Source organism: Adiantum capillus-veneris, chromosome 18 (assembly GCF_014529385.1).
Source record: "Adiantum capillus-veneris isolate H3 chromosome 18, ASM1452938v2, whole genome shotgun sequence".
NCBI classification, from domain to species: domain Eukaryota; kingdom Viridiplantae; phylum Streptophyta; class Polypodiopsida; order Polypodiales; family Pteridaceae; genus Adiantum; species Adiantum capillus-veneris.
The window spans coordinates 106,902,402-107,190,759 of NC_140948.1; the positions used below are offsets into that span (position 1 = coordinate 106,902,402).

Here is a 288,358-nt window from a genome sequence, read left to right on the forward strand (position 1 = left end):
TAAGTCTGGCGGCAATGATCCCCCCTTGGGATAAAACAAGCCAAGATGTAAAGTGCCACTAAGGTAGCAGAAAATCCTTTTGACAGCCTGCCAATGCTTAGACCCCGGGCTATGCATAAATCTGCTGACCTGTGAGACTGCAAACTGAATATCTGGCCTCGTGTTGCATACATAAATGAGCCAGCCAACAACAATTTGGTAAAGAGTGACATCAGCAGGATCGCCAGCATCATGTAGACTCAACTTCAAACCTGTTTCCATGAGAGGGGCAATAGGTTTGCAATCCTCAAGTCCAAACTTACATAGCAATGTCTTTATGTAACTTTTTTTACAGAAGGCAATACCACCATCACACTGCTTAAATTGTATACCCAAGTAATGATGCAACAGCCCCAAATCTTTCATCTTGAAAGTAGCATTCAAATCAGCCTTAAATTCAGCAATATGTCTCTCATTTGGTCCAGTGACCAGCAAATCATCAACATAAAGAACCACAATGAGAAGTACATTATCCTCACGCTTTACATACAATGTGCTTTTTGTTGGACTGTTACGAAAGCCTTGTTTAACCAAATGAGTGTCAGCTTTCTCATACCAAGCACGAGGAGATTGCTTCAACCCATGCAAAGCCTTCTTACATCTGCACACTTTGTCCTCTTGTCCTTTTATGACAAAACCGCGAGGCTGCGTTACATAAACTTCCTCAAATATGTCACCGTTCAAGAAAGCAGTAACAATGTCTAATTGATGTACATCCCAACCAAAATGAGCTATGAATGCACATAGAAAACGCACAATAGTCATACGACAAGTGGGAGCAAAAGTCTCTTCATAATCTATGCCTTTTTGTTGTGCATAACCCTTTGCAACAAGTCGAGCCTTATGGCAATCGATCTCACCATCCGGCTTGCATTTCAACTTGTAAACCCACTTCGTACCAATGGCCTTTTTGCCAAGAGGCAAATCACATAAAGTCCACGTGTCATTTTCTATAAGTGCATCATATTCGGATTGCATGGAAGCCATCCAATTTTTTGAATTTTGTGCTTCATCAAAAGACAGAGGCTCCTCAACATCATGTAAGCTAGACACAGCCAAAGCATAACAATCTGATGCATAAGATGCATGGCGAGAGCCTGAACGAGTACGACTAGACAAAGGTGCATCCAATTTACTGTCACACAAAGTATGCACCAGCCATTTTGGCATACCTCTAGCCTGCTCATTTTCAGCCCTTTCCTCATCAAGTACATCATGTACATCTGCATCAGTAATAGGCTGATCTAAAACATTTTCAGAAACCCCCATAGGCTGTACATTTGCCTCATTGGAAATTACATTCGTATTTCCACCACTGAACAGAGGCAACAAAGTGTCATAAATGTCTTGTGAGCTTACATTACTGTCTCTAGTACGTGACAGCAAGGGCTAAACAGAATCTTCCACAAACACTACATCCCGAGAAGATACAACCTGTAACCTTTGCTTTCAGCACTATAACCAACAAAAATACATTTGACAGCCTTATCATCCAATTTTTTGTGTTGCACTTGTGGCGCCAAAGCATATGCCAAACAGCCAAAAACACGCATGTGCTCAATAGAAGGCTTTCTATCATGCCATGCTTGATATGGAGTAATAGACTGCAAAGCTTTTGTAGGACACCTGTTAAGTACATAAGTGGCACACTTGATGGCCTCAAGCCAAAAAGAATGCGGCAAAGCTTGACTTTTGACCATACATCGTGCCATTTCCGTCAGTGACCTGTTTTTCCTCTCAGCAACACCATTTTTCTGAGGTGTATAAGGCACTGTACATTGGTGTTTTATCCCACGATTAGCTAGAAATACATTAAATTCATGAGACATATACTCCCCCCCTCGATCGGAACGGAGGGTGCCCATAGTGCATTTCGAGACATTTTCAGCCATAGCCAGAAATTGTTTGAAGCACATAAAAACTTCGGCCTTTGCTTTAAGCGGAAATACCCATGCATGCCTCGAGTAATCATCAATGGAAGTCACGAAGTACAGGTAATTGCCCAAGGACGGAGTTTGCATGGGCCCACAAACATCACTATGCACAAGCTGCAACTTGCATGTGGCCCGAACTAAACCATCCTTTGGAAACTTAGAACGCTGCATTTTATCCAAAATACAGCCTTCACAAACATGTTTCATAGGTGCTTCAAGAGGCGGCAAAGAAGTAACCGTATCAGATTTCTACAAACGCAGCAAACTGGCAAAATTCAGATGACCAAAACGTGCATGCCAAAGTTTTGCATATGAAATAGCTCTTGAATCTGCAACAGCATTTGCAAAATTTTGTCCACACTTGTTGTACAAAGTGAGCTTATACAGCCCACAGCAAAAAAAGGCCAGATGCAACAATTTCATCACCAAAATTGAGATCATGAATTGTACATCTGTCATCCACAAATTTGACTACAAGTCCAAGTCTAGCAAGTGCGGGTACAGACAAGAGATTCTTCTTGATCCCAGGTACATAAAGTGCATCAACAAGTGTGAAAGAACTGCCATTTGTAGCAGTAAGCACAAAACTCCCTGAACTGGATAAGAGGCATTGTTGGCACAAGTGACTGAATTCCCATGAGGGACAGACTCAAGAGAGGTAAACAATTCACGATGTGAGGTAATGTGCTTTGTAGCACCACTGTCGAAATACCACACATGTGAATCTGCAGCAATTGACAAGCATGCATCATGGACAGCAGGATTGTAAGTGCGCTCTGTGCTATAAGCCCATTCTGCATCAACATCAGCATTATAGTCTCCTTTCATAGAAGACTCAACAATGGCTGCATTTGTAGTGAAACCAGCATTTGCAGCGGAACCACCCTCTTTCTTCTTAGCCTCTTTGGCCTTCAACTTAGGACACGACTTGATCAAGTGATCATTAGCTTTACAATAATGGCAACGCATCTTCTTTTTGCCCTTATCACCAGAATTGCCAGACGAAGTTTTGCCAGCAAAAGCATTAGGAACATAAGTTTTGCCACTCGCAGCAGAACCATAAGAAGTGGCTGCATTGCTGTTACCACCCTTTCTTTGAGAAGCAATAAAAGCCTGTTCAACTGCACGCTGTCTAGTCCTGTTTTTTCTGGAAAGTGACTCTTGCAATAGCAATGTGCATAATGCATCAAACTTGACAACTTCTGGATTTCCTTGGGTCATAAGTCTCCAAGTACTAGCAAAAGTCTGGTAAGAATCTGGTAAGGCATCAAGAACAGTCTGCACAAGTGAACTGTCTGAAATGACTTCACCTGCAGAAACAAGCTGCTCATTGATATCCTTGACACTAGCAAGGAAAGTGTCCATATCATCTTCCTCATGCATAATCTTCAACTCCAGCTCTTTACGCAGCAAAGCAATTTTAGCCTCATTGCGACTTGCATAAAGACCAGCCAAAATATCCCAAGCCTGTTTTGCAGATTTCGTTGAACGTATGTGAGGAACAATGGTGCGCTTCACAGACAATGCAATCAATGCATGAGCGTGCACATCCTTAACATCCCAACGAGCTTGTTCTACCGTAGGCAAAACAACCCTAACAACAACAATCCTTGCAGCAAGACCTGCAACATCCTCAACATCGCCTACATCCTCAAAACCAGGACGTACATCAATGCCCTGCAGAATGTTCCAGACGCCCTTTGACACAAGAACATGTTGCATCATATAAGCCCACATAGGGTAGTAGTCCCCATCCAACCTGTCCTTAGCAGCAAACATCTTGAACACATCTGTGTTGTTGTTGTCAGCCATGGTAAATGTTGCACCTAATGTGAAAACTGCCCGAAAATAGGAGAAACAGAGCGGGAACAACACGTGCTATATAGCACAAACCATAGAAGACTATAAGGCACCTGCTATGCAGAAAACAGCACTTACAAAAATTTTGCACAAAATGACGAAATAGCCTGTGTAGTATTGCCTGTAGTGGAAACGGAGGTCGAAATGAGCCCGAATCAAAAATCTGAGCAGACTGTACTCTAGGAGCTTACCCAAAATATTTGTCGACCTGCGAACGCTCGCCAAAGCTCACAAAAATCGGAGAAAGTGAGCAGGCGTGTACTGGAGCAGCTGGCGACTAAGCCTGGGAGGACGCATCCTGCTCTGATATCAATTGTTGGAATTAGGGTTGCAGAGAGACACACACAGCTTGGAGAAGACGAAGGAAGCTCAAGGCACACAATAGAGTGTGTTACTTAGTGTGCAATTGAAAGATAGCTAGCCCTAGAGTGATGGGCGTATATACAATGCTCGGGGGGAAAAACCTCCTAAAGAGGGAAAAAATGCCCCGGCGGTCCTAGCGTGTTCACACACATCACTACCACATGTATATGGTAACATGTGATTCACAAAAAGAGACGCGTATGCTCGATATTGAAGCTTCTACAACGGTAAGCTTCTTACTAGAGGATACATAAATGTTTTGTGGCGTGCGTCTCACACAAATGTGCACACACACACACACTTTCACGCACGCAGAGGATACATAAATATTTTGTGTGTGTGCGTGTGCACACACACACACACTTTCATGCACGCACAGAGAGAGAGAGAGAGAGAGAGAGAGAGAGAGAGAGAGAGAGAGAGAGAGAGAGAGAGAGAGAGAGAGAGAGAGAGAGAGAGAGAGATGAATAATATAGGAACCCCAATACTACATCGAGGTCTTGAGAGAGAGAGATGGGGCTCTTGTACGCTATTGTTGAGTTGCTGAAGATTGTCCGCAATGGGGTAAACCAGGGAGAAGCGTGCAGATATCATTCATCACATAAAAGAGAGGCATGGTATCACTATTGACATTCCTCGTAGATCAGTTGGTCGACCTAAAAATAACCAAAATGGTCAATTAGGGTCGCGGTATCATACACAATCAAAGGTGAGCTTTGCAAGTCTTGACACCCGCATTAAGCTTACAAGAAGAAACCATCGGGAGGATTTACGTAAGGGTTCAAAGAAGAGGTGGATGTTTACCTCTCTTAAAACTAAAATTCCTTATGAAGAATGGCTGGAAAAAAATATGGAGGAGCAGATGGCAGTGTGGGAGAATGGCATGTCAAAACGAATTGCTAAAATGCAAGCCAAAATTGCTAAAGGATACAATGTCATGGTAAGATTGCTTTCTTCATGCGTGACAATCATGTATATTGATGGGATTATAAGAAAAATGTGTTTGCTAACTTGTTTTCTTGAATTCTTTAGTCTAGAAGCTATAAAGGAGTTGTAGATGGGCAACAAGTAATGGAGGAAGAGCAACATAGTCATGATTGCTTTATCAGTCAAAATGATTTGAATCAGGAAGAGAACAATAATGATGTCACTACATTGGTAAGATGGAGAATTCAAAATGCTTTCTTGCTTTGTTTAGAGCTTTAATTTTATTGTTTAATACATCTTTTCTTTTGCTCTATGGTAGCCACAACTTAAGAATGAGGGGAGTACCTTAACGAAGGCAAAGAAGCTTGCCAAACTACCAGTTCGTAAGAAACCAAGGGAAAACATGTGTAAGGTATTACCTCATCATGATTTCAAGCTCGTCAACTAATGTGTTTGCACTTTCATATGCGGTTTGTATGTTAAGAGAGCTCAATTTGTAGCTTGGCTGTCAAACAAGTTCTATAAATCACATTTCAAATAGATATCTCCTCTCCGATTGGAAGCAAGAGTTTGGGTGATCCTTTGGCAATAAAGAATACACGGTATGGTGTGTTTCAAGGAAGGTTTTTAAGTGTTGTTTTGAAATGATTATGTAGACATGTAGTAGTGTTAGTGTGTATACGCGCTTCACCAGGGGCACTTTTCTCCCACTGGGTTTTTCCCCCTGGACATCTGGTGTGAAAGGACACCTTATCTCTTAGGGTTTCATATAAGCTTTGTAGCTCTGAGTTTGTATACATATAATTATTCTAATACAGAGAGAGAGACTACAGAGATCTCGTACACAAGCTCTGTGTCTTCTCCTTCTCCATCTTCTTCCTACTCTGAGTTGCTGTCTTCCTTCTGTTTCCTGTTTCATCATCTTCAACAATTGGTATCAGAGCAAGGTGATTTCCAGAGCCTCTACTTGCGTTTTCGCGTCCGCGCGCGCAATCGCAGTTTTCAGGCAGTTTTCGGAAAATTTGTTCGTGGGAGCATCCTCGACGTTCCGGGAGTATTTTGATCAGGCGACCTGGGGTTTTACCCACCTTTCGAAGCCGTTCGAGCCCTCAGAATTTCGTTCTGAGCGGCGTAGCAGAAGTTACTTTTTCGAGGCGTTTAGATCAAGAGGGTGTGCTTTTTGACAGATTTTCTTCAGGTAAACAGTTCTTTTGGGAAGCAGCTTGTCTTAGCTTTGTGCTGAGATTTTGTGTAGAGTTTTTCTTGGATTGGAGAGGAGATTTGTGAATCTCTTGGAGGTTCTTTTGCTCTCTTGTGTGCATCTACAGTATGGCTCAATCTACGGAGAAAGAGATTTTTGGTGCGTTTACATCCGAAGACAAATTGGATGGTACCAACTATTCTCTTTGGTCTTTTATGGCCAAAAATTTTTTGGTTGGTAAAGGATTGTGGGATTATGTATCTGGAGATGAAGTTCGTCCAGTTAGCATTGCACCTGTCACGCCTGGTCGTGGTACAGCTGGTGGTGCAGGACCCTCACAAGTCACTCCAGAGCAAAAGAGATGGGATACTAAAGATGCACAGGCTATGGCTGTGATTGCCTTAACCATAAAGAGGACAATCACACCACATATCAGATCTTGCAGAACTTCTGAGGATGCTTGGAACACTCTGCAAGCTATGTTTGGAGGAAGAAACGCTGCCAGAATAGAGTTTTTGAAGAAACAACTTGACAAAATACAGATGGACGAAGGTGACAATATTATCGAGCATCTTACAAAAATCAGGGATCTTAAAGAGCAATTGCTTAGCATTGATGAAGTGATTCCAGAGAAGGACTTGGTTTCCAAAACACTCAATTCACTACCACCATCTTATTTGACTTTTCAGACTTCGTTGACTCTGTCTTTGCGAGCTAATCCTGACCCTCTTCATTTTGAAGAGTTAGTGGCTTTGCTATTGCAGGAGGATCAATCACGTAAGAACAAGTCTTTACAGGTGGATGGTATGGATCATGCTCTTGTTGTACAGAACAAAAACAAGGGTAAAGAGAGTGCTCATCACTCCAAGTCTAGTGCAGGACAATCTTCAGAGAAGTCTAAAGGTGATTCCGACAAGTCCAAGAAGAAAGGTAAATGTCACTACTGCAAGAAACCTGGTCACTACATTAGTGAGTGTAAAAAGCGAATTGCTAAAGAAAAGAAGAAAGAGTCAAGTTTGGTTGTTTCAGCTTCTAGTGATTCTTCTACAGCTAAAGAAGAGTCTGCAAACTTTGTGCAGGATTCTTATGCTTTTGTAGTATGTTCAAATTTTTCTGCTTACAATGTTGACAAGACACAAATGATTTGGTACTTTGATAGTGGTGCATCCATGCATATTACTTCAAGGAAGGATTTGTTTTGTTCATTGGATGCAGCTCCAGCAGGAAAGAAGGTGACATGTGCAAATAATGCTTCTTATCCAATCAAAGGTGTTGGTAAGATTTTGATTACCATTTCAGATGGTTCAGATTTATGCTTGCCAGATGTCTTATATGTTCCAGGGATCAAGAAGAATTTGTTGTCTGTATCCTCTCTTGCAAAAAATGGTCTTCGGGTCATTTTTGAGGATGACAGATGTGTTGTACGAGATCGAGAGAATGGTTATTCTCTTATCACTACAGGTACGCTGGACAATGGACTATTTGTGCTAGATCGTTATGAAAAGCAGATTCAGGTATGTATTGCAGAAACAAAGACTCAGGCCATGCAGGATGCTGAGTTGTGGCATGCTAGATTTGGGCATGTTGGTTATGGCAGTTTGATGACTTTACAACGTCATAATATGGTGCATGATTTGTCTTTATTGGAGATGCCACCAAGACATGTATGTGAAGGTTGCGTTCTTGGAAAGATGCACAGATTTGCATTTTCGCAGGATGGTTCAGTTAGAGCGACACGAAAGTTGCAGCTTGTACACAGTGATGTATGTGGTCCTATGAGGACGCCATCTTTGGGAAACAGCCTTTATTTTGTGACCTTCATTGATGACTTTTCCAGGTTTTGTTGGGTGTATCCACTCAAAGAAAAGTCAGATGTGTTTGCAGTTTTTCAACATTATGTCTCCATGGTTGAAAATGAAACAGGTTGCAAAGTACAGACTCTTCGTACCGATCGAGGAGGTGAATACATGTCAGGTGCATTTAAGGATTTTTTGGGAAAGAAAGGCATTAAACACCAATGCACTATGCCATACACACCACAACAGAATGGTGTTGCAGAAAGGAAGAACAGGTCTTTAATGGAGACGGCTAGATGTATGCTCAAGGCTAAGAGTTTGCCTCATAAGCTATGGATGGAGGCAGTTGCTTGTGCAGCACATGTTTTGAACAGGTGTCCTACTCGTGCCTTGAAGACCATTACTGCATATGAAGCTTGGTATGACAAAAAACCTTCAGTCAGTTATCTTCGTGTTTTTGGTTGTCTTGCTTATGCTCACATCCCTCAGCAGTTACGTGGGAAGATTGATGATAAGGCAATCAAATGTATATTTGTGGGGTACAGTAGTGGAAGTAAAGGTTATAGACTTTACAATCCTGCTACAAACAAGATTTTTGAAAGTCGTGATGTAATTTTTGCAGAAACTACTGCTCAACCTATGGTTGCTTTTGATGTACCTCATATGCAGACACATGATGTATTTGAAGGTTTGCTTCCTTCTTTTGTGGAAAATCAAGATTCACAACAGGTTGATAATCTTGATCAATCTTTTGATCAGCATGTGACACCTCATGATGTAGAGGAAATTGTGCGTGAAGAGCAAGAAGTTCTCAGGGAAGAAAGAACCTTGCCTAAATGGGTTCAGAAAACTTTGCAGGATAGCAAGTTGGATGCACCGTTGCCACGGAAAACACGTGCTGGTACTACTTTTGGCAGAGAGCAAGTAGATTTGGCTTGCTTTAGCACTCTTTGTGATGCAGATGAGCCTGATTCATTTGATCAAGCTTTAGAGTGTGTTCAGTGGAAAGATGCTATGCAGCAAGAAATTGATTCTATTCATAAGAATCATACATGGGATCTAGTGGACTTGCCTACAGGTAAAAATCCTATTGGTACAAAGTGGGTTTTTAAGGTAAAAAAGAAACAAGATGGTACTATTGACAGGTACAAAGCAAGGCTTGTGGCAAAAGGCTATGCGCAACAGAAAGGCATAGATTATGATGAAACCTTTGCTCCTACTTCTCGTGCGTCCACAGTTAGATCACTAGTTGCAATTGCTGCTCATCATGGTTGGAAAGTGCATCAGTTGGATATCAAAACTGCTTTTTTGAATGGTGATTTGCAGGAAGAAGTTTATTTAAGTCAACCAAGTGGTTTTGTTGTAAAAGGTCAAGAGAAAAAGGTATGTAGATTGCGTAAAGCTTTGTATGGTCTCAAACAGGCTCCAAGAGCATGGTATGAGAAGATACATACTTATTTGATTGGCCAGGGATTTCAAAATAGTCCAACAGAAAGTACTTTGTATGTCAAAAAGAGAGATGGAGTTCTCATTATGCTAACACTTTATGTGGATGATATGCTTCTTACAGGCAATAATGCAAATGAAATTGAAGCGTTTAAAGATGCTTTGAGACAAACCTTTGAGATGTCTGATCTTGGTTTGCTACATTATTACTTGGGTATTCAGTTTGTGCAATCAGAGGATGGCATATACATGTTGCAGGCAAAATATTTGCATAAAATTTTGGACAAGTTTGGTATGCAAAATTGTAAGTCAATCTCTACACCCGTAGAAACTGGATCAAAGTTGAGCATGCATGATGCTGGAGAACCTTTTGATGTACATACTTATGCAGCAGCCGTTGGTTGCTTGATATATTTGGCAGGCAACACTCGTCCAGACATTCAATTTGGGGTTTCACAAGCAAGCAGATTTATGCACAGCCCAGGTATGCATCATTGGCAAGCTGTGAAGCGCATACTTCGTTACCTTTCAGGTACCCCTAATCTTGCCATGTTCTTTCCAAGGGGGGATATGTATGGAAAGCACAGTTCTATGCAACTTCTTGGTTACAGCGATTCAGATTGGGCTGGTGATTTTGACACACGACATTCCACAAGTGGCAATTGTTTTTTCTTGGGAAATGCATGTATATCTTGGCTAAGCAAGAAGCAACCCATAGTGGCTACATCAACTTGTGAAGCTGAGTACAGGGCAGCTTTCACGGCAACAGTTGATTGTGTATGGATACGCAGGTTATTGGCAGATCTTTGTGAGTGTCAACAGGCACCCACTACCATTTTCACTGACAGTCAGAGTGCTATGGCAGTTGCAAGGAATCCAGTATTTCATGCAAGAACAAAGCACATAGAGGTTCACTACCACTATGTCAGGGAAAGGCTACATGCAGGGGAGATCACACTAACTTACTGTCCTACACAGGATAACATTGCAGATCTATTTACGAAGGCGTTATCACGAGAAAAGTTTGAAGCTTTCCGAAAAGCTTTGGGCTTACTCTCATACACATGATGATCTGCTACCTTGTACGGATTCACACTATCACTACAGGGGGGATTTGTAGACATGTAGTAGTGTTAGTGTGTATACGCGCTTCACCAGGGGCACTTTTCTCCCACTGGGTTTTTCCCCCTGGACATCTGGTGTGAAAGGACACCTTATCTCTTAGGGTTTCATATAAGCTTTGTAGCTCTGAGTTTGTATACATATTATTATTCCAATACAGAGACAGACTACAGAGATCTCGTACACAAGCTCTGTGTCTTCTCCTTCTCCATCTTCTTCCTACTCTGAGTTGCTGTCTTCCTTCTGTTTCCTGTTTCATCATCTTCAACAGATTACACACTCATAAGTAATATCATTGCATAGGTTACACGAGGAAAAGTTAACCTCCTTATATTCACTTTGATATGGCCTCGAGGTTATGTTTGACACAAAGCTCGCAAGTGATATAGCGACAAAAAAAGCTTCCTCTCGAACTCTAATTTTGTTTTTCTTGTAAGTATTCTTTTTTTTCTATCATTCACTTAAATCGTGTACTTGCGTTCAACTTGGCAATTATAATGGAGATCATGGGTAATGATAGATGGCTTGAAAGCGTTCTTGGAGAAGAAGCTTTAGATCAAACATGGTTTGTTGATAGTTTATGGCACTCTTTTGTGAAAACCAATCCTACCGAGTGAGCGATACGTAACTACTTTGGACAGGTGGATCTTTCCTCATGAGTGTTTACTTTCTTTTTGATTATTGTTGAGTAAGAATTTGTTATTACATAGCTTTTGATACAAATTAGGTGCCCCTTTTTAATCCTTACCAATGGCTTTTGGTGGTTTTAGGGATCATTGGACGCTTGCAGTACTTTACAATTGTTGGGTATGCCCGATATCATGCCTTCCAACTGATAGGAGCGCTATCTTTTTCTTTGATTCACTCTCTTTGCGGTCTATTAAACGTTACATCTCACCTTTGCAGAGGTATGTGTTTCAACATGTCTTTGTACTTTGATAAGTGTGCTCTCCTCTTGAGGTAGTATGGTCTTCTTTTGTAAAGTTTTACAACATTTTTATGCTTATGCAACGCATTTGGAACTTAAAAAGAAGCTGAAGATTGCCACACGCAAACGATGGAGGTGCTTTTAGAGATTGTGATGTTTTTTGTTGTGTTTGTGTATGAAATCTCTTCTTATGAATATTGTTTAGATGCCAATGCAATCCAACACAAAAGATTGTGGATTCTATGTTATGTTGGTCATGAAGCTCTTGATTGAAGAAGGTTATGGTCCCATAGCATCAAGAAATTGTGTAAGTAATGCATGCTAACATCTCTATTATGTGTTTTACATGCCTAATGGAGATCTTTGTTATGGTCATGAACTAATCATGTTAGCATTTGTAGTTCACCGTGAATTGGTTTACTCATGATGAGGTGGAGACATTGAAGGTGAACCTTGGTGCTTGGGCTAATGAAGGAGCTATGGACAATGCAAAATAAATGTCACTTGGTTTCTTGTGCACAACCTTTGGTGGTTACATGCAGTTCTTCCGGTATACAAGTTCTCTTTGTAGTTTTGATATGCCTTCATAAGCCAACAATTATCTTTTTTGTAAACCTATGAATATGGCTTAAGTTTTTGGAAGCCTCTCTTTGATGTGGTGACATGGTAATGACGAATGTTTTGGATGAAACTTTATTATTATATTGATTGAAGTTATATGTATGACGATCTTGTTGTCATGGTTTTAATGTTATGGTTATGACAAAGGTTCGGATTATCTAGTCATGATTTTGGTGAGTACTCGCTAGATATGTAATGGTTATGGTTTTGAATGTTTGGTTATGATTTTCATGAGTACTTGATGAAAATGTTACGATTTTGGCTATGGTTAGCGTGAGCACATAATGGGCTCATCATTTTGTTATGGTTAGGGTAATTTGCTTATGATTTTGGTGAGTACTTGCTGGATATGTAATGGTTATATATGGTTTTGAATGTTTGGTTATGACTTTCATGAGCACTTGATGGAAATGTTATGATTTTGGTTATGGTTAGGGTGATTTGCATATGATTTTGGTGAGTACTCGCTGGATATGTAATGGTTATACATGGTTTTGAATGTTTGGTTATGAATTTCATGAGCACTTGATGGAAATGTTACGATTTTGATTATGGTCAGGGTGATTTGCTTATGATTTTGGTGAGTACTCGTTGGATATGTAATGATTATATATGGTTTTGAATGTTTGGTTATGACTTTCATGAGCACTTGATGGAAATGTTACGATTTTGGTTATGATTAGGGTGATTTGCTTATGATTTTGGTGAGTACTCGTTGGATATATAATAGTTATGGTTTTGAATGTTTGGTTGTGACTTTCGATGGAAATTTACGATTTTGGTTATGGTTATTGAGAGCACTGAATGGTCTCATCATTTTGTTATGGTTAGGATAATTTGCTTATGATTTTGGTGAGTACTTGTTGGATATGCTATAGTCATGGCCTTCGATTTTTTGTGTGCCTATATGCTTCTGATTATGGTGAAGGATTTTTTGGTCTCTCTTGTTATTTGTAAATTCAGGCTACGCATAAGTAGCTCTCTGGAATTTTGTAAATTCGGGTGTGAGAAGTAAATTCGGGCTGCACAAAAACTACTCTCTGGAATTTTGTAAATTCAGGCTATAAAAGTAAATTTGGGCTACACAAAAATTACTCTCTGGAATTTTGTAAATTTGGGTTGTTTTTGTAAATTCGAGCTGCAATACTAAGAACCATGTGAAAAGACAGTAGTGCAACATCTTCAACTTCACAAACCCATGTCATTTCAAATTGCCGATTACAAAAGTCTCAATTGAATAGGTGGAGTTTGTGTAAGCATCATTAAAACTCTCGTTGAAGAGGCTTGGATAGAGTAAGAGCTACCATCATATGTGGCTAGGGCGAAAGTGCACTCACCATCAGTTGTTTTCGCATGGTCACACGAAGAAATTGTGGCATAAAAGCCTCTCACACCATCACAAACTTGGACGGTCCGTCCAATAAGACCTTCCACGTCCTTTACTCCACTATGACGATTTGTCAAAGGGAGTAAAGCATTACAAATATGACAACAAAAGGTGGATGCAAGATCCACTAATAGAGTTATTGTACAACAATGCGAACAAAAAATGCAAGGATGCTCGTCAAATTGGATGCGATGACGGCCATGTTGATGCTTTCTTCTAAGCTTTCCGGTTTGACGAGTGGGCTTTTCGGATTAGGTGAGTAGACCTCCATATACACCTTTTGCATTCCATGACCAAGACGGGTTAGGGTGACATGCTCTTGGACTTGGCAGATAATTCCTTTAGCTAGCAAGTTTATCTCCTTTGGACTCACCAATGATCTCATGGAGTCTCTTGCAACCTTCACTTGGCGGAGTTATTGATAGAAGTAGGTCTTTGAGCTCCTGTAGACTGTTCACTAAATCCTCTTCTTGGTTGCATTGATCAGGTTCATGATGATGATGCCCATCCATCATCTCATGTGCCTTATCCACAATTGGGAGAATAGCATTCAAGTGAGGGTACTGTTGTGTGTTAATGAATCTTACGCCATAAAGATGTTTGCATTCAGAGGACCAATCAGGACAGTCGCAATAGTTTGCTTGTAAACTGACATTGTACCACTGGGTAGGTATACTTGAGCTCTGTATTTTGAATTGCATCAATAGTTCATTGATAACTTGAAGGCTAGAGGGGTCAAGTGCATATCGTTGCAAAATTTTATCGCCCTCCCGTAGCTTGTTGGTGTGTTTTTGAGAGGAGCCTTGAAATCCAAATCGACCAGAGTCAGTTGCATACATAAATTACATAAACATGCAGCTATGAACATCAAGCACTTACTAAGCAAGGCAAAATACAAACTTATTTCTTGTTTTTGCATAAAGAACTTCAACAATGTCCCACCCATGCGGGCCCCACTCTTTGAATCGCCAATGCATGAATCAAATCCACTATGGAGCGATTTATGCGTGTCTCTAGTAGAGTGTATTTGATGTACCGCCACCACAAATGCTCTAACAAATTTGTGGTATCAACATTTCCATCGGGAAAAAGTCTTCAAAATTTTGGCCAACGTGATCTCCATATACAAAATCTCCCACACCACCCATTGGTGACATACCGCACCACATTGAGATACGCTGCATATCGAAGAAGTAGTTGTTGAAATCTACCATCAAAGTCAACCTCACTTGGGCATTGCATGCGATTTTACATTTCCATGTAGATTTCGCTTCTAATCTCTTTTGGAACCTAAAGTGAGAACCAAGCCAATGTTGATAACTTGAATACATGATTATCATAAATCACAAGAACCATGATGCTTACCTGAGGAAGGAGGTTATCTACCCATTCTTTCTTAGCATGGAACCAACATAGAATAATGTGACATGAAATTTGGCGATGCTCTCCTTCAATTTTTTGTCTCCCAACAATGTGGATCTTCATTGACCACCTTAAAAAATGCCTCTAATTCTTGTTGTGACTTGTCAATGACCAAAGTGGTGGGTTGGATGTCTCCCATTCTTGAAAGTACGATCCGTAGAGTTACCTCCAAGGCAATGACATCATGATGAGCCCCTGCATCTTGGGTGCACAACATAAACCAAATAGGGATCCCTTGTCCAAGTTGATTTGGTAGCACGGCTGCAAAAAGGGGAAGCCCATATACATTTGTTTTGAAAGTGCTATCTATTGCCGATGCGTTGTTTCGAGAAAAATGCTTGGCCATTTTGCAACATCCAATCATCTTGAAAAATCAGGATGAATGGCTTATCCTTTGGATCTCTTGCTGTTGGATTGTAAAGTTGAAAATAAACAACCTACAAGCAAAACAATTACCAATGTTTGGAATATAGAACGTACAAGCATGAACTTGGGAGTAAACGATAACTTGTCACCTTATGTTGCTCTTGCAACACTCTAACCTCTGTATACATGGTTGCCCAATCATCATTGGGGATCCTTCCTAAAAACAAATGTCTATTATAAGGACTCTACACGAAATTAAAAAGATGAAAATTTAGCATGACAAAGAATACCTTCCATGCGCTTTTGGAATGATAGTAGTTGGACTTCCCTTAGGATCATGAAGAAGTGATACGTAGTGTGATCAAGCATGGAAGCCTGCTTCATTTGATATTTTTCTTTTGAAAGTGACATTTGTGCAGCATGACGAGAACTACCAACATCAAGTAAATCCTCTTTGCAACACTCTACGACAACTGGATGGACAAGAAGGTGATAGAGGTCACTCAGACTACCTGGAGTATGGCCATCATGAATGGGGTAAATATGTATTGTAACCTCGTCACCTTCATTGGGCAATTGAACTTGAATTTTGAATAAGCAACCACACCTCTTCGATGTCCTTAGCCTTCTTATCTTTCCAACATGCTTTGTCTTTCCACCCCTATGACATTTGTATTCAATCGTAACGCTTGAAAGAAGATGTTTCCTTGAAAATCGCACCAAAACCAACCTTACTTTGTGCTCAATCATAAGATGATCTAATTGCATGTCCAAATTAGCCCGTGTTGTATGTATTTCATATGATGGAGCCCTGTTGAGATCAAAGGTACCTTGAGTGACCATATTGGTCTTCCTTTGGCGGCCACATCCACATGATATGACGTATTCTTTGATGAAGGACAACAGAATTCCACCACGCTTGAGATCAATAAACCAAGTTGACTGCCAGGTATTGATTGTGGATGTGAGATCTCTATGATGGGGTAAGCCTTCCATATAATGTGCTTCTTTCACAATAATTTTCCAGTCCTCAACACAAGGAATCCTAAGCAAAGAATCTGATTTGAGACAAATAAAAATTTCCCTATTGCATCCTCCTCTCACACACAATGACTTTCATTCTTCGTCACTTTTTGAGGTCAAGCAACCCTCCAGGATCGCAAGATTTTAGTGTGTCCAAGGATGGGGATATGTCTTCTTTCAAGGTTTTAATCATCAATGCATATGCATCTTTAGTGAACGTGAAATACTTTGAAGATATATGTGCAACCATGTTGACCAATGTTTCACCCTCCACATTGCAAAGGTTGTGGTCAAACTCCATGGACCTAGCTTCATGCACCCCAGCTTCATCTTCACTTGAGCTGCTAGAGTAGCTCTCCTCACCCTCAAAGTCTTTGTTGTCTTCACTTTCAATGTACCATTCCATTGTGTTGTGAGTGAGAGAGAGCTCGAAAGAGACAGGGAATAGGTGAAAGAAAGGAAAAAGAAGAAGAGAATCACATCGAAAATCAGCAATATGCTCATAATCCGTCGACCCGAATTTTCGAATTTACAAATGTGACCTGAATTTGCCAACATCGCACTTCCAACCATTTGGTCAAACTCCATGGACCTAGCTTCATGCACCCCGGCTTCATCTTCACTTGAGCTGCTAGAGTAGCTCTCCTCACCCTCAAAGTCTTTGTTGTCTTCACTTTCAATGTACCATTCCATTGTAAAGTGAGTGAGAGAGAGCTTGAAAGAGACAAGGAATAGGTGAAAGAAAGGAAAAAGAAGAAGAGAATCACATCGAAAATCAGCAATATGCTCATAATCCGTCGACCTGAATTTACATAATTTTTCGAATTTACAAATGTGACCTGAATTTGCCAACATCGCACTTCCAACCAATTGATATATAACGTGTGACATGATAGGTTTTTTATCATCATATTTTAAACAACGCCCTTAAAAGACACATGTACTTTTACAGACATAGTTATTCTACTCCAATTTCCAAAGCTGATCTCGCGTCACTCACATTTATCGACGCCACCCCCACCCGAATTTATTACTTTTCCCGAATTTATTAATTTTTCTAAATTTACAAAATGCCATCGCGCTCCGATCTATGGCCCTCATTTGTAGATGTGACTCCCGACCCTCCTCCCCCATTGATCCCATTTGAACATGCCCGTGCAAGATCGTGAGGAGGCCAATCCACCCCAAGTTGCCGTAGTTCACACCCTGAGTTCACCCCCTAGTTCACCTTGAGAATCCAACGGCGCTCAGAAAACCCGCCTCTTTCCAGCCTTAGATCCCTCCTGAACTTTTCTGCCCCTTTGCCCGACTAACCCTCTTACCTCCTCTTAGGGCGAAGCTTCCTGCAGGTCTGAGGCATGGCGAAGCTTTTGCCAGGGCATAATACAAATGATGCATTCGACTCCCAGCGTCTTGCTGCGTTACTGGATTTTGTCAACACTGAGTATGCCACTGAAGACGTTTTGCGAATGTTTTTACGACCACGGGGCATAGATCTTGACACGCAGGCTGTCGACTGGAGACGGCTTGACAGCTTGCACAACCTTGGGCGAGGTTCTTCGCCTTTTCCCTGATGAAAAACCAATCAATGAGAATACAAGGCAGTTGCGTGAGCAAATTTTGATGCAGGACATGGAAGCTGCAAAGCGTGCCTGGAGATCAAATATTGTTTCAGAGAAGGTGCTTAACCTTGTGGCAGATCAGTTGAAGGATTTTGCAAGCCAATGGGACGGTCACCAGTGGTATGCACTGCTTACTGCGTTGGTTCAGAGTAGTGGCTGGGGCAAATCCCGTTTGATATTTCAGATGTGGAGGATGGGCTTTTATGTGGTCTACATATCGTGCATGAAGGAGAGTCAGAGTGGTTTCCCTAGACGCACTGGAGAGCTGGCAGACATTATGCAGGGCCCCAAGTATACTGAGTCAACCTTTGTGGCACTTGTCGTTAGTATATTGGCAGTCCTCAATCAGCACCCTGGCATGGCATGTGAAGAATGGATGGCGGCACAGGAGAAAGATGATGCCATCCAGCATGAAATTCTTGCCGTATTCCAGACCAAATCAATTGAAGTCATAACGGATAAGCCATACTTTGCTGCAGAAGAGGACCATAAGAAATTCTGCCAGGTAGAGATAGACAAGCTGAAGCAGCGTGGTGCGAGGGTTTTACTGTGTGTAGACGAGGCTGGAGAGCTAGGTGACAATTTTCTAAAGTTTAGGAGGTCATTGAGGAGTATGCCGAGGGGTGATAGCTTTTTTGGCATAGTGCTTGGCACAGACAGGAAAGTGGCCGACCTAGCAGCAGCACAAGAGGATGATCTGAGTGCATGCGCAAGATTGGCCACCCATTTCAATGTCTTTCATCCCATTTACTTGATTGGGAAGAGTGACATTTTTGCTCAGGTTGGAGCCGGTAGCAGTGACATTACAAATCCATGTAATGCGATATGATATGGGAGGCCGCTTTGGGCAGCATACTATGACTCAGTGGGTGTGATTGACAAGCTGGTTACAACTTGCAATGAAGAAGCTGCTGGGGAAGGACATAAATATTGCAGAGACAGGGTGGGTGAACCAAGACATCGCAATAGCTGTGTTTGTCTGCATCGTGGGGCTAGATGTGGTTACGTGGGGGACACTACCACAGAACTTGTGGCCAGACACATGAGAACCATTGTCTGCATCTCAAAGGATAGAAGAAGAGTGTACACGTCAGCTGCTGCACAGCCGGCTCTTGCTGCTGCTGCTACTATGTTGCTGCATGTCAAGAATGATGCTTTTCTCGCTATGTTCATAGACAAGCTGACGGAAGTGTGCAAGGATGGGCTGGTGCTCGAAGGAATCAGGCGGGAGATTGTAGCCAGGATTGTTATCATTTTGGCCATGCATGAGTGCACCAAGAGCGATAATTACATCAAAAGTGTCCCCTTGGCCACTTCTTGGAGACCATGTTCGGGAGCAAGGTTGTGCAGGACTTGAAGGATAATTGTGTTAACTTGGAATCCCCACCTCTCTTCCACCTTCTCCACAGCTATTAGATGATTGCTTTGTTAGGTGTGCTGCCCTTGTTGCAAGAAGAAATGAGCATGTTCTGGACTTTGCAGTTCCTGCCTGTGGTGGTCTGTTGGATGTAGGAGCATCGGCTGCCCTTCCTGCATGTCCTGTGTTGCCAAGAGCTGCAAAGAAAAAGCAGTCTGCTGGAGGATGATCCAACCTGTCATCATCCTGAAGTGCTTCCACCGCTCTGGCCAGGGACGGCTTGCCCCTCTGATTCTTCACCTGTCCAAGAAAAGAAATTCTATGATGCAAAGGCTGGAGGTTGACCTTCTTTTTCTTTGCAGCTCTTGGCAATACAGAACGTGCAGGAAGTCTTGAACTGCTTTTTCAAATTGGAGATAGAGGGGAGGGTGAGAGAGTGAAAGTTGAGCACACCACAGTGATCGTGAAAGGGCTAGAAGGTTTCCAGCACCTCAAGTCTGAGAGGATGAATGCGGCTAATATTCTTGAGAAGTTGAGGATCCTCTCTAGGACTTGTGAGGATGTGTTCAAGGATGATTCTGACAAGGAGAAGGATGTCTTGTGGGAATGGATACCACCAAGATTTGACTCACAGAGATTTATGGAGGACGAGGACGATGTCATGCAAGTAGAATATGAATGAAGCCTTTTGGTATTCTGCCAATACTGAACTAAGGTAGATCGAATGCTTTAGTCTATAAAATAGATTCATTTTGTACTTCGAGAACTGGTTCTTTTGTCCTCGTGATCAAGTTTTGTTGAGTTTTCTGGAGCTTCCCCCATCTTACTTTGATCGGCAAGTTGTTGACTGATTTCTTTAAAAAGGTGGGTTGCAGTATTGATCAGCGATTTCTCTACAAAGGTAAGATGTAGTTGTCACTTTTGTGTACCTTAAGCTGTTGCAAGTTCACGATTGATTGATTGATTGATTGATTGTCTTATTTTTTATGAATTGTCTACATTCTTGACATAATTAATGAGTTCTCTACATTAAGGAGGATATTAATCCACTGTACTTTTGAGAACGAGTTGTTTTATGTGTCTTTTGCTTTGTTCTTTTGTCCTCATGATTAAGCTTCCCTTTCTTGCGCTGTTGCACGGTGGAGGTATTTTCCGTGATTTGCATCTTCATGAAGGCCTTATTTTTTTATGTCAGTAAATTGCCCCCCTCCCCAAAAAAAAAATAATTTAAAATTGAGTCAAATTGGAAATCCTAGAAGACCTTGTAGCATAGTTGGCACTTTGTACGGTTTCTATTTAATTAAATAAGCAATAAGCATATATGTGTGTGTGGGGGGTGGGGTTGCATGTGCACACATTTAAGACAGATAGAGAGGTAAAGAGAGAGCGAGATGAGGCGGGTAATGAGATGAAGGGAGGGATTAAGATCAAGAGATATAAATAAGGATCAAGGGTTTCGTAATGTAATTTTCTCTCACAATCTATTCTTGTAGCACAATGCAAGGGATAATGCAACTTTGAGTTCTCTTCTACATTACAGCTCCAGCCCTAATTGTTTATGGCGCTTGGTGTTTTGGTGGCTTTGGTTGTTTGTCTTTCTCATCAACTGTTATGCCCCCACCACTTTAGTTCTTATGCAATACATGCATGTAGAAGATAAGTGGTGGACCTCTCTAGTCACATCCCATCCATAGTGATAATATTCCAGGCCTAGCTGTAGCCTTAACTACACACCTATGTATACTAAGGTGACAACCATATGGCCTTTTGGAAAGAAAGACCTCCTCTATACAAGCATAGAGTGGTGCCTAATTAATATTTTTGCTTGTTAAGAGTTATCTTCATTTATGGATGACAATTTGGCTCCACTAGAAGGGATAGATTATGCCTGGGTGCCAGAACAAGGGTGTACTATGCTACAACTAGACTTTGGTGTGCACAACACTTAATTACTATCTTATTGTACAAGAACCAAAACTTAGCCTTTCTAGAGTAGCTTTCACCAATGACCATTTCACCTTGTCATAGGCTTTGGCTTTAGATGGATTCCACTAGGGATTGCAGTGTGTTATTTGGGTTGTGAGGTTGGACTAGACTTGTCCCTTTTGCAGTAGACAAATCCCCTCTTCCTCTTTATATGGAGGAAACTGGTTCATTGGAGTTACGTACGCCTCTCTCTTGCTTGGGATCTTAGGGAGGCCTAGGCATCATTGACCCAATACGTAAGAGTAGAGTTCTCCTCGAGGAGCTCATTGTCATAGGACTTCTCTCAAGGGCAGAGCTCTAAGAGTTGCTACTTCAAAGGCACAGGATCAAGTACCACAAATAGGTGGCACATGGAGCCTATCGACACGTTGGATATTCACTAAGACTCACAGAGTGGGTCTGAGCAGCGGTTGGGAGGATCGTTTTGCATTGAGCATACTTTACTCTTGGGAGTAGCCTTGGGAGGGCTTGAAGCACAACACATCGAGATTTTTGGAGGAGCACTTGAGGTAGCCACTTATCAAGAACCCCTTAGTTTGCACAGAGAGGGGTCACATGGTAGGGCCTCATGTTTCTTGGGGGGCCTTAGTGTCATGGATGCTTGAGAGTCAATCGTTGCCTGCATCAGCGTCTGTCATCACCTACATCATCGCTAGAAGGCTCTAGAAGAATCTAGAAGTTCTAAAAGTATCAAGGAGATTCTAGAAGCATGGAGAAGATTCCGGAAGAATCTAGAAGTTTCTGGAAAGCTCTAGAAAGTTGAAGAAGGATCTAGAAGGTTCTAGAAGAACTAGAAGGATCAAGAAGTTTCTAGAAGCTTGGAGAAGATTCTGGAAGAATCTAGAAGTTTCTGGAAAGCTCTAGAAAGTTGAAGAAGGATCCAGAAGGACTAGAAGGATCAAGAAGGTTTTAGAAGATTCTAACCTCCTCAAGAAGAACCTAGAAAGTCCTAACCTCCTCAAGTAACCTCCTCAAGCACTAGTATAAATAGGGGTCTTGGGCCACAAGCCCCTCAGTCTTGCCAACACCAGTTGTGAGCCTCCTATGAGGAAATCCCTCTTCTAGTTCTTATGTTCAAGTCTTGTCCTTGCAATCAAGCCTTGTCTTGTACTCAAGTCATGTAATCCAAGTCTTGTATCTAGCTCTCTTAATAAAGTATTAAGTCTTGTAATCATATTAAGCTTATCATCAAATCCAAGTTCTTGTACATCGTGAGCGTCTCCTCTTGCTCTCTTCTAGCTCTATACGTGCTCATAACAGTTTGGCAAGACTACCATCTCTTAATCCTCTCAAGCCATCATGGAGCCGGCGATGGAAGGTGTCATCAACTCATTGCAAAGCATCCAAGCTCAGTTACAATAACTTTGGGAGAGTAACGCTCAACTTCAAGCAGAGCACCCCTAATCTTGGGACCGGTGTTGCAAAATCTTCAACGTCAAATTCAAGAGCTTCAAGAGACGAGCACACATCAAGCACAAGCTGCAAGATCTAGCTATTCTCAACAACATAAGGAGCCGAAGGTCAGCATGCTTGAAAAATTTGATGGGACTAGATCAAAGTTTAGAAGTTTTCTCCAACAAGTGCGTCTCTTCATTCGAATGCAACGAGAGCGTTATCCAGATGACGCCTCTCAAGTAGGCCTTATTGGGACTCTCCTCTCGTGTACGGCTCTCTCTTGGTTTGCTCCCTTACTTGAAAAAGAATCTCCTCTTCTTCATGACTTTGAAGCTTTTGTGCGGGAGTTCTTTGCAACCTTTGGGGATACTGATAGAGCAAGGGTTGCTGAAACCAAACTTAGAAATCTCCGCCAAGGATCAAGACCTGCATCTGTCTATGCATCCGAATTTCCACAGCTCACTTGTGATCTGACTTGGCATGAGGAATATTTCATTAGCCAATCTTGGTGGGAATTAAAGGATGACGTAAAAGATCTTTTATTGACTATGCCAAAGGTTCACACACTAAGCGAGTTCATCTCTCAAGCAATAGAATGTGATAATCGACTATTTGAGAGGAGACAAGAGAGGCGCCTTGGGGCGCCATTGCGACCCCAAACAGAAGTGACACATAATGGCTACACACCTCAACAGGGCCACGAATCAAGCATTGAGTCCATGCAAATTGATTCAGCACGGTTTCAACCTCTCTCAGGCCAAGAGAAGCAAAGGCGACGCATTAATGGCTTATGTATGTATTGTGGAGAGCATGGACACATAGTTCAACAGTGTCCAAGGAAGAGAAGGATGAAGGTTCACGGTGCAATAGCCTCAACGTGTTCGGAAAACATGGACGTCCAACCCCAATAGAAATCGACCGATTCGACAAAAGATAAGCAAAAAAAGGTCTCTTTCTTTCCGCTGATTCCACTTCAAGTTTTATGCTACTAGTCAAGATCCATATGCTGGGTAGGCACATGGATTGTGAAGCATTACTAGATTCAGGCGCAACGGCGTGCTTCATGGACAAAGAATTTGCAAAAGAACAAGGCATACCACTTGTGGAGAAGTCTAATCCAGCCAATTGTAGAAGTCATTGATGGTCGTCTCCTTGCTTCAAGGGATGCCAGGTATGAAACTCGCCCCATAGAAGTAACATTGCAGGAGCATGTTTCAAGAATAGCGTTCAATATTATACAAAGCCCAAGCAGTCCAATTGTTATTGGGCTACCTGGATTGAATTACATAATCCTGACATTGATTGGAGAGCTCGGAGAATCGAACCACGAAACGTCCAAAAGAAGAAGAGAAGGCATATTAGGCCTATATATCTTGGAGCCAAGGTCTTCATACGTGCAACCAAAAAGTATCCAACTTTTTTGATATTTGCAACATCAACCGACACGTCGACAACAAAAATCATGGAGGCATTACCACGTCAATATCAAGATTACAATGATGTTTTCGAAAAGAAGAATGCAGACCTCTTACCGGAGCATCGACCCTATGATTGTGCTATAGAGCTTTCAGGATGGAACCCAACCCCCTTTTGGCCCAATATACAAGCTATCTCAAGATGAATTGGTAGAATTACGGAAAAATATTGATGAGAATCTTGCTAAGGGGTTCATATGGCATTCAAAGTCCCCGGCAGGAGCTTCAATACTCTTTGTAAAAAAGAAGGACGGAACTCTCCGGATGTGCGTGGATTATAGGGGCCTAAACAAGATCACCGTCAAGAATCGCTATCCCCTTCCCTTGATCCCATAGCTTCTTGAGTGCCTTGGCAAGGCAAGAATATTTACAAAAATAGATCTTTGTGGTGCTTACAGCCTAGTCAGAATCAAAGAAGGTGATGAATGGAAGACAACCTTTCGGACACGGTATGGCCACTTTGAATATACCGTCATGCCATTTGGTCTCACAAATACCCCAACTATTTTTCAACATTTAATGAACGATAATTTTCGAGAGTATTTGGATTATTTTGTGGTAATATATTTGGATGATATCTTGATATTTTCCAAGAATCAAGAAAAGCATGAGCACCATGTAACAAACTTGGACACTCCAAGTCAAGAATCAACCGCGACAGCACCAAATTAACCACTTCAAAACAATTCACAGATCACAATAGATTTGCACTGGCCCGGCGGAGTTCCGTGCCTAGAGATATTGGCCCCAAAGACTGGCGCCCCTTTCGGTATTTCTTTTTGTATTAATCAATCATCAAAGTACAAGAGAGCGGTTAGGGTTTCACTCTCAGACTCTGCGTCCAGATGCTCTGAGAAGTGAGGCCCTCACCACTAATTTAAAGGTTACAAGGGATGCCCAAAAGCAGAGCCCCAAAAGCTTTTAAAATCAAAAGCATCAGTTCTCTCTCTCTCTTAGAGAGTCTTTTCTCTTTTTTTTTACAAAAGAAAAACAAAAGCAAAATTCGCGTCGCTCATCATTTTTCAAAAAAAAATATAAATTTTTTTAATAATAATAATCCGCCTCCACGATTTTCGAAATTTAGGGTTTTTGGCAAAATTTAGGGTTTGCAAGAATTTTAGGGTTTCTGGCAAAAATTAGGGTTTTTGCTGTCCGCCACGTCATCACTTTGTGACATATCCCCCTCTTGAAAGCATTGTAATCGACCGCGATTACGCCTGCAAAACCGACAAAAGCCATAAACCGTCTCAGCAGACACTGATTGTTAGTACCTACGTACTAGGAACACACATCTAGCACATGTACAAAATCGACAGTCACATCACACGACATCACAGGACATCACCAGACATCACAGGACATCACATGACATTCAACATTCAATCGGATCTTAGACCATGTTTTATCAGCAATGTAGCTAGCAATCACATCTAGGTCCAATCGGGACCTCATCGATGTCCGATTGACTAACCCCTATTGCAACCATGTCTATTCGAGATCAATCAGATCAAAATGCTGCAGTCATTTCGTCTATCAGTTCCTGCACTCACAAGAAGTCAAGAACAAATCAGTATCATAATCAGGAATTCCATTTCATAAAGTCATACAACAGAATACTGTCAGCTCTCAGTATCCCTGAAGCTCAAAGAGACATCAGTGACTCTAGTATCAAAATCGAGGCAGTTGTTGACAAAGGAGCGGAGTAACTCCCCTCTTGTGCATCCCACTGCACCAGATCTTCGGCCAAGCTGAGTTTCTGGGTTCCGTTTGGAGTAGACTATGCTAAACCAAAACATCGAGGTAAAGTTTCACAATCCGAGGAGTATCTGCTAGGTCCTCCTCCTCCATCCACTTCGCATCAAATGCAGGAAAGTTCTTGAACTTAACCAAGAACCGCCTTCGGACTTTACCTTTCTTCGTATCTTTATGTGCCAAAATCTGTTCAGGAACAAGGATCTCCTTGTTTTCGTCCACTTTGGGTTGCTCATCAAGCTCCCCATCATCAAACACATCACCCTTAACTGGTTTCAAGAGACTCACATGCAATGCATTGTGAATCCTCCAAGTATCTGGCAGTTTCAATCGGAAGGAGACATCATTTATCTTGTTAGTAATCTGGAAAGGTCCGTAGTATCACATACTAAGCTTTGGAAAAAGCCTCTCCTTTCCCTTTTTCTTTCTTAGGCGTGCCTTCTCAAAAGTAAGAGCACCCAATCATCCTCCTTTAGTTTCAAGTCGCAACGATGGCGATCCGCTGCCTTTTTCTGTCGTTCTTGAGACTTCTGTAAAGTCTCGCGAACCTTGGCAAAATCCGTATCCAAATCTCGCGAATATTTATCCGCTTCAAATTTCTAATCTTTCGTGCTCAGGAAGGATGGAACCTTCGCAGCAGTTTCAACAATCTCTCATGGCGTCTTTCCCGTCAAAGAGTGTATCGTGTTATTGTAGGCAAATTCCACCAAAGGTAAGTTCTTTTCCAATTGAGTCTTCTGATGCGAGATATAAGACTTCAATAAATCTAAAATCACTGAATTGGCAATCTCAAATTGCCCGTCAGTCTGCAAGTGGAACGATGACGAGAATTGCAACCGCGTGCCAATGTTCTCCCAAATTGCCTTCCAAAACAAACTCATAAATTTGGGGTCTCTGTCGGAGACAATCGTCTGAGTCGTGCCATGTAATCGGAAAATCATCGTGATCATTCTGTATTCTCGGGAGATCAAAAAAATGAAATCCATTTCAATATTTTCCCAGGGGCGGGTGGGTATGGGTAAAGGCTGTAACAATCCCTCTGCCTTATGCCTGTCAAACTTGACCTTCTGGCATACCAAGCAACTGCGCACAAACTCTTCCACATCCTTCTTCAGTCTCCGCCAAAAGAAATCTCTCTCTACCCCTTTCATGGTGGTAGCAATGCCGCGGTGACCCGTAAAAGGTGGACAGTGGCAATCAGTCATAACCTTTTCCCTCAACGGCTGTGTAACTCACAACATAGTCTTTTTCATCAAGTAGCCTTCCCGAAGGGAGTATCCAGCTTCTGTCTCCCCATCCCGTATCCGTGTGAAAATATCTGCAAAACCTGTATCTGTGGCATACTGATCGACCATATCCTCGAAGCTCCTATGATGTATCGCGGAAATAGCCAGAACCAATGGTTTTCGAGACAAAGCATCTGCCACCACATTCTTCTGTCCCTGCACATGGACAATCTGGAAGTGGAACTGTGACAAGATGTTCACCCACCGCATCTGCTTTTCCGAAAGCTGCTTCTGTGACAAGAAGTAGCGCAAACTCTGATGGTCTGTAAAGACAGTAAAATCCGCTCCGAGTAGATAATGCCGCCACTGAGTAAGAGCATGGATAACCGCCAAAAGCTCTTTCCCATAGATCTGTGCTGTCATCTCCGGCCTAGAGAACAAACGGCTCTTGTAAGCTATGACATGGCCTTCTTGCATCAAGACCGTACCCAGACTACGACCACAAGCATCACAATATACTTCAAATGACTTCTGCAAGTCCGGCAAAGTCAAAATAGATCCCGTAGTCAATTTCTCTTTCAATGTCTGAAAGGCAGTCACCTCTGTGGGTCCCCACGAAAAAGGTACTCCTTTCTGTGTCAAGGTATGCAAAGGGGAAGCAACCTCTGCAAACTTTCGTATGAACCGCCTGTAGTACGAACACAGTCCCAAGAAGCTTCTAACTTCATGGACATTCCTCAAATCGGGCCAATCACGGATAGTCTCTATCTTGGCCGGGTCCATTTGCACTCCTGCTGCTGACACAATGTGTCCCAAAAAGTGTATCTCTAGTAGGAAAAATTCACTTTTCTTTGCATTAATCACTAACGTGTGATCTCGTAATGCCTGAAAGACTTGAAGCAGATGATCTCTGTGTTCTGTCTCATTCTTGGAGAAAACAATGATGTCGTCAAAGAAAGTGCCAACAAATAGCCTGTACTCTCGAAAAATCCTATCTATCATCCGGTTAAATGTCACAGGAGCATTGGTTAAGCCAAAAGGCATCACCAAAAACTCAAATAACCCAAAAGTCGTCGGAAAAGCTGTCTTGTAGACATCTCCTGGCGCTATCCTGATCTGATGATATCCACTCTTCAAGTCAATCCTGCTAAAGCACGAGGATCCCTGTAACTTGTCGAGTATATCATCGATCCTAGGAATCGGAAATTTGTTCTTGATGGTGATTTCGTTGAGAGTGCTATAATCGATGCACATTCTCCAAGATCCGTCTTTCTTCAAAAACCAACAACACTGGAGAGCAATACGGTGAAGTACTAGGCTGGACAAGACCCTTTTCCAAGAGGTCTTTCACTGGGTTCATAATCTTTTCATTCTGTACTCGGCTCACACGATAAGGTGGCCGATTCGGTGGCGTGCTTCCAGATATCAGATCAATGGTATGATCTTCAGGCCCTCTCAAAAGCAATCGGCATGAGCGTGGAGAAAAAAAAATCTTGGCGTTCTTTTCTTCAGGTCAAAACATTTTCAACTTTTATCCATCGTTCAGTTCTCCCAAAAGAATGAGTAAGAAAACTGAAGTTCATCAAGTACAATCTCTAAGCCCTTCATTTATCAAAGTCGCTTTCTCGGCCCGGTAGTCAACCACGGCGTAGTTCTTGTGGTACCAAGGGATCCCGAGTAGAACGTCACTCACGTGCCCTGAACACCCCTGTCATTGCAAACGAAGTTTTCCAATGCTCGGTGTAATGGCAACATCCCATCCGGGTGCCAGTCAAACTACCTCCGCCTGTGGCGTCAGTCTGTCGGGCGTAGTTTCAAATCGAGCCGCCAATTCCAAGTGAAAAGAAGTTGGCCTTGGCTCCTTCAAAAGAGCTTCCTGATCCTTCACTTTGCCCTGAAAGCGGCAAAGTTTGTACTTTCATTCATTAGATTCGGTGCAGGTCCCACGCCATGTGGTACCAGTTCTGCTTTTCTATCTGCCTTTTCTGCCACATTCCTCAGTTGCTCTCGAACTCTCAGACCTGTCGTCGTCTTTATCATTCTGTTCTTTCTGTGCCGTATCAGGGTACTTCGCGGAAATATGTCCATGTTCCCCGCATCCAAAGCACTTCCCCTCTCTGATGAAGCGAGCTCTCTCCTCAGGAGTAAGCTTGGGTTGTGCATCCTTTTTTCTCTGGGTTGCTCTTTTTCTTTCTATTTTCATTCCCAGAAGTCTGTTCGGCTCGTTGTGTCATGGTCTTATCTGTGGGGTAGGTCAAACTGCCAGAGTGAATGGCAAAGCCCTGCTTCGCATGACTCATCAACTCCTGAATAGAAGCTGACTTCTGTTCCAAGCAGTGGTCTCGGATCTCTGTAGGTAGACCCAATGTAAACCGCTCAATCTGTTCTCTGAACGAGATCTTCTTGAATGAAGAGGCACGTAGAAAAGAGTTCCAGAATCTTTCACAGTAAGAATTCACTGTATCGCTCTTGGTCATCCGGAGATGGTTCCAAGCAGCTCGTATATCTCGCTCAAACTCTTGAGTCAACCAAGAAGAAATAAAAAGCCTCTTGAATTTCAGCCATGTAACTGGCGCTCTTGTTAAAAGAAGCGTGGACCACCAAGTTCGAGCATTCCCCTTAAGGTAAGAGGTAGCTCTCTGAATCTTGGAGTGCTCTGATAGCGTCCTCCCGCGAAAGCGATGTCAAACTGCTGTATAAAAGACAAAGCCTTCGAAGCATCTGAGTATCCTGAAAAGTATCAAACTTGATCGAGTGGCCACCTTCCTTTAAACTCTCGGACTTTCTTGCTTTTATCTTCGAGAAAGTCATACTGGTTGGCTTTGTAAAAATTCTTCTTGTTCGCATAAAACTTTCCGTCATCGGAATCTGAGCTGTCTGTAGACGAGTCCTCAGTAGAACTGTCAGTCTCTGGGCGAGATGTAGCCTTCTTTGCCTTTTTCTTGCCCGTTCCGAAGCTTTGTGTCTTGCTTCGCTTTTTGCTTTTTCTGTCTTCTTCGCTCTAATCCGAGGAGCTAGAAGAACTGTCAGAAGAAGAAGAAGAAGAAGAACTGGGTACTCCTTCAAATCGAACACCCTTCTTCCGTTTCTTTGCCTTGTCAAATGTCAATCGACGACCCAAATATCCCGGGAAGTCAGTGCCTTTCTTCTGCTTTTTGCCGTGCTTTTTGTCATTCTTTTGCACGTCGAAAAGCTGAGCAATCCGTGCATCAACCACGTTCTCCAGTTCCTTCTCCGTATATTTCTTGGAGGCAGAAGGTTTCTTGAGAGCGGGTTTCGGGAGTGGTGTTGTGGTTCTCTGCCACTCCATCTGTACCTCTTCCAAAGAGGTCTGGCTCATATATTTTGCCATCTTCGGGTCCTTGGCAAAATTGAGCGTCATCATTGTTGCATCGCTGATCAACTGGCGACGCTCTATCTCTCGCCGCTCCGCCTAAGTAGGCCAAGGCGGACCATACTCTCTGCCTGAATCTTCGTTGTGATCCCAGCCCGCATCTCGAGATGCAGAGGGAGTCGACTGATCATTGCTTGAAGCCATAGGTGCCGCGGAAAAAAAATTCAGGGATCGGATTTCCCGTAGAAGAGAAATCGGCCGTGCTCTGATACCACTGTAACAAACTTGGACACTCCAAGTCAAGAATCAACCGCGACAGCACCAAATAACCACTTCAAAACAATTCACAGGTCACAATAGATTTGTACTGGCCCGGCGGAGTTCCGTGCCTAGAGATATTGGCCCCAAAGACTGGCGCCCCTTTCGGTATTTCTTTTTGTATTAATCAATCATCAAAGTACAAGAGAGCGGTTAGGGTTTCACTCTCAGACTCTGCGTCCAGATGCTCTGAGAAGTGAGGCCCTCACCACTAATTTAAAGGTTACAAGGGATGCCCAAAAGCAGAGCCCCAAAAGCTTTTAAAATCAAAAGCATCAGTTCTCTCTCTCTTAGAGAGTCTTTTCTCTTTTTTTTTACAAAAAAAAAACAAAAGCAAAATTTGCGTCGCTCATCATTTTCCAAAAAAATAAAAAAATAAAAAAAATATTTTTTATAATAATCCGCCTCCGCGATTTCCGGAATTTAGGGTTTTTGACAAAATTTAGGGTTTGCAAGAATTTTAGGGTTTCTGGCAGAAATTAGGGTTTTTGTTGTCCGCCACGTCATGACTTTGTGACACACCATGTATGATTAGTGCTTGAAAAGCTTCGTGCATCAGGGTTATATGCAAAGTTGCAGAAGTGCTCTTTTCATCAATCTAAAGTGGAATTTCTTGGTTATGTAATTTCTGAAAAGGGAATCTCCATGGATCCAAAGAAGGTTCAAATCATCCTTGATTGGGAGACACCCACCTTAGTAAGAGATGTTCAATGTTTTCTCGGATTTGGAAATTTTTATCGTATCTTTATACAGGGATACTCCAAGGTGGTTACAACACTCACAAGGTTGACAGGCCATAATAAGTTTGTCTGGGACTCAGAGGCCGCGAAAGCATTTCAGACTGTCAAGCAAGCTTTCACGACCGCACCCATTCTAATTCATGCAGGTCCTACAAAGCCTTTCATCTTAGAAACAAACGCTTCAGATTTTGCCCTTGGCGCTATTCTATCCCAAGTAGGAGAAGATGGTCGAGTACATCCGGTGGCTTTTCATTCCCGCAAGTTCTCAGCTGCAAAAATCAATTATGAAATCCATGACAAAGAGCTCTTAGTAATCATCGACTTCTTCGACACTTGGCGTCACCTACTTGAAGGATCTCCTCATAAGATCACTGTCTATACAGATCACAAGAATTTGGAATACTTCATGACATCCCGCGTCTTGAATCGTCTCCAAGCCAGGTGGAGTGGTATCTTATCAAGGTTTGATTTTCTCATCTCTTATAGACCTGGCCGTCAACAAGCTAAGCCAGATGCCTTATCAAGAAGATCCTACCTTGCACCTAGAGAAGGTGACGCAGCATTTGATCAACAAGAGTCAATGATTTTGAAACCTGAGCAGCTTAAGCTAAACGCCACCATGAGCCAAGCTCTTAAAGATTCTACTTTTCTTTCTTAGGTGAAGACGCAAATTGCTAAAGACCCACTTGCTCAGAATATTAGACAACAACTACAAGGACAAGAGGTTAATGAGGACTTTCAAGAAATTGATGGACTAATTTACTATAAGGTTCTTCTCTATATTCCGCCAGGACCTTCACGCTTGGAGGTACTTCAGCAACGGCATGATCTTCCATCAGCAAGGCATTTTGGGGTTAATAAGACAATTGAGCTTCTCTCCCGTGACTTTTGGTGGCCTCAAATGTGGAAGCTTGTCAAGGAGTATGTAGGCACTTGTGACACTTGCAATAGATCAAAGGCCCCTCGTCATCATCCTCATGGGTTACTCCATCCCTTGCCCATTCCAACCAAACCATGGATTTCATTGTAGAGCTACCCTTGTCACAAGGATTTGACTCCATTTTAGTACATCTCCATGGATTTCATTGTAGAGCTACCCTTGTCACAAGGATTTGACTCCATTTTAGTAGTCGTGGATCGGTTTACAAAAATGGCACACTTCATTCCAACCACTAAAACCATCACCAACGAAGGTACAACCAAACTCTTTCTACAGCATATCTATCGTTATCACGGATTACTGGATGACATAGTTTCTGATCGAGGCCCACAATTCATCTCTAGCTTTTGGAAAAGCTTATTCAAGCTACTCGGAGTACAAATCAACCTCTCCTCAACCAATCACCCACAAAATGATGGACAAACAGAGAGAGTAAATCAAGTTTTGGAACAGTATCTCCGCTGTACTATCAATTATCACGAGGATAATTGGGTTGAGCTCCTACCGCTAGCAGAATTCTCCTATAATAACAGTTTTCATGCCTCCACTCGTCACACTTCATTCTTTGCTAATTATGGTCAACATCCCAAACAGGATATCCATAGACACTATCAAGTCAAGAATCCAGTTGCTATTCATCTTACACAACAATTATCTGCAATTCACAAAGAACTTACAATTCATATCAAAGAAGCTCAATCCAAGTATAAGGAAAGTGCAGATCTCCATCGCATGCAGCATCCAAAATACAAAGAAGGGGGATAAAGTGTGGCTCCTCCGACGTGATCTGCGTTCATCTTGTCCCTGTCAAAAGCTTGATTATCGAAGGCTTGGCTCGTTTAAAATTATCCGTCAAGTCAATCCAGTCACCTATCGGCTCCGATTTCCCTCATCCATGAAAATCCATCATGTCTCAGTCCTAGAACCTTGTCACACATCTAAGATCCCAGGAAGAGCCCTACAACCACCTCCTCCGATTGAGATTCAAGGACATGACGAATATGAGGTCGAGAAAGTCCTAGATTCTCGAGTTCCCCGTGGCAGGTTACAGTACTTGGTGCATTGGAAAGGCTATGATGTTAGTGAATGAACCTGGAACCAGCACACAATCTACAACATGCATCTCTCAAAGTCCAAGAGTTCCATCAACAACATCCATGGAAGCCCAACTCAAGGAACACCACTGCTCCTCGTGGAACTTGTCGCTAGAGGAGGGGGTAATGTCATGGATGCTTGAGAGTCAGTCGTTGCCTGCATCAGTGCCTATGTCATCGCCTACATCATTGCTAGAAGGCTCTAGAAGTTCTCTAAAAGTATGAAGGAGATTCTAGAAGTTTCTAGAAGCATGGAGAAGATTTCGAAAGAATCTAGAAGTTTCCGGAAAGCTCTAGAAAGTGGAAGAAGGATCTAGAAGGTTCTAGAAGAACTAGAAGGATCAAGAAGTTTCTAGAAGCTTGGAGAAGATTCCGAAAGAATCTAGAAGTTTCTGGAAAGCTCTAGAAAGTTGAAGGATCCAGAAGGTTCTAGAAGAACTAGAAGGATCAAGAAGGTTCTAGAAGATTCTAACCTCCTCAAGAAGAACCTAGAAAATCCTAACCTCCTCAAGTAACCTCCTCAAGCACTAGTATAAATAGGGGTCTTGAGCCACAAGCCCCAGTCTTGCCAACACCAATTGTGAGCCTCCTATGAGGAAATCCCTCTTCTAGTTCTTATGTTCAAGTCTTGTCCTTGCAATCAAGCCTTGTCTTGTACTCGAGTCATGTAATCCAAGTCTTGTATCTAGCTCTCTTAATAGAGTATTAAGTCTTGTAATCAATATTAAGCTTATCATCAAATCCAATTTCTTGTACATTGTGAGCGCCTCCTCTTGCTCTCTTCTAGCCCTATACGTGCTCATAACACTTACCAGAGGAACCTGCTAGCACTTTTGGGATTTGGCTGCACTTGTGATCACTAGCATAGGAGTTACAGAGAGACAAATTGCGTGGCATGCGAGGTGCCTTGAGCATGTGCCAAGATATATAGCTGTGGCCATTCCTGTAGGCTGGCACACACTCACCGAGCCCTTGGCCCTGCACTGGATGGGTGCATTCACTAGCTTGGAGGTCCAGGTTGCAATTAATGCATGCTCAAACAATGGCATTGCTTGTCTATTCTTCAAGGTTCAGAGTAAGGGCAAATTACATCGAGTCCTCTCAAAGTCACCACAGATCTCAAAATGTTGCTTCTAGCAGATCAGAGTGCTCGACATTAGTGCAAGAGCTTCTGTTCTAGACCCAGATCCAGCTGTCATTGAGAAAAAAGTTTGGAGACTATGGGCGTGGGAGTTTCGTCCCCTTGCCTGTGCTCAATGGGACCCTAGAGAGTGGTTTTGGCGAGACCCTTTTGCTGCCAGAGACCATCTTGGGGTTCTTTTTTCCAATATACAACCCGTTTGGACAGGGCTGATCCTAATAATTGGACTCTTTGCTTACGTGGCGCAACCGGTGACCGAGGGTGCCTGTACACATAAAGACCTCCCCCCCCTTCCACGTGGGTGCAGCCTTTTCTGTAGTTTAATCTATAGCTGATTGCAAGTGGGGTTTGAGCATCCACTGCTGTTAGTGTAGTGGTTAAGCTCTAGAGTTAAATTGTGTGGACGTCTGTTCAAACCCTCCACTGCTGAAACACCCTTTTGGTTTAAACATACCCTTTTGGTTTAAACGTCCGCCTTGCCTTGAAAAATTCTAAGACACGAAAAATGACTGGCAACCGGCTTGACCGGTTGCTATGCGTGACATTTGGCTGGCTCTAAGGTGTGCCACTTCACTTAGAGTCCAATATCTAGACACAGCCTTTGGGCAAGCACATCTTGATTGTTTGATGTGAGATCTCTTCAGCAACAGAAAATCACTGGCCAAGAGAGGGCCTCTCACTTGAGTTCTTGAAAGAATTCTAGATGCATCTCTAGGACAGTTGACAACCCAAGAGAGCCACGATGTTCAAGTGGCTAGGTGCTCATAGGGCTATAGCTGTGGGCAGTTGGTTGGAGCACATTGGCCAAACCTGAGCGTGCATTACTTGTGGTAACCATAGAGAGACATAGAGACACTATTTATGGGATTTCCCCATGGCACACTAGATCCCTGAGCGTGCATTACTTGTGGTAACCATAGAGAGACATAGAGACTATTTATGGGATTTCCCCATGGCACACCAGATCTGGCTGCAAGTTCTTTGGTTGCTCCCCTCACTTTGTTCATCTAGGCAGTTCACTTGGGGCTCCGCAGCATGGTCCACTCTCCCGGGAACAACACTACTCTGGACAGTACCAGACAGAGTCAATTAGCATGATGATCAAGATCCAAGATGTTCGACCACGACTATACCAAGCCTTGGAGGTGATCCCCCAGGACTTGCAACAAGAGGCTGACGACCGGTGGGCCCTAATTAGCAGTCTAACACTGTGTTTCATATGGCGAACCTGTTGCTTTTGCATTTTCGAGTCCAGAGCAGTTCCACTTGTAGAGACAATTTGAGACATCTTGATAGAGCTCATACACACCCTCTAAGGCCAGTTTGACTAGCTTCAAGGTGGATCAGATCGCATGAGGGAGCACCAACAGGCCTTCCTATGACTATGGAGTTCGGGCCCCTTCTTCACTACTGAGCAAGGGTCCCCCCAATGGCACTACCACCCACCTATGTGGTTGTTCCCACGCCCTATCTCGTGATTGAGCTCACATTTGTACATATTTTTTCAGTTGGGAGAGTCTACCCTCATATATCTTTCCCTTCAGGGGTGTTGTAGCCCAATGGGCGAAAGTTAACTAATAGAAGGATCTATTTTTTGCAAAAATAAAAGTGTTCAAGAGACCACCTCCAACCTTAGAAAGGCAAAAAGACTAGTGTGTGAATGAGTACTTGAAGTACTTCATTGTCTCTTCAAATTCTAGTAAAGTGGATGCTTTGGTGCATTTTTGGACTAGTTGGCCCACGTTGCCTACTAACATAAAGTTGCCTAGCTTGTTGTCCGCAATTTTTCACGAGCTTATATCTCTTTTTATGAGCCTCCTTGGGACTATAGTTTTCATTGTATCAACCACTTTTTACCATAAGAAGTGTTTGATTTTTTTAACAACTTTGTCCAAATGCATTTAGCCATTTTGAAAGATAAGTAGGGGATTACAGACAAGTTTATTACCTTTTATAATGCAGAATGGAAGGAGCACATACTGCCACCTTTGCATCACGTCTCTAAAATTTTTTATGTCCTGTTTTGATAATTTAGCTAAATTAATTTTTTGTACATGAGCTAATTATCATGACTTTTTAATGATGTTTTTTTTTCACTAATAATTACTACATAATTATCTAGCTTAACTAGCTAATTTCTTGCCTTGTTTTTTTGTTAAAAATTAAGATAGTTTAGTTAAATTAAATTTTTATATATAAATTAATTATCATGGATTTTATATAATTCTCTAGCTTAATTAGCTAATATTCCTCTTTGATTTATATCAAAAATTAGGATATTTTAACTAAGATAATTTAGTAAATCAATTTTTGTATATGAGCTAATTATCACAACTTTTAAATGATGTTTTTTATCTTTGATAATTACTACATAACTATCTAATTTAATTAGCTAATTTCTCTCTTTGTTTTATCATTTATGTCAAAAATCAAGGTATTTTAACTAAGATAATTAACTAAATTAATTTTTATACATGAGCTAATTATTAGGCTTCTTAATGATATTTTTTATCATTGTAATTGCTACATATTTATGTAAATCAATTACCTAATTTTTTCTTTGTTTTATGTCAAAAAATCAAGATATTTCAGCTAAGATAATTAGCTAAATTAATTTTCTACACATGAGCTAATTATTACAACATTTTAGTGGTGTTTTTTAATTATTGGTAGCTACTACATATTTATCTAAATCAATTATCTAATTTTCCTCTTTGATTTATGTCAAAAATTAAGATATTTTGACTAAATTAATTAGATAAATTAGTTTCTTACATATGAGCTAATTATCACATCTTTCTAATGATGTTTTCTATCATTTACAATTACTACATATTTATCTAACTTAATTAACAAAATTTTCTCCTTAATTTAAAATAAAAATTAGTAGATACTAACTCTAATAATCAATAAAATGACCAACTAGATTTTCACATAATTACTATAGCTAAATAATAATATAATAAAGCTCTAAAAACTAACATAAGACTAATGAAGCTAATTACAATGATTTATACCTAATTTAGATCATAAATAAAGCTATATTAATTATAATAATAGTTAATTAATGCTAATCACTAATAAAAATCAAAGAATTAAGATATCTTAGATTAACTAGATAGAATAGGATTAGTTTATGATAATAAAAGACTTAATTCTTATTTATTTATAATATATATAGAGAAAATTTAATCTGGCTTAACTGCTCATCATATGATTAATCCTAATTACTTGGATTAAGAGTTTTTGCTCTCTTAAGCGGTCCGTGAAGCTTCTCTCAAGTCTTGAGAGGAATTCTCAAGTGAATATGTAAAATGAGAACTCAGGGCCTTTTTATAGGCTTCTGGGGCCAGGGGTAGTGCGAAAGAGATCTTATTAGGTCCAAATCAGCCCCTACAGAAGAGGGGGCATCCCCAAGCTACTCATTGGATTCTAGAAGGGTTCTGGAACCTTCTGACCACCCCCTATTTAGCTTGAGGTCCAAGTCTGCTACTTTGGATGGATTTTCTGTCATTTTTGATAGAATAGTTAATGATTAGCTTCTAGGCCATGTGATTTCTTATCCTTTATGCCATGTGATATAATTAGTTCTTATTGTATCCAATCGTTTATTTGATTAAACTAATTGTGAAATCTTTTGGAGAGTCTATCGGGGTCAAATTTGGCCCGAATTGAATTTTGACAGTACTAGCTATAGTATTGGCGTGTTTTAAGATTTAAAAAATACCATTTTCGACTAGTTTCAGGCTAGGGGTGTGCTAGTTTTTATATAAAGTGCTATCAATTAAAAATCAAGCTCATTTTCTAATTCCCAAAAAGGTGGAAACCTTACAGTCATGTTCTCTCCATTGCCTCTTTGAAGCTGTATCTCCTTGTTGGAATGTGTGTTTGGTGAACCGTCTATGACATTGCATTCTTAGGTGAAAGCTCTATGCAACAAGGTAAGCCATTGTTGCTGTTTCAAAGAATTTGTCACCGCCTCGTCCTAACATAGCTCATAACTCAAATTTTAAGCATAGGAATGGAAAAACAATCATAGGAAAGGTGTTAGGATTTCATTGCTAAGCTTCCACATGCATTTTAAGCCAAAATTAGTTAGGTCAAATCTGCCATACTGTGAATAATCACATTTTTTGCAAGTGGTAGAAAGGTGGAACTGAGACCATAGATGCATGTATCTAGGTCTTCCCTACTTGTCCTAGTGATTTGGTGATGATTGGGTGATGGAAACTCAAGAAACTAGCACTTATACTGGCCGAATTAGCGGCTAGCTTTTGATGATTAACGTCTGTTTGAGTTGAGATAGTTGATATGTTTAGGGCGGTTAGCCCAAAGACTAGTTTTTGAAAGTTGAAAGGAGAGCTATGCTACGTTAGCAAAAAGACACAAATGAGATCGCGACATTCGTGACTTTTCTTTCTCCCACTTTCACTCTTTCTCTGCACCCGACGTCAATTTCTTCTCCTTTATTGAACCTGCTCTTCTCGCAATCTATTGTGCTCTGAAGTAAAGGCAGGCGTCAGTTTCTTCTGCTTTATTGAACCTGCTCTTCTCGAATCTATTCTGCTCTGAAGTAAAGACAGGTACAATTCTCTCTCTCTCTCTCTCTCTCTCTCTCTCTCTCTCTCTCTCTCTTTCTCGTGAGATGAGTACTGTTATTCCAGCCCGGGGCTGTATGGACTCTATCTTTCTACAGATTGAACCTGCTCTTCTCGAATCTATTCTGCACTGAAGTAAAGGTAGGTACAATTCTCTCTCTCTCTCTCTCTCTCTCTCTCTCTCTCTCTCTCTCTCTCTCTCCGAGATGAGATGAGTACGGATGCGCAGGTTATTCCAGCCGGGGGCTGTGTGGACTCTATCTTCCTACAGGGGTTGAAGCAGGAGCAGACCCCGCTGGGGGTGCATCCTCTATATTCCGCATGGTACATGCTCTGCATCCTGCGGGGTAGCCTTTGTTGCAGGCAATATCAATTCAGCCAAGGGCTGCGTGTGGTAGACAGGACAACTTCGGACAGTTTTGGCAGGACATCGGGCACAAGGTCCTTATTTTACTTTTGGCTTATGGTTCATGCCCGTAGTGGGCTGTGAATGTGCTTTTACCCGCCGTGGGTTGTGGACTACTTACTCTCCACCTGGTTTCAGCTGAGCCAGAGTGTCGAGGCTTTTTGAGGTTATTTAGCTGGTCTCCCGAGCGGGGCTTGAGCCCACATTCTGTATGCAAGACAGGGTCAGCCGTAGTGCTCCAAACCCTATCCTATTCCTTCTTTGGTTGAGCTGTGTTGGCTCCCCAAGTCGAGATGAGTCTCTCCTCACTTGTGGGATATGTATTGAGTCGGATCTATTGGTGACGCCGGCCACTATAGACCCGGCCTTAGTTCGCTCTTGGGCTATTGTTGAGCCCGTGTTCAGTGCATTGTGCCTCCTTATGATATGTATGCACCTTGGGGTTAACATATGGTATAAGAGCTCTTGAAGATTACCTCGCTAAAGGCATGAAAAGCTGGCCCGAGAGGCAGCACGAGCGAAAGAAGAGGGGAGTACAGATGCTTTGTGTGTGGACGAAGTGGAAGACCCGCCTGACTAGGGATGCAGACGGCCGGGAAACTATTTGTTGCACCCTGAGCAGAGGCACTGTGGTGCTGATTGAAATGGGCGTCGATCGAAGTCACGGAAGCTGGCCAAGGCAGCCTGATTGCTTGACTAATGAGTCCCCTAACTGGTTAGTCAATGGAGCCAAAAAGGGCCCGCTGATGGAGAAGACATGCAAAGCCGTTGGCCGGCATGAAGGGAAGGACAACAGAGGTCGTCGTCATCATGACTGACCCTCGAACTCAATTGATAGGGAAGGTGAATGCGCACAGTGACTTCATATGGGACCCCGGAGAAGGTGCCCAATACTGGGATGCGTTCGATTATGGAACGGCATGCATGCGTGGAGGTGCAGAGATAATAGCACGAGGGAATGCACTCGGCCGGGTTTGCCCGTCTTGATAGACGGGAGGTAAAAAGACCAGTATTGCTCCTAATGGATCAGAAGGTTAGGACTCGAATGCAGGCCATAGATGGCCGATGGATTCCCCATAGGGAAAAACATGTTGGACGAACAGGAGATGAGCAACATAAACACGAATCGAGGGGCCTGGTACTCACACGGACTGGTATATATCAGCTGGTGGGCACAGCCAGGCTGCAGATTATGCTGAACCAGAATGAGACTAGACAGAGGACAACGAGTAGACTGTCTGGGGTAGGAAGACGCATGAACAATCAGAGTGATCCACTTCGGAAGATGCGAAACAGGGCATGGGACCCCCAATTAGGTAGTGTGGGCACACTGATGATTGTAGCTTTCTTGATACGGTTGGTGCTCCAAGGGCTTGGTAGTCACGAGCAAGGCATGCAGGTGATAATCAGCGTAAGGAATGCGACACGGACAAACGATAAAAACAAGGCTGATCCATACTCAAATACAGGTCTCAAGGCCTACAGTGGGGTTCCATCCTTGTCGTCACAGGTTGTGAGTGTAGACAATGAGCAGTCCTTTCAGCTAAGCCAGAGTGTCGAGGCTTTTTGAGGTTATTCGGCTGGTCTCTTGAGCACGGCTTGAGCCCACATTTTGTATGCAACACAGGGTGAGCCTTAGTGCTCCAAACCCTATCCTACTCCTTTTTTGGTTGAGCCGTGTCACGTGACACATCCAACCCTATGTGTCCGTGGACAAGCTACAACACGACAAGGGTTCAGTCAGTCTAGATTTAGAAGTGATCTGGCACTTTTGTGAGTCTATTCGTAGACCATGCATGCCCAGTCACTTAATGTAGATGCATATCCTCTGGTTGCACACAACATGATCATCACTATTCCCTTCATAATCCATCAGATTCAGTCAGGGGAATTTTCCAGTGCATTTAGCCTTTTTTCCCTATTTTTGGTATTTTCAATTATTATTTTTAAGTGACTTTCCAACAAAAGTAGGAAGGGCAATTTTGCTAAGAAAATATATAAGCAAACCCAAGTTAGCACTAAATGGTAGAAGAGGTAGCAGGAGCTCCACGCTCCGCAGGCAACTTCTCAGTAGAACCCCCCGGGCAGGAGACTTAGTGTTTTCAGCCAAGGACAGCTTGGCGTTTTCTCCATTGAAGATCAGCCCCAGCGATTTGCATTGCAGACCAACCCGGCGACAGCCGGACACAGCAGATCAGCCTAGCGTTTTTGCATTTGCAAAATCCTGGCGACAGAAGGACCAAAATTCAGCCCTAGCGTTTTCGGTTACAGATCTGGTTGCAGATTAGCCCCGGCGTTTTGCACCTTTACCGCGACGAAAAGTCAAGGAACATCAGCGTTTTCAGTTTTCAGCAGTTAGTACTTGCAGATTAAGTCCCGAACCTCGCAGATCTCACCTTCCCGCAATAGTTCCTCGCCGCACGGTCAGTTTCCGCAAGGTTTATAGTTTCAGCCTGGAAAACGCAGCTTTCAGCATCTGCGTTTTCAGCCCATTGTCGTCGCATCGTCGTCATCGACATCGTCACCGACATAGAGTCAAAATTCAGCGAATAGAAGATTAGCAGAGTTCAGCCCATAGCATTTTTGGACAGCAGTAGAAAGATTGAAGATTTCAGCCCTAGTGTCGTCGTCGTCATCACCGTCGTCATCGTCGACATAGCCTAGACTTGCATTAGTCTCATGCATACCATTTGTACCAGATTGTGCAATCATAAGTAGACCACTCTCGCCGAAGGGAGTGGGGCCTTCGGAGGAGGGTTTTACAATGTCCCTGGTGTCGTATCTCTCTTCTCTCTCTATCTCTCACTCTCATACACTTGCACGCACAGTGTCCATTCACTTTATTTGTGATCATAGCATTCTCTCATTAAGAACGGAAGGCTCTACCTTCCATAAGAACAAAAGGAACCTTGAGCATAGTTCGGAGCACTCATCTTGAGCAAACGGAAACAATCATTCCGCTGCACCTAACAAGCCGTGTTGGCTCCCCGAGTCGAGACGAGTCTCTCCTCACTCGTAGGATATGTATTGAGTCGGATTTACTGGTGACGCCGGTCACTATAGACCCGGCCTTAGTTCACTCTTGGGCTATTGTTGAGCCCGTGTTCAGTGCATTGTGCCTCCTTATGCTATGTATGCACCTGGGGGTTAACATATGGTATCAGAGCTCTTGAAGATGACCTCGCTAAAGGCGTGGTTCAGTGGGGAAGTGGCGTTTCTATGTTTCGAAAAAGCCATGCGCCGTGTGTTTTCGTGTTATGATGGATGGAGCAATGGCGAGCAGGGATATGAATGGGAGGCGGTGCAAGATGCTATGCAAGCCTTGACCCTAGCACGCTCCAGAATCATGGAGGTTTACCACCGGGATGTAAAGGAGATGCGGATCGAAAGTAAGAGAACGAGAAAGGTACTCGAAGGGAAGAAAGCAAGCATGGAGGACGAACTCCGTCGGCAAGAGCAGGTGATAACCTGTTTTTTTGAGGACGTGTCTCTGATGCATGAAAAGTTGGCCCGAGAGGCAGCACAAGCGAAAGAAGAGGGGAGTACAGATGCTTTGTGTGTGGAGGAAGTGGAAGAAAGTACGGCGGATGATTGTTATGAGGAAGAAATGAGCGAGGAAGAACTGTCAAGCAAGCTAGAGGCGATGTTCCCCGGCTACGCCGATGCCTGTTATGTGGAGGAAGTGATGCATGGAGCCGGGTGCGTTGCTGATCATGACCCGTCGGATGGGGAGCTGCAGGTGTGTGAACCATACTCAAGTCGTGAGTACTGTGTCAGTGAGGAAGACGAAGAGGGATATCAAGCGGATCAGGTTGATGTGTATCTCCCGTAGGATGGGGCAAGACAAGTGCTGACAAGGCTGAATGAACTGATGCTGGTGCCAGGTTTTGGGAAATTGGTGGCCAGCGGGCGAGATGAAATGGGCAGCAATGAAACACAGAAAGAGACTGAGGAGGAACACCAGGTAGACCTTGATGCATCCTACTTCCCACGTGAGGAGGAAAAGGGGAAATATGCGTCGAGTCAAGATGAGATGGTGAACCTAGAAGGTGGCATGAATGCCGTGATGCTAGGGTGCACTTGAATGTAAGGGATGCGAGCCAGGTAGGGCAGTTGATATGCGCCTAACCAATCGTATGGCGCTGAGGCGGGTGACGGGGTTGATGCCGAACACATCAGCTAATGGTACCTACAGCCCAGGTATGAATAACCTTGACCCGAGGACGGTTGGGGATGCAGGAATGCCAACTATGAGCAAACTGGCTCGGAACATGGGTAGTAAAGAGAAGTGTGGAGATGCTTGGGAAGGATGGTTAGAGTCCCCGCAACCGGGGGGAATGGGCACGGAGTTACCAGAGGTGATGGGTGCGAGTCTGATGCGGACGGACATTGATGTGCAAGAAGAAACGGGACGTGATTGGGGGTGTGACCTAACAGCGATGCACAATGATCGGATTATAACTGGGGTTATGGATAGTGGACGGAGAATGTCCGCGAAGTTGACTTATGGATTGTTTACAGGACCGAAGCTATGTGGGGTGGATCCACTGAGGCTATCCGCCATAAGGATATATCTAAGTTGGGAGAAGCGAGCATTGTCGGGGATGCACAGGCATGGAACTGAAGTGAGTAGGAATAGCGAGTTCCCGACTATGGTACCCTCGATGAGGGGCCAGTTGACTAGAGATGCGCGAAGCTGGTTTGAGTGCAGCGGGAGCCCCCAAGTCTGGTTTGAGGGGCCAGGCATGATGCTTTTGGAGGGCTGGGTGTCCACTCTTTCGGGGTGTCCTACAAGAGAGCTGACAACCTTTGTTCTGGTCTGGGTAGCATGGACTATTGTAGTCAGGGCTAAAGAGTCGAACGAGATACAAGTACATCGCAAAATTGGGGCCAATTTTTTTCCCGAAATCGTAGGGAGTTGGGAACGCTAGAATATTGAATTTGGATCTGTTACTATGCTCGTCTTATGGTACTATAGCTTAATGCTCACTGGATGCAGCACTGAAGCTGGCATGGTGCTGAGTAAAATGGGCGACAACCGGGGTCACGGAGGGTGGCCAGGGCAGCTTGATTGGTAGCATGGGAGGAATTGAGGTTGGGCAGCCCGTCAAGTCAGGATGAAACGGCGAACCTAGAGCGTTGCATGGATGTCGTGATGCGGGCCAGGAAGGGCCAGTTGATCACGTATAACCAATCGTATGTCGCTGAGGCATGGGACGTGCTTGATGTCGAAGCCATCCGCGGATGCTAGTTATAGTACAAGTACGAGTAGCCTTAACGCGAGGATGGTCGGGGATGCAGGAATGTAAGCTATGAGGTAACTGGCTTGGGGCATGTGTGGTAAAGAGAGTTGTGGGGATGCTTGGAAAGGGTGGTCAGATTCCCTGCATTCGGGTGGAATGAGCAGTGAGTTACCAGAGGTGATGGGTGTGATTCTGATGCGAACAGACATTGATGTGCAAGAAACAGCAGGACAAGATTGGGGGCATGACCTAACAGTAATGCACAGTGATCGGACCTCAGCTGGGGTTATGGAGATTTGACGGAGAATGTTTTCGAAGCGGTCTTATGGGTTGTTTGCGGGACCCAAGCTACGTGGGGCAGATCCATAGAGGTCAGTCGCCATAAGGATACAACTCGGTTGGAAGAAGCAGGCCCTACCGGGGACGAACCTGTATGGAACTGAAGAGGACACGAATAACTAGTTCTCGACTATGGTACCCTCGACCAGGGACCCGTTGGCTAGAGACGTGCGAAGCTTGGTTGAGTGCAATTGGAGTCTCCGAGCCTGGTCGGATGGGCCAGACATGATGCTTTTAGAGGGTTGGATGCCCACTCTCTCGAGGTGTCCTGCGAGACAGCACGCGACATTATTACTGGCCCAGATAGCATTGACTACCGTAGTCCGGGTTAGGGTTCGAGATACAAGAACATAACAAAATTTGGGCCGAATTTTTTCAGGAAAATGTATGGGCGTAGGGGTTTTGGAATATCGAATCTGGAACGATTACTATGCTCGTTTTCTTGTACTGGGTACTAATGCTCATTGCGCGCATCCACCTTCCCTATCAATTGAGTTCGAGGGTAGCAGTCTAGATTTTTGTTGATGGTAGGCTTTGGGATCAGCTGTGTACTACGTTGAGGGGTCATTTTATATGCTTCTTTGAGGTTCTAGATCAGTCAGAATTTTGCATGTCTGAGGGAGAGCTGGACCAGCAAGATGGATTATTTTTTATATGTTGTTTACTTGAGTCAATCGCCTCTTCTTGTCTCTAGGTGATTGGTTGTCTTTTCGTATGTGGGATACGGTTTTGCCCCCTTTATGACAGACCACGGATCAGCCTTTCGTATGTGGGATATGGTTTTGCCCCCTTTATGGGAGACCGCGCATAAGCCGTACCGATGGTTTTGGAATTATAAGATGCTCCACCATCATTGGTTTTGGATAAGCATAGTGGGTGATTGACACAAGAGCGTGGACTCTCTATCATGGTTCCGGACCAAATGAGTGACCATACACTACGCAAATTCATGGATCAACTGTAGTGGATACGTGCGGATTGGATTTCTTACTGGTTAGGCACATTCTCCGTGTTGTTAGAGCTTAGTAGAGTGAGCTATTCCAGAGCTGTGCGTACATTCATGTTGTGGGATCCCGGCTTGAGTGAGGGGACATGTTCTATGTTGTTCAATTATAATCCCCATCTGGGGTTGGTTTGCATTGCCTCCTTGAGACTTGGATATGCAGGTTCAGGCTACAGTTTAGCCTTCCCACCATCAGCTCCAGCCCTCCTGTTGGGCCCTTTTTGTTAATCGCTTCTAGGCTCCCTTTGTCTTATCAAATCAGCCCTACTTTTCCGCTCTTTTTTGACCAAGTTTTGTGGCTTTCGTCTCGGCATTTTATCCTTAATGCAGCCCCCATTTGATGGCTGGGTCCGGTTGTGTATGGCTGGATGACGGATCAGCTAGTAGTCTTTGCAAGACTCGTAATTGCCTCTTAGTTATGGTGGAAATAGTTATGGGATGCAGACGGTCGGGAAACTGTTTGTTGCACCCTCAGCAGAGGCACTGTGGTGCTGATTGAAATGGGCGCCGATCGAAGTCACGGAAGCTGGCCAGGGCAGCCTGATTGCTTGACTAATGAGTCCCCTAACTGGTTAGTCAATGGAGCCAAAAAGGGACCGCACTAATGCACTAATTGCTGGATTTGCCCAATAGGGGTAGCGCCAGTAGGCACCAGGCTGTTTCCACCGGGATGTGTCATGATCAGTTGATGGACTGATTTCTGGATTTTCCCAAGAGGGCACAACGAGGCAGCAGGTTATGCTGAACCAGAAGGAGACTAGATAGAGGACAACGAGTAGGCTGTCTGATGCAGGAATACACAAAAACGATCAGAGTGATTGACTTCAGAAGATGCAAAACAGGGCATGGGACCCCCAATTATGTAGAGTGGGCACACTGATGGTCGTAGTTTTATTGATATGGTTGGTGCTCAAAGGGCTTAGTAGTCACGAGAAGGGCACGCATGTGATAAGCAGCGTAAGGAATGCGACACAATCAAACGATAAAAACAGGGCTGAGGTAAAACAGGGGCAGCAATATGGGCATCATCACTCGCCAAGCATACCCCTTATCATCATTGACCTTGTATTTCCCTGTTGTGGATCCAAACCAAGAAACTCTCCAAATAAAACATACTGGATGCGGTGCGGGCTGGTGCTCACCGGAGCCCACGCTCTCGCAAGACGAGCACTAAGCGGTGTTGGCTAAGATAGAGTCACTGGAGTCATGCCAGCAAGGCAGCAGATGAACGGTACACTTATTGCAGCCAGCAAGGCAGTGCGTCGACATGCGATTCTAGAATGTGGGGCTGGCAGCCGAGCGGCTTCCATGGGTTGATCGCTTGGATTAAGTTTATGGTAGGAGAGGACACTAAGTATATGCTTGTGTGTGGTACTGGGCACTATGTGCCATGTTCAGAGGATGAGGTTTATGATGTTTTTCATGATGTAGAGGCACTCGATGAGGACATCGAGCTTTTTTGGGGGAGGGGTGAGTGTTACGGGTCCCCTTTTTGGAGAACACTTCGGGACCCTTCACCACTCCTCGGCTTCTCGAAGCTAGCACATTGTCATGTTCCGAGGCCTCGAGGGCTTCGACCCTAAACCCTAAACTAAGTCTGGGTCTATAGTGGCCGGCGTCACTAGTCAATCCAGCTCAATAAGTATTCCGTGAGTGAGGGGTAACTCCCCTCGACTCAGGGAGCCAACACGGCTCTATAAAAAGAAATAGAATAGGATTCTGAGCACCACGGCTCACCCTTGCTCGCATACAAAGATGTGGGCTCAAGTCCCACTTGAGAGACCAGCCGAGAAACCTCAAAAAGGATGAAGGAAAAGAAATTAGTGAGGAAGAGTTGTCGAGGAGGCTGGATGCAATGTTTCTCGGCTATGCCGAGGCCTATTGTGAGGAAAAACTGTTGCATGAAGCCGAATGTGGTGCTGTTCATGCCCTGTGGGATGGGGAATAGACCTACGAGCCAGATGTAAAGCTTGGGGACTATGAGGAGCCTCAGGAGGAACTTACGGAATCCTACCTCTCGATCAAGGAAGGAATGCCAGTATGCGACAGCTTGCAACAGCTGGCCTATGCATGATGGTGCTGTTGTTAGCAAACCAAAACTAGGAAAATCGATGGCCAACGAGCCAGACTCACACAATGAGTATTGTGCGAATGAAGGAAGTGGGGAGGAGTGCAAAAAGGTTACTGTTGACTCGTACCTCCTGCATGACTGGGAAAAGCAAACTAGTGCGGAACAAGAATGTGCCGCGCCCAAAACGGGATCCATGGAAATGCTTATGCCTATGGAGGTGCTGGATGATGGGACTAAAAAAGAGGTGAGGCTCGGAGAAGTCCAAGATTTGTTGAATGAAGCGGAACACCCGCTAGGCCTGGCCGATGGGCATCAAGACCAGGCTAGGTTGTTGGAGGTGCCTTGTGGGGTGCCGTTTTCAGGTTATGCTGCAGTACCGGCCTCTTTGGAGGAGACTATTCCCGAGAGCGTAAGGGAACCAGAACGGGTATGGACAGAGGAGGCCAGCGGCCAAGGGTTGTGGCTAAAACCACCTGAACCTGTTCGAAATCAGGTTGAAAGAAGGCAGGTTGTGGTATTGAAGGCTGAGCCCGGGATATTACGCAGGCAAAACCAGGGAAGGCATGACAAAGTTCTTTTTTATGGAAACGTAGCGGGTGCGAACCCTTTTGACGAAGAGTTGCATGGTGACCGGGTCATGGCAGTGGTTATAGTGATTCAAAAGGAAAGGCAGTTTGAGTTCTCTTATGGCTTATTCATTGAGCTGAAATAGGTTAAGGTGGACCCTCCACGAGTGGTCGCCATTAGGACACGGTTGAGTAAGAGGATGCAAGTCATGTTATGGATGCACAGTTATGGGGCTGAGGATGGCACAGTTGGCCAGTTCTCAGTCATGGTACTCTCGACAAGGTACCCATTGGTGGGAGATGCTCAAAGCCTAGATATGGGCAGCTTAAGCTTCCGGGACTGTCTTGACTGGCCAAATATGGTGCACTCGAAGGACTGGATGTCCTTTTACTCGAGGTTTCCTGCGATGTGGCGGATGACCTCCTCAATGGTGGAGATGGCATGGACAGTTGGAAGCCGGGCTAGAGAGCCGGGTGAGATGCAGGGATATGACAAAGAGTGGGCTTGGTAATCATGCAGGGCTTGGTAATCACAAGTAAGGCACGCAACAGCGTAAGGAATGCGACACGGACAAACGATAAAAACAGGGTTGATTCATACGCAAATACAGGTCTCGGGGCAGCCTACAGTGGGGTTGCATCCTTGTCGTCATCACAGGTTGCGAGTGTAGACAGTGAGCAGTCCTTTCAGCTGAGCCAGAGAGGTCTATGTCGAAGACGATGAAGTCAACGACGAGGTACTAAGGGTCTTTGTCGACGACGCCTGCTCATTGTCGTTTGCCACCCGTTAGTGAGAAAATGGAAGAGTCACCACCTCCTTTGGAGTGCGCAACCGCCTAGTGATGGCTACAATGAATGGATTTCCCAAGGATTGTACGCCCGTAGATGATCAAGCTGATGTCGAAGATACCGTGTACTATAGCAGTCACTGGTGAGAGACCATACGAACCACGATGAGATGGTGTCCTAGCAGGAGGTAACTTCATCCTCTGTTAAAGACACAAGCCAAGAGGCTGCTGTCCACCCAAAAACGCAACTGCGAGGTGATGAAAACGGTGTTGTCCAGCGATTTTCAGCGTGCCTAGCAGGAGGTAACTTCATCCTCTGTTAAAATCCACACCCCTTCAAGGTGCAAGAATAGGTGATTGCATTTGAAGAAAGTTGTTGCCTTCATATTTGGTTAAAACATCGTAGTGCTTCCTTGCAATAGCCATGTTGAGAATATCCTACAATGAACGCATCCAAGAGACGAGATTTTAAATAAAACTTTAGTAGATACTAACTTTAATAATCAATAAAATGACCAACTAGATTGTCACATAATTACTATAGCTTAATAATAATATAATAAAGCTCTAAAAACTAACATAAGACTATTAAGCTAATTACAATGATTTATACTTAATTTAGATCATAAATAAAGCTATATTAATTATAATAATAGTTAATTAATGCTAATCACTAATAAAAATCAAAGAATTAAGATATCTTAGATTAACTAGATAGAATAGGATTAGTTTATGATAATAAAAGACTTAATTCTTCTTTATTTATAATATATATAGAGAAAATTTAATCTGGCTTAATTGCTCATCACATGATTAATCCTAATTACTTGGATTAAGAGTTTTTGCTCTCTTAAGCGGTTTGTGAAGCTTCTCTCAAGTCTTGAGAGGCATTCTCAAGTGAATATGTAATATGAGAATTCAGGGCCTTTTTATAGGCTTCTGGGGGCAGGGGTAGTGTGAAAGAGATCTTATTAGGTCCAAATCAGCCCCTACAGAAGAGGGGGCATCCCCAAGCTACTCATTGGATTCTAGAAGGGTTCTGGAACCTTCTGACCACCCCCTATTTAGCTTGAGGTCAAAGTCTGCTACTTTGGATGGGATTTCTGTCATTTTTGATAGAATAGTTAATGATTAGCTTCCAGGCCATGTGATTTCTTATCCTTTATGCCATGTGATATAATTAGTTCTTATTGTATCCAATCGTTTATTTGATTAAATTAACTGTGAAATCTTTTGGAGATTCTATGGCGGTCAAAATTGGCCCGAATTGAATTTCGACAGTACTAGCTATAGTATTGGCGTGTTTTAAGATTTTAAAAATACCATTTTCGACTAGTTTGAGGCTAGGGGTGTGCTAGTTTTTATATTAAGTGCTATCAATTAAAAATCAAGCTCATTTTCTAATTCCCAAAAAGGTGGAAACCTTATAGTCATGCTCTCTCCATTGCCTCTTTGAAGCTGTATCTCCTTGTTGGAATGTGTGTTTGGTGAACTGTCTATGACATTGCATTCTTAGGTGAAAGCTCTATGCAACAAGGTAAGCCATTGTTGCTGTTTCAAAGCATTTGTCACCACCTCGTCCTAACATAGTTCATATTCATAACTCAAATTTTAAGCATAGGAATGGAAAAATAATCATAGGACAGGTGTTAGGATTTCATTGCTAAGCTTCCACATGCATTTTAAACCAAAATTAGTTGGGTCAAATCTGCCATACTGTGAATAATCACATTTTTTGCAAGTGGTAGAAAGGTGGAACTGAGACCATAGATGCATGTATCTAGGTCTTCTCTACTTGTCCTAGTGATTTGGTGATGATTGGGTGATGGAAACTCAAGAAACTAGCACTTATACCTCATTGATTAGCGGCTAGCTTTTGATGATTGACGTCTGTCTGAGTTGAGATAGTTGATATGTTTTTTGGGAGATTGATACTCTCATGTAGCCTCCATGCACTAGTCAAATCTACTTTATCCCATGAATTGACAATTATGTTCGTGGTTCTTGCTATGTCTATAATAAGGCAAGTGTGAAGCTTGGTAGCCCACCCACGTTTGGCACCGTTGCCTAAACTAGGAAAAACAAGAGTACATAGTGAACATTGTCCTTGACTTCCTCGAGATGACCTAGAGTAAAAAATTTCACTTTAAAATCGCCAGTTGACGAGTGTCGTCCTTACTTGTGTAGAGGTAACTTGGGAGTAGATGTACTTGTTGAGAGCCTTCTAAGATTAGATTAAGTTCATTGGAGTTGCTTGACGACTAGGTTGAATCAAGTCTAGAGTTAAAGCTCATAAAACTTCAAGAAAACAAGAAAATAGTGCAAGTGGACACTTTCCACTACCCATGAAAAAAACCATTAGGAGTAGGGTAAGTAGATTCTAAGATGGATTCCTGATTCAATTCATAATCCAAAAGAGTTATCCATGAGATTGTTTTTGTGGATTTGAAAGTTTCAAACTCTACAAACCTAGCAATAGCTTAGTTGCTCATTAAAACTGAGGTTCGGGTTAGAGATTGTGGTTGAGGAAGCCATATGAACCCTTGAGTAAGCTGGAATGTGCACTTAAAGTCAGTTTTAAAAAGTTTGCGACTAACACGGATTATTTTCTCCCACTTGAAGATTTTGAGAAAATTTCATTCTAACTTGATAGAAGTGCTTGAAAAACATCTATGGTAGGTTGTCAGAGGTAAAAGTATCCAAAATAACTTAAAAGAAAATAATCACAATTATTTTTTATTGGTGGATTTTGATGATTTTTGCTAAGTTTGACTCTTGCACTAGAGATTACATACCTATATGAGTAATTTATGTGAGTTTGATCGCATTTTCACTTTAAAAATGTACCAGATCTGACTTGGTCACAAGCACATTGGTAAGTATATGTAATATCTACCAAAAGTGGTCCAAACACAATGGAAATTTCACTAAATACTTGAAATAATGTATGTTGGGGGTGTGAGCCCTTATAGTTCAACTAGTATGGGGCAGTTAGCTAATGGTTGAGCGTGAAGTTGTTGTGTAAGGTTAGATTTAATGTGAAATGTATACATTTTTGCAATAGATTACATATATAATGTATTTTTTTGAATAGATAGATAGATAGATAGAGAGAGAGAGAGAGAGAGAGAGAGAGAGAGAGAGAGGTGGAAAGAGATAACAACCCTTTAAATTAAATAAGGTATCTTTTCTTTAAGTAATAGTATTTATTAAAAGAAGGATTTCCGGAAAAAACATTGTATCCATTTGGAGTAATCGATCTAAATTTCTTAATATAAAGTGTTTCTAAGTGATTTGCTTTGTCCTTTATTGTTGTTGAATCTATAATTTCGATCGTGAACTTTTTGTTGAATGGCTTGTATCTACTAATGTCAGTTATCATCAATTTAGTATATTGTTTTTTATGTTGTAAAATCTTTCTTTTTAGATTATTCGTTTGTCCAATATTTTTATTTATTTATTTATTATACATTGTAATTTATAAATAAAAATCTTACTTTTATTTTTTGGAGTTGTTGATTTTCGGGGAGACTTTGCTTCTGTAAAAAAAAAACAATTAAACTCTTTTAAAATGATTTTGTATGAACTTTTATGAGTTATAATATAAATATATAAGATATTTAAAATATATTTAAATATTTTAGAATATAGATTGTTATTTTAAAATAAACAATGGATTCACATTTGGGTGGAGAGAGAGAGAGAGAGAGAGAGAGAGAGAGAGAGAGATGTGAGAATGCATTATTTGACTATGTTGATAATTGATTTAAAATATTATTGAACATTTGGGTGGAGAGAGAGAGAGAGAGAGAGATGTGAGAATGCATTATTTGACTATGTTGATAATTGATTTAAAATATTATTGAACTTGTTGGTATTTGAGTAAAATGAGAATTTTTGGAGTAATAATTGTACCTTGACTGGTGGATGTAATATCTATAGGTATTGAAGTTGATTGCAAAGATGATTCTCTTTTATTAGCTATATCCATATCTATAAACAATGTTATATGTAAAAAAAATTTAGTTTGAATAATATAATCATTTATAAATAGAGAAGAAATTATGATTTTATACCATTGCTTTGATTCATAGTAATGAAAAATTTGCAAGTAGTGCCATATTGCCTTCGTGCAAATTCCATATCTAGTGATACTGTAATGCCCTTCAAAGTGATTGGATCTTCTTTGTTTTTTACGTTGTATAGTTGCTCATACTCTTTTAGAATGGTTGAAGCTAGTTTATTATCAAGAGTTTTCAAAGAGTCTTGTAGCCAAAATGCAATAAGTTTATAGCATATGCTGAAATTCCATTCGTGTGTTTATCTAGTAAAGCTTGAGCTTCGTATCGCTCAAGCATTATATCTTCATTTGGTAAATCTTCTTTGAATATCTTAAGAATTCGTATTGTTAGACCTGCAAAAAAATTGTATTTGAATTAATTATATTTGAAATTATGAATAATAGAAGTAAATTTTTTAAAACATAAGCTGAATTATTTATCATCTGCAGGGAGTTCTTTAGTAGTATGTATTTTTTTTCATGTTTGAAACATATTATCGGCTGCGTCCATATATTGGTTTAGCTCATCATAAGATGGCGAGCCATAAATGTAATTTATTGGATCACGTTTCGAGATATTTGCATATTTAAGTTGTTTGATTTTTAAGAAGAAGTTTTCTCTGTGTTGCCTTTTTTATTTTCGTTGCTCTTGTTCTTTTTCTTGTAGGTCTATTGTGGCTTTTGCTTTAGCTTTGATAGAATTGAAGACCTAATATATTTTAACACAATTTATACATTTAAGGTTATAAATATTGAAGTATGTGATTAGAGATATAAGCTTACCTCCATATTTTTTAGCTTTCAATCTGAAAAATATAAAAATGAATTTATTAATAGTTTCTTTTATATCAATATAGTAATAAATTATAGCACCTTAAGTTTGATATAAAATAATTTAGCATACGTTACTTTTGTTTTAATCTTTGGAGCATACTTTTGTAAGTTAATAATATTTATATATATAATGGTTTATTACTTGTATTTAGAAATCGTTGATTGTAATTGAATTCAATATTTTTATGTTCTTTCGGTTAGTCGATCGAGACAACATGACATATAATAGTCCAAGAGAAAAACATTTTCGAACTATTAATAATGACTTACCAAAGATAGTACATCCTTGGGATTTATGTACAGTCATTGCATATGTTAGTGTTAGTGGAAAAGATGTTTTATGATACCATGTTCCATTGTATGTCTTTTTTTGATATTTAGATCTTCTAATAGTTACATTTTGTTGTGTATGATTTACACGTATTATAAGTTTTGTTATAATAGATGTTATATTGTTATATTTAATATCTACGATTGTCCCAAAAGTTCCATTAGCTATACCTATTGCGAGATCTATGTTTTGTGTAAACATTACTAATGCCCCTATTGCTACTTTGGATAGGGTATGAAATTCTGTATCATTTATCCAATGTTGTAGTTCTGGTATATGATGTGCTGTAGTAGCAATATCTATATTGAATATATTGAAAGGGTCGAATATTTTTAATAATATGAGGTCATTACAGTATATGACATCTTTATTATGTGTACATAATATAGTTGTCTTTATTTATATATTGTTCTAAATCTTTCTCCTGTATAAATGTATCTTTTAAGTATTTATCTAATTGTGATTTAGATGGTTTACTTTGTCTGATTATATTTAAGAATCAATGAAGTCTAGATCTGAACAATGACGTATTGAGGTATATAATGTGTGGTGTATAGCTAATTTTCAAAATGTAGAATTTGTTATTACACATTTTTGGCATATCAAGTCTTTATTTTTACAATTACATATTGCAGGCAATTGCGTTATATCTCCAAATAGAAGTAGTTTTTTAGTATTAAATATTTCTAGCATAGATAAATTATAAGCTTATGAAATTTGGAGTATAATTGTATGTAATATTTGTGATGTCATCATTGAGAATTCATCAATTATAATTACATGAGAAGATCTTATTTTAATTGAACGGATATCATATGGTTCTAAATTAGAATGAAATAATTGATTTTTATTAGGTAAACAAAAAAAATAATGTGAAGTACGTGCTAATCGACTAAGTCTTGTAGCTGCTACTCATGTGGTTGCTGTTGTTGGGGTATAAAGCCCAATGTGGTCGCCCAGGTAAGTGGGCGGGCCGCCAGGTATGTACACATATTCTTTTGTAAAAACCTAATAAGAACTCATTATGCTCTACTCATTACAGTAGAGTGAGTTCACCATATCGTCGTGCTCTTCTTCTCGCACTCTCGCGTCGCACTTCCGCTCGTACTCCTTCAACTGGTATCAGAGCTCAGATCGAGGCTCGGGGCAGCACTGCAGGAGGCTAGAGTCACCAACTCAGATTGGAGTGAAATTCGACAGGCGAAGACACGGCCCCAAATCCTGTGGGAGAGACCGAAGGCCTTGGTGTGCTTAGAATTTCATTCTGAGGTCATCTCGGCCAACGTTCGGCTTCGACAATGGTCTGCGCAGGCCATTTTCGACTACGTGGTCTCAGCGGGTGCAGATCCGACTCTGCAAATTTGGGGTTTTCGGCCTACGACTGTAGGTGCTGAGGATATCGACACTCCCAGAGTGTTGATTTGTGGCTGTTTACACATCGAAGGACGGCTCACAGTTCTTGGAGGCGTGTCACATACGATACGGGCGCATCTACACAGAGACTGTAGGCGACATCCACTAGTTCATCAGGTAGCTTGTGTTTGTTGCTTGATATTCCAGATTTCATCCTGACATTGCAGGTACTTCCACATGGGATGTATTGTCAGAGATGATGTATGTCTGTTGAGGGTTTGCTGGCTGTGAGTCACGCAGCAAACAACCGCCGCAGCGGTTACAACATACAGTGGGAAATTTGTGGATGTATGACTTTGTGGGAAGTCTATGTATTGTCAGATTTACTGCAGCCTTTGTTGAGGGTCGAGTGAGGTTTTATTGAGCTGGGGGATTCTCGAATGTTGAGATCCTTTCGGTGATACAGGTCTTGGAGCGATCCCTCGAGCACCCTTAGATAGGCAGCTAGGATGTATTGACTGTGAGTTAGATAGTTGGGATTGCATCTTTGCTTTATTGCCGTTGAGGCATTGTTGCAGTCTATGCTTACAGGAGAGTGACAGGACAGTCAGAGACAGTACAGGTGCAGGACAGGTTTACCCAAAGCATACAGTGTTAGAGAGACAGTGGTTTTTTGAGCTGTTTTTGGTCTGTTTTTGAGTACACCAGAGCCATTTTACAAAGGAGACTCTGTCCAAATTTCTGCAGAATCTGAAGCTTTCTTGGTTCATTTGACAGGTTGATATTGGTTCAGAGGTCAGTTTACAGGGGAAACTCTATCGAATTTTTCCCAGGAAAGTAAACTACTGTGAAGCGTAGCTATGGCTGGATCACAGGACACTGCTCTTTACAATATCAAGAAGCTGGATGGAACCAATTTCCCATTGTGGAAGAAGCAGATTTGGCACGTGTTGGTACAAAAGAAGTAGATAAAACCTATAAAACTCAAGGGGATAAAACCAGAAGATATGGACGAAGATGAATGGAGCGAAATGGATGAATTGACACTTTCTACCATTATGCTGACTTTGGCAGAAAGCGTTTACTTCAATGTAGCAGACGAGATGTCGGCTTATCAAGCATGGTTAAAGCTGAGTGATCTTTATGAGAAGCAGAGTGAAGCTTCACAGGTATACTGGCTTAAGAAGCTTGTTGACTTGAAGATGAAAGAAGGGACACCTATGTCCAATCATCTGAATGAATTCAACACAATCTACAGTCAGTTGTCAGCTCAAGGTGTCAAGTTTGATGAACCTGTTAGAGCTATGTTCCTGTTGATCACATTGCCGGAAAGTTGGGACACTTTTCGCACAGCTTTGAGTAATTCTGCACCTCCAGATGGTTTGAACATAGCAGGTGTAGAAGGAAGTCTGCGTACTGAAGAAACCAATAGAAAGAGAATGGACAAAGGCAAAGGAACAGCCTTAGTTGTTAGGGGAAGGACCAAAGAAAAGTACGAAGGTGGAAAGAGGAATCAGTCTCGTAGCAAGTCTCGCAGTGCTAAAGGCAAGAGTGACATAGAATGCTACCATTGTGGCAAGAAGGGTCACATGAAAAGAGACTGCAGAGAATGGAAAGCAGAAAAAGGCAAAGAGAAAGCTGAAGACCATGGTGAGAAGAACAAGTCCTCAGTGAAGATTCAAGAAATAAATGTGACAAACACTGTTGCAGAGGATGACAGTCTAGTGTCAGGAGACATCTACTTCTTGAAGAATACAATGGATTCAGCTCTTCTTACAGCATCTGATGGAAATGCACTGAGTGACTGGATTATAGACTCAGGGGCATCACTTCATGTGTCTCCAAACAAGGAGTGGTTTACTTCTTATGTGACCACTAAAGATCATGTTCGGCTAGGCAATGGGCAGACATGTGAGATCTTAGGTGTTGGAGATGTTCAATTGAAGTTTCAGAATGGCTCTTCTTTCACGCTGAAGAATGTGAGACATGTTCCCGCAATTACAAAGAGCTTGATCAGCACAGGTTTACTTGATGATGCTTGCTATGTCACCACTTTTGGACAGAACATGTGGAAGATATCCAAGGGTTCTATGACAGTAGCACATGGAGTAAAGTCTGGAGGACTTTACATGATTTATGTATCAAATGTCTCTAAAAATATAATCAATGTAACCGAGCAGCCGAACATTTCTTTGTGGCATAGCCGGTTAGGACATATGTCCAAGAAGGGAATGGAAATCTTGTCTCGTTCTGGTTATTTGCCTGGCTTTTCATTTAATGATTTTGAATCCTGTGAACATTGTCTGTATGGTAAGCAAACACAGTAGCCACATAAGCATAGAAGCAGTAGAAGAGATACACAGTTGACACTTGTTCATAGTGATTTGTGTGGACCTATACCTAACCTATCTCTAGGGGGAGCTTCTTACTTTATGACATTTAAAGATGATTACTCGAGGAAAGTATGGGTTTACTTTCTCAAGCACAAGGATGAAGCGTTTAGTGTTTTCAAAACGTTTGTGACACTTGTGGAGAATCAGAGTGGCAAGAAGCTTAAATGCTTACGCACTGACAATGGTGGAGAGTATGTTTCAAAGGCCTTTCAGGACTTTTGTGAGTCAAAAGGTATAAAACGTGAACTTACTGTTCCTTACAATCCTCCTCAAAATGGTGTTGCTGAGAGGATGAATAGGATCATACAAGAGAAGGTCAGAAGTATGTTGTCTAATGCACAGCTGCCAAATGGGTTTTGGGCTGAAGCTGTATCAACAGCTGTTCATCTTGTAAATAGATCTCCTAGCAAGGTTTTGCAGAAGGATTCAGTGCCAGAGATGGTATGGTCAGGCAAAATGCCCTCATACAAGCATCTCAGAGTCTTTGGTTGTGAGGCATATACTCACGTTCCAAAAGAATTTAGGAACAAACTTGAGCCAAAGAGTAGAAAGTGCATCTTTCTAGGCTATGGTAATTCTGGTGGTATGGGGTACAGACTTTGGGATCCCGAATCCAGAAAGGTTGTCCGCAGCAATGATGTTCACTTTAATGAATCCAAATATCATTCTAAACCAGAGAGGGTTGAGGAGATTAGAAGAGTTGTCTTCCAACAAGATGGACCTGCACGTGCAAGACAAAATGTCAGGGCTCAAGAAGAGCAAGGACAAGATAGAGTGGAACCACAAGTTGTGGCTGAGCCTGAGCCACCTATTGTGCGTAGATCTGGACGTGTCACGCGACCTCCTGATAGGTTTGTTCCATCTATGAACTATGTCATGTTGACTGATTGCAATGAGCCTTCATGTTACAAGGAAGCAATGCAAATGAAGGACTCCGGGAATTGGCAATTGGCCATGCAGTCAGAGATGACAGCTCTGCATAAAAACCAGACATGGAAGCTAGTTAAATTACCACGGGGCAAAAAGGCTCTACCCTGTAAATGGGTTTACAGGTATAAGATCACCGCTCATGATAGTCAGCCAAAGTACAAAGCAAGGCTTGTTGCCAAGGGCTTTAAGCAAGAACAAGGCATTGACTTTGATGAAGTCTTCTCTCCGGTGGTCAAGATGACTACATTGAGATGCTTTCTTGCATTGGTTGCCATATTAGATTTGGTGTTGCACCAAATGGATGTCAAGACAGCGTTCTTGTATGGTGATTTATATGTGGAAATTTACATGCAGCAGCCAGAAGGGTTTGTTGAGAAAGGCAAGGAAGATTGGGTATGCCAGTTGTTAAAGAGTCTTTATGGCTTAAAACAATCACCAAGGGCATGGTACCATAAATTCCACAAGTTTATGCTTTCTCAAGGCTACAAACGTAGTGAGTTCGATCATTGTCTATATACAAAGAAGGCTAAGGATGGTAGTTGGCTGATCCTTGTTTTGTATGTGGATGACATGTTGATTGCTGGCAAGCACTTGGAAGAAATTTCAGCTTTGAAGTCAAAGATGGCAAAATCGTTTGACATGAAAGACATGGGTGAGGCAAGTCATATACTTGGTATGCGCATTGAGAGAGACAGATCAAAGAAGTTGATTTGGTTATCTCAAACAGAGTATATTGACAAGGTTTTGCAACGTTTCAATATGGAGAAGGGAAAGGCATTGAGTGTTCCATTGCCACCATATGTGAAACTTAGCAAACAAGATTGTCCTGTGTCTGAGGAAGAACATACTGAAATGGATAAGATTCCATATGCGTCTGCAGTGGGTAGTTTGATGTATGCAATGATTGCTACTCACCCAGACATTGCATTTGCAGTGGGAGTAGTAAGTCGATACATGTCAAACCCAGGCAAGAAACATTGGGAGACAGTGAAAGGAATATTGAGATACTCGAAAGCTACAAAGAGTATGCGTATATGCTATGGGAGTCATGAGCTAAGTATAAAGGGTTTTACAGACTCAGATTATGCAGGTGACTTAGACAACCGAAGGTCTACGTCAGGGTATGTCTTTACATTGGCTGGTGGAGCAGTATCATGGCGTTCTAGATTACAAGATTGTGTTACTCAGTCTACTACAGAGGCTGAATATGTTGCAGCATCAGAGGCATGCAAAGAATCAATTTGGCTTAATCGACTAGTAACAGATTTGGGAATCAAAGAAGAGATGCCTGTGTTATATTGTGATAGTCAAAGTGCTATACAATTGGCTCGCAATCTAGTTTATTACTCAAAGACAAAGCATGTGGATGTGAAGTATCATTTCATCAGGGAAATGCTCGAGGATAAGCAACTTCAACTTGTCAAAGTTCACACCTTAGAAAATCCTGCTTATCTACTTACAAAAGGACTTCCCTCAGAGAGCTTTGCGCATTTTCGCAAGCAGTTAGGTGTAGGGTAGTACATCAGTTCTCTACATCTCTTGTATATTAGCTTGTATAGTAGCTTCTCTCACACTTAAAGTACCACATTGGACTTTAAGTGGGAGGTTGTTGGGGTATAAAGTCCAATGTGGTAGCCCAGGTAAGTGGACGGACCGCCAGGTATGTACACATATTCTTTTGTAAAAACCTAATAAGAACTCACTATGCTCTACACATTACAGTAGAGCGAGTTCACCATATCGTCGTGCTCTTCTTCTCGCACTCTCTCTCGCGTCGCACTTCCGCTCGTACTCCTTCAGCTGTAAGGAGGACTCCTATGTTTTTGGTTATACATTTAAATGTGATATATTGAATTAGAAACGTTTTCCCAGATCCAGGTGTTCCATTTATTATATGTAACCCACCCTATTTTTCAAAAATTTTATTGTATATTAGTTCTTGCTCTTTAGTCAAAGTTGTATTTTCTATGTGTTTAAGCTCTTGTAGATGTATTATTGGATCATATTGATTCTCTCCTACAGTTTTAATATTGGTCTGTTTTTCTATAAAATCATTTGATATTAAATGTTCTTCTAAATTATGTATGGGATGCATTTGAAGTATTTGATTTGTAATTTGTTGTTAGATTCATCGATTAATAGATGTAATTGAGAATAATTTCCAACTAGATTCTCTATGTCTTCTTCATTCTTTATTATTTGTCCTATTTGACATTCTAAAAAGTAAGATTTTTCTATGTTGTTAATTGAGATTAATTCTTTTTCATTACGAAAATGTATATGTTTTAATAGAATAGTAAAAAAAAAATCTTCCATTTGATGGACAGGGTGAAAATCGATAAATCTTACTAATTGTTTATACTCTTCTATTTCATTTCCAAATAAATCATGCATTTTACATATTTTCTTTGTTGTATGCTTGAGTATTTTGTTAATTCTATAGTGATGAAAGTATGAATAAAATGTTAAGCTTTCCAATTCTAATGGTCTTGCTGTATATAGATCAATTGGATGTAGTATAGAGGTTTAAAAATTTTGTATATATTTTTGTCTTTTTTTAGGAGGTGAACAATCTATATAAGTTACCTTTTCTGATTTTTTTATGATTGGTATCTCTAAACACATCATGGCTGCTTCGGTTGCTGATATTGATTTTGTTAATACATAATAAGATATTAGTTTGAGTTTTGTATCATCAATATTATTTAGTCCTAATGGTTTTGCTGTTTCTAAATCGATATCTATTTTTCCTATAGGTTCTGATTTCAATGTATATTTTAGTAAGTAACATGATAAATCTGTATTGGTTACTTTTTGAATATTCATATGAGCTTGCCATAACAGTAATACTCCTATATGATAGGGGACCACATTTCTGTGTTCTAATGTTGGTCTATAATAAAGCCATCGTTGAGTTTGTTCATGAATAATTGGCTTATGATTACTTTGAATATCGTATGAAAATCCATATTTACATTTAATTTTTTTATTTGTAATTCTATTTTTCAAGATTCTCTATAATTATATATTTGTTTTTTGATAACTAAGTTATGCAATTTATACTCAATTGATGTTGGATCAAATTTATTTATTGTATGTAAATAAGGTATATGGCTATCTATCTCTAAAGATATTCGATCGATATCGTTTGAATCTACCCATAGCATTATATGTGCATGTGGTGAACCTCTATTTTGTATCTCATATCATATTAGATAGTGGTTGATGGTACCTAATAATCCATTAGGAATAAATATGTATTTGTTTAAAAATGTATGTAATCATTTGTGAAAAATCATCATACACTCGACTGGACAATCTGTCCAATTGAGTTTTAAGTCTATCTTTTGGATAATTTTTTCTAAATCTTCTATTTCTACCCATCTACTAGAGGATACTTCGTTACAAGTTAGGATTAAGAAGAAGTTAGGTAAACCAAATGACTCTACCATGCATAATAAATCTTTTAAATTCTTACGATACCATGACGGAGAGCTTGGAATTGAATAAGAGATATTGTGTTTTATGATATAACGTATGGTATCTAGATCAAATGCATGTGGATTTTTAAGTTTGAATTTATCTATATCTGATTGTAGCATTGTTAAATTTGTTGAATTTGCTATTATCAAAGCTTGACGTAATTGGTACATCATCAATAAGTATGGCTTGTATAAAGTGAAGATTGAGAAGAATGAGGCTATTCTCATTTTTAGATATGTATGAAATTTTAAAGCTCCATCATGAGCTCCATATCCTAATGGAAATAGGGCTTTCTCTATTGTAATATCTTTTAAATTAGAGACTCCATCTAAACTTGCATATAAGTTAATGATTTTTTTGTTATGTAATCTTTCATACATAACTCCACCATGAGATAAGTTACCTATTTTGTATTGTGATTTTAGTTGTGTGTTGTTTGCTTGATCTAAGATAACTAAATAATTTATATTGTGTGCTACTATCATTAACTCATAAGGAGAAGATGATGCATGTTTGTTTAGAAAAGTAGTAATTGCATTAGAAGGAATTATAGGAATTGCTAAAGTTTTTTGTGGTTGTTCATATATAGTATATAATTTTTTTACTAATGGAATATTTTTTACTAAAAAGTGCAATAGTGTGTTTATGTCATGTGAGTTTTTTGTTAGAATATGTAATAAATCATTACTATTTTGATATGAAAATAGAGGATTATCTAATAATGATCTTTGTTCTCTATTACCTATCGCTATAGATGTTATCTTTTTACTGATATTTAAAGAGATATTTAAACTAAATAGCATTTGTACTTCATGTACATTCATTGTTAATATTTTTTTTATATAAGTCGGGTGATAACTTACCCAATATTTTCCTCTGATGTTGTTTTGAAAACATTTGGAACAGTTGTAAATTTCTACATTGTCTTGTTTGTTATTTTGAAATGATGTTAGATATGGATTAGATAATTCATATCCTCGTAAATAGGTATTTGTTTTTTTTATATATTTTAAGTTTTGTTTTTCATACTTAAAAAATAAGTTTCCACAATTGGAACAATATTTATATGATTTGATCGAATTAGAACAAATATTTACCCATGAATCAAAATTTAAATTAAAAATGTCAAAAGTTTAAAGTAAGTTTGTTTTTGTACGTAAATGTCTTATAATCTTGGTATGCTTTGCTTTTTGTTTTAGTTTGGATGCTTTGTTCGTAGGTAATAATTTATTTGTTTTCATCTTCAATTATGTATTGTTTATTATTATTTTGTATATTTGGTGACCTTAAGATTTCATTATATTTATATTGATAGGTATATTATTTGTATTGAGCTTAGACTAATATTCTAATTTGGAAAGAAAATCTTTTTGATCTTATTGTGGTTATCAAAATACTAATATTAAAATTTATTTTTTTATAGGTGTTTAAAATATTTTTAAATATGACATACCTTGTGTTATAGTCAAATGTTAAGTTGCTTTGTAGATGTTGAAGAGATTCTTGTAAATTAGCAAATGGTAAAACTTAAGAAATTAGATATATAATTTGATGCTAATTACCAAAGGAATGATAAGAGAACAATGCTTGACCAGCTTTGGTAAAGCTTTGATTGACATGTGTGGCATGTGATATACTTTTGACAGCACACAAGTTCTTGGTAAGCTTTATGTTTGCAATGCTATCTCTTGGACTCCACTTATATGCAAGGCCAAGGTGAAAGCCTTAGTCTATTTATTTTTTTTGAAAGCAAAGGCATGCATCTCTCCTAATCACTAATCCTTGCATTTGGAAGGAATGTGGCACCATACAAGAAATCAACCAAGGAAACAAGAAGTCGACCAAGGCAAAAGATTCAAGATTTGATGAAAAACAACATAATACTTGACAAAGCTTTGATTGACATGTATGCCAAATCATACCATAAGCTGATATGTGGTGGATCAACTTCAGAAATTGACGCATTGCTGACTCAATGAACTTGGTCTAGATTCACTTTATGTTTTTCAATGCATTTCCAAGAATCAGCTTCGCCATCTGATCGGGTACACATCTCGTATCTGATAAACGACGGATCAGCTCATTCCTCTGTTCCATGATGACAAGCTCCTTCAACTGCACACAATTGGTTCACTTCCATCAAGCTGCTTGTGAGGACACAAGCACGTTTTAAAAAAACGGGGAGTAGATGGAAGCACGACCAGATGGTATTATAGGTGCTTACCTCTCCAGCAAAACAGGGCATGGGTCCCCCAATTATGTAGAGTGGGCACACTTATGGTGGTAACGTTTCTGGTATGGTTGATGCTCGAAGGGCTTGGAAGTCACGAGCAGGGCACGCAGGTGATTAGCAGTGTAAGGAATGCGACACAAACAAACGAAGAAGACCTAGCTGATGTAGGACAGAACTTGTCTTGCGGGAATGCGGGTTTCAGTGAGCACCAGCCCGCGCCTCGTACGAGTTGTTTTATTTGGAGAGTTGCTTGGCTTGGATACACAACAGTGGAATACAAGGTCAACGATTGTGAGGTCCTTTGGGATGGGGAATTGATGGCCTACAAGCCAGATGGAAAGATTGCGGGCTACTTAAGTGAAACTGATGATAAGGAGCGTCAGGTGGAGCCTGCCAACTCTCTCCCCTCAGACAATGGGGAATTGCCAGTGTCCGTGAACATGCATGAATCAGAAGCTAACGAAGGGCTGATGCCCAAAACCATCCACATTCCACTCCGGAATGGCTTGCATCCATACCTCACATGCTTTGGCCTCCAGGCAACCTGATCTGAGCTTCCGTATCGAGCTTTTCCCTGACCGAAGACCAATGGGAGCACGCTTACAATCAAAATGAATAGGTAGGCCTCTTGTCGGCTCTGAGGCCTCAAGGCCTCAGAGCATGAAAGTGAGCTAGTAATGCGAGGCCGAGAAGAGGTGGAGGGTCCCGAAGTGTTCTCCAAAAATGGGACCCGTAACACTCACCCCTCCTGCAAAAAAGCTCGATGTCCTCATCGAGTGTACATACATTACCATAGAGCAATAACCCCCATCTTCCGGGCGCAGCTTACATTGTTGGACACCACTCGAAGCCACATATGCAGTGTCATCCACTGCCATAATTTTAGTCCAAGCAATCAACCAAACGAAGTCGCTCGATCGCCATCCCTGCATTTCTGATTTACCCATCAACGCACTACCCTGCTGGCTGCAATAAGCATATAGTTTATTTGCGGCTTCGATACCCAGAATCCAGTGGTGCCATCTTAACCAACACCGTTGAATGAGTAAAAGTGTGTGCATGATCACTCTCCAAGCATACCCATCGTCATCATTGACCCCGCATTTTCTTGTCGTAGCTCCAATCCAAGCCACTAGCCAAACGAAGCAACTCAAATAAAACGCGGGCTGGTGCTCACTAGAGCCCGCCCGCTCGCAATATGGATCATGCCTTACATTGGCCAACTTTTCCTCCCATGAATATTTGAGCGACACCTCACCTGGTTCGCATGACCAGTCAAAAACACCATTCTTTTCAGTACCTCACAAATAGTAATCCACCTTGCTGATCAGCCCTCTTCAAGGAGGGATAAACCATCGACCAACCACCTATTTTTCTTGCTGCCTGATATGCCGAGCACGGTATCGAGTACACTCTACCCGTCTTGCACTCTCTCGTATTCCGCTTCGTCGTGGGGGAATGCAGCGGTCATCTGTGGCTTGCAATAAAACCAAGCCCTGTTGATCCATTAGGTACACCACACGGCTTCTTACCTCTTGCTCATCAAGACTAGAGAACGGCTGTAGTTATGCATCAAGCCCCAGCCATTATGCATCAAGCCCCTGCTTTCATCTACCTGAAAGACCTCGCAAAGCTGCCCGCTCGTAGGGCCACCATTGGTCACTGTCACACTTTGGCTCAGGATTCTCAAAAAAAAAAAAACAGTCAACTCGCATGTCTTTACCTTCAGCCGGCCCTGCTCAATCCCATTGAGTAACCTGTTAGGGGGCTCCTTATTCATAAAAGCAGGCAGCCCCGGCTGCCATACATCTCTCTCACCGTTCCATGCTGCTCCTCGTGAGCATAAGGTGCCAATAGCACAAAATGAGCATAAAAAAAAATATGGGTTCTATCTCCCGGTAGGACCTCTAAATATTGAGCAGATGAGCAAAGGCATAGCAGGCTTCCCCAAGCAACAGGAGCCCCACCCTCTCTCAGCAAGACTCCCCTTCCCTCAGCCATCAGCGTTTTCAGCCATCGCCAAAAGGACCTTCCTCTTGGTGTTTTCCAAAACCTGCTATCGCCATCCCAAGCCCACCTTGCCCTGGCGTTTTACCCCATTGGCAGCAGCACCATCAAGAATCACTAACACTAGGATTTGCTTGCAGATCTGCAGCGTTTTCAGCATGCACTAACACCAGGAACACATCATTGGATCAACGTTTTTTATCATCAGTTGCAGCAGAACCTCCGTAACTGGTAAGGGTTTATTAGCACTTGAAAACCTGCAAATTTCAGCAAGAAAATCTCTGCTGTCCCAGCGTTTTCCAGCAAGGAACTTTCTCCCCAAAAACGTAGCCAAAGAGCAGATTACAGCAGTGTTTTTCATCATCCTCTCGACCCGACAAAAACAGTCTTTTTTTCAGCCATGAACCCATCAAGAAACAGTCATTTTCAGCCACCAAGAAGTTCACAGATTTCAGCCTAAGTCGTCGTCGTCATCACTGTCGTCACCATCGGCATAGTCCCATTGCATCAGTCCATTGCATACGCATTGTACATCTTTGTGCAATCAAGTAGACCACTCTCGCCGACGAGAGTGGGGCCTTCGGAGGAGGGTTTTACAACCTCTTGGGTGTCATATCTCTTCTCTCTCCTTCTCTCAGTCTCATTCACTTGCACGCACAGTGTCCACTCACTTTGTGTTGTGATCATAGCACTCCCCATAAGACGGAAAGCTCTCTCTTTCCCTAAGAACTAAAAGGAACCTTGAGCAATAAAGATCACTAATCTTGAGAAAATACAACATTTCTTCCGCTGCACCTAACATTGGTATCAAAGCAAGGGGGCCCTTGAGGGTTGGGACCCGACATCCCTGTGTCATCTCTTTTCTCTCTCTCTCTCTCTCTCTCTCTCTCTCTCTCTCTCGTTTCTCTCTTTCTTTCAGTTCAGTTCAGTTCTCTCAAGTGAAGTGAAGTGTCCCTTGTGTTTGTGTGCGGAGTACTAGATCCAAGCAAATCCTTATTCTCTTCCACTGCATTTGACATTGGTATCAGAGCAGGGACATAAGGAGGCAGGCACCCAGCAATTAAGCAGCACCTCAACAGGAGCCCTAGCGTTTTCTCAAGGAGAAGGCCCAGATCAGCCTGGCGTTTTCAGTTTTCAGCAAACAACCTAGCGTTTTCAGTTTTCAGCCTTGACACCGTCATCGTCGACACCATCGTTGTCATCGTCATCGTCGTCGAAGTCCCTATCTTGATGACGACACCCTCGCCATCGTCATCGCAGATCACTATCTTGACGACGACACCTTCGTCATCGTCATCGCAGTCCCGGACTTGACGACAACACCATTGTCGTCATTGTCACAGTCACCATCGTCGTCGTCGTCGACATAGACCAGCAGTACCCGTCGTCGACATCAGTGTCTTCGACACAGAACCGTCGTGGACATCACCGTCTTCGACACAGAACCGTTGTCGACTTCACCGTCTTCGACACAGTACCGTCGTCGACTTCATCGTCGTCGACAAAGACCCTTAGTACCTCGTCGTTGACTTCATCGTCTTCGACATAGACCTCGTCGTCGACCTCCCCGTCTTCGACATAGAACCCACAGAACTTGTCGTCAACATCATCGTCTTCGATATAGACCCGTTCAGTAGCTCAGTAGCATCAATACCCTTCAGCATCAGCATCATTGTAGTCGCATTTGTGCAAGAATAAAGAAAGTACTTGATTTGGCAACAGAGCAAGGGGGCCCTTGAGGGTTGGGACTCGACATCCCTGTGTCGTCTCTTTTCTCTCTCTCTCTCTCTCTCTCTCTCTCTCTCTCTCTCTCTCGTTTCTCTCTTTCGTTCAGTTCAGTTCAGTTCTCTCAAGTGAAGTAAAGTGTCCCTTGTGTTTGTGTGTGGAGTACTAGATCCAAGCAAATCCTTATTCTCTTCCGCTGCATCTGACATGGGCTCTCCTTAGAGACAGATATGTTCCATTAGCACTAGAGTCTTCACAACAGCTGGCACTGTGCCACATATGCGCAAAAAAGGCCTCTCTTTGGATGCAATCACCTATGTTTGCACATTGAAGGAATGTGGCCTTATGCTACCTAACATGGTGTGGCAAGTAGGTTCTATGAACTGGATGCAAATGCCAAATGTAGTCCCATTATCAAAGCATTAGAACTTGTTAATGAGCTGTCTAGTGAAAATCTCGTCTCTTGGATGCGTTCATTGTAGGATATTCTCAACATGGCTATTGCAAGGAAGCACTACGATGTTTTAACCAAATATGAAGGCAACAACTTTCTTCAAATGCAATCACCTATTCTTGCACCTTGAAGGGGTGTGGATTTTAACAGAGGATGAAGTTACCTCCTGCTAGGCACGCTGAAAATCCCTGGACAACACCGTTTTCATCACCTCGCAGTTGCGTTTTTGGGTGGACAGTAGCCTCTTGGCTTGTGTTTTTAACAGAGGATGAAGTTACCTCCTGCTAGGACACCATCTCATCATGGTTCGTATGGTCTCTCACCAGTGACTGCTATAGTACACGGTATCAACGACATCAGCTTGATCATCTACGGGCGTACAATCCTTGGGAAATCCATTCATTGTAGCCATCACTAGGCGGTTGCGCACTCCAAAGGAGGTGGTGACTCTTCCATTTTCTCACTAACGGGTGGCAAACGACAATGAGCAGGCGTCGTCGACAAAGACCCTTAGTACCTCGTCGTTGACTTCATCGTCTTCGACATAGACCTCTCTGGCTCAGCTGAAAGGACTGCTCACTGTCTGCACTCGCAACCTGTGATGATGACAAGGATGCAACCCCACTGTAGGCTGCCTCGAGACCTGTATTTGCATATGAATCAACCCTGTTTTTATCGTTTGTCTGTGTCGCATTTCTAATGCTGCTTATCACCTGCGTGCCTTGCTTATGATTACCAAGCCCTGCATGATTACCAAGCCCACTCTTTGTCATATCCCTGCATCTCACCCGGCTCTCTAGCCCGGCTTCCAACTGTCCATGCCATCTCCACCATTGAGGAGGTCATCCGCCACATCGCATGAAACCTCGAGTAAAAGGACATCCAATCCTTTGAGTACACCATATTTGGCCAGTCAAGACAGTCCCGGAAGCTTAAGCTGCCCATAGCTAGGCTTTGAGCATCTCCCACCAATGGGTACCTTGTCGAGAGTACCATGACTGAGAACTGGCCAACTGTGCCATCCTCAGCCCCATAATTGTGCATCCATAACATGACTTGCATCCTCTTACTCAACCGTGTCCTAATGGCGACCACTCATGGAGGGTCCACCTTAACCTATTTCAGCTCAATGAATAAGCCATAAGAGAACTCAAACTGCCTTTCCTTTTGAATCACTATAACCACTGCCATGACCCGGTCACCATGCAACTCTTCGTCAAAAGGGTTCGCACCCGCTACGTTTCCATAAAAAAGAACTTTGTCATGCCTTCCTTGGTTTTGCCTGCGTAATATCCCGGGCTCAGCCTTCAATACCACAGCCTGCCTTCTTTCAACCTGATTTCGAACAGGTTCAGGTGGTTTTAGCCACAACCCTTGGCCGCTGGCCTCCTCTGTCCATACCCATTCTGGTTCCCTTACGCTCTCAGGAATTTCTTTTCCTTCATCCTTTTTGAGGTTTCTCGGCTGGTCTCTCAAGTGGGACTTGAGCCCACATCTTTGTATGCGAGCAAGGGTGAGCCGTGGTGCTCAGAATCCTATTCTATTTCTTTTTATAGAGCCGTGTTGGCTCCCTGAGTCGAGGTGAGTTACCCCTCACTCACGGAATACTTATTGAGCTGGATTGACTAGTGACGCCGGCCACTATAGACCCAGACTTAGTTTAGGGTTTAGGGTCGAAGCCCTCGAGGCCTCGGAACATGACAATGTGCTAGCTTCGAGAAGGCGAGGAGTGGTGAAGGGTCCCGAAGTGTTCTCCAAAAAGGGGACCCGTAACACTCACCCCTCCCCCAAAAAAGCTCGATGTCCTCATCGAGTGCCTCTACATCATGAAAAACATAATAAACCTCATCCTCTGAACATGGCGCATAGTGCCCAGTACCACACACAAGCATATACTTAGTGTCCTCTCCTACCATAAACTTAATCCAAGCGATCAACCCATGGAAGCCGCTCGGCTGCCAGCCCCACATTCTAGAATCGCATGTCGACGCACTGCCTTGCTGGCTGCAATAAGTGTACCGTTCATCTGCTGCCTTGCTGGCATGACTCCAGTGACTCTATCTTAGCCAACACCGCTTAGTGCTCGTCTTGCGAGAGCGTGGGCTCCGGTGAGCATCAGCCCGCACCGCATCCAGTATGTTTTATTTGGAGAGTTTCTTGGTTTGGATCCACAACAGGGAAATACAAGGTCAGTGATGATAAGGGGTATGCTTGGCGAGTGATGATGCCCATATTTCTGCCCCTGTTTTACCTCAGCCCTGTTTTTATCGTTTGATTGTGTCGCATTCCTTACGCTGCTTATCACATGCGTGCCCTTCTCGTGACTACTAAGCCCTTTGAGCACCAACCATATCAATAAAACTACGACCATCAGTGTGCCCACTCTACATAATTGGGGGTCCCATGCCCTATTTTGCATCTTCTGAAGTCAATCACTCTGATCGTTTTTGCGTATTCCTGCATCAGACAGCCTACTCGTTGTCCTCTATCTAGTCTCCTTCTGGTTCAGCATAACCTGCTGCCTCGTTGTGCCCTCTTGGGAAAATCCAGCAATCAGTCCATCAACTGATCATGACACATCCCGGTGGAAACAGCCTGGTGCCTACTGGCGCTACCCCTATTGGGCAAATCCAGCAATTAGTGCATTAGTGCGGTCCCTTTTTGGCTCCATTGACTAACCAGTTAGGGGACTCATTAGTCAAGCAATCAGGCTGCCCTGGCCAGCTTCCGTGACTTCGATCGGCGCCCATTTCAATCAGCACCACAGTGCCTCTGCTGAGGGTGCAACAAACAGTTTCCCGACCGTCTGCATCCCATAACTATTTCCACCATAACTAAGAGGCAATTACGAGTCTTGCAAAGACTACTAGCTGATCCGTCATCCAGCCATACACAACCGGACCCAGCCATCAAATGGGGGCTGCATTAAGGATAAAATGCCGAGACGAAAGCCACAAAACTTGGTCAAAAAAGAGCGGAAAAGTAGGGCTGATTTGATAAGACAAAGGGAGCCTAGAAGCGATTAACAAAAAAGGGCCAACAGGAGGGCTGGAGCTGATGGTGGGAAGGCTAAACTGTAGCCTGAACCTGCATATCCAAGTCTCAAGGAGGCAATGCAAACCAACCCCAGATGGGGATTATAATTGAACAACATAGAACATGTCCCCTCACTCAAGCCGGGATCCCACAACATGAATGTACGCACAGCTCTGGAATAGCTCACTCTACTAAGCTCTAACAACACGGAGAATGTGCCTAACCAGTAAGAAATCCAATCCGCACGTATCCACTACAGTTGATCCATGAATTTGCGTAGTGTATGGTCACTCATTTGGTCCGGAACCATGATAGCGAGTCCACGCTCTTGTGTCAATCACCCACTATGCTTATCCAAAACCAATGATGGTGGAGCATCTTATAATTCCAAAACCATCGGTAAGGCTGATGCGCGGTCTCCCATAAAGGGGGCAAAACCATATCCCACATACGAAAGGCTGATCCGTGGTCTGTCATAAAGGGGGCAAAACCGTATCCCACATACGAAAAGACAACCAATCACCTAGAGACAAGAAGAGGCGATTGACTCAAGTAAACAACATATAAAAAATAATCCATCTTGCTGGTCCAGCTCTCCCTCAGACATGCAAAATTCTGACTGATCTAGAACCTCAAAGAAGCATATAAAATGACCCCTCAACGTAGTACACAGCTGATCCCAAAGCCTACCATCAACAAAAAATCTAGACTGCTACCCTCGAACTCAATTGATAGGGAAGGTGGATGCGCGCAATGAGCATTAGTACCCCGTACAAGAAAACGAGCATAGTAATCGTTCCAGATTCGATATTCCAAAACCCCTACGCCCTTACATTTTCCTGAAAAAATTCGGCCCAAATTTTGTTATGTTCCTGTATCTCGAACCCTAACCCGGACTACGGTAGTCAATGCTATCTGGGCCAGTAATAATGTCGCGTGCTGTCTCGCAGGACACCTCGAGAGAGTGGGCATCCAACCCTCTAAAAGCATCATGTCTGGCCCATCTGACCAGGCTCGGAGACTCCAGTTGCACTCAACCAACCTTCGTGCGTCTCTAGCCAACGGGTCCCTGGTCGGGGGTACCATAGTCGAGAACTAGTTATTCGTGTCCTCTTCAGTTCCATACAGGTTCGTCCCCGGTAGGGCCTGCTTCTTCCAACCGAGTTGTATCCTTATGGCGACTGACCTCTATGGATCTGCCCCACGTAGCTTGGGTCCCGCAAACAACCCATAAGACCGCTTCGAAAACATTCTCCGTCAAATCTCCATAACCCCAGCTGAGGTCCGATCACTGTGCATTACTGTTAGGTCATGCCCCCAATCTTGTCCTGCTGTTTCTTGCACATCAATGTCTGTTCGCATCAGAATCACACCCATCACCTCTGGTAACTCACTGCTCATTCCACCCGAATGCAGGGAATCTGACCACCCTTTCCAAGCATCCCCACAACTCTCTTTACCACACGTGCCCCAAGCCAGTTACCTCATAGCTTGAATTCTTGCATCCCCGACCATCCTCGCGTTAAGGCTACTCGTACTTGTACTATAACTACCATCCGCGGATGGCTTCGGCATCAAGCACGTCCCATGCCTCAGCGACATACGATTGGTTATACGTGATCAACTGGCCCTTCCTGGCCCGCATCACGACATCCATGCAACGCTCTAGGTTCACCGTTTCATCCTGACTTGACGGGCTGCCCAACCTCAATTCCTCCCATGCTACCAATCAAGCTGCCCTGGCCACCCTCCGTGACCCTGGTTGTCGCCCATTTTACTCAGCACCATGCCAGCTTCAGTGCTGCATCCAGTGAGCATTAAGCTATAGTACCATAAGACGAGCATAGTAACAGATCCAAATTCAATATTCTAGCGTTCCCAACTCCCTACGATTTCGGGAAAAAAATTGGCCCCAATTTTGCGATGTACCTGTATCTCGTTCGACTCTTTAGCCCTGACTACAATAGTCCATGCTACCCAGACCAGAACAAAGGTTGTCTGCTCTCTTGTAGGACACCCCAAGAGAGTGGACACCCAGCCCTCCAAAAGCATCATGCCTGGCCCCTCAAACCAGACTTGAGGGCTCCCGCTGCACTCAAACCAGCTTCGCGCATCTCTAGTCAACTGGCGCCTCATCGAGGGTACCATAGTCGGGAACTGGCTATTCCTGCTCACTTCAGTTCCATGCCTGTGCATCCCCGACAATGCTCGCTTCTCCCAACTTAGATATATCCTTATGGAGGATAGCCTCAGTGGATCCACCCCACATAGCTTCGGTCCTATAAACAATCCATAAGTCAACTTCGCGGACATTCTCCGTCCACTATCCATAACCCCAGTTATAATCCGATCATTGTGCATCGCTGTTAGGTCACACACCCAATCACGTCCCGTTTCTTCTTGCACATCAATGTCCGTCCGCATCAGACTCGCACCCATCACCTCTGGTAACTCCGTGCCCATTCCCCCCGGTTGCGGGGACTCTAACCATCCTTCCCAAGCATCTCCACACTTCTCTTTACTACCCATGTTCCGAGCCAGTTTGCTCATAGTTGGCATTCCTGCATCCCTCAGCGCCATACGATTGGTTAGGCGCATATCAACTAGCCCTACCTGGCCCGCATCCCTTACATTCAGGTTGCACCCTAGCATCACGGCATTCATGCCACCTTCTAGGTTCACCATCTCATCCTGACTCGACTCATATTTCCCCTTTTCCTCCTCACGTGGGAAGTAGGATGCATCAAGGTCTACCTGGTGTTCCTCAGTCTCTTCCTCTGTTTCATTGCTGCCCATTTCATCTCGCCCGCTGGCCACCAATTTCCCAAAACCTGGCACCAGCATCAGTTCATTCAGCCTTGTCAGCACTTGTCTTGCCCCATCCTACGGGAGATACACATCAACCTGATCCGCTTGATATCCCTCTTCGTCTTGCTCACTGGCACGGTACTCACCACTTGAGTATGGTTCGCACGCCTGCAGCTCCCCATCCGACGGGGCATGATCAACAACGCACCCGGCTCCATGCATCACTTCCTCCACATAACAGGCATCGGCGTAGCCGGGGAACATCGCCTCCAGCTTGCTTGACAGTTCTTCCTCGCTCATTTCTTCCTCATAACAATCATCCGCCGTACTTTCTTCCACTTCGTCCACACACAAAGCATCTGTACTCCCCTCTTCTTTCGCTTGTGCTGCCTCTCGGGCCAGCTTTTCATGCATCAGAGACACGTCCTCAAAAAAACAGGTTATCACCTGCTCTTGCCAACGGAGTTCGTCCTCCATGCTTGCTTTCTTCCCTTCGAGTACCTTTCTCGTTCTCTTACTTTCGATCCGCATCTCCTTTACATCCCGGTGGTAAACCTCCATGATTCTGGAGCGTGCTAGGGTCAAGGCTTGCATAGCATCTTGCACCGCCTCCCATTCATATCCCTGCTCGCCATTGCTCCATCCATCATAACACGAAAACACACGGCGCATGGCTTTTTCGAAACATAGAAACGCCACTTCCCCACTGAACCACGCCTTTAGCTAGGTCATCTTCAAGAGCTCTGATACCATATGTTAACCCCCAGGTGCATACATAGCATAAGGAGGCACAATGCACTGAACACGGGCTCAACAATAGCCCAAGAGTGAACTGAGGCCGGGTCTATAGTGGCCGGCGTCACCAGTAAATCCGACTCAATACATATCCTACGAGTCCACACTTCTCTTTACTACCCATGTTCCGAGCCAGTGTGCTCATAGTTGGCATTTCTACATCCCCGACCGTCCTCGGGTCAAGGTTATTCATACCTGGGCTGTAGGTACCATTAGCTGATGTGTTCGGCATCAAGCCCGTCACCCGCCTCAGCGCCACACGGTTGGTTAGGCGCATATCAATTGGCCCGCATCCCTTACATTCAGGTTGTGCCCTAGCATCACGGCATTCATGCCACCTTCTAGGTTCACCATCTCATCCTGACTGGACACATATTTCCCCTTTTCCTCCTCACGTGGGAAGTAGGATACATCAAGGTCTACCTGGTGTTCCTCCTCAATCTCTTCCTGTGTTTCATTGCTGCCCATTTCATCTGGCCCACTGGCCACCAATTTCCCAAAACGTGGCACCAGCATCAGTTCATTCAGCCTTGTCAGCACTTGTCTTGCCTCGTCCTATGACAGATATACGTCGACGTGATCCGCTTGATATCCCTCTTCGTCTTCCTCACTGGCACAGTACTCACCACTTGAGTATGGTTCGCACGCCTGCAGCTCCCCATCCGACGGGTCATGATCAGCAACGCACCCGGCTCCATGCATCACTTCCTCCACATAACAGGCATCGGCGTAGCCGGGGAACATCGCCTCCAGCTTGCTTGACAGTTCTTCCTCGCTCATTTCTTCCTCATAACAATCATCCGCCGTACTTTCTTCCACTTCGTCCACACACAAAGCATCTGTACTCCCCTCTTCTTTCGCTTGTGCTGCCTCTCGGGCCAGCTTTTCATGCATCAGAGACACGTCCTCAAAAAAATAGGTTATCACCTGCTCTTGCCGACGGAGTTCGTCCTCCATGCTTGCTTTCTTCCCTTCGAGTACCTTTCTCATTCTCTTACTTTCGATCCGCATCTCCTTTACATCCCGGTGGTAAAGCTCCATGATTCTGGAGCGTGCTAGGGTCAAGGCTTGCATAGCATCTTGCACCGCCTCCCATTCATATCCCTGCTCGCCATTGCTCCATCCATCATAACACGAAAACACACGGCGCATGGCTTTTTCGAAACATAGAAACGCCACTTCCCCACTGAACCACGCCTTTAGCGAGGTCATCTTCAAGAGCTCTGATACCATATGTTAACCCCCAGGTGCATACATAGCATAAGGAGGCACAATGCACTGAACACGGGCTCAACAATAGCCCAAGAGTGAACTAAGGCCGGGTCTATAGTGGCCGGCGTCACCAGTAAATCCGACTCAATACATATCCTACGAGTGAGGAGAGACTCGTCTCGACTCGGGGAGCCAACACGGCTTGTTAGGTGCAGCGGAATGATTGTTTCCGTTTGCTCAAGATGAGTGCTTCGAACTGTGCTCAAGGAGAGATACGACACCAGAGACATTGTAAAACCCTCCTCCGAGGGCGCCACTCCCTTCGGCGAGAGTGGTCTACTTATGATTGCACAATTTGGTACAAATGGTATGCATGAGACCGATGCAAGTCTAGGCTATATCGACGATGACGACGACGATGACACTAGGGCTGAAATCTTCAATCTTTCTACTGCTGTCCAAAAATGCTATGGGCTGAACTCTGCTAATCTTCTACTCGCTGAATTTTGACTCTATGTCGGTGACGATGTCGATGACGACGATGCGACGACAATGGGCTGAAAACGCAGATCCTGAAAGCTGTGTTTTCCAGGCTGAAACTATAAACCTTGCGGAAACTGACCGTGCGGCGAGGAACTATTGCGGAATGGTGAGATCTACGAGGTTCGGGACTTAATCTGCGGGTACTAACTACTGAAAACTGAAAACGCTGATGTTCCTTGACTTCTCGTTGCAGTAAAGGTGCAAAACGGCGGGGCTAATCTGCAACCAGATCTGTAACCAAAAACGCTAGGGCTGAATTTTGGTCCTTCTGTCGCCAGGATTCTGCAAATGCAAAAACGCTAGGCTGATCTGCTATGTCCGGCCGTCGCCGGGTTGGTCTGTAATGCAAATCGCTGGTGCTGATCTTCAATGGAGAAAACGCCAGGCTGTCCTTGGCTGAAAACACTAAGTCTCCTGCCCGGGGGGTTCTACTGAGAAGTTGCCTGCGGAGCGTGGAGCTCCTGCTACCTCTTCTACCATTTAATGCTAACTTGGGTTTGCTTATATATTTTCTTAGAAAAATTGCCCTACCTACTTTTGTTGGAAAGTCACTTAAAAATAATAATTGAAAATACCAAAAATAGGGAAAATAGGCTAAATGCACTGGAAAATTCCCCTGACTGAATCTGATGGATTATGAAGGGAATATTGATGATCATGTTGTGTGCAACCAGAGGATATGCATCTACATTAAGGGACTGGGCATGCATGGTCTACGAATAGACTCACAAAAGTGCAAGATCACTTCTAAATCTAGACTGACTGGACTGACTGAACCCTTGTCGTGTTGTAGCTTGTCCACGGACACATAGGGTTGGATGTGTCACGTGACACGGCTCAACCAAAAAAGGAGTAGGATAGGGTTTGGAGCACTATGGCTCACCCTATGTTGCATACAAAATGTGGGCTCAAGCCCTGCTAGGGAGACCAGCCGAATAACCTCAAAAAGCCTCGACACTCTGGCTTAGCTGAAAGGACTGCTCACTGTCTGCACTCACAACCTGTGACGACAAGGATGGAACCCCACTGTAGGCCTTGAGACCTGTATTTGAGTATGGATCAGCCTTGTTTTTATCGTTTGTCCGTGTCGCATTCCTTACGCTGCTTATCACCTGCATGCCTTGCTCGTGACTACCAAGCCCTTGGAGCACCAACCGTATCAAGAAAGCTACAATCATCAGTGTGCCCACACTACCTAATTGGGGGTCCCATGCCCTGTTTCGCATCTTCCGAAGTGGATCACTCTGATTGTTCATGCGTCTTCCTACCCCAGACAGTCTACTCGCTGTCCTCTGTCTAGTCTCATTCTGGTTCAGCATAATCTGCAGTTTGGCTGTGCCCGCCAGCTGATATATACCAGTCTGTGTGAGTACCAGGCCCCTCGATTCGTGTTTATGTTGCTCATCTCCTATTCGTCCAACATGTTTTTCCCTATGGGGAATCCATCAGCCATCTATGGCCTGCATTCGAGTCATTACCTTCTGATCCATTAGGAGCAATACTGGTCTTTTTACCTCCCATCTATCAAGACGGGCAAACCCGGCCGAGTGCATTCCCTCGTGCTATTATCTCTGCACCTCCACGCATGCATGCTTTTCCATAATCGAACGCATCCCAGTATTGGGCACCTTCTCCGGGGTCCCATATGAAGTCACTGTGCGCATTCACCTTCCCTATCAATTGAGTTCGAGGGTCAGTCATGATGACGACGACCTCTGTTGTCCTTCCCTTCATGCCGGCCAACGGCTTTGCATGTCTTCACCATCAGCGGGCCCTTTTTGGCTCCATTGACTAACCAGTTAGGGGACTCATTAGTCAAGCAATCAGGCTGCCCTGGCTAGCTTCCGTGACTTCGATCGACGCCCATTTCAATCAGCACCACAGTGCCTCTGCTCAGGGTGCAACAAATAGTTTCCCGACCGTCTGCATCCCTAGTCAGGCGGGTCTTCCACTTCGTCCACACACAAAGCATTTGTACTCCCCTCTTCTTTCGCTCGTGCTGCCTCTCGGGCTAGCTTTCCATGCCTTTAGCAAGGTAATCTTCAAGAGCTCTTATGCCATATGTTAATCCCCAGGTGCATACATATCATAAGGAGGCACAATGCACTGAACACGGGCTCAACAATAGCCCAAGAGCGAACTAAGGCCGGGTCTATAGTGGCCGGCGTCACCAATAGATCCGACTCAATACATATCCCACAAGTGAGGAGAGACTCATCTCGACTTGGGGAGCCAACACGGCTCAACCAAAAAAGGAGTAGGATAGGGTTTGGAGCACTACGGCTCACCCTGTCTTGCATACAGAATGTGGGCTCAAGCCCCGCTCGGGAGACCAGCTAAATAACCTCAAAAAGCCTCGACACTCTGGCTCAGCTGAAACCAGGTGGAGAGTAAGTAGTCCACAACCCAAGGCGGGTAAAAGCACATTCACAGCCCACTACGGGCATGAACCATAAGCCAAAAGTAATGCAAGGACCTTGTGCCCGATGTCCTGCTAAAACTGTCCGAAGTTGCCCTGTCTACCACACGCAGCCCTTGGCTGAATTGATATTGCCTGCAACAAAGGCTACCCCGCAGGGTGCAGAGCATGTACCATGCGGAATATAGAGGATGCAGCCCCAGCGGGGTCTGCTCCTGCTTCAACCCCTGTAGGAAGATAGAGTCCACACAGCCCCCGGTTGGAATAACCTGCACATCCGTACTCATCTCATCTCATCTCATCTCAAAAGAGAGAGAGAGAGAGAGAGAGAGAGAGAGAGAGAGAATTGTACCTACCTTTACTTCAGAGCAGAATAGATTCGAGAAGAGCAAGTTCAATCTGTAGAAAGATAGAGTCCATACAGTCCCGGGCTGGAATAACCGTACTCATATAGATAGAGAGAGAGAGAGAGAGAGAGAGAGAGAGAGAGAGAGAGAGAGAGAGAGAGAGAGAGAGAGAATTGTACCTATCTTTACGTCAGAGCAGAATAGATTCGAGAAGAGCAGGTTCAATAAAGCAGAAGAAACTGACGCTTGCCTTTACTTCATTTACTTCAGAGCAGAATAGATTGCGAGAAGAGCAGGTTCAATAAAGGAGAAGAAATTGACGTCGGGTGCAGAGAAAGAGTGACAAAGTAGGAGAAAGAAAAGTCACCAAAGTCGCTATCTCATTTGTGTCTTTTTGCTAGCGTGGCATAGCTCTCCTTTCAACTTTCAAAAAATAGTCTTTGGGCTAACTGCCCTAAAAAATAGGCCATTTTGAAAAAAAACATTTGCAAGTATTTTCTTTAGGCTTAAAAGTGTTTTTTTTTTTACAAAACAAGAGAACACCTAGGTAAAGCAAGATAAGATAAGCTTACATTTCAAGTTTGGTCTCATTTGGATCAGTGGAGTGAACATTATGTCCAATTTTCTTTGACTCTAATCTGCCAAGCAAAACAGGTTGTAAAATTTAGCAAATTTATCCAAATTGGGTGGAACTTGGCCGTGAGGGCAGGTACTACCAAGTTTAAATCACAAAGGTGAGAAAAATCACTAGATTAGAGCAGAAGAAAATAATTGTGACCCTTTTTCAAGTTTGAAGTTGTTTGGTTTCAAGTAACTGCTTGAAAACTAGACTTTTCTAAGATCTTGAAGTTTTCAGATTGGTAACTAATCTCTGTTCATAGTTGGTAAATATTTAGAAAAATTGAAACAATGATAATGAAATTGGTTTGTCTATGAGAAAGTGTTCTCAATTTTTGTTGGAGCCAACTAATTAAACTTTTGGATTTGACAGCTAAAAGGATTGCAGTAAGGAGATCTAGGAGATAATTGATCCTACCAAAGTTTGAAATCTTGGGAGCATGATTTGTAAGTGTCTCTAGGGATAGACAAGTAAAACCACCAAGATCTAGTAGATCTTTTTGCACCTTAGATCATGAAGAGTAATAGCAAACCCTGGAATTTTAGGTGAGATTACAAGTAGAGTGTCTATTGAGGAGAGTGTAAATCAAGGTGATCCTTTAGGAACAATCTTTGAGGAAGTACCAGACACCTATTTAGACTCTACATTCGATATGTCTTCTTATTCTACTCAATTGGGAGTTAGAACTTCAGTGTATTATAAGCACATATTGACTTTCTATAAGACAATGCCCATGGGGCTCAGGTTTACTTGGGCCCTAATGAAGAGTATGTTGTTTCCATTGATGATCATGACATCATGTTTGAGGAAGAGGGACAAACAAGCAAGGAAACATATATATGGAAAAATGGTACGCAATATGTAAAAACTGTAAATCCCGAGGTAATAGACAAGTGGGGATTAAAGGATGACATTATAATCCTTGATATGACCACCAAAGAGGCACCACTTGTCTTAGAATTCAAGGAATATGAACAAGTGGATGTAAAACCACTTAAACGGATCAAAATTGACAACCCTCGACTAGGAGTCTATTGTTGGGAGGATGGCAATGCTAAGGGCTTATTGTGGATCTTCCACGCAAAGCCAGGGTATCTAATGCCGCTCAAGATAGTATACATCTTCAAGATCAAAGAGAAGGGATCTGCAGAGCTCCCTCCTTATCCCTTTAGGGATTGTTATAACAAGAACTTTGTAATGATGACCCCCACTGAGGTTGAGCATACCAAATACCAAGGGTATTCAATCTGAGATTGGATTCTAAGCATAGAACAAGAAGGAGCTAAGCCAAGGTACTCTTTTGGAAGTAGAGCCCACCATAAAGGAAAGGAATTTGACTTAAATAAAAGAAAACCGAGTGACACCAAGGCCACTACATGGCTACACGAGTCACTATTTCTTACTGACTGGTTTGAAGGACTTGAACTAGGGCCTACCATATGTAGGACCGGATATGAACCCAATAGAAGAGTCAAACCAACAGATTTTCAAAAATGGATCAAGAAACACAATGGATTTGGGGATCCATATGACCACTTAGCAAGCTTCAAGCAAGTGCTAAGAGCTGAAAGGATGCTTCATTTTCATACACAATTTGAGGGATGTGTAATGACACTGGAAGGAAAAGCTTTGATTTGGTTCCAAAATACTTCTCCTAGAACTATTACAGATTTGACCGCATTGGCAAAAAGATTTGTAGCAGCTTGTTCCAAAAACAGGAATCAAGAAATTCATTCTTCTCAAAGGACTGTTAAGTAGAGACTTACACACCATGCTTTATAGAAAAAAACATACAACGTTAGAGGCTTGTATTTTTTATGCAATCAATTTAGGAGACAATTGAGACATTTATAGTGAAGAAACCACTATTAAAGACTCTCAAAGTGAAAAATCTGTCAACTATACCGACTCAAGTAGGAGCAATATGTTTTGCTCCTTGTGGTCTCTTGTTTCTCATTTTGTTTTTGATATGATGATTAGCATCAGCTTCCCAATTGCTATCTTCAGTTTTTGAAACAATCTCATTGTCATTATCGCTGGTTTCTCATACAGTGTGATGTTCTTACTACTGCCTGCTACTGGCTTTTGTGTTCTTGTGATGCTTTCTTTGAGTTTGTTCCTTTTGGCGGAGTCTGGAATGACTTGAATGCTGAGAATCCTTTGATTCCTCTGCAGTGTCCAACTTTGGACCATCCGTGTCATTCATAGGCTCCTTTTCTATTTTAAAGCCTTGTTTCTGGAATTGAACTCAACGGATCATCCATGAATCGTGTTGTCTTCCTTCCATATACAACTCTTCTTACATGCATGTCTGACTTTCAAAACACCCATGGAAGATTGAACTTAGTTTTGTCGATGAGCAACTTAGCTCAAACCATCGTGATCGCCAAAATGGAATGAGCTGATTAGCTATTCCAGGTTTGGTGTTTCAGTTAGTCAGGTTAGAATCAGACAAGTGATTGACTTTGAACTCAGTGAATCAGTTTCCTCCATGAATCGTGTTGTCTTCCTGCCCTGTGCAACTCTTCTTACTGGCATGTTTGTTTTTCAAAACATCAATGGAAGATTGAAGCCAATTTTGTCGATGAGCAACTTAGCTCGAACCACCATGATTGCCAAAATGGAATGAGCTTATCAACTATTCTAGGTTTGGTGTTTTAGTTAGTCAGATCAAAACCAGACAAGTGACTGGAAATGGAAACCAGCAATTAAAGTACTAGAACTGAGGGCTAGAAATGGATAGTAAAAATAATGACTAGAAATAGACACTGGAACTAGTACTGATGTATTGATCATTCAGAGAGTACAAAAGTGTTCAGACATATATACTGATGGTACAAGATAGTTAAGAGAGTACAAAGTCTTTGGCTCAGCTCACTCGGTAATACAATGAGTTATGCAATAGGTTAATCAACCCTCTCAATTGTTTGTAATGGGTACTATTTATAAGTGTCGAGACTGAATCTCTAATAGTTAGCACTGTTACAGTTACCACAATAACTATCTGATAATTTTGGTGATTGTCATTTTGCTTGAATGTTATACCTGATAGGTGATTCCTACATGTGACAATTCAACCTTCTACATTCTTGCTCTCTTTTAGTTCACGCATTTTCCCTTTGAAGAGATAATATTTGCAATAATCTTAGTTGAATCTTGATTCAACTCCAACCACTCAAGAACATGCTCTCTTCTTTATTCTTGACCATTTTGTCGTTAGCATATGTCATTTACAGATAGTTGATATTCATGATTTGTTGAGACACCAGTGTTGATGCACTTGACAATAAGATGTGCCTCAATAATTGAAGCACTTGATGAAACAACTTTGTCGTAAATCTTCAAAATTTGACTCATCTTTGTAATTTTCAACAAAAGGTGTACGTTATGGTACCTGTCAAGGCTAGGGACTTGCTACGCGCCGTGTGCGAGCCACAAAGGCTCCTAGCACACAGTCATACAACAGACAAGCTCACAAGGGAGAATGGTGTGTCACTCACCTTCCTGCGTAGTTGCGAATGAAGGATTCCCGCGCCGCGAAGAAGAGGGAGACGCCGCTACGCAATGCTCAACCGCCTCGCCGCCGTCGTGCCGCCGCAACGCTCGATCACACACACACACTCTCACACACACTCTCTCTCTCACAAGTACACACACACACACAAGGAGATGGTGAAGGAGAAGGTGGAGATGGAGCAAGAGCAGCTTCTATTGCACAATGAGAGAATGAGTAAAAATTAGGTTTAGTGGCTTTTATATGAGCTCACCCCATTCACACTTGGGCGCCCATACTTAGCCAACTAACTCCTTGAATAATCCAGTTAGAGTGCGCCTGTCATCGGCGATCACCCTTACCTTGTTCCTATTGGTCCGACAAGCCCGGTACCTGACTCTAAACAATACAAAGTTTATAGATCATAGGGTGTCCATGTGCCGTGAGGGTTAACATGCCCCCCTTCCTGATGTAGATTCCGTCCTCGGAAGCTATCCAGTTGAAGCTCGTTCGTCGAGATGGAAAAATAGTCGACATGGATGTGCGTAGCCTTCTTCAATCACTGCAAAATCAAACAACATTGCCACAGTAATTGCATTCTCATATACAATTAAAAATCATATGCAATAGACAGACAAAGTGATTGGTAACATAATTTTAGATAATTTTTCAGCAATAAACATTAAATTGCAATATAATCAAATGCATAAACAGATGTAAAGGTAAAAAATTAAACAAGTCCGGGGTCGCTAATTTAACGGTCAAAAAGCACTAGAGCTCGACTATTAATACCATGGGTAACTTCTCAATTTTTTCTGGTCAATTAAGTTGTTTAATCGCGAGAGCCAAGTATTTGATGTTCGAGGGCTGACTAGAGGATATACCTAGAAGACCTTGTAGTTAAGCTACGATAAAAGGAATTTCTCATGAAATCATCTAAAAGGTAAAAATCACTTATTTAAAAAAATCTAGTGATATATCATATACAAGTTTATTCTTATTCTATTTGTACATAAAATATACAAAATAAAAGAAATGGAGATACTAAACATGTTATTAAATAGAGTATGCAATGTGGATCCACCACTTCTTCGATATACATAAATCAATAAGATCTGAAGAACCTATGGTATGCTAGATCTAGCAATTGTCTACTCTTGACTTGGTAATGGAAGATGTTCTTAGATCTAGCATTTGTCCATTTTGAAGCACCAATCCTTCATTTTTGTTGATAGATACATTGTCAAATCTAGATCCATGAGTTGGATTTGTTACATGCTAGATCCACCAAGCGCCCAATCTAAACATAGTACTAGAAAAGTATGGTATGAGTTCCACCAATTGTCCATTAGAAGAACCACAAATCTACTAGTTTTCCAATTGAAACACATCATTAAGGAGTGTAAGGATGGAAAACCTTGAAAAGAATCTAGAGCAAATAGGGTGATAGAAGTGGTTGATCAAAGATCCACCAAGTGTCCATCTAAACTCGCCAAGGCTTCATCTACCATGAAGCCCCTAAATTTTAGTTTTTCATACCCACGGTTTGGTACAACTTCATTAAGCATATTCCAAATTTAATTTGTGCATTCTGTTCTTCACCACAAAACATTCCTTTGCACAAGAGTGAATGACCTTCTTGAAAACTTCCCACTTGCATTCTAGTGTTAATCCTTTGGATGATTTGTCTTCCATAACATTTGCTCAACAATATCACCATATATATAGGTGCCCATTTAAAGTCTATGCTCAAAGGTGAGTGTCCCACATGATGGTTGTAGGTTACATGCTAGGGTCTTTCCCTACATTTGAGATTATTACATTAAGTTCTATGATCCAATTTTGGATTTATTTGGCCAAGTCTAAAGCTGAGTAGGAAACCCAAGATGGATACCAAAAATACCATAGGGTCAATCACACCATGTCCATTGTGTTTTCTATCTGTAAAGCCATAGTTTCCATTCCATAGAATGAAGATTCCAATGATGTTGCACATATGTAGAAGTGACTTTCCATATTGATATGGCTCTTTCTCTTCACTATAGGTCAGATTATACATGTTTATCTCCTCAAGTCTCGTGGAAACACATGGCATGTCAAATTGATGTATGCCATGTTGCAAAGTTGTTATACATGCATTCATGTCACCAAAGAAAATGACCTCACCTTTGAGTGATTTGGGGGGGGGGGGGGGACTTGAGGACAGGAGGAGGGAGAAGGAGAGGGAGAGGGAGGGGGACGAGGCAGAGATGGAGTAGGTGGTGGCCAAGAGGGATGGCACAAGTGGTTGGAGGGGCAACAATAGAAGTGATTTTTTTTTGCTCCAAAGCTTGTTTTGCCAAGATCACTCTCCATCAAACTGACTTATTGCTCAACCAAAGTAGATTGAACAAGTTTGGTTCACCTTTTCTAGGTCTCTCAAAAAAATTAGCTCTCCAGTTTTTGACTACCTAAAATTTGGTTGAACTAAGGAAGGCTCGAAATTGCCCTTGGTATACTTCACTTCTCAAATTTCCCTTATTTTGTCAACTGTAGTGGTAGCTAGTGTTAGAGGTTTTTCAAAATCTTTTACATAACACTTGACTGTCAAGGGTCCTATTCACTTTGTAATGAGTTATTGGGCCCAATGAAAAATTTCAAACTAGGCTCACAAGGGGATTTTAGTGAAACCTTTAGCTTTTAGGCTTCCATGGTGGTTCTGATATCGTTCATAGTGGTGCTATCTATGGTGATAACTGACACTTGATGCCTTTTTTCCTTTCGTGGTGATCAATAGTTAACTCACTCTTCTACCACTATTCTGGAATGCATAATTCACATTCTAGAATTATTTTCATGCTTTGATCAATGATTCTACATAAATAGCATAGTAGAATAGAAAAAATGGGTTCTTTGGGACTTTTATAGCTTCAAGCCGATAGCATGGATTGGAGGGCCCATCAAGGTGGTCTTGTGTATATATGATGAGTTCAAAATTCTTTTGCAATTGGTAAGAACCTTAGTAACTAAAAATTAATGCAAAATTTTATAACACTTCTCAGATTTGGTCCCTAAGGGTTGTCAAGCACTTCCATGCATGGGGTTTTCAAACGAACTTTCAAAATAGAGTCTGAAATTGAATTTTTTGTTATGGACCTTCAAGATTGAATTTTTTGTTATTGAGTAATTATACTTACTCCTACTCTTAGTATATGGTGAAAAAAGAAGAGAAAACGTATTTCAAAATGTCAAGCACTTCCATGCATGGGGTCTTCAAACAAACTTAAAATAGAGTTTGAAATTGAATTTTTTTAATGGACCTTCAAGATTGAATTTTCTTGTTATGCTCATCCAATGAGTGATTATACTTACTTCTACTCCTAGTATATGGTGAAAAAAAAGAGAAAATGTCGTTCAAAAGTAAATAATGAAGACTATAATTTTAATGAGTTGTCCAATTCAAATGCATTTCATGTGGACAAACGCTCACAAAGAACTCAAAATCTCTCTAACATCTACTAAGGTCCTCGGCAAGTTGTCTTGACTCCCTGCTACCTTGAGAGCTTGGATAGACAATGGTACCTAATCCTTCTCGAGTCATAACTAAAGTTAGATAGACCAAAGATACCTAATCATGAAGTCAATACTTGACTCAATTAGATGCACGCCCTGAGATGAGGTCCTCCAAAATCAACAAAATTGGTATTTAATCTATTCTACACGCTGTACTAATCACTAATGTGTACACAAAATAAAAAAGACAAAGTTATTGTGACACCATGAGCTAATAAAGTGTTACCATATTTATGTGGTAGTGATGTGTGTGAACACACTTAGGACTGTCGAGGCATTTTCTTTTGTGCATTGTATATACACCCGTTACTCTAGGGCTATCTTATCTTTCCATTGTACACTTAGTAATACACTCTCTCTGTTCTATTGTGTGCTTTGAGATTCTTTGTCTTCTCCAAGCTGTGTGTGTTTCCCTGCAACCTTATTTTCAACAATTGGTATTAGAGCGAGTTGCATCCTCCCGAGCATAGTCGACAACGTTGCCAGCACACACCTAATCACTTTTTTCGATTTGGATGAGCTTTGGTGAGCATCAGCAGGGCAATTACTATCGAGCAAGCTTGTGGAGCTTGGTCTGCTCAAAAATTTCATTCGGGCTCATTTCGGCCTCTGTTTCCACTACATGCAGTACTATACATGCAATTTGTTGGGAATTAAGAGATTACTTTGTAGCAATTAGCGTGATATACCATAAGAGAGAAATCCCACACACAAGAGAGAGAGAGAGAGAGAGGAGAGTGTAGAAAAATGAGCATACACGAAATATACGTGGTTCACCCAATGTGGGCTACATCCACGAGAAAGCAACCACTCCTTGGCTTTATTAATCTCCAAGAGAATACAAGCACTCAATTGTGCTAATTACACTTTACACTACATTAGTGTGTGTAGTAGAGTATATAGGTGTTTGAGGAGGTCTCTTGAGCCTTGGGTGGCCAACTCTCACATGTGGAAAACCTCTCTTCTTTAGCCAACTTCCACTGACAGCCACTGCTTACCAACCAACCTCCTATCACCTACCGGCCAACCACCCACCATTCGTCCCTCCGATCGGCCACCGTCCGACCGACGGTCTGCCATTCGTCCGATCGACCACCATTTGATCGACCCACCCTTTGCGGCCACCTTTCAACCATTGTCTGACAAAGATTCTCCAACAAAAAAGGGAATATTTTGGCGACATGTGCAATGGCTTCTCCTCATAATGGGGGCTTTACAAATGAGCTTTTATTAGAAATAAAAATTACAAGAGTAAATCAGGTTCCATACTTAACACAATTTTTGTCCTTTGTGGAGAATTGTTTCAGTGCAATTTTTTACATAACAGGTCCTTTACAATCTTCTACGGGTTGTGCTATATCGCACATGTTAGTCTTGCTTTGTTTCTCCTCTTTTTGGGCAGTTTTCAATCAGGTACATGCATTTACCATGGCTGACAATACCACAGATATATTCAAGGTGTTCGCTATTTAGGATAAACTGGACAAGGACAATTATCCAATGTAGGCTTACATATGCAACATGTTCTTGTGTCAAAGGGTGTTTGGAATATTGTGCAGGACTTTGATGTACATTCGCCTTCTGTGGATACAAGATCTATTGAGGATGTTCATGTTCTAGTAGCAGGGTTGCTGCTGCTAGAGAGCTGTAAGAGTTGTTTTGCCTACGGCTGAGCAGTCTCGTTGGGATCATTAGGAAAAATATGGACTCTCCTTGGGTCTTTTTGATTAGTGAAGGCTTAAGGGAGAACCAATGAGAAGGCTCTTGGGATATCACCTAGAGGGGGAGGAATGGTAGGGGTGCAGCCTAATTGTCTCCCTCTTCAATGCTTGGTTCTTAGAGAGAGGTGGGAGGTAGGCGGAGGAGGGGGGGGGGTTAAATAGGAGGAGAGAGGTGTCATAAAAGAGGGAGGGACCCCCCAAAAAAAACCGCGCATGCTTAAAAACCCAAAAAATTGAATTTTTTTAAAAAGTTCCAAAGTTGACCCATTTGCCTCCAAAACTGCCCCAAAACATAAACTGACTTTAAAAAGTCAATTTTTCTACCCAAAATCCACTTTTCTCTCTCTCTCTCTCTCTCTCATTACTTTTCTCTTCCACACTCTCCCTCTTCTCCCTCCTCCCATTCTCTCTCTACAGTCAAGGCAGCCATAGCCAAAAGCTTTCCACCACTCTCTTCCTCTCTCTCCATAGCTCCCCCTTCTCTCACACCTCCATCAACCCTCTACAGTCCCACACTCCATAGCCCATAGCTCCACTATCCTCTCTACCTCTCTACCTCTCACTCCTCTCTTTCTCTATCTCCACTGTCAAAGCCACCATAGGCAGCTCACCTCACCCTCCCCTCAGCTCCTCATTCTCTCTCCACAGTACTCAACTCTTTCAAATCCCTTCCTAAGCCCAACTCCACCTCAAGAGAGCTTCTACTCAATTTGCACCTCATTGTAAGTTTTCATGGTTTAGCTATCCCATGCATATGTCATGTTTACGTTTATGTGATCATTATGTTTAACTAAGGACATTTGTAAAGATGTTTTTCCATCCAGCTTAGTTGAGGAGCAGCCGCTTGAGTGCCTCTCAGGCACGTTCAAGGTTGTGCATGCTCACATTGGGGAGCTTATGTTTCCTAATGTTTCATCGAAAAAACTTACCGAGCAGCGAATATTCATGTACTCCCACAAGTACGTGGTGCCGAAGTCAAGACAAAGCTATGGTAGGTTAGAAGCTGTGGAGACACCCTCATTGCAGAGTGCAGAATGGCCAACTCCAGACCATTGGGCTTTGCTTTCTTTCAAGCGCAAGGTGCTGCAAGATTTCCAAGGGTCCCTAAAGTTTGGTAAGGCAACCAGATCGGTGGGTCTCAGTTGGCATTGTCCCATTCATTTGTTTGTGCATGCATTCCGCTCTCTACCGATTGTAGAAACACCAACAATGTTTGTTTGCAAAGAAGTTGACATAGATGCAATGGACACCATTCTAGGTGTCAATTGGGGCTATGTTGATAGTTTGCATGATGGTGACCGTTATAAGTGCAATGTGTCCCCCACACAGCTTTGCCTTCGGTATTTGAAAGCAAGGTGCACCTTGTATGCACGGTTTAGCTATGAGAGGTGGATGCACAAACGTGGCAAATGGATACCCTTGAAGCTGACAGCCGAAGAGATTCAATCCTGTGAAATTCGTGTCCGCATGCCCAATAACGAGGTGGAGGTGGTTGCAGTGAATCCGCATTGGACTCTTGCCAATCTTCGGGAACACTTTGTCATAATGGGATTCGAGAATGTCGGTAATGCAAGTTTCAAACTAGAACAACGCAAGGTCTGCTTTGTGCTTCCTTAGCCACCTTTTCTTATTTTCTGTGGGTTCTTGTATTTTGATTGCCCATTTTTGGTTGTATAGATTGGAAGGCGGATGGAATTTTTTATTTTTTTCGAGATAGAATATGTCTATATAAGGAGGACCACCTCCTCATTTCACCATTTTCATCCGAGCATTGCAGAGAGACCTAACATACCCAATCACGCAAAGAGAAGACATGGCTACTACTAGTGCTTTAGATGCATTCCTTACTGAGGTTGGGCATGCAAATCGCCCTGAGCTTCAAGCATTTTTCACAACCCAACCCGATTTGGAAACCACCTTGACCCTCCACTCTCAATCTCTTGAGCACATAACTTCATACATTTCCACGTGCATGGGGAGATTCATTGTTGAGTTACCAAACCGACCAAGGCAATGGGTCCTGAAGGCCTTCTCCACCACATCTACCAAGGGGACAGGCCATTTCATCAGCGGCTTGCACGCTTTGCCACCATAGCACAACCCGCCGGACAATATGTGCGGCTTGAAGCTGATGATGTGCGAGCAATGCGTAAGGGAAGTATCGGAAACAATTTTTTCTCTGTTCAGGCCATAATGATCTTCCTCCTTCACGAGTGCCGAGCAGGCCCTGACGTAGTGCTACCTCACTTGCAGATCGGCGGGGTATTGGCTGATGTGAAGGACCCCAAGCCCGCGGCCATTGACTCATCCGCAGAGGAGAGGACGCTTGCCTTGACCTACCATGTAGGGATTCAAGGCCTTTTGGAGGCCTCTCCATTAGTCGGTTCATCCTCGGGACCGCCAGAAGGAACCACCACTCGGGATGCCATCCCTGAGGTAGAGATTACCCGCTTCTCCTCCATTGTGGTGGGTGGGGAGGAGTTTGTGTTTATGCACGAGCTGGAGAAATCCTTTGAGCTTCACATGGATGAGTGTTTCGCCATCCTCGATGCCCATGGAAAGTTTGAGCTTGATACCACCACCTCCCATGACGATGATCTCCTACTGCCCATGGGGAATACTTTGGCGGACACAGTGGCGATCGCACAAGCCGAGGTGGCAGCAGCCGAGCAGGCCAAGGTCTCTAGCAAGCCAAGGTCTCTGAGGAGGAGTTTGTGGCCGTGCAAGCCATGTGTTTGGCTAAACGTGCAAGAGTGGATTCACCACCACCTGCTGCAACACCTGTTTTGCTTGATCCAAAGGGGAAGTCAAGAGTGGATCTTTACTTGCACCCGGATGCCGATGAGGAGGATCGTAGACAAGAGGTATAGATGCTCACTTACATTTGATTGTTACAAATGATTTTGTTAATGTTATATCATAATTCTGTGCCATATCTCAGAAAACCTATGTTTTGCAGGATGTTCTGGAGGTTGACGCCTGGGCGCAACGGTCAGGGGGGAGGAGGATGCCGTTCGGACCTCAAGCGGCACTTGCTCACTACCTCGGCACACTTCCCACTGGTGTCGTGGTGTTTGTCCATGCCGAATACTCTCCCAATGGTCGCTACAACATTTTTGCTCTCCGTTCACTCTCCAAGGCGTTGTGTTTAACAACACTTGCCCAAACGGCCAACCTTGTAGTGCTTGTAAAGAAAGATTTTGCAATATCCACTTTCGGTGTAAACTTTCGCGTGCGCCTTATTGCCCATGTCGGCATGAACCAAGCTATAGGGGTTAATGACACCCAAGAAATCACAACCACTTTACTTAACAGGGAGCCACCCCAAAAGGCCAAGCGCCAGAAAATTGTAATTAGAAAGATCCTAAAGCAAAAGCCGGATATCATGTAAAGCATTGATTTCTTTAATGAAACTACTTTTTGCTGTCTATGACTCTCTTTCTTGCAAGGTTTTGAATTTCTTATATGTTGGGCTTTCATTGTGTATGAGAAGCACCATAATTTTTGCTATGACTACTAAAGGGTTTGGCAAGCATTAAAATTTAAAAAATGTATACTTTGTTATATCTAAGCTTCCAAAGTTATGTATGTGCCTAGTAAAGGGCTTGGAAGTCCCTAAACAATGCTGCCACAAGGGCGCGCATTAGGGCTTTCCATCAGCAGATGAAGTGTGTAAATGCGCGTCCTTGTGGCAGATGTACAAAACAGAGTGACAAGGCATTAATACCCAGTTGCAAAAGAGAAACACATGGATACCCAGGTAACCTGAAGCCCATCTTGCCCCAGATACCTAAAGATGTATTAACAAACCACAAAACTGTGGCAATATCTAAACCCTTCTTGGAGAATAGGAGCATATCCAGTTACAAAACAGAGTGAGAAGACAATAATACCCAACTGCAAAACAGGAAGACATGGATACCCAAGTAACCTTAAGCCCATCTTGCCCCAGATACCTAAAGTTGTATTAACAAACCACAAGAGTAAACTTTGTGGCAATATCTAAGCCCTTTCTGGAGTTTAGGACTGACATGGACTAAGGGGAGATGAATTCCAGCAGCATCTATGCTAATTGAAGCATTGAAGCAAACAAAACATACTTATTGCTTGTCAAAATTGTCTGGAAACCACTGGAGAGTGTCAACAAAGCACTAGGAGAGGCTGCCACAAGGGCGCGCATTATGTCCATCCATAGGCCTTTGGAAGCCCCAAATGCGCGCCCTTGTGGCAGCCAACTTGGGGGCATTCCAAGACATTTTGAACACTTTGTAGATGTTTTTGCCATGCAATAGTGAGTCACATAGCATGGATACATTAGGAAGTGCATGCCCCACTTAGCCAAGGTGCTAAACGTAGGCAATTTTTCACAATAACAAGCTAATGGCTACATACATACAGTAGAAGGTAGACAAAACTTGAACCAGTGCTACATTGCATGGTACAGAATTAAAACAATACAATGCGCACTGGGGTATACAATAAAAGACGCTTATATTCAAATTCTTCCCAATACAATGCACAGAGTGGGATATAGAATCAAAAGACGCTTGTATTCAAATTCTTCCCAATCTTGGAGTTCCGTAAATACAAAAAGGTTGATGCCTAATTACAAGCTACTCCTCATGGCTCAAACGGCAAGCAAGCTGCATATCCTTGGGCATAATGGTTACACGCTTTGCATGGATGGCACAGAGGTTAGAATCCTCGGATATGCCAGTTAAATATTGCTTTGCTGCCTCTTGGACTGCCTCTATAGCCACGGCGCCCATCTGAAACTGAGTGTTGTACAATTGCAAAACCTCCCTGCATAGCCTTGCAAAAGGGGCCCTCCGAATCAAGAGCTCGGTGCTCTTTTGATAGTGTCGAATCTCCGCAAAAGCACGGCTGCCCTTTCGTACCTTCTGAGGTCGACGTGGAGGTGCATTTTTGGCACGAGTCGGGGTAGCTTGCTTCCTCTTCTTGTAGACAATGCTCTTTCTCTTTTTTTTCTGCAAAGGCACTTCCAACACCTCATAATCGGATTCCACCCACTCTCCATCTGATTCGTGCTCTTCACTATCGACCGGATGTGATGGTGTAGGTCCACTCCCTTTAGGAAGTGTCTTACCCCCAATAGACATGTGAGCCTGATAAGTTTGTATTTGGACGCCAACCCATGGGGCATCTTCATCCGTTTGTGTCTCTTCGGAGCCTTCTGACGGCTGCTTTTGGCTGTTTGTTTCTTTGCCCTGGTTGCTCTCATCCTCCCTGTTGCCATCAAAATCGTTGGAGTCCGATGAATAGACAACAAGACGATGCTTCCGTCTCTCTTTTGCTGTTGTAGAGGACTGGCCATGCTGATTTGAAGCTCCAGCTTCTTCTGTGTGGACTTCACCTTGAGCTTGTGAAGTTCCAGCTTCTGTTGCTGTACCTTTGAGTCGTCGGCCATCCGGCCCCTCTAGATATGCAATCCTAGCCGTTTGTTTTGTTCGTGCCATGGTTGCACCTAGTAGGGAAGATGACAAAATGAGCCCCTTCAACCTTTAAATAGGTTTTTTTGAGATTTGGGCCCTTTCACACTATGCGGCCAATTGAGTGAAACTCAAATAAAGCAATTGAATTGAACAACTAAACCTGGATCATGCTGACGGCTGACGCGACGCCCAAACGCTGCTTTTTCGATATTTAGTTGCACGCGAAGCTTCGTGGCCGAGGGACGCTCGCGAGCGTTTCCACTTCTCGGATGCTGCAGTATGGGAAGCGTTGCGTAACTGCTTTGCTAACATCGATTCTCTTGCTTTCTCAATAGTACGAGTTCTCCCAAAGGTGTGCCTAAAAAACCAATTAAACATCTCTTGGAGGTAGTTGGAGTGTGAACTACCACCACCATGCCGAGTATTCTTGAAGTAGACTCCTTTTGCTCGATAGTGGGACTTCTCCATGCCTTGTGTACTCCATATATCAAGCGAACCATAGCGGTTTATGAAGTATGCACCATGCGCATAGAGAATGTGCTAAAACAACCAAAAAGGAGATAAGCGAATAGAAAAGTTACATTTTCAGACATTGTATATGTATTAAGTCCGTTAAAACAAACCATGTAGTGTGTAATCTTGCTTTCAGACCATCCGTCCTTAGCGACCTTTGTGAATTCATAAAGCACCTTTTTGAACTCCTCTCGCTGCTCAACAGTGGTGCTTGAAAGATTCATCAATTGCACAACCTTTTGAAACCTCCACATTGGGATCTTTGTCCGTCGTGTATGAACACAAATCTTTCCACAACTCCCACCGCTTCTCACTTGCTAGATCGACACTTGCCTTGGATACCTACATTGGAGACTTTGACATCTTCTTGAAAAATCGACGTGCTTTGGCTTCATTCATGGAAACCTTCTGTGCCACCTCATATGTCTTCTCCCTACAAGTCTCTGCTACAATGTTCACCCTTGATCGGTGACATCCAATCTCATTCAGGAGCGTCTCCACCCCCTACAAGGAGTCTTTTGACCGTTGAAGGGGCTTCATTGTGAAAGCATAATCAATGTGATGCTTTAAGATCCTATCAAATATTCGCATAAACGCAAAATTCGGCAGAGTTTCCCCTGTAAACTTACCTCTGAACCAATATCAACCTCTCAAATGAACCAAGAAAGCTTCAGATTCTGCAAAAATTTTGACAGTCTCCTTTGTAAAATGGCTCTGGTGTACTAAAAAACAGACCAAAAACAGCTCAAAAAACACTGTCTCTCTGACACTGTAAGCTAGGGGTAAACCTGTCCTGCACCTGTACTGTCTCTCATTGTCCTGTCACTATCCTGTAAGCATAGACTGTGACAATGCCTCAACGGCAGTAAAGCAAAGATGCAATCCCAACTGTCTAACTCACAGTCAATACATCCTAGCTGCCTATCTAAGGGTGCTCGAGGGATCGCTCCAAGACCTGTATCACCGAAAGGATCTCAACATTCGAGAATCCCCCAGCTCAATAAAACCTCACTCGACCCTCAACAAAGGCTGCAGTAAATCTGACAGTACATAGACTTCCCACAAAGTCATACATCCACAAATTTCCCACTGTATGTTGTAACCGCTGCGACGGTTGTTTGCTGTGTGACTCACAGCCAACAAACCCTCAACAGACATACATCATCTCTGACAATACATCCCATGTGGAAGTACCTGCAATGTCATGATGAAATCTGGAATATCAAGCAACAAACACAAGCTACCTGATGAACTAGTGGATGTCGCCTACAGTCTCTGTGTAGATGCGCCCGTATCGTATGTGACACGTCTCCAAGAACTGTGAGCCGTCCTTCGATGTGTAGACAGCCACAAATCAACACTCTGGGAGTGTCGATATCCTCAATACCTACAGTCGTAGGCCGAAAACCCCAAATTTGCAGAGTCGGATCTGCACCCGCTGAGACCACGTAGTCGAAAATGGCCTGCGCAGACCTTTGTCGAAGCCGAACGTTGGCCGAGATGACCTCAAAATGAAATTCTGAGCACACCAAGCCCTTCGGTCTCTCCCACAGGATTTGGGGCCGTGTCTTCGCCTGTCGAATTTCATTCCAATCTGAGTTGGTGACTCTAGCCTCCTGCAGTGCTGCCCCGAGCCTCGATCTGAGCTCTGATACCAGTTGAAGGAGTACGAGCGGAAGTGCGACGCGAGAGAGTGCGAGAAGAAGAGCACGACGATATGGTGAACTCACTCTACTGTAATGTGTAGAGCATAATGAGTTCTTATTAGGTTTTTACAAAAGAATATGTGTACATACCTGGCGGCCCGCCCACTTACCTGGGCGACCACATTGGGCTTTATACCCCAACAACAGCAACCACAAGAGTAGCAGCTACAAGACTTAGTCGATTAGCACGTACTTCACATTATTTTTTTTGTTTACCTAATAAAAATCAATTATTTCATTCTAATTTAGAACCATATGATATCCGTTCAATTAAAATAAGATCTTCTCATGTAATTATAATTGATGAATTCTCAATGATGACATCATAAATATTACATACAATTATACTCCAAATTTCAGAAGCTTATAATTTATCTATGCTAGAAATATTTAACACTAAAAAACTACTTCTATTTGGAGATATAACGCAATTGCCTGCAATATGTAATTGTAAAAATAAAAACTTGATATGCCAAAAATGTGTAATAACAAATTCTACATTTTGAAAATTAGCTATACACCACACATTATATACCTCAATACGTCATTGTTCAGATCTATACTTCATTGAATTCTTAAATATAATCAGACAAAGTAAACCATCTAAATCACAATTAGATAAATACTTAAAAGATACATTTATACAGGAGAAAGATTTAGAACAATATATAAATAAAGACAACTATATTATGTACACATAATAAAGATGTCATATACTATAATGACCTCATATTATTAAAAATATTCAACCCTTCCAATATATTCAATATAGATATTGCTACTACAGCACATCATATACCAGAACTACAACATTGGATAAATGATACAGAATTTCATACCCTATCCAAAGCAGCAATAAGGGCATTAGTAATGTTTACACAAAACATAGATCTCGCAATAGGTATAGCTAATGGAACTTTTGGGACAATCGTAGATATTAAATATAACAATATAACATCTATTATAACAAAACTTATAATACGTGTAAATCATACACAACAAAATGTAACTATTAGAAGATCTAAATATCAAAAAAAGACATACAATGGAACATGGTATCATAAAACATCTTTTCCACTAACACTAGCATATGCAATGACTGGACATAAATCCCAATGATGTACTATCTTTGGTAAGTCATTATTAATAGTTCGAAAATGTTTTTCTCTTGGACTATTATATGTCATGTTGTCTCGATCGACTAACCGAAAGAACATAAAAATATTGAATTCAATTACAATCAACGATTTCTAAATACAAGTAATAAACCATTATATATATAAATATTATTAACTTACAAAAGTATACTCCAAAGATTAAAACAAAAGTAACGTATGCTAAATTATTTTATATCAAACTTAAGGTGCTATAATTTATTACTATATTGATATAAAAAAAACTATTAATAAATTCATTTTTATATTTTTCAGATTGAAAGCTAAACAATATAGAGGTAAGCTTATATCTCTAATCACATACTTCAATATTTATAACCTTAAATGTATAAATTGTGTTAAAATATATTAGGTCTTCAATTCTATCAAAGCTAAAGCAAAAGCCACAATAGACCTACAAGAAAAAGAACAAGAAGAGCAACGAAAATAAAAAAGGCGACACAGAGAAAACTTCTTCTTAAAAATCAAACAACTTAAATATGCAAATATCTCGAGACGTGATCCAATAAATTACATTTATGGCTGGCCATCTTATGATGAGCTAAAACAATGTATGGACGCAACCGACAATATGTTTCAAACATGGAAAAAAATACATACTACTAAAGAACTCCCTGCAGATGATAAATAATTCAGCTTATGTTTTAAAAAATTTACTTCTATTATTCATAATTTCAAATATAATTAATTCAAATACAATTTCTTTGCAGGTCTAACAATACGAATTCTTAAAATATTCAAAGAAGATTTACCAAATGAAGATATAATGCTTGAGCGATACGAAGCTCAAGCTTTACTAGATAAACACACGAATGGAATTTCAGCATATGCCATCAACTTATTGCATTTTGGCTACAAGACTCTTTGAAAACTCTTGATAATAGACTAGCTTCAATCATTCTAAAAGAGTATGAGCAACTATACAACGTAAAAAACAAACAAGATCCAATCACTTTGGAGAGCATTACAGTATCACTAGATATGGAATTTGCACGAAAGCAATATGACACTACTTGCAAATTTTTCATTACTACGAATCAAAGCAATGGTATAAAATCATAATTTCTTCTCTATTTATAAATGATTATATTATTCAAACTAATTTTTTTTTATATATAACATTGTTTATAGATATGGATATAGCTAATAAAAGAGAATCATCTTTGCAATCAACTTCAATACCTGTAGATATTACATCCACCAGTCAAGGTACAATTATTACTCCAAAAATTCTCATTTTACTCAAATACCAACAAGTTCAATAATATTTTAAATCAATTATCAACATAGTCAAATAATGCATTCTCACATCTCTCTCTCTCTCTCTCTCTCTCTCTCTCCACCCAAATGTGAATCCATTGTTTATTTTAAAATAACAATCTATATTCTAAAATATTTAAATATATTTATATTATAACTCATAAAAGTTCATACAAAATCATTTTAAAAGAGTTTAATTGTTTTTTTTTAACAGAAGCAAAGTCTCCCGGAAAATCAACAACTCCAAAAAATAAAAGTAAGATTTTTATTTATAAATTACAATGTATAATAAATAAATAAAAAAAATATTGGACAAACGAATAATCTAAAAAGAAAGATTTTACAACATAAAAAACAACATACTAAATTGATGATAACTGACATTAGCAGATACAAGCCATTCAACAAAAAGTTCACGATCGAAATTATAGATTCAACAACAATAAAGGACAAAGCAAATCACTTAGAAACACTTTATATTAAGAAATTTAGATCGATTACTCCAAATGGATACAATGTTTTTTCCGGAAATCCTTCTTTTAATAAATACTATTACTTAAAGAAAAGATACCTTATTTAATTTAAAGGGTTGTTATCTCTTTCCAACTCTCTCTCTCTCTCTCTCTCTCTCTCTCTCTATTCAAAAAAATACATTATATATGTAATCTATTGCAAAAATGTATACATTTCACATTAAATCTAACCTTACACAACAACTTCACGCTCAACCATTAGCTAACTGCCCCATACTAGTTGAACTATAAGGGCTCACACCCCCAACATACATTATTTCAAGTATTTAGTGAAATTTCCATTGTGTTTGGACCACTTTTGGTAGATATTACATATACTTACCAATGTGCTTGTGACCAAGTCAGATCTGGTACATTTTTAAAGTGAAAATGCGATCAAACTCACATAAATTACTCATATAGGTATGTAATCTCTAGTGCAAGAGTCAAACTTAGCAAAAATCATCAAAATCCACCAATAAAAAATAATTGTGATTATTTTCTTTTAAGTTATTTTGGATACTTTTACCTCTGACAACCTACCATAGATGTTTTTCAAGCACTTCTATCAAGTTAGAATGAAATTTTCTCAAAATCTTCAAGTGGGAGAAAATAATCCGTGTTAGTCGCAAACTTTTTAAAACTGACTTTAAGTGCACATTCCAGCTTACTCAAGGGTTCATATGGCTTCCTCAACCACAATCTCTAACCCGAACCTCAGTTTTAATGAGCAACTAAGCTATTGCTAGGCTTGTAGAGTTTGAAACTTTCAAATCCACAAAAACAATCTCATGGATAACTCTTTTGGATTATGAATTGAATCAGGAATCCATCTTAGAATCTACTTACCCTACTCCTAATGGTTTTTTTTCATGGGTAGTGGAAAGTGTCCACTTGCACTATTTTCTTGTTTTCTTGAAGTTTTATGAGCTTTAACTCTAGACTTGATTCAACCTAGTCGTCAAGCAACTCCAATGAACTTAATCTAATCTTAGAAGGCTCTCAACAAGTACATCTACTCCCAAGTTACCTCTACACAAGTAAGGACTACACTCATCAACTGGCGATTTAAAGTGAAATTTTTTACTCTAGGTCATCTCGAGGAAGTCAAGGACAATGTTCACTATGTACTCTTGTTTTTCCTAGTTTAGGCAACGGTGCCAAACGTGGGTGGGCTACCAAGCTTCACACTTGCCTTATTATAGACATAGCAAGAACCACGAACATAATTGTCAATTCATGGGATAAAATAGATTTGACTAGTGCATGGAGGCTACATGAGAGTATCAATCTCCCAAAAAAACATATCAACTATCTCAACTCAGACAGACGTCAATCATCAAAAGCTAGCCGCTAATCAATGAGGTATAAGTGCTAGTTTCTTGAGTTTCCATCACCCAATCATCACCAAATCACTAGGACAAGTAGAGAAGACCTAGATACATGCATCTATGGTCTCAGTTCCACCTTTCTACCACTTGCAAAAAATGTGATTATTCACAGTATGGCAGATTTGACCCAACTAATTTTGGTTTAAAATGCATGTGGAAGCTTAGCAATGAAATCCTAACACCTGTCCTATGATTATTTTTCCATTCCTATGCTTAAAATTTGAGTTATGAACTATGTTAGGACGAGGTGGTGACAAATGCTTTGAAACAGCAACAATGGCTTACCTTGTTGCATAGAGCTTTCACCTAAGAATCCAATGTCATAGACAGTTCACCAAACACACATTCCAACAAGGAGATACAACTTCAAAGAGGCAATGGAGAGAGCATGACTATAAGGTTTCCACCTTTTTGCGAATTAGAAAATGAGCTTGATTTTTAATTGATAGCACTTAATATAAAAACTAGCACACCCCTAGCCTCAAACTAGTCGAAAATGGTATTTTTAAAATCTTAAAACACGCCAATACTATAGCTAGTACTGTCGAAATTCAATTCAGGCCAATTTTGACCGCCATAGAATCTCCAAAAGATTTCACAGTTAATTTAATCAAATAAACGATTGGATACAATAAGAACTAATTATATCACATGGCATGAAGGATAAGAAATCACATGGCCTGGAAGCTAATCATTAACTATTCTATCAAAAATGACAGAAATCCCATCCAAAGTAGCAGACTTGGACCTCAAGCTAAATAGGGGGTGGTCAGAAGGTTCCAGAACCCTTCTAGAATCCAATGAGTAGCTTGGGGATGCCCCCTCTTCTGTAGGGGCTGATTTGGACCAAATAAGATCTCTTTCACACTACCCCTGGCCCCCAGAAGCCTATAAAAAGGCCCTGAATTCTCATATTACATATTCACTTGAGAATGCCTCTCAAGACTTGAGAGAAGCTTCACAAACCGCTTAAGAGAGCAAAAAATCTTAATCCAAGTAATTAGGATTAATCATGTGATGAGCAATTAAGCCAGATTAAATTTTCTCTATATATATTATAAATAAAGAAGAATTAAGTCTTTTATTATCATAAACTAATCCTATTCTATCTAGTTAATCTAAGATATCTTAATTCTTTGATTTTTATTAGTGATTAGCATTAATTAACTATTATTATAATTAATATAGCTTTATTTATGATCTAAATTAGGTATAAATCATTGTAATTAGCTTCATTAGTCTTATGTTAGTTTTTAGAGCTTTATTATATTATTATTAAGCTATAGTAATTATGTGAAAATCTAGTTGGTCATTTTGTTGATTATTAAAGTTAGTATCTACTAAAGTTTTATTTAAAATCTCGTCTCTTGGATGCGTTCATTGTAGGATATTCTCAACATGGCTATTGCAAGGAAGCACTACGATGTTTTAACCAAATATGAAGGCAACAACTTTCTTCAAATGCAATCACCTATTCTTGCACCTTGAAGGGGTGTGGATTTTAACAGAGGATGAAGTTACCTCCTGCTAGGCACGCTGAAAATCGCTGGACAACACCGTTTTCATCACCTCGCAGTTGCGTTTTTGGGTGGACAGAAGCCTCTTGGCTTGTGTTTTTAACAGAGGATGAAGTTACCTCCTGCTAGGACACCATCTCATCGTGGTTCGTATGGTCTCTCACCAGTGACTGCTATAGTACATGGTATCTTCGACATCAGCTTGATCATCTACGGGCGTACAATCCTTGGGAAATCCATTCATTGTAGCCATCACTAGGCGGTTGCGCACTCCAAAGGAGGTGGTGACTCTTCCATTTTCTCACTAACGGGTGGCAAACGACAATGAGCAGGCGTCGTCGACAAAGACCCTTAGTACCTCGTCGTTGACTTCATCGTCTTCGACATAGACCTCTCTGGCTCAGCTGAAAGGACTGCTCACTGTCTGCACTCGCAACCTGTGATGATGACAAGGATGCAACCCCACTGTAGGCTGCCTCGAGACCTGTATTTGCATATGAATCAACCCTGTTTTTATCGTTTGTCTGTGTCGCATTCCTTACCCTGCTGCGTGCCTTACTTGTGATTACCAAGCCCTGCATGATTACCAAGCCCACTCTTTGTCATATCCCTGCATCTCACCCGGCTCTCTAGCCCGGCTTCCAACTGTCCATGCCATCTCCACCATTGAGGAGGTCATCCACCACATCGCAGGAAACCTCGAGTAAAAGGACATCCAGTCCTTCGAGTGCACCATATTTGGCCAGTCAAGACAGTCCCGGAAGCTTAAGCTGCCCATATCTAGGCTTTGAGCATCTCCCACCAATGGGTACCTTGTCGAGAGTACCATGACTGAGAACTGGCCAACTGTGCCATCCTCAGCCCCATAACTGTGCATCCATAACATGACTTGCATCCTCTTACTCAACCGTGTCCTAATGGCGACCACTCGTGGAGGGTCCACCTTAACCTATTTCAGCTCAATGAATAAGCCATAAGAGAACTCAAACTGCCTTTCCTTTTGAATCACTATAACCACTGCCATGACCCGGTCACCATGCAACTCTTCGTCAAAAGAGTTCGCACCCGCTACGTTTCCATAAAAAAGAACTTTGTCATGCCTTCCCTGGTTTTGCCTGCGTAATATCCCGGGCTCAGCCTTCAATACCACAGCCTGCCTTCTTTCAACCTGATTTCGAACAGGTTCAGGTGGTTTTAGCCACAACCCTTGGCCGCTGGCCTCCTCTGTCCATACCCGTTCTGGTTCCCTTACGCTCTCGGGAATAGTCTCCTCCAAAGAGGCCGGTACTGCAGCATAACCTGAAAACGGCACCCCACAAGGCACCTCCAACAACCTAGCCTGGTCTTGATGCCCATCGGCCAGGCCTAGCGGGTGTTCCGCTTCATTCAACAAATCTTGGACTTCTCCGAGCCTCACCTCTTTTTTAGTCCCATCATCCAGCACCTCCATAGGCATAAGCATTTCCATGGATCCCGTTTTGGGCGCGGCACATTCTTGTTCCGCACTAGTTTGCTTTTCCCAGTCATGCAGGAGGTACGAGTCAACAGTAACCTTTTTGCACTCCTCGCCACTTCCTTCATTCGCACAATACTCATTGTGTGAGTCTGGCTCGTTGGCCATCGATTTTCCTAGTTTTGGTTTGCTAACAACAGCACCATCATGCATAGGCCAGCTGTTGCAAGCTGTCGCATACTGGCATTCCTTCCTTGATCGAGAGGTAGGATTCCGTAAGTTCCTCCTGAGGCTCCTCATAGTCCCCAAGCTTTACATCTGGCTCGTAGGTCTATTCCCCATCCCTCAGGGCATGAACAGCACCACATTCGGTTTCATGCAACAGTTTTTCCTCACAATAGGCCTCGGCATAGCCGAGAAACATCGCATCCAGCCTCCTCGACAACTCTTCCTCACTAATTTCTCTTCCTTCATCCTTTTTGAGGTTTCTCGGCTGGTCTCTCAAGTGGGACTTGAGCCCACATCTTTGTATGCGAGCAAGGGTGAGCCGTGGTGCTCAGAATCCTATTCTATTTCTTTTTATAGAGCTGTGTTGGCTCCCTGAGTCGAGGTGAGTTACCCCTCACTCACGGAATACTTATTGAGCTGGATTGACTAGTGACGCCGGCCACTATAGACCCAGACTTAGTTTAGGGTTTAGGGTCGAAGCCCTCGAGGCCTCGGAACATGACAATGTGCTAGCTTCGAGAAGCCGAGGAGTGGTGAAGGGTCCCGAAGTGTTCTCCAAAAAGGGGACCCATAACACTCACCCCTCCCCCAAAAAAGCTCGATGTCCTCATCGAGTGCCTCTACATCATGAAAAACATAATAAACCTCATCCTCTGAACATGGCACATAGTGCCCAGTACCACACACAAGCATATACTTAGTGTCCTCTCCTACCATAAACTTAATCCAAGCGATCAACCCATGGAAGCCGCTCGGCTGCCAGCCCCACATTCTAGAATCGCATGTCGACGCACTGCCTTGCTGGCTGCAATAAGTGTACCGTTCATCTGCTGCCTTGCTGGCATGACTCCAGTGACTCTATCTTAGCCAACACCGCTTAGTGCTCGTCTTGCGAGAGCGCGGGCTCCGGTGAGCACCAGCCCGCACCGCATCCAGTATGTTTTATTTGGAGAGTTTCTTGGTTTGGATCCACAACAGGGAAATACAAGGTCAGTGATGATAAGGGGTATGCTTGGCGAGTGATGATGCCCATATTTCTGCCCCTGTTTTACCTCAGCCCTGTTTTTATCGTTTGATTGTGTCGCATTCCTTACGTTGCTTATCACATGCGTGCCCTTCTCGTGACTACTAAGCCCTTTGAGCACCAACCATATCAATAAAACTACGACCATCAGTGTGCCCACTCTACATAATTGGGGGTCCCATGCCCTGTTTTGCATCTTCTGAAGTCAATCACTCTGATCGTTTTTGCGTATTCCTGCATCAGACAGCCTACTCGTTGTCCTCTATCTAGTCTCCTTCTGGTTCAGCATAACCTGCTGCCTCGTTGTGCCCTCTTGGGAAAATCCAGCAATCAGTCCATCAACTGATCATGACACATCCCGGTGGAAACAGCCTGGTGCCTACTGGCGCTACCCCTATTGGGCAAATCCAGCAATTAGTGCATTAGTGCAGTCCCTTTTTGGCTCCATTGACTAACCAGTTAGGGGACTCATTAGTCAAGCAATCAGGCTGCCCTGGCCAGCTTCCGTGACTTCGATCGGCGCCCATTTCAATCAGCACCACAGTGCCTCTGCTGAGGGTGCAACAAACAGTTTCCCGACCGTCTGCATCCCATAACTATTTCCACCATAACTAAGAGGCAATTACGAGTCTTGCAAAGACTACTAGCTGATCCGTCATCCAGCCATACACAACCGGACCCAGCCATCAAATGGGGGCTGCATTAAGGATAAAATGCCGAGACGAAAGCCACAAAACTTGGTCAAAAAAGAGCGGAAAAGTAGGGCTGATTTGATAAGACAAAGGGAGCCTAGAAGCGATTAACAAAAAGGGCCCAACAGGAGGGCTGGAGCTGATGGTGGGAAGGCTAAACTGTAGCCTGAACCTGCATATCCAAGTCTCAAGGAGGCAATGCAAACCAACCCCAGATGGGGATTATAATTGAACAACATAGAACATGTCCCCTCACTCAAGCCGGGATCCCACAACATGAATGTACGCACAGCTCTGGAATAGCTCACTCTACTAAGCTCTAACAACACGGAGAATGTGCCTAACCAGTAAGAAATCCAATCCGCACGTATCCACTACAGTTGATCCATGAATTTGCGTAGTGTATGGTCACTCATTTGGTCCGGAACCATGATAGCGAGTCCACGCTCTTGTGTCAATCACCCACTATGCTTATCCAAAACCAATGATGGTGGAGCATCTTATAATTCCAAAACCATCGGTAAGGCTGATGCGCGGTCTCCCATAAAGGGGGCAAAACCATATCCCACATACGAAAGGCTGATCCGTGGTCTGTCATAAAGGGGGCAAAACCGTATCCCACATACGAAAAGACAACCAATCACCTAGAGACAAGAAGAGGCGATTGACTCAAGTAAACAACATATAAAAAATAATCCATCTTGCTGGTCCAGCTCTCCCTCAGACATGCAAAATTCTGACTGATCTAGAACCTCAAAGAAGCATATAAAATGACCCCTCAACGTAGTACACAGCTGATCCCAAAGCCTACCATCAACAAAAAATCTAGACTGCTACCCTCGAACTCAATTGATAGGGAAGGTGGATGCGCGCAATGAGCATTAGTACCCCGTACAAGAAAACGAGCATAGTAATCGTTCCAGATTCGATATTCCAAAACCCCTACGCCCTTACATTTTCCTGAAAAAATTCGGCCCAAATTTTGTTATGTTCCTGTATCTCGAACCCTAACCTGGACTACGGTAGTCAATGCTATCTGGGCCAGTAATAATGTCGCGTGCTGTCTCGCAGGACACCTCGAGAGAGTGGGCATCCAACCCTCTAAAAGCATCATGTCTGGCCCATCCGACCAGGCTCGGAGACTCCAGTTGCACTCAACCAAGCTTCACGCGTCTCTAGCCAACGGGTCCCTGGTCGAGGATACCATAGTCGAGAACTAGTTATTCGTGTCCTCTTCAGTTCCATATAGGTTCGTCCCCGGTAGGGCCTGCTTCTTCCAACCGAGTTGTATCCTTATGGCGACTGACCTCTATGGATCTGCCCCACGTAGCTTGGGTCCCGCAAACAACCCATAAGACCGCTTCGAAAACATTCTCCGTCAAATCTCCATAACCCCAGCTGAGGTCCGATCACTGTGCATTACTGTTAGGTCATGCCCCCAATCTTGTCCTGCTGTTTCTTGCACATCAATGTCTGTTCGCATCAGAATCACACCCATCACCTCTGGTAACTCACTGCTCATTCCACCCGAATGCAGGGAATCTGACCACCCTTTCCAAGCATCCCCACAACTCTCTTTACCACACATGCCCCAAGCCAGTTACCTCATAGCTTGCATTCCTGCATCCCCGACCATCCTCGCGTTAAGGCTACTCGTACTTGTACTATAACTACCATCGGCGGATGGCTTCGGCATCAAGCACGTCCCATGCCTCAACGACATACGATTGGTTATACGTGATCAACTGGCCCTTCCTGGCCCGCATCACGACATCCATGCAACGCTCTAGGTTCACCGTTTCATCCTGACTTGACGGGCTGCCCAACCTCAATTCCTCCCATGCTACCAATCAAGCTGCCCTGGCCACCCTCCGTGACCCCGGTTGTCGCCCATTTTACTCAGCACCATGCCAGCTTCAGTGCTGCATCCAGTGAGCATTAAGCTATAGTACCATAAGACGAGCATAGTAACAGATCCAAATTCAATATTCTAGCGTTCCCAACTCCCTACGATTTCGGGAAAAAAATTGGCCCCAATTTTGCGATGTACCTGTATCTCGTTCGACTCTTTAGCCCTGACTACAATAGTCCATGCTACCCAGACCAGAACAAAGGTTGTCTGCTCTCTTGTAGGACACCCCGAGAGAGTGGACACCCAGCCCTCCAAAAGCATCATGCCTGGCCCCTCAAACCAGACTTGGGGGCTCCCGCTGCACTCAAACCAGCTTCGTGCATCTCTAGTCAACTGGCCCCTCATCGAGGGTACCATAGTCGGGAACTGGCTATTCCTGCTCACTTCAGTTCCATGCCTGTGCATCCCCGACAATGCTCGCTTCTCGCAACTTAGATATATCCTTATGGAGGATAGCCTCAGTGGATCCACCCCACATAGCTTCGGTCCTGTAAACAATCCATAAGTCAACTTCGCGGACATTCTCCGTCCACTATCCATAACCCCAGTTATAATCCGATCATTGTGCATCGCTGTTAGGTCACACCCCCAATCACGTCCCGTTTCTTCTTGCACATCAATGTCCGTCCGCATCAGACTCGCACCCATCACCTCTGGTAACTCCGTGCCCATTCCCCCCGGTTGCGGGGACTCTAACCATCCTTCCCAAGCATCTCCACACTTCTCTTTACTACCCATGTTCCGAGCCAGTTTGCTCATAGTTGGCATTCCTGCATCCCCAACCGTCCTCGGGTCAAGGTTATTCATACCTGGGCTGTAGGTACCATTAGCTGATGTGTTCGGCATCAAGCCCGTCACCCGCCTCAGCGCCATACGATTGGTTAGGCGCATATCAACTAGCCCTACCTGGCCCGCATCCCTTACATTCAGGTTGCACCCTAGCATCACGGCATTCATGCCACCTTCTAGGTTCACCATCTCATCCTGACTCGACTCATATTTCCCCTTTTCCTCCTCACGTGGGAAGTAGGATGCATCAAGGTCTACCTGGTGTTCCTCCTCAGTCTCTTCCTGTGTTTCATTGCTGCCCATTTCATCTCGCCCGCTGGCCACCAATTTCCCAAAACCTGGCACCAGCATCAGTTCATTCAGCCTTGTCAGCACTTGTCTTGCCCCATCCTACGGGAGATACACATCAACCTGATCCGCTTGATATCCCTCTTCGTCTTCCTCACTGGCACAGTACTCAGCACTTGAGTATGGTTCGCATGCCTGCAGCTCCCCATCCGACGGGGCATGATCAACAACGCACCCGGCTCCATGCATCACTTCCTCCACATAACAGGCATCGGCGTAGCCGGGGAACATCGCCTCCAGCTTGCTTGACAGTTCTTCCTCGCTCATTTCTTCCTCATAACAATCATCCGCCGTACTTTCTTCCACTTCGTCCACACACAAAGCATCTGTACTCCCCTCTTCTTTCGCTTGTGCTGCCTCTCGGGCCAGCTTTTCATGCATCAGAGACACGTCCTCAAAAAAACAGGTTATCACCTGCTCTTGCTGACGGAGTTCGTCCTCCATGCTTGCTTTCTTCCCTTCGAGTACCTTTCTCGTTCTCTTACTTTCGATCCGCATCTGCTTTACATCCCGGTGGTAAACCTCCATGATTCTGGAGCGTGCTAGGGTCAAGGCTTGCATAGCATCTTGCACCGCCTCCCATTCATATCCCTGCTCGCCATTGCTCCATCCATCATAACACGAAAACACACGGCGCATGGCTTTTTCGAAACATAGAAACGCCACTTCCCCATTGAACCACGCCTTTAGCTAGGTCATCTTCAAGAGCTCTGATACCATATGTTAACCCCCAGGTGCATACATAGCATAAGGAGGCACAATGCACTGAACACGGGCTCAACAATAGCCCAAGAGTGAACTAAGGCCGGGTCTATAGTGGCCGGCGTCACCAGTAAATCCGACTCAATACATATCCTACGAGTCCACACTTCTCTTTACTACCCATGTTCCGAGCCAGTGTGCTCATAGTTGGCATTTCTACATCCCCGACCGTCCTCGGGTCAAGGTTATTCATACCTGGGCTGTAGGTACCATTAGCTGATGTGTTCGGCATCAAGCCCGTCACCCGCCTCAGCGCCACACGGTTGGTTAGGCGCATATCAACTGGCCCGCATCCCTTACATTCAGGTTGTGCCCTAGCATCACGGCATTCATGCCACCTTCTAGGTTCACCATCTCATCCTGACTGGACACATATTTCCCCTTTTCCTCCTCACGTGGGAAGTAGGATGCATCAAGGTCTACCTGGTGTTCCTCCTCAATCTCTTCCTGTGTTTCATTGCTGCCCATTTCATCTGGCCCACTGGCCACCAATTTCCCAAAACGTGGCACCAGCATCAGTTCATTCAGCCTTGTCAGCACTTGTCTTGCCTCGTCCTATGACAGATATACGTCGACGTGATCCGCTTGATATCCCTCTTCGTCTTCCCCACAGGCACAGTACTCACCACTTGAGTATGGTTCGCACGCCTGCAGCTCCCCATCCGACGGGTCATGATCAGCAACGCACCCGGCTCCATGCATCACTTCCTCCACATAACAGGCATCGGCGTAGCCGGGGAACATCGCCTCCAGCTTGCTTGACAGTTCTTCCTCGCTCATTTCTTCCTCATAACAATCATCCGCCGTACTTTCTTCCACTTCGTCCACACACAAAGCATCTGTACTCCCCTCTTCTTTCGCTTGTGCTGCCTCTGGGGCCAGCTTTTCATGCATCAGAGACACGTCCTCAAAAAAATAGGTTATCACCTGCTCTTGCCGACGGAGTTCGTCCTCCATGCTTGCTTTCTTCCCTTCGAGTACCTTTCACATTCTCTTACTTTCGATCCGCATCTCCTTTACATCCCGGTGGTAAAGCTCCATGATTCTGGAGCGTGCTAGGGTCAAGGCTTGCATAGCATCTTGCACCGCCTCCCATTCATATCCCTGCTCGCCATTGCTCCATCCATCATAACACGAAAACACACGGCGCATGGCTTTTTCGAAACATAGAAACGCCACTTCCCCACTGAACCACGCCTTTAGCGAGGTCATCTTCAAGAGCTCTGATACCATATGTTAACCCCCAGGTGCATACATAGCATAAGGAGGCACAATGCACTGAACACGAGCTCAACAATAGCCCAAGAGTGAACTAAGGCCGGGTCTATAGTGGCCGGCGTCACCAGTAAATCCGACTCAATACATATCCTACGAGTGAGGAGAGACTCGTCTCGACTCGGGGAGCCAACACGGCTTGTTAGGTGCAGCGGAATGATTGTTTCCGTTTGCTCAAGATGAGTGCTTCGAACTGTGCTCAAGGTTCCTTTTGTTCTTATGGAAGGTAGAGCCTTCCGTTCTTAATGAGAGAATGCTATGATCACAAATAAAGTGAATGGACACTGTGCGTGCAAGTGTATGAGACTGAGAGATAGAGAGAGAAGAGAGATACGACACCAGAGACATTGTAAAACCCTCCTCCGAAGGCCCCACTCCCTTCGGCGAGAGTGGTCTACTTATGATTGCACAATCTGGTACAAATGGTATGCATGAGACTGATGCAAGTCTAGGCTATGTCGACAATGACGACGATGATGACGACGACGACACTAGGGCTGAAATCTTCAATCTTTCTACTGCTGTCCAAAAATGCTATGGGCTGAACTCTGCTAATCTTCTATTCGCTGAATTTTGACTCTATGTCGGTGATGATGTCGATGACGACGATGCGACGACAATGGGCTGAAAACGCAGATGCTGAACGCTGCGTTTTCCAGGCTGAAACTATAAACCTTGCGGAAACTGACCGTGTGGCGAGGAACTATTGCGGGAAGGTGAGATCTGCGAGATTCGGGACTTAATCTGCGGGTACTAACTACTGAAACTGAAAACGCTGATGTTCCTTGACTTTTCGTCACGGTAAAGGTGCAAAACGCCGGGGCTAATCTGTAACCAAAAACGCTAGGGCTGAATTTTGGTCCTTCTGTCGCCAGAATTCTGCAAATGCAAAAACGCTAGGCTGATCTGCTGTGTCCGGCCGTCGCCGGGTTGGTCTGCAATGCAAATCGCTGGGGCTGATCTTCAATGGAGAAAACGCCAGGCTGTCCTTGGCTGAAAACACTAAGTCTCCTGCCCGGGGGGTTCTACTGAGAAGTTGCCTGCGGAGCGTGGAGCTCCTGCTACCTCTTCTACCATTTAGTGCTAACTTGGGTTTCCTTATATATTTTCTTAGAAAAATTGCCCTACCTACTTTTGTTGGAAAGTCACTTAAAAATAATAATTGAAAATACCAAAAACAGGGAAAACAGCCTAAATGCACTGGAAAATTCCCCTGACTGAATCTGATGGATTATGAAGGGAATACTGATGATCATGTTGTGTGCAACCAGAGGATATGCATCTACATTAAGTGACTGGGCATGCATGGTCTACGAATAGACTCACAAAAGTGCAAGATCACTTCTAAATCTAGATTGACTGGACTGACTGAACCCTTGTCGTGTTGTAGCTTGTCCACGGACACATAGGGTTGGATGTGTCATGTGACACGGCTCAACCAAAAAAGGAGTAGGATAGGGTTTGGAGCACTATGGCTCACCCTATGTTGCATACAAAATGTGGGCTCAAGCCCTGCTCGGGAGACCAGCCGAATAACCTCAAAAAGCCTCGACACTCTGGCTTAGCTGAAAGGACTGCTCACTGTCTGCACTCACAACCTGTGACGACAAGGATGGAACCCCACTGTAGGCCTTGAGACCTGTATTTGAGTATGGATCAGCCTTGTTTTTATCGTTTGTCCGTGTCGCATTCCTTACGCTGCTTATCACCTGCATGCCTTGCTCGTGACTACCAAGCCCTTGGAGCACCAACCGTATCAAGAAAGCTACAATCATCAGTGTGCCCACACTACCTAATTGGGGGTCCCATGCCCTGTTTCGCATCTTCCGAAGTGGATCACTCTGATTGTTCATGCGTCTTCCTACCCCAGACAGTCTACTCGCTGTTCTCTGTCTAGTCTCATTCTGGTTCAGCATAATCTGCAGTTTGGCTGTGCCCGCCAGCTGATATATACCAGTCCGTGTGAGTACCAGGCCCCTCGATTCGTGTTTATGTTGCTCATCTCCTGTTCGTCCAACATGTTTTTCCCTATGGGGAATCCATCGGCCATCTATGGCCTGCATTCGAGTCATTACCTTCTGATCCATTAAGAGCAATACTGGTCCTTTTACCTCCCGTCTATCAAGACGGGCAAACCCGGCTGAGTGCATTCCCTCCTGCTATTATCTCTGCACCTCCACGCATGCATGCTTTTCCATAATCGAACGCATCCCAGTATTGGGCACCTTCTCCGGGGTCCCATATGAAGTCACTGTGCGCATTCACCTTCCCTATCAATTGAGTTCGAGGGTCAGTCATGATGACGACGACCTCTGTTGTCCTTCCCTTCATGCCGGCCAACGGCTTTGCATGTCTTCACCATCAGCGGGCCCTTTTTGGCTCCATTGACTAACCAGTTAGGGGACTCATTAGTCAAGCAATCAGGCTGCCCTGGCTAGCTTCCGTGACTTCGATCGACGCCCATTTCAATCAGCACCACAGTGCCTCTGCTCAGGGTGCAACAAATAGTTTCCCGACCGTCTGCATCCCTAGTCAGGCGGGTCTTCCACTTCGTCCACACACAAAGCATTTGTACTCCCCTCTTCTTTCGCTCGTGCTGCCTCTCGGGCTAGCTTTCCATGCCTTTAGCAAGGTAATCTTCAAGAGCTCTTATGCCATATGTTAATCCCCAGGTGCATACATATCATAAGGAGGCACAATGCACTGAACACGGGCTCAACAATAGCCCAAGAGCGAACTAAGGCCGGGTCTATAGTGGCCGGCGTCACCAATAGATCCGACTCAATACATATCCCACAAGTGAGGAGAGACTCATCTCGACTTGGGGAGCCAACACGGCTCAACCAAAAAAGGAGTAGGATAGGGTTTGGAGCACTACGGCTCACCCTATCTTGCATACAGAATGTGGGCTCAAGCCCCGCTCGGGAGACCAGCTAAATAACCTCAAAAAGCCTCGACACTCTGGCTCAGCTGAAACCAGGTGGAGAGTAAGTAGTCCACAACCCAAGGCGGGTAAAAGCACATTCACAGCCCACTACGGGCATGAACCATAAGCCAAAAGTAATGCAAGGACCTTGTGCCCGATGTCCTGCTAAAACTGTCCGAAGTTGCCCTGTCTACCACACGCAGCCCTTGGCTGAATTGATATTGCCTGCAACAAAGGCTACCCCGCAGGGTGCAGAGCATGTACCATGCGGAATATAGAGGATGCAGCCCCAGCAGGGTCTGCTCCTGCTTCAACCCCTGTAGGAAGATAGAGTCCACACAGCCCCCGGTTGGAATAACCTGCACATCCGTACTCATCTCATCTCATCTCATCTCAAAAGAGAGAGAGAGAGAGAGAGAGAGAGAGAGAGAGAATTGTACCTACCTTTACTTCAGAGCAGAATAGATTCGAGAAGAGCAAGTTCAATCTGTAGAAAGATAGAGTCCATACAGTCCCGGGCTGGAATAACCGTACTCATAGAGAGAGAGAGAGAGAGAGAGAGAGAGAGAGAGAGAGAATTGTACCTGTCTTTACGTCAGAGCAGAATAGATTCGAGAAGAGCAGGTTCAATAAAGCAGAAGAAACTGACGCTTGCCTTTACTTCATTTACTTCAGAGCAGAATAGATTGCGAGAAGAGCAAGTTCAATAAAGGAGAAGAAATTGACGTCGGGTGCAGAGAAAGAGTGACAAAGTAGGAGAAAGAAAAGTCACCAAAGTCGCTATCTCATTTGTGTCTTTTTGCTAGCGTGGCATAGCTCTCCTTTCAACTTTCAAAAAATAGTCTTTGGACTAACTGCCCTAAAAAATAAGCCATTTTGAAAAAAAACATTTGCAAGTATTTTCTTTAGGCTTAAAAGTGTTTTTTTTTTTACAAAACAAGAGAACACCTAGGTAAAGCAAGATAAGATAAGCTTACATTTCAAGTTTGGTCTCATTTGGATCAGTGGAGTGAACATTATGTCCAATTTTCTTTGACTCTAATCTGCCAAGCAAAACAGGTTGTAAAATTTAGCAAATTTATCCAAATTGGGTGGAACTTGGCCGTGAGGGCAGGTACTACCAAGTTTAAATCACAAAGGTGAGAAAAATCACTAGATTAGAGCAGAAGAAAATAATTGTGACCCTTTTTCAAGTTTGAAGTTGTTTGGTTTCAAGTAACTGCTTGAAAACTAGACTTTTCTAAGATCTTGAAGTTTTCAGATTGGTAACTAATCTCTGTTCATAGTTGGTAAATATTTAGAAAAATTGAAACAATGATAATGAAATTGGTTTGTCTATGAGAAAGTGTTCTCAATTTTTGTTGGAGCCAACTAATTAAACTTTTGGATTTGACAGCTAAAAGGATTGCAGTAAGGAGATCTAGGAGATAATTGATCCTACCAAAGTTTGAAATCTTGGGAGCATGATTTGTAAGTGTCTCTAGGGATAGACAAGTAAAACCACCAAGATCTAGTAGATCTTTTTGCACCTTAGATTATGAAGAGTAATAGCAAACCCTGGAATTTTAGGTGAGATTACAAGTAGAGTGTCTATTGAGGAGAGTGTAAATCAAGGTGATCCTTTAGGAACAATCTTTGAGGAAGTACCAGACACCTATTTAGACTCTACATTCGATATGTCTTCTTATTCTACTCAATTGGGAGTTAGAACTTCAGTGTATTATAAGCACATATTGACTTTCTATAAGACAATGCCCATGGGGCTCAGGTTTACTTGGGCCCTAATGAAGAGTATGTTGTTTCCATTGATGATCATGACATCATGTTTGAGGAAGAGGGACAAACAAGCAAGGAAACATATATATGGAAAAATGGTACGCAATATGTAAAAACTGTAAATCCCGAGGTAATAGACAAGTGGGGATTAAAGGATGACATTATAATCCTTGATATGACCACCAAAGAGGCACCACTTGTCTTAGAATTCAAGGAATATGAACAAGTGGATGTAAAACCACTTAAACGGATCAAAATTGACAACCCTCGACTAGGAGTCTATTGTTGGGAGGATGGCAATGCTAAGGGCTTATTGTGGATCTTCCACGCAAAGCCAGGGTATCTAATGCCGCTCAAGATAGTATACATCTTCAAGATCAAAGAGAAGGGATCTGCAGAGCTCCCTCCTTATCCCTTTAGGGATTGTTATAACAAGAACTTTGTAATGATGACCCCCACTGAGGTTGAGCATACCAAATACCAAGGGTATTCAATCTGAGATTGGATTCTAAGCATAGAACAAGAAGGAGCTAAGCCAAGGTACTCTTTTGGAAGTAGAGCCCACCATAAAGGAAAGGAATTTGACTTAAATAAAAGAAAACCGAGTGACACCAAGGCCACTACATGGCTACACGAGTCACTATTTCTTACTGACTGGTTTGAAGGACTTGAACTAGGGCCTACCATATGTAGGACCGGATATGAACCCAATAGAAGAGTCAAACCAACAGATTTTCAAAAATGGATCAAGAAACACAATGGATTTGGGGATCCATATGACCACTTAGCAAGCTTCAAGCAAGTGCTAAGAGCTGAAAGGATGCTTCATTTTCATACACAATTTGAGGGATGTGTAATGACACTGGAAGGAAAAGCTTTGATTTGGTTCCAAAATACTTCTCCTAGAACTATTACAGATTTGACCGCATTGGCAAAAAGATTTGTAGCAGCTTGTTCCAAAAACAGGAATCAAGAAATTCATTCTTCTCAAAGGACTGTTAAGTAGAGACTTACACACCATGCTTTATAGAAAAAAACATACAACGTTAGAGGCTTGTATTTTTTATGCAATCAATTTAGGAGACAATTGAGACATTTATAGTGAAGAAACCACTATTAAAGACTCTCAAAGTGAAAAATCTGTCAACTATACCGACTCAAGTAGGAGCAATATGTTTTGCTCCTTGTGGTCTCTTGTTTCTCATTTTGTTTTTGATATGATGATTAGCATCAGCTTCCCAATTGCTATCTTCAGTTTTTGAAACAGTCTCATTGTCATTATCGCTGGTTTTTCATACAGTGTGATGTTCTTACTACTGCCTGCTACTGGCTTTTGTGTTCTTGTGATGCTTTCGAGATTCATGATGCCGACTTCTTCTTTGAGTTTGTTCCTTTTGGCGGAGTCTGGAATGACTTGAATGCTGAGAATCCTTTGATTCCTCTGCAGTGTCCAACTTTGGACCATCCGTGTCATTCATAGGCTCCTTTTCTGTTTTAAAGCCTTGTTTCTGGAATTGAACTCAACGGATCATCCATGAATCGTGTTGTCTTCCTTCCATGTACAACTCTTCTTACATGCATGTCTGACTTTCAAAACACCCATGGAAGATTGAACTTAGTTTTGTCGATGAGCAACTTAGCTCAAACCATCGTGATCGCCAAAATGGAATGAGCTGATTAGCTATTCCAGGTTTGGTGTTTCAGTTAGTCAGGTTAGAATCAGACAAGTGATTGACTTTGAACTCAGTGAATCAGTTTCCTCCATGAATCGTGTTGTCTTCCTGCCCTGTGCAACTCTTCTTACTGGCATGTTTGTTTTTCAAAACATCAATGGAAGATTGAAGCCAATTTTGTCGATGAGCAACTTAGCTCGAACCACCATGATTGCCAAAATGGAATGAGCTTATCAACTATTCTAGGTTTGGTGTTTTAGTTAGTCAGATCAAAACCAGACAAGTGACTGGAAATGGAAACCAGCAATTAAAGTACTAGAACTGAGGGCTAGAAATGGATAGTAAAAATAATGACTAGAAATAGACACTGGCACTAGTACTGATGTATTGATCATTCAGAGAGTACAAAAGTGTTCAGACATATATACTGATGGTACAAGATAGTTAAGAGAGTACAAAGTCTTTGTCTCAGCTCAATCGGTAATACAATGAGTTATACAATAGGTTAATCAACCCTCTCAATTGTTTGTAATGGGTCCTATTTATAAGTGTCGAGACTGAATCTCTAATAGTTAGCACTGTTACAGTTACCACAATAACTATCTGATAATTTTGGTGATTGTCATTTTGCTTGAATGTTATACCTGATAGGTGATTCCTACATGTGACAATTCAACCTTCTACATTCTTGCTCTCTTTTAGTTCACGCATTTTCCCTTTGAAGAGATAATATTTGCAATAATCTTAGTTGAATCTTGATTCAACTCCAACCACTCAAGAACATGCTCTCTTCTTTATTCTTGACCATTTTGTCGTTAGCATATGTCATTTACAGATAGTTGATATTCATGATTTGTTGAGACACCAGTGTTGATGCACTTGACAATAGGATGTGCCTCAATAATTGAAGCACTTGATGAAACAACTTTGTCGTAAATCTTCAAAATTTGACTCATCTTTGTAATTTTCAACAAAAGGTGTACGTCATGGTACCTGTCAAGGCTAGGGACTTGCTACGCGCCATGTGTGAGCCACAAAGGCTCCTAGCACACAGTCATACAACAGACAAGCTCACAAGGGAGAATGGTGTGTCACTCACCTTCCTGCGTAGTTGCGAATGAAGGATTCCCGCGCCGCGAAGAAGAGGGAGACGCCGCTACACCGCGCTCAACCGCCTCGCCGCCGTCGTGCCGCCGCAACGCTCGATCACACACACACTCTCTCTCTCACACGTACACACACACACACACACACAAGGAGATGGTGAAGGAGAAGGTGGAGATGGAGCAAGAGCAGCTTCTATTGCACAATGAGAGAATGAGTAAAAATTAGGTTTAGTGGCTTTTATATGAGCTCACCCCATTCACACTTGGGCGCCCATACTTAGTCAACTAACTCCTTGAATATTCCAGTTAGAGTGCGCCTGTCATCGGCGATCACCCTTACCCTGTTCCTATTGGTCCGACAAGCCCGGTACCTGACTCTAAACAATACAACGTTTATAGATCATAGGGTGTCCGTGTGCCGTGAGGGTTAACCTGCCCCCCTTCTTGATGTAGATTCCGTCCTCGGAAGCTATCCATTTGAAGCTCGTTCGTCGAGATGGAAGAGTAGTTGACATGGATGTGCGTAGCCTTCTTCAATCACTGCAAAATCAAACAACATTGCCACAGTAATTGCATTCTCATATACAATTAAAAATCATATGCAATAGACAGACAAAGTGATTGGTAACATAATTTTAGACAATTTTTCAGCAATAAACATTAAATTGCAATATAATCAAATGCATAAACAGATGTAAAGGTAAAAAATTAAACAAGTCCGGGATCGCTAATTTAACGGTCAAAAGGCACTAGAGCTCGACTATTAATACCATGGGTAACTTCTCAATTTTTTCTGGTCAATTAAGTTGTTTAATCGCGAGAGCCAAGTATTTGATGTTCGAGGGCTGACTAGAGGCTATACCTAGAAGACCTTGTAGTTAAGCTACGATAAAAGGAATTTCTCATGAAATCATCACCTGACTGATTACCTTTTCTTTGACCCCCCAAAGTCTTTTCACATTGATTCAATTTTGATGTGTGTGCTTATTTTGTATGCCTTGGGTTTTTTGCTTTTCAAGGAAAAGCGCCCACACTGAGAACCTCTAGGGCTCTAGTACCATAGGCGATACATGTGAGTGAAGTACCAATTTAAGCAGGGATTTCTCTTCCAGCTTAAAATTTTACATTGTGGCACTTTGATTTTTTGTTTGTTCATTTTCAGCATTTTAATTTTGTAACTTTGGGGGGTCATATAACACTGTTACCCTCCCCAGGCTCATCACATTAGTAAACTCCCTTTATAATACTTAAGCTAAAGGTCAATAGGGTTAAGCCCACTAGAAAGCCCTAGTACATTTCACACAATGCTGTCTAAATCGGATTAAGAACCTAAGTAACCATTGTTTATTAGGAAGGCATTCCACATGGTATTAAGAGAAGATTTCTAATACCTAGCTTGGTCAAACTAGCTTAGTCGGACTGCTTGATTTTTAAACCTAGACAAGTGATTATGACAAAACATTACATTGAATTAAATGTTTGATACTAAGCAAATGCGCTGAATATTATGCTACCAATCACAATCAAAGCAGACAAACATGGATGCAAAAAGATAAGGGCAATGCTAATGGACATAAAACACCTGTTTGTGTTGATGGTCGCGCTTGATTTGAAGTGTGAACGAGAGAAAGGTTCCATGAAGGTCCAAATCCTATCAATAGCAACACGCTCCTGTACACACTAGGAAACAAAAGGAATACCTCCAGAAGGCACATTAGTGGGAAAAGGTACCAACACTTATTGAACACAACAAAAAACATAAGGAACCCTCACCTAATTATTTGCACTCTCCCTAAAGAGTCAAGGGAATGGGATATTGTAGAGGTTGGGGGGAAACCCTAAAGCTAAACCCCTATCCTCGTCGTCGAGATAAACAAAGTCATCATCCATGAGACCATATGTGCCATCCGTGTAGTCATGTAAATTTTCTTCTTCATCATAGGTGCCCATGTTTACTAAAAAGGTCACTAGACGCCTATAGTCATCTTGGTCAAAAGGGTAGGCTTGTGCAATGGGAGAAACGCTCTCTACTAAGTATGGATCAGACGTGGTCAAGAGACGTATCAGCCATTCTAACTCCTCAAAATTCCTCTCACATGCTAGCGTACCTATCAAATCCCATTCACATGCAAGCACTGGAAAGACCATGTGAAATATTTGTGAAAAGTAACGAGGGTACCTCTCACCCAAGGCAGGAGTGGATGACTCTAGCGTACTAGCCATATCTGTACACGCAAATAGATGATGGTTAGAGTGTAAATATTACAAGGGTCGTGTTTTTGTGCATAATTTGTTTTTATGATTTGTGTGATGGCTCTTGCTCTTTTACTTTTTTATCTTGTTTTTGTGAGTATAAGGCTTTATATATACATTCCCTAAGATCGGAGATTAAGAGGTCAGGGAGAAAGGTTGAGAGGGAAGCAAGTGAATGATGGATGTCCACAAACACTCCCCCCTTCCTTGGGTAGATCATACCGTTTGAAATGAGCTTGTCACCCTTTGAAACCAATTGTTCCAATTGGTAATAGGTGAGGATTTTTTCCAGTAGTTTTCTATTACCCTAGGTGCCTCGTCAAGTTGCAAGGGTGGTAAGGTACTCTCCCAGGATCGAACTTGAAGTGGTTTATCAGGTGATTCTTGAACACTGGGAGGTGTGGATTTTTTTGTAGCTTCATTGAGGTCCATTACTATGGATGGAGGCCGTGTAGAAGCTTTTACTTCTATGGATGTATTACATGAGGAGCTAGAAGCTTCATGGAACTCCCCCCTTCCTGAGCTAGGTGGAATAAATTGGGTTTGCCTTGGAGCCCAAACTAGCTCTGGACTAGGTGTGTAGCATTCTGTGATCTTTCCCTTTCCACGGTCTGCCATTGGCTTTAGCGTTACACTGTTTGACTCATATGGGTTTGTTGTCGATAGGGAAGGACACATTTTACGTTTAGGTACCCAAATTTGCTCATTTCCATCATAGTATCCTTGGGATTTTAATAGTCGTTTAGGAATCCAGCGCCACGTTTTCTTACATTTCTTGGAGCGAGTGGGACGTTTCTTACAAGGCTTCCATTTTTTAGCATCAGCCATGGTTACTAAAGAAGCTTTAGGGACCCACTTGTATGCTTGCTTTGTTATATTAGGATGGTTCTTGTGTGTCTCAAGCTTTCTTTCAACTACATCAGTTGAAGATCTAGAGAGTTGGGCTATGGGGACGTATGGTTCAACCTCATGGACATGCAATGTCTTGGGTTTTATTTCCTTAGGCAATATCTCAAGGACTATGGCTTGAGTGGTAGGGATAAGAGTTGATTTTTGCGTTGTGACACCCCCAGTCCCCCAATCAATAGTGCATTTGGTGGCTATCATCCACGTGCGTCCTAGGTTTATATTACCCTCCATAGTTCCAGTAGGCATGACCAAAAAGTCTTGAGCTACAATTCCATTGTCATAGCTGACAGAAGTGTGCCAGATTCCAAAAACCGTAGTTTTTTTCTTGTTGACACCCTTGACTTGGATAATACTCTCAGATAGAGGTGGCTTCCCTAACTGACACCACACTCCATAGGATAGCAGATTATATTTAGCACCCGTGTCCAATAAGGCGTTATATAGCACTTTTCCATAGGCACTATTTAACTCAATAGGGTATCGTAGAGGTGTGTCAGAGTCCAACCAATCCTCTTCGATTTCCACGTGGAATGCATTTGTGACTCCAAGGTTAGCCTCTCGTTTTTGTCTTATACGTTGTTGTCGCTCCTTAGCCTCAGCTTGAGCTTGTATCTTCTTTAACTCGGTTTGTGCTTTGGCGGCCTTCTTTTGATGAATGGCCCGTAGTTCTTCTTGGCTTAAAGGATCATAATATCTTTTGAATTTACTCCCATTGAGGAACCCAATGGTTTGAACTCCATCAAGAGTTTCCACACGAAGGGTACCTTGTGGGGTAATTTCACATACTCTATATGGTCCTTTACCAGCATATTTCAACTTTTTCTTCTCTTTACGTACTCCATACATAAGGACTTTATCACCAACTTTGATGTCCTTGTCCTTCACATGGCGATCAAACCACTTCTTTCTCCTATCCTTTTCCACAAGAGCATTTTGCACAGCCAACTGTCTCTCTTCGTCTAGTTTTTCTAAGATATACAAACGCTTGGTTAAGGGGTTACCATTCCATCCTTCTTGCGAAGCTACCCTAAGACTAGGAATGACAAACTCCCAAGGCATAACCGCTTCTTGGCCGTATACCATTTTGAATGGCGTACAATTAATAGCCACTTTATAAGCAGTACGATAAGCCCATAGAACAGATTTCAACTTCAAATCCCAATCAGTGCGATGAGCTTCTACCGTCTTGGTTAAAATAGAGATTAGAGTCTTGTTGGTGCTCTCGGCTTGTCCATTAGCTTGCGGGTAATAAGGTGTAGACTTATGGTGGGATATCATAAAGGTCGTGGTAAGCTCTCTTATTACCTCATTTATAAAATGGGTACCATTATCACTAACAATTTCAAAAGGGCAACCAAATCTTGTGATAATGTTCTCAAAAAGAAACTTAGCTGTTGTCCTCGCGTCAGCTTTTTGTGAAGCCTTAGCTTCAGCCCACTTTGTTACATAGTCCGTAGCAACTAGAATATATCGAGATTGAGTGTTGCGAGCTGCGGGACTAATTGGACCTACAAAGTCTAAGCCCCATTTTTCAAATGGTTGGGTTACTTTAATAGGATGTAAGGGCATTTCTGTCTTTGCGCTTTGTGGTCTTGTAACGTTGGCACTCATCACATCCTTTTGTAAAAAGTGATGCATCCTTAAATAAAGTTGGCCACCAATAGCCTGATTGCAGCACCTTTCTAGCAGTCAGGTCTCCTGAAAAATGTCCTCCTGCTATGCCCATATGTGCTTCTTGCAAGATATACAAATATTCATCCTCGCGGGCACAACGCCTAAGAATATCGTCCTTGCCTAATCTATACAGAGTTCCGACAATCAAACAATAGGGTTCACATTCTTTTACTAGCCTTCGAGCGATATCCTTACGAAGTTCCTTGGGTGGAAAACCATTAACTAAAAAGTTAACAATGTTCTCACTCCATTCAGGCATAGTCTCAACTATGAATAGGGAAGTATCGGGTAATTCATCATCAACTCCTGTAGGGGCTTCACCATTGGGTATGCGAGACAAATGATCAGCCATGACGTGCCTTTTACCGGGTCTCACTACAATCGTGAAATCAAACTCCAGAAGAATTAACAACCATCATGTGATTCTTCCTGTGGAGCATGGCTTGTTTACCAGATACAACAATGCTTGATGATCCACATAAAATACAAACTTGTTTGCTAGAAGGTAGTAGCGAAATTTCTTTACTGCATAAACCATTGCTAAACCTTCTCGCTCTGTAGTGGTGTAGTTCCTTTCAGCATCGTTCAATTGACGGCTTGCAAAGCTAATGGGATAGTCCAATTTATGTTCTCCTGGTTGAGTGAGAACACACCCAATAGCAAAGTTTGATGCATCAATATGCACATGGAAAATGACATCCCAGTTAGGTGTCCTTAAAATCAGAGCACTTGTTAGTGTTTTCTCAATTGTTCATAGGCCTGGTCATACTCTTCAGTCCATTTAAATTCAATGAGAAGCTTGTACAAAGGACGTGCTATCTCAGCGAAAAATAAAATAAACCATCGATAATAACCCACGTGTCCCATGAACCTTTGAACTCCCTTGTAATTGGTTGGTGGTGGTAACTCTAGAATCACTTTAATTTTGCTCTCATCGATTGAGATACCATTCTTAGATACTATATGCCCTAAAATAACTCCATGCTTGACCCAAAATTGGCATTTGAACGGGTTCAATGAGATACGATATAACCTACACTTTTCAAACACCTTCCGCAAACATGATAGATGTTCTTTCCAAGAAGAGTAAACACAAAGGTCGTCTAAGAAAGCTTCACAAAACTCTCTCAAATATTCTTTAAAAGCAGTGTTTATTAATCGTTGGAATGTAGCAGGGGCATTTGTTAAGCCAAAAGCCATCACACGAAATGCAAACACGCCAAATTATGTGATGAAAGCAGTTTTAGCTTGGTCCTCTAGCGCTATCGTGATTTGGTTGTAGCCTGAGTACCCATCTCGAAAGCTATAAGCTTCCTTGCCTGCAACTCTTTCGAGTACATGTTCGGAATATGGTAGGGGGTAATGGTCTCTTCTAGTAGCTGCACTAAATTTTTTGAGGTCCATGCACACTCTGAGTTTCCCATTCTTTTTTGGCACGATAACTATTGGAGACACCCATTCAGAGTGTTCAATAGGATATATGAACCCACATTTGATAAGCTTTTCTAGTTCTTCTTGAATGATCTTTGCGTACTTAGGATTCATCGGGTAGGGTCTTTGTTGTACGGGCTTCGCAGTGCTAATCATAGGGATTGTATGTTGGACCACAGAAGGTGGAACACCTTTCATATCATGGTATGTCCAAGCGAATACATCCTTGAATTCTTTGAGAAGCTCTTTGAGGACCGCCTCTTCAACTTCTGTGAGGTCTTGGGCAATAAAAACAGGTTTTGATTCTTCATCGGGGTCGGCTAATTCTATTTCTTTAACTATTGCCGGACCATCATAGATTCCATTATTCCCATCGATAGGTATTCTTTGGGCTTTTGTGTACACAACCTTTGCTTCCCCTGTGGTGTAAGATTTGAAATGTTCTGGTGTAGGATGCAAGTCTGTGGATTCTGGTTGTGCTTTGGTCTGTGCTTCCATTTCTGCTTTCTTGTGTTGTCGAGCTAACTCTTGGTTTTGACGCCTCCTTGCAGTGCGGCTCAACTTTGGCTTGTCTATGATCTCTAATTGGGCTATGTCATGGGGTCGTGGTCTACACCACATAACCTTTTGGAGATATTCACCCCAATCGTCTACCAATTTTCGATGAGCATCACATGCTCCTATATAACTGAGCCATTCTGCTGAGGATCTCTTCTTTTTTATCCTAGCACGTACATTGGCTCGATATCGACGCCTCTTAAAGTTTTTATTTTTCTTATTTGAGATCTGCTTTTGATTTGCATTTAGATCTGGCTCACTAAAGGAGTCCTCGTTGGTGTCCTCTTCACTCTCGGAGGAGCTATCATCGGTTGATGTGCTCGGTCCTTTTGAATGTTTTGACTCTGAACTTGCTCCACTCTCTAATTCATGAGATCCAGAATCCGTTTCACTCTGGGAGTCCGTGTGTGAGTTGTGTTGGTCAAAGTCTTCTATTGAGCTATCGGTGTCACTGTCAGATTGGTCTACAACTGCCTTGCCCTTAGAAGATGCATGTATGGCACTTATCATGTTCAGAGGTGCAATTTGTGGTACCTCTTCCCCCTCTGGTGTGACCCAAGTGGTTCCTCTATTTCCCCAGGTATCTATGGTTACAGCTAGGTGTACCCAGTCTACGTTGTCTGATTCCGTCATACCCGGTAACACATCCATGTAAGGAGAATCTTGGCCAATGTCTGTATCCTTCTTACAAGTGTAACAATATTGTAGTGGGGCCAAGTGAACTGTGGTGTCAGAGCGATGATCAATAATGGTTTTACTCCCTAAGGGGTGTACCTTACCAGTCACCAAATCCACTCTAAGGACAGAGTCTTGGAATTACAAATAGACATGATTTTTAGACCAATCATGAACCATTTGTGCTTCCCTCATGAATGGTCGTCCTAAAATCATTTCATATGACATAAGGTGTTTAGAGAAATCCATTACAATGAACGTATGTCGTACCTTGTGTCCTAGAACTTTGATCTTAAGATCCTTGAGCATCCCCATAGGTTTGGCTATGGTACCATTTGCCATCTTTACCACAATGTTAGTAACACTGAGGCGGGGTTTTCCCATGGATTCCCAACAATCTTTTGTAACGATGCTAACTCCCGCACCACCATCAAGAATTCCCTTTATAGTTAATCCCTTGGTAGTGATGGGTAGGGTCGCATTAGACTCATCGCCTTCAAAATACTGCCCTAATTCGTTAATGGGTACCTCGATCACAGACTCGTGTCCATCTAAGTCAAGTGATTGCACATGATTTTCCTCATCAATCATAATCGAGTCAGGCCTATTTGGTTGCGCAAACTGCGGTAATCCCGTTCGTAGCTCTCCGTTAAGGAATGCTCGAAGTGCAGGAATAACTCAGGATCTCCATACAGCTTTGCTATGATCGTGGTTCGGACCTCAGAAGACATGAAGTCCACTAGTTTGGCAACATTCATTGGCATTTTGCAGGGTGTAGGTCCTTGACTAGGAACTGGTGAGGATGGAATCTCATATTCCTCAATGGGATCAGGTATTCCTTCGTTAAACATCCTTTCCAACAAGAAAGGTGTATGCTCACTTTCTGATGTCCCGTCCTCACTCCCTTCTTGGATGATACTAGATATGGCTAACGGTCTATGGTTCATGTGGGGTGGATGAACTTGCGTGGGAAACACTGTGTCATGAATTTTGACATGCATGGGTTCTGGTTCTAGTTTCCTTTGAGTCTCCTCCACTAAACCTCTTAGATGTTTCACCTGCTCAATCTCGTCTACTGGGTTTGGGTACGTCCCAATCTTCTTTTTACAATTCTTCCCTTTTTGCCCCTGCGGTTTATCTTGGGGGTCTTGGATTGGATTTGGAAACACTTGTGGTGTTTTCAGGGGCTCTTTATGGTTTTCTCTTATTCGGTTTTCATTTGGTTCCATGTTACGGTTTTCTTTGTCGGTCTTTCCCTTTGTGGTATTGGTTCTAGTCTCCATTGTCTCGATTGAATCTGAATCATCCTCGAGGTCATTCATATACACGGGGTCATCTCCTGTTCCTATGTTTGTTTTGGAACTTGGCTTTGAATTTCCCGTATTCTGCGACCTCTTCCTTCATGTCTTCTTTTTCTTTGCTTGGATAACTGACGCGGTATCTCTCTCTTCGAGGATATGGCCTGGCCCTTGAAGCATGGACCGTGTAATCGCATAAGCGGGTGCGACGGGTGGTATTGGCGATGTCACACTAGCAATTTCGACCAAATTTAGGGGTGTGATTTTAGGCGCATTTGGGTTATAGGGGCATTGGGCAATCAAGTGATCTATGCCACAACGATTACATGTGAGTATTGGCATTGCAGACGTGCTCCCTTGATTCATTTGCATCTGTGCAGCATTCTTTTGCAGCCTAATAGGGCACTCTGCTGCCCGATGTGGTCCACCACACTCGTAGCATTGAAGAGGTGGCCTCCTAGCCTAGGTGTTGATATTTTGACCTCTGGATGCGAGAGCAGCAGCTTGATAAACCGGCTTGACTTGCCCCCAACAATCTTCCATGTAGTATATAGGACACTCTTCCAATATATCAAGTCCGTAGGCAATACTAGTGTCTATTTCCTCCTCACAGCCATCTGCATAAGCATTAGATGGCTCGCAACCCACTTGGTTCATAGGGGCGACTCTTGGATGCGGGGGCTGCGGTCCTAGCACAGGAGGTGGTAGCGGTGTAGCTTGTACAACATTTTGAGATCTAGGGACCATGTGTTGCGGTAGTTGCTCAACAGGTGGAGTAGGCATCAATACAGGAGCTCGAGGTGCATCCGTCCAGGCTACAGGTGGTCTATTTGCCATCATACGTTTGATCATTAAACAATCCTTAGCTTGGTGACCATACCTACCACATGCATTGCAAGTTCCATTAAATTTTACTCTAAATGTAGGGCACTCACTAGTGCTATGTGGACCTAAGCAAATGGAACACCATTGTTGCTCCCTTCTTGGATACATGTGACTATTTTGAGGGGGTCGATTATCCTTAAGAGACTCTTGGATTGCCTTGGTGAGGTCTGTCAAGAATGTCTCAAATACCTTTGGCTCATTGGCAATGGGCTTTGCAGTCATGGGTTCATACTCAATGGCTTGTGAGCTTGTGGATCTCGTGTCAGTAGACACCCTCATGCCTGCTATCATCAAGTTGTCCTCTAATTGGATTGCATTGGCAGAGACATCTTCCCAGGTTGTGATACCTCTAATCACTAGTCCATTATAGATTCCTTCATTCCTCAACCCTCGAATGAATCGATCAAGCAGTTGGTTATTGTTGAAGCGCTCATTTACAGGGCAGCGAGAGTTTAAGTGCTTTAGACGACTAATGAAGTCCCTTACTAACTCTCCTTCCTTACGTTCGGCCTTCTGTAGCTGAGATGCTACACCCCAAAGCACACCTTCTCGTATGTACTCCTTTAGAAACAACCTTCGAAGGGTAGGGTAGATTGTTTTCTCGTCCACCCTTAGGGTTCTATACCAATCTCCAGCCTTCCCACTTAATGTCAAGCTTAAGGCATTGCACTTATGTAGTTCGTTGCGTTCCCCTAAGGAATCACATACTTGTTCAAACACTTCAATGTGTTTTCTAGCATCTTCGTCCCCATTGAATTTTTGCGTGAGTTTGGCAATTTGTACGGCCTTACTTCTAGGCTCTCTATCAGATGCATGACGCATATTTTCCGCAATAGATCGACCTATGGTTTGAGCAAACGCTGCCAAGTCACCTATGTGAGGAGGCAGGGCCGGTGGAGGTACTCTTGGAATCATATGTGGGAGAGGGACGGGTACCGGTCTTGGCATATGTGTGGATGATGCAGGATATGGAACATAACCGGGCATAGGTCCACTCGGATAAGGGCTAGGGAGCGGCACTCGAGGAGCATAAACAAGGGGTACAATTGGAGGTGTGGGGGCCATGTGTGCATAAGGGGCTAGAGGCACATACGGTCGAGGCCCCATATTAGGTACTACGACACTAGGTAGTGGCACTGCGCTAACCGTAGATGTCATGGGTACATTCTCTGTCAGGCCTATCCCTGGAGTGAGCACTGTGTTTTCCTTAATAGAGGGTTGAGCCAAGTTAGGGAAGCTAAAGTTGTCGCTCGGAGGCTCAGATTGCATAGAGACCCCAGGTGAAATGACGTAAGATGGGTCCATGGGACTCATTAGAGGAGTCTCCATTTGTGATAGAGTAGGTTGTTGAGCCTTGCTCGTATCCAGAAATCTCATGGGGCCAGTTGAGAGTATATTTACCCCTCGGTTTTGCCTTTCTGATTGAATAATGCCATGGATAACATTACAGATCATTTTCTGTTGATCTTCGATGCTCGTGGCACTAGAGGTGGATTGTACAATCTCTATCCATCCTACATGGTAGGCGTGGCCAGAGTGTAGATCCGTCAACACCTCAGTGTGGAGGTCGTATGTCCAATGATCATTAATGAACAATCCTTCTAGAGTCGACATGTTAACAGTTTCTTGTGAGGTAGAAGCAATGTTGCTCCCCGTGGTTTTACTTGTCACCAACGGTACTCTAGAGGGAACTTCTGAAGGAGGCAGCTCAACAAGGCCTTCTTGGTAAGAAGTTGGCAGGATATCCACATGGACACTCTTTGGGGGTGTGGGGTCCACGTGCGATGTGAAAGGAGAGTCCACTTCCCCACCCCCTTCGTGTGCTTCATTTGCATCAGGTTCCGAGCGAGTAGCTCTACCTAATGTTTCCATGAAACGGCTAAACATGCTAGTACTAAGCTGTGGAGCTTCGGGAGGTGCATGGCCTTCTCTCTCAATGTTTTGGGTAGGGTATGCTTCCATGATTTCTGAGTCGGAGGAGGAATCACTAGCGGCTATTTTAGGGTCTTGGGTGGTGCTACCTTGTGTCCCCGCTGAGGGTCTAGAGCCTATCGTGGATGGGTAATGGGTGTCCGTATGAACAGAGGCACCCTCAGTATGCTCGTGTTCTAGCACCCGCCCAGAGCGTAAGTGCATGTGATTTTGATACCCTAAGGTGTCAAAAAGCTGCTCTAGGAGGCCTTGTGACTAGTTTTTTGCGTGTTTTTTGTTTGTTTTTTTGCTAGATTTTTTAGAGCGTGTCGTGGAATGGGCCGTGTGATAGCTCGAAATGAGCGTATCGCTAGGAGGGACGCGCTGTGCTTTACAGCCCACCGTTTGGTTCTATTTTGCTCCAGAAAAGCCCGAAATAGTCTTTTCCTAGCTGGGGAACTAGGCTCCAAATAGCAAGTCTAAGGGTGCAAGTGGGAAGAGAAGGGAGGAGAGTGGAGGACTTGCCCCACATGCTCTCATTCCCTCTTGAGGGGGTAGGGTATATATATAAGAGTGAGTCTAGTATATATCATAAGACTGAGGACTGAAGCCTGGGCATGGGCTTGGGCTTGGGGAAATGATCCCGATTCAATATTTTTGATTTTTTCCCGTCCGTTTTTATAACCTCCCCCTCACTCACGTTTTTATTTTTTGATTTTTTTATATTAAAAAAAAATAATTTTTAAAAAAATTTTGCAATTTTTTTTTATTTTTTTAATTATAATTTTTTTTAAATTTTTGGATATTATTTGGTACGCGTTTTGGTGCACGTTGACCTCACCTAACTATTTACTGTCCCACCTACCTACTGACCTGCTAATCAGTGGTTCACCTAATTACTAACCTACTTAATTAACTAACTGTGCGCAAACCAGAAAACACAGAAAATGCAAAAAATTGAAACTTGACAGAACTGTGCAGTGCAAACCAGAAAATGCAGAAAACGCAAGAGATGCTAACTGTGTAAGCTGAAATCTGAGCTTAATAGAACTAGCAAAACAGAGCTTAACAGAACATAGAAAACTTGAATGCAGTCAACAACATTGTGTCTTTCTCTACTGTTTTTGCATAACAACAATAATCAAACTTAAGCCGCGCCTTTCCTACATAAAAAATAGCTTCAATACAATTTACAGGTCGCCATTGGAGCTTCACGCGCAGCAGCTTCCTGGCAACGGCGCCGAAAATGTCAAGGCTAGGGACTTGCTACGCGCCGTGTGCGAGCCACAAAGGCTCCTAGCACACAGTCATACAACAGACAAGCTCACAAGGGAGAATGGTGTGTCACTCACCTTCCTGCGTAGTTGCGAATGAAGGATTGCCGCGCCGCGAAGAAGAGGGAGACGCCGCTACGACGCACTCAACCGCCTCGCCGCCGTCGTGCCGCTGCAACGCTCGATCACACACACACACACTCTCACACACTCTCTCTCTCTCACACGTACACACACACACACAAGGAGATGGTGAAGGAGAAGGTGGAGATGGAGCAAGAGCAGCTTCTATTGCACAATGAGAGAATGAGTAAAAATTAGGTTTAGTGGCTTTTATATGAGCTCACCCCATTCACACTTGGGCGCCCATACTTAGCCAACTAACTCCTTGAATATTCCAGTTAGAGTACCCCTGTCATCGGCGATCACCCTTACCCTGTTCCTATTGGTTCGACAAGCTCGGTACCTGACTCTAAACAATACAACGTTTTTAGATCATAGGGTGTCCGTGTGCCGTGAGGATTAACAGTACCATCTCCCTTCACAAGTGTAATTTCATATAAAACTCGTCCTTCATCACTAGTAAAGTCAAGACTTAGAAAATAGTGGAAACTTTTCTTTTGGGAGCTATTTTTTCCTAAAAGGTAAAAATCACTTATTTAAAAAAATCTAGTGATATATCATATACAAGTTTATTCTTATTCTATTTGTACATAAAATATACAAAATAAAAGAAATGGCGATACTAGACATGTTATTAAATAGAGTATGCAATGTGGATCCACCACTTCTTCGATATACATAAATCAATAAGATCTGAAGAACCTATGGTATGCTAGATCTAGCAATTGTCTACTCTTGACTTGGTAATGGAAGATGTTCTTAGATCTAGCATTTGTCCATTTTGAAGCACCAATCCTTCATTTTTGTTGATAGATACATTGTCAAATCTAGATCCATGAGTTGGATTTATTACATGCTAGATCCACCAAGCGCCCAATCTAAACATAGTACTAGAAAAGTATGGTCTGAGTTCCACCAATTGTCCATTAGAAGAACCACAAATCTACTAGTTTTCCAATTGAAACACATCATTAAGGAGTGTAAGGATGGAAAATCCCGAAAAGAATCTAGAGCAAATAGGGTGATAGAAGTGGTTGATCAAAGATCCACCAAGTGTCCATCTAAACTCGCCAAGGCTTCATCTACCATGAAGCCCCTAAATTTTAGTTTTTCATACCCACGGTTTGGTACAACTTCATTAAGCATATTCCAAATTTAATTTGTGCATTCTGTTCTTCACCACAAAACATTCCTTTGCACAAGAGTGAATGACCTTCTTGAAAACTTCCCACTTGCATTCTAGTGTTGAATCCTTTGGATGATTTGTCTTCCATAACATTTGCTCAACAATATCACCATATATATAGGTGCCCATTTAAAGTCTATGCTCAAAGGTGAGTGTCCCACATGATGGTTGTAGGTTACATGCTAGGGTCTTCCCCTACATTTGAGATTATTACATTAAGTTCTATGATCCAATTTTGGATTTATTTGGCCAAGTGTAAAGCTTATTAGGAAACCCAAGATGGATACCAAAAATACCATAGGGTCAATCACACCATGTCCATTGTGTTTTCTATCTGTAAAGCCATAGTTTCCATTCCATAGAATGAAGATTCCAATGATGTTGCACATATGTAGAAGTGACTTTCCATATTGATATGGCTCTTTCTCTTCACTATAGGTCAGATTATACATGTTTATCTCCTCAAGTCTCGTGGAAACACATGGCATGTCAAATTGATGTATGCCATGTTGCAAAGTTGTTATACATGCATTCATGTCACCAAAGAAAATGACCTCACCTTTGAGTGATTTGGGGGGGGGGGGGGGGGGGGGACTTGAGGACAGGAGGAGGGATAAGGAGAGGGAGAGGGAGGGGGACGAGGCAGAGATGGAGTAGGTGGTGGCCAAGAGGGATGGCACAAGTGGTTGGAGGGGCAACAATAGAAGTGATTTTTTTTTGCTCCAAAGCTTGTTTTGCCAAGATCACTCTCCATCAAACTGACTTATTGCTCAACCAAAGTAGATTGAACAAGTTTGGTTCACCTTCTCTAGGTCTCTCAAAAAAATTAGCTCTCCAGTTTTTGACTACCTAAAATTTGGTTGAACTAAGGAAGGCTCGAAACTGCCCTTGGTATACTTCACTTCTCAAATTTCCCTTATTTTGTCAACTATAGTGGTAGCTAGTGTTAGAGGTTTTTCAAAATCTTTTACATAACACTTGACTGTCAAGGGTCCTATTCACTTTGTAATGAGTTATTGGGCCCAATGAAAAATTTCAAACTAGGCTCACAAGGGGATTTTAGTGAAACCTTTAGCTTTTAGGCTTCCATGGTGGTTCTGATATCGTTCATAGTGGTGCTAGCTATGGTGATAGCTGACACTTGATGCCTTTCTTCCTTTCGTGGTGATCAATAGTTAACTCACTCTTCTACCACTATTCTGGAATGCATAATTCACATTCTAGAATTATTTTCATGCTTTGATCAATGATTCTACATAAATAGCATAGTAGAATAGAAAAAATGGGTTCTTTGGGACTTTTATAGCTTCAAGCCGATAGCATGGATTGGGAGGGCCCATCAAGGTGGTCTTGTGTATATATGATGAGTTCAAAATTCTTTTGCAATTGGTAAGAACCTTAGTAACTAAAAATTAATGCAAAATTTTATAACACTTCTCAGATTTGGTCCCTAAGGGTTGTCAAGCACTTCCATGCATGGGGTCTTCAAACGAACTTTCAAAATAGAGTCTGAAATTGAATTTTTTGTTATGGACCTTCAAGATTGAATTTTTTGTTATTGAGCAATTATACTTACTCCTACTCTTAGTATATGGTGAAAAAAAAAGAGAAAATGTATTTCAAAATGTCAAGCACTTCCATGCATGGGGTCTTCAAACGAACTTAAAATAGAGTTTGAAATTGAATTTTTTTAATGGACCTTCAAGATTGAATTTTCTTGTTATGCTCATCGAATGAGTGATTATACTGACTCCTACTCCTAGTATATGGTGAAAAAAAAAGAGAAAATGTCGTTCAAAAGTAAATAATGAAGACTATAATTTTAATGAGTTGTCCAATTCAAATGCATTTCATGTGGACAAACGCTCACAAAGAACTCAAAATCTCTCTAACATCTACTAAGGTCCTCAGCAAGTTGTCTTGACTCCCTGCTACCTTGAGAGCTTGGATAGACAATGGTACCTAATCCTTCTCGAGTCATAACTAAAGTTAGATAGACCAAAGATACCTAATCATGAAGTCAATACTTGACTCAAGTAGATGCACGCCCTGAGATGAGGTCCTCCAAAATCAACAAAATTGGTATTTAATCTATTCTACACGCTGTACTAATCACTAATGTGTACACAAAATAAAAAAGACAAAGTTATTGTGACACCATGAGCTAATAAAGTGTTACCATATTTATGTGGTAGTGATGTGTGTGAACACACTTAGGACTATCGAGGCATTTTCTTTTGTGCATTGTATATACACCCGTTACTCTAGGGCTATCTTATCTTTCCATTGTACACTTAGTAATACACTCTCTCTATTCTATTGTGTGCTTTGAGATTCTTTGTCTTCTCCAAGCTGTGTGTGTTTCCTTGCAACCTTATTTCCAACAATTGGTATCAGAGCAAGTTGCATCCTCCCGAGCATAGTCGACAACGTTGCCAGCACACACCTACTCACTTTTTTCGATTTGGATGAGCTTTGGTGAGCATCAGCAGGGCAATTATTATCGAGCAAGCTTGTAGAGCTTGGTCTGCTCAAAAATTTCATTCGGGCTCATTTCGGCCTCTGTTTCCACTACATGCAGTACTATACATGCAATTTGTTGGGAATTAAGAGATTAGTTTGTAGCAATTAGCGTGATATACCATAAGAGAGAAATCCCACACACAAGAGAGAGAGAGGAGAGTGTAGAAAAATGAGCATACACGAAATATACGTGGTTCACCCAATGTGGGCTACATCCACGAGAAAGCAACCACTCCTTGGCTTTATTAATCTCCAAGAGAATACAAGCACTCAATTGTGCTAATTACACTTTACACTACATTAGTGTGTGTAGTACAGTATATAGGTGTTTGAGGAGGTCTCTTGAGCCTTGGGTGGCCAACTCTCACATGTGGAAAACCTCCCTTCTTTAGCCACCGTTTTTGACTTCCACTGACAGCCACTGCTTACCAACCAACCCCCTATCACCTACCGGCCAACCACCCACCATTCGTCCGTCCGATCGGCCACCGTCCGACCGACGGTCTGCCATTCGTCTGACCGACCACCATTTGATCGACCCACGCTTTGCGGCCACCTTTCAACCATTGTCTGACCAAGATTCTCCGACAAAAAAGGGAATATTTTGGCGACATGTTCAATGGCTTCTCCTCATAATGGGGGCCTTACAAATGAGCTTTTATTAGAAATAAAAATTACAAGAGTAAATCAGGTTCCATACTTAACACAAATTTTGTCCTTTGTGGAGAATTGTTTCAGTGCAATTTTTTACATAACAGGTCCTTTACAATCTTCTACGGGTTGTGCTATATCGCACATGTTAGTCTTGCTTTGTTTGTCCTCTTTTTGGGCAGTTTTCAAGCAGGTACATGCATTTACCATGGCTGACAATACCACATATATATTCAAGGATTTCGCTATTGAGGATAAACTAGACAGGGACAATTATCCAATGTAGGCTTACATATGCAACATGTTCTTGTGTCAAAGGGTGTTTGGAATATTGTGCAGGGCTTTGATGTACATTTGCCTTCTGTGGATACAAGATCTATTGAGGATGTTCATGTTCTAGTAGCAGGGTTGCTGCTGCTAGAGAGCTGCTAGAGTTGTTTTGCCTACGGCTGAGCAGTCTCGTTGGGATCATTAGGAAAAATATGGACTCTCCTTGGGCCTTTTTGATTAGTGAAGGCTTAAGGGAGAACCAATGAGAAGGCTCTTGGGATATCACCTAGAGGGGGAGGAATGGTAGGGGTGCAGCCTAATTGTCTCCCTCTTCAATGCTTGGTTCTTAGAGAGAGGTGGGAGGTAGGCTGGGGGGGGGGGGGGGGGGGGGGGGGGGTAAATAGGAGGAGAGAGGTGTCATAAAAGAGGGAGGGACCCCCCAAAACAAAACGCGCATGCTTAAAAACCCAAAAAATTGAATTTTTTTTAAAAGTTCCAAAGTTGACTCATTTACCTCCAAAACTGTCCCAAAACATAAACTAACTTTAAAAAGTCAATTTTTCCTCCCAAAATCCACTTTTCTCTCTCTCCCTCATTACTTTTCTCTCTCACACTCTCCCTCTTCTCCCTCCTCCCATTCTCTCTCTACAGTCAAGGCAGCCATAGACAAAAGCTTTCCACCAATTTCTTCTTCTCTCTCCATAGCTCCCCCTTCTCTCACACCTCCATCAACCCTGTACATTCCCACACTCCATAGCCCACAGCTCCACTATCCTCTCTACCTCTCTACCTCTCACTCCTCTCTTTCTCTATCTCCACTGTCAAAGCCACCATAGCCACCATAGGCAGCTCACCTCACCCTCCCCTCAGCTCCTCATTCTTTTTCCACAGTACTCAACTCTTTCAAATCCCTTCCTAAGCCCAACTTCCCAAGCATGTCCACGCATAGACGGCCCAAACCAGAGATAGAGGAGATTGTGTTGCACAACACAAAAGACTCAGAGGGGGTATGGATCCCACAAGTGTTCAAGAAGGGTGCATGGATCTACATGCAACCGTCACGTGCTGGACCTCATCGCGTACGGTGTCGAGGCGTATTGGAACGTCATTGGAAGGGCCGGCTATTGACATTCAAAGAAACAAAGTCCGGAATGGTGGTCATCGTGCAACACGTCTACAGTGGAGCTGAGCTCCACCTCAAGAGATCTTCTACTCAATTTGCACCTCATTGTAAGTTTTCATGGTTTAGCTATCCCATGCATATGTCATGTTTACGTTTATGTGATCATTATGTTTAACTAAGGACATTTGTAAAGATGTTTTTCCATCCAGCTTAGTTGAGGAGCAGCCGCTTGAGTGCCTCTCGGGCACGTTCATGGTTGTGCATGCTCACATTGGGGAGCTTATGTTTCCTAATGTTTCATCGAAAAAACTTACCGAGCAGCGAATATTCATGTACTCCCACAAGTACGTGGTGCCGAAGTCAAGACAAAGCTATGGTAGGTTAGAAGCCGTGGAGACACCCTCATTGCAGAGTGCAGAATGGCCAACTCCAGACCATTGGGCTTTGCTTTCTTTCAAGCGCAAGGTGCTGCAAGATTTCCAAGGGTCCCTAAAGTTTGGTAAGGCAACCAGATCGGTGGGTCTCAGTTGGCATTGTCCCATTCATTTGTTTGTGCATGCATTCCGCTCTCTACCGATTGTAGAAACACCAACAATGTTTGTTTGCAAAGAAGTTGACATAGATGCAATGGACACCATTCTAGGTGTCAATTGGGGCTATGTTGATGGTTTGCATGATGGTGACCGTTATAAGTGCAATGTGTCCCCCACATAGCTTTGCCTTCGGTATTTGAAAGCAAGGTGCACCTTGTATGCACGGTTTAGCTATGAGAGGTGGATGCACAAACGTGGCAAATGGATACCCTTGCAGCTGACAGCCGAAGAGATTTAATCCTTTGAAATTCGTGTCTGCATGCCCAATAACGAGGTGGAGGTGGTTGCAGTGAATCCGCATTGGACTCTTGCCAGTCTTCGGGAACACTTTGTCATAATGGGATTCGAGGATGTCGGTAATGCAAGTTTCAAACTAGAACAACGCAAGGTCTGCTTTGTGCTTCCTTAGCTACCTTTTCTTATTTTCTGTGGGTTTTTGTATTTTGATTGCCCATTTTTGGTTGTATAGATTGGAAGGCGGATGGAGGCCACTATGCTTGTTTTCAAAGATTGGGCTACAGACGAAATCATCTTGTCTAAGTGAATTGGCTTGTAACTTTAATCGTTTATATATTAGATATTTTATTAAAGATTTTGAAAAGTTTTAAGGTGTTGTACTTGATTTTGTACTTGAGTTTTAAGGTGGTGTAAATTTATTTTTTAAATCCATATTTTTTATTTTTTTCGAGATAGAATATGTCTATATAAGGAGGACCACCTCCTCATTTCACCAATTTCATCCCAGCATTGCAGAGAGACCTAACATACCCAATCACGCAAAGAGAAGACATGGCTGCTACTAGTGCTTTAGATGCATTCCTTACTGAGGTTGGGCATGCAAATCGCCCTGAGCTTCAAGCATTTTTCACAACCCAACCCGATTTGGAAACCACCTTGACCCTCCACTCTCAATCTCTTGAGCACATTACTTCATACATTTCCACGTGCATGGGGAGATTCATTGTTGAGTTACCAAACCGACCAGGGCAATGGGTCCCTGAAGGCCTTCTCCACCACATCTACCAAGGGGACATGCCATTTCATCAGCGGCTTGCACGCTTTGCCACCATAGCACAACCCGCCGGACAATATGTGCGGTTTGAAGCTGATGATGTGCGAGCAATGCGTAAGGGAAGTATCGGAAACACTTTTTTCTCTGTTCAGGCCATAATGATCTTCCTCCTTCACGAGTGCCGAGCAGTCCCTGACGTAGTGCTACCTCACTTGCAGATCGGCGGGGTATTGGCTGATGTGAAGGACCCCAAGCCCGTGGCCATTGACTCATCCGCAGACGAGAGGACGCTTGCCTTGACCTACCCTGTAGGGATTCAAGGCCTCTTGGAGGCCTCTCCATTAGTCGGTTCATCCTCGGGACCGCCAGAAGGAACCACCACTCGGGATGCCATCCCTGAGGTAGAGATTACCCGCTTCTCCTCCATTGTGGTGGGTGGGGAGGAGTTTGTGTTTATGCACGAGCTGGAGAAATCCTTTGAGCTTCGCATGGATGAGTGTTTCGCCATCCTCGATGCCCATGGAAAGTTTGAGCTTGATACCACCACCTCCCATGACGATGATCTCCTACTGCCCATGGGGAATACTTTGGCGGACATAGTGGCGATCGCAAAAGCCGAGGTGGCAGCGGCCGAGCAGGCCAAGGTCTCTGAGGAGGAGTTTGTGGCCGTGCAAGCCATGTGTTTGGCTAAACGTGCAAGAGTGGATTCACCACCACCTGCTGCAACACCTGTTTTGCTTAATCCAAAGGGGAAGTCAAGCGTGGATCTTTACTTGCACCCAGATGCCGATGACGAGGATCGTAGACAAGAGGTATAGATGCTCACTTACATTTGATTGTTACAAATGATTTTGTTAATGTTATATCATAATTCTGTGCCATATCTCAGAAAACCTATGTTCTGCAGGATGTTCTGGAGGTTGACGCCTGGGCGCAACGGTCAGGGGGGAGGAGGATGCCGTTCGGACCTCAAGCGGCACTTGCTCACTACCTCGGCACACTTCCCATTGGTGTCGTGGTGTTTGTCCATGCCGACTACTCTCCGAATGGTCACTACAACATTTTTGCTCTCCGTTCACTCTCCAAGGCGTTGTGTTTAACAACACTTTCCCAAACGGCCAACCTTGTAGTGCTTGTAAAGAAAGATTTTGCAATATCCACTTTTGGTGTAAACTTTCGCGAGCACCTTATTGCCCATGTCGGCATGAACCAAGCTATAGGGGTTAATGACACCCAAGAAATCACAACCACTTTACTTAATAGGGAGCCACCCCAAAAGGCCAAGCGCCAGAAAATTGTAATTAGAAAGATCCTAAAGCAAAAGCCGGATATCATGTAAAGCATTGATTTCTTTAATGAAACTACTTTTTGCTGTCTATGACTCTCTTTCTTGCAAGGTTTTGAATTTCTTATATGTTGGGCTTCCATTGTGTATGAGAAGCACCATAATTTTTGCTATGACTACTAAAGGGTTTGGCAGGCATTAAAATTCAAAAAATGTATACTTTGTTATATCTAGGCTTCCAAAGTTATGTATGTGGTTAGTAAAGGGCTTGGAAGTCCCTAAACAATGCTGCCACAAGGGCGCACATTAGGGCTTTCCATCAGCAGATGAAGTGTGTAAATGCGCGTCCTTGTGGCAGATGAAATTGGACACATCTAAGAGCATACCCAAGTACAAAACAGAGTGACAAGGCATTAATACCCAGTTGCAAAAGAGAAACACATGGATACCCAGGTAACCTGAAGCCCATCTTGCCCCAGATACCTAAAGATGTATTAACAAACCACAAAACTGTGGCAATATCTAAACCCTTCTTGGAGAATAGGAGCATATCCAGTTACAAAACAGAGTGAGAAGACAATAATACCCAGCTGCAAAACAGGAAGACATGGATACCCAGGTAACCTTAAGACCATCTTGCCTCAGATACCTAAAGTTGTATTAACAAACCACAAGAGTAAACTTTGTGGCAATATCTAAGCCCTTTCTGGAGTTTAGGACTGACATGGACTAAGGGGGGATGAATTCCAGCAGCATCTATGCTAATTGAAGCATTGAAGCAAACAAAACATACTTATTGCTTGTCAAAATTGTCTGGAAACCACTGGAGAGTGTCAGCAAAGCACTAGGAGAGGCTGCCACAAGGGCGCGCATTATGTCCATCCATAGGCCTCTGGAAGCCCAAATGCGCACCCTTGTGGCAGCCAACTTGGGGGCATTCCAAGACATTTTGAACACTTTGTAGATGTTTTTGCCATGCAATAGTGAGTCACATAGCATGGATACATCAGGAAGTGCATGCCCCACTTAGCCAAGGTGCTAAACGTAGGCAATTTTTCACAATAACAAGCTAATGGCTACATACATACAGTAGAAGGTAGACAAAACTTGAACCAGTGCTACATTGCATGGTACATAATTAAAACAATACAATGCGCACTGGGGTATACAATAAAAGACGCTTATATTCAAATTCTTCCCAATACAATGCACAGAGTGGGATATAGAATCAAAAGATGCTTGTATTCAAATTCTTCCCAATCTTGGAGTTCCGTAAATACAAAAAGGTTGATGCCTAATTACAAGCTACTCCGCATGGCGCAAACGGCAAGCAAGCTGCATATCCTTGGGCATAATGGTTACACGCTTTGCATGGATGGCACAGAGGTTAGAATCCTCGAATATGCCAGTTAAATATTGCTCTGCTGCCTCTTGGACTGCCTCTATGGCCATGGCGCCCATCCGAAACTGAGTGTTGTACAATTGCAAAACCTCCCTGCATAGCCTTGCAAAAGGGGCCCTCCGAATCAAGAGCTCGGTGCTCTTTTGATAGTGTCGAATCTCCGCAAAAGCACGACTGCGCTTTCGTACCTTCTGAGGTCGACGTGGAGGTGCATTTTTGGCAGGAGTCGGGGTAGCTTGCTTCCTCTTCTTGTAGACAATGCTCTTTCTCTTTTTTTTCTGCACAGGCACTTCCAACACCTCATAATCGGATTCCACCCACTCTCCATCTGATTCGTGCTCTTCACTATTGACCGGATGTGATGGTGTAGGTCCACTCCCTTTAGGAAGTGTCTTACCCCCAATAGACATGTGAGCCTGATAAGTTTGTATTTGGACGCCAACCCATGGGACATCTTCATCCGTTTGTGTCTCTTCGGAGCCTTCTGACGGCTGCTTTTGGCTGTTTGTTTCTTTGCCCTGGTCGCTCTCATCCTCCCTGTTGCCATCAAAATCGTTGGAGTCCGATGAATGGACAACAAGACGATATTTCGTCTCTCTTTTGCTGTTGTAGAGGACTGGCCATGCTGATTTGAAGCTCCAACTTCTTCTGTGTGGACTTCACCTTGAGCTTGTGAAGTTCCAGCTTCTGTTGCTGTACCTTTGAGTCGTTGGCCATCCGGCCCCTCTGGATATGCAATCCTAGCCGTTTGTTTTGTTCGTGCCATGGTTGCACCTAGTAGGGATGATGACAAAATGAGCCCCTTCAACCTTTAAATAGGTTTTTTTGAGATTTGGGCCCTTTCACACTATGCGGCCAATTGAGTGAAACTCAAATAAAGCAATTGAATTGAACAAATAAACCTGGATCATGCTGACGGCTGACGCGACGCCCAAACGCTGCCTTTTCGATATTTAGTTGCACGTTCCACTTCTCGGATGCTGCAGTACGGGAAGCGTTGCGTAACTGCTTTGCTAACATCGATTATCTTGCTTTCTCAATAGTACGAGTTCTCCCAAAGGTGTGCCTAAAAAACCAATGAAACATCTCTTGGAGGTAGTTGGAGTGTGAACTACCACCACCATGCCGAGTATTCTTGAAGTAGACTCCTTTTGCTCAATAGTGGAACTTCTCCATGCCTTGTGTACTCCATATATCAAGCGAACCATAGCGGTCCATGAAGTATGCACCATGCGCATAGAGAATGTGCTAAAACAACCAAAAAGGAGATAAGCGAATAGAAAAGTTACATTTTCAGACATTGCATATGTATTAAGTCCGTTAAAACAAACCATGTAGTGTGTAATCTTGCTTTCAGACCATCCTTCCTTAGCGGCCTTTGTGAATTCATAAAGCACCTTCTTGAACTCCTCTCGCTGCTCAACGGTGGTGCTTGAAAGATTCATCAATTGCACAACCTTTTGAAACCTCCACATTGGGATCTTTGTCCGTCGTGCATGAACACAAATCTTTCCACAATTCCCACCGCTTCTCACTTGCTAGATCGACACTTGCCTTGGATACTTGCATTGGAGACTTTGACATATTCTTGAAAAATCGACGTGCTTTGGCTCCATTCATGGAAACCTTCTGTGCCACCTCATATGTCTTCTCCCTACAAGTCTCTGCTACAATGTTCACCCTTGATCGGTGACATCCAATCTCATTAAGGAGCGTCTCCACCCCCTACAAGGAGTCTTTTGACCGTTGAAGGGGCTTCATTGTGAAAGCATAATCAATGTGATGCTTTAAGATCCTATCAAATATTCGCATAAACGCATGCAATGTGCAAAATTGAACATTGTTGAGGGAGAAGGGAATTATGGGGTTCCACCCAGGATCTTTGCTATCCCTATTGGGCACCTGTAGCATATCACATGAAAGAACCGAACTTTGCCACTCCCTATTTATATGGTCATCATTATCATCGTCCTGACCTTCCACTTGAGTTGCTCGACTTGTCTTGTGCCCTTTCGTACAGAATGGACAGGGAAGTAAAGAATTTGCACCTTGTTTGCATCCAAGCATGCACTTTATGGTCTTTAGATCACCACCTAAATGCCATTCAACATCAAACTCCCCACGTCCTGGAACCATGAGCTTCTCACCGTTTATTTGAGCTTTAATGACCTCTGTGACCCATGGGATTCTAATGAAAATCCATGCAAGGACTTCATGTGTCTCTTTGGAAACTTCAATTGCACCAAGCCACCATATATCCTTCTCTGATTGCACACTAAAAGAGGGATTTGTCACTTCACTCGAACTGCAAGATTGCTTGGAATAAGCTAGGGCTTCATTCATAAGCGTGATGCTCATTCTCTCCAACTTTCTCCCTTTAACAATTACACACTCATCCAACTTCAGCACGAACACAAGCTCGCCTTCAAGAACTGCCAACAACATAAAGCCTCAGAATGCATGTTATGACACATCATAGAGCATGTAGGCAACTCTAAACTAACCTGCATCACTCAAATTGTAGAAAACAACCATGGACTGCTGCAATCGTATCAAGTCCACAAAGATATTGTTGAATTTGGTGTAAACAAACCCTTCGGTCCGCAACACACTGTTAGAAACAACACCGCTTCCCTTCCCGCGGCCCTTCCTTCCTTGTGATTTGCTACGGAGCGGCTGAAGAGGCATCGTGTCTTCAATATACAAGTAGTCCCCTAATCGGTGAACAACATCTTCATTTGACACCTTCTTGGCAATCTGCACTCTGTGAGGAAGTGGGAATACTCCTCGACTTCTTAATGCATCTTTTAACACTTGATGTATTGCTTGATAGCCCTTGGTACTAATCCCAACAGCATCACAAATATCCTGAACATCTAGATCAGTGACAATATTAGAAAAATCTCTAAGAACTCTCTTAGTGATTGTGTCTTTCAAGTGTTTTGACTCTGGAGCATCAAGCATCCCAATAAAATCCTCTTTGTTGAAACAAGAACGAAGTAAAGTAGCCCTAGCTGACGCATTCTCGCCGCCGCACGTTTCTTGGACGAAGTTCCTATTGCCCAAAACAACAATGATGAGCCGTATTAAACTTAAACAACATGAGGGATAGAACATGTTACCTCATAGCTGTCACCCTTCGTTTTCTTGCACCTCCACGTGGTGCAAGAGTCTGAATTTCGGACAACTCTCGTTTCCTCAACCTACCTCCCATGGCAGTACTCTTCATGTGTGAAAGAGTATCCTCAAGCTTTTTAATTACATTTTCCTTGGTTGTGATGGTGCTCTTTGCCTCCTCAAGCACACTAGTAGCTGTTTGCATCTGAGCTTGAAGATTGTGGAAACTCCCATTGAGCAACTGCCAATGACGCAAGTAGATCTCGGACCGCGCAGTCTCGTGTTTGTTGAGTCTCTTGCAGTAGCCCAACAAACATTGCTCTCCATTTCCAACGTATTGCAACAGTGATGGAATGTTTGTAAAAGACGGATGAACATTGAGAGAAGGATCCTTTGGATACAAGCATCCGTCTGTCCAGAGATCCACATTCTTCTCCCCTTGAGCGCGGCGTTCGTTGGCTGAAGGTAATGTACCCAAGCATGTTTTCTTTGTCGGAACATACTCTTGAGGTAGGCGTAGGAAAAGCCCTGGAGACCTACCACGTGAAGAGCTTGCTGGGACATTGGTCACGTCGTCAAGAGGCATTGTAGGATGGAGAGATGGATCTTGAAGGATGGAGAGATGGGTGCGTAGGTGCAGCAGCAGGTGCAGGTGCAAGGGGGATGGGTGTAGGAGAGGAGCTTAGATTAGGAGAGAGAGTTTTCAATTTTGGGGGGAATTTTCTAAAAGTTTGGAGGGAGTCAAAAAATATTGAATTTTGAGTAATTTAACTTAAAAATCTTTTTTTTATTATGTGTATATGTTGGGGGTACTTTTTAGGGGGGAATAGAGTTTTTTTGAAAGTTTTTGAAAAAAGTCATTTTTTTGACCTCTTTGACCCACGGATTTGCTTAGGTGGCATGGGAGAGTTAAGAGGCCACTTACAAGCTGGCCAAAAAGGTAGAGAGAGAAGACCCCCTACCCCCCTACTTTTCAAATGGTTTACCCCTCCCTTCCCTACTTTTTAAATGGTTACCCCCCCCCCCCCCCCCTTCCCCCTACCTTTTTAGGGGTCAAAGGTGGAGAAGACCCTACCAAAATAGCCCCACTCAAAGCCTTTGTCCCCCTTAATCTTGACAGGCTTCCTTTAAATTAGGGATTCTTACAAGGCCCATGGAGAGTCCATTTTTTTCCTAATGTGTTAGAGATGCACAGGCTCATGCATTGATTGCATTGTCTGTGAAGCTCACTATTGTTCCTCACATTCACTCAGTAAAATTTGCAAAAAGGCTTGGGATATTATGGTTGGTCTTTATGCAAGTTGCAACGAGGCTAAAATTGCATTGCTATGTAAAGAGCTGGAATCAAAGATTATGCATGAGGAGGATGACATGGATACTTTCTTATGTGGTATCAAGGACATTAATGAGCAACTCATTTCTGCAAGTGAAGTCATTTTTGACAGTTCACTTTGTGCAGATTGTTCTTGATGCATTGCCAGATTCTTACAAGACTTTTGCTAGTACTTGGAGAGTTATGATCCAAGGAAATCCTGATGTTGTCAAGTTTGATGCATTATGCACATTGCTGTTGCAAGAGTCACTTTCAAGAAAGAAGAGGTCTAAACAACGTGCATTTGAATAGGCTTTTACTACTGCTCAAATAAAAGGTGGTAACAACAATGTAACCACTTCACATCGTTCTTTAGCGAGTGGGAAATCCCCTATTTCTAATGCTTCTGTTGGCAGCACTTTGTCAAGAATTTTGGTGAAAAATCCAAGAAGAAGATGCATTGCCATTATTGCAAAGCTAATAATCATTTGATTAAGCAGTGTCCTAAGCTGAATGCAAAAGAAGCCAAGAAGAAAGAGGTTGGATCCACTACAAGTGCATCTATTGTAGAATCTTCTGTGAAAGGAGATTGTGATGCTGATGTAGATGCAGAGTGGTCATTTAGTGCAGAGTGTTCTTATGATCCTGCTGTCCATGATTTATGTAAATGGTTCAATACGAGCTACATGTAGGTTGCAGCTTGTACATAGTGATGTTGTGGGACTATGCAAACTCCATCCTTAGTCAATTACTTGTACTTCATGACTTTCATTAATGATTACTCCAGGAATGCATGGGTGTATCCACTTAAGGCTAAGTCCGAAGTGTTCTTGTGTTTCAAGCAATTTCTAGTTATGGCTAAAAATGTCTCTAAATGTACTATGGGCACCCTCCATTCAAATCGAGGAGGGAGTATATGTCTCATGAGTTTAATGCATTTTTGGCTACTTGTGGGATAAGACACCAATGTACAATCCCATATACACCCCAACAAAATGGTGTTGCTAAAAGAAACATCAAGTCACTTATGGAGATGGCATGATGTATGGTCAAGAGTGAAGCTTTGCCACATTCATTTTGGCTTGAGGCTATCATGTGTGCTAGTTATGTACTTAACAGGTGTCCTACAAAAGCTTTACAGTCTATGACTCCTTATGAAGCATGGCATGACAAAAAGCCATCTATTGATCACATGCGTGTTTTTGACTGTTTAGCTTATGCTTTGGTGTCACAAACACATCGCAAAAAATTGGATGATAAGGTTGTTAAATGCATTTTTGTTGGTTACAGTACCGAAAGCAAAGGTTACTAGTTATACCATCTGCAAACCAAACGTATCTTGGTTTCACGAGATGTTGTGTTTATGAAAGATTGTGTTCAACCTTTGTTATCATGTATTAGAGACAGTAATGTAAGCTCATAGGACATTTATGATACTTGTTGCCTCTTGTCAATGGTGGAAATTTGACTGTAAATTAAAATAAGGCACATGCACAACCTATGGGGATTTTTAAAAAAGGTACACATAAGCCTATTACTGATGCAGATATACATGATGCACTTGATGAGGAAAGAGCTGAGAATCGGGGGGCTAAAGGTATGCCAAAATGGCTTGTGCATACTTTGTGTGACAGTAAATTGGATGCATCTTTGTCTAATCGTACTCATTTAGGTTCTCGCTAGGCATCTTATGTGTCATATTGCTATGCTTTGGCTATGTCTAATTTATGTGATATGGAAGAATCTCTGTCTTTTGATGAAGCACATAATCCAAAAAATTAAATGGTTGCCATGCAATCAGAATATGATGCACTTATAGAAAATGACACTTGGACTTTATGTGATTTGCCTCCCGGAAAAAAGGCTATTGGTACAAAGTGGGTTTACAAGTGTAAACGTATGCCAAATGGTGAGATTGATTGCTATAAGGCTTGATTTTTGCAAAAGGTTATGCACAACAAAAAGACATAATTATGAAGAGACTTTTGCTCCCACTTGCCGTATGGCTACTGTGCGTTTTCTATGTGCATTGGCAGCTTATTTTGGATGGAATGTACATCAATTAGACATTGTTACTACTTTCTTGAATGGTGACATATTTGAGGAAGTGTATGTAATGAAGCCTGGAGGTTTTGTTAAGAAAGGACAAGAAAATAAAGTGTGCAAATGTAAGAAATCTTTGTATGGGCTGAAGCAGTCTCCTCGTGCTTGGTATGAGAAAGCTGACACTCATTTGGTTAAGCAAGGCTTTCTTAGCAGTCCAACAGAAAGCAATTTGCATGTAAAATGTGAGGGTGATGTACTTCTCATTGTAGCTCTTTATGTGGATGATTTGCTGATTATTAGCCCAATTGAGACACAGATTGTTGAATTCAAGGCTGATTTGAATGCTACTTTCAAGATGAAAGACTTGGGACTTTTGCATCATTACTTGGGCATACAATTTAAGTACTGTGATGATGGTATTTCCTTGTGTCAAACAAGCTACATAAAATCATTACTATGTAAGTTTGGACTTGAAGACTGCAAATCTATTGCTACTCCCATGGAAACACGCTTGCCATTGAGTCTTTATGATACTGGTGATCCTATTGATGTCATTCTTTATCATATTGCTATTGGATGCCTTATTTATGTATGCAATACGAGGCTCGATATTCAGATTGCAGTTTCACAGGCCAATAGATTTATGCATAGCCCAAGGTCTAAGCAATGGAAAGCTGTTTAGCGGATCTTTCACTACTTGAGTGGAATTTTACATCTTGGGTTGTTTTATCCCAAGGGGGATCATTGCTGCCAGATTTACATGCTTTTTTGGACTCAAAGTGGGTTGGTTGTTATGCCACTTGTGAGTGTCCACAAGTGGGTTTTGTTTCATGATCGGTAGCTCATGCCTATCATGGTTGAGAAAGAAGCAACCTACTGCGGATTGAGGCTAAGTACAAGGCAATCTTCACAGCTATGGTTCAATGTGTATGGCTCAGACGCCTTATGACTGATTTGGGTGTTGGTCAGGACACTGCTAACATCATCTACACTGACAGGCCGAGTACGTTGGCAGTTTGCAAGGAGCCCAATTTTTCATGCTTGCACAAGTTTCCGCATCTTTTTGTAATGAGATTTCTCCTTTTGTGATCATACTAATCTTCCCTAGCCGATGTAATCGATGAAAACAAGCTCCATCTTGCTACCTTTTTGTGTCACTCAAGAAATGCTACCTTTTGTAATACGACTATTTTAGCTACATAATAACAAGATTGGTGTTATCCTTTGTAATTAAGTTAGATACGTTTGTATTCTATCAAGGGATTCTACAGACTACCAGAAATAGGAAGCTAAGAACAAGTTTCATTGTATTTGTCAAGAGAAATTAGAGAAAGAAGGATTTAAGACAAGATTCAAGATCTTAATAAACAAAGAACTTGTTGAGAGATATAACGAAGATGGATTTTTTACAAGTCAATAAGCCCATCCATCACATGATCACAAGCATGACACATATTAGGCCTTTGATCCCTCGGGGGGTGTACTATGTAATCATGTTAATGTATAACGTGAGTTCGATATAAGGTGGTTTAAAAATTCAAAAATGCTAGGCAATTTAAGATAAATACATTAAAATACGGGGGTTTTATATTCAATTTTGAAAAAAAAAACCCTAAAATAGAGGGTCATTTTATTCATTCAGACATGTTAAAAGAGGGGTTTTTTTAATACCCCATGAACACACATTATATAGGGGAGTACTGAATGGTGAACCCCTCGAGTTTCATCCATAGGAATAATTCACTGTAAAATTCTTGCACTGGTCTTTGAAGTATGAGGTGAGAAGTTAAAGGGCACTCTAAGCCTAGGGGATTCACTATTAGTAATGGGGGGATGTCACCTGTGTGCATCAAAATTAGAGAAACCCCCCTATGTACGCTATCTTACGTGCTAACCTATCCCCCTACATACGGACAAGATACGGACGTTCTCGTAATGAGCCATCCCCCCTCATACGGATTTCATACGGAATGTAATGACTCACTATTTTATGTATACTAGTAACATAATAATTTTAGAAGCACATGCTTTTGCAAAAATACATATTGAACTGAGTGTACATTGTAGTGTGTTTTGATTTGCAATAGATGTTAAAAGAACAAACCATGAAAAGCAAGAAATATAATGAAAAATAAATTAAAATAAACTAATCGTTTCAATGTAATTTGTCAAAAAACAAATAGCATTTACCTTGTAAACTGATTCAAATCTCAATTTCAAAACATATGATACTACCCACCTACTTAGTAGGCTTCCCACATGGGATTTAAGGCATCATATGATACTACCCACCTACTTAGTAGGCTTCCCACATGGGATTTAAGGCACACATATAAAATGGATTGTTCTCTAAATAACAAATAATGCATACTCTTAAACAACTATGAAAAACTTGACTCATCAAATCAAAACACATTATAAAACAACCCATTAAAAGATTAATCTTTTTGAACAAAAACAATTATATGTGATATGAATGCACGTCTATGCTTAAGCAAATGTAAATTTTAAAAAAGCACCATCTGTATTTAATTTTGAGTTTGTACATAAACTATAAATCTTAAAATTTTTGCCAGAGTCTCCTTTGTACGGAGACCTCTTTCTCAAAAAAAAATCAGTTTACCCTTTTCTTGGGCTCCCACATGGGATTTTCATCACATAATTTCTTTTTCCAAAAAAACTATCCACCTCATCTTGGGCTCCCACGTGGGATTTAAGGATTATCTTACACATTAAAATCAAACACATTTTCAATAGAGTCAAAGTAATCTAACTTGAAGTGGTTATATGACCTGCATATCATTGTACATAGGAACCTCCATATGACCATGTGACAAATTGAGACTATATTTATAACTATGTACAAAATGAAGACATTGTGTATGTGTGACACATAGACCCAAGGTATGCTAGACGTGTCTTGGCAAGAAACTATAGTTCAAGATAACACACCCGGTCAAGCCATATGACCATGTGGGAAATTGAGACTATAGAATCTGTAACTACATGTAAAAGAAACTAACGATCTTAAAATATTTAACGCTTTTTATGATAAAAACAGGCACAACTACACATTTGGTAAGAATGGATAGCTCAAGAGACCCGGTCAAGCCATACGGATAGCTAGAAGAACTGAAGGTGAAAATTGATAGCTCAAGATGGCACACCCGGTCAAGCCATATGACCATGTGAGAAATTGAGACTATATTTGTAACTATATACAAAATGAAGACATTGTATATCTGTGACACATAGACCCAAGGTATGCTAGACGTGTCTTGGCAAGAAACTATAGCTCAAGATAACACACCCGGTCAAGCCATATGACCATGTGGAAAATTGAGACTATAGAATTTGTAACTACATGTAAAAAAAACTATCGATCTTAAAATCTTTAACGTTTTTTATGATAAAAATAGGCACAACTACACATTTGGTAAGAATGGATAGCTCAAGAGACCCGGTCAAGCCATATGGATAGCTAGACGAACTGAAGGTGAAAATCGATAGCTCAAGATGGCACACCCGGTCAAGCCATATGACCATGTGACAAATTGAGACTATATTTGTAACTATATACAAAATGAAGACATTATATATCTGTGACACATAGATCCAAGGTATGCTAGACGTGTCTTGGCAAGAAACTATAGCTCAAGATAACACACTCAGTCAAGCCATATGACCATGTGGGAAACTGAGACTATAGAATTTGTAACTACATGTAAAAGAAACTAACGATCTTAAAATCTTTAATGCTTTTTATAGTAAAAACAGGCACAACTACACATTTGGTAAGAATGGATAGCTCAATAGACCCGGTTAGCAAATAGGCTGAAAATTTCAGCAATAGGAGCAACCACAAGACTTCGCATACGATAGACCACAATTTCTTTACATGAAACTGTCCAAATCTGAAATTTCAACTGAAAAGTGTAATTTCAAGTACCTGTACTCAGCTTTTCACTCAATTTTTCACGACAAACATCAATACATGTGATTCCACAACTTTGGTAAACCTGCGTATTGCTGTTTTGACCTGTTATAACTGTAAATCACCTGTTTTGACCTAAAAATAGCCTATTTTGGGCAGTTTTGATGACCTTTTCAACTCCGGAAGCAAGGGGCTTCACGATGGAAGCGAAATTGATCGCAGAAGAGCAATTTTAACTCGCTGTTCAGCAAACTGCATAGGGCTGTTTTGAAACCCTAGGGCTCTGATACCATTTGAAAACGCAAAGCCGAATGTACTGGTAGGTGCGCATCGCGATGTAGTGCAAGATTGCGGTAAGAAGCAGGAGGCGGAGTGCAGCAGAGAGGAAGCACTAGGGATCGAAGGAGGGAGAGAGAGAGAGCTCACGTTTTTGGAGAAAACTCAATAAGTGAGTTTTTGGTTTTTCCACTTTTATTATAGTGACTTACAAAAATTGTCTCCAGGTTCATATTGAACCTGGACAAAGTATAAAAATGTACAAAAAGGGGTTATTTAGGCCTTTAACCCAACATTGTACAATCCATTTATGAAAGAGGGTTCCGAAACTTGAAAACCTAATCTAATGGACTCTTCTGGACACAGAGATCCTGCAAACATGCTCACAAAATTGCCAGTACTAATCCTCCTAGGATTCTAGACACTCCTATCTAGGGATATGTAGAGAATTGACTATGGAAGTCAATGAAGCATGTCCACGTGGTGCACAGAGCCATGTGCACGTGACATCTTGCAGGGCTGGGTTAGGCAAAGCCAGAGGAACCCCACGACTCCTAAATGTTGTGCCAAACTATCACTTATTTAAAAACCTTTAATAAGAGGTGCTTCACATGTTGATACCACCTGAGCTTGATGCTAATGCTACTGTATGGGAACACTCCCTAGTGCCTACACCTAGTAGACATTGGCTGTGCTCGTGCACTCAAAGGGTATGCAACTAATCTATCTAAAGTGCGTGGACATGCAGACCTGCATACAAGCTCACAAGGGTGCTAAAACACTCCCTAGGCTATCCTAAGACCTAGATCTAAAGTGGTGGACATGCAGACCTGCATACAAGCTCACAAGGGTGCCAAAACACTCCCTAGGCTGTCCTAAGCCCTAGAAGTAGAAGTTAGCTTGTCTACATACACATAGGGTTAGCTGTGTACCTGACACAGCCCACAACCCATATCCATTAGGAGAAGCCATAAATAAATGCCACATGTCCAAAATGCCATCAAATTAATAAAACTCAGATTCTGACCACAAACTGACCTAGGAACAGGGCTCTTGTCTCTAGCACACCTTCCCAATGATCAGATACATGGCACACCAAGCCTCGGGCAGGTACGCCCACCTCACATAAGGCTGGGTACAACCACAAAAATAGTCCCCCACTCCATAATCCTACTCTTGAGAGATGTCGAAGCCACCTTGCGATAAGAAATGGAACTCTGACAAGGTTTTTTGTCGCAACTTAATCTTTTGTTCTCTATTTCTCTACGTTGATGAATCAATAAGTTCTACTTTCAATCAAGCATGTGTCTTTTGGGATGATATGTACCCAATCATGGACGATTTGATTTTTCAAGAAGGGCCCAAAAAAGAAAGGATGGGGGCTTGTGTGTGTGTGCGTGTGGTTTTCTTTACTTTACTTTTGGGGGGATGCTAGGGATGTGGTGGTGGTGGTGGTTGTGGGGGGGGGGGGGGGGGGGGGGGGCGCGGTGGCTGTGAGGGGGATGTTATCAATATGGACTACGTAGTCAGTAAATCTTGACTTGTCACATGCCATAGTACCAAAATCGGCACCATCTAGGAAAAGCAGGGATCGTCGTCAAAAGCCAATATCATGAATACAGAAGGCAGCCTTATTTTTTGGGCCTAGCAGACAAATACTCACTCATACTGGTAGCTTTTGAGGACGGCATGCTCATAGAAGAGCAGCTTTCCAGCCAAATGCTTTTGGAGCCTACGTAAACAGGCCAAGGACCTCAATTAAAAGTCTCCGCCTTGACATAGCACTACATTCAAACTTGTGTGAAAAAAATGTAAGAGCACACTTTGTGCTTGTAAATCAAAATAGAACAAAAGGGGTGCCAGTTCTCAGACCAATGATTCCATCCTGATAGAGATTTTGTGAGTACCGGTCTTAAATAGAAGTTCCATTTTGTTATAGTTTCTCTTTTCAAGTTAAGGATTTGCACTTCATTTGAGTGACCACCTCTCACAAAATTGATTGCCACTTTCAATATATATGATTCATTCAGTCAAAAGGATCTCCCTTTGAAGGTGACTAGGGGATAAGGTAAGAGAAAAAAGAACTGAAAAAGCAAAATTAAAAAAACAGGATTTGAAAAAGAAAACTAAAACCACATATCACAAGCTATCACTAGAACAAAGAAAAGACAAATTGACTTTGTTATGGTCAGGTCTATCGAGGCACTGGACCAGAATATTTATTTTCTCATCAACACTTCCACAATCATACTAACTTGTATACATCTCTACTTCATGAGAACCGATAAAAGCAACAATAGACACACCTTATAGTTAGGAGGTGGAGGTATGAGGTAGTTTAACCTTCGATGTGGAGGAGGACAGTGACGTTCATAATGTTCCATTAAGGAAAGATTTAGCTTCAGTTTAAGCTGGCTATGGAGACGACGATCCAAACATGGTATCAATTCGGAATGTCGCATGTCGCAAGACTGCACGAAGAAGTCTTGCCAAAATGAGAGGTTGCTTCTCAGAGTCTTAATAGTTTTCTAAAATATAAGACACAAGGGTCGCTCTACCCTTCAGAAGTCTATTGAATGTAAGAGACTTACAGGAAAAGTCTTGATGGTCACATCAAAAACATTGTCCTCTGTGTTAGATACTTTGTTTACTTTTTCTCTGATACTTGCATCTGCTGCTCCTTCCACCGGTTCTGAGCCAGACTCATTTGCATCATCATCTTCAACTGCATTTCTGCCAAGCCTTCTTGAAGCCATCTCCCCAACATCTTGCAGATGCATTGAATCTCTTTTATTCTGAAGAGAAGCTTTCAAAAACGACCCATAATATGTGCATACAAGGGGCAATGCCACAAGCATTAGACAAACTGAGAGTACTAGGCGTTTTACTTGTGAACCATCATTGTGGCCCCGCATTTTGGCAGAACTGTGATTCCCCAACATTCAAATAACTCCACAAGTCTGCATGCATTTCAAAAAAAAAGGTACTCGTTCAAAACTCAAAGGGAGCATAAATCTTATAAAGTGTATACCTTCATAGAAAAAGAAAAGACTGAAATTGCAAAACAAAACACTCACAAAACAGAAAAACAAGAGACACAAGAAAACGGATAAAGAAAAAAATCAAGGAAAGAGCTACAAAAGAAGCACTCTCTATATGTCTCAACATCCCTTGTGATGAATGCCTAAAATTTGCTAAAAATCTCCAAACGCAAACATCTTTATACAGACACATAAAGTTGGACAATATAAACATACATCACACCAGCAGGCAAAATTGGTAAATGGGTTCCAATAACACACTTTCACAGTTGTGAGTGACAAAAAACTTTTGCAAAAATTATTGGATCTAATCGATATGCAAAAAAGGTCTGGCAAACAGCACACATTTCCTTGACTTATTTGCAATGCTTGGCTCACACAAGATTAAAGCTAAAAAATGATCAAGAGCTTTGACTACTTGTGTCTGCCGTTTATCTATAATGCCTGGGCCTAACAGTGAAATAAAGAAACATACTACTACAGGTTGCTAATAAGGCTGGGTAGATCCCATAATAGATCTGCAGTTGTCAACCATGTTGACTTAAGAGGTACAAAAATTCTTCCTGTAGAGCTGTCGACTTGTGAGACCCAATCTTCTTATCCATGATACGTTTGAGAGACTTTAATGCCAAAAATAATTGGCAGTGTAGTAGATTAAGTGAAAGAGATTGAGAAGTTAAAATAAGAATGCTGATTGAACCTACTTAAATGACAGCCACTGCCAATGCAGACTTGTTGGAAAGAACCAAGAAAATGCACTGAAACATTCAACAAAACCAAGAGAGAAAATGCTGCTCTGCTGTAAAACAAACCCTAAAAACTAAACCAGGTGAGCCGGAAAAGATTGTAAACAAATGGAAAACAAGGTCTTACCAGGCGGACGAGAAGTAAAATGTCCTTAAGAGGAGAGCGATCTTGCTGCTTCTTGAGGCACCATAGCCACACAAAGAGAGATTGGAGGGGGGGAGGCGCGAGCGCTGGCCTACAGCTTTTACTTAGTGAGCGTTAGTGCAGGTGCTGTGTCTAGCACCTAATCCCGTGTTCGATCCAAAGCCTTCTCTCTCCTCGAGTCCTCACCTCACCAGAGCTGGCCCCTAGATGTAAAGCAACCCAGAATGCAATTTGAATGTGTGTGGGGGTGAGGAGGAATCCGAGTGTAAGCTTACGTTGTATGCCATGTCATGCTGTTCACTAGGGCCCCGTTAAGTCGGTGACTGGGATTGGCTTCGGTATCACATGTGCAGCAGTAGCTCTCGACTTCCCAATTTCCCACCCTTTTGCTTTCGGCAAGTTTGAACCAGCTTAGGCTGCTTACACACCCTGTGCCCAAGCTTGGACGTGCGGACGTGGAAGACAATCGGCGAAACATAATTGGGCATGCAATATGGGCAACGGACGACAAAATGGATAGTCGAGACTACCTGCCCGAGGATGAGCGGGGCCTGAGCTCCTGCCAAATCATGCGCATTGAAGTGTCTAACCAATAAGCTAGAAGTATCATCTGGAAAACTCGTCACCTTTTAAATGTTCTCTTATTTCAGTGTGTGATGCATGTGTGCCTGTCCCCAAAAGTGACAAGCAAGCATATGTTTGGTGTGTAAGCAGCCTTAGGCCCTTGTCACATCGGGGCACCCACCCCTTTCTCTCTTTGAAGGTGACTGGGCGTGCTCATCAAACGGAGCCCCAATGTGCAAGATACTGAAGGTTAAATGTAGAGTGTGTAGCAGATCCCTGACGGACAGGGTAGCTGGGGACATGTGGCCCAGGCAGGTGTCAATGGATACACGTGTAGTGCTTGAGTTGTGGAGCATGCCGGTCTTCTTGGATTGCCAATCGGAGCTCTGGTTAGCAAGATATGGTGAGTTGAAATTTTTCCCGGGGTCGGGTTTGAGCCCATTAAAGCCCTCATTGAAAAATTCACCATCTGGTGTTTTCTGGAGCTCGCCAGGTATCTCAGTGATGGTGTGCACTATGTGGAGTCAGTCAAAATTGACCACCTGTGATTCTAAGTTCCGAGCATCGAGTTTCGGCCTGGGAAAAAAGGGAGCATTTGGCGATGGAGTGCATGTAGATGATTTTCTCAGTTTTAATGGCCTTGGATAACGAGCTCAAAGGGGCCAGAAGGCCGTAAGGTTTGCGCGCCTGGGGTTGGTATGGTGGATATTCGATACAGTCTTACGGCTTGACCATCGGGCATGGAAGCAATAGAAGGGAGCCTAGGAAAGAAGGGTCCAAAAAGGCTATAAATGGAGTTTTTTTTTAAAATAATAATAATTTGCAAAGCCTTCCAAGGCTTGGGATCCAGCGGATGCTAGGTGGCCCAGATAAAACCCACATACGCTCACAGTTGGAAGCAATGGAGGCTTTATGTACTGGGCCGTGAGCACTTCATAGTGCACAAAGGGGGAGAGAGGGGACCTCCCTCACCCCACGACGATGGTGAGCGCAGTGAGCGTTGTGGCAGGTTGTGCACGGTCCTACAGAGTGGAGACAGCGGCGATTTGGCCAGAAGGAGCAGCGGTGTAGGCGTGCCCACGTGAGTTGAAGGTGGCATCGATGGTGCGATGCGCCCTGAGGTTGACTGCTGACGTGGCATGAGCCATTAGGGGGGTGTTCCTGCGGCCTTAGGGCCCCAAGACTTTTGAAGGGAACCCCCCCCCCCCCCACTAGCGACCTTGCTATTGATAGCAAAAGGGGAGGGTCCCGTGGACGGTAAGCATAGAGAGAGAGGGAGCGCGAGGACAAATGAAAGGGGCAAGAGGCCGTTCCAAGCCCACAGCCAAGCAAAAGCAAGGGTAAATGGGCAGGTAAGAGTCGGGATCAAAAGGGAAGACCAAAGGAGCAAGGACGATCCAAACAAGGCCGAGCAAGGTGGAAGCCAGACCAAGGGGAAGGAGGATAGAGAAAAGAAGAGAGAAGTAGCAGGAGGAGTTGGATAGAGAGAGAGTCAAAGTTAGGCCAATGGTGCAGTGCAAGATAGCCCACCCAAAGGGGTAAAAATGAACGAGGAAAAAAAAAAAGAAGCCTAGGGGCAATAGAGATGTCGATATTGCACCCCCCCAAGTGCAAAAGAGAGACAAGGAGAAAGCGGATGAAACAAGGCAGTGCCCCCTTCCCAAAAATACCAAATTACCAGATGGACCAATGAGAGGGCAATTTCCCAAATTGAAGAAACCCCCCCATAAAAGTAAAAAATTAATCAAATAAGGGGCTTTTTTCCTGTCTTTTTGTGTCGTTTGAAGCCTGCAAAGTGGAGCTCTCTGACAGAGGAGTGTACCTGTCAAAGCCCTTTGTATTTTCTTGTGAAAATGGCCATGGTGATGGCAGTGGAAGCCTATGTACGTGCTTTGTGAAGTGCAATCGAGCCACCATTGCTCCGTCTCGCTGTTGTTTCCCCTTCCCCCCTTCTCTTTCCCCTGCTTTCATGTTTCCCCTCGGTGCCGGCAGTGTGGATATGTGTGCCCCCCCGGACCGATGGTGTTTTGTGTGAGAGAGCAAGATTGAGTGGTTGTGTGTGTGTGTAAGGGTGGAGATAGACCATGGCAGCAAGTGTGCGTTGTGTGGTGGATTTACGGAGTCTGTGAGCAGTGGAAATGGAGCAGGGGTGGTCTGCTAGTGTAAAGAGATTTTTTGAAGGTGTTTTCTAAGAGGACAGGGGTGTTGTGGATAACTTGAGCTATAGAGAGGCCCTTGTGTTTGTGCCGGGTGTGTTCCCCCATTCCCCCTCTCCAACGTACATAACAGTGGTGCCCCCCAACTACTTATAGAAGCAGACATTGACAAAGATCTTCAATGATTGATGCAATATTTTCTTCGACAAACACCTACTACCAATCATTCTCAAGCATTGACAATGATGATGATGATTTTAGTCTTACGTTTTTAGGCTCTTAGTTTTATGTTTTTAGTCTTTCACTTTACTTCATTTTAAATTTGTACCCAAACATTGGATTAGATCCACAAGCATTGTATCACTTTTGTCTCGTCAATCTTTTTGAGCTTTTGAATACGTTTAACATAACGTTTTATTGTAGTTACTCTCTCTCTCTCTCTCTCTCTCTCTCTCTCTCAGTGAAATTCTACTCGCCATCTCCCCACAACAACTCACCAAGCATTTCAACTTGCACCAATCAAATAGTTTCGTTTGGGTTACCTACAAGCATGATCATCCGCTGCACAAAAGTAACTGCACATGTGTTCCTCATTAACGGATATATTACAACCCTCTATTCATACACACTTCACTCCTTATCTCCCAACACTTCAGAGACCCGACCAAACATAGGACTAATAAGATGATGCAAACTTCTGATCACTCTCATGGCCATTTGAAGAGGTCCACCTTGGAAGTATAGACAATGATCCACATGATGATAGGACATAGTAGACATGAACTAGCATTTACTCTGATGTAGTTAGCATTATTTTCTTTGCCTTAAACTCTCCAATCTTGTACGAGCTCTCAATCTTAAAATGGTCAATAATGATCCCGCTTATGCATGAGATGCTAAACATAAAGATAATAATTGAAATTCCCGAATCTAAATGTGATCAAAGTTATGGCAAGGATCTTATGGGTAGAACTGAATTGGAATGTCAAAATCTCTACACATGTTAGAGCTCCTACGCCTACAAAGGGTACAACTCTCTGCTCCACACCTTGTTATGGAAACTTATGGTTATTGACACATGTAATAGAGTGCCTAAACCTTGTGAGGCAAGACTCTCCGCTTTGCAATAATGTTATAAAAATTTATGGATGTTTATACATGTGTATTAGAGTGCCTACGCTTGGTAAGACATGAATCTCCGTGGTTACATTACTTGTTTTTTGGCCCACCACATTCGATATGGATTGATATGATGAATTGGTATGGAAAGATGAAGGGTGACAGATGGTGGTCTATTTGGACCAACGTTGCACTCTGTACCTATGTGCATTGAGTTCTTGCACTCACGTCATGCAATCCACATGTTACACATTTTTTCACTTTTAAATTGATTCCTACTAATCATTGTTACTCTTTTGGTTTTCATCTACTCATTGTGCTATGCAAGCATGTACCCAACATCTTGTACCTCGCACTTGGCCCCATCACTTATGTACCTTGTAATTGAGGACATTTTCTTTCCCAACCTCAGAGTTTGTTATGGACAAGGGATATGTACAATTATTACTCAAGTGCTTATTACGAGCTATGGCCATTTATGCCTGTCCATCGAATGTGTATTCAATCTTGAGCATTGAAGAACCTATAAATAAATATGTGCAAGAGAAAAATTCTCGCTCTTGCACGGGGGGGTGCACCCAATGCTTGTGTACTTATTTTCTCCTATTCCCTCTCCTCTCTCACCACGCCGGTGTAGCACTCTGCTCTAGGAGGTGCACTTGTAGTTGCTCTCTCTCTCTCTCTCCCTCTCTCTCTCTCTCTCTCTCTCTCTCTCTCTCTATCTCTCTCTCTCTCTGTCTCTTTGATTGCATGGAGTCTTGAATATGTGCTATGGTATTTGCTAGGTATGTACATTTATTGGTTTTATAGCTTGTAGTACGTTGGTTTTAGGCCTTACATCCTACTCAAATGTACGGCGTAGACAGGGATTGCATCCTAATTATCCCTTGGCCGTGCATTACAAGTGGGTGGTGGATTTGGTCATAATGCCTTTGGGGATTTTGGAAAATGACATACTTGGTTCTTGCAGAAGAGGACTTGTCTAATCATGTTGAAGGAAGGGCATTAAGAAATAAAAGTAGAGAAGCAGTATATAGGTTCCTCTTAGAAGATGTAGTTTGTAGATATGGATGTGTTGGGAAGATAATTGCAAATATAGGTGAGCTAGATTTTTTAATGAAGCAAGGAATTTATTCAAAAGGTTTGGCATTAGACTTTCTCTCACATCTGCTTACAACCTTAAGGGTAATGGAAAAAGTGAACGGGGCCATCCCCCAGTCATCAAGGTGTTAGCAAAGGCTTGTAGAGGCAGAGCTTGTGAATGACCGAGGCTATTACCATATGCTTTGTGGGCCGATTGTAAAACACATAGTTCAGCCATAGGTTACATGCCTGCTAAATCATTGTACGGTCAAAAACCTATGACGCCTATAGAGGATGTGGTTCCCACATGGAATGTGTTACCTTGGAAAGAAAACGTGACTAGAGAAGATCTTCTTGCATTACAAACTCAACAACTTGAAACAAGATTAGAGTACATTGAAACATCATTACCGAGATTAAAGAACAAAGAAAAGTCAGACCAAAAAACATTGAAGAAGGTGATTGGGTGCTAATGTATGATAGCAATCTAGACAATCAACATACTGTCATGAGAAAGTTTGTTAAGATATGGTTTGGCCCATATCTTGTCAAGCATGTGCATGAAAATTCCACTTATACCTTTAGTGAGCTTGATGGGACACATATAAAGGTTCTTGTTGCTAGAAAGAGTATCAAAGTATTCAAAAGAAGGATGAAATGCAGCATTTAATGAAGATAAAAACTCGGAATCGCCAAAAGAAAGAGAAGATGAAGATGTAGAAGGAGGAGACAGTGAACCTTCATCAGGATTGAACCACCAAACTTCAAGTATGGCACATACCGATGGAGGATGTGCAGGTTTAGAGGGGGTGGATGTTGTGTGATAGCACGTCCATAATAGGAACAAGTGATGAATACCACGATGCATGTATTTAGATGCGTGGGAAAATTATCGTATATATGTACATATACATGCACAATATATAAGGTAAAATTATATACTGTATCTAATAAATTATTTTGAGAGTCATTTTTCTACCTCATCTTTATTTCTTTATGATAATTAGTCCTCATGCATATTCAGTATGAAAACAATGCAACATAAGCCAATGCATTAGTATGTCTTTTTCCTACCATGCATAAATTTTAAATTAATATTAATTCTAGTCAAGGACTGCATGGCATGATTATATCCACAACGATGCATCTACTTTTGGAAGCAAGTGACAACCTAAGAAAACCCAAGACTTCTAAAAGCTAGGATCGGCTAAGAGAAAAGGCACGTGGCAAGAAGAAGACTTTCACTAGGACTAAAAGACCTCTAACAAAACAAGTGTCATCACCAACAAGGAGATGTTTTGGAGAAGCAAATATCACTCATATTCCTCACATGGAGGCAAAAGTAGCTCGAGACTTGGCCAAATGCTCCACAATATCTTCTTCTTAACACTAGTTTGGTACCAAAAAGGACACTTTAGTGTCCTTTTTTTGCGAATTTAAATAAAATGGTACATGAAATCTAGAATACATCTCAAGAAATGATTTCAAACTTATTAAATGTAATTCAAAGTAATCATAGAAATTATAATTCCTCACTTTTGATCATAACCTCAATAGTAACTACATTCATGAAAAGAACCTACACAAAACAGCATTCAATGTTTCATTAAAACTCGTACTCTAACCTAAGAAAAAAATGAGTAGGGTGCATGCAATAATCTGTGGTAACTACTTATATATATGTTTGATATTTTTACAATTTTCATGTGAGAAAAATCCCTTTGTGACTAGAATTAAATATAGAAATTCATGTGGTCAAATATACAATGTTCACAAATTCAATTAACGATCACAAAAAACATTTAGTTCATCTAAATTTACAATGTCATATGATGCATATATACTATATCTATGACTCCATTGCATAAGGTGATAATTTTTAATGGTTATGCCAGCCACATTTGGTGATTTATGGAGTATACAAAAAACTGCACATGTTGTAATTACAATTTTTTTATTTATGAAATAAGTCTTAAAATAAAGTCCACTTTTGGAGTTTTCCATTCATCTCACTTATTTATATACAAATACCTCATATAGAGACAATTGGGAGATTTATATACACACTTTCAATAGTTTTTCATAGCAATGTTTTTTTTGCAAGAAATTATGCACTAGAATTTTTTTAAAATGGGCTTAAATTACAAGATGCCTATGAGTTTGAACCCTTGAAAAATGGTTAGTTGATGGGTATTGACCTATAGATACATTATACACCTTAGGTTTTGTCCCACCTCATCATGTTAATGAAAGAGGCCTTGAAAAACCAAAATTTTCCTCTTTGTCCACATTTTCAAGATTTTGGTATTTTGATTATAACAAAAATCTAGTCCCATAACTAAGTTATGAAGCTCAATTTCTTGCTATAATAAGTTTTTTCCTATCCACACCTTGAAATCTATGCAAAATCTTATTTTGATAAGAAGTTATATTCAATTTATGAGAATTTTATTAAAACTGCACTAAATTTCTATGATTTTTTATCTTAAAACTTATCATTATAATCTTAATTTGGGATTTATTTTGGCAAAAGCAAATTGGCTATGTTCTTCACCTCATAGTTGACCTAAGATATGAACATGACCTCTTAATTTTATTTTTAGATTCACCAAATAATTATGAAAAGTTGCTAGAAAAACATGACAGTTTAGTGTCTCAGGACATTTGAGTGTCCGATTACAGAACTAGTGTTAAGGAGGCAATCTCACCTATATATAGAGCTCTTCCTCCCTCATTTGGGTATTATATCACATTATGTAGCATTGTATCGTATCAATCCAAGATAAGCCCTAGCCTCTCAACCACACTTTCATCAAACCTATCCAAGATCTCACGAGACAAGCTCTCATACTCCAACAAGACAAGCCATCACAAGCCAAGCCCATCTATCTTTCAAACCAAGCCCGTACTACTATCATCACGTACTACTCTTTCCCTTACAAGTAGCATTATAAAATCTCACATGCTCTATGTAATTTTCTCTTGTTAATAAGGCATGTTATTGACCATTAAAGGAATGTGTATAAGGGCATCTCTTATTACTCCCTCATCGAAAGAGCATCAATCTTGCGGAAATTGAGTAATTAAAGGTGTGCCACAATCCTTATTTCACACTCAAGGTTGTGCAAGAGACTATATTGTATTTTTTCTTCTTTTCTCTTCCAATCCTTATATTTCTTTATGCCTAGTACATAAAGGTCTCTTGTCTTGTTTACCTATGTTAGCTCACTTTTGACAAATTTTAGTGTTTCTTACTGAGCTTGAACAACTATGCAAAATTCTGTTTTCTCTAAGAATCAAGACTTTACTTGGTTTTGCTATGAACTAAGAAGAGTTGTATACACAGCTTGTCCCAATTGCTAGGAAAAAAATATATATCATGGTGAGTACTAAACTACAATTCCAAAGGACGATTCATAGCATGTTTGGGCCACAAAGATTAGCTATCATTAACGTAGCATTAGCATCTTTTATCCTACCTATGAATAGATATGAATTGAGCTTTGATGTCCTTCTTTTTTTCTTGCTTTTAGTAAGGGATTTTGTATATATGTGTGTACAAGAGAGCTAAACTGATGTGGCTACGTTGAAAGTTTTAATCTTTCACTATTAAATCACAACGTGTCAAAGTATCCTACAATTCCTTGCAAAATCTCATAGTGAGAAGCCCCTCTCTTTCATGGGAAGAACACCCACTTTTTGACAATGTCCTTCAATGTCCACAAGTGCTCTTTCTATTGTGCCATTGGCTAACTAGACATTGATTTGAACATCCATTCCACTCAGCCAAATTTTCTCTACCTAAACTGTTGTAATAGGAGGTGATAATTGATGTTGTTCCTTGTGCCTTAAAATCCTCAACTGATCTTCCTCGCGTGCTTGATCTTTAGAACTCTACATGTAGTATGATATTTATCCCGAACACTAAATTGAAAGGTGTTGTATTTTCTGGAATTTTGTATGCTACCCGATATGCTCATAAAGTTGAATGTAGAATCTGATCTTAGTCCTTTCTGGAATCATTGACAATTTTTGTGTGCACTATGCATAAAATTTTGTTTTTATTCTCAGTTTTTCCATTCATTTGAGGGTGGTACAAAGATGATTTAGAATGAAGCACCATAAACTCATGCAATATATAATGAACCATGTCATTTAAGAAATGAGTTCCTCAATTTCTCACAATTTCAATTGGAAGGACATATCTCATAAAATTATTCTCACACAAGAACTATGATGTTGTTCTTGCATTATTATTTTGTGTTTCCTTGGTCTCCACCCATTTGGTCAAATAATATGTGGCCACTATAATGTATTGAGCATGCTTTTGATATGACGATGGTGAGATATTCCCAGAAAAATCTATTTTCCATTTGGAAAAATCCATTGCTCCCATCATTGGTCTTAGTGGCATTTCATCATGTTGCATTGGTACTTTATTTCATTGGCAAGTATTACATCCTTTCACATTGTGCTTTGCATCCATTAATAGAGTAGACCACTAGATTCCTGCAAGGAGTATCATTTTTGCAGTTTTGTCATCCAAAAAGTGTTCTTGAGCTAGATTGACACGTGCTTGTTCAAGTATCAAAAGTTACTCATGCTCTGCTGCACAGATTCTCAAATTTTCATATATCCCTCTCCGATAAAGGTGATTTTCTACAGTAACATACTTTTTTACTTCTTGTTAGATTGAGCGTCGTCTGGCTCTGCTCATGTTTGTTGGCAAGACTCCTTGTTCTATATGATTCACAATGTACTTTTCTCACTTGGGTGCTTTTGCTATTCTCAATATACTCAATTGGTTTTCGAATTACACAAGAATCACATTAACCAGCATAGTTGTGGATGTTTTTTTGCATGTGGGGCCAATACACCCCAAGTGGCATTAGTCTTTGGTATGTTTGTGTTTTGTCATTGTGAGTACTTGTAGTTTGTACATGATCTTGCTTTAGGTACACTTCTTTCTGGACCGTCTCGATGCATAACCTAAGTATGCCATCGTTTCCTTGCTTATATAATCGTCCAACTAGCAGTATTAAGGAGAAATATTTCTCAATGATTGATGGCTGTCTTTCAATTTGTAGAGAACAAATGGTGAGCAATGGTAAAACATGTGTGCTCCACCTTGGTACCATTTGTATATTGAAGAGATAAGAGTGAGGCAAATCATCATCAAACCCTAAAGGTGCTTCCTTGTGTATTAATTACAATAAATGGTACGCCCTCTAATGTGTAGTCCCTTTCTTGACCACTACAATGCAAGCAGATTCTAGAAATATTATGAACCATCGAATGATGCGGCCCGTATTACATGGTTTGTTCACTAAGAACAATAGCACCTGCTGATCCACAAATAATATGAACTTGTTTACAAGAAGGTAATGTTTAAACTTTTTCATCGAATATATCATTCCCAATCCCTCTCTTTTTGTGGTCATGTAATTTTGTTCTGCATTGTTGAGATTTCTACTAGAGTAACCGATTGGAGATTGATATTGTTTTCTCTAGTTTGAGCTAGGATACATCCAATGACATAAGGCGATGCATCTAGGTGGACGTGAAAAATCTTGTTCTAGTCGGGAGCTTTCAAAATTGGAGCAAAAATTATTCTCTGCTTCAATTGTTGAATGCTTTGTCATATTCCTCATTCCATGCAAGCTTAGTGATGAGTGCGTAAATAGGTTTTGCAATGACCAGATACACGTAAATAAATATTTGATAATAGCAACAATGGCCCATGAAAGCTTGTACCTCTCTCACTTTGGTGGGTCTTGGAAGAGAAAAAATCACTTTTATCTTCTGAAGATCAGGATAAATACCATTTTGTACACAATATGCCCAAGAATCTTGCATTGTCTTACCATGAAAACACATTTTTTTAGGGTTTAGGTAGATGCGATACATTTTGCATTTCTCAAACACCTTCTTTAAGTGTGCTTACGTGTTCATTTTTTTGGAGAGAATCCACACGGAGGTCATCTGTATAAATCTCTAAGAATTGTCTTAGATACTCCTCAAATGCATGACTCATTAGACTTTGGAATGTGGTAGGTGCATTGGTTAAACCAAATGGCATCACCCGATATGTAGATATTCACCATTCCATTGCAAAGTCCGTTTTGTGTTGTTTCTCTAGCTTGATTGTGAGATTGCTATAGACCAAAAGGCCATCAAGAAAGCTATAGACTTCCTTTCCAACGACTCTTTCAATCACATGGTCTATGATGGGCAAGTGACAGTTGTCTCTAATCGTAGCAGCGTTCACCTGTTTGAGATTTATGCACATTCATAATTTACCATTCTTTGTGGGCACCACTACAATTGGTGACACCCACTCCGTGTGTTCTATTTTAGGAAAAAAATTCATTATCGATGTAGGGATGTTGTCGGTACGGTTTAATATTGCACTTGAGGAGTATCATGTGTTCGTATATGCTCGGATCTACCCCCTTAAGATCTTTGTAGGACTAGGTAAACACATCTCTATATTGCTCAAGGGTAGCTATCAATAGTTGTTCCTCCTCTTTGGCGGTGGAATCTGTGGCCATGTAAGCTGGTCTCAGTTCTTCCCCCGGTTCAATAAGGTTGATTCTTTTAGCATGTTTAGGTCCATCATACAATGTTCTTGTTTCTTTAGGCTAGTGCATCAGTTGCTCAACCACTATACATCGGTTTTGAATTGTGTACTTTTTGTAGTGAGAGGGTGCATCGAACGCTTTCGAGTTAGAGTCCCCCTCACTTTCCATTTTTGTTGTACAAAACCTTCTTTAATGTTTGTTTTAAATTTTGGTATTCACTTTTGCGTTCAATTTTTGACATCTTGATTGATGTTTCGGCCTTGTCTTTCAATTGACTTTTTCTTTGTTTCTTTGAGTTTGCCTCAAAACTTGTCAACGTCATAGGTTTTCACGTGATTTTGTCTCATACATAATCATTTACTTCCATGAGCATGAAATATTGTGTGTTGGTTATTAACTTAGGCATGGGTTTCTCAAATTTGGTTTTTTGTTTTTTTGTTCATCTCATTTGGTATCTCTTTTGTCTCCACATTTTTTGGTTAGGAAACTCATAGAAGATAGACTCGTCTTGCTTTGTTGCATTTTGTTTTCTGAGCCACTTGAAAGTTCATTTTCCGCATTGTTCCTCAAATCATCACTCCTTGAATCATGGTATTTGTCTTCAAAATTGTATGGAGGATCTTGTAAAAAACATTTGTCCACTATCCATTTGCAATCAATTTTCTCTAATGTCTTAGTTATTTTAGCTACATCTTCTAAGTTCAAGATAGTGGTTACCATCTAAAAGGGCATTATGTCGTAACCATCCTTGTGGAAAAATGTCATAGTGGTTACATCATTTACACATACATCTAGCATTGACAATAATTTCTCCCATCCAAAGGGTTTAAAAAACTCCTTGGAAAATAGTTCCTTCACGTAATAGTTATCTTCTATTGGGTGCTCTAGGATGCAATCCTCCATTATCAGGCTCCCACATTCCAACGCTTCGCACATCCAAATATGTGCATCCTTTACTAACCAAGTGGGTAATTGTAGTGACAACAAAGTCTTCTATCGGGGTTCAATTTACGTCCTTGTAACTATGGTCCTTTGTGTTTACCCTAGTTGTGATTCCCTTGTGCTGTAGGTAGAGATGGTCATAGCCCCAATCTCAAACCATCTTGAGTTGACACATAAAGGGTCGTGAATAACTTCAAACTTGTTTCCTTTTAAGAAATATACTATAGAAAAAGTATTTTCATATTCTATCTCGCATGGGGATACAATTACTTGTTCATTTAAAAGGGTATCAGTCTGCTAGTTGCAGTTTCATGTGTGTTTTCCTAAGATTTGGTCTCTCCCATTTCTCCCAAATTTCTTTTGTAGAAGTGGCTACTTTTGGCCCACTATCAAGTATCAATTTTATCTTTAATCCTTTGTATTCTAAAGGTAAGGTGGTGTTTCCTTCTTCTCCTTCACAATAATAGCCCACCCTATTCATTGGGACAGGTTATGCTTTGGGTTTCTCAAGATGATTTGTTTCCTTAATTTTGTCTACAAGGTTATTTTGTTGATGGATCTTTGATCCCATTTTTTCTAGATTCTTGCTTATTTGTCCCCATAGATATGGTCTAATTTTCTAAAGTTCCACAAGGTTAGTTTTGTATCTTATAGGAGAAGACATTAGATCATGTAAGCTCTTTGTATCCGTCACCCTTGGAATAGAATTCCATTGAGATGGAATAATTCTCACTTTGGATTTTGTCTCCTATTCCTCTATAAAGGATGATAAAGCTCCTACGGTCGCTGATTTACTCTCAATGGATATCGTTGTACTGCATCACCATACAATGATTGAACATCTCCTAGATAGATCTCATGGTCCATGTTGATTTCAGGGATTGGCACTGACAACAATGTGGCGCTTTTGTCTTTTATGTTTCTGATTGCCTCCCACACTGATTGTGGCCACGACTCATCTACTTTAGGAATTGGCTGCATCTCCAAGGATTGGGGATTTAGTCTCATTCGTTGTCATTTCACATTTCACTATATTGATTTATCTAAAGTGCAAGCTTGCAACTTTCACACATTATGATAATTGATAATTATTTAGGACTTGGAATTTATTATCATTACTAAATGCACAAGCTACAAGAGCTACAAGTGATATTTCTAGATGATAATCAATCGTAGAACTTGACAATTACCATATCTATCTAAAGTGCGAACATGAAGTTCTTACACTCCACCATAGATCTTTAAGTGCTTTTCTATTTACAGTTCAAGAACGTGTATGATCACACAATATGATAGATCTTGCAATCCAAATAAAGATAATTAAATATCAATATATGTTGGATGGATACGCCGCGACGGACGTCAGCACAACGAGAACTCACCTAACATGTAATGTCAGCTAAGGACGAAGCTCGACCCGCAGGCGTGTGGAAGAAAGCATAAGGTGTCAACCTACACTCGACCGACTCCTAACTAATTCCTACAGAGGTCTCTACCAATTGTCTAACTCACAGCCTTCAAGAGTGCAAAAGAGGAAACTTCCTACAACGCTTTCTAGAGCCAAACACCCATCAAACAATCTCGAAACACCATAGAACTTGAAGGAGACCCTACTAATACCAATAGGTCGCTCTCCCTAAGGTCTATGAACCAAAATCACGACCCAAAACACCCAGTGCAGAAACACGTAGGATGTCAGGCCGAAATCTGCAGGTGTTCGTTTCCAAAATCTAAAGTGCCTAATGTGTAGTTCTACTCAATGTGAACGCGTGGATATGCTGCAATGCAAAATTGGACAACATATGCTCACCCAAACAACCGATGAAGCTCGTAGAAGGAGCTCACAAAGCCGGACCGTACGCGCACAATGTTGGTATCGGCGCGTAGCTCTAGTCGGGGGCAACATGCTGCACTTCTTCACACTTGATTCCGACCACCGTAGCACTCGTAGCGTCAATTCGAAGCTCACACACTCTCTCTCGTACACAGTACGCTCACTCACAGACTTTAAACTTGTTTTTAAAATGACAAAAGGTTTTTTTCATTAAGGTCAAAAAGTGTATATATACCTTACAACTTCTCAAACCCTAAAGTTCCAAAATCAACCATCTACTCAATCTAACTATCAAAACTGGGATACAATCTGGAAATTTCTGTAAGTCCCAATATTTACAAGGTGAAAGATCTGGTTTTCCTCAATGAATGAATAATTACAAAGATAATAGTTCGCCGAGTAGTTAGATGCCGTGGGGTGTGTCCAGCTTCTAACATCCCCCCCCTCCTTGTTCATGTCGTCCCCAACATGGCCTTGATTAGCTGCTTCATCTTATCGTTTCTCGCATATTTAGTAGTGATTTGTACCTTGCATGTAGGTTTAGCATTGTTGGGCCAAAGATATCTGTATTCATGGTGAAGAACCCCGTATAGAATGCTTCTTCAAAAGCCTGGAGGTGATAGGATGGTAGAAACATGATTCTTTGGTACAGCGCATGTATCACCTCCTTGGAAGGTTGACCTGACAGATCCTAAGCACATGTGTATGTATCTTGGAAGAAGAATATGATGTCGGTCACCTAGCCCGGCTTGAAGGTCTCGAACACTGCTAGGATGGTTCTGCAGATTTTTCTCATCATAATGCATGTAAGGTCAGGTGAGCCAGTGAACAATTTTATGGTGCCCGTTAGGGTTTTCACCATGTATTGGACACTTATTCTCTCACCTGCCTTCACGCCCGACAGCTTTGGGTAATTCAGCCAAGTGGGTTGGCTTCTTTGCAAAATTTCTTGTGCCTTCCACGTACTAACCCTTGGTAGAGGATAGAAGCTGAGGTTGTCTCTGATATGTTTAGGTGCCTCTACCAAGTGGATTAGGTATTGTGGGTACTTGGTAAGCCAAGCCTTCCTCCACTTTGGCTGAGAATCCACTATGAGCTTAACTCCTTCTGGCCTCGAGGTGTCTGCATTCTAGAGAGGTATCGTTGGCTCTTCTCTGATTCACCTGTTTATTGTTACTGCTTCAGACTTCAGCAATGGATATGGGAGAGAGGGTTGAAGCCACTCGCGCCTGAGATTGATGGCGTCGATCTTCTGAATTGTTATAGATTTGAAGACCATCTGCTCCCATTCCAAGGCTTCCTTTGTGCTTTCTCTTAGCTCTTCCTCTATTGCCTTATGCAATTTTTCCTTTCCTCCTCTTCTTGTGTTAGATTCTGCGGCTCTTGAGAGGATCCTGCTATGCTTTCCTCTTGCATGAGCGTGTCCAGAGGATCTGCCACATTTTCGAGATCGATGCCCTCATTGGCAGCTGTCCCTAAGCTTTCTGCCTCTGCTTGTTGCTGGCCTTCCAACTCCTCAATTTGCCTAAGGAGTGTCTGCTTTTCGGCTTCAGCTTCTTCGGCCATATTCACGAGGAGGTCATTAAGTTCAACGTTTACTCTTTCTGCCTCCTCGAGCTTTATCTTTATGCTCTCCACTTCTTCTTGTAGGGATTTTTGGATGTCCTCCATTCTTGTTTGCATTGCGATAGAACCTTCAGCCATCATTAACCTTTGCTTTTTCTCGAGAGTCATCTCCTTCTGAAGTTCCTGCATTTGCTCTTCATATATTTGACTCTCGGAAATGATTTGAGTCGAGCTCGTAGCTGGTTCTGCAAGGTCTATCTTTTTTGCATTTTCAGGCCCATCGTAAGATTCTTGGTTGGTTCTCTCCCTGATTGGTGGTGTCATGATGATTTTTCTGTCCTGGATAGTAAACTTCCGATAGTGTGATGGTACGTTCATGTTCCCCTTTTTTGACTCCCCTTTACCATTACTATCTTCTTCAGTAGTCCATATCTCTCTCAGAGACCATTTCAGTTCTTGGTATTTCTGTTTACGCTCCAGTTTGGTCCACTCTTGGTCTTTTGTTGTTTCCCTTTTTGATTTTTCAGATTCTTGTGATTTTGTTTCGGTTTTAGGTTTTCGTACCTGTTTTGTTTCCTCTCGCGTTCTTTCTTTTCGATTTTTTGAGAATTTTCCTGATATTTGATCTTTCACACAATCCTCTGCTTTTACAAGCATCAAATAGTGAGTTTTACCTTTTATCCTGGGCATCAGGTTCTCTCTCGCTTTGTTTCCTGCTCTTTTCCTCCTATGGCGTTCTTGGCGTCTAGGGTGTTGATTAGCAAAATCATAAAACTTGATATTCTCGACTTCATTTCCACGCTCACTTGAGGTGTCTAAACACTCATTATCTGCATCATCATTTACTTCCAAATGTTCAGAGGAATGGTAAAACTCTTCTTGTTCTGGAGGTTCTACCGTTTCTTCTTCTGGTACAACGCTTACCATGTAATAGGGTAGCACATCATAGCCATCCTTATCGCAAAATTTTGTTGTTGGACTGTCGGTAATGGTACAGACATCCAATGTTGCTAGTATGTGTTCCCATTCCAGGGGTTCCAAGTCATCTTCAGGGAAAGGTTCCGGAATGTACTCCTTGTCCTTAATTGCTCTTTCTAAGACACAGTCCTCTCTTCTTAAGCTTCCACAATGTGAAGCTCCGCACATCCATAGCTCTTTTGGTTTCCCTAACCATGCTGGTAGTTCTGATCCTGCTACTGTAGCCGAATCAAACTCTTCCACAGGTGTTTGGTTTACATCCTTGTAACTATGGTCTTTCAGGTGTATTTTAGTTGTCGTTTCGCCATGTCTGAGGTATATGTGGTCATAACCCCAATATTGGACCATCTTCAATTGTCTCATGAATGGTCGTCCCAAGATTATCTCATAATTGTTCTTTTTGTCGAAATCGACTATTGCAAATGTATGCTCATACTCGATTCCACACGAAGTGACAATTACTTTTTCTAAGAGTCCTAGAGGCTTTTCCATGAACCCATCTGCAAATTGCAGTTTCATTCTGGTAGCCCTCAAAGCTGGTTTTCCCCATTTTTTCCAAATTTCTTTGGTGGCGATAGCAACCCCCGCTCCACTGTCAAGAATAGCCTTGGAGACTACTCCTTGGAATTCTACCGGTAGCGTAGTGTTTCCGTCTTCTCCCTCGCAATATTCTCCAACCTTATTCAATGCTACTGGCCTAGTGTTTAGATTAGGACTGTCTAATTCCCTGATCCCTTCTTGTAGCTTCAAGTTGGGGTCTTTCACTCCAAATTTTTCTAGGCATTTTCCTACCATGGTCCACATGTTTGGCCTTAACCTTAGGAGTTCTGCCAACGTGATTGTGCATGCCACAGGGTGGATAACAAATCAATCAATCCTCGCGAATCCATCACCTTGTTAGAAGAAAGTCTTTGAGATGGGATTGCTCTCACTGCCAACTTAGCTTCGTACTCTCCTAGGTAAGAGGGTAAAGTTCTCAAAGAGTCTGGTTGACTGTGCCCCGAACTAATAGATCCTTGGTCTCCCCCTTGTGAATGTATTTCAAAGTTCATATGCGATCTTGCCTCCAATTCTTCAATAGGAGGTAAGATCACATTCTTTTCTTTTCTCATGCTATTCATGTGGTTACTCGTCCTATCAGCCTCGTTGGCCTCACGGATTTGCTTCCACAGATCATCTAGACAGTTACCGTCCTTACCCATTTCTGCCAATATTTTAGGCTAGAACCCGTCACTTGCCCCATCGGTGGTATTTGGCACTATGATAGGCTCTCCCTTGTACTTGTAATCATTAGTGAGTCTCTCCTTTGTTTCCTCATGTTTCTCTAATGTTGGTTGGATAGGGGTTGGAGCTGGTGCTTCGTGACAATTTGCAGGTTTACCCAGCGGTTCTTCCATCAATGATTGAGCCGTCTCAATCATCTTTTTACACATATCCAACCTCTGTTTTTCTATTTCTGCATATGGATAAGTCATCCACCTTTGCTCCTGGGTTTGGTTCTTTTTAAGTCGAGCTTCATAAGCTTGTAGCAGTGCATCCAACTGCTCGTTTACCTTGTCTGCCAGTACAGATCCTCCTGATCCTGCACTTTTGGGCTCTGCTATTTCCTTGGGTGCTATGGCTGCTGTGGTGTGTGAGCTTAAGCTAGCTAGATCCTCTAACTGCTCCAATCTATTCTTTGTATGTTTCAACTCCTCGGATATGGCTGTTTGCTCTCGTTCTTTCCTGGCTTTCCTACGCGCCTTTTTAGCTTTCCAAGTGCTTCTCTGATTTTTCTTTTCTGAACTTTGGGCATCGGTTTTTGGCTCTTCAACTATAGGTTCGTTCGTCCTTCTTTGGGCTTGGGCTCGTGTTACCGCCTGAATAGGTATGATTGTTTCATTTTTTGATCCCCCACTGGAAGGTACTATTTCTAACATATTCAAGGTGGTTTTTGCTCCTTTGCTCGGGTTTTTAGGGCAATCAGGAATCAAATGAGTAATTCCACATTCTGGGCAATACGCATTGACTCTAATGATTTCATCATGAGGACAGTCTCTCAGCCAATGGTCTCCTCCACACTTGTAACACGGTCCCTTGGGTTGTTGAGGTGCTCCTTGAGCCCCTCTTTGTTGGTAAGCATGTCTCTGTCTTCCCATACCTCCATTGGCTATGAACATCAGTGTTCGTTCATCTAAGCTATATCTTCCTTCTGCTGCAGCCTGTGCAGCAATTGGTGGTCCTTGATTCCCTATCATGCTCCATGGTTCTGGTGTCGAGGGTTCTTCCGGTGGATAATAGACAGGGTTTGCCGCATATCCATTGGGATCTTCATAATAAGCATGCATAGGCACCAAAGCCTTTTCTTCTGATTCAGTTACTATTGGTGTGTATCTGATACCAACTGGTCGTAATCCTGGTAGGGGTGGTTGTTGTCCCAACACCGATTGTGGTCTTTCTACACCTACAGGTCCTGGCAAGTTACCTGCTTGATATCTGGGCATCGGTGGAACTTGAGGGGAAGCTACTAGAGCTTGGGGAGCGTAAGGTCTCTCCCTCACATATCCCTTGTTATAATAACATTCCTCGGTCCCATGGTTTGTCCATTTTTGTTCGATAGCACACCACTTAGGCTGTTTAGCCTGGGGTTTGACGTACAAGTTGATCTTTTTTAGCACTTCATCTACAAGCTGGTCCTGGTTTACTGCTATTTCTCCTTTCAGTGCTGTCTTAGAAGACTTCCTTCCACTTTGCTGTGAAGATGAATCGTCATCAAGGTCCTTGAACTCCCCTTCTTTGTAGACTGCACAATTGTCCACAAGGTACAGAGCCTCCTTGGTCAACTCATTCAACGTCGTGCTCCTCTTCATATGTAAGTCTTTCTGGAGATCTGCATTCCTTAGTCCTTGGATGAATATGAGCATAAGTCTGGACTGAGTTGGCAGTTCTTCCACAGGACAGAACTTAACATATCTTTTTAGCCTTAGGGCTGCCTTCCGTACAGATTCTCCATCTTTTTGTTTGAATTTATGGATTTGTGAGACGGTATTATGAGCTATTTCCCTTTGAGAGAATTCCTCAATAAACTCGTCAAACACTTCCTCCATCGACTTAAAGTCTCTACGCTCCACAGAGTCAAACCAAGTTGCAGCATCATCCTCTAGGGTTAGTCCAAACCCTGCAAATTGGGTTGGAAAATCTAACACCTCTTCGGCTCTAATTACACGCACAAAGGCTGCTACATGATCTCTTGGGTCTTTGTTTCCTGTGTATTTATTGTTTACCCATTTTTGCACTTGAGAAGGTCTAATTCTTCGATGGTCTACAAATCTCATCATTGGATCGCCCCGTCCAAGTCGATACACCTCCTCAGGCCTTCTGTAATAGGCTGTTTCCTCTTCCAATGGTGCTCCTTAGCCATAATTTCTAAAATGGTGCTCCTTAGCCATAATTTCTAACGGCTCTCGCTGGAGGTGGTGCTTCTCTTCGAGCTCGTTCTATGGGTGGTCCTCCAGGCTCTGTCGACCCTTGTGTCTTTGGCTTACTCTCTGCTTGATACCTTGAATAGTGTGGTGGTTCTTGCAAATCCCTGAGCCCTTGTGCGGCTTGATAACCATCTCGGTTTTGGTCTGGTTCCATTGTTGCACTCTGTCGAAGTCATGCCTGCAATGATGGCTGGTTTGCTGGTTGGTCTTGGTTGTTGAATGCTTGCGGTCGGGTGGAATGTGAGGTAGTGTCATACTCGTCGGAAAAAGGATTCGTTGACTTGCTTGGGGTATGGGCTACTCTTGGCACTTCCTCAGGGCATATGCTGATGCTCCTGGACCTGTTGCTCTTTCTACTTCCTCTGGGAGAATACGTTGGTATTCTCCCCGTATCGATCAACAAAAACTATGCCCTTCCCCGTAGCAGTTTCATAAGAGAATAAGTAAAGAACCTTGTCTTTGCTTAGTTCGTTTACGTATGGTTCTTTGCTGCGAAAGTAAGAGACAATACCCTCACTCTCATGCTTGTAGATTCCCACATTCTCGTTATAAGTTGGAACCTTGGTTGTTTTCTTATCATACATAAAAATAGCTCCGGGCCGATCAATGTTTGGTGGCAGTTCTTGAGTTTCTGAAACCATTTTCCCTTTCGCACGTTATCTCCATATCTGTTGTAATCTTCAGGGTTACTAACTATTAAATAGTGGTTCCCCTTTTCATCTCGGAATCTATCTCCATCATCATACACTTGGATTATCTCGAATCTTTGAGCTGGCCTCTCTTCGATACAAATGCACTTGCGGCCTCGATAATCAGAATAGACTAGGGCTCCTCTCAAGTTTGTTCCCTCTAGGAAGATCACCGCCGTGAGCCTGGAATCATTCAAAGGATTTTGGGAGGTGCTTCCTCCTCGCATAGGTCCATCATAGGTGAAACCTCCTGGCTGTTGAGTACCCATCATGAAGAAAGATTTGTCTGACGAAGTGTCAGTATCACTACCTTCCTTTATAATCGGTGCTAGTGGATCTAGCCTTGCCTGAGTTACACTCTCCTCGGTGGACACTAAGCTACCTTGGTCACCTGCCACTTTCTGGTCTCTAACAATGTATCTTCCTGATCTTGAATTCATCAAACTTATCAACGCAATTTATCACAATTTCAACCACTCACCTGGCAATGGGTTAGTCTCTGCACAACTTCTTGCTTTGTTGCTGAATATACCTGTACACAAGCGTTTTAATTTCGGCAATTGAATCAAAGCATTTATCTGCTAGAGGTTATCTTAGTAATGATTGATATAACTGGAGAGTTAATATCAACCACTACTGTATTTTATACACTGCTGATGTTCTGGATTAGGTTTGCTAACCTGAAACAGTACTTCCCTAAGATGTTGGTCAATTTACGCGAAAAAGTCTGAATTCAGTCTTTGCTTAGTCAAATGGGCAAACAAGGTCCAAATTCACTTCTGAAAGAAGTTCTGGAACCCTTAAGACAAATGGAATCTCACTGTCAATGCTAGGTCAAATTTTCTTTGCAGTATGCCCCAATAGACATCCTACACGTAGGATGTCTCGTGCTGTGTTTTGCCTGGATTTTTGCACTGTTGTTTCCTCTTGTTGTGCTGAGCTTACAGCTAGTTTTACTTTTTGATTTGGACTCCTATTAGCTGGTCAATGAGTCAGAAATCTGTTCCGATGGCCTGTTGATGGTATTGATCAGTCTAATCAACTCCAAATTGGATCAAAACTAACTAGGAGGCTTGCCTTAGGCTATATAACACCTTACTATGCTCAAAGTCAAAGTCTGGATTCATTTTCTTGCATTAGACATCCTACGTGTAGGATGTCTTTTTCATCAGAATGGCTTCAAACTCAAAGCCCAGGCTCCCCTTGAGTTTCTGATCACTTGGGTATACTCAGAATTCAGTTTGGAGTCCCAAATCACTAAGAAGACATCCTACGCGTAGGATGTCTATTTGGCCTGTTTAACCCTAGATTTGTCCCACTGCTTCCACTTGATGTCAGTAACCCAGTGGTATTCTTAGATGTTGATTTGGATGTCAAAAGTCCCAAATTTCAGTTGTTTTTGCTTTTTCAGTCAAAAGTGATAAAGTCCGCTTTGAACCCAATTTTCTTACCCAAATGAGGTGAAACCCCTTTCAGTCACTCAATATATCATGCAAGACATGCCCATGCAGCCATCTTATGGTTTTGGTCTCAAAATAATGTTTTGGCACTATTTGGGTAGGATGTCGAGCAATTTCAGTCTACCTGGCCTTATCCTGTCAAGATATGGCCAAATTTCCACTTTTCAGTTGAAATTAGGGTAAACCCTACCTCCTGAACACACTGGTCAACTCAAAATCCCAAAATTTCTCCCAGATTAGCATGTAGACATCCTATGCGTAGGATGTCTCCTGGCTTAAAATTAAAGTTTTTTTCTGACAAGAATGCTCCTGATGCTCTATAGGTCTATCAGAAACACTCATAGTAATTTTTGGACTTCAATTAGGCTTTCAACCACACTTTTGCGTCTTTTTGCGTCTTTTACAAACTTGTAATGATTCTACCAAGTAAGTGTACATGCATGAAATGCTCTAGATCCTGAATCACGATGTCTTACTTACTCTACTCCTACCTATCATGTGAAATGGTGATAATGGTGTTTTTGGTTGCTTTTTGGCCTCTCCGGACTCTCAAGCTCTCCTCTCACCGCTTCTACCACTCCGACTCCTACTCTAGAACTTGACTACTACCTAAAACTACCTAAGTCTACCTCCTCTACCTAAGTCGAAGAATCTAGGCTAGACACACGCTTCCTAGACTCCCTCTAAGACCTAAAGAGTCCTCCACCCTCTGATCCTATCTAAATGTAAAGCAAGACTCTTGGCAAGCCAAAAATCCCAATCCTCAAGGATTAGTCTCGGTCACCTACCTAAGGTTTTCGTCCCTGGTAGCGGCGCCAATGTTGGACAGATACGCCGACGGACGTCAGCACAGCGAGAACTCACCTAACATGTAATGTCAGCTAAGGACGAAGCTCGACCCGCAGGCGCGTGGAAGCAAGCATAAGGTGTCAACCTACATTCGACCGACTCCTAACTAATTCCTACAGAGGTCTCTACCAATTGTCTAAGTCACAGCCTTCAAGAGTGCAAAAGAGGAAACTTCCTACAACGCTTTCTAGAACCGAACACCCATCAAACAATCTCGAAACACCATAGAACTTGAAGGAGACCCTACTAATACCAATAGGCCGCTCTCCCTAAGGTCTATGAACCAAAATCACGACCCAAAACACCCGGTGTAGAAACACGTAGGATGTCTGGCCAAAATCTGCAGGTCTTCGTTTCCGAAATCTAAAGTGCCTAATGTGTAGTTCTACTCAATGTGAACGCGTGGATATGCTGCAATGCAAAATCGGACAACGTATGCTCACCCAAACAACCGATGAAGCTCGTCGAAGGAGCTCACAAAGCTGGACCGTATGCGTGCAATGTTGGTATCGGCGCGGAGCTCTAGTCGGGGGCAACACGCTGCACTTCTCCGCACTCGATTCCGACCACCGTAGCACTCGTAGCGTCAAGACGAAGCTCACACACTCTCTCTCGTACACAGTATGCTCACTCACAGACTTCAAACTTGTTTTTAAAATGACAAAAGGTTTTTTTCAATAAGGTCAAAAAGTGCTATATATACCTTACAACTTCTCAAACCCTAAAGTTCCAAAATCAACCATCTACTCAATCTAACTATCAAAACTGGGATACAATCTGGAAAGTTCTGTAAGTCCCAATATTTACAAGGTGAAAGATCGGGTTTTCCTCAATGAATGAATAATTACAAAGATAATAGTCCGCTGAGTAGTTAGATGCCGTGGGGTGTGTCCAGCTTCTAACAATATATTTGGACATGCTATTATTAAAATTTAACTCATCTATTTGATTGGGGACTTAAGATGGTCCCAGATTTTTTTGAAGAAATCTATTGTCAATCCATCCCAACCAAGGGACCTCTGTTAGTCTAAATCTTGTAGTGGGAGCAAGCATTCATCCTCAATGCACATCTTCTCTAGTAGGTTGGCTTCAGAGAGGATATTGATCTTTTGATGCTCCCAAGCAGAGTAAATCTAGCATCATGCACCTCAAGGGAGTGGTCCTTGGCCTATAATCTGCCACATGTGGTTAAGCATTAATTGAGTCATTTCATTCAGATCCTTAATACCATTTCCATCCCCATTTTTGAGCGAGTGGACTAGACACCAATTTATTTTGACTTTGAGGGTCCTAAAAAAGTATGCATGATTGGCCTCCTCTGACTTGAGAAAGGTTTCTCTAGAAAAGGAAGGGGGTTTTGGTAGTGGAAATATTATATTAGCTTAGCAAAGAATGCACAACGAACCTTTGAGCTAATTTGTAGATTTTGGTGACAAGATCGTATGAGGAGGGGGAGTCTTCAAAAAAATGCAAGCGATCCTTTGTAGATAGCCTCTTTTCACCAGAGCAATTGTCTGAGCCAATCACTCTAGCAAGAATATTATTCCTAGTTTGGATAGCCCCCACAACACCTTCCAAGTGTGTATCTTCATCGAGATTGGCCATTTCTTCTCCCAAATACTATTTATTCAACTACTTCTCTTATCACCAATTCATCCTCCAAAAATTGATGAGTGAAGTGAATCAATTTTCTTTATAACTTATCTTGTTATATGTTTCCTATGTTTTGAAAAGTGCAAAAATTCTATCCTTGGGCCAATGCCAAGCTTTCCAATCTAGCTTCATCCCAACGATAGACATTTAACTAGTGCATATAATTGATGAGACTCTACTCATCAATAGATTTTCATTGAGATTCAAATTATGATGCATCACCAATTGGTCCACATCCTTTCAGTAGAAGCTATGATCATCTTGAAAATGTGCCAACTTGAAAATCCCTTTGTTATTCACCTTTGGGAATGTCTTTGTAAAAATTATTCAGGGATCCTACTCTAAGCTTAGAGATCCAAGGGGGCTAGTGTAGGATGGAGCACCTGACCCCCCCCCCCCCCCCCCCCCCCCCCCGCCCCCCCATTCCAAAGATGATACCACTTTATTGCACTTTTTCTTGCGTCCTCCTAGCTTCAACAAGTCTGACTTGGACCCAGAATTTTGATTTTCACTTTAGTCTCCTTCCATTGGCCTCATTTTGAGAAAAGCTAAGCTTTGCCCATCATGTCTCATCGCACTTTTGGATCAAGGTTACTTCCTAGCTCATTTTGAACATGCACATAAGCAATACATCCAAACACTTAAAAGTTTGATACGTTTGGTTTTTCACCATTGAAAGTAACTTTCTTCAGGTGTCATATCATGTACTACAACAGTAGGAGTCATGTTCATAATGTAGACACATATAGCAACAACCACAACCCAATAAAAATGAGGCATGTTCTTCTCATTCATCAATGCTCAAGCCACTTCTGAAATGTTCTTGTTCTTCCACTCAGCAACACCATTTTTCTATGGAGTATACCTTCATGAAAATTTCCTCTTAATTCCATGCTTTTTTAGAAAACCAATGAATTCATTGGAGAAGTATTCCCCCCTCCATTTGACCTCAGGCACTTGCATGTTTCCCAGTTTATTTTCAACCAGATATTTGAAATTTTGAAAATGCATAAACATCTTACTTTTATGCTTCATGAAGTATACCCACACCTTCCTTGTATGGTCCTCAATGAAACTCACATAGTATCTACATCCACCCATAGATGCCCATAGATGCAGTCTTTGCTAGAATCCATACATTTGTATGCACTAAATCCAATGCATTCTTGCTTACATGCTAATCGTGAGGAAAGGATTCTTTTGCTTGCTTTCCAAATTGACAAGCTTCACATACGTTTTGCATTTCAATAACTTGAAATGCACGTAAATCTGTAACCATATTTTTAGTCTGCATCATTTTTAGCCTCTACAAATTTACATGACCAATACGTTTATGCCAAATCTCTATATATGAAATTACATCTACACCTCATGCAAACATGACAACATTCACTTTGGGCACATTTACATCCAAAGTAAACATTTTGCCCACTTGCTTTCCTTGAGAAAGCATCTTTTTGTCCTTCTTATGCTCTTCTACAAAAAGACCATTGGAGTTGAACTTGATCTCTAAACCTTGCTCAATCATCTGCCCAACAAAAAATAGGTTCTTTGTAATGTTGGGTACATCAGCGAGGGATTTCACTTTACCATCTATCATAGACAATGGCACATTTCTTGTATGCATAATAGGATGTGTAGTATCATCCCTAGTATTTACATAACCAAGACCTACATTATTGTGCCACACATTTCCACAATCTCTTGGACTCCCCTTGCCTCAAAATTTTCCTCAACCACCACCTGTGTTCTAACCATGATTATTGTTTTGTTGTTGTTTTTGGCGGTTCCCTTTTCCTCGGCCTCATCCATGATTTGTATCACATCCGCTTCCTCTTCCTCTTTTGTTGAAAAATACCCATTCAAAATTTTTTTCACCTTGCGTAGAGGAGTCTTCCTCAGATTCCTTCTCTTCCACAATTAATAAGGACACCAAATCTGTAAACGAGGGAATGTTCTCTCAAAGATGGATGCCAATTTTAAAATGTTTGTACTCAGAACCCAAACCTCGCAAACAGACTTCTACTTTATCATCATGATTGACTGTAATGCCAATCGATGGAAGTGACTCACATATGTTCTTTATCTTCAATAAATAGTCTTTGATTGATAGACTTTTCTTCTGATTAGTATTCAGCTCAGTCTTCAACTACAACTTCCTTGCCTTTGTGTTGGTCATATCTAATGACAACAAAGTTTCCTAAGTCTCCTTGAGAGATTGAGCATTGTGTATATGTCCATTCATAGTGTCTTGCACACTTAACAAACAGCTAATACATGACATTCCAAGCTCCCTGGTTCCAATATTTAAATGTCTTAAAGTTCTCAACACTCGCACCTTCCTCTAGCAATGGTGGTGCTATCTCATGATCTCCTTCAATGTAGTTTCAATAACTTTTGTCCATAAAGAAATTGGTCATTTTAAACTTCCAAGCATGGGAGTTGTTATTGTGTAGCTTGTCACTAACAACTTGGTTAAGAGCATCATTGTTGGATGACATGTTTGCATCCCTTCACACAGTCTTTGAGGAACCTGCTAAAAATAGCTGGTTACCACCTGTAACCACAATCTGTTTATAGACACCTGTGCCACTCTACTAAATAGTATATGTGTTATTGTAGACGAACCAAACATTTCTCCACCACCTTTATGCATATCTGTAGATTCTTGAATCTTATTGTTTTTGTATGCTAACGCATCTAACTCAAAAACGAGGATCGAGACGCGTCCAGAATGGAAATCTGACTACAAAGTCTCATTCCTAAGGATCTTCAAACGCACAATGTCCAAAAGGAATCACGTTAATCGGGGATCATGCATGATGGCTCTCGGGCATATGAAAGTTTCTTTCTAGATTGCTGCTTCAACCCCTTAGACACAACCAAGCTAGCTTTGATACCATGTCAAGAAATAGAGAAGGAGAGAGATTGAGATCTTGTAAGTATACACACACACACACACACACACACACACACACACACACACACACACACACACACACACACACACACACAAAGATTGAGGCAAAAAATTGTACTTGTTCTTCTTGACAAACTCAAGATAAGATGTGTACAAAACTTTAAGGAAAATACAGCATAAAAGGGGAGCTACTACAATGGTCTAGTATGAACCACTAGTGAGTGAGGTGAGTATATAAGTGTGTCATCACTCCGGTAGGTAGACCTGCTTAGTGTAGTACGATTGTAGTATCACTCGCAAAGATATGTGTATCCACCAAGGCACGCTAGTGATGATAAATGTCGTTGGTTGTCATCCAAGAGTTGTACGCATTTGAATTTTTCAACCATCGCTCATTATTTAAGATATTCGAGTTCAAATTATGAACCGTAGGCTCAGAATACCTAGAATTTAAAATTTACGCTACAAAACTTTATCATGTTTAGCAATACAAAACACTAACTAACTTATTACAAGATTGTAGATTTTTCTCTTACTATTGTAAAGTTTATTCTAAGACTCTAAAGTTTGACTTAAGAATGTAAAGTAATTTCTCATTAATAAAATAATTATAAAGTCAAAAGATACACATGGACGGCACATGAAGGCATATGGACTCATGTGCAGTCACATAGGAGGGGAAAAAGTGGGACACACAGTCACATGGAAATAATCTTGATTCAATTTTCTTTAGAAAGAATGTGTGTATGTTCTCTCTTACTCTAATCTATATAGTGTATTAAATAAGATTCAATTAACTTTAGAAAGGATGTGTGTATGTTCTCTCGTACTCTAATCTCTCTAGTGTATTAATAAGATTTTATTAGCTTTAGAAAAGGATGTGTGTATTCTCTTTTACTCTAATTTATCTTGTGGATTAGTAAGATTCAATTAGTTTTAGAAAAGATGTGTGTGTGATCTCTCTTGCTCTAATATCTATAGTGTATTAGTAAAGTTTAATTAGCTTTAGGAAAGGATATGTGTGTGATCTCTCTTATTCTAGTCTCTCTACTAGATTAGTAGGGTTTAATTAGCTTTACAAAAGGATGTGTGTGTGTTCTCTCTTATTCTAATCTCTCCAATTATACCTACTCTCTCTGGTTAGTATAGCCTAACTATTAACTTTTGCATTGTTAATGCATAAGAGTAATGCATTTTCAAACTTTCAATTTTGTAGTTTATACACTTAATTTTTTATTAATTAAGATTAGAAAAATTTTGATATATAAGAGTTAGGTGTAGCGTAGCAACACTGGGTGCATATCTGAATTGTTCCTAAGTACAAATCCAAATTGATGAGGGTTTAAATTACAGTCTTTCTTTGGAAATTTTTAGAAAAATAACAAGGTTATTTATAAGTAGAAATGACCTTACTTCTCATGGAAATTACTAGGAAAATTGACCAATTTAAAGTTCTAAGTGTATAACCTAAGTGTAATAAAAAAAATACGGCTCCAAAGCATGCTCGGTCCCAAGGCGTTAATGATCATGAAGTTGATACAAGTAACGTGGGAACTCCTACGGAACAGGCTATGTGTCCACCAGTTGGACCAATCGGAACTATGGTATACATTAGTACTTTAATTTCAAGTTATGTATTCATTGCATATACGAGACCTTAGAGATAGATTAATTACCTTAGGCAAAGAAAACATGGACCGAAACCAAGAGGCTTAACCCCTAGAAACTTGGCATATGTATGACAAGTAGGAAAGAATGTTTGGTTAAGTTGTTTGCCATAGGAAAGAATGTATGTCCAATACTTTTGGTATGTTTTCCCTCAAGACTCTCTTCTTATTAGCACTCACATTAGGTGGCAGTTGTCGATGTGTGAGATGATGCCCAAGTTTTGCATGTTGTTGTTGTGGTAGTAGTACGCCCAGGTTGGCACAACGAATACTTTTCGAGCGGTATGAGATTCTCAGGATGACGGGTTTTTATGAATAATGTATATACCGATCATACCTGATGGTGCAAGTAGAGATTCTTAAGTGAACCTAATCCAAAAGTTGTTGGTTTAAAAATTGAGTACTTCTTGCTTGATTATTGTTTGTAATATTGTTTGAAGGGTTGTTTTAATGAACGAGTATCATAAATAAGGTAAAGAAACATGTATGTTTAAATAGTGTGATAGTTATTCGGTAACAAAAGAAAGGAGTGCGGTGTTGAAAGTAGGAGAATGATACCCTGATGGTATCATTCTATGGATAGGTGGACCCAAGGAGTCGAGTAACTTTCCAATGCCTTCATACTCGTGGCTATGTAGTAGATAAGGCAATGTCCATTGGTTTTTCTTTCTTAGGATTAGAGACCTATCAAAGGTACTGTGCTCCTTAAAAAGGGGGCAAGGACCTCACACTAGTATCAGAGCTTAGATTGAATCTTGGAGAGATTTTTAGATTGATGTCTGGATGTTGAAGGATGCAAATGTTTGAAATAACAAAAACACCTAGGAAATTTATTTTGAATGTTTATATGGTATTGAGAATTATACTTTCTTGGTACAGGAAAATGTTCATTCGACCTACCAAAAATTCCAGGTGCTCACCGTCATATTCCAAAATGCATGCCAATCACCAAATTATCAGTTTTCAAAATTGGTGATGAAGATTTTGGATGAGGTGTTTGCACCACCTATCCCAAAGGTGCATAGAGGATGGGGAATCGACTAGAGTCCATGAGGAGGAATCTATACCATTGATGCTAACAAGATATGGTGCATGGCTATGAACCTCAAGAAACTTTGATAGACAGAGGAATTAAAAGTTATCAGAGTTTATATTTTCATTGGTACTAAGAATCTAGATGCTACCATTACCTTAAGAGGAGAGAATATATCTCAGACTCAATGGGTCTATAACCAAGATACCAAAGTTATCCATGGTGGTAGAGTTTGACCCATGTGTGTATCTCCTAGCTTTTGAGGGTCAAACAAAACTTATGTTTTTGATCCTTTAGCCTATCCTTTTGTGATCAAAATATAGGAATATTTCAAAGCCTTATACTCAAAGACTACCAACCTTGGTAGAAAATAATGTGTATATGAATAAAGTTTGGATTAATATTGACTTTTGCCTGTACTACTATCTGAACAAGTCTTGTTTTAAAGTAGATTAAAGTTAGTGTATCAAACAAAGTTTTACTTAATCTATATTACACAGATTGCGGTGTACACATCTCTTCAAGGGAAGAAGCTACTTCTCAAGAAAGCTGAACTTCCCTCTTTCAAGGGGGAAGTAACTCAAGTTGAGCGCAATGTGGAAGTATGTCTTGAGGTGATGGAGGATTATTTTGTTGTTTCTCCTACTACTCCCGATAACCAAGCAATGTTGGCTATGTTTCGTCTCATGGGGGATGCCAAAATTTGGTGGAAACATCAATGTAAAGATAATCGAATAGCTCAAAACACTCAAACATGGGAAGACATTAAGTCTGCTGTCAAAGGATGTTATCTTCCATCTAGCCACAAATCCCTTAAAATGAACGAGTTATTCAACTTACATCAATTTCATCTTATGGTGGAAGAATACTACTCCAAATTTGTAGCTCTTAGCTACTATGCTCCTAAAGTTTTATTATTTAAAATTAGAAAAAATTTGGTATATAAGAATTAGGTGTAGCGTAGCAATACTAAGTGCAAATCCGAATTGATGAGGGTTCAAATTATAGTGTTTCTTTTGAAGATTACAAAAAAATAACAAGGTTACTTATATGTAGAAATGACCTTAGTTCTAAAGAAAATTATTAACAAAATTAACCAATTTAAAGTTCTAAGTGTATAGCCTAAGTTTGGTAAAAACAAATGGATCCAAAGCATGCTCGAACCCAAGGTGTTGATGATAGTGAAGCTGGTACAAGTAACCTGGGAACTCCTATGAAAAAGGCTATGTCTCCACCAGTCGGGCCAATGGGAACCATGGTACATGTTAGTACTGTACTTCCAAGTTATGCATTCATTGCATATGCTAGACCTTAGAGATAGATTAATTAGCTTAGGAAAAATAAACATTGACTGAAACTAAGGGGCTTAACCCCAAGAAACTTGGCATTTGTATGACAAGTAGGCAAGAATTTTTGGTTAAGCTGTTTGCCATAGGAAAGAATGTATATCCAATACTTTTGGTATTGTTTCCCTCAAGACTCTCTACTTATTAGTGTTGTTATTAGGTGGCAGTTGTCGAGGCGTGAGATGACGCCCAAGATGGCATAGCTAATGCTGTGGTGGGAGTACACCCACGATGGCCTAGCTAGATATTGTAGTTATGTTTTTCCATGGCATGAGGATGACACCTGGTTTGGTGTCGTTGTTGTTGTGATAGGAGTACCCCCAGGTTGGCACAGTGAGTACTTGTTGAGCAGCATGGGACGCTCACAATGACAAGGGTTTTTATGAATAATGTTTATACCGATCGGACCTGGTGGCGCAAGTAGAGATTCTTAAGTGAACCTAATCCAAAAGTTGTTGGTTTAAAAATGGAGTACTTCTTGCTTGATTATTGTTTGTAATATTGTTTGAAGGGTTATTTTAATGAACAAGTATCATAAATAAGATAAAGAAACATGTATGTTTAAACATTGTGATAGTAATTTGGTAACAAAAGAAGGGTGAGTGCGGTGTGGAAAGTGGGAGAATGATAGCCTGATGGTATCATTCTATGGACAGGTGAACCCAATGAGTCGGGTAACTTTCTAACGTTAGGAGTTCTCTTTTATTTTAGTCATATAAATCTAGAGAATTTTTTGGTGAGGATGAGACTCCCGGGGGTTGGTGTTCCTCCTTTGCATGTGTAAATTTTTGTTTTGTTTCATTAGTTTTGTTTTTCTTTTGTGAAAGATAGCTATTGTCATTTGAAGATTTTGAGGCTTTGAGCCCAATCTTTTTAGTTTCTTGTTAAATTGCGTGCATGCAAGTGTGTGTATGGTATCTTGAGAGCCAAGTATATGTGCTATGAGCAGAACACAAACTTAAATCTATGTAGGTAAGTGAAGGCTAACATATAAACTAAGGCACTTTATAGTACCAAATTTGGTACTTTATAGTTTTGGTACTGCCCAATTTCAAACTTTGCATTGGCAAGGTCATCCATGTGATAAAGATAAGTTTAGAATCTATGTGTTGAGTCTTGAATTATTGAAATGTGTTTCCACATTTTAGGGGAAAACAAAATTGAGGAATACCCTCTTTTGACTAAGTTTTGCTATACAATTGAAGAGCTACATAAGGACTATGGTCTGATCATGGAGGGTGTGCTTCCAAAGGATCTTACAGAAGAAGACCTCCCTAATGACCAATGGATGATTGTTTTCAAGAGACACTACTAGAAAAATGCCAAGATTTACTTGAATCATGTGCAACCAAGACTGGTTGAAGATTGCAAGTTCCTGTTCCCTAAGGTATACCAAGCCCCTCCATCTTATGGGGAGATCACTGCAAAGTTTTCACGCAGCTTTGGTTTTTGAGAATTTCCATGCAACAACAAAGGACCTTGCGAGCCATAAGGTTGCATCGGTGAATTTTGGAGAGAGTGTAGTCAGTATGTGTGACAGCCGCCCAGGAGGATTGGAGCGGAAGGCCAAAACTTGGCAAGGGAAAATGATGCCTCCCACTGCGACCACCCATCATCTATTAAGAAGCCTCGTCTTATGCAAAGTGGTCGTAATATTTATATAAAGGAAGACCCCGTACAGGGTCACATAGAGACACCTAACTATGTTAGAGACCTAGAAAGTATTGTTGAGAGAGTGCCTTAGACATGTGCATCTACATTCGATAAGTTGAAAGAGTTGAAATCATCTCTACAGTAGAACAAGGAAACTTTGTTGAGAGTGGAGGGTTCAAATGCTATTGCAAAGCGGATAAAAGATGACATAGAGTACTACAAATTGCAGCTTGAAAACTCAAGTAGGAAAACCCTTGCAATGATGAGAACATCAAAGAGGTGGAGATTGATTTGGGATCCAGTCGATGCATGCTTCATCAAATTGGAAACATTGAGGACATGAAGAAGCTTGAGAAGGAAGTTGATTTGCAAGAAGTAATTCTTGACATCCATGCCTTGAGAAAGTGGTTTTGGTATTTTTGGTAGCTTTCTAATAACTTATATTTTCCCCAACCTTGGTAGTTCTAATACATTTGATGGTTTATGGAAGTTTCTGGTACTTCAGCTAATTTTTTTAGTCTTCGTAGATTCTGGCAGTTTTTAAATCCTTTGTTAGCTTGTCGTATTTGTGAAAGCTCTTGTATTTTTTGGTATCTATAAATCCTTCTTTGGTAGTTTTGTCAGTATGTGGTCGTCTTGCTTCAGTATGGTAGTTGCATATTTTAGGTAGAGGTTGCAAGTGTAGTTCACCAAAATCGCTTTAACTTTTGATACACAACTCCAAATTGAGTCAGGTAAAGCAAAGTTTTTTTTTTAAAGGTTTCCTTATTGCAAACTTTTAGGGTACTCAAAACCAATTTTCATGGACTAAAGGTTCACAAAGACTTGACTTTTGAGAGGCCTACTGGCTAGAAATTCGCTAGAGACAAAATGAAATAAGTTGCACTAAGCCAAGATAGTCTTGGCCAAGATTATCTTGTCAAAGACCATATTGAGAGTATTGAGAGAGTCTTGACCATGAAAAACCAGCTCCCACCAGGGTTTCTTACTCAACTAAGAGATATGAAAACCACAAGAAATGTTGCAACACCTTCGACAGTGAGATTGAGAGAAAATGTGAAAACACATCAAACATACAATACCACACCTCAAGACATGGCTCATGGACATTTTCCAAGTGATTATACACCTCATTGGTAGCCACATCAATCATTATACACCTCAACTCAAATACTTGTGCTTGGAAATATGAGAGTGAAAATTGATGAAGACCTAGAGGAGAAGCATCTGCTAATTAAAAAAACCCAATGTGAGGTTTGTCAAAACCAATGAACTCATGAGAGTTATGATGGATTACACTCATGAGGGCTTGTGTAGGCTCACAAACAAAGATCAACATACCTTCTACAGGCATGTAGAATCCATTTCTAGAGGGTTGACATAGCATAAGAACCTCTATGCATTCATGTGTGCAAATGCCCAAAAAATTCAAGTTTTAATGGTAGATAAGTATAGTTGAGAGTACAAACTTGTTGATCCAATAAACCTAGAAAGATATACATATAAAGTTACTCAAACCTCTACATATTTCTAGCCAAGTATGAGAGTAACAAATGATCTTTGAGACCAAAACTCAAGGATTTGAACATAAAATTTCAAAAACAATTCCATAGCATATATCAAAGAGGATTCCACCAGGATTTTCTCTAAGAGAAGAAGAGAGAGCAAGAGAAATCTGTGCAAGAGATCCCAAATTGGTTAAGGGATCCATATGCTCATGTCTCTCTCTTCAAACAAGTTTAGAGTGCTAAACAAGTTGCAGATTTTCATACCTACGAAGGATTTGGGCTAACATTGGAAGGAATGTCCTTGATGTGGTTCCAACACACTAAACAAAGATGATTTTTCAAACATTGAAAAACTCTTGTAAGAATTTACAGAGTAATCAAGAACAATATTGTGTCCCATATCGACACTTTTTCCATGGGATTAAAAAGGATTATGGAAGGGGAAAATGGGTGGATGCCATGTGGAGTGAAATGGTGGGTATTGCAGGGCCTAAAAGTAAGTGGTGAAACGTGTACTCTTTTATAAAATATAAAGAAAAAATCTCTTATAAATTCAAAAAGCTAAACTTTTCTCTAAATAGTTAAGTAAAAGCCAATCTGTTAGACAAGGGGAACTAGAACCTAGGAGTCCACCACCCAACCACCCACTATATAGCATGGCCCCTAGCCCTTTGTCCTAGTTGGACTCCCTTTCCACACTGCCTAGCCTGGCCTTGCCCTTGTTTAGTCCGGCCTTGCCGATGTCCTTACATTACTCCCCCCTTAAGAAGAGTTTTCATCCTCGAAAACAAAGGTGGGGAAACTTCTTCTTAAGAACACTAATGTTTTCCCAAGTGGCATCCTTCATGGATCCAGCTGTTTGGTTGATCGCAACATGGTTTCGCAAGAGGTTCAATGAAACCAAGAGTAACATCTGGATTTTCCACATTGTTGTCCATTTGCAACCAGCTTGTGTTACCGATTCCTATTCTATCATTGCGTGCAGACTCCATTTAGAACACACATAAGTATTCAAAACGAGTTATCACACAAAGATGTACCCTAAAGAGTACCTCTTTTCACTTTCCATGACAGTAACTTGCTAACATACTCATCAGCCAAGTTTAAGTCCTTGACTTGTTTTCCAATTTCGGTAGTAAACAACCCCACCATCACTAGTATTCAAGGTTGAGAACTTGATTTATACATGAAGAGACTACACCTAGTTACAACCATGCTTTAACTTTATAAGAAAACTCCAAGTAGAGCAATAAATGCTTACTAATTGGATTGCGTGGTGCTAATGTACGCACTTGCATATCCTTTTAGCACAAGATTACACTTTGTAATATGCTTATCCCCTTGGATAACTGATAATACTGAGGTGTTTTTCCCCCACGGTTTACATACATTCTTGCCAGATGGCTGGTAAATGGGGATCACAATATCGTACCACATTACTGAGGAAACAACAATTAGATGAATAACCATCGTGGTGAATTTGAAAGATCTATAAGCACCCAAACCGAGCCATGACCTCTATTGGTGATTGGTAGACCAAAAAGTAAATTCATTGAGATATTGCACATAGAGTGCAAAAATGCTTCATAAGCAACAACTTGAGGAATACGCATGCCGTTCCAAATCAGCCTTTGCTAAACACTAGGACCCATAACACCTAGTGTGCATGCATTTAGCAAAAAACATATCCAAACCTGTATATCCATGGTGATCCTTGCCAATACTTATGGCAAATGTGATGCGCATAGCACACATTAAAAAGGAATGGAAATAGTGCTGAAAGAAACTAAATACTTTCAGTTGCAATCATGTGCAAGACTCACTGAAACGTCTGAACCATAATAGAAGGTGAAACATTGATCACTTCTAGGTACAAACAATGAAACTTTCTCATTAACAACTTAGAGCCTTACTATATGTATAAACAACCATCTGTATAGTTGTTTAGTAGTACTTGTTCATGAACAAGTCATTCTAAGTATCTGACAATTTTTGGCCATGAAATTGCTCCTGATATGTCGTGCTGAAAATGGTCTAGAAAACAGATGTGACCAGCACCTAGGGACTTTGTCGTGACACATATTTGAAATAATGGGTGCCAGTGTTAGTCCCAGAGACTCATATTTGCCACATGTGGAATATGTCCCAACTAAAGATGTATGAAAAAAGAACATCCTACAAGTACAAGATGTACTTGTGTGTGGAGGTAACTCTAAACACTATGTGACAAGAGTGAGAGGGACCCTCATTCATTGCTCCACACTGACTAAACCAAACTCCTTGAGTCCCTAGAACATGTTGTATCCCATGTGACAACATGTGCCAAATTGAATCTTACAAGTGGATTCATAACAGCATAATGTACATTGGACACTACGGCCCAAAATACTTGTTTCGGCATGCCCTTGGCATGGCCTTGAAATATTCAAGCGTATTTAAATGACTTGGAAAAACCAAGAAATGCATACTAAAAACTGGTATAACACCAATTCAATAGTTGTGTACCTTGAGATTGAACTGAATGTTCACTTGCCTGTATTCAAATACAGAGGAACACGTCATCCACGTGTGGAAAAACAAGCGACATTACACTGGAAACCCTGGTTGTTGCCTTTGCAATCCAAACCCTTCAATTAGAATCTAAGTAGTCAAACCCTTTGGTAAGACCCTTTGTAGAAATTGCTCAATTAGTATTTAACGGTGACCAGCATAGTCGACCGTGTACATATTGATTGGAATCAACTTGAGAAGATGAATTCGTCTGCTACCGCGTGGTATAGTGCGAACTTCTTTCTTTGAATATATAATGAAAATAGATCAATTTTTATCCTCCATGACTATGGGGTGATTTAGTAAGCACCCACGGGTCTTTACCCCAAACCAATGCGTCCATAGACACTCATAGTACTAACGAGAGAGCAGGAGATCCACACAAGTGGAAAGTCTAGCTCTTATGGACAACCATGTTGTTGCAATGGTATGTTACATCTAAAATCCATGGTAGAAGTCAGCTGAGTTGAGTTTATGGTTATCAAAAACTCGACGCGAGTGTCGCACTGAAACTATGTCGTGTAGAAATGATACCATAAACATCCGTAATGACAAGACTCTTGCTTGTCCACTAATGTCGTTGTGTAGTGGGTAGATCTGTTTGATCTTAAGAAAAATCCCCCAAGGAATGCCAACCGTTGGGTCATACCTGAGATCTGACAATGACTCTTAGTCAGTGTGTGTGGTGCATAGCCCTTATAGTAATTAGTGTTCAATCGAGGAAATGATCAAGACTAATGTAGAGGGCGTCTTGTCCAATTTCTAACTAAGAGTTAGAGCACCTTGGCTCATGCTGACTCCCAAAAAAAACATGTATCAAAAACTACGTAGAAAATTTTCATTATTCATGGAGAGAAATAAGAGAGAGAGAGAGAGAGAGAGAGAGAGAGAGAGAGAGAGAGAGAGAGAGAGAGAGAGAGAGAGAGAGAGAGAGAGAGAGAGAGAGAGAATGCTGGGCTGAGGAACTTTCCTTAAGTGACAAGTTTGTATATCTTGTGTCCAATGTGTTTGCTCTGCCGCATCTGATGCCTGACTTGCAGCTTATCCTATAAGCATGCAGCAATTTGCATGTATAACTTCTCTCATCAAGAGAGGGAATAGAAAACACAAGCCACAGCTTGATCCACTTACCTTGTATGGGGTCGTGACTTAACAAAAAAGACTTAATAGGACACTTTGCCTATGAAATAAGTCCTAGATTTAGGTTCCATTTAGTGGTATTGTGCGTTGACAACAACCATAAATTTAAACCATCCAGAACTTAGTTTTTTCGTGACAGAGTGTCAGGTGTGAAAGCGGAAGCGTAATCTCTGAAGCGGTGGAATTCATGCCACCTTGTTAGCATGCCTTGCATACATATTTTTAAGCCCTTGGTGAGATTGATGGCCTCAAACATGAGAGCCAAAACCATTAGTACCTTGCATCGTCTAAACTGTTGGGGATTCTATGAGTATTTTGCAAGTTTTTCAAACTTGTGTGCCACTGCCCGTGATTCCAAGCAGTACCTTGGCACAAGGGAGAAGCCTTGCTTCATGTAAAATTGTCAAAGAACTTTGCTTTACACAAAAGCCTTAATTTCCAATATAGATGTATAAACATGGAAAAATAAACCATAATGAACATGGTCTAACCTGGTCTTCCTGCTGAGGCGGTCCGGGCCGGGCAACAAGAGAGGCGACCTCTAAACACCCCTCAAGGCTCCCGTGCTACTCAATTGGGGCTGGGGCAACCACAAGCACAACACAACAACAAACCCACAGCCAAACCCAAACAAGATAGGGGCACCACCTAGTTATGGTATGCGAACTAGGACGCAAGAGAGATTTTGGCACAACCAAGAAGATGCACCACACAACACACACAAGCAACCTCACACCAAGACACACATGAAACGGACCAGATAGAGCTAGAGCAAAGGGAAGAGAGAGAGGAAAGGATCTTGTGTAATACCTTATTTGTGACTTGCAAATGGAGATGGTTCGTTATGATGCTATCGTAGAACTTGTACAAAACTCACTCAATGCTTAGTGATTGCTAATCATTGCCAAAACACACACACACTGTCTTAGGGTGTGGGAGACCTCTCACCACAATACCCTCTTACAATGGACACAAAACTGGCAATGAAAAACACACTAAAGCATTTTCTAAAATCAAGATCAACCGATAAAAACTCAAAATACACAAGTCACCTTGAATTCACCAAACCGTATTGCACAAATGGAAGGACGAAGATTTGAACGTCGAATCACGCCTTTGATGCACCAAACCTCAATTTATTGATGATGAAGGAGCATGTACAATAGTGGTTTTGAGATTTGTGGAACACACGCTCTCTCACTTGCAATGTGTATCTTGAAGGCTTCTGTCACACCAAGAGTGAAGCTCACAAGTGGTTGCTACACCTAAGTCTCTCCTCACGCATAGAGTGTTGGGGTGCTATGTGAGATGTTGGAGGTTGTTTTACAAGAAGGAGAGGGGTCTATTTAGAGGTTGGAGACCCCTCATAAAGATTATTGGAAATCCTAATTTACAAGCTAACAAATCAGGATTATGATTTTTTTGAATATCAAAACATTGCGGGCCTTCTTTGTCTGCTTGAGTCATGGGTGTGGGCTCAAAAGAGAGCATTATTGATGGTAGATAAGGTGAAAGTAAGTAAGGAGAGAGAAAGAGAGAGAGAGAGAGAGTGTTACTATACACATGTCTTGAGGTGAGGTGTCTTTTATGGTTAGGTCAATGCTATTTTGTGTTAGTATGTTAGTCGTTAGTAATCACTAGAAAGTTAATGTTACATTTACAATGGGTAGAGTGAGTTGATTTGATGAAGGAAGAGGGGTGAATTAAAAGAGAATCATTGAGATGGTGAAGCTTTGAAGAAGCTTGAACTCACCTTTGTGTAGATTGTGGAAAAAATGACCGTTGGTCTTCTTCTTCTTCTTCGCTTCTTTACGCCGCCGCCACGGTTGACCACCACGATGAAAAGAGGATTTTTTGAAAAATCCTCAATTTGCAGAAGTTATCATGGTTAAGATGCTGAATTTTAGATATTTTTAGGAGAGGTAAATGAAATTGTAACATAGAAGCAATAGAGAGAGACATGGAGAGGGTGTATGTATGTAGAGGTTCATAAAAGAACTATAGGGATGAGAGAGAAGGGTAATGGTGAAAAGGGTGGGAGAAGCCATGGAAATTGCAGGTTTGAGTGAGGGAAGGAGAGGGAGGGATGTGTAAGAGTGAGTAGGTGTGTGGAAGGGTGAGAGAAGACTAAGGGCTACTTGTGAGAAAAGTGGGCAGACTGGGTCCACTAAAAAAATCATAGCTCACCGCTGGTAGCTCCAAAAATCATGAAAAAAATTGAGGTGATTATTCAGAGCGTGGACTACATTTTCTCTTTTGACCACCGCTCCAAATTTGGAGTGGAGATAGGTGCCAAAATTCTCACCAAAAAGCCTATTTTTTATGCTTGCAAAAGTCTTTAAGTGGCCCCCTCCTTTGTTGAATTTGTACAATGCATCCAAGAGTGAGCCCCTCCTTTGTCATATTATAATACAAAGTATCCAAGTTGCCCTTGACCCATGCATGGAGGAGGATTATTGGTGAATAAAAAAATATATACATGGTGGGACTAGTGTATGGACTATTCATGGACTTTAGCTCAATGAGCACATGGTGTTAGAATAATGAGTAAAAATAATAATAAAAATATGGAGGAGTTATGGATATGGAAAGATATTGGAATCATATGATATGGTCCCTCCTTGAATTATTTTGGGTGAAAGAGGAAAAGGTATGCAAGTAAATAATATAATAAACGTAACCAATGAGTAGAAATCAATTTTTTGTTTTCACGAGGGTGAGGGTGAAAATGTGGGAGTGATTTGTATAAAGGAAAAATATGAGGTTAGAGTATGTACATATTGGCAAAAAATATAATTATGGTGTAAGAGGATGAAAGAAGGTGTACATAGGTTTAATAAAACACACACCTAAGTAGAAATATTTAAATAAAATACCAAAATAATAATAAAAAATCCCTATATTTAGGCCATATATACAATGAAATATTTACACACAAAGAGGCCATAATATACTTTTATTTTTTAATTATTTTTTTATTTTTTTGGCTCAACTAACCCAGTGACTAGCTAGCTGAGGGTTTTTAAGAAGATATGGGAAAAGCCCCCTAACTCACACACGCCTATGTACAGTGAAATGGTAGGGATAGCCATAGCGTTTGGGTGAATTTGGTAGGGTGGAGTAACTTACTATGACAATTATGGAGAGCCGAAAAATGGCTATCACTGCTGTAACCAGTTTTTTGGAGATGTCGAAAGAAAATCTCGCTCAAATGTAGATCATAACCATCTCTATTGCACGAGAGAAAGTTGGCCTGAAATATCCTGCAGGCATATGGAGAAATTCCCCAAAGGCATGTGCTCATAGCATACGCCAAACGAGAAAAATCTCAACTTAAGAGTTGTAGATTGAAGTCTTGCTTTGCATAAATATGTTTGTGCTAAAAGCCTATGGCGGTAGATACCATAACAAAAAGAATCGACCGTGCCGAGCAATTTCAATTGAAATTAACCAGTATTGTGTGGTAAGCATCCTCCGTCAGCGTGTAAACCCCGTGACAAAGAGTCGGCCATGCCGAGGAACTTGCTTCCTTCTTCAAGTCCAGTAAGAGGCCATGCATGTCTCCTTGAGATCTTAAAAAATAAGTCCTTGCTATTAATGTATGCAACAAAATTTGAGTGCTTATGTGATGGCAGAGGCCGTGCCTATGCTTGGAGTGGAGAAAAGTACATTACCTTTGATGCATGTTAGATATATGCAATAGAGGTGATGCATATTCCATCTAGGTCAAATGCTTCATAAGCAATTGATAGCCCTGCTGTTGTTACATCAATTCGTGGTCGACGAGATAAAACAAAAGTATGGTAAGTGCACCATGCCATTCGCATACATTACCTTATGTAGAGATACGACTAGAATTGTGTAACCAGTTATGCAGATGACAATAAAAAAAAATCAACTGCGTACCTTCTTAAGTACACCTTCCGACCAACCTTGCTGACCCCAAAAATCTACTCCTGCTATCAAGGGCCTTGCCCGATGCGCACAGAAAGTGGACATAATGACCATGGGCATACTTGACTCGTACGTAGTCTCGCAGGGAAACATAGCCAAAATTACCATAATTACATGTTTTTGCAATACAATTGCACACATGAGAACTGCAATAACATGAAATCTCAAACCAAATAGTCCGTTGTGTCCCTGTCGGAGGGCAAGCACTTTTTTCATGCCTTATGTGATATCTGATGATCTTATGCATATGTCCTTGGGAACAACTTGCATGAGCATGCCTAATCATGTTTAGATGCCTTACTTCTTGCTGTTGAGGGCTTTGCCCGAGTTGCACCAAGAGGATTGCATGCTTTGCCTACATGCCTTGCATGGCACAATTACGGCGGTCTTGCATGGACTTGCATGCGTGTGATCTTACACCACTCCATCCGTGAATTCCATCATAGGAGCGTGTTGATTGTACTCCATGCTGTGAATGGCCACGATCGAATGCAACCTCTCGCTGGCACAAGCGTGATGAATCTTGGAAGCTCATCGGCCATGGATCTTTGAGCTTGGCAAAACAAGTATCGAGATGTTGAGGGGTGTGTGCCCGGGGTGGGCATGCCCCCTTACTTAGGGTTTAGTTCAAAAAACCCAAGGATGGGTTGGGCGCCCGCGTATCAGCAAACAACAAAAAAAAACAAACCTGCGTTGAGCCATGGTGGGCCGCCTTCGCGCTGCTAGAGAAATCGCAAGCCGGGACTCACTGTGAGGCTCCATGAATGCTGAGCCTGTGTCGGGAACTCCTCCCCATGGACTTGCGACCTTAACCAGTCCGCCCTAGCCTGATTTGGTGGAGGTTGAATTTGGCTCTCTTCTCGGCCCAAGCCTCCGTGCATGCGGGTCTTTGACCTCTTCCTCGGCCTGTCAAGCATCCCTGCACACGTCGTGAACTCCAACCCCGGTTTGCATGTAGCATGCAAGTTCATGCCAAGAACTTCACGGCCTTCTTCTTCCCAAGGCCCTTGGAAGACGCCTGTCTCCATGGAATTTTCGGGGAGAGAGAGAGAGAGAGAGAGAGAGAGAGAGAGAGAGAGAGAGAGAGAGAGAGAGAGAGAGAGAGAGAGAGAGAGAGAGAGAGAGAGAGAGAGAGAGAGAGAGAGAGAGAGAGAGAAAGAGACATGCATGAGACCGTGCTTCCATGCCCTCCACCCTTCTTCTCCTTCCTCTGCCCTGATCTTTGATACCAATGTTAGACAAGGGGAACTAGAACCTAGGACTCAACCACCCAGCCACCCACTATATAGCATGGCCCCTTGCCCCTTGCCCTAGTTGGACTCCCTTTCCACACTGCCTAGCCCGGCCTTGCCCTTGTCTAGTCCGGCCTTGCCAGTGTCCTGACACAATCCTTTCTCTCTCTAGTGGTTGCCAGTTTCTTCCCCTCTCTCCTAAAAGGGGGTCCCTCCAAAATTTTGCTAATCATACCCTCCCTGTCTCTCTAGTGTACCATCTCTCACTTCTCTTCACTTCACCGTGCAAGTTTCTTCTCTTTGAGTTCCTTTTAGGTTTTTCGCCAAAAGCTCTCCACCAGAAGTTTGAACCTCCTTTCCCTCGACAAGCTTACTGTATTCTTGAGGGTTGCATTCTCCTCAATCTTAAGTTCTCCATGAGCCTCACTGAACACCTCTACCTAAAGCTCAAGATCTCTAGCATATCCTTTTGCTAGATCATACCTCTTTCTTTTGTCAACAGGTTTCTTGCTCCTTCTCCATTAATCTCTCTAGAGGGGATCTACTTTCGTCTCAAACTTTGTAGCATTATCTTCCCCATTAAGCCAACAAGTAGGTGGAGCAGTATAGTAGCAAGTGCATCAATCGTCTTTGTGTACCATTAAGAACTTGGTATTTATACAGATGAGAACATGGATGTGCAATGACTAATCATAAGTGTTTGTCTGCAGGTTGTGCCACTATTCCCCATGGAATCATCAGGTGTACTCAAAGACCTATGAGTGTGGTTGACTTCATTTCATGCAGCAATGTACAAGACAACAATGGATATTGTGTGACGATGGAGTTCAAACGTATGATGTGGGTGAAAATGCAACCCAGCTCAAGAGGTGCACACAAGGTCTCAAGGAGATACATGGCTTCTTGAGCACACCATTGGAAGGGAAGAATCATGGAGTTCAAGAAAATATAAGATGACAAGAGGCTTGCGAAGGTGCAACATGTGTATGTTGCTTCACAAATGAAGCTAGAGACAATAGTGGCTCCATCAAGATTTCCTGCAAATTGTATTTTTACTCTTCTTTCAAGTTTTTAGGTTTGTCTATTTAGTATTTTTGCCTTGTACATTGATTTTGAGGACTGGAAGATTTCCATTTTTTGTTCATGGGTGAAGATGTTTTTCCATCTGATTTTATAGAGTGGGAGCCAATAGAGTCCTTCACAGGGACTTTTGAGGTCATCCACACTGAGCTTGGCAAGTTTCTCTATGCTGGCTTTCAATCCTCTAAGCATGCCTCACATTACATTTTTTTTAATAATCATACTTATGCCACACCCAGGAAAAATGGGTATGGTAATCTTTCTCCGGTTCACTCGCCAACCTTGGAGAGCCTCAAATGGCCTAAGCCAGACAGTGCCTTCATCGCAGCAACCAAAAGGAGAATCAAGGTGGGTGTGCAAGTAGAAATGAAGTGCACCTATGGTTCCCACAAAGCCACGATAACATGGTTTATGTCTCTTTATGTGTTTTTGTTTCTCTTTTGACTTCAGAGTGTTCATAAGACACCAACAATGTGGACTTGCAAAGGGGGAAGTACGATGAACTGGATGGGAGACTAAGGTGGTCAAACACCAGGAAGATAGAATCAGTGCTCTGTAGTTGCTGACAATGTGGTTTTTAGATACCATATTTCAAAGTGAAGCTTGTCAAGGGTCTTTCCCTATAGAAGATGGAAGCTTACAATGGGAGAATTGGAGGCACTAGACTCTTATATAGCTGCTACTGAATCAATTGACTGGCAAACATGCCTCCATGACAATGTAATGCACAAAATTACAGTGAATAATGACTGGCACCTCAATCACCTTCGTGAGTATCTTAATCTCAAATATACCTTGCCCAAGCAATATCTCTTTGTAATCAATGAAAAGGTTGTTCACTCCAGAAAAGAGAAGAGCTCTCTCTATGAGAACATTAAGTTTCCGTGATGTATTTTTGTAAAACCTTGTAACTGACAGGGATTTTACTCCCATTAACATATACGGTGTTTTGAATCTTGTTTTATGCATACTTGTTTATTCTCAACTTGTGCAAGTTTTTGATTGAAACGTGCAATTTATTTGATGTGGAGCACAAATGTTTTCAATATTGGTGTCTTTCAATGCTTTGTGGTGTGATTTTGTTTAAAATTATTGTTTTAAGTTATTTTGACGTTAATTTTAAGTACTTTTTAAAAATTGGCGTTTGGTATATAAGTGACTTTTTAGGTTTTAAACTTCATTTCTCACATTCACAAAACTCTAGCTCTAAGCTCTCTTTACATCTTCTTCACGAATGAACCCATGTAAACGTCTATTGATGCGCTTATCAAACAATTAAGAAAGGTAGGACTTGTAGATCGAGCACATGAAATACTAAGTGTGTTCGAGGGGACAATTCACATGCAAGCCTTTCCCAACCTTCATGCATAGGCATTCAAAATCTTTCTTGACTACATGGCACAACACATGGAAGAATATTCCTTGAGAGATCCAACATGGCATGGTTACCACTGGATTTCCTCAAGAATCTCTATGCAGCGGACAAAAACTTTTAATTTTGCTTGTTGACGTTTATTAAAGGCCTCACAGAATGGGACTACAGGATAGAGGATGAGGATGATCTCATAGATTTTGGCATGGGGTGCATAGGCACCCAATTCATTTCTTTGGACATGGTTCTGACCTTACTTGTGCTTGAGGTTATGGATAAGGGGAAAATCAAAGGAAAAAGTCAACCAAAGAGAACATGTGACCATTGTGTAGGAATCAAATGAATTTATAAAAGAGATTGATGAGACGAGACTAAAGCATATATAGCACTCGTCCTCTTGCAAGAGCCTAGCTCCACTGAGGAGGAAGATTAGATGATAGAGGGAGATGAGGTGTTGGAGGAAGTCCTAGACCTCCAAATTCTTACTTTGCATACAGTGGTGGTGGATGATCGTCACCTTTTGTTCCTTGAAGACATTGCAAAAACATTAGGACTCAGAGAAGATGAGTTGTTCATAGTTCTTGCTATCTATATGGCCATGAAGGATCCCAGTGAAAAGGAATAGAAAGTCAAGTTTCAAATTGACTTTGAAGACCAAGGTCTCCCAGCAATCCTCTCCTTCATCCCAGTGAAACTGAATAGAAGTTGGTGCAAATAGTAGCAAGGTACACTTGTGGAAATCAAATCATGTGCCTCATTCTACAAAAACGTACCAAAAAGCGCTTTTTATCCACATTTTCCTGTTCACTACCTTGATCTCCCCATATATCCAAGGCATAATCATTAGATCTGTTAGGTATCTACTTGGGAAATGGAAACACTAGGAGAAAGTTGGACTCAATTTTGGGCCTTGTAAGAAACGCAAACTCAGCATAGAGAGAGGTAATCCTGAAAAATACAAAAGTAGTTTTTTGGAATTCTATTTCTCATAGTACATCCATAAAAGTTTTCTTGATCACTTAAATGCATGCTCGTACAAAATGCTTTTCGAGAGTCCAACTTAAGTGTGCACCAAAATCCATGTCCGTGAATCTTAATGAGTGACGCATGTGTAATGAGACAAAACACATAATAATTTTTTTTCAAAATACAAAAAGAACACCACGTATGCATTCATAACGTCCAAAAACCTTAGGATAGCACTTTAAAACACTAAAATGCGACGTCTCTAGCTTAAGATACAACTGTTTTAAGTCTAGGGCCTTATGAGTTCAGAACCAAGCAAATAGAGGCCCCCAAGACCCCTCATGGGCCTTTATTTGCTTGGTTTTGACCCCTTCACAGTCTTAAATAGTACCTATCAATCGCTATCAAGTACAACCCGTTCGAATTTGAATTGCGAGTACCTCATAAAAAGGTGATTGATGCTCGTGCGAGATAGCAACAACTGGTCATAAAAAGGCGCTTGGCGCTTGTGCAAGATGTCACTATCAAGCGCCTCACTTTTCTCATTCGCTGATAATTTCACCAAAATGTTTTTCATGGATATTTTCAAAAATGAGACAAAAGGCTTTTCAACGTAGCATTAGCCTTCTTCCTATTGGCTAAGGAGCATTCTCTCACTAGAGCTAAAAGGCCCAAAAATGAGTCCATTTCTTTCCTAATGCATATCACCTCCCATCCTTGTTGGCTTTGAACAATAAGTGATGATATGACCAAGTTCACCACAATTATAACAAGTAGGGATAAACCTCCACTGCGGCTCAAAAAAGCTTGTCCACGACCCACATTAGCATTAGGCTGAGCTTCACATGCTTGGGCCATTCCTCTACCATGTCCACGACCACGACCACGACCGCCACCACCTCCAAGAATACTGAGTTGCAATTCTTGCATCATGGCCATCATGTCTTTCATATTTCTTTGTAATTGTTCTGTATTAGCAATCCTTTGAGTAGGTTGGGCTCCAGCCTGTGCCTGATTTTTCTCCTTTTGGACATCATTACTTTGCACAGGGACCGCTTTCCCATACTCATTAAGTCTTTGAGACTTCCATTATTTCTCCCTGGTGATAGCGACTGCCTTCTCGAAAGTGGTGGGCCTTTTTATCTCAACTCTGAACTTCAGGCTTTCTCTTAAGTTGGCCACAAAATGGTCTTTCTTGAACATGGAAGGAGGGATTTAATTTCCCAAAGATCGGGCCCATTTATCCCATAAACAGGTGAACTGCATGACAAAATCATCAACACTTTGATTAGCCTTCTGAGTGTACCCCAAAGTTTCATGCCAGACTTCATCAGGCACTTCAATGGATCTGTAGTATGGCACAAAAGCTTGCTTTACACGCTTGTAGTCCAAAACTACCCCTGGAGTTTGTGTCTACACCAACTCTTCATGATTGTGTAACCAAACTTTTTCCTCATCTAGTAGACTATATTGCAGCAGCCGCAACAATATAGCTTGGTCTAGTATATTTTACACTAAGCAATTGATTTCCAATTTTTCAATTAAAGTCTGTACATTCTCATTAGGCAAACCATGAAACTATGGGAACTTGCCCGCCATGTTTGATTTCCATAAAAACAATTACATGTGACGTCGAAAGCTCAAGGGATGTCTATGGATCACTCTAGTACCTAATTTACCTCACACTGGGTAACTCGGCCCCCAGTGCTTGGCTTCACAAAATCTCACGAACCTCCAAAGTCTGCAATCCAATTATACGACTGCCTCAAGTGCTGTCAACAATTTTCACATACATAGGTGGTTGTCCATAAGGACCCACATCCCTTTACAAACTCTATCTGTATAATAGACATATTTCACAGGAATTGGAGAATAGGAGCACTTGATCCTCTGTGGGGGACACCAAAACAATGTTAGTGTGCAAACGAGAATGAAAATGAATGTCTCTATAGCCTTGCACGAGCCACACCATCAAAAGGAAGAACTATTGCACGGCCGTAAACACTTGTAGAGATTTATGAAAACCCCTTCAAGCATGGAACACACTCAAAATTAGGAGAAACAAGGGAAATCATGACAGAGCTCGTCTCATGGAGATATCCGTAGAGTATCCATATACAAAAAGCAGATGAAGGATGAAAGAGTTATGGCCGCTCGAAGTCGGGGGTGCACTCTTTCTTGCTAAAAAATGAGTTCTCTGAAAGTTGTGTAGGTGTGTTATAGCTATTAAAATGGGGACTTTCTTATCTTTTGTCCCTAAGATTTTTCTCTCTCCTCTTAGCCGACAAGGTTCTCTCTTAAGGCATTTTTTAATTGGCTCCTCTTAGGCCTTGTTTTAGCAAAAAATGAGTTGTTGGTGACCCTTTGACCAAGGAATGGGGTGGGGGTAAGTGGTCAAGGACCAAAAAAAGTGGCTAGGCACCTGTCTAGGCAGTGTGAATAGGAAAAATATGCCATCTATCTCCCAGTGAGCCCACGAACCCCCATAGCCAAGCCTTGAGAGATCTCCTCTCACCTTTGATACCCTATAGTGGGCACCCAATGTGCCCTATATACCCTCCGCTTTCCCTTTTCCTCTTCTCATGTGGGATAATCCCCATGACACATGGCAATCTCCTCAAGCTTCCCAACTTCCCATTAGCTTTCAGTTTCTCCCCTAAGCAGGAGGACTTCTTGGCGACATTTTTTTTGCGAGGCATAACTTGTTGCTCCGGTCACTGAGTGATGCACCGTAACATACGGCTCGAAGCCCATCACCTCGGCTATCTCCAAAAATGTAGAACTTCATAATTTAAAATTTTATACCACGAAGTTGGTCCATTTTTCCTTGTCACATGCACCCGCATCACCTTCTAAGTTGAGACCGCGCCCGACAGCCAATTCCAACACCTTGATTTCATATTGCAGATATTCTTTGTGTGAAGGATCACGCCCTTTCGTTATCCACTGCTGAATTTTTTCTCTGGTAGTTTTGAAAATTTGTGCATTGGATGGATCTTCAAACTCATGCAATGTTGTTTTTGTTCTCGTACTCGGTGTCAAGCATTTTTTGGATGAGCATAAAGCCACTAAGTCATGCCAAAAAGCTTGCCCACTAGCCTCATGTATATATGTGTACATAGCCCTGCAAGTCTTGGAAATGACCATGTAAAAATTCATGTATAAAGGTGTGAATTTTTCAAGATTGAATGCTGATATTTTGGGTAGTTTTAGACTTCAAAATGTGGTTTTTAATAAGTATTTTCAGCCGTGCTTTATAGCTCGTGAATCGGACTTGTACATCATTATCATGATTACACATGATGAGGTTGTGAAGAATCTAGGGCATGAAATGGTTGCACTTCCTTTAATGAGACAGGAGGCTATCTTATGGAAGAGGAAAATGCTGCCTACAATCAAGCCCAACCACAAAGGGGATTACAAGAATGTTTCTGTAACTGCTATACATGTATAAAAAATAATTGATAATCAACCCATCTAGCAAAAGAAATGGTTTGCCCCCAATAGATGAAACTTATTACAAAAATGCCCCACAACATCTCACGATCAACGTAGCCTACTATTCCATCAACAGAAGGCGATCCTCGTATAGTTTCTATTCCTAGAAAAGCAAAAGACCCATAGTTCTCAATTACCTAGTAATAACAAATCCAACCAACAATCTTCTCCCCGCAAAGAAATATATGATTCACACACTCAACGAAGTCATCTAAATAATGAAGGAGGTTCCAGATCTTGCATGTCAAATGCTTGTAAAAATTGCCAAAATGCTAGTCACATGTATCACAACATTTAACGATATTGAGCCAGCAGAGCACCCCTAGAAAGTGTTTGTGGAAGGAACCAAAGGCTTATGCTAGAATTTGAAAACTGAATTTCCAAGCAGAAACTTCATCATGGGATTGTATGCACGAGTCAAGTTTTTGCCATCACGCTACGTGCAAACCTTTGAGGAGGAATTCATGACCGGATTCTTTGAAGTTGACTCATCAATATTCAACCTCATGAAAAAGTAACTACCTGCTCGGCATATTGCATACTAGAGCACTCTCAACAACAACCCATTCAGAGAGCTGACAAAAAAAATCAAGATCAAAGCACGAGTAAAGAAGTTCAGGCAACTCATAGGGACGCTAGATAAAAGAATAATGGACTAGTAAAGACTTCATTCATTGGGCCAACAAGCCCAATTATGCAAACACCGACAGATGCACTTTGCACAAGGACATTAAATGAATAGGAAGGGGGGAATGTTTAGAGGATGTAGTGGATCGACACTTAAAGAGACGGCTACATGCTACACTTCATTGTATTCTACCTTTTTTCCAAAGAAGCCTTGTAATTAGCAAGTAATTATTCTTGTAGTGTATTCATCTTGCCTATTATTCTCTATTGTGAGGTCAAAACCTACAAGCCTTGTAAAGTAGCCAATGGCCATGAGAAAGGGTCCTAAGTCGTAGGGTCAAAACCCTTAGTTTCAAAAGTAACATTATCATTATCTCAAAAGAGCTTTTTGTACGTCGAATGTGAGCTGCAACTCTACCACATCTTGTAATCAATCTTTCTCTTTGACTGATAATCAAAAATTGATTCCAAATAGTGCATTGTGTTCCTTGTCTCTTACTCTTTAATCTAAGTGTAATCATTCTCAGTTTTGCTATTGTTTGTGACAACCTGTTTGTGAGCAAAGACAACCAATAATCTTTTCCTCTCAAAGAAATATATGATTCACACACTCAACGGAGTCATCTAAATAATGAAGGAGGTTCCAGACATGCATGTCAAATGCTTGTAAAAATTGCTAGAATGCTAGTCACATGTATCACAACATTTAATGATATTGAGCCAGGAGAGCATCCCTAGCAAGTGTTTGTGGAAGGAACCAAAGGCTTATGCTAGAATTTGAAAACTGAATTTCCAAGGAGAAACTTCATCATGAGATTTGTATGCACGAGTCAAGTTTTTGCCATCACACTACATGCAAACCTTTGAGGAGGCATTTATGACCGGATTCTTTGAAGTTGACTCATCAATATTCAACCTCATGGAAAAGGAACTGCCTGCTTAGCATATGGCATACTAGAGAACTCTCAACAATAACCCATTCAGAGAGCTGACAAAAAAAGTCAAGAGCAAAGCACGAGTAAAAAAGTTTAGGCAACTCATAGGGACACTAGATAAAAGAATACTGGACTACTAAAGACTCCATTCATTGGGCCAACAAGCCCAATTATGCAAACGCCGATAGATGCACTTTGCACAAGAACATTGAATGAATAGAAAGGGCGGAATGTTTGGAGGATGCAGTGGATCGAAACTTAAAGAGACGGTGAGGCGGTCCGGGGCGGGCAACAAGAAGAGCAACCTCTAGACACCCTTCAAGGCTCCCGTGCTGCTCAATGGGGCTGGGGCACAACACAACACAAACCAAAACAACAAACCCACAGCCAAATCCCAACTACACAAGGGGCACCACCTAGTTTAAGAGCGAACTAGGACGCAAAAGAGGAGAATCGTTAGAGCAACCCACAAACAAGCAAGGAATTTACACTAACCCTAACACCAATGGAACACTCTCACACACTAAAACACGAGAGAGAGAGAGAGAGAGAGAGAGAGAGAGAGAGAGAGAGAGAGAGAGAGAGAGAGAGAGAGAGAGAGAGAGAGAGTGCTCGGGCTGCTTCTAAACGTATCGGCAATGATCAAGCAAACCCAACTATATATTTAAGAAAGAGAGAGAAAGGGGGAGGGGGTGCTTGTTGCATTAATACCTTCTTACAAATCTGTCATGACAAATCAAAGTGAGATTAGTATTTGTTCAACATAGCTTGCGTAAATTTCACCACAACACATCACAAGAAAAGCCACCCCAATCACTGTCTTAAAGCCAGGGGAGTCCTCTCCACCCTGTCGCCCTCTTACAGTATGTGGGATTTATGGCTAGATTGATGACAACACCAAAGACAAGCTATCAAGAACTTAACAAAAAAACACCAAGACACTTACGCATCATTGTTGTCCATTACTTCACGTTGGAAGGGAGACAAAGTATTCACGCTTAGTCCAAATCCACCCTCCTTGATTCAGCAAATGTTGGGCTTACACTAGTTGGAGAAATGATAGATTTCCTACTCTCAATTGAATGATCACTCTCTCTCTTACAATGGCATAGAGTTCCCTTGCTAATCCCCTATTACAAAACATGCACATGCATAAGACAATGAGCTTCCACTCAAGAGCTCCTTCTAGAGAGGTTGAGCTTGGCTTCTCAAGCTATAGCATAGTGCTCTTGCTTATGGCTCCCCCTTTGTGCTAGCTACACCCTCCTTTTATAGCAATTTTGAAGGCTAGGGTTACTCCTCTAACCATGGTTGGGTTAGATTTTCAACAATTTATCTAATTTCTTTTGCTTGGAATTATCAAGAAGTTGGTGAGGAAAGAGAGAGGAGAGAAATGGAGGTGATAGGACTTTTCATAGTGGGTTAGTGTTAGTAGAGTTAGTATTAATTTACAAATGGAATTGGATATTTACAATGGGAGTATCCATGTAGGATACAAATAAGGAAGAAAAAAACTCTTAAGAGGTAAGAAAAGGTGGCTTTCTTACAAGGTTGATGCTCCAAGTGTCTTGAGTAGGGCCGATTTTGATGCCTGTTGACGGTCCACTAGCTTTGACGGTACATTTTTTCTCCACTCTTGACCTTCCTTGAGAGACAAGATAATTGAAGCTGAGTAATCAACCACCATGATGCTGTCTTTTAAGAGAAGAGGCTGAATTTTGTGGTTTTTTTGATAGATATGGGTAAATTGGAGGAGGAAAAATGAGACTAGGTGGTCAATTTTGGAATGGAATTGTGTGTGGGAGGTATGAGTTCACCATGGTTTCTCTTATTCTTCAAGGTTGAGGAGAAGGTGAGTAGTGTGCAGAGAGGAGTGGTGAGAGAGATGGGGATGATGAGTGGAGAAGTGTGTGTGAAAGAGGAAAATGATAAAGTGGAAGAGAGAGTGTGGCTGCATAGCATGGAAAAACTGGGGTCCACTAAAAAAATCATAGCTCACAGCTCGTAGCTCAAAAAAATATGAAAAAATTTGAGGCAAAATTTCAGCCCACGAGCTACAACTTTTGTTTGTATCACCTTTTCAAATTTGGAGAGCAAGTGAACTTTAAAAATTCAGCAAAACCGACCGTTTTTTTCCACTGCAAGGTCCTTGTGGGGTCCTTCTTTGATGATTCTTTTGAATACCTCCAAGAGTGAGCCCTCCATAGTGCATGTATGCATGCCACCTACCCTTGACCTTATTTGGTAGGTCTATAATTGAAGATATTTTTGAGATTAGGATATAAGTGAATAGTACAACTAAGAAAATCAAATATTGAGGGGTCTAAAAAATATGTACATGTCAAATATAAATAATATAAGTGGAAAAAATATAAAGGGGTCAAAAGAAATCTCTCTCATTATGAGGCTACCATAAAAAGATAAATATTTTTGGTGTTCTAATTTTTTCAAAAAAAACAAAATAGATGTAGGAAGGGAAAAATCAAAATAGTGAAAAAATATACGCATAAATAAACTAGTTTTTTTGGATTTTTGTTGGGGTGGAGTTACACCAAATATAAGAGAAGTTTACATGAAAATATTTCTATATGGAATAAAGAGTATGAAAAATGGTAAGAAAAAATTGTGGTAATGGTGAGGCAATGTACAGAGCATAAATAACACACAACTAGGTAGAAATATTTAAATAAATACCAAAATAATTATGAAAAATATTTTATTTAGGCCCTATATATAAAGAAATATTTACATACGCATGGGCCATAATATACTTATATATATATATATATATATAAATTTTTTTTTAAATTATTTTTTTTGGCTCAACTAGCCCAATGACTAGCTAATTGAGGGTTTTTAAAGAAGATATGGGAAAAGTCCCGTGACTCACGCACGCCTATGTACAGTGAAATGGTAGGGATAGCCACAGTGTTTGGGTGATTTTGGTAGGGTGAGGTAACTCACTGTGGTAATTACAAAGAGCCGAAAAAAGGGCTATCAACGGCTACATACCACACTTCATTGTATTCTATCTTTTTTCCAAAGAAGCCTTGTAATTAGCAAGTAATTATTCTTGAACTATATACATCTAGCCTATTATTCTCTATTGGCAGTTCAAAACCTACAAACCTTGTAAAGTGGCCAATCCCCATAAGAAGGGGTCCTAAGTCAAAACCCTTAGTTTCAAAAGTAACATTATCATTATCTCAAGAGAGCTTTTTGTACGTTGAATGTGAGCTGCAACTCTACCACATCTTGTAATCAATCTTTCTCTTTGATTGATGATCAAAAATTGATTCGAATTAGTGCATTGTGTTCCTTGTCTCTTACTCTTTAATCTAAGTGAAAATATTCTGAGTTTTCCTATGGTCTGCGACAACGTGTTTGTGAGCAAATCCAACCAATAATCTTCTCCCCTCAAAGAAATATATGATTCACACACTCAATGGAGTCATCTAAATAATGAAGGAGGTTCCATATCTTGCATGTCAAATGCTTGTAAAAATTACCAAAAATTCTAGTCACATGTATCACAACATTTAACGATATTGAGCTAGCAGAGCACCCCTAACAAGTGTTTGTGGATGAACCAAAGGCTTATACTAGAATCTGAAAACTTAATTTCCAAGCAGAAACTTCATCATGGGATTGTATGCACGAGTCAAGTTTTTGCCATCACACTACATGCAAACCTTTGAGGAGGCATTCATGACCGGATTCTTTGAAGTTAACTCATCAATATTCAACCTCATGAAAAAGGAACTGCTTGCGCGGCATATTGCATACTAGAGCACTCTCAACAATAACCCATTCAGAGAGCTGACAAAAAAATCAATATCAAAGCACGAGTAAAGAAGTTCAGGAAACTCACAAGGACTCTAGATAAAAGAATATTGGACGCCTAAAGACTCCATTCATTGGGCCAACAAGCCCAATTATGCAAACGCGGACATATGCACTTTGCACAAGAACATTGAATGAATAGGAAGGGGGGAATGTTTGGAGGATGCAGCGGATCGACACTTAAAGAGAAGGCTATATGCTACACTTCATTGTATTCTATCTTTTTTCCAAAGAATCCTTGTAATTAGAAAGTAATTATTCTTGAATGTATTCATCTAGCCTATTATTCTCTATTGCCAGCTCAAAACCTACAAGCCTTATAAAGTGGCCAATGGCCATGGGAAAGGGTCCTAAGTCTTTGGGTCAAAACCCTTAGTTTCAAACGTAACATTATCATTATCTCAAGAGATCTTTTTGTACGTCGAATGTGAGCTGCAAGGCTACCACATCTTGTAATCAATCTTTCTCTTTGACTGATAATCAAAAATTGATTTCAATTAGTGCATTGTGTTCCTTGTCTCTTACTCTTTAATCTAAGTGTAATCATTCTGAGTTTTGGTGTGGTTTGCGACAACCTGTTTGTGAGCAAAGCCAACCAATAATCTTCTCCCCTCAAAGAAATATATGATTCAAACAGTCAATGGAGTCATCTAAATAATGAAGGAGGTTCCATATCTTGCATGTCTAATGCTTGTAAAAATTGCCAAAAATTCTAGTGGCGTGTATCACAACATTTAACGATATTGAGCTAGAAGAGCACCCCTAACAAGTGTTTGTGGATGAAACCAAAGGCTTATGCTAGAATCTGAAAACTGAATTTCCAAGCAGAAACTTCATCATGGAATTGTATGCACGAGTCAAGTTTTTGCCATCACACTACATGCAAACCTTTGAGGAGGCATTCATGACCGGATTCTTTGAAGTTAACTCACCAATATTCAACCTCATAAAAAAGGAACTGCCTGCTCCACATATTGAATACTAGAGCACTCTCAACAATAACCCATTGAGAGAGCTGACAAAAAAATCAATATCAAAGCACGAGTAAAGAAGTTCAGGAAACTCACAAGGACTCTAGATAAAAGAATACTGGACGACTAAAGACTCCATTCATTGGCCCAACAAGCCCAATTATGCAAACGCCGACATATGCACTTTGGACAAGAACATTGAATGAATAGGAAGGGGGGAATGTTTGGAGGATGCAGCGGATCGACACTTAAAGAGAAGGCTATATGCTACACTTCATTGTATTCTATCTTTTTTCCAAAGAATCCTCGTAATTAGCAAGTAATTATTCTTGAATGTATTCATATAGCCTATTATTCTCTATTGCCAGCTCAAAACCTACAAGCCTTATATAGTGGCCAATGGCCATGGGAAAGGGTCCTTAGTCTTTGGGTCAAAACCCTTAGTTTCAAACATAACATTATCATTATCTCAAGAGAGCTTTTTGTACGTCGAATGTGAGCTGCAAGGCTACCACATCTTGTAATCAATCTTTCTCTTTGACTGATAATCAAAAATTGATTCCAATTAGTGCATTGTGTTCCTTGTCTCTTACTCTTTAATCTAAGTGTAATCATTTTGAGTTTTGGTGTGGTTTGCGATAACGTGTTTGTGAGCAAAGCCAACCAATAATCTTCTCCCCTCAAAGAAATATATGATTCAAACAGTCAATGGAGTCATCTAAATAATGAAGGAGGTTCCATATCTTGCATGTCAAATGCTTGTAAAAATTGCCAAAAATTCTAGTCGCGTGTATCACAACATTTAACGATATTTAGCTAGAAGAGCGCCCCTAACAAGTGTTTGTGGATGAAACCAAAGGCTTATGCTAGAATCTGAAAACTGAGTTTCCAAGCAGAAACTTCATCATGGGATTGTATGCACGAGTCAAGTTTTTGCCATCACACTACATGCAAACCTTTGAGGAGGCATTCATGATCGGATTCTTTGAAGTTAACTCATCAATATTCAACCTCATGGAAAAGGAACTGCTTGCTCGGCATATTGCATACTAGAGCACTCTCAACAATAACCCATTCAAAGAGCTGACAAAAAAATCAATATCAAAGCACGAGTAAAGAAGTTCAGGAAACTCACAAGGACTCTAGATAAAAGAACATTGGACGACTAAAGACTCCATTCATTGGGCCAACAAGCCCAATTATGCAAACGCTGAAATATGCAGTTTGCACAAGAACATTGAATGAATAGGAAGGGGGGAATGTTTGGAGGATGCAGCGGATCGACACTTAAAGAGAAGGCTATATGCTACACTTCATTGTATTCTATCTTTTTTCCAAAGAATCCTTGTAATTAGCAAGTAATTATTCTTGAACTGTATTCATATAGCCTATTATTCTCTATTGCCAGCTCCAAACCTACAAGCCTTATAAAGTGGCCAATTGCCATGGGAAAGGGTCCTAAGTCTTTGGGTCAAAACCCTTAGTTTCAAACGTAACATTATCATCATCTCAAGAGAGCTTTTTGTACGTCGAATGTGAGCTGCAAGGCTACCACATGTTGTAATCAATCTTTCTCTTTGACTGATAATCAAAAATTGATTCCAATTAGTGCATTGTGCTCCTAGTCTCTTACTCTTTAATCTAAGTGTAATCATTCTGAGTTTTGGTGTGGTTTGCGACAACCTGTTTGTGAGCAAAGCCAACCAATAATCTTCTCCCCTCAAAGAAATATATGATTCACACACTCAACGGAGTCATCTAAATAATGGAGGAGGTTCCAGATCTTTCATGTCAAATGCTTGTAAAAATTGCCAAAATGATAGTCACATGTATGACAACATGTAACGATATTGAGCCAACAGAGCACCCCTAGCAAGTGTTTGTGGAAGGAACCAAAGGCTTATGCTAGAATTTGAAAACTGAATTTCCAAGGAGAAACTTCATCATGAGATTTGTATGCACGAGTCAAGTTTTTGCCATCACACTACATGCAAACCTTTGAGGAGGCATTTATGACCGGATTCTTTGAAGTTGACTCATCAATATTCAACCTCATGGAAAAGGAACTGTCTACTCGGGATATTGCATACTAGAGCACTCTCAAGAATAACCCATTGAGAGAGCTGACAAAAAAAATCAATATCAAAGCACGATTAAAGAAGTTTAGGCAACTCATAGGGACGCTAGATAAAAGAATATTGGACTACTAAAGACTCCATCCATTGGGCCAACAAGCCGAATTATACAAACCCCGAAAGATGCACTTTGCACAAGGACATTGAATGAATAGGAAGGGGGGAATGTTTGGAGGATGCAGCAGATCGACACTTAAAGAGACGGATATATGCCACACTTCATTGTATTCTATCTTTTTTCCAAAGAATCCTTGTAATTAGCAAGTAGTTATTCTTGAATGTACTCATCTAGCCTATTATTCTCTATTGCTAGCTCAAAACCTACAAACCTTGTAAAGTGGCCAATGGCCATGGGAAAGGGTCCTAAGTCTTTGGGTCAAAACCCTTAGTTTCAAAAGTAGCATTATCATTATCTCAAGAGAGCTTTTTGTACGTTGAATGTGAGCTACAAATCTACCACATCTTGTAATCAATCTTTCTCTTTGACTGATAATCAAAAATTGATTCCAAATAGTGCATTGTGTTCCTTGTCACTTACTCTTTAATCTAAGTGTAATCATTCTCAGTTTTGCTATTGTTTGTGACAACCTATTTGTGAGCAAATCCAACCAATAATCTTCTCCTCTCAAAGAAATATATGATTCACACACTCAACGGAGTCATCTAAATAATGAAGGAGGTTCCAGATCTTGCATGTCAAATGCTTGTAAAAATTGCCAGAATGCTAGTCACATGTATCACAACATTTAACGATATTGAGCCAGCAGAGCATCCCTAGTGGGTGTTTGTGGAAGGAACCAAAGGCTTATGCTAGAATTTGAAAACTGAATTTCCAAGGAGAAACTTCATCATGAGATTTGTATGCACGAGTCAAGTTTTTGCCATCACACTACATGCAAACCTTTGAGGAGGCATTTATGACCGGATTCTTTGAAGTTGACTCATCAATATTCAACCTCATGGAAAAGGAACTGCCTGCTTAGCATATGGCATACTAGAGAACTCTCAACAATAACCCATTCAGAGAGCTGACAAAAAAAATCAAGATCAAAGCACGAGTAAAGAAAATGAGGCAACTCATAGGGACGCTAGATAAAAGAATACTGGACTACTAAAGACTCCATCCATTGGGCCAACAAGCTGAATTATGCAGACCCCGAAAGATGTACTTTGCACAAGGACATTGAATGAATAGTAAGGGGGGAATGTTTGGAGGATGCAGCGGATCGACACTTCAAGAGACGGATATATGCCACACTTCATTGTATTCTATCTTTTTTCCAAAGAATCCTTGTAATTAGCAAGTAATTATTCTTGAATGTATTCATCTAGCCTATTAATCTCTATTGCTAGCTCAAAACCTACAAGCCTTGTAAAGTGGCCAATGGCCATGGGAAAGGGTCCTAAGTCTTTGGGTCAAAACCCTTAGTTTCAAAAGTAACATTATCATTATCTCAAGAGAGCTTTTTGTACGTTGAATGTGAGCTGCAACTCTACCACATCTTGTAATCAATCTTTCTTTTTGACTGATAATCAAAAATTGATTCCAAATAGTGCATTGTGTTCCTTGTCTCTTACTCTTTAATCTAAGTGTAATCATTCTCAGTTTTGCTATTGTTTGTGACAACCTGTTTGTGAGCAAAGACAACCAATAATCTTCTCCTCTCAAAGAAATATATGATTCACACACTCAACGGAGTCATCTAAATAATGAAGGAGGTTCCAGACATGCATGTCAAATGCTTGTAAAAATTGCTAGAATGCTAGTCACATGTATCTCAACATTTAATGATATTGAGAACTTCTCTACTATCTTGGAGGAGATGGAGCTCTTGCACTTTGCACTTCACACAATGAGAATGTGTGTGAGTGTGTGTGGGAGAGTATACCCCCCAAGCTAGCCCCCTTCTTGCTTTGGTTGACCCCCCCCTTGTAGCTCAAGCTTGAAGCTCATTGGAACCCTGCAAGACTGGCCAATCACATGCAAGATGCATAGCAAGCAACAAAGGTAGTCTTGGGACAAGTGTCTCCATTTCCCCTTTGAGAGAGAGGACTTGATAAATGCATAAACAATTAATTAAATCTACTAAATTATCATTGGATCGCTTAGGAGGCCAACCAATAGGATCTAGGCACACCATGAGGGCAACATGAGGAGGAGCTTGACAAGTTTCCTTTTTGCTTTTTTTGTACCAAGCTTGCCTTGTGTGAGGGTGTGTGTGTTCTCTCTCTAGCCCCCTCTTGTAGGGCTCGCCCCCTCCTTGTAGGGATCTTTTTGACTTTGTGGAACACCTCACCTTCAAGAACCTTAGTCAACAAGCATGACAAAGCACCTCAACCTTGGGTAGTGTTCTCACAATCACCTCAAGCTCCCTAGTCGGCAAGCACGACAAGCACCTCAAGCACCTTAGTCATCAAGCACCTCAAGCTTGGGCCAGGTTCCCACCTCAAGCTCAACCCTAGCTTACCTAAGGTCAAAGGACTTTTAACACTAACCTTCGGAGGTCTTTAATGAAGCTAAGCCTAACGTCTTTTAAGCTCCATTGGTTAGCCTTACTCTTTGACATACCATCTCTCATTTGGATCCCTTTAAAGGCCATTGGCCCCGTGTTGAGATATGTCTGTAAGCACATGTCTATATTCTAACCCTTGTTCCTGTTTATTCTCCCACATTAAATGATCAGTTTAATATGAGAAAATCATTTGAGTTGTTTAGATATTAGATTATATGACATAGGGCATACAATAATAACAACCTCTATAGGCAACAACCCCTTTTCCCTCCATTTGTAACGACCCCTTTTCGACATCTCTAAAACATGTTGCTCATGATACTCATGTTTCAATAAACCACGACAAGAGAAATGCTTCATGTCAAACTCCCAAATGGCGTAGCTAGCAACTTTTGTTTGAAACATTTCCATGCATTCATGTTGTCTCTTTGGAATATCTAATGTACATTTTACACCTTATAGCTCACAAAAAAATTAATATTAACCTTTGACCACACACACATGAATAAATCTTCATTAAGGCTTCTCTGCACAGTGGCCTCTTGGCCCTCATACCTCCACCCTATACCAACTCTCTCTTTCTTTCCCAACCTCCCTTCCCCTGCAACTTCAAACTCTCAGTTGACTGACATCCCCTCTTTTTGACAAAAATATAAAGCATGATATTCAATCAAAATACTCTCGCAAGGACTCGTTCCCATCAATCTCCATTTTCTTGCATTCCTTCTTCTCTTCATTTAATCATCATCCTCTCTATAGTGGACTTGAAATCTGGATTTAACTAAAAAAAGACTAGCCAAAGAAAATGCTATGATAATCTCCATGCAAGATGATCAAGTGTGGAATGCCACACTTACAACATATATATCTTTCATAAGCTTTATATATAATCTTTAGTAGAGGGTATAATGGTTTTGAATAGCATGCAAACTGATAAGTTCTTGAGTTTTCTAAACAAATGCACCATGTGGCATTCTTGTTTGACAACACGTTAAGTTAAAGGTGAGTGTCATTGATATTATGGACAATGATAGTCTCCTTAAAGTTGAGCATGAATAGGTACATTTGCTCTCTCTAGAAATTTCATTTTGATGTTTTGATTCACGTGTTTTATGTACATGGTGAACACATGACTTGGACATGGAATTATGATGGCCGTGTGACTTGATTATGTGATTGGAGGTTTGCTATCTGGTATGACATGCATATCATATTGATACTTGAAATCTAGTTTGGTTTTGAGGTTTCTTGAGTTGATTTTCTAGGTTAATTTGAGACTATGTTAGGTATGTTGTTTGCTATTAATACTTTAAGATATGGTGTTGAGTAAACAACATTTAATATTGATTTTTGACCATACACACATGAATAATAGTGAGCTAGGGCTTCTTTGGACAGAGGCCACTTGGTCCTCATACCTCCACCATTTTTTGTGGACAATTGCCATGCTCATATAGTGCTTAGTTTAAGAGAATATTGTATGAACATTGAAATTTGGATTCCCATCCTGTTAGATGTATGCTTTAACGTTCATACATTACGTGATGTTAAAGCTTAAAGCTCAGAATTTGTGAAACTTATGTATGTTTTCTGATGTCTATTGTATGTAAAATGTGTTTTTTTGGTTCAGTATTTGGTGCCATTAAAAAAAGCTCTAGATTAAAAGTCAAAAAGCTCGAAAAAATTGTTCTGATTGCAAAAGCTCAAAATCAGAAGCTCGCTAAAAAAGCACACTCTCTAGAAATTCACCTCAAGTGCTCAATTTTTTAGTCTTGATAGTTGCATCTAGTATCACACGGCTATACATAGGTATTATATGGAGTGGCGCAAGCCCTCCATAACCATCTCCATAAGATCTTCTCTCTCGTTCATGAGAAGAAGAAGAACATACTCTCTCTACTTGCTTACTCCATTTCTCTTCATTAGGAAGAGAATGGAGTCTAGAAGGGCCTCTTTATTTGGCCATTTAAGGGACTCAAATCTTTAGTATTAATAGAGCAATCAAAGGACGGCTTTTGAATTCAAACAAGAAAAATAGCTAGTTTATTTGAATTCAAATTTTCCCCCCAAAATGAAATTTAAAATCTAGCGGAAAAAGGTATATCATATAGCATACCTATGGAAAAATCTTGGCGTGTAGATTCTAAATCTATAATCTCCGTTCAAATCAAAGATCATATGTAGGAGTTATGGAAGGCCAAAAATCATAAAGTTGTCTACCCTCTTTTTTGGGGGGGGGAAGTGCATCCTTTGACCATCCTTACACCTCTCTTACACACCCACAATTCTTGCACACATGGCATACATCTATTCGGAAAAATGTGAATCACCTACATAATCTCATGGCAAATAAAGAGGCACTCCTAGACCCCATCTTCTTCCTAATGTCTCATTTTACCGTGCACGTGCTCTATCTCGACATCGTGGAAAACACCTCTATGTAGCTCTCATCATGACTCTCTTGTTGCAAAGTTATAAGCCTTTTGATAATAGATAAACACTTCTTAAGCACGATAAGAAGCTCTAAACTCCATAGCCATCATTTCTTTCTCTCTCTACTTTGTTTCGTAGTGACTACCCTCTCGGTGGTTTGTTTTTCATATACAAAGTCATGTATGGGTTTGTCATATGTTTACAAGGATGATGCATGCTTGTTTCATCATGTTTAGCACATTGATCTATCCACACAGTGCGACTATAGTCACATAGGTGCATAAAAAGCGCTTTTCGTTTCTCGTCACATAGATGGTAGGAACACTATTTTTATCATATCTCCTAAACCCCTATGATTCAAGGAAAACCTTCTTAATTAAAGATTAAATAGATCATTTAGAATATTTTCTCTGTGTATCATGTGAAAATTTTGCACAAGTAAAGGGTTATAATCAAAATATAGTTTGCTACCCACTTTACTTAATATTTTGGACCACAGGCTCCTTGGAGAACCACTATATAGAATTGTTGGATGGTAGAACCCACTTAGCCAAATCAAAAACATGATTAAAATTGCTGATAAATTTATTTATACCACCAATATCACTACATGAGTGGGAGTTATTAGCCGTTCCTTGTACGAGATTGCGTATGCATATATGAGTACTACCAAGGGGGGATACTATATAGCGTAGTGATTGGACGAGTGGTTCATATATATTTTATGGCTTATTTTGGTGATTTGATTCTAATTATTTGATATCCATAAAATTATATGGGGATATATGGTTAGTCAACCCAAACCGTACATGCAAATATGAATAAAGTGGCTTTCTTTTCGTGTCACGGTTATTCACTTTCCTTATGATACTTATTCACATAAGTATCATAAGGAAAAAGTGTTGTGATACGATGTTAGTCAATGTCATGAGGCTGAACTTGATGCATTGTTTGAGGTTCAATACTTTCATTTTCATGTCATACACGCAGCCAACAATAGCAAAAAATTGTTTCTCGCATATATGTGATGTTATGGCATATGCTTGATCAAAGTGATGGGGATCTTTTGCATTATAGTTGAGTTGATGGGATGATTTCATATAATGTATGAAACCTCATGTTGATGTGGATGTCTCATATGCATGTGTATATTGCTTGAACCTTCTAAGTCACTAGCTCTATGTGCTAGGATGGTGAGGTGCAGTCATGGTAAATCACTTTACACATAAAAAGTTCACTCTTAAGAGCCATGTGTGTGTTGGCTCAATTTGATTGCAGTGAGTATGGTAAAACTCCAAGTGTGGGAGTTCATTCAGTAAGGATTATGTTTTATGGTAAAGTGATGAGATCCCTCATGGATTATGGTTATGATTTTGATTTTGGAATCCAGTGTGGCTCTTGGATCTTTTTTTAAATAAGATTGTGTTGCTGAAATGTTTCCAAATTTTTTGCAACCATGTTGTGTTCTAAAGAGGTTTTAATGGATTAGATGTGAATCATCCTAAGTTGGATAGAGTGCTCACCCATGTGATGGAATTGGATTCTGGTTTACTATTTTGTATTGGACTATGAAATGGTCTTGATGGTTTATGGCGGACATGGGAGGGTAGAAACCCTGTATAGTCTGACTGCTTAGAAAAGATTGTTTGTGCATACACAAAATGCTATTTTTATTGGGCTCATGTTTTATGTTTCTCATGGTAGCATTGCTACAAGATAAGGATCAACTACATCACTTGGCCCTAGATGAAACGATTGACGACCTGGGCCTTTGTTGGATCGGGGGTGATGCGTAGATCTTTGTCTTTTTGTTAGGCTCATCTACACGATTAGTGCATCAAGGGTTGAATGACCTACATGCATTAGGGCTCTCAAAGGGGACTTATCATTAGGAAGAGAATGGAGTCTAGGAGGGCCTCTTTATTTGGCAGTTTAAGGGAGTCAAAATTTTAGTATTAAGAAAGCAATCAAAGGATAGCCTTTGAATTCAAATAGGCAAAACGACTAGTTTATTTGAATTCAATTTTTTCCTCCAAAATGAAATTTACAATCTAGCGGACAAAAGTATATCATGTAGCATACCTATGGAAAGATCTCGGAGTGAAGATTCCAGATCTATAATCTCCGCTCAAATTGGAGATCATATGTAGGATTTATGTAAGGCCAAAAATCATAAATTTGTCCACCTCCTTTTTTGGGGGGGGAAGTTCATCCTTTGACCATCCTTACACCTCTCTTACACACCCACCATTCTTGCACACATGGCATACATCTATTCATCAAGATGTTAATCACCTCCATAATCTCATGGCAAATAAAGAGGCCCTCCTAGACCCCATCCACTTCCTAATGTAAGGAGGTTTGAATTTGCCTCTTGTCCAAAGTGGGCAACCCGGTGAAGTACATAAACGCCTTGTCAAAACCATATCAACCAACATATCATTGGAAAAATCTTAGAAAGTAGGTTCAAAATCCTCAAACTCTGACAAATTTGATGTTGATTTGTAGAAGTTATGGCATCCCCACTACAATTGAAATGTGGGGAGAGATTCCATTTATAAGATGGAGTTGTCACATCAAAAAATAAAATCTTCTAGAATATAAAGAATCTGATGGCATGCTATATATCAATGGATAGATCTCGATGAGTATAATCTAAATCCAAAAGGTTTAAACATTTTTTATTTCATTTGTAAATTTTTTACTGTGTGCTCATTTTGGAAGAGAGAGAGAGAGAGAGAGAGAGAGAGAGAGAGAGAGAGAGAGAGAGAGAGAGAGAGAGAGAGAGAGAGAGAGAGAGTCAAAGTCCTAATAGGGTCCCTTTAAGGGTCCAAATTTTTTCGTAATGTCTAATGCGTTGGGGATCATACTTTGGCTTTGCATAAACACTTGATGTTGGGCATCAAAGAGGCATGGCACCTAAACTAGTATGGTTGGTGTGTATTTCCTACCATTTGTTGGTATTTGGAATCCTTTTAGAGCTTGGGTTCACAAAGGGAGGTGAAGCGGCCTCAGATTATGTCTCGCTTAGGTAGGTTAGAGTTGTTCTGGCACATTCTCGAAAAAGTGAAATTCTCTTTGTCTATAGTAGAGTAGAAGTGGATGGGTAGATCAATCAATCCCTGCATAGGGTCCAATGCTCTACTAATCATTTATATCTTGATGTTTTGGTATATCCAAGTTTTTTTATTGCATTAAATCATGGTCGCATGTTTATTTAAATGGGGAATTTTAAGATTCTCTTTTGTCATTCTCATGTGTCTTTGTGCACTCTATTTCACCCTCCACTCTCTCTCTCTCTCTCTCTCTCTCTCTCTATTCACCCTCCACTTTGTCATTTCCTTGAGTATACTTTCATTCATATCACACATTTAGGAGGTAACACTAGTCACTAGGTGCCTTTGGATGGAATCCGGATCATGGCTTAAACTCCATGCTAGGTCAAATGCTGAGAACTTCTCCCCTCTTATGAATTTTTTTTTGCAACTGTGATGTATATTGAAATCATATAAAAGTGTAAATTGTGTAATTTTTGTATAGACCTTTGGGGAGGGTATCGCTCAAAGACTTTGACAAATGCATACACCTTTTTACCTATCCATGTCTCTTCTAGAATTTCTCCATCCAAATCTACTGAGGGTAAAAAAGTGTAAATTGTGTAATTTTTGTATAGACCTTTGGGGAGGGTATCGCTCAAATACTTTGACAAATGCATACACCTTTTTACCTATCCATGTATCTTCTAGAATTTCTCCATCCAAATCTACTGAGGGTGACTGATTTCTCAAATAGATGGATGTTCTTACTGCTTATATCCAAAGTTCAAGCAACAAACTTGCATGTGACCTCATGCTTCTTGCTTGCGCCATGATTGTCATCTTCATGCTTTCTAAAACTCCGTTTTGTTTAGGTGTCCTTGGTGTTGTATTTTGTCTGTCAATTACATTGCTAGTACAAAATATTTCAAATGCTTAATTACAATATTTTCCTCCATTGCCCGATCTAAGGCATTTTAGTTTCATGCTTCATTTTCCATGAAGTCTTTCCATATAGAAAATACATTCGATTTATTTTTCATCAGATAAACCCATGTCTTTCTAGTTGTATCATCTATAAATGTCACATAATACAATGACCCACCAATTGATGGTGTATTAGCAATACCCTATACATTAGAATGAACCACTTCAAGATTTTTTATTTTCCTTTGATTTCATACTTTAAGAAGTTATACCCTCCTTTGCTTACCAAAATCACAGTTCTCACATAACTTCAAGTTTACTTCCTTCAAACTTGGTAGAAGCTTCTTTGATTGAAGGATTTGCATTCCTTTAACATTAACTAATTAGGAAATTTTGGAGGTCATTTGGAGGGCCTTCTAAGAAAACACATTTTTTTAATGTTCTCTCTCTAGAAAATTGGTGTGGTAAAAGAAAAGGTGTCCTCATCAACCGTTCAAAAAGTGTACTTCCAAGTGCATTCCTCGTATAGATTCATAACGGCCATGATGATTGAGTAAATGTCTCTTTTTAGCTACATTGAATGCACCTCGTCATATTGGAGGGAGTTTCTTCTCGAAACGATGTATGCAGTAGGGACTAATGGTGTTCTTCTCTTTTGTTTCTTGATTTTCTTGCATTGTGTATTCATGTATTCTTCCTCCACCCCCTCAAACCTCCTCACCAAATGACATAAATATCATCTACATATTGACCTGGATCTCGAATATGAGCCATTATGCAAGCAAAGTAAAACAAACAAATAGTAGCATCCACCAAGAAAGAAAGACTCAGAGTAGAGGGAACAAAACATGTAGATATATGGATCCTTTGAATCCTATGACCAATGCCTCACCTGCATTTTCAAATCCCACTACTTTATTGACCTTTGCAGGTGATGGAGAGAATGGCTTGCTCGGCTATTGCAAAGCTCTCATTGGGAAACAAGAAATTCAAAAAAGCATAGTTCATCATCAAGCAAGTGAGATTCTACAACTTTCTAATTTGCATTGTGACGACCACAAAACCATTTTGCAATGCACGCATAAAGTACAAGTGCAAACCTTCCAAATGAAAGATACAAACTTAGGTGCTCATGTGAGAAAGAAGAAGCTACGGAATCTTGAAACCTTGAAGGTTGGCTATGGTGGTCTTAAGAAAATAATCCAAGCATTGAGATGATGATTGTGAACCTTCTAACTTATTTTACCTATATGTGGTTTTGCCTTATGGTAGTTATGCTTTCTTTGTAGACATGCTATATACCCAGACAAAGAAAAAATAGATTCGAAGGCCAATGTAGGAGAACAGTTGAAGCCATTGATAACTAGTGGTTTTGCAAAGGATATAATCCATGAAAAAAAGTTTAAGGTTTTGCAGCAGAATGTTGTTGACCATTTTATTTCTAAGATTGCAGCGCCTGCCAATGAAATACAAGGCACACTTGACTCCTTTGGCATGAGTAAGAGAGGGTACTCAGCTATTCAGCAGTCTATCTCCTCCATGTTTGTTAAGAAGGGAATAAAGTCTAAACTTTTACAACATCAGCAAGTGTCTAGAAAGAGAGACTTCAACTCAACCATGCATAGACATACTTAATTGGATGTCCATTTCATATTGATAAGATTTATAGATCTCAAGGAACAACTACAACCTATGATGAGTACAATAATATCTTCATGAACATGTTGAGTTCTACAATGTAACATTTGAAGAGGCTGGTGATGTTTTGCATTTTTTTTGAAGCTAGAAGAGTGTGAGATTCTTGAAGTGAAAAAGCTAGAGTGATTCACAACAATAACATTTATGAATAGAGATCTTTCAAAACTCCCTACTGACATACTTCAGTGTTCAAACAAAAACAAACATATGGTGGCTTGGTGCTTTTCAAGTACTCCATTTCCATCATTTCTTAAGCTTGAACAAGCCCCCATTTGATTTAGTTTCACATCTCATAAGGATTTAATCTCACAGGTAAAGAAAGAAGACCATGAAATTTTATATTGGGTGTTCCATCAAACCCCTATTTTTGATATAATTGATAAACAAATGAATCAAGGAGAGGTGTTGGTTGTAGATGGGATGGGATACTTTCAAGTCCAACGGCATCTTGCAAGTGACCTCAAAACACTGAAGTGTATGTATAATTGTGGAATGGGTGCCACGGAAAAGTCTCCATGCTTGTATTACACGGAGCCTGCAAAGATGATGGACCCAAAGTGGTGGAGAAAAGCTCCTACTCGTCACAATGAAGATCCTATTTCCACCCATTTATGGATATTCCACTAACTAATGTCCACATTTGTACAATGTATGCTCTTTGCAAAATTGTGGAGAAGCTGGTGTGTCTATACATTGGGTTTGCTTGGAAAATCAAGAAATCAGTGGAACAAGAGGTTGATGTACATACCCTTGAACTAGTTTTGTTAGATATGCGTCTCCATGGGGGCAATGTGAAAATCCAACGGAATGAGAAAAGGTCAACCAATGATAAAGATGTACCATTGTTGAGCCAGCAGAGGATCACACCCACATTTTTGCTCACACCCATCATTTTGTAACCATTGATTGTAATAAATGTCTTTCCGACATTAATTTTGATTTGAGCCATTCATTAAGTAACGGGACTCAATTGAGTTTCCAGCTTGTAATCCCGAAGTAATTTCACCTGTTGATGTAAATAGTTAGAGATGTTCTCACCTCCAAGGCTGAGGTATATAAGCCAAAGTTTTGTAACCTAAGGGAGATTCAATTATTAATCAAAGTGAGTTTTTGAGCGCCGTGACTGTGTCTGAGAGAGAGAGAGAGAGAGAGAGAGAGAGAGAGAGAGAGAGAGAGAGAGAGAGAGAGAGTCATATCTTCTTGCTACGCGGGCTACGGGGCCGCCATTGGAGAAGCGACACCACCATTGTGTTAGCAACGGTGAGAGCTACGCACAGATACCAAGAGTGCGCGCTATCGGCTTCTACGGGTGGTAAGTTCCTACGAGCTTCGGTGTGAGTTTTCTTCCAACTCGTGTAACGGAATAGAGCGTGCAGCATATCTATAGAACCACACGAGTAGAGCTACAAATTAGTACCATCTGGGTCAAGTTTCGATCACCTGTATTTTTCGGCCTGTCTTCATACGCGTTTGCCGCACGGAGTGGTTATAGGTTGATTTTGCAGTTCAAGTCTTTAGGGTGTTGTTCTTACCTAGTGTATAGACTTTCCCTTGAGTTTGAGATCGATTCAATGATTCTAGATCCTGTTTCGTATAGCATTCGTTCGTAGTACGGATTTCAGTCACTTGCGTATTTTAGAACTTAGATTTGATTTCCTTAGTAGTGATTGTCATTAGAAGGTCGAGTAGGTGATTTGACACCCACCTAGTTGTTTCCATGCGCCTGCGGGTCAAGCTTCGTCCTCGTCTGACAAATTCTGTTGTTGGTTGAGTTCTCGCTATTTAGCTTCCGCTAGCGGCGTAACCGCCTTAACATTTGGCGTCGCTGCCGGGGACGAGAGCCCTAAGTAGGTGACCTTAGACTAATCCTACGAGGTGAGTCGTATAAACTACTTTGTATACTTTAGTTAGAAAAGATCTAGGAGTGGTGGACTCCGAAGGTCTCGAGAGATACTAGGAAGTGGGGTATTCCTGGGTCTTCCGTGTTGACAGTATTTTTAGTTTAGTTTAGATTAGATTGTTTTTTATGGTGTTTAAGTGGTTGTTGACATAAAAAGCATTTGCTACTCCTTGTGTGGTAGTAAATCTCTTTATATTTTCAATTGCAAAAAATCCATTTTATGATTAGAAGTAGCTTAGGTAGGGCCTGATTTGATCCTGATCTAGAGCTATCAATTGGTGTTCTATTTGCTTGATGTGTTTGATTGCATGTTAGATCACTGAAAAAGTCGCTTTGGTAGTGAAATATGCAATAAACAAAGTTCAAAAAAAGTTTCTGTGTAACTGATTGTTGCTGAGCACTTAAAAGAGCTATTGGAAGAGTTCTGTGCTGAAAAACTGGAAATCTGCAACTTTAGACATCATACGCGTATGATGTCTTAGGACTTAAACAGAGACTAAAATGGAAAATTTGACATTGCCAGAGTGTTTAGAAGGGGGGTTTTACCCTAAGATCAACTTAAAACAAGAGCATTAACACTCAAAGAAACCCAAAAAGACAAGTCGGAGTCCAAGAAACGCAAAGAATAGGAAATTTTGGATTCAGATCTTGTTTTTACATTCAAACCTGACAAAAACACTTGAAACTCAATTATAAACGTTGGAGAAGGCTTAAAACCAAAAATAGTCAAAATCTGGGACAAAAGACATCATACGCGTATAATGTCTTTTGGCACATCCACTGCTTATTTTTGATATCTGACCTGACAAGATTGTTACAGGCACTGTAGGAAGCATAAATATCAAGTTTGGACCCAAATTGATGAAAAAGACATCATACGCGTATGCTGTCTTTGACCTAATTTTGGACATATTTTGATACTTTGCTAACACAGATCCATTGTAATAGCTGTCTAGAGGTTATATTTCAAGTTTCATCCCATTTGGATCACAATTGACCCAAAAAACAAGTCAAAAGTAGAAAATTGCCAAGAAAAGCCTAAATTAGCCATAACTTGCTCAAACAGAGTTCAAACTGAATTTTGTGAGTGAACAGAGCATAAAGGGGCCACTGAGAGTGAGCATAACCAAAATGGTCAAAATCTGTGAAAAAAGACATCATACGCGTATAATGTCTTTTTCAGCATAACTGCGACAAAATTCTCACTTGATGAAACAGAAGTTGTCCAACTGACAAGATTAAACAATTGACCAAGTATCAATCAGTTTGGATCAATTCTGACCACAAAAACTTGGGGAAAACAAATTGCCGAGACGGAAAAGTTACAGTCCTTTAGGGGAATTGATGAATTTGAGATCGGGCAGGAATCTCCGGAATAATCAACCAAAACAAGGGGAACCAGCAAGTGTCATATCAACCGAGGGAAGTATAAACCAAAGTTGGGTGCAACCATTAGAGCCGATCTTTGAAGGAAGTGTTTCTGATACTTCTTCAGAGAGATCTTACGAGATTTTCACCAAAAACTTGGAACACTTGAACCTGAACAACAGAGAAAATATGGCAGCAGGATCATCAACCCTTCCGCCACCATGAAGCTATTGTTCATAAAATACCAGTACGACAATGAGCAAGGTGCCAAGATCTACAAAGATGGAATGGACCGCTATTGTGTAAAGATAGAAGAGAGACCTAGTGAGTTCAAGGACTTAGTGCCTATGAGCTATAGCGGAGATAGATATCTAGATGACGAGGGTACCATGTACTTGGTAGTCCTAAACCCTAACATTGTGGACAAGTGGGGATTGATGGGCACCAAAGCCAAAATAGATGAAGAACTCGAGGAGAAAGCACCAATAATGAACTTCCCTAATGCGAGGTTAAGAAGAGAGAATGAAACTACAAGGATCAACACTGATAACATCTATGTGGGGCTATACAAATATAATAATGGGGAGCAAGATCTCTATTATAGATGTGAAGAACCCTACACCGGAGAGTTGACAGACAAAAAAAGACTCTATGTCTTTACCTACACAGAGGGATCAGAAGTGAAAATTGCCGCTTACGATAAGTATGGCAGGCAATACTCAACAATGGGCAAGAAAGAATTAGAAGGATATACATACTTTGGGGGACCACTACATCAGTATTATGTTACTTCTAGCTCACATAGACCAGCACCAACAACTGGAGTGCAAAACTCAATGACAACAGGAGGACAAAGAACTCAGGTTGCTGACTCTTTCAGTCAACCTTGGGACTCGAAGCTCGGACCAATGGGATCATTACATTCCAGAGAGTCAATGGAGACGAATCGAGGTAGTGCAGTTCCAATCCCCACCTATACCACTCCAGGTCCAAGGTTTGAAGCGGAACCATCACATTTACCTCCCAGTAGTAGATTCAGGGCAGAGGAACCGACAAGGGTAACCCATGAAGTCCATGATGCTAGAGAAAGCTTTAGCCGAGACACAGGAGCAATGAGATTGGTAGCAGATCATAGACGTATGAGACCATCTCAAGTAGCCAAGTGTGTGCCAAAGAAGTATGGTGGTTCAGGAGATCCGTATGCACATGTGTCACTCTTTAAGCAAGTCTTAAGAGCTGAGCAGATAACAGATTTCCATACACAATACGAGGGATTTGGTCTTACTCTAGAAGGTACTGCATTGACATGGTTTCAACCAATGAACATAGGGGGATTCCATGACATTGACCATTTGCTAAGAGAGTTTGCTGAGGAATTCTCAAAACGAGGGATTAAGCACAATACGGTCTCACAAATATATGCTTTTAAACAGAGAGAACACGAAAAGGTGAAGGAAGCTTCACTTCGCTTCAAACAATACATTGAGAGATGTCCAGTACGGGAACGACCACAAGATGACAGACTATCTGTTCTCTTTATTGAGGGACTGAGGAACGACACTCTCAAGAAGGACTTGCACTTGAAAGCTTGTACAAGTTTCGAGCAAGTAACGAGAGAGGCATTGTACTTAGTGGATAACTGTACGGTTTATGGAGAGGTGTCAGCGGATACAGATTTTGCATCCAGTAGCTCCTCCTCCGTAGCAAGCGAGACTACCACTAAAAAGAATGTTCAAACAGAAGATGCTCTAAAAAGGATGGCACCATACCAAAAACCATTGCCAAAACCACTGAAATGGTGTGCTATTGAACAAAAATGGACAAATCATCCAACAGAGGAGTGTTATTACAACAAAGGGTATGTAAGGGAGCGCCAATATGCACCTCCTGCTCAATTAGCACCACCTCAGATACATCCAGTACCTCGATACCCAACGGGAAATGTACCAGGACCTATGGGGATAGAAAGACCGCAACCGGTATTGGGACAACAACCACCTTTACCAGGAGCAAGACCAGTGGGCATTAGATATGCACCAACCTTAGAGAATCAGGAAGAACAAGCCTTAGTGCCTGTTCAAGCCTATTACGAAGAATCGGGTGCACACATGTCTCCGACAGTGTATTACCCACCAGAAGAACCAAAACAACCAGAACCATGGGGCATGATGGGGAATGTTGGAACACCAACAGTTACAAGTGCTTCTGATGAAGAGAGATACAATTTGGACGCAAGAACATTGATGTTCATAGCTCATGGAGGGTTAACAGGACAAAGACCATCCTATCCACAAAGGACGAATCAAATGGGACCAAGACCAGCACTAGGACCCTGTTACAAGTGTGGAGGTGACCATCTGATGAATGTTTGCCCACATACGGAAATCATTAGAATTAACGCTTATTGCACTGAGTGTGGGGTTACTCACTTCATTGAGGATTGTTCAAAGAATCCAAACAAAGTGCAAAAGACGACATTGAATATGTTAGAAACTATTCCTACCAGCAGTGGGTCTGAAAATGAAACTCTGATACCAACGCAAGTTGTTACTAGAGCTCAAGCTAAGAAAACCACTAGAGAACCTGAGAATGGAAAGTTAGCGACTGAAGTGGTTAGTCAAGGACCGCGGAGTCAGAAAAACACATGGAAAGCTAGAAAAGCACGCATGAAGTTGAGAAAAGAACGTGAAGACGCTATTCTAGCTGAGGAACTAAAGCAAACTAAAGCTAGATTAGAAAAACTTGAGAGTCAAAACGGGAAACGAGAGATGAGCCCGGAAAGAACGAAACAAAAGAGTATCAAAGAAACAACGAGCTTAAGCTCAGGGGGATCAGTGCTAGTCGACAAAGTACACGAACCATTGGACGCACTGATGAGAGCTTACGAAGCTAGGTTAAAGAACAACCAAACACAAGAACAGAGGTGGATGACATACCCAAACGCGGAATTGGAAAAGCAGAGACTTGAAATGTGCCAGAGAATGATCGAGACTGCACAAGCCTTATTAGAACCACCAAAAGAAACAATGAATTGTGGAAAGGAAAACCCAATTCAGCAAGAGACTATCGTTTCACGGGTAGCTGAAAAGACTCCCAGTGCACAAAAGCCTGAAAATACACAAAAGGATGACCGCATAGTATTGAACACAACCGATCAGGAGATAGAGAGTTTTCATCCAGTCATACAGAGGAGTTACGGAAAAGATGAGGATTACAATGAATTTTGGAAACAAGTGAGAGAGGCAAACTTTGCAAACGAGCTAAGTTGCCAAGCTAATCAGACAAATTGGGAAAAGGACATCAGGAATCCTCCCATAGTGGAATTTGAGGCAGGATCTCAAGTGGACTTGGATCTGCAATCTTACTGGGGAGATGGGGGCTCTGTTAGAACAATGGAGAGCAAACCTCATTCACTGAAAACCTTACCTTCATACTTAGGAGAGTATGAAGAAAAATCCGAGATTAGAGCACTTCCCTCACGAAAAATCTCATCAGAAAAAGTCATGGACTCGCAAGGATTGATAGAGATTTTGTCAACACCAGTGACATGCACTATCACTTTAGCTGAGCTTTTGAGACTAAGACCACATATGTGGACCACTGTAGGAAAATGCTTGGAGAAATTCGGGATAAAAGATCCAACATCGAGATTGCAAGAGAGCATAGAGGAGCTGAGCAAGCCACAAAAGAACGCTAAGCCTGTACCCTTAAACAAGGTCGGAGAGTATTGCGAAGGTGAAGAGGGGAATACAACCTTACCAGTTGAATTCCAAGGAGTGAAGACGATGGCAATACTAGACAGCGGAGCAGGGGTAGCCATTGCTACAAAAGAAATCTGGAAAAAATGGGGAAAACCAGCAATAAGGAAGACTAGGTTGAAACTCCAATTAGCAGATGGACACATGGAGAAACCTATGGGGTTATTAGAGAAAGTTGTAGTGACTTCTTGCGGCATTGAATACGAACATACTTTTGCTATTGTCGATTTTGCCAAGGAGAATAACTATGATATCATATTGGGAAGACCATTCATGAGACAGTTGAAAATGGTCCAGGATTGGGGGTACGATCACATATACTTGAGAAATATGGAAACCACTACACGTGTGAACCTGAAAGACCATACCTACAAAGATGTGAACCGAACACCGGTAGAGGAGTTTGATTCAGCTACTTTGGCGGGATCCGAATTTCCAGCTTGGTTAGGTAAACCCAAGGAGTTATGGATGTGTGGAGCTTCGAAATGTGGAAGTCTGAAATGAGAAGAATGTGTTTTAGAAAGGGCTATCGAAGACGAAACTTATATAGGAGAACCCTTTCCAGAGGACACGTTTGAACCATTAGAATGGACACACATTCTAGCAACCCTAGATGTTTGTGCAATTCCGGATGGTCCCACAATGAAATTTTGCGACAAGGACGGGTACGACGTGGTTCCGTATTTCATGTTGAGAACTGTACTCGAAAAAGAAATTGAAAAGAACGATACACTGGAAAAGGAAGATGAAGAAGAGGTGTTTCACGACATTCCCAATCATCTAGAGTGGGGAAATGAAGCAGACAACGAGTCAACGGACAATTCAAGCGGAAACGAAGAAACTATAATGGATGTCCGATTTTATGATTTTCCGAACCAAACTAAACAACGCCAGAAACACTATAGAGCAAAGAAAAAAACAAAGGGGTTAGAACCAATCCGATGCCTAGAATAAGAGGAAAAAATCAATTCCTAATGCTAGTAAAGGCTGAAGATTGTGTTAAGGATAAGATTTCTGGAAGAATGAGAGGCAGTGATCAAAAGAGCTTACGAAAAGACAAAAGAGGCTCAAGAAATCAAGTTCAAAAGAATGGAACGAAAACTGAAACAGAAAAATCAGAAAAGAACAAGCGCAACAGAGAATACACGGAGTCCAAGTTAGAACGTAGAAACAAGTACAGAGAGCTCAAGAAAACTCTGAAGGAAGTTTGGACGACAGAAATTGAGAGTGGAGAGGACAAAAACGTCAAAATCAAGGAAAACATGGATGTTCCCTCTCACTATAGGAAATTCACAATAGAGGATAGGAAGGTGATATTAACCCCACCTATTCGAGAGAGGAAGGAGAACGAATCTTATGACGGACCGGAGGATGCAAAAAAAGTTGATTTAGCAGCTCCAGGTGAGCCACCTAGACCGGTGTACATAGCCACAGATTTGTCTCCAGGCGAGGAAGAGAGACTTTTGAGTCTTCTCAGAGAGTATAGGGATGTGTTTGCATGGTCTTATAAGGACTTAAAGGGAGTTGACCCATCGATATGCCAACACTCAATCCCACTGAAACAAGACGCAAAGCCTAGCAGACAGAGACCATACACATATAATGATACTTTTGCTAAGCGAATCAAGGAAGAGATAGATAAGCTAATGGAAGCTGAATTCATATACGAGATTGAACACACCGATTGGGTATCTCCGATTGTGGTAGTACCTAAGAAGAACGGAAAACTCCGAGTGTGTGTCAACTTAAAGAAAGTGAATGCTGCAACAATCAGGGACAATTATCCCCTGCCGATAACTGATCATGTTCTAGAGCGTGTATCAGGGAAAACAGCATACTCCTTTCTTGATGGTTTTTCAGGATATAACCAGCTAGCCATAGCACCAGAAGATCAACATAAAACAGCTTTTGCAACGGAGTGGGGAATTTATGCTTATCGAGTTATGCCTTTTGGTCTAACCAATGCTCCCGCAACCTTCCAGAGGCTGATGACGCATGCTTTCAAAGAATACTTAAGGCTGTTTCTAGAAATCTACATGGATGACTTATGTGTACATTCTCTACTGAGAGATGAGCATCTAGAACACCTAAGAAAAGTATTTGAGAAATGTAGGACATATCGCATTTGTCTCAATCCTGAGAAATGTGTGTTTATGGTCCGACAGGGCAGAATTCTGGGACATATTGTCTCACAAAACGGAATATCCACGGATTTAGAGAAGATAAAAGTTATAGTGGATATGCCTAGACCAACCAATGCGAAACAAGTACAGAGCTTTATGGGACATTGCGGATATTATAGACGATTCATTTACATGTACGCTATAATAGGCCAACCACTTTACAGGCTAATAGTGAACTTTGAATGGACAGAGGAGTGTGAGGAATCGTTCAAGAAATTGAAAGAGGCACTCATTACTGCTCCAGTCTTGAAATCACCAGATTGGGAGAAGATATTCCATGTGCATATAGATGCTTCGGCATATGCAATAGGATGTATTCTGGCTCAGCCAGAAGAAGGAAACATGGATTTTCCTATCTGTTACGCCAGTCGACAGCTCAACAATGCAGAGAAGAATTACACCACAACAGAGCGAGAAGGATTAGGAATGATCTATGCTGTGAAGAAATTTCGGCATTATCTTCTAGCCAACAAGTTTGTGTTTTTTACGGATCACCAAGCCTTGCTCTACCTAGTGAATAAACCATGCAATACCGGGAGAATAGTGAGATGGTTCATTATCTTACTGGAATTCGACTTCACGGTAGTAGTAAAGAAAGGAAAAACACATCTTAGAGCTGATCATCTTTCGCGATTGACGAATGGAGAAGACCCTATAGGAGTAGATGACGACATGCCAGACGCGTACTTGTTCAACATAGAAATGATACCGAGGTGGTCTCAAAATGTCGTTAACCTATTAACCTATGGAGGAGAGTTCGATAGAAGAGAATACAACCTGAAACATATTGCTATTCAGCAATCCAAGAATCTTCAATTGGTTGCAGGAAGGTTGTATCAATTGGGAAATGATCATGTTTTACGACTATGCATCAATCCTGAGGAATATAGTATATATCTGCGCGAAGCACATGTTCAGGAATGTGCATTTCATTGTTCAAGAAGGAACACATATAGGAATTTGTTACAATTGGGAGTCTATTGGCCAGGAATGAAAGAAAGCGTACATGAATATGTCACTGTATGTATTGTATGTTCATCAAAACCGCCAGCCGAGTATTCGACATTATATCAGATAATGATCGCTCCAGAATGGAGTCAGTATATTGTTGAATATCTCACAAATAGAACTTTCCCAGAAGGAACGTCAAAAGCTCGTCAGAAATCTGTAGAGACAGAAGCTAGAGATTACGCTTTAATAGGAGATCAACTCTATAAGAGAGGTAAAGACAACCAGCTTAGGATTTGCGCATCAGAGTCTGAGTATGTGATAATCCTGGAGCAAGCTCATGGAGGAGTAGGTGGAGGCCATTTCTCAGGTGATAAGACAGCAAAACTTGTCTTAGCCGCAGGAATATGGTGGCCAACATTACATATGGACGCTGAGGAATACGTTAAACGGTGTGATGACTGTCAGCGGACCAAAGTACCACTTAAAAGAGATGATATGCCGCTTAGACCAATGATGGGGGCAAGAGATTTTGCAAAATGGGGGATTGATTATGTCGGACCCATTTCACCTCCTGCATATAAGACTCATGCACAATACATCATTGTGGCTACATACTATCTAACAAAGTGGGTCGAAGCAAAGGCAACTCAAAAAGCAGATGCCAGGACCACGGCACAATTTCTATATGAATACGTCTTTGTACGATATGGATTGCCAATAGAAATTGTGAGTGATCGAGGCACACATTTCATAAATGAAGTGATAGAGATCCTTCTAGATGAATTCATGGTAATCCATAGGAAATTAGCCCCGTATCATCCACAAGCAAACGGACAAGCTTTATGGGCATGTAGGGTAGCATATAAAACATCAATAGGAACGACCCCATATAACATGGTTTTTGGGCTAAATGCTATCTTACCAATAGAATTCTTGATTTCAACCTTAAGGGTGGCTAAGGATCTAGAGTGGACAGGGCACGAGCTCTCTGATAGATTAGATGACCTGGAAAAGCTAGATGAGCTTCGCCTAAAAGCAGTAGCTTCCATCTACGCTCAAAAAAGGCGACAAAAGGAATTTTTTGATAAGCATGTGTGGACTAAAGAGTTTAAAGTTGGGGACTATGTCCTAGTTTACACTCTGAAACAACATGCTAAGAAGCTTAAAAAGCGAGGGATGGGACCTCTGGTGATTAAAGATCTATCACCAAGTGGAGCCGTCAAGCTTGCTACATTAGACGGAGAAGAAATGCCAAATTGGATTAGTGGATGCAAAGTGAAAAAGTATCTGTTGCCGCTAACACACGACATGCTTCTCAAAATACATCAAGAAAAGCTGCGTGTCCAGAAAAAGAAAAAGATTGAGGAGGAAGCGCAAGCCGAGGCGAAGGAAATAATGGAGAAAAGAAGACTACTGCGTCAGAAACAGCGCAATGAAGGAGCAATACGAATAAACGTAGTCAGTATAACAGAAATGGATAATGACAAAGAAGAAACCATCGTTGAATGCAAAGTAGGAACCAACCAAATCAAAGCCAAAGCACTGTTGGATTCAGGAGCTCAAGCTAACCTACTTTCACTCAGTTTGTATAGACAATTGACAAATGACACAAAACTACAAACTGCCAAGCAAGAGTTAAAGAGTTACTCTGAGAATTCAATCAAAACTGTCGGATGCACAATTTTACATATACAGATTAACCAATATGTGTATCCTCATATGTTTTACGTGGTTGAAGACCAAGCTACACAACATCCATTATTGCTAGGACAACCATGGCAGAAGCAATACAATGCAATGATTGACTGGAGTTCTAATTCAGTGCTTATCAAATACGAAGGTGAAATTCAATCAGTTAAGTTCACCAAAGGAGCAGAGCCAACTCCAAAGGAAGAATCCAAAGACAAAGATAAACAACAACAAGAGAAAAAGAAGAAGCAATGGCAACCAAAAGTTTCTACACAACCGGATTACTCTTCGACGAGGAATTCTCAACAGTGGATAAGGAAGACAAGCAATAATATAACAGCTCAACCTTGGAAAAAAACAGAGTCAAAGTTGGTATGGAGACCAAAAAAGGCTGTGCCAGAGAACACAAAGGTGGAAAACAGAGTCTTCAATACCAGACAACAGAGTGATTCCAGACAATCAAGGACAGTGAAACAGATCTGGATTCCAAAGAAGTTCATGACGGCACAAAGCTATAGCAAGCAAATTTGGATCCCAAAGATTTGTAAACAGGAACTCCCTTCAATACAATCAACGAAAACTCCTAGGTATTTCAAGGCGAGGAAATCAACACACAGAACAAAGCAGGTTTGGGTCGCAAAGAGTTTATGGCAAGCACAAGCAAAGCGGAAGCAGAATTGGATTGTGAAAAAAGACAACAAGGTAATGAAGAATCCATCTACTGATTCTACTACCGAAGTGCCAAAACCAACCCAAAACCCGACCACCAATCCATCAATCAAACAAAGAGCAGCTTTATTGGAAAGACTGTTGTATCATCGCTCTACAATTGCATTGGGAACTTATGACCAAAACAACTACAATGCTTCACCCACAGACACTTCATAGTCGTCCGGGAGGACTCAGACTAGGAAGGGGGGAGGTATACAGGAGCTACAAAGCAGCTACAAGCGGGAAAAACAAAGAAAAACAAAAATTATATTACAAGGGTAGTGTCTTACATGATTTTGCAATTTTTTATGTTTGATTGCGGATATTGGTAATATTTATGCCCTTATATACCTTGTTTTGCAACAAGAAGAGATCAAATGATGAATTTGGGTCTCTAGATGTGTGAATATCACTAAATAAGAGTGTTTTTGGAGCTAAAAAGTGGAAATCCAAGTCCAGAAATCACAAAGAAGTGTATATTCATATACACAGGGTTACCAGCTATTTACCGTGTATGTTTGGAATTTTTTGGCTTCAATTTGCTATTTTCCTTTATTTTTTATGATTTTCTTAATAAAAATAAAATAAAAATAAAAAAACAGGTGAAATGAGATCGGAAAAAAGAAAAGAATAGACGGTGATGGCCCTAATGACAAGGGCAACCCAGGATAAAAATTGGGTACAATTCTGAAAAAGTTGCGGAAAGCCCGAAATGACAGAATTTTGGCAAAGTGGACAGATTTCTCAGAAACAGGTCAAACGGAGTCCAATTTGAGAAATTTCAAATCCTAAAGTGCATTTCACGAAGAGATAGGAGCACATGTCAAATTTGGTAACAAGTGATCCGGGAAGCCCGAAGTTAAGTATTTTTCACTTCACTATCAAGCTCATTTCCACTATTACCTTCTTGGAGAGAGCAAAGAGCACACAGGAGCATCCGACCTTCTACCGCCTTCTACGACTGCTACGAGAGCTCAGAGGACACCAGACATGAGAGGTAGACTCGTTGCCATAAGCTTTTGATGTTTATCGTTAACTTTTGTCGCGAAAACTCACCAAAACCAAGAAACAAGAGCAGACGGGGAATGGAGAGGAACGCTAGGTAGGGGCACAATCGCCTAACCAAACCTTGCAAGAACTTAGAGTTGGGTTACCCTAGTATAGGAGATGAGTTTCTAGCACTCAAAGCTCGAGAAAGAACGACTGGAAAAACCCTAGGTCAACAGAGCCTGCAAGAGGCAAACAGAAAAAAGTTGTCGGAACGACACAAAACTTCTCAGGAAGCTTAACAACATCGAGGGCAATGCAACCTTGGAATATCTCCGGGTTTGGATCACCAAAAGTAGGTCGGAACAACCGATTCGGCGGCGGACACACAAAGCGTCATTTTGGCATAACGGCTAAAATTGACGACCAAATTACATGAAACTTCACAAGCAGCTTCAAATATACATGGATGACTTATGTTTGCAAGCAAAACCCAAAAGAAAGCTGATTCACTTACCGATGGTGAAAAAACGCTTTCGGGCAACCAAATGGAGAAAGATGGAGAACGGGGAGCCAAAGTCAAGTTCAACCAAATAGGTGGCTTCACAACATATCCAATGAGCTGGAAATGCAACTCTCGAGAAGAAAAGTTGAAGAAATTCAACTCCAAGGCAAAAAGACGACTTCGGAGACTGAAATGCCTATAAGGGGCTTTTTAGCTAAACTGATGACTTTTTAAGTTGAAAACTAGTTAGCAGGGCTTAGGGCACTAGCACAAAGCATTCTTTGCACAAAAAGACCAACATTTCAAGAAAAGACATCATACGCGTATGATGTCTCACAGCATGATTTTCACATCCATTTCAACATTTGAGTGCATAGCCTCATTCCACATGTTAATCACATCCTATGAACCAAGTATCATGAGAATTGGAGTTAGAAAATCCAAGGAAAACCAAAAAGACGCAAAGTAGGCCATAAAATTGATTTTTGGTCCTAATTTGTCAAAATAACTCCAAACTCATTGAAACTTTGTAGGATTGTTGATTAACACATCTACAAGCTATCTGGAACCAAAAAGCACCATTTTGACACAAAAGACATCATACGCGTATGATGTCTATTTGCACTTACAGAGCCAAAAATGCTCATTTGTCATCATACATCCATTATATATATCTAATACATGCTACATATGAAGTTTGGAACCATTTGGTCAAGTGGATCACCCCATTAGCCCAATTAAGAGAAAATCCTTCATACAAAGCCTATTTTTGTCCCAAATCCAACATATTCAAGTCCAAACCAAGATTTGAGTATAAACAGTCCTTCACTAGCACATGGAGAGTCCACAGAACCAATCCCATGCAAAATTGATGAAAAAGACATCATACGCGTATGATGTCTCCAGAGCCATTTTTAGTCCAAATTCTATCCAAACTTGATAAATCCACTGAATAAGCCTATCTAAAGCCAAAACCAAGCTTATAGAGAAAATTGGTCCAAAAATGCACTAAAAGACATCATACGCGTATGATGTCTCACTATGTGATTTTGGCACTTCAGGGCTTCAACCACCAAACAGAAGTGTTCTACATGCCATTTGAAAGTAATCCACCAAGTTTTACCCAATTTGGATCATAAAATCCAATTCCCTTTCAAAATTTTGCCAAGAGCCTGAACTGGACTGAACTGGCCAAAACTTGACCAAAGGGATCCAAACTCAAATCCAAGCATATGATACTCATGTATACACTATCAGTACAAACACCCCAATATGAAGTCATTCTGACACAAAAGACATCATACGCGTATGATGTCTCAAGCATGTTTTTGAGCCCAGTTTGCATATTTTTTCACCTACATTGCATCCTTAGGCCCTGAATAGCTCATGTTTCAATTTTCAAGTCATTTGAATAGTTAAAAGCTTCATTTCGGCTTTCAGTACTAAAAAGACGCTAACTTCTGAAATTGGAGTTACAGGATCCATGGATTCCGCTAAGTCATCGGCAACTAAGAGAAAAAGACCAACCATCAAGGATGCTCTTGCAGAAGCAGAACCTTTTGATATTCCAACAGAAACCCTCAAGCCAACCAAGACTTGGGTGGAGGAAGCAGTACTAGAAAAAGAGGGAATAAAGATCTACCAGGGGACTTTCAGAGATCCTCAAGGGCAATCGGTCGATGTACCTATGATCCCACGAGAATTAGTGGATTATAACAGATCAGAGAACATCAGCAGATACCTGGAAAAGGCTGACTTACACAGGTTCTTCACCTCGAGACCATTAGGTGTAGACACAAGAAGAGTGTATGAGTTGGCAACATCCATTCAGAAGGATGGGAAAGCCACGTTGACAGCCATGGATGGAGAAACAGTTGAAGTACAGATCACTCCACAGCTCATTGCAGATGCATTGAAGCTGCACAACAAAGGGAGTTCTGTCAGAGAAAGAAGGGAGGCCATAGAGGTCTATGGATCAAAGAAACAAAATACAACCTACGGAGATATGGCAGATCAACGAGCGGCAACCCTTTGCCGATTATACAACCAGTTTTTCCATGTGTGCAGTAAAAGACCGCAGAAGTATACTACACCACCCCATGCCATTGCGACAACCATCACATGGGCACTAAAGAGCAACATGCCAAAAGAGGTGAATTATGCTCAATACATCCACGAGCAAGTAATCGCCATGCACAACCAGAAGCCAAAGTACATAGGAGGAGGAGAAATCCTAAAAAGAATAGCTTATGAAGCTATTGGAGCTAGGGATCAAGGGCCACGGGTTCCCTCCCAGAATGAGTGGCTTAGAGAAGCCGATGAAGAGAAAGAACAGCAAGAAGTATCCAAGAGGGCGTCCACAAGAGCATGCCGAAAACTAGAAATAGTTTCAGAACCTGAAGAGGCTGTGGACGAGCCGCTAAAGAAGAAAGCGAAGAAGAAGGCTGATCCCAAGCAAACCAAAAGTCAAAAAGCCGCAAGAATGGAAAGGCTGGTGGAGCAGTTTAGAGCGGAAAGAGCTCTAAAGGGGGACTTTGAAGAAATGTGGGTGCCAGACCCCACTAAAGTTGGAACCAGCTCTGCCAGGCCACATGTTGATCAATATGATCAATATATTAGAGCTTATGAGGAGTCGGAGGCCATACTGGAGCAGCAACCTGTCGAGCCTTATACTGAAGAGGAAGTACAGCTTTTAAAAGCTGAGCTGAAAAAGGACGACAAGGAGAAGAAGGAAGTAGATGAGTCTACTGAACTTCGAGAGAAAGACGGGCAAGCAAACAAAGGGAAAGCCAAGATGATTGAGGACAATCAGCCCTCCTTTACTGATGTACCAAGCCCGAAGAAGACGGAAATTATTGTGGAGGAGACCACAATAGAAATAGAAACAGAAGTTAGGGAAAAGCCGGAGGCCGGGACCAAGGGAAAGGAGATAGATCCAGTTCAGCAAAAGAAAGATGATTATGAGGATCTGGTAGCGATCGGATACAGTGAAGAAGAGGCCCTGGAGGAAGTTTATGGGATATCCCTACGAAAACAAGATGATCGGAAAGGGACGAAGGAAAAGACAAAGGGTACAATGGAGAGTAAAGAGAAAATGGACGAACAGAACATACTAGAAGAGCCGAAGCCATTGGAGGTGGTGGCAGAAAGAGCTGTCAAGTTGACAGGTGAAGATGAAAAAGACATGCACATGGTGCATGAACTGCTCAGCAAGATGAAAGAAAGATCCAGAGCAAAGGAAGTAGCAATTGAGACAGCAAAACAAAAGGAAGCAGAGTTGCAGAAGAAGTTAGAGAATGCTATGACTGAATCTGAAAGTCATAAAGCATCACTCTACGACGCAGAAAACGAGAGAGACGGCTTGATACTCCAACTAGCCGAAGCTTCAAGAGAGGTAACAAGTTCACAGGAAGCAAAGGAGCGAATAGAAGATGAGCTGGAGGCAGCCAAGGATGAGCTCATTGAGCTAAGGGAAAGAGTCGAACTTCAAGAAAGGACAATCACGAGACTCAGGACCACCCCTAGAACTAGCAGAGCAGGAACAGAACAAGAGGGAGCCCTCGTATCAGCTCTGGAAGATCAGGTCATAAGTTTGCAAAGAGAGCTAAGGTTAGAGCAAGTGCAAAGATTGCACATGGCGGAGGGATCATTGGCTGCAGAGGAGAGGCTCACATCAGAAAACCAAACACTAAGGACAGAAAATGAGGCCCTCCGCAAACAACTCCAAGACCTCCAAGAGCAACAAAGAAGAGAAACAGAGACACCACAAGAAGAAGCAAGGGGAGCAGACATAGAGCTACCAGAAACTGGAGAGGCAACCACAATTGAAGATCCAGCCCCAGTTCAAGAAGTGGCCTCAACTTCAGGAATCTCTGAAGAAGAAGAACAAAGGCTCCAGGACCAAATAGAAAAGTCAACAGAGGAAAGTGCCAAGGCGGAAATGGAATGGGAAAGGAGAATCCTCATCTCCATTAGACTTCAAGGTTTAGACACAAAAGTGCTCCATGAAGAGTGGATGCAACCCAGCCTGCCTTTCCCTCTGATGAAATTTGAAGTGATAAAGACGAAAAAGAGAATAGAGGAGGAGCAGTATGTCGCTCTTTACGAAGGCGACATCACAAAAGATGAACAATCAAAGAAGATTGTAGATTCTCAACCTAGATGGAGGAAAGGTTGGCTGAACAAATACCCAGCCTACCTCATCTACTTGGTAGAGGCTCCAAAGGAGATTCGGGAGGATGCAACCTTCTGCCCGGTGCCAAGAGTCAAAAGCTGGAAAGAGCATGGCAGGATTGCAGAAAAGAAGCCAAATTGGCTTAATTACCCAAGGATGCCAGGACCAAAGGCAGGAGAGAGAATAGGTAAAGCCTACATGGTGAAAACCCTAATGGGCACCATCAAACTCTTTACTGGCTCTCCTGACCTTTCGTGTCAGATGCTAAAGAAAATCTGTAGGACTCTCTTAGCATGCATTGAAGTGTTCGCGCCAGATAAAGCCACGACCTCGAGTCTACTATCGACGGCCGACACAGTGACGGATATGATGTATGATCTTTCATTGCAGCCATCACCAAAGGTGTTACATCTCTTATACCAAAGAATTATGTTTTTGCCTAGCTTCCACATGCAAACATTCGAAGAAGCTTTCTACACCGGCTTTTTCACTCACGAAAGCAAAATATTCGGCCCAACCTTGACCATCGGCAACCTACGCTACGAATCACATTTGCAGATGCTCAAGACGACAGGACTCTATTGACCAAGCCTAAAAGTCATGTCAAGGACGACATGAACGCGGAAGGGGGGAGTGTTGAGCCATCACAGGATCACACCCACATTTTTGCTCACACCCATCATTTTGTAACCATTGATTGTAATAAATGTCTTTCCGACATTAATTTTGATTTGAGCCATTCATTAAGTAACGGGACTCAATTGAGTTTCCAGCTTGTAATCCCGAAGTAATTTCACCTGTTGATGTAAATAGTTAGAGATGTTCTCACCTCCAAGGCTGAGGTATATAAGCCAAAGTTTTGTAACCTAAGGGAGATTCAATTATTAATCAAAGTGAGTTTTTGAGCGCCGTGACTGTGTCTGAGAGAGAGAGAGAGAGAGTCTTATCTTCTTGCTATGCGGGCTACGGGGCCGCCATTGGAGAAGCGACACCACCATTGTGTTAGCAACGGTGAGAGCTACGCACAGATACCAAGAGTGCGCGCTATCGGCTTCTACGGGTGGTAAGTTCCTACGAGCTTCGGTGTGAGTTTTCTTCCAACTCGTGTGACGGAATAGAGCGTGCAGCATATCTATAGAACCACAACGAGTAGAGCTACACATTAGTACCATCTGGGTCAAGTTTCGGTCACCTGTATTTTTCGGCCTGTCTTCATACTCGTTTGCCGCACGGAGTGGTTATAGGTTGATTTTGCAGTTCAAGTCTTTAGGGTGTTGTTCTTACCTAGTGTATAGACTTCCCCTTGAGTTTGAGATCGATTCAATGATTCTAGATCCTGTTTCGTATAGCATTCGTTCGTAGTACGGATTTCAGTCACTTGCGCATTTTAGAACTTAGATTTGATTTCCTTAGTAGTGATTGTCATTAGAAGGTCGAGTAGGTGATTTGACACCCACCTAGTTGTTTCCATGCGCTTGCGGGTCAAGCTTCGTCCTCGTCTGACAAATTCTGTTGTTGGTTGAGTTCTCGCTATTTAGCTTCCGCTAGCGGCGTAACCGCCTTAACAACCATGCAAACCATCCATTAGTGGGTTCAAGGCACATCGTTTCTTATATGAACCAATAGGCATGAAAGATAAAAAGCTAGCAAAGTATATCAGTCCACCTACGTCAACAAAATTGATTTTAAGCAATGGAAAGATCTGCACCAGGAACCAACAACTTGCAATTCCAAGGGTTATATGTGGCATTTGCTCGATGCGTTATTTTAGATGTGTGACGAAGATGATTGGTCACAAAATGATCTCAACAAGTTTAAGGAGAACCTTCACCTACTAAATTAAGAAACATGGACTGAAACTTAGATTACTCATAACATGGTATTGTTAAAGCACCCTTTTAAATAAAAAGAATTAAGAGGATGTTAAAATTTTTGACAGCTTCTTTATTTTTAGCACATCATTTTCAATCACTTGCCATACTTCATTCAAAAGTATGGAAACCCAGGAATATGGAACACCCAAGGCTTTGGAAAAGTCTCATTACATGGCCAAGAAAGCATATTTCAGACACATACAGCATGGTGGCTCTTGAGACAATACAAACAGCTTGAAAGAGTTGTTTCAATGGTGTTACCGTAGAATCCTTCACCATATACAACAAAAACATGTATTGGAAAGTTCAACAAACAGAATAAGCAATTAGGCATTTGCAGAAAGGAAAATGAAACAAGAAGATGCATTCAACAAATCAAGTGGTCATGAAGAAAAAACAAAGTGGAGAGACAATGAAATATGTTAACCATAGGTGGACTAAGAGAATTTGATTTTAGGTGGACAACATGTTGTTAACCCTCACGCAAATTCTTGTCACCTACGACGGACGTCGTATTATTTATTTGGTAGAGTCACGTACTGGGCTTGTCGGTCCAATAGGAAAAGGGTAAGAGTGATCGCCGATGAGAGGCGCACTCTAACTGGAACATTCAAGGGTTAGTTGGCTTTGCATGGGCGCCCAAGTGTGAATGGGGAGAGCTTATATAAAAGTCACCTAAACCTAAAAATAATTCATTCTCTCATTTGTGCAATTGAAGAGTGCTCTTGCTCCATCTCCATCTTCTTTTTCTTCATCTCCTTGAGTGTGTGTGTGTGTGTGTGTGTGTGTGTGTGAGAGAGAGAGAGAGAGAGAGAGAGAGAGAGAGAGAGAGAGAGAGAGAGAGAGAGAGAGAGAGAGAGAGAGAGAGAGAGAGTGCAATCGAGCATTGCGATGATGGCATGACGGCGATGAGGCAGCTGAGCGCGGCATGGTGGTAGTTCCTTCTTCTTTGCGGTGAGGAATCCTCCACGAAGGCGAGCATAGGGCGGTGAGTGACACACCCTTGCTCTCTTGAGCTTGCTAGATTAGTCTCGCTGTGTGCTTGCAGCCATTTGTGGCTCGCACACAGTGTATCGGCAAGTCCCTTACATTGACACGTGCGATAGATGTGCACATTTTGGGCGCCGCTGTCAGGAAAATTCCTTACACTAAGCTTGAGTAGCACTCTATGTTGCTTTGTGGTGCAATTTCAAATGTAGGAAAGGTACAGAAGGAAGGTGTGTGTGTTGAGAAGGAGTTTTTTTTGATGATGTGTATTGTTTTGTTAATAAGGTATTGAAAGGTACTATGTTTTTTTTGTTCATAAGGTGTTTTCTCTGTGATAAGGTGTTAGAATTAAGGTAGTAGATCCATAATGTTAGTTCTGTGTAAAGTACAATAAGTAGTTCTATTAGCTAATGAGTTGTTGTAGTAGTGTGTTAGTGTGTAACAATAGCTCTATTAGTTGTAAGTAGGTAGGTTAGGTGTGTGTGTGCTCGTGCGCACAGCACGGTCGCAGTGACCTTATCCAAAAATAAAATAAAATTACAAATTAAAAAAATATTTTTTTTAAAAAATATATTTTTTTTAAAAATTAAAGGTAGGACCGGGATCCGGAATATCCCCCATACCCAAGCCCAAGCTCTCGCTTATGCTCAGGCCTCAGTCCCCCTTTAAAATTACATATTTTAGTCTCACGTGTAGGTAAAATCGACCTTTTTGAGGACCAACAGAGCTTTGGGTAACCGAACGCTGTGCTGTAAAACACACCACGACCCCCTGAGCGATACACTTGTTTTGAGCTATCACATGCTTGAATCTAAAAACCGATCATTAAAAAACATTAAAAACAGTAAAAAACATAATAAAAAGAACAAGTGAAAACGGGGTGCGAAACGCCCAAAAAATCAAGTGGTTAACCTTCGAGGTTATTCACCGATGCTTGTAGGGTGCCAAAGGCACATGCATTTGCACTCTGGTCGTGTGCTAGAGACCGAGAAACTAGAGAGCATTTCAACTTACGCGAGTTCTCAATATCCACCTACCTTAGGTTCCGGGCCCTTGGTGGGGACCCATGGTAGTACAAACCAAGACCCAAACATAGCGGCTAGTGACTCTTCCTCTGACTACAATGTCATGGAGGTTACCCAATGCCTAATCCTGATAGCTCAAGCCAAGACATACATGCCATGGGCCCACGGTCCGGGCCGAGCGTGCTTAGCTGCTTGAAGGAAACCTTTAGTAGAGCCACTCGCTCCAAACATGGAGCTAACAATGTAAATGAGGGGGTGGGGAAATAAATTCTCCATTCATGACCAACGTAGACCCTATGCCCGTAGAGAATGTGCACGTGAATACTCCATTCATTGCACCCTCTGACTCTTCAGAGCTATTCCCCTCTGAGGTTATATTACTTGATGGTAGAAGCCTTGCCGAAGTGCAAGAGGTTGAGCGGTATATCCTTGCAGCGAGGGAAAAAGAAATCAAGAGCTTACGCAAGGCGGAGCAACAAAGAGAGTTAAAATCAAAGCCCCTATGTCAATATCCTTGCTAGGAGAGCAATCGAGTGCTCCTGAATTAGCGACCACTAAGGGTCAACCCATAGAGAGCCACATTGCATCTGGTTCAAAAGACACCCCTAGCACCTCAATCCTAGATGGAGCGTTCCTAAATAAGAACTCGGAGTACGATCTACAAACGAAAACTCTAACCGACCTATACACATATCACACCTATCATGTGGGTTGGTTAGATTTCCTACAATCCACAACGAGAGCTACTAGTGTGGAGGATCAACAACAACGAGTTTGTGAGTTCATCCATAGGGTTATTGAGCTAGAGAGACTGAACAAGGGGATCCACATACCTTCAACCGGTCTCATGAGATTCTTGGATACATGGATGGCTAAACAACCAACCTTATCGCAAATGGAGACTCCTTCGGTAAGTCCGATGGATCCTCCATATGTTGTTTCGCCAGGGGTCTCAGTGCAATCTGAGCCCACAAGTGATAGCTTTACCTTTCCAAGTCTAGCTCATCTTTCCCTTGATAACACCATGGCTACCATGCCTACCCCAATGATGGGCATGACAAGAAACACGCCATGGACCTCATTTGTTAGTACAGCACCGCTACATGGTACTATGGGTCCTCGTACTCATGTAGCCCCTATCCTCCCATTGTTTCAACAACCTATGCTCCACAACCACAACACCCAAGTTCTTATTTCCATGGGACCAGGCTAGTTGGCATTAGCATGTCACATCCGACGTCTGCTATGCCTAGAGCCACACATATGAACTTTGGGCCGCCATATGGCACAACACCGTATCAAACGTGGAACCCAAGGGCTTCCTATGCGCCAATACCAATGCCAATACCTAATTCACATGTAGTCTCTGGAGCTCCTTCATCCACAGTGCTTGCTCACTTAGGTGACTTGGCAACATTTGCTCAAGTTATCAGTCGATCTATTGCTGAGAATATGTGTAACATGCTTGATAGAGAGCCTAGAAGTAAGGCAGTACGAATAGCCAAGCTCACACAAAAATTTAGTGGAGACGGGGATGTGAGAAAGCATATCGAAGTGTTTGAACAAATATGCGATTCTATAGGAGAACACAATGACTTGCATAAGAGGAATGCTTTAAGCCTAACCTGGGATTGGTATAGAACCCTAAGGGTGGAAGAAAAACGATTTACCCTACTCTTAGGATATTGTTCTTGAAAGAATACATACGAGAGGGAGTGCTTTGGGGTGTAGCCTCTTAGCTCCAGAAAGCCCAACTAGAGGAAGGAGAGTCGGTGAGAGACTTTATTAGTCGCTTAAAGCATTTGAATTCTTGCTGTAATCCAAATGAGCGCTTCAATAATAATCAATTTCTTGATAGATTCATTAGGGGATTACTCCATGAGGATATCTACAATGGCCTAGTCATTAGAGGTATCACCACTTGGGAAGTGGTCACCACCAATGCCATCCAATTGGAGGATAATTTAATGATTCAAGGAGAAAGAGTGTCTATTGAGCCTAAATCTACTAGGTCGCAAGCATCGGGACATCAACCAATGACCCTAAAGCCTATTGCTAAGGAGACAAAGATATCTGAGATGACTTTAGCAGATCTCACCAAGGCCATTCAAGAGAGTCTTAGAGACAATCGTGCTCCGCAAAACAATCATATGTATCCAAGAAGGGAGAAACAATGGTGCTCAGTATGCTATGGACCTCATAGTACCAGTGAATGCCCTACTTTTAGAGTAAAATTCATTGGGAATTGCAATGCCTGTGGGAGGTATGGTCATCAAGCTAAGGATTGCATAGTACTAGTGAATGCCCTACTTTTAGAGTAAAATTCAATGGGAATTGCAATGCCTGTGGGAGGTATGGTCATCAATGCCTGTGGGAAGTATGGTCATCAAGCTAAGGATTGCATAGTATTTACGCGCGCGATGGCCAATAGACCAACCTTAGCATGGACAGATACACCTCAAGTGCCTGCATTGATGTTAGCCCCACCTCTTGAACAAACGTCACAACACATGGTCCCTAGGGCCCAAAATGTTGTTCAAACAACACCCTTACCACCTCCAGTGCTAGGACCGCAACCACCACATCCGAGAATCACTTCTATGAATCAAGTGGGTTGTGAGTCATCTATTGCTTGTTTGGAAGGCTATGAGGAAGATATAGACCCTAATATTGCCTATGGGATGGATGCGCTTGAAGAAAGTCCACAATACTATATGGAGGACTATTGGGGACAAGTCAAACCTGTCTATCAAGTAGCTGCTCTTGCTAAAAGAGGCCAAAATATCAATTACACTGCCAAGAGACCACCTCTTCAATGCTATGAGTGTGGAGGTCCACATCATGTGGCCGAGTGTCCTATTAGGCTACAAAAGAACACCACACTCATGCAAATCAATCAAGCAAGCACGTCTACAATGTTGATAATCATGTGTAATCGATGTGGCATAGATCATTTGATTGCCCAATGTCCAAATAATCCAAATGCACCCAAGATCACGCCATTAAACTTGATTGAGGTTACCAAGGAGCCATCATAAAGTACACATGTGGTACCAGTAAACGTACTCACACAATCAATGCTCCAAAAATAAAATTATATTCTTGAAGAAAGAGACACAACATGAATTGCCCAATCTCAACAAAAGAAGAAAACACGAAGGAAGAGATCGCAAAAAGCAGCGAAGCCAGACCCCAGTTCAAAGACCAGTATAGGGGCTGGTGACGACCGCGTATATATGAACGACGTTGAAGAGGATTCTGATTCAGGTGAAACCATGGAGACCAAAATGACCACTAAGATAGAAACCAACAAGGAAGACCTTCATGAGCCACAATGGCCAGGATCCAAGTAGAAGATAAGAACTTATCCAAAACCTACAGAGGAGATCGAGTGAGTCAAGAAATTAAGGAGTTTGGTAGAAGATACCCAAAGGGACCTAGAGCCAGCACCTAGGCAAATCCAGATTATAGACACGATATTCCCTATGCAACAACAACCTCAGAAAGTCCATAAACCTCTAGCCATACCTAGTGTCATCCAAGAAGAAAGTGACTTAAAGTCATGGCAAAGTGAGCGTACTCACTTCTTGTTGGAAAGAATGTTTACAGAGGGACTACCTGATCCTATAAAAAAAATGGAGATCCTATCAAAAAAATGGAGATCTCATCTTCCCCACGTCAAGGGAATGAAGCCCAAAATGTGCCTTTAAATATTGCTAAATTGATGGACTTCATGCTTCAGAAGTTAGAACCTCCATCATGTCCAAACTATATGGAGACCCTAAGCTATTCTTAGCTCTTTGAGCTTTCCTCAATGGAGAAGTGAAGGTCGTCGGGCTACCACAATTTTCACAGAGGGATGGAGCTAGGGAGATACCAATAGAAGAGGAACACTTAGATCCACAACCCAATCTAGATGAGAACCTTGTGGTAGAATATATGTTAACAAGTTGGGACAATAATTTGAGGGTGATGAATCCAATGCGACCATACCAATCACTACTAAGGGATTAACTGTGAATGGAATCCTTGATGGTGGCATTGGGGTCAGCATTGTGACTAAAGGTTACTGGGAAACTATGGGAAGACCTCACCTTGCGACCACAACCATAGTAGTGAAGATGGCCAATGGGTTTATTGTTAAACCTATTGGGATGCTAGAAGATCTCAAGATCAAGGTCTTTGGACATAAAATACGCATTACCTTCATTGTTATGGATTTCTCCAAGCACACTATGGCATTTGAGATGATCTTAGGACGTCCTTTCATGAGGGAAGCAAAAATGGTGCATGATTGGTCTAAAAACCATGTCTACTTGGAGTTCCAAGATTTTGTTATTCAAGTAGATCTTGCAACTGGTCGAGCACATCCTCTAGGAAACAGGTTTATAATTGATCATAGATCTGATACCATAGTTCACTCGGCCCCATTGCAGTATTGTTACACGTGTAAAGCAGACACTGATATTGGGGAAGAATCTCCTTATATGGATGTACTACCTGGGATAAATGAGTCAAACGATGTATATTAGGTCCACCTAGCAACAACCATCGACACTTGGGGGAACAGGGGGATGACCTGGATAACACCTAAGAGGGATGAAATGCCACCACTTGAACCCTTAAATATGCTAGAAGCAATCTATATAGCTTCTGATGACCTACAAGATGAAGGGTTGACTGGCATTGGAACCAGTAGTGTCTCACAAGACTATAGCCCACACGATTTGGGGTCAGAATCATCAATTGAAATTGACTTTGAGGACAAATAATCTGAATTAAATCTTAGTGCAAATGTGGGGACAAACCATTCAGGGCCCAGTGGTACCCTAGATGACAATCTATCCACGGGAGCAGAAGACACAAGTAGTGATTCATCTAGTGATTCTTCACTAGAGATCGGCCGTAAAAAAAAAAAAGACAAGAGGAGTAAGAGATATAAGGGGCGACAATATTGAGCAAATGTGCGTGCTAGAATAAATGAAAAGAAATCTACCGCATAATGGCTTAATTATATAGGGGCATGTGATGCTCATCAGAAGTTGGTAGATAACTGGGGTGAATACCTTCAAAGCGTTATGTGGTGTAGTCCACAACCCATTGAAATTGCACAACTAGAGGCTATAGAGAAGCCAAAGTTGAGCCGTACCGTAAGGAGATGACAAAATTGAGAGTTAGCTCAACAACAAAAAGAATCGGAAGTGAAATCACAGTCCACAGAACAACAGGACCCCACAGACTTACACCCTGCACCTGAGCATTTCAAATCCTACACCACGAAGGAACGTAAGGTTGTGTATACAAAGGCTCAAAGAAAACCTATCGATGGAAGCAATGGATTCTATGATGGTCCAGTGATAGTTAAGGAAATAGAGTTAGCAGACCCAGGAGAAGAGTCCAAACCTGTCTTCATTGCCCAATATCTGACATAGACGAAGGAGTGTGTAGTACTTAAATAACTTCTCAAGGAATTAAGGGATATATTTGCTTGGACATATCATGATATGAAAGGTGTTCCACCTTCCGTGGTGCAGCACACAATCCCCATGAATAGCATGGCTAAACCAGTTCAACAACGACCCTACCCAATGAATCCTAAATATGCAAAGATCGTTCAAGAAGATATTGAAAAGCTTGTGAAATGCGAATTCATATACCCTATTGAGCACTCAGAATGGGTGTCTCCAATAGTGATTGTGCCAAAAAAGAATGGGAAACTCAGGGTGTGCGTGGATCTCAAGAAGGTCAATGCCGCCACTAGGAGGGACCATTACCCCTTGCCATATTCAGAACATGTGCTTGAAAGAGTTGCAGGCGCAGGGAAGGAAGCTTATAGCTTTTTAGATGGGTACTCTAGCTACAATCAAATCACAATTGGGCTAGAGGACCAAGCTAAAACCTTTATAACCGAATTTGGACTGTTTGCATTTTGTGTTATGGCTTTTGGCTTAACCAATGCCCCTGTTACCTTTCAAAGATTAATAAACATTTCTTTTAAAGAATATTTGAGGGAGTTTTGCGAAGCTTTCTTAGATGACCTTTGTGTTTATTCCTCTTGGAAAGAACATCTATCATGCTTACAAAAAGTGTTTGAGAAGTGCAGATTGTATTGCATCTCTTTAAATCCTTTCAAATGCCAATTTTGGGTTAAACATGGAGTCATTTTAGGGCATATAGTGTCCAAAAATGGGATTTCCACAGATGAGAGCAAAATTAAGTCATTGTTGAATTGCCACCACCTACAAACTATAAAGGAGTTCAACGGTTCATGGGCCATGTTGGTTATTACCGACGGTTTATTTTAAACTTTTCCGAGATAGCTCATCCTTTGTACAAGCTTCTTATTGAGTTCCGCTGGACCGCAGAGTGTGACCATGCTTATGAGTCATTGAAAAAGACCTTGACTAGTGCTTCTATTCTACGAGGGCCCGATTGGAATGTAATTTTCCATGTGTATATTGATTCATCAAACTTTGCTATTGGGTGTGTTCTAGCTCAACCAGGAGAACATAAATTGGACTACCCCATTAGCTTTGCAAGTCGTCAATTGAATGATGCCGAGAGAAACTACACCACTAGAGAGCGAGAACATTTAGTTATGATTTATGCAGTGAAGAAATTCCACTACTACCTTCTTGCCAACAAGTTATTTTTCTATGTTGATCATCAAGCCTTGTTGTATCTAGTAAATAAACCTTGTTCCACGGGAAGAATTACACGATGGTTGTTAATTCTCCTTGAGTTTGATTTTACCGTTGTGGTGAGACCTGGTAAAAGACATGTCATGGTGGATCATTTGTCTCGCATACCCAATGGTGAAGCCCCTACTAGAGTCGATGATAAATTGCCTGATACTTCTCTATTCCTAGTCGAAACCATACCTGAATGGAGTGAGAAAATTGTAAACTTTCTAGTTAATGGTTTTCCAACCAAAGAGCTTCATAAGGACATAGCTCAAAAACTGTTAAAAGAATGTGAGCCTTGTTCTCTCATTGCAGGAACTCTCCAGGCTAGGGAAGGACGATATTCTTAGACGTTGTGCCCATGAGGATGAGTATTTGTACATATTGCAAGAAGCCCACATGGGTATAGCCGGAGGACATTTCTCAGGGGAACTAACAGCTAGAAAGGTGTTGCAATCAGGCTATTGGTGGCCTACCTTATTCAAGGATGCATCACTTTTTGCAAAAGGATGTGATGAATGTCAACATTACAAGATCACACAACGAAAGGATAGGGTGCCCTTACATCCTGTTAAAGTGACTCAACCATTTGAAAAATGGGGTTTGGACTTTGTAGGCCCAATTAGTCCGACATCTCGTAGCACTCAATCTCGATATATTATCGTTGCCACTGACTATGTGACAAAGTGGGCGGAAGCCAGGGGGACACGTAAGGCTGATGCGAGGTCAAATTCCAAGTTTCTCTTTGAGAACATTATTACAAGATTTGGTTGTCCCTTTGAGATTGTTTGTGACAATGGTACTCATTTTATAAATGGAGTGATAAAAGAACTGACTATCAACTTCATGATAGCTCACCATAAGTCTACGCTTTATTATCCACAAGCAAATGGCCAAGCTGAGAGTACCAACAAAACTCTCATCTCCATTTTGACAAAAACAATTGAAGACATCGCACAAATTGGGATCTGAAGCTGACTTTATCTTTATGGGCTTATCGTACTGTGTACAACGTTTCCATTAATTGCACACCATTTAAGATGGTGTATGGCCAAGAAGTAGTTATGCCATGGGAGTTTGTAATTCCTAGTCTCCATGTAGCTTCACAAGAAGGTTGGGATGGTAACCCTTTAGTTGAGCGATTATATATCCTTGAAAGGCTAGATGAAGAGAGATAGTTAGCTATGCAAAATGCACTTGTGGAGAAAGATAGAAGGAAGAAATGGTTTGATCTTCATCTAAAGAGCAAAGATATCAATGTTGGTGATAAAGTTCTTATGTACGGAGTGGTTAATGTTAAGAAAAAGTTGAAATATGCAGAAAAGGACCATATAGAGTATGTGAAATCGCCCCACAAGGGACCATTCGTGTTGAGACTCTTGATGGAGTTCAAACCATCGGATTCCTCAATGGTAGCAAGTTTAAAAGATACTATGATCCTCTAAGCCAGGAAGAGCTACGTGCCATCCATCAGAAAAAGATAGCCAAGGAACAAATAGAATTGAAGAAGATACAAGCTCAAGATGAGGCTAAGGAGCGACAACAACGCATAAGACGCCAACAAGAGGCCAACCTTGGAGTTACACATGCATTCCACATTGAAACAGAGGATGATTGGTCAGACTCTGACACACCTCTACGATACCCTATTGAGCTAAATAGTGCCTATAGAAAAGTGCTATATAACACCTTATTGGACACGAGTGCTAAGTATAATATGTTGTCATATGGAGTTTGGTGTCAGTTGGGAAAGCCGCCTCTATCTAAGATTAATACCCAAGTCAAGGGTGTCAACAAGAAAAAACTGCGGTTTTTGGAATGTGGCACACTTTTGTCAGTTATGACAATAGGGTTGTAGCTCAAGACTTTTTGGTCATGCCTGCTGGAACTATGGAGGGTATTATAAACCTAGGATGCGCGTGGATGATAGCCACCAAATGCACTATTGATTGGGGGACAGGGGGTATCACAATGCAAAAACCAACTCTTAGCCCTGCCACTCAATCCATAATCCCTGAGATATTGCCTCTTAAGGAAATAAAACCCAAAACATTGCATGGCCAAGAGGTTGAACCATATGTCCCCATAGCCCAAGTCTCTAGAGCTTCAGCTAATGTTGTTCAAATAAAGCTTAAGACACACAAGACCCATCCTAATATAACAAAGAGAACATACAAGTGGGTCCCTAAAGCTTCTTTAGCGGCCGTAGCTAGTGCTAAAAGATAGGAGCCTAGTAAGAAACGTCCCACTCGCCCCAAGAAATGTAAAGAAACATTACATTGGATTCAAAAAACTATTGGAAGCCCAAGGCTACTATCAAGGAAATGATCAAATCTGGGTGCCAAAACGTAAGTTGTGCTCTTACTTGTCACCTGACCCATGTGAGCCCAATTCTGTGGCTCCAAAACGAATTGAAGATCGCGGAAAGGAAAAAATCACGAAATGCTACACATCTGCTACATAGTTAGTCTGGGTACTGAAGAAAGAACGAGTTGTTCCACCTAGCTCAAGAACAGGAAAGTCAAAAATGTCAACACTTGAGTGGATAACCCAAACATCAGCCAAACCCAGTATCGACCTTTGCTAGACATTGACATGATTGTTTTCGTAATAGCCAATGTAAAAGAATATGAAAGTCATCCTACTGTTAACTGCTTATTTGTTTTACTAAATGTTTGTAGAGACTAATTATTCTTGACGTCAATGGATTGTTGCTGTTTCGAGAGACATATCATTCAAATGCAAGATCTCTCAACCTGTGCAGCTTCCATGTATCCAAACATGGAGTCATTTTACAGTCGAGCACCAATGAATTTTTGCAATTTCTTTTTCCTAGGTTTCACATCATGATATGGTCTTCTATGCAGTTGAGAAACCTCAACCCCCTCGTAGCCATAGTTTGTAACATAGCCAAAATTGAGTGTTGGAAATTTAATTTTGTGTATTGCCAATCACTGTGTGTTGTCATCGATGGCCACTACCACCCTACAAAACCAAATGTATAGCTTTATAAAAAACCTTTTTCTCAAATCAATGTCCCATTTGATGTTGACAACACATTAGGAAAAATATGAACCCCAAAAGGGCCCTTTAGCTTAAGGGGTGATTAAGCATGGACCAATAGGAAGAGGGTGGTGGCCACAGCTATACCGTACCTCATAAAAAGCGGGACAAAAATGGGATGAGAACAAATATTTTTGGGAGGTCTTACCATTTATGTGTGGTAGTGTCTATAGCCAATACAATGTATGTCATGGCATGACTGACAACAAATGATGTAAAAGAGACTATGACTGAAAATATATCATTGTGTTGACAACATAACAATAACAAATCTAGGACACTAAACAAGGATGGATTTGGATACCACGTCCTTGAGGTAAATCTTTGTGCATGACAACTAGTACTTCATGGATCCAAAATATCCTCTTCTTCATGTCTCTCGAGCACAACTCATATGTAAACCGTTGAATTGCTAGAAGAACCTTTAGCAATATATGGTATGTTATTTGATGCTTCTGCTCACAGTGCCTTTTGAGAGGCAACACATACAAGCTCTGATACCATATGCTAGGTTGAAGATATGGTGGGTGCCACCTTGGGCACAGACCCTGGCGAGAGAGAGAAGGTGCAGAAACAAGATTGAACGAGCGAGAGAGAGAGAGAGAGAGAGAGAGAGAGAGAGAGAGAGAGTAGAGAGAATTGACACACTCAAAAAACTTTCTATGCTATGTTGATTATATTATTTTTAATTTTTTTTTGTGAAGCTTACATATATAGAGCAAAGTTGGCCATCCAAACTGGCTCTAAACTAAATTGTCCTCTGCATGCTATAAGGGGAGTATCCCACGGGCTGGCACCATCAATCGAAAGAGGGCTTGAACCCAACACCTCCAAGATTTCCATAGCTACAGCACATAAGGAAGCTTTCCATAGTTGCACCACTTTTCTCCCCCTTTCATCCACACCATCCCTTTGAACTACTTCTTCTCTCCTTGCTCCCCATGGAACCACTTCTCCCCCTCCCTCCAAGCTTTCCATAGCTGCAGCACAAATGGAAGCTTTCCATAGTTGCACCATCTGTCTCCCCCTTTCCTCCACACCATCCATTTTAACTACTTCTTTTCTCATTGTTCCCCATTCAACCACTTCTCCTCCTCACTTCATTCCTGAAGCAATAGGCCTCTCTCTCTCTCTCTAACACCACAACTCTTCTTCTTCTAGTGCTACCATGTCAACCCCCTCCACTCCAAGAAGCCAAAGGATGAGATAGAGGTGGTTTACTTGCATAACACTAGGGAATTTGATGGGTAATGTGTGCCGCAAGTGTTTTCTATAGGATCTTGGATCTTCGTTCAACTTGCAGCTATCGGGCATCATTGAGTTCAAAATCCTGGAAACCTTGACAAACATTGGAAAGGGAGACTTCTTGGTTTCAAGAACCATAGAGTCAATGGTACATTGGCCATTGTTCAACATGTGCACTCTTGGCATTCCATGTCCTTGAGGAATGGAAGCTCAAGAGATTTCCCAATAAATTGTATAAAACATTGTTGGTTGAGGATTCTAAACGCTTGTTTTTTTTTTACTTGATAGTTTTTGGTGTTGTCATAGATATATTCCCATTTGACTTTGTTGAGGAACAACCAAGCAAGAGTCTCATAGGAACATTTAATGCTCTTCATGCCGACATCGGTGTTATGATGCTTCCCAACTCGCCACCTTCGATGCTGCTCCAACGTAGAATCTTTTTCTACTCACAAATGTATGTAGTATCAGACTCAAAGGATAGATATGGTAAGATCATTGTTGTTGACAAACCTTCTTTATTACTACTGAGCCTGGAATGGCCAAAACCCGATGCTTGGTCACTCTTATCTGTGAGGAGAAGATGCTTTCCGATATTTTCTCCTTATTAAAATTTGGAAAGGCTTCCAGATTAATAGGGCTCAACTGGTACTACCTCGTGCATGTTTTTGTACACTTGTTCAAGACATTGACATTCAGTATCATAGTTGGTGCTGCCCCATGCATGTTTTTGTACATTTGTTCAAGACATTTCCATTCACTGTCACACCTACTATGTTTTGTAGCAAGAATGTTATGTATGAAGCACTAAAACTCATATTTGGAGATAATTGGGGAATGGTTGAGGGAGTGCACCAAGGAGATAAATAGAAGTGTAAGGTGGGGGCTTTAGGTGTTAAGTATGGATCCTGATTTACCCCTTGTAGTTTTTTTTGTGTTAAAAATTCACATTTGTAAGGCCCCCGTTATGAGGAGAAGCCATCGTGTGTGAAGAAAAAACACTCACTGGAAGGCAAAATTTTCACGGCTAGGAATATTCCTTTTTGTTGAAATTTTATGGGGGGCTGGACGATGACCGAGAAGTGGTCAAAAAACGGCTTGTCGGTTAGCCGGTTGGCCGGTGGTCAATGGCCGGTGGCCAAATTCAAATTGGACTTGTCTTCTCAAGGGCGGCCACACATGGGCGCATTGGAAAATTCAACTTAGACTTGTCTACACACGGCTGCCTCTCATGAGAGAGGGTAGCCCTTTTGGGCTATAAAAGGAGGCCTTTACTACACACCTTTTAGTGTATGAAGTTGATGCAACAATGTGGGTGTGAGCTGGTGAGAGTGAAGCAAGGCGGAGCTATATTAAGGGTATAATCCCTTTGTAACCTACTTCTTGTTTGAAGTACTAAAGCCATTGAGTGGCTACTTTCCCATGGATGTAGCCCACATTGGGTGAACCATGTATATCACATGTGCTCTCTCTCTATCTACTCTATAATCTCACGTGTGTGAAAATTTGTCTCTCTCCATTAAGTAAGCTACTCAAATATCTATTTAGCTACGTCCTATTTCCTAACATCAGGTATCGGGATACAATATCTGAAAGTGCACACTACTTTGTACCTACACTTCGACTATGAGCATTGGATGTGTAAAAGTGGAAAGTGGATACCCTTACAATCCAGCGTTGCTAGTTTTGTGACATTTGACATGCCCATTACTTTGTCAAATTGTGTTTCTGAGATTGTGCAAGTTAGTGAACATTGGACTCTCACCAAAATGCGGGAACACTTGATTATCTTGGGCTACAAAAATATCAAGGATGCTTACTTTCGTCTCAATCGGCAAAAGGTCAGTTCAATTTTTATGTTGTCTACATGTGGCAATTGTTAATCTTATTAAAAGCTTTTTTGTTGTTTCCGATTGGTAGGTGGATGGAGGCAGCCATGAAAGTCCAAGAGGAGTGGAGGGTTAGCAATGCATTGTCTTTAACTTGATTTGCTAGATCAATGTGACCGGCTCTAATGCCACATTGTAAATCATTGAATTTTTGTTTAGTGGAAATTCAAAACTTTTTTTTGTTATAGTATCACTGTCATTGATTAATTTTTTTAAGATTTTGGTTGGGTGTTTGTGTGCGCACCCATGTGTGTTTGTATATATATTAAAGAGCTTTGGGATGGTATCTTTTTCTGTAGTGGGCCGTGGGCGGGGACCGTGGGGGGGGAGGGGGGGGTATATAAAGGGGAGGGGGCTTCTTATTTGTCTGTCAATGATTGAGAGTGAGACAGAAAAAAAGACACACCCACACACACACACACACACACACACACACACACACACACACACACACACACACACACAGATGGCCATGGCAGCACATGCTAGCACATCCTCCTTTCACGCAGCAATAGCATCAAAAGAGCCACACACCCCCCTTTCACGGTTCCTTTTTTTCCTAGAGGACACCGAATATGTTGGATGCAATGAGCTTCATGGCTTCTTCACCTGTATAGTGTATTTACAAAAAACCATGAAACTCCACAATGACACTTTTCACGAAATCATAGAGTATATGCATGTGCATATACTCAAGTATGTTGTGAACTTTGAAGACAATGCCATGCTGTGGTTTCCATGTGATCTAGTACGCTACATCCACAAGGGCGACACGACATTTTCAAAGAGATTAGCCCACTTTGAGGCGATTGCAAAAGAGGAAAACCACTTCCACCAAGTGAGAAAGGAAGTTGCAGACTCCTTCAAGAAGTGCAAAATTGGGCAATCTTTCTTGTCCAGCATTGCCACTCTCCTCTTCCTTGGCTTTGAGAAGCCCTCCTTGGAAGAGATGGAGATCCTACATCTGGCAGTGGGTGGGTGTTGTTGGATTATTGTAAAGATCCCAAGCCCGCCCCTATAGATGTCCAGAGAGTGAGCGAAGACTGCAAGCCGCCGAATATTCCCATGGCTTGGAAGGGGTAGTTGCAGTGAGAGAGCACATTGATGGCACCGTCGAGGTGCCCAATCCTAAGATCCGGGACCCTACTGCAATTCTCAAAGTGGATATTAGCCATCTTAGTAGCATGATTATAGAAGATGAAGAGTATTTATTCTTGCACGATCTGGAAAAGGATTTTGGTGTCCGGCTAGATGAGTGTCTTAACCTCATATGCACCAAGATGGAGTTCCCCCTTGATCATACACCAGAATCTACAGATGGTAAGGTGCTTCCATTAGGGGACTCTGTTGTTGACATGATTGCACTAGTGACAACAAATATTCTCGCTCCAGAGTAGAGTCAAGTCACGGACGAGGAGTTTGTTGCAACACAAGCCAGGGTTGTTTCCAACAAATCTCCTATCTACCTCGACTTGCCTAGCTTGCGGAGCCCCTGCAAAGTTGATGAGAGAAAATCCTCTATCAACCTTGAAGCCACACCAACTATGGATGATGAGGATAAGCAACAAGAGGTAATACTAAGCATCTTGTACGTTGATAATTCAACCTTTCTTATTTTCTTTTGGTTAAATTCATTTTTGCAGGATGTTTTGGACATGGACCTGTGGGCTAGCCGAAAGGGGGGGAGCACAGGGTGTTTGGGCCTCAGGCAGCCCTTGCACACTACAAAAGCAAATTACCAATGCAGGATGTGTCACGTGTCCATCATACACAAGGATTTCTCCCCCAAAGTCCATTTTGTTTTGTGGGTGCTTAAGGCCACAAGTAAACTCCTATGCTTAGCCACCATCCCTCAAACAGTCCATGTAATTATTTTGGTGAAAAACTCACTTGAAATTTCCACTTTTGGCATTGGTTTTTGCGGCAAGGTCATGACACGCATAGCACTTAGTCAAGCCTTGGGGGTTGAGAGTGCCCAATCTATAGGTCCTTCTATGCTTACATCCATCCTACCCAATGCTGTAGAACGTCATAGAGAGATCGCAAAGTGCCTCTTATCAAAAGATAGTTAAGCCGGATGTACAAGATTTTTAAATGAAAATTATCTCTCTTGTCCATGATCTTTTGCAAAGTTCAATTTACTAATTTAATCATGTTCAATGACCAGGCAATTTGTGAAAACTTTATCATTTGTGATCTGTATTAACTATTTGAATGTTTATTTTGTACATTGAAAAATATTTGTCCAAAGATTGGCATATAAATTACATTTCTGTACTAGAGATGCCCTGAATATGGAAATTTAGGCCAAATTGGATGTGTCCACAAGGCAACGAGAAAAGGCCCTGCAAGACTATTGCCAAGCCAAATCTTGATGCCTTGTGGACACAACCAATTTGGCTAGAATAGCCATATTTTGGAAAATGCAAGGAAAATTTTTTATATAATGGACAATTTCAAGCCAATCAAGGAATTTTTATGACCTTAGTTGCAATCATCTAAGATATGTAGGCCATCTGGAGAACCTTTTGTACATTTGATTATCATCTCACCTTCAACCATTTAACAAAATAAATGTAGACAAATATAGACATTAAATGGAGAAATTAAGTTTACATAGAGTGACAAAAAGAGACGTCATTGCATTTATCACAAAGTGAAAATACATTGAGTTCCCAATAAAAATTGAATCCAATACAACGGTCCAAAGCAAACTTGATTCAAACACAACAATTATTTACAAAAAGAGGTTTTGATGTCAGAAAGTATCACTCATGTCTTAGGCGAAGTGCTAGTTGCATGTCCTTGGCCATGATTGTTACACGCTTGGCATGGATAGCACATAAGAACGTGTCCTCAAAGAGACTAACCAAATAAGCCTCTGCAGCCTCCTAAATTGATTTGAGGGCAACTGCAGACATCCAAAGCTCTGTGCTGTAGCTTTGTAGCACCTCCTTAAATGTCCATGCAAATGGTACTTTCTTGATAAGCAGGTTTGTTGTCTTTTGGAAATCCCGGATCCCAGAAAATGTTTGACAGAATCTCGTGCTCTTTGAGGTTGGCGTTGTGGGGGCCTCTAAGCTCCTTGTGTCTATGCTCTTTGTGGCTTCATGTAGAATTTTGACCTGCGATGACGGTGCTTGGGAGGTGGCTCGGGGGCATCTTCATCCGGATCATAATCTTCATCATCCCTGCTTCGCTCACCATTGTTGGGGTAATTAGAAGGCATGGCACCCATTCCCCTGGGCAGTGACTTGCCAGCCACAATTTGGTGACCTGGGCCAGATGGAATCGCGCCCATCTGGCCTGGCAACATATTCCCACCCACCCTATGATTTATTGGGATGTCCTCCCCTTCCCATGGTGGACTCTCATTGGACTCTGTGCGTTCCGGGTCAGCTAGCTCTACTGGATGCTGATTTGCAAACATCTTCTTCCTTCTGCACACCTCATTGGTCTTTGGATTCTTCTTTGAAGTTTGTTTCATCCTTGCCATCTAGAAAATGCATTTGAGGGCCTTCTTAGAGCTTGTGGTATTCGGTGAGGGAGGGAGTGTTTTGTGTTTATGATGGGGGGTTTTTCCCTCTTTATATAGGGTGGCCATATAAGGGTGGGTTCACATGGTTTAAAAGAGCTGCTAAAAGCACGAGAAAATAATCTTTTGAATTACAAAACCACATGAAAGTAGAGAACTATTCAAACACACAAAGAAAAAAATCTACTTGTAAAATTTCCTAAATAATCAAACACTGAAAACACTCGATCCGAAAAAAGAGAGGGTTGTGACACAAAAAAAAATGTTGTAATGCTTAGATTACAGGGACAATATGTGCAATGGATTTTTCATTATCATGAGATTCTAAATACGCCTACTACCTTCTCGCACAATCTTTTCCCACCTTAGTCCTTGATGCTCGCCACATTGCATGTCGTCTTGGACCTTGTGAGGATCTTGAGAGTTTTGAGAAACAAACATGGGCCATTCTACATGCTTCTTTTTCTAAGCACAATGAACTTGCACGTTCAATTGACACTTTGCGTCCAAAGGTGGTACAGTAAAACTAGTTGAACATTTCTTGAAGATAGCATGAGAGTACTAAACCCCCTCCATGTCTTGTATTCTTGAAGTAGACACCCCTAGCACGATAGTGTGACTTCTCCATACCTTGCGTGCTCCAAAGATCCAATGAACCATACATGTTCATAAAGTATGCACCATGGGCATAGAGGATGTGCTGCCCATAAATCCACAACACATCAATAATCAAAACTAAAGCATAATATAAACTAAGTCAGAATAGAAAGCACTCACCATATCTAAGTGTGTAATGTTTGATTTGCCCCATGCAGTGATGACCACCTTTGCTAACTCCACCACCAAATTTTGGAATTCTTGTCTTTGCTCATTGGTTGTGCTTGGAAGCTGTAGTATCTTCATCATCTTGTCAAATACTGCCTAGACATGTTGGTGGCTAAGCACAACACTTGCATTGCTATCATTGTCCGTTGTATACTTGCAAAGATCCTTACACAATTCCCATCCACCTTCAGATGTTGATGCATGTTTCGGAAGCATCACTGCTTTCCTTGGACCAAACCCTCTTCAAAAGGTGCCTTGTCTTTAGTCCACTCATGGACATTGGTTGGGCCACTTCCTAAGCGCTTGCATTGTTCTTCTATGCAACAATGGAGGTGTTGGTCCCATGACAACCTATTGAATTTAAGAGCCCTTCCACTTTTGAGATAGCATGAAGCAACCTCTCTGTAGGCTTCATTGTCCCATGACAACCTATTGAAGTTAAGAGCCCTTCCACTTTTGAGATAGCATGAAGCAACCTCTCTGCAGGCTTCATTGTAAAGGAATAATCAATATGAAGCTTTAATAAATCATCAAAGATGCACATAAAAGTAGGAAGTGTGCAAAAATACACATTTTTTAGAGGGAAGTTAATTATAGGGTTTCATTCATTGTCTTTTGTGGCACGATTGGGCTCCTCCAGCATAAGACATTGTAGCACCGAATGATCCCACACATGTGTAATTTGTGAATTGTCCTCTTCCTTTGTTTGGTTGACTATTGCAATTTTGCGTGCATTCCCCTTGTAGCCCTTAATGCACAATGGACAAGGATATAGAGCTCCAACCCTTCTTTTGCACAATGGACAAGGATATAGAGCTCCAACCCTAGAATGCACTTGATTATTTTTAAATCACCACCTAAGTGCCAGTCAAGTTCAAAATCCCCTTTTCCATCTACTTGGAGTTTCTCCCCAGCTAGCTGTGCCTTAATGAAATCTTTATCCATGGAATGTGCTCTGAAATTCAAGCAAGCACTCCATGGGTCTTCTTGGGAATCTCAATAGCACCAAGCCACCAAATTTCTTTCTTCGACAGCACACTGAAAGATGGTGCACAATCCTCATTCATAGCTGTATGTTTTGCATGAAATAATGCCTCGTTCCTGAGAGTAATACTCATCCTTTCTAGTCTTTGTTTCTTCACAATCTCACACTTGTCTAGCTTGAGCACAGATTCCAACTTTGAACCTAGCACTGCTAAATGTCCAAAATAACATAAGGAAAACCATAATTTGAAAAAAAAAACACTGCATTATTGTAGCCTCACCATTAGGTGGTCCACCATAAAAATGTATCATTGCCATTTGAATCCCTCTCAAATCAACGAAAATATTATTTGACATCGAGTAAGGAAATCCGTTGTCCACCATGTCTACACCTACGCTTTCATTGGCACGTTTCCTAACTCCTTTTGACTGCTTGGTAAAGATGGATGAAGGCATTATCTCCTCTATATGCAAAGAGCCTCTTATTCAAGAGTACACATCCTCTTTCGAGGCCTTTTTAGCAATATTGACCTTAAGTGGTATAGGAAAAACATTCTCAGTAATTCCTCTTTCCCTTAAAGCATCCTTAAGGAGACCATATAAGGCAATGTAGCCCTTAGTACTAATTCCAGCTTCATCACAAGCCTTCTGTACATCAACATCACTCACAAGATTTGAAATTTTTCATATCACCTCCTTTGTAACAGTATTGTTTAAATGTTCTTCATTTGGTGCTTGTACAAGGGCTACGACATCCGATTTCTTAAGGCACAAACTTAAGAATGGATACGATCCTGCTCGTTGTAGACACCATAGAGCTCTTGGATAAAATTCCTACAAGAATGAACAAAAACATTACCACAAAATTCCTACAAGATTGGACAAAAACATTACCACAGAAGAAAATATTGGAGTGTAGAAGAATGCACCTTGTAGCTATAACCCTTCTCTTTTGAGCACCACCTTAATTTGTGGGCTAAAGTCTCTATGGCATTGAAGCTTCTCTTACGTTCCCTTGCACCTAAGGGCATCTTTTTGAGATGCAAGATCTTATCTTCAAGCTTTGCAATCTTAGCATCCTTCTCTTCCACCTGTAGCTAAAGAGTTTCTAGTTTCTCCTCTGCATGACCGATCCTTTGGTGCAATCCACTAGTGATATGGGAAATAAGTTGACATTGATGCAAAGACCATTGTGTGCTATCAGCTCCAATAGACGACAATCGCTTGTAGTATCCAAGAAGACCTTGCTCCCCTCTACCTACATATTGCAAGAATGAAGCAAGGTTATTGATTGTTGGACACACATTCATGGCTGGATCATTAGGGTAGAGGAAACCATGCACTCAAAGGTCCACATTGGTGTGACTTGCACCACAACGTTGTTATGCAGTTTGAAACAAGTAATGACGCTTTGAGGTTTTGCAAAGCCCTTTGGCAGCCAAACATGTAGAGAAACCGTTTCCAAACTTGACAATCTTGTTGTGGATGGGAGGTTTGTAATGTCTCCTAGCTCCATGGTTGGGGGAATAAAGCTAGCCTCAAGCAAGAGTGGAGAGTTGCAATAGATCCATGGAGTGGAGAGGTGAGCTATGGAGTGAATAGCTGCAAGGGAGCTATGAAGTGGAGAGCTTTGGGATGGAGAGTTGAAGGAGAGCTACAGAGTAGAGAGGAGGGCTATGAAGTGGAGAGCTGCAACAAAGCTATGGAGTGGACCTGCAACAATGAGACAGAAGGAGGAAGAGTGTGTGCTGAAAAGTAGGAGAGAGAAGAGAGAGGGAGAGGAGTGGGAGAGAGGGGAGTGATGCTGGAGGGAAATAAAAAAAGGTGGGAAGTTTGATATTTTGTAGGTCTAGCAGTGAGATTTTGAGAGAGAAAATTGATTTTTGGGTAGACATATAGGTTGGGGAGAAGTTTTGAGTAAAAGTGAGATATTTTGAACCTTTTTGGAAAATTTGGAAAAAGTGTTTTTTTGGGCTGAGGCTATGGATGCCCTTGATGATGTGGCAAAATAAAGGGGGAGGGTATTTATTGACCACTTTTTTGGGTAGAGAGAGAATGTACCTATCGTCCCTCCCTAGCCTCTATTTCAACCTACAAAAAGCCTATGACAACCTTTAAAAAAGCCTATGAGAATACCCTCATTCAATGGCCTTATCTCCTAAATCACATACATTTTCATCCTTAATCCCTTAAATTTCGGGATCCTTACAAGGCCCTCTTGAGGCCCTCTTGGGGTTCATATTTTTCCTAATACACTCTATTGATAGACAACACACCACATAAGAAGATTACTTAATCCATCGGGCACAACTCTCTCTCTTCGTCCTCATTTGACATGTTTTTCCTAATGCACTCTATTGATGGACAAAACACCACATAAGAGATTACTTAATCCATCGGGCACAGATCTCTCTCTTTGTCCTCATTTGAAGGGCATGAGCATGAATTCTACCTAGATGACATTTTGATCCCTTATCTGCAAAATTTATATTGCAGCCCCTTGACTCTTTCAGAATATGTACTTATAAATACCCTCCGAAATGCTAACTATGTACATTAATATGATTCTTTGTACTTGTCAATGTGGTTCCATGGATGTAAACATCTGTGTGTGTGTGTGTGTGTGTGTGTGTGTGTGTGTGTGTGTGTGTGTGTGTGAGAGAGAGAGAGAGAGAGAGAGAGAGAGAGAGAGAGAGAGAGAGAGAGAGATTAGACATCAAACTTTGCATATGTTGCACAAAATGTAAAGAAATGACACATACTTTTACAAAGGAAGAGAGATAAACAAATAGTTTCATCTTACAGCCAAATGGTTAGGATCATCTCACGATTGAAATAAAAGATTTCATTGAGAGAAATGTTTCAATGGAAGTGATGAATATAGATTTCAATGAAAGAAGAAGTTACACCCATTGGAATTTGTCCAAGTTACATTGGCACGATTTGAACTTGGTCAGTTAGCTCTCTACAGACAATCTCTTTTTCCCTTCGTTGCATTACTTTGCATCCACCTAGTAAGAAATACAACGTTGAGGGATTATTGTCCGCAATCTTGTCTACTATGTCGTGATGCAGTTGCAAAAGGTTGCATTGCTCCCTTATTGTGACCATTGTCACAAGGTTGAGATCTTTGTCCAATACCTCCACATCTATGATAGCATTGTTCCCCTAGCCAGTCAATTCTTGATCAATAGGCACAAATTGAGATCATCTTGCAACAATTTGAGAGTACTTGTCCGAAGGAGATGAGGTGACTGTGGGCCAATCATGTACTTGGCCACCAAAGTGTCCAGTGCAACCTCACAATGTATGGCCTCCACCAATTTAACATACCACCCTCTATCAAGAAGCTTGTCACATAGAAGCAAGTATCTAGAGATTTACATACTAGAATTTTCTTTGAAACATGTATGTGGCAGGTGTGAAATAGTTCCACAAAACAAAAGTTAGCAATCTTCACCAATTTGGTGGGTACAAAATTTTGTAGGCACTTTTTGTGAGGTCCCCAACCTCGAGAAGATTGGGGTGGCTTGATAGATGGCCTTCCTTTATTCTCCTTCTTCGTTGATGACACCCTACTCCGTTTCCACAAAGTAGAGATACGAGCAACAGAAGAAAGGAAGTCCTCTATCCAGCATGTTCGTGGTTGTAAGGGTCATATGCCACATGCCAAGTCGACAAATCAAGGATTCTAATGAAAACTACTTTCTAACATAAAGATGAAATCCCATTGACATATTTAGAATCCATAAACAATGTCTTTTTCCCCACGTTTAAGAGGCACGAACGCCATCCATAAACCATAAATATGACATGAACTTAGTCTAAACTAACTAGTAATCTTGTGAAAAGTACCTGACTAATCGGGTCCATAGCTTTCAAGGGCACGTATATTTGGGACTTCTCGACTCTTGGTACAATGAGTCTCTAATTTTTCCTCTCTTTATAAGAGGGAGTAGAGAGTTTCTCGACTAATCGAGCCCACCCATCCTTGACTAGCAACCTGAGCCAGCCCCCACTTTCCACCCCACACTCACACTTTTTTGCTTGTTTTCTAATTACTACCACTCTGTTTTACATATAAAAACAGTGTACCTTTATCAATTCCGTACACAGGTTCTTTTATACAGCCCTTCAAACAATACCAAAACAATTCAAACAAAGCCTAATGATGAAGACAGCCCTATATTTTAACAAAAATAACTTTTCCAATTTTCTTATGGGTTTGCCGCTACTCGCGGATTTTCTCTATCTAACCAATAGAGCCTTTGCAAAGGATTTATTTGCTAATCGCAAATTGCATAACCTTCCCATCTCGCTAACCGCGAGGCATCCCACTACCCGCGAGGCATTTCGCTAACCCACGAGTCATCTTGCTAACCTCTAGGTATCCCGCTACCCGCAAGGCATCCTGCTAACCGTGAAGAACAAAAGAGAATCGATAACCTCAACTTAATATCCACTAACCGTGCAATCATTAATCGCGAGGTATAAAAGATATTCTTCCAACAATTCTTCTCTTTAAATGAATCTTCAAACATGGTCAATCAACTCTTCATATCAACCAGTATCAACTTATCAAACAATAACAATTTATCAAACAATAACAATTTATCAAACAATAACAATTTAACAAACAATGATAATTTATCAAGTGGTTCTTTCACTAATCTATGAAAACGTATGCTTGTTCTTGTGATGGAACCACATTTCTTGGAGGGTTTAAGGGATTCCCTATGCTTGATTTCCCAAGTCAACATGAATAACAATGCAGAATTATAAATTTGTCTTACTGGATTAGAGACATGTTCAATTACCTCCTGTATTTGAGGATAGACGATTTCACTTTCTTTCAGAGTTGATACCTCCGCTTGAGTTGTGATTGTAGATGATATCTTCTTTTGCACCTTCCATGAAGATGGAACGACATGAGAATCCTTCGAGCTTCAGGTCACTCACTTCGGTGCCATTGTAATGAGGTAGAGAAAAAGGAAAGAGAGAAAGAGAACTCAAGAATCCGAAGGGCAACACGACGATGGTAGAGAAAGACTTGGAGATGAAGATGGCTTGAAGGTAAGAGCTTGAGGGAGACAAGGTAACTCCGACGTCAAGGTAAGAGAGCTTTCGCTTCTGAGAGTATGCGTGTCTTCAAAGTGAAGGGGGAGGGGTCTTTATATAGGCTCTCAAGGCCAAAATCACAAGCTAAGAATAGAAGAAAGCAAAGAGAGATAAATTCGTGCACTTTTGCGGCTTCTTCTTTTTTTTTGGATATGAATTCTGATGCGATTCGAGTCTCTACGTTTAGAACAAGCTTAGCTATTAACAAAGTCAACGTCAGCTAATAGAAGCTGCTAAAGACCAAAGACGTACGGGTGCACATCAAAGATCAAAGTGAAGAAGCAGTAAAGATTGGAGTTACACATTTATCACACGTTTTTCCCAAATGGTCATGTATTGTAAATTTCCGATTTATTTCAAGCCATTGTAATATTTTAATGTGTTACGGGCTCAATGGGAGTCCAAGTTGTAAAGAACATGTCAGTTACTGTGCCTAGGGTGCAGATATAATAACTATGGAGGCTCAAAGGTCTTGGACACCGGACATTACACATTTTAGACCTTGGCTAAGGTATAAAAGCCAACTTTGTAAAGATTTTATTAAGTTTTTGGATAACAAATACACGGCGTGAGCTAATGGCGCTCACTCCTCTCCTTCTCGCGCTTCCTACTCCCTCTCCGGTTGTCACATTGCAATTGTGTTTGTTGCATTGCAACCGCAGGTAAGAGCTACGCATTGACGTAAGCCATTCAGAGTATTTCGTAGATTTTGGCGTCACCGACCCGCTGCCTAATTTCATCATAAATAGGAATTTACATGTTCAAATCAAACACTAAGCATAGGCGGGGTATTGGAGCATCATTGCTAAGCATTTAGATGCATTCTTGATCGAAAATGACTAGGTCAAAAATTCACTACTGTTAATAATCGTGATTTTAAAAACTTGAGCTAAAGTGGGGTTTGAGACCATAAACATGTGTGTTTAGGTCTCATAAACGTGTCCTAGAAGTTTCATTACGTTTGGATGTCATTTGATGCTGTAACAGATGTGATTTGCTTGTCGATGAGCGATTGGCTTTTGATGATTTCAGTCACTTGAGTGTAGCTTGAGTTAAATGCGAGTTGTTAGTTGTTTTCCAAGAGATTGACAACCTCTTGTAGCCTCTATGTACTAGTCAAGTCAGCCTCGTCCCATGGTTTGACAAATTAATCGTGGTTCTCCCTAATACTGTAATAAGATAGGATAGTGAGGTTAGGCATGCGTCCCACATTTGGCACCGCTGTCGGGGACGAATAGACCTAAACTAGGGAAAACACGAGCGTCTTGTGGAGTTTTCCGTTAACTTCCTCTAGGTTCACCTAGAGTAAAAATTTCTTTTTAAAAACCGCATAGCTTAAGAGTGTCGTCTTTTACTGTGTAGAGGTAGCTTGGAGGTAAGTTGTACTTGCCAAGTGCCTTTAGGATTGTAGGATTGTTAAGATAGATTAGGATTTTGAGAATGATTGGTAGACGATACAAGTCTTAAGATCAATGCTAAGGAAACCATAAAAAACAAGGAAACTAGTGTTTGTGGACACTTTTCACAATCCCTTTGCATGAGACTCTAGGAGTAGGGTAAGTAGGATCCGAGGTGGATTTCAAAACATTGATCTCTCTGAAATAATCAAGTGTGAGTTGTTATTGGAAGTTGCAAAATTTTAGGTCTACGGTTAGAAATAGCATGAAAAGACTCCAAACCACTCAATCCGACTGGAGAGTAAGCTTAAAAGTTGTATGAACCAGTGGGTAAGCTCAAGGACACTTTGAGGTAAAAATTTCAAGAGTTGGCGAAAACTCAGATTATTTACTTTTTCTTGATATTTTAAGCCAAATTAAGTTTTGACTTGATTTATAGGCTCAAAATAGATCATGAAAAGACTGTCCAGTGAAAAAGTTCAAAAGTGTCAGTTTTGGGCCTAAAGTTAAAATCACGATTATTAATTTTCAGCTCAAATTTGACCAAGGTTCATATTAGTGATTCATTACATGTGTACAAACAACTTTTGTAAAGGCACAAAAGATTTGGATCACCAAACTGGCAAAAAATTGGGTCAAAATTGTTGAGCTTATATGTGAAGCTACTCAATATATGGATTCTCTATATATGACACACAGGTCCCCTCTATATATACATCATCTCATGTGTGTATTCTACACACTTTGGGGTTCTATTTATATGCTCTCTCTTTCTCTCTCAACATGGTATCCGAGCAGTACGTTTCTATTTTCTATTTTTCTCCTGATTAAAAACAATTTTGTAAAAACCACCTGAGCAAGGCACCGTAATCAATGTGGTTTACAACTTTGCAGAAGAAACTTTTTTCAAATTCTGCACTGATTTTGAGTTATCATTCGTGGACTGCATATATATCTGAAAAGAACTTTCGCTTTTTCTTTTTAATTTTTCTGCTAATTCAAAATGATTTTACAGAACCTACTCGCATTAGGCATCGTAATCGATGTGGTCTACAACTTTGCAGAAGAAAGTTTTTTCAAATTCTGCACCGATTTTGAGTTATCGTTCGCGAACTACGTACATACCTGGAAAGAAACTTTCGTTTTATGTTTTTGATTTTTTATCTTAATTGAAAACGACTTTGCAGAAACTACCCGTGAAAGACATTGGAATCAATGTGGTTTACAACTTTGCAGAAGAAAGTTTTTTCAAATTCTGCACCGATTTTGACTTATTGTTCGCAGACTGCGTACATGCCTGAAAAGCAACTTCGCTTTTTGTTTTTTATTTTTCTCTTGATTGAAAATGATTTTGCAGAAACTAGCTGCTGCTGGCATCGGACTCGATGTGGTCTACAACTTTGTAGCGAAAAAAAAATCAAATTCTGCACCGATTTTGAGTTATCGTTGACGGACTGCGTACATGTCTGAAAAGAAACTTTCGCTTTTTGTCTTCGATTTTTCTTCTAATTGAGCACGATTTTGCAGAAACAGTCCGTGAAGGCACTCAAATCAATGTGGTCTATAACTTTGCAAAAGAAAGTTTTTTTTTTTTCAAATTTTGTACTGATTTTGAGTTATCATTGCCGGACTGCGTACATGCCTGAAAAACAACTTTCTTTTTTTTGTTTTTTGATTTTTCTCCTAATTGAGAACGATTTTGCAGAAACTATTAGCTAGAGCCATCGGAATCGATGTGGTCTACAACTTTGCAGAAGAAAGTTTCTTTAAATTTTGCACCAATTTTGGGTTATCATCTCGGACTGTGAATATGTTTTAAAAGAAAAATTTTACTTTTTGCTTTTGATTTTCTTCATAATTGAAAAATTCTCAATTATATTTTTTCTTCATCAATCATATATTTGTTACTGACGTAACTTTGCTGTAGAAGCCAGTTACATATCGTTTCGATTAGGTCGAGCCGTTGATGATCGTCCAAATTATATCGAGCTACTGTTGGTACATGATCTTTTGTTATTATATGATATACTCATTCATTGATTCTCGTATAATTATTCTTCTATAGATATAGTTTACGTCGTTTTATTGATAATTTCTCGTTGATACCATAGTGATTTTGATGGTATCATGATGATGTTTTGTTAGTACTTTGGTCATGGTGATTTTCGTTGATACCATGATGATATTTCATTGATACCATGGTTATTCTCGGTGATACCATGATGATATTTCGTTGATACCATGGTTATTCTTGGTGATACCATGATGTTGTTTCGTTGATACCATGGTTATTCTCGGTGATATCATGATGTTGTTTCGTTGATCCCATGGTTATTCTCGGTGATGCCATGATGTTGTTTCATTGATACAATGATTATTCTTGGTGATATCATGATGTTGTTTCGTTGATACCATGATTATTCTCGGTGATACCATGATGTTTTTTCGTTGATACCATGGCTATTTTCGGTGATATCATGATGTTGTTTTGTTGATACCATGGTTATTTTCGGTGATACCATGATGTTGTTTCGTTGATACAATGATTATTCTATGATGCTTTTCGTTGATACCATGATGATTTATTCATTTTTATTGATACAATGATAATATTTTGTTAATACTTTGATGATACTCATTGATATCACTACGTTGATGAATGTCGTTTTATGTAGTATATACACATGTCATTTACATCACGTATCATGCATCTTGTACTTTTTATGTTCATACTTTATGTCCACATATGTTGTCGTGCGTATATATGTCGTCAAAAGAGTGGTGTCGCGAACCATCTCTTATGGCATTGTGAACGTAATTATTTCACTAACGATGCTAATAATTTTCATGACCATGTTTTTTGATTCTATGATCTATGTAAGATTGATCAAAGCATTGATTTCATGAAGACAAAACTTGGTGACAATAAAAGATTTATGAAGACATGTTTGGTGATGCCATATTGATGACAACATGAAGATATGTTTGGTGATGCGATAGTGATGAGAAGCTACATAGCTGATTCATGGAGACACTTCCGATTACGAGCTAATCGATAGCCTTTACACGTCTTTATTGAACCTTTGTATTCATTATTGTATTTGATAGGATAGGAGTAATGTAACTCCTCATAAAACATTCATTGTAAAAGGAGTGATGTAGCTCCTCATAAAATATTCATTGTAAAAGGAGTGATGTAGCTCCTCATGAACATTTATATATTCTATGATTTTTATAATATAACGGTGGGTGTATATAGAGCTGTGGTTTTTCCCTTGATCCCCCAAGGGTTTTTTCATCCACAGTTAGGGATCCTTATTTGAGGGGGGTGTTGAGATTATATGTGAAGCTACTCAATATATGGCTTCTCTATATATGGCACCCAGGTCCCCTCTATATATACATCATCTCATGTGTGTATTCTACACACTTTGGGGTTCTATTTCTTTTCTCTCTCTTTCTCTCTCAACAAAATCTAAAGTTTGTACTGACTTTCTCAGTCTTGAGTGTAAATTGGGGAAAAATTTGTCAAAACATGATGAAATTTGATTTATAGGTTTATATTGATGTGATAAACATGTGTATATGATCACTTGATAAAAAAGATGAAAAAATTTATCAGTTGTAAATAATCGCGATTATTTATATCTGCTCCGTTTTTTAAATTTTTGACCAAGTAAGCATACCACTAGTTTAACCATGTTGCAATAAGCCCACAAAACCAAATTTGGTAAGATTTGGATCATTGGATTGAAAATTGTGACTAAATTTGCAAAGTTAATCTGCGGACAGAAAATTGATGACCATTTGACCAAAACTTGTCCAAACTTGATGAAACTTGGCTAGAGGCCTTAACTTGAGGTGCTTAACAGATTTGTGTCAAGATTGGAACAAAAACTTGCAAAAAATTAATAGAAGTAAATAATCGCGATTTTTTAAATCTGCCCCAAAAATTGACAATCTTGCATATTTGGGCATACTACAAGGTCAAGCACATCAAGTAGACCTCACAAATCCATTTTGGTGAAATTTGGATCACAAAAGTGAGACTTAAGCCAAATTCTTGAAATCAGAGTCTGCGGATACAAAACAGTTGATAAACTTAATGAATCTTTTCCAAATTAAGTTCTAACTTGACTCAGAGACTCAAAATAGATCATAAAAAGACTGTTTAGGAAAAAAGTTGAAAAAATTGTTCATTTTAGATCAAAAGTTAATAATCGCGATAATTAACTTTTGGCTCAAAACTGATCAAGGTTGATACCATAGACTCTATGCATGATTGCAAACATCTTTTGTAAAGGCTCATAGAGTTTGGATCACAAAACATGCCAAAAACTAAAATTTATACTGAGCGTCGAGAAATTGAGTCTAACTTGATGAATCTTGTTCAAATTAAGTTTTAACTTGATTCATAGGCTCAAAATAGATCATAAAAAAACTATTTAGGAAAAAAGTTTAAAAAATTGTTTATTTTAGGTCAAAAGTTAATAATCATGATTATTAAGCACGATTATTAACTTAATAATCATGATTATTAACTTTTGGCCCAAAACTGATCAAGGTTGATACCAGAGACTCATGCATGATTACAAACATTTTTTGTGAAGACTCATGAAGTTTGGATCACAAAAAAGACCAAAACTTTGATAAAAATTGAAATTTGTACTGAATGTCGAGAACTTGAGTGTGACTTGGTAAATCTTGTTCAAATTCAGTGAAACTTAACTCATAGGCTTATCTTGATGTGTTAAACAAGTGTACATGCTCAGATGACCAAAAATTACCAAAAGTAAATAATTGTGATTATTTACTTTTTTTTAAAAAAACTGATGTAAATAATCGCGATTATTTACATTTGCTCCAGAATTGAGAAATTTTGCACAACTGAGTATACCATAGGGTCAAGCACATCAAGTAGACTCCAGAAATCAAATTTGGTGAAATTTGGATCACAAATTTGAGACTTAAGCCAGATTCTTGGAATCAGAGTCTACGGACACTAAACAATTGATAACTTGGACAAATCTTGATCAAACTCAACCAAACTTGTCCAGAGACCACAACAAGGTAATTACTTGGCAAAACAAGCCTAAAAAGTGTAGAAACTGAGAAAAGTAAATAATCGAGATTATAGCCCCAGAAACAAGATTTTGGACTTTCGAGCTTGTATAGTGTTAGAACAACATAATACAAGGCCACTGGTCAATTTTGGGTTCCATCGGATCCAAATTGGTACCTGTTCACTCAGTTTCCAGATTGCAGATTAGGCTATTCAAAGCCCAGATTTTCATCCATTCTGACACTTTTGAGCTAGAGTTAATCAACTCTTGTGAGTCTAAGAGCAATCAATGCCAAAAGTACTTTGGCAAAAGCAGTCTTATAAAACCCGTACATGAATATTTTTTGCTAATCAATACCAAAATCTGCTAGGAGACAGTTTTTACAGAACCATTCGACATGGACTCATCTCGAGCTGAGAGTTCAAGTACAATAGAGCAAGCCAGTAGCAGTGGTAACACATGTACAAGTGCAACAAAGCAAATTTTATAGCTTTATGGCTACAATGGGGATAAAGTCTTGTATGCAGATTCAAAAGGCCATAGATACTTGATGAACAACAAAAGCAGCATAGGATCCAAGATCTTATTGATCAGAGTAAAGCCACATTTAGAGAACTCCCAGATGTTCACAGACTTCAGTGGAGCCAGGTATTGCAAGCTCAAAGATGAAGTGCAGATAGAAGTTCAGATAGTCAACCCAAGTGTTTATCCAAAAATATGCACAAGCTAGCAAAAACGTACAGTTAGTGCATATGCAATCAGGGTCATTGTACATGGACTACCGTGTTCAGATCTATAATCGAGAACCAGAAATGAAAGATCCAACAGATCAACCAATTGAAGCCAGTCTAATTGGAGAAGAGCCAAAGACGGTACAAAGGTCAATATGGAGCATTCTACAACTTGATGCTTAGTGTTTTAAAAGAAGATGTCGATAACTTGGCCAGCATAGAAGCAGAAACTTCTTAACTAGAGCTTGACATGACAGAACCAATTGGAATACCACCAGTCATGGCGTATTTTGTCAGATTGTGGTAAAAAAGGTGGAATTTTTCTGAAGATTGTCCAAGAAATCCAGAGAACAAGGACACATCAACCACCAAGCAAGGTATAGAGAAAATTGGAAATGCGAATCTCAATGTAAGTGCATTAAACTCGTCACTTTTAGTGCAATCAGATGATTTTGCATTACCATTAGAAGCACCAGTAAAAGTAATGCAAATTCAAAATCAGCATAAAGATGAACAGACACCTGAAAAGCTTAAAATTGATCCTTTGAACAACAAATTCTTGCATGAATTTAGTCAAGGTGTCGAGATATCACCGAAGGTTGAAAAGACTGTTAGGTTTGCAAATGATTCTGCATCCACTGACACAAGTATGCAATCATTCACGATTCTAAGGGACACATCAAACAGAATGATGTTAGCTTTGTATGGTACACATAGTTCATATGCACACTATGTAGACCAAAAAGGGCAACTATACAAAAAGGATCAACCAGTGTTTGAACGGCCCACATACCAGCTCATAGAAGTGCGTCCAGTGATAGATCAGAAAGAATAGTTCATTTCAGAGGAAATAATATATTATAGTCCATCATCTCTAGAGCTGAAGGATATTACCCGAGTGAACCCAGAAATCTGCTCAAAGCCAAATTCTCCTCCATTAGAAATCGAGCTTCGATGTTGTGACCAAATGAGCATATACTTCGACCAAAAGAGTCGTAGATATAGACGGGATTCTAGCATCTATGATGCCTTGGGTCTTGAAACCACAGAAACTCATATCATAGGAGACCCATGGGATAGAGAATATCAGGGCAAAGATAATGCTATCTACAGCTTGACTTGGGGAATAATTTGTCATGTTTCACGGAGATACATAGGAAACTATGCAGAAGGTTTACAGATGCCAAACATCAATAAGTGCTACCCAAAGTGTACCTTCACAATCCCAAAAGGTGAGACTCAACCAGAGCCAAATAGTTTTGAGCTCTCACAATGAAGCAGGCTATAGTGATCACCCTAGGAAGGGGAGAGCTGCAAATTCTTCAAGCTCAGCTCTAGTACCAAAAAATGCTACACCAGTTAGAAGCCCAAGAACTTCTAGCCAGCAGACCCCTTCAAAGCAGAAACCATTGAAAGATCATATGGTTGTTGGAAGTTTTCCATTGACCCAGAAACCATCGAAATCTACACAAAAATTCTTCTATGAAGATCATCAAGGACAAAAGTTTCAATTGATCTCCACAAGTCAAAGTCAAAAGCCAAAAAATCCCATAGTGTTCAAACAGTTGCATGAGACCAAGCTCGCATATGCATATCAAGATGCACATGGTAATGAAGATCAACATGTTCATGACCTTGTACAAGCCCCTATAGATGCTAAACCTGAAGTCAAGGACTATCTGAAGATGATGCAAAGCCTTAAGCTACCAGAACAAGTGATAAAAAAGACAAAATCAATGAAATCTAAAGTCCAAAAGGCTACACAAAGGTCACAGATTCTACCAGAAAGCACAGTGGATCTTCTAAGATCAAAAGTTACTCAGATGCAGGCACACAATGCTCAACAATTGCAATAAAAAGGTGCAGCATTACAACAAAACGAGCCAACATCAACGGAAGCAGGTGATCAAGATAAAGCCAATGTGAAAAAGTTCAACCCACGGACACCGTCACCACAAACGCACTCAATATAGAAATAAATCCTGAGAAGATCAAATGCAACATCACCAGTGAGAATGAAGAAACACTATCAAGCAAAATAAAGCTAGATTTTCAACTAGACAAGAACCTCATGTCCTTTCGCACTTGGAAAAAATGTGGCAAACCACAGTTGGAAGATGCTCCTGAATTTGTGAGCATATCAGGAGACAAACAAGTAGAATGCTGGGGACTCATCTCCACCACCATTGAAGTAAGTTCACAGATCACCACAACTCAATTCCATGTGATCATAGTAAAGGATATGACAGATGACATCATAATGGGAATTCCAATGGCCCAAAAGGTCCTAGAGATACATAATGCAAACAAGATGCAGTCTTCAGAGACAACTAGGAATGAAGATTAACACTGGTTACTCGCAGACGACTGCACAAAGTCCTCAAGAACAATTAAAATGGAGACTTATATAAAAGCAAATCTTATTGAGGATGATTCATCTCCATCATTCAAAACCTCAAAAGACCTTAATGCAAATCAGGCAATACCAAGTGCGAATCAAATAGAACAAAGAGCAACCACAAAAGCTATTGAGGAGAGAATGACACCGAGACCAGAGGTAAAGAAGACAAATCGTGCAGACAAAGGTAATGCTAAAGCGGAACATCCACCGATTAGCAAAGAAGGTGTGAAAGCATACGCCTCTACATCAAAAGACCCTCATGGATTAGCTTTTTCAAGCAAGTCAAGCTTTCAAAACTTCAAGTCAACTACTGACCCAACTGAAACCAATAAGGAGACACCCAGAAAAACAAAGATATTAGCCAAAGTACTCAAGAAAGCAAAGGAAAGTCAAACAAGTGTTTGTTCAGAGCAGTTTAGTCAAAGTCAATGATCCGGTTTGGGTTGGAGACAAGAAATTGACACAGAAAGACAAACACATGGGATGGATAGCTTCACACTGGAGCTTAAAGGAACAGGAGTACTATGGAGGTAACATACAGATATGGGTGCCAAAACCGCAGGTAAGGGCATATGAAGTAACTTCAAGTCCCTCCCAAGAAACAAGGCCCACAAGGTATCAACCTCGACAATATTCTAGGATACTAAGAAGCAAGTATACAACAAAATAACATTGAAAGATGCTAAAGTCAACCACAACTCTCAAGAGGATACAGAACAAAGACGGATCTCAAAGGATCTTCCTCTCAGACAAGGATTCTACACAGGTTATACAAAGATTTGGCTACCAGTCAACCAAAAGCTAGTTGCAACTACACCAGACCTACATAAAGATCTCAAGAACTCAACAAGACCTAGAGCAAATCAAAGGCAACAATGGAGATACAAAGGTCATCAAGAGATTTGGATTCCTAAGTCTTTCAATGCTCCTATTCAAAATCCAAATGCCAATAGCTAGCAGAGGCCTAGAACAACATCAAAGACTCCTATCAACAGGCCTAATTGGAGAATCAAACAGATAATGGAGTCTTCACAGTCAAAGAAGGACAACCCAACCAACTTCAATGTAAATTCAAAGATGATAAAATAGGTATGGCAAAAGAAACCTTCAATGCCAACTTGGTCCTTCACTAATCCTCTTTTTGAGGATTCAAGCTTACTCTTACTTGAAGAAATGTTTGTAGTAAGCAAAAGGATGTAAAAAGCCAAGTCGCCCGGGTGCAAAAAAGACTCTTTGGCATAGTCAGAGTCGGGCTGTTGAGCAATAAAATGAGCAAAGCATTAGTCCCAAAGCTTCAAGTCGTAATAAACTATGTGCTAAGTCGTAGTTATTAGGCTTATGCGCTCAAGCTGGAAGAGTTGAGCATATCTAAGTTATGTCGCTCATGCTGAATGAGATGAGCATAAGAGTCGAAGTCTATTAACTTATAATTGGTGGCGTGTCGTAGAGTCCAACACTCACGCATAATGCACAGTAAGATGAGAACAAATATCCTCATCAATGAAAACCATTCTTAAAGGGGTTCAGCTTGCAAATCCATGTCATATGCTTTTATAGCTACACCATCTTTCTGAAGAACCCCTCAAAATCTTTTTTGCACAACATATTGTTTCCCATGCATTTTTGTGTATGCATAAATAGAATGTCCCACCATTGGACATATGCATTAGAAACTCTTTTTTGCTTCCACCTGTGCACCTTGAGTGGACTACAACAGGCAAAACCAATGTTCCATCATTCTACCCTCTCATATTTGCTACCTTTTAATTCCATATCTATGAGCAAATAATCCCTTTAGTACTTTATTAATATTTCCCATGCTAATAAGTACTCCAATAATGCGCGTATCCCAAAGGCACTTTTTTCCCACCAGGTTTTTTCCCGTTGGTCATCTAGGTATTAGACCCTAATTTAGAACTTCATCATTCTACTTCCCTTGTCCATACTTTTCATAAATAAACAACAGCCTCCTCATTATGCTTTACAACGGACAAATGCAACATCATCTCTCACACCAGACATATTCAGACCAATGAAGATGCTGCAACAAATTGAACCTCATCAACAAATTCAACGACCAATGAAGACGATCAGCCCATCAACAACCAATCAAAAACCTTCCATAATCTCCAAGGAAACTTTTCAACAGTGCCCGACGATGGGCACTAAAATAGGAAGGGGGGATGTTAACTGAGTCAACGTCATTTAACAGAAGTTGCCAAAGACCAAAGAAGTACGGATGCACATCGAAGATCAAAGTGAAGAAGCAGTAAAGATTGGAGTTACACATTTATCATGCGTTTTCCCAAAATGGTCACGTATTATAAATTCTCGATTTATTTCAATCCATTGTAATATTTTAATGTGTTACGGGCTCAATGGGAGTTCCAAGCTGTAAAGAACATGTCAGTTACTGTGCCTAGGGTGCCGATACAATAAGTGTGGAGCCTCAAAGTTCTTGGACGCCGGACATTACACATTTTAGACCTTAGCTAAGGTATAAAAGCGAACTTTGTAAAGATTTTATTAAGTTTTTGAATAAGAAATACACAGCATGAGCTAACGGCGCTCACTCCTCTCCTTCTCGCGCTTCCTACTCCCTCTCCGGTTGTCACATTGCAATTGCATTTGTTGCATTGCAACCGCAGGTAAGAGCTCTATGCATTGACGTAAGCCATTCACAGTATTTCGTAGCTTTTGGCGTCGCCGACCCCCAGCGTAATTTCATCATAAATAGGAATTTACATGTTCAAATAAAAAACTAAGCATAGGCCGGGTATTGGGGCATCATTGCTAAGCATTTAGATGCATTCTGGATCGAAAACGACTATGTCAAAAATCTATTGTTGTTAATAATCACGATTTTGAAACTTGACCTAAAGTGGGGTTTGAGACAATAAGCATGTGTGCTTAGGTCTCATAAACTTATCCTAGAAGTTTCATTACGTTTGGATGTCATTTGATGCTGTAACAGATGTGATTTGCTTGCCAATGAGCGATTGGCTTTTGGTGATTTTAGTCACTTGAGTGTAGCTTGAGTTAGATGCAAGTTGTTAGTTGTTTTCCAAGAGATTGACAACCTCTTGTAGCCTCTATGCACTAGTTGAGTCAGCTTCGTCCCATGGTTTGACAAATTAATCGTGGTTCTCACTAATACTACAATAAGATAGGATGGTGAGGTTAGACATGCGTCCCACATTGGCTTCCAAGAAAAGAGCTATAAACTAAACTCCTCTTCTCTCTTTTTTAAATACTCTTTCTTTCTTAAAAGTACTCCTCCTTTCCTAAAATTACTCTCTCTTTCCTAAAGAGTCAACTCTTATCTTTAGATACAATCTTGAGGCTTAAGTTTCCCATCGACCTATTGTTTTCAAGTGAATAAAGACCTTAAGTAATAGTTCCAGAGTCCAATTTCCGATCTGATCATTTCGTTTGAACGTTTTATGACTTAACAAAATGCGAACCTTAAATATTTGCAAAGTGAATGAAATACTTTTATTGAAAAATGTTGTGTACATTACACTTTTTGTTGGGGTATAAAGCCCAATGTGGTCGCCCAGGTAAGTGGGCGGGCCGCCAGGTATGTACACATATTCTTTTGTAAAAGCCTAATAAGAACTCACTATGCTCTACACATTACAGTAGAGTGAGTTCACCATATCGTCATTCTCTTCTTCTCGCACTCTCTCTCGCGTCGCACTTTCGCTCGTACTCCTTCAACTGGTATCAGAGCTCAGATCGAGGCTCGGGGCAGCACTGTAGGAGGCTAGAGTCACCAGCTCAGATTGGAGTGAAATTCGATAGGCGAAGACACGGCCCCAAATCTCGTGGGAAAGCCCGAAGGACTAGGTGTTGTCAGAAATTCATTCTGAGGTCATCTCGGCCACCGTTCGGCTTCGACAAAGGTCTGCGCAGGCCATTTTTGACTACGTGGTCTCGACGGGTGCAGATCCGACTCTGCAAATTTGGGGTTTTCGGCCTACGACTGTAGGTGCTGAGGATATCGACACTCCCAGAGTGTTGATTTGTGGCTGTCTACACATCGAAGGACGGCTCACAATTCTTGGAGGCGTGTCACATACGACACGGGCGCATCTACACACAGATTGTAGGCGACATTCACTAGTTCATCAGGTAGCTTGTGTTTGCTGCTTGATATTCTAGATTTCATCCTGACATTGCAGGTACTTCCACATGGGATGTATTGTCAGAGATTATGTATGTCTGTTGAGGGTTTGTTGGCTGTGAGTCACGCAGCAAACAACCGCCGCAACGGTTACAACATACAGTGGGAAATTTGTGGATGTATGACTTTGTGGGAAGTCTATGTACTGTCAGATTTACTGCAACCTTTGTTGAGGTTCGAGTGAGGTTTTATTGAGCTGGGGGATTCTTGAATGTTGAGATCCTTTCGGTGATACAGGTCTTGGAGCGATCCCTCGAGCACCCTTAGATAGGCAGCTAGGATGTATTGACTGTGAGTTAGACAGTTGGGATTGCATCTTTGCTTTACTGCCGTTGAGGCATTCTCGCAGTCTATGCTTACAGGACAGTGAGAGACAGTACAGGTGCAGGACAGGTTTACCCACAGCTTACAGTGATAGAGAGACAGTGTTTTTGAGCTGTTTTTTGGTCTGTTTTTTAGTACACCAGAGCCATTTTACAAAGGAGACTCTGCCAAAATTTATGCAGAATCTAAAGCTTTCTTGGTTCATTTGACAGGTTGATATTGGTTCAAAGGTCAGTTTACAGAGGAAACTCTGCCGAATTTTTCCCAGGAAAGTAAACTACTGTGAAGCGTAGCTATGGATGGATCACAAGACACTGCTCTTTACAATATCAAGAAGCTGGATGGAACCAATTTCTCATTGTGGAAGAAGCAGATTTGGCACGTGTTGGTACAAAAGAAGCAAATAAAACCTATAAAGCTCAAAGGGATAAAACCAGAAGATATGGACGAAGATGAATGGAGCGAAATGGATGAATTGGCACTTTCTACCATTATGCTGACTTTGGCAGAAAGCGTTTACTTCAATGTAGTAGACGAGATGTCGGCTTATCAAGCATGGTTAAAGCTGAGTGATCATTATGAGAAGCAGAGTGCAGCTTCACAGGTATACTGGCTTAAGAAGCTTGTTGACTTGAAGATGAAAGAAGGGACACCTATGTCCAATCATCTGAATGAATTCAACACCATCTACAGTCAATTGTCAGCTCAAGGTGTCAAGTTTGATGAACCTATTAGAGCTATGTTCCTGTTGATCACATTGCCAGAAAGTTGGGACATTTTTCGCACAGCTTTGAGTAATTCTGCACCTCCAGATGGTTTGAACATAGCAGGTGTAGAAGGAAGTCTGCTTACTAAAGAAACCAATAGAAAGACAATGGACAAAGGCAAAGGAACAGCCTTAGTTTTCAGGGGAAGGACCAAAGAAAAGTACAAAGGTGGAAAGAGGAATCAGTCTCGTAGCAAGTCCCGCAGTGCTAAAGGCAAGAGTGACATAGAATGCTACCATTGTGGCAAGAAGGGTCACATGAAAAGAGACTGCAGAGAATGGAAAGCAGAAAAAGGCAAAGAGAAAGCTGAAGACCATGGTGAGAAGAACAGGTCCTCAGTGAAGATTCAAGAAGTAAATGTGACAAACACTGTTGCAGAGGATGACGATCTAGTGTCAAGAGAAATCTACTTCTTGAAGAATACAATGGACTCGGCTCTTCTTACAGCATCTGATGGAAATGCACTGAGTGACTGGATTATAGACTCAGGGGCATCACTTCATGTGTCTCTAAACAAGGAGTGGTTTATCTCTTATGTGACCACTAAAGATCATGTTCGGCTAGGCAATGGGCAGACATGTGAGATCTTAGGTGTTGGAGATGTTCAATTGAAGTTTCAGAATGGCTCTTCTTTCACGCTGAAGAATGTGAGACATGTTCCCGCAATTACAAAGAGCTTGATCAGCACAGGTTTACTTGATGATGCTGGCTACGTCACCATTTTTGGACAGAACATGTGG

At 41.4% G+C, this 288,358-nt stretch overlaps 8 protein-coding genes, 1 long non-coding RNA gene and 9 pseudogenes across 9 annotated transcripts; 6 read left to right on the top strand and 12 right to left on the bottom strand.

Annotated features, from left to right (window-relative positions):
* The first annotated feature begins 17,668 nt into the window (after positions 1-17,668).
* LOC147436154 (uncharacterized) lies at positions 17,669-20,228 on the top strand (annotated as a pseudogene).
* An 18,810-nt stretch (positions 20,229-39,038) lies between these two features.
* Positions 39,039-42,460, top strand: LOC147436155 (uncharacterized; annotated as a pseudogene).
* Positions 42,461-42,973: 513 nt separating this feature from the next.
* Positions 42,974-43,651, top strand: LOC147436156 (uncharacterized). The gene has a single exon (XM_086489066.1). The coding sequence runs from the start codon at positions 42,974-42,976 to the stop codon at positions 43,649-43,651; it is 678 nt and encodes a 225-aa protein (XP_086345192.1).
* A 39-nt stretch (positions 43,652-43,690) lies between these two features.
* Positions 43,691-44,219, top strand: LOC147436157 (uncharacterized; annotated as a pseudogene).
* A 540-nt stretch (positions 44,220-44,759) lies between these two features.
* Positions 44,760-47,136, top strand: LOC147436158 (uncharacterized; annotated as a pseudogene).
* A 1,364-nt stretch (positions 47,137-48,500) lies between these two features.
* Positions 48,501-49,819, top strand: LOC147436159 (uncharacterized). Its single transcript, XM_086489068.1, has one exon. It carries the CDS (start codon positions 48,516-48,518, stop codon positions 49,185-49,187), a length of 672 nt encoding a protein of 223 aa, XP_086345194.1. The 5' UTR covers positions 48,501-48,515; the 3' UTR covers positions 49,188-49,819.
* Positions 49,820-73,700: 23,881 nt separating this feature from the next.
* Positions 73,701-75,352, bottom strand: LOC147436160 (uncharacterized; annotated as a pseudogene).
* A 199-nt stretch (positions 75,353-75,551) lies between these two features.
* Positions 75,552-76,156, bottom strand: LOC147436161 (uncharacterized). The gene has a single exon (XM_086487833.1). It carries the CDS (start codon positions 76,146-76,148, stop codon positions 75,552-75,554), a length of 597 nt encoding a protein of 198 aa, XP_086343959.1. The 5' UTR covers positions 76,149-76,156.
* A 670-nt stretch (positions 76,157-76,826) lies between these two features.
* Positions 76,827-77,724, bottom strand: LOC147436162 (uncharacterized). Its single transcript, XM_086487834.1, has one exon. It carries the CDS (start codon positions 77,502-77,504, stop codon positions 76,827-76,829), a length of 678 nt encoding a protein of 225 aa, XP_086343960.1. The 5' UTR covers positions 77,505-77,724.
* Positions 77,725-78,967: 1,243 nt separating this feature from the next.
* On the bottom strand, positions 78,968-80,869 carry LOC147436163 (uncharacterized; annotated as a pseudogene).
* A 4,233-nt stretch (positions 80,870-85,102) lies between these two features.
* Positions 85,103-115,878, bottom strand: LOC147436164 (uncharacterized). Its single transcript, XR_015185160.1, has 2 exons — positions 115,698-115,878; positions 85,103-85,466 (listed from the first exon to the last, which is right to left on the bottom strand). It is a non-coding gene; the product is annotated as an uncharacterized LOC147436164 (long non-coding RNA).
* LOC147436165 (uncharacterized) lies at positions 103,296-106,822 on the bottom strand. The gene has a single exon (XM_086489069.1). The coding sequence runs from the start codon at positions 105,455-105,457 to the stop codon at positions 104,654-104,656; it is 804 nt and encodes a 267-aa protein (XP_086345195.1). The 5' UTR covers positions 105,458-106,822; the 3' UTR covers positions 103,296-104,653.
* Positions 106,835-108,812, bottom strand: LOC147436166 (uncharacterized; annotated as a pseudogene).
* LOC147436167 (uncharacterized) lies at positions 109,634-110,153 on the bottom strand (annotated as a pseudogene).
* Positions 110,193-110,789, bottom strand: LOC147436168 (uncharacterized). The gene has a single exon (XM_086489070.1). It carries the CDS (start codon positions 110,787-110,789, stop codon positions 110,193-110,195), a length of 597 nt encoding a protein of 198 aa, XP_086345196.1.
* On the bottom strand, positions 111,468-111,869 carry LOC147436169 (uncharacterized). The gene has a single exon (XM_086489071.1). It carries the CDS (start codon positions 111,867-111,869, stop codon positions 111,468-111,470), a length of 402 nt encoding a protein of 133 aa, XP_086345197.1.
* On the bottom strand, positions 113,512-114,756 carry LOC147436170 (uncharacterized; annotated as a pseudogene).
* Positions 115,879-155,419: 39,541 nt separating the features above from the next.
* Positions 155,420-156,331, bottom strand: LOC147436171 (putative methyltransferase PMT8). Its single transcript, XM_086487836.1, has 3 exons — positions 155,981-156,331; positions 155,696-155,860; positions 155,420-155,473 (listed from the first exon to the last, which is right to left on the bottom strand). Exons 1-3 carry the CDS (start codon positions 156,329-156,331, stop codon positions 155,420-155,422), a joined length of 570 nt encoding a protein of 189 aa, XP_086343962.1.
* Positions 156,332-288,358: the final 132,027 nt, after the last annotated feature.

Excerpts from the sequence above, each read along its gene's own strand:
- LOC147436168 (XM_086489070.1), bottom strand. The coding sequence starts at position 110,789 with ATGCGCCGTGTGTTTTCGTGTTATGATGGATGGAGCAATGGCGAGCAG.
- LOC147436161 (XM_086487833.1), bottom strand. The coding sequence starts at position 76,148 with ATGCGCCGTGTGTTTTCGTGTTATGATGGATGGAGCAATGGCGAGCAG.
- LOC147436162 (XM_086487834.1), bottom strand. The coding sequence starts at position 77,504 with ATGGTATCAGAGCTCTTGAAGATGACCTCGCTAAAGGCGTGGTTCAGT.
- LOC147436171 (XM_086487836.1), bottom strand. The coding sequence starts at position 156,331 with ATGTTGGGGAATCACAGTTCTGCCAAAATGCGGGGCCACAATGATGGT. Across the intron at positions 155,861-155,980 it reads TGACCATCAAGACTTTTCCT|TCTTGCGACATGCGACATTC; the intron begins GTAAGTCTCTTA and ends TTCTTCGTGCAG. Across the intron at positions 155,474-155,695 it reads CTCCACCTCCTAACTATAAG|TTCTTTTTTCTCTTACCTTA; the intron begins GTGTGTCTATTG and ends TTGCTTTTTCAG.
- LOC147436169 (XM_086489071.1), bottom strand. The coding sequence starts at position 111,869 with ATGGAGGACGAACTCCGTCGGCAAGAGCAGGTGATAACCTATTTTTTT.
- LOC147436165 (XM_086489069.1), bottom strand. The coding sequence starts at position 105,457 with ATGAGGAGCCTCAGGAGGAACTTACGGAATCCTACCTCTCGATCAAGG.
- LOC147436159 (XM_086489068.1), top strand. The coding sequence starts at position 48,516 with ATGGCCAACGAGCCAGACTCACACAATGAGTATTGTGCGAATGAAGGA.
- LOC147436156 (XM_086489066.1), top strand. The coding sequence starts at position 42,974 with ATGGTATCAGAGCTCTTGAAGATGACCTCGCTAAAGGCGTGGTTCAGT.